Source organism: Acomys russatus, chromosome 25 (assembly GCF_903995435.1).
Source record: "Acomys russatus chromosome 25, mAcoRus1.1, whole genome shotgun sequence".
In the NCBI taxonomy this organism is placed as follows: domain Eukaryota; kingdom Metazoa; phylum Chordata; class Mammalia; order Rodentia; family Muridae; genus Acomys; species Acomys russatus.
Genome location: NC_067161.1, coordinates 41,133,050 through 41,369,006, shown reverse-complemented (window position 1 = coordinate 41,369,006; position 235,957 = coordinate 41,133,050). Strand labels below are relative to the sequence as shown.

At 47.0% G+C, this 235,957-nt stretch overlaps 4 protein-coding genes and 1 pseudogene across 7 annotated transcripts; 2 read left to right on the top strand and 3 right to left on the bottom strand.

The window, feature by feature from the left end:
* Window positions 1-6,797: 6,797 nt before the first annotated feature.
* Gid4 (GID complex subunit 4 homolog) lies at window positions 6,798-32,601 on the bottom strand. The gene is made up of 6 exons (XM_051167203.1): window positions 32,194-32,601; window positions 25,011-25,070; window positions 17,907-18,014; window positions 14,559-14,660; window positions 12,458-12,588; window positions 6,798-7,470 (listed from the first exon to the last, which is right to left on the bottom strand). The coding sequence occupies exons 1-6, from the start codon at window positions 32,380-32,382 to the stop codon at window positions 7,407-7,409; spliced, it is 654 nt and encodes a 217-aa protein (XP_051023160.1). The 5' UTR covers window positions 32,383-32,601; the 3' UTR covers window positions 6,798-7,406.
* Window positions 32,602-32,970: 369 nt separating this feature from the next.
* Window positions 32,971-51,455, top strand: Atpaf2 (ATP synthase mitochondrial F1 complex assembly factor 2). The gene is made up of 8 exons (XM_051167202.1): window positions 32,971-33,260; window positions 43,389-43,433; window positions 43,597-43,742; window positions 45,681-45,778; window positions 46,456-46,536; window positions 47,787-47,899; window positions 48,288-48,403; window positions 50,780-51,455. Exons 1-8 carry the CDS (start codon window positions 33,119-33,121, stop codon window positions 50,915-50,917), a joined length of 879 nt encoding a protein of 292 aa, XP_051023159.1. The 5' UTR covers window positions 32,971-33,118; the 3' UTR covers window positions 50,918-51,455.
* A 5,862-nt stretch (window positions 51,456-57,317) lies between these two features.
* Window positions 57,318-104,699, bottom strand: Drc3 (dynein regulatory complex subunit 3). Its single transcript, XM_051167284.1, is given in 14 exon segments — window positions 57,318-57,407; window positions 57,409-57,432; window positions 58,101-58,232; window positions 65,392-65,515; window positions 68,700-68,770; window positions 70,990-71,121; window positions 79,215-79,389; window positions 81,407-81,519; window positions 82,021-82,140; window positions 84,677-84,823; window positions 90,285-90,451; window positions 92,552-92,668; window positions 99,221-99,412; window positions 104,511-104,699. Coding segments are annotated over 13 exon segments (1,572 nt in total). The 5' UTR covers window positions 99,381-99,412; window positions 104,511-104,699.
* On the bottom strand, window positions 59,639-61,926 carry LOC127208589 (threonine aspartase 1-like; annotated as a pseudogene).
* A 526-nt stretch (window positions 104,700-105,225) lies between the features above and the next one.
* Window positions 105,226-227,085, top strand: Tom1l2 (target of myb1 like 2 membrane trafficking protein). Of its 4 annotated transcripts, XM_051168194.1 has the most exons (16): window positions 105,226-105,365; window positions 175,297-175,381; window positions 182,911-182,989; window positions 186,087-186,236; window positions 193,103-193,237; window positions 194,997-195,155; window positions 198,678-198,794; window positions 208,679-208,812; window positions 210,573-210,621; window positions 211,069-211,192; window positions 213,654-213,771; window positions 214,606-214,681; window positions 216,924-216,986; window positions 223,177-223,236; window positions 225,008-225,044; window positions 226,145-227,085. In XM_051168194.1, exons 1-16 carry the CDS (start codon window positions 105,314-105,316, stop codon window positions 226,291-226,293), a joined length of 1,587 nt encoding a protein of 528 aa, XP_051024151.1. In that variant the 5' UTR covers window positions 105,226-105,313; the 3' UTR covers window positions 226,294-227,085. The 4 variants fall into 4 exon arrangements, with proteins under 4 accessions (XP_051024151.1, XP_051024155.1, XP_051024153.1 ...); XM_051168196.1 differs by lacking the exon at window positions 216,924-216,986 and having other exon boundaries at window positions 105,239-105,365; XM_051168197.1 differs by lacking the exons at window positions 216,924-216,986; window positions 223,177-223,236 and having other exon boundaries at window positions 105,240-105,365.
* Window positions 227,086-235,957: the final 8,872 nt, after the last annotated feature.

Sequence of the window (235,957 nt, the reverse complement as noted above, 5' to 3'; positions counted from 1 at the left end):
AGGGAAATCTACACTATTGTGAGAAACTGCTTATCTTCGATGGCTTCTAGGAAGCACACAAAAATAACAGGAAACAGGCGACGGTGGGAGGAGTTGGCATAAAAACAGTTAAAATGTTAAATAATATCATATATGTGTATGTACACATACATATATGTATGTATACACACATATATGTATGTGTGTGTGTGTGTGTCAGAGGGAGAGAAAGAGAGAGAGAGAGAGAGAGAGAGAGAGAGAGAGAGAGAGAGAGAGAGAGAGAGATTGATTTTCAGAAATCACTGTCACCACCTCCAACTGAAAACCCAAACCAAGTGTCAGCTCAGGGACACCCTCTTCATATTTGTTCCCTATGTCGCAGAGCTACAAATTACCTGTCATCATAAGCTTAGCTCTCTCTCCTCTCTCTCCTCCTAAGCACACTAATTGCTCTTTTCTACTACCCTTCTGCCACTCTCAACAGGGACAGAAGCAGGTTGGTGGTCTTTGATTTTCTAGAAGCGGCTTCTGCAATGGCTGCTTGCCCCCTGCATCATCTGTTCCCCACGCCACTTTCCCTGGTTCTTCCTCCAATTCATGAGTGTTTGATGCCTGGGAACACCGGAGCGTAATTCCTAGTCACCTGGGATTCCTTAGTGATCTTGTCCTACCTCATGGGTCACAAAGTCCCACAGGAGTGCTGACAGACAACACAGTATCTCTGGTGAGTTTCTCCTTACTCATCTGCCAACACTTGGAAGTCTAGTGTTTCCCACGTCTGCAACTACACGCCTGTTCTTTTTAACTTTTTTTTTTTTTTTTTAAACAGGGTCTCTATGTAGCCTTGGCTATCCTAGACTCATTTTGTAGACCAGGCTGGCCTCGAACTCATATTGATCCACCTGCCTCTGCCTCCCAAGTGCTGTTCTTGACTGTAGGCCACTTCCAGCCATGGCTTTGCGTTTGTATGCACATGGAGGTGAGAGAATAACTTCGGGGAGTTTAGCTTGTCGAGGTGACAGTCACAGCACAGGCAAATCAGGGCCATAGAGGCTATTTAAAAAAGTATTTTATTTCGTGTGTATAGATGTTTTACCTGCATGTATGTATGTACACCCCCTGCCTGGTGCCCACAGAAGCCAGAAGAGGACATCAGATTCCCTAAGATTGAAGTTATAGACAGATACAAGCCACCACATGGGTGCTGAGAATTGAACCCAGGTCCTCTAGAAGACCAGCTGTGCTCTTAACCTTTGAACCATCTCTCCAGTCCCCAGAGAGAAGGTTCTTACCCTCTAACAAGTTGCCTGCTCTAATGAGATCTGGTGCCCTCTTCCAGTGGGCAGGCACACATGCAGGCAGAACATTGTATACATAATAAATAAATCTTAAAAAAAAAAAAAATCCTTGGACCAAACCAAAACCAAAGCACCACAAATTGAGATACGCAGGGCAGGAAAGATGACTCAGTGGCTAAGGGCACTCTTGCTCTTGCAGAGGACCTGGGTTGGGTTCTCAGCAGCCACATGGTGGCTCATAACCACCTGTCTTCTGACCACCTCCTTATGCACAGGCAGCCATGTGGTGCACATACGTACATGCAAATGATAAAATAAATATTTAAAAAATTAAGTTGAGATCTAGGTCGGAGAGACATAGGCTCAATGATTAAGAGCCCTTGCTGCCCTTCCAGAGGACCTGAGTTTGGCTCCTAGTGCCCACATCAGGCAGCTCACAACTCTCTGTAACGCCAACTCCAGGGGCTCTAGTGGCCTCTATGGGCACTCACATGCATGTATGCATGTACACACACAAAAAAACTAACCCCTCCCCAAACATTGAGATACTAGAAAGGAACTATGGAGAATGTCTGTAATCCTAGCACTTGAGACTGAGGCAGGAGGATTGCAGGTTGAGGCCAGCTTATCTACACCACAGTAAAACCCTGTTCCCAGACCCTCCCACCCCTCAAATTGAGACACTCACTTAGCTGGCACAGCAGTGCAAGCATCTACAGTCCCAGCTACTCAGGAGGCTGAAGGAAGATGATCATTTGAGCCTACGAGTTTTGGGACCAGCCTGGGAGACTAGAAAGAATGTGATTTAAAAAAACAAAACAAAACAAAACAACAACAACAACAACAAAAAAAACAATTACACCATCAGAAGAAGGTTTTGCTAGCTGTCCCCACTGTCTGCCTTTTCCTTCATGGAAAGGGGGCTGCTGCATTCTGCACCACCTCCAATTCTAGCATGGTGCACTGCATACAGTGAGCTTAGGGAAATATTTTCTTTTAAAAGATCTTGCTTTGCAGCCCAGGCTGACCACTGATGTAAATTTCCTTGGCATTCCAGTTTACAATGTAAATCTCTTCAACATTTGAGACCAGTTCCTAGGAACTCCAATGCTCTGGCCACAGCCCTTGGCACAGCCTGATGGGGCAATTCTGAGTGTCCTGTGAGTTCTGGAATGACACAGAGAGCCTGCTGCCAACACCCAGCTTCAGCACACTATGGTGTACACCTCCCAGCAGCCCAAGCACCCATGCTTTAGGACTATGGCATTCTCAGTAATGTAAGCAGCCTGAAGGCAATGCTTAACTTTGTCAGTGGCATTAACAACAGTAGCATCACGGAGTGGATCATTTGTATCATCTCAGTACTGGCATGCCAAGCAAATCCTTCCAGATTTCTAAGGAAGTTCATTTCTAACAAAATGGGAAGAAGTCAAAGGATAAAGTGGCTGGCTAGAAACTGTCACGGTGCCTCAGTCTGTAATGACTGTTGACATTACTCAGATACCCCACTGTATAGAACAGTGACGTTTCAGGCTGAGCATAGGCCTAGAAACCACAATATTACAAGAAGCTTTTGACTCTGTAGCCTCTAAGTGAATCCCAAAACAGTACCACCTCTCAGGCATCATCTACCCAGCACAGATTAATGAGTTATTCCTAGAAATTAAAAGTGAGCCACGGAGCTGGAGAGATGGCTTAGAGGTTAAGAGCACTGTCTGCTCTTCCAGAAGTCCTGAGTTCAATTTCCAGCACCCACTTGGTGGCTCAAAACCATCTATATTGTGATCTAATGACCTTTTGTGGTGTCAGGTGTACATACAGTCAAAGAACTGTATACATCATCAATGAATCTTAAAAAAACAAAACAAAAAAGCAAGCAGGGGTGGGGGAGCCACTAAGCCAGGCGGTGGTGGTGCAGCATGCCTTTAATCCCAGCACTTGGGAGGGAGAGGCAAGCAGCTCTCTGAGTTCAAGGCCAGCCCGGTTTACAGAGCTAGCTCTAGGACAGCCAAGGCTATATAGAGAAACCTTGACTCAAAAAACCAAAACAAACAAAACCAAAAAGGGAGCCATTCTATACATTTATTGGGGAGAATTGTAGGGGCACACAGGCATGTGATAATCCTATGGGGGCTTTAGGGAGACCTCTCAGCAGCTAAAAGCACTTGTTCTTGTAGACAACCCAGAGTTAATCGTCAGCATCTACAAGGCTTCTCACAACCATCTGTAACTCCAGTCTGAGGGAATCCAGCACTCTCTTCTGGCGTCTGTGGACACTAGGACCCGGGATAAACACTCAGGCAAATTAAAAGCCTATCAGAGAAAGCAAGGCAAGAACTTACAGGCCATAGTAGATTGAGGAAAGGGTGCTGCCATACCTCACCTGATTCAGACAGTGACCGACACCCAAGTTTGTGATGACTCGAGCCATGCCTATCTATTATCTGATACTCGCTGTGTACATCGAGGGCTGAGACTCAAATTAGCTCTGGACTTGGCTCAGCCTCTCTCCTCACAGCAGGTCTCTGTAGCTTCACTCTCAGCTGCTCCAGAGTCAGCTCCTCAGGGTACCTATTATCTTATTAGCATGTTTTTTTTTCCCAGCCCACTTCAGTAGCTTTAAGTTCTACTCATTTTGTAGTCCATGCATACACATATAGATATATTTGGTGTGTGCTTTTATTTTCATAATTACGAGTAATTAACCTGCATTTCCTTGGGTCAGACAGAGGTGGGTGGGTTTATGACAAACTGCTGTCACTGAGATCACTAAGCCTTGTGAATTTGTTTCACTCCGTGACCCCGCAATACTGTGGAAGATGTGTACATGACAGAAGCTTCTGGCCTGCCTCTGTAGCCACAGGCTCACAGGGTCTGCCTTCTGGTGGAGCTGTTTTGAATTAGAAATTGGACACACACTGCTTAAATACCTTTATTATTTTTTAAAAATTATTTAGACATTGATAGCTCTGCAAAATACTTCTCCCATTGCAAATCTTCAAACCCTTTCCACAGGTCTTCCATAAAGAAACAAAATATTCATACTTTGCGCCCATTCAAATCTAATTTTTAAAAAACATTTAAGATTCAAAATCAAGTATTTTTCTTTCCCAGAACTTGTTAGTAATTTTAAACCACAATGTAACATACTTAATGGCATTTCTTTTTAAAAATTAGCTTATCAGTGACTATTTTATGAGGAAACACATCCATTCAAGGCCTTAAAGAGAATATAAATTCCCTGCCTCTGAGAGCAAAAGACACGAGAAACCCCTTTGTTCCTCTGGAGTCTGATTTCAACACTGCTAACAGAGCCAGTACACCGACTGACTTCCTACTATTAGGCATTGTCTACTTACTTTTGGACTGCAGCTGAAATGCTAGACAATCTTAGGAGGGATGGGTGGGAAGAGGTAACGCAGGGCATGGAGGGCCACGGCTGGCCACAGCAGTGGAGCCTTCTGAGAGGAGGGTAAGACCACCCAGGCCTCTACTCCCTGCCGGGGGGCTGGCTTGTTATAGAGAACAGTAGGAAATTTGCAGTCTGCACTTATTTCTCAATGTTAGATACAAGTGTCAGTCAAAGATATTGCACACAGAACCAGAGGCATGTAAACCACCAAGAGAGCTGGAGAAAGAGCTACAGATGGAGACAAGTCCTCAGAGGTCCTTCAGAGACAGAAAAGGAAGAGAAGTCACTGTCCATCAAGTAGGAGTTACTAAGAAGTGAACAAGTTTATTCCTGCCCAATGCTCAGGGGCAGACTTCTAAGCAGCAAGTCTTCGGATGGGTCTGAGGCTGCTAAGGGCATCCTTCCCTTCACTCTTCTAAGTACAACTGGAGCACTTTCCTAGCTAAGAAAGAAAAAGGAGCAAGGTGTGGTGGCTCACACCTTTAATCTAGTACTCTGAGTAGTCAGGTGGATTTCTGGGAGTTCAAGGCCAGCCTGGTCTACATAGTGAGTTCTATGCCGGCCAGAGTTACACAGCCAGACCCTGACTCCAAAGAGATCCAAAAGGGGCGGGAATGGGGGCGGGTGTCCATAAGCTACAGCCTGGCCTGCCAGTTTGTAAGAGAAGCCGTTCAATGATGAGCTCCTTGAGCAACACACGTGCCCAAGCTTCGAGGTGACTCCACCTGCTGCTGAACGGTACCTGCACGGCACACAAGGGCTGACTGGCATGCTGGAAAGGACAGCCAGAGGAGTTGGTATGCTTCAGGGAGAAAGCCAGCAGTCTCTCAGCCTTCTTCACTCTTCAGTGTGGTCGCTCGGCTTAACTGAAGTGATGGTGGCCTCTAGTGTAGGCCAGGTGTTTTTCAGAGAGCCAGCCCCTTGATATTCAGTTGAATTTTGATGTCTTTTGCTTGGAGATGGATGACTATGTTTACCCTAGATTAACCCTAACTCCTGGCTCAGGCCTTAGAGTAGCACTGCCACACCCAGGTTGCTTTCCAAGGGTAAGGAACCATTTGATTCATCCCTAGCAATAGATGTGAATTATTTTTTCTACTTTAGTCTTGGGATGACTTACTTTTATGGTTTCTGGGCCCTGACTTAACTGAATGGTAAGCTGTACTCTGTTCAGTCTTGGGACTAGGATATCACAAGTGCCTGCTGGCTCCTTTCCCTACTTCTGTTTTTAAGGCTCTCCGAACATTCAGTATTTGTAAGATACGGCACAGAACAAGGACAGTCAGCCTGCTGCCGTGCCCCTTTGTCCTAGCACTGGGAGCAGATGCAAGGCCCTCCTATGTGACAAGCTAGTGCTCTATCAGCTGCACTCCCAGCCCTGATGCTCTATTTATTTTAAAGCTTTTTCCTCTTGTGTTTGAACCTGTAAACCACCAGAATTCCCTAAAATCTTGACCATATTTGTGGACTACAACTGATGCCAACCTATTAAGATTTTTAAATACTTAAAAAAACCAAACCAAACCAAACCAAAACACCCCCCTACCCCACACTTTGGCACATGAGCCTCGAGTTATTTGAACGCATTTATCTTTCCTGCTCATGCCATCCCAACATTTCTGTCATCCTTTCCGGAGCCTTTGGAAAAGGTTGTCATGACAACTGATGCTCTGAGTAGCAAAAGGAGGAGGCACAAGTGCTCAAGTGGCCCCGGAAACAGCTCTTGTGTTTAGCACTGTAATTTATGCAATGTTGCAAAACTTTTGTACCAGGATGACTTGTTTTAAAACTGCTGGTTGATTAAATATACATATAGACATAGATATAAAAATCACTATCAACATTTGCTGTTTTCAATGTGAAAACGATAAAATGTAATTCGGAATAATTGTGCATTTGCCATAGGGTCCTTGTTAAAGGTACCATAAAAATAATAATTTTGTAATAAAAAACTCTTTTATTTTAGTATTGCCCTCAAGTTCAGAAGTTTGGAGCAAATGTACTGAGAAAGCAGTTTTGGATTTGCTCCCACCAGGGATCTGGAAGCCTTAAAATTAGTGATCCCCGACAGCAGGCCCAGAACCCCAAGAGCCACGTGCTAGTCTTGCACATGCAAGTCTTGCAGTGTTGAGTTACAGGGCTCAGCAGAGCTACTGGCCCCACAAGACATCCAAACTGGAACCAAACGTTGATGAGACCTACCAGGGTCCCCACCTCATTTCACTGGTGGTAGATGCTGGGCCCAGACAACTCCTCACATAGAGCTCTGGGGCACAAGATGCTGGGCTCTGCCTTTCCTTGGGCTACCAAACAAGCAACTGGGGAAGGTGTAGGGCCTGGGTAGGGACCACTGAGCACCAAGGCTGAGGTGACCCAGGAGCTGACCTTCCACTCGGCTAGAGGCTGACCGAGGAAAGATGGCATTTCAGTGATGCAGAAGTTAGCTGTGCAGGAAGGAAAGTGCATTTAAGATTGTTCAGAAACAGATGGTGACCACAATGCCACAGAGAGGAAGGAGGGTGGGAGGTGGAGAACTCCCTCTGCCTGCCTGCAGGTTGGCCATGCTCCTTGGATCCTTAACATTCATGCTTTCTGATGAAGTCTGCTCGTGAAGAAACAGGAACACACCTCTCCTGGTTCTGGCAGGTACATAATTTCCTCGGCAAAGCTCTTTGTTGCCAAGTTCAGTTTTATTTGGCTGCTGTTCTGAACCACTGTCACCGGAACTCATAGATGGGTGCACTGTGTTCAGGAACATGGGTCAGGTTGAGGGACTGATACCTGCCAAGAGGAAGACATAGGATGAAAAAGTTTTCTTGGTATCCAGAACCGAGGAGTCTGGAGAACTAACTCCACCCAGAGTCCCTGCCAATTATACTCAGATTGAGGTGCTAAGCCATTCTTAGTTATGTATATAAATGTAGGGTCTCACTATGTAGCTCTAGCTAGCCTGGAACTCCCAATGTAGGCCAGGCTGCCCTCAAACTTACAGTGATCCATTTGCTTCTGTCTCCTGAGTGCTGAGATTAAACATATGTGCCACCAGGCCTTGATATGTTTGTTTTCTTTTTTTGTGTGCACATGTGTATACCACGTGTGTGCCTGGTGCCTGTGGAGGATGGAAGAGGGCAAAAACATCCCCTGGAACTGGAATTAAAGATGATTGTGAGCCACCATGTGGTGTTGGGAATCAAACCTAAGTCCTCTAGAAGAACAGCAAGTGCTCTTAACTGCTGAGCCATCTCTCTAGAACTCCATCCTGTTATATTTTTAAAATAGGGTATCATTATGCAAGCCAGGCTGGACTTGAACTCCTATAACCAAGCAAGCTACCTGCCTCAGCCTCCCAAGTAGCTGGGAGTACAGGTGCACACCACTATGTCTGGCTTTACTAACTCATCTTACAAATGGCAAGTTGTACCTAGCTAGTTCCCTCTGTCCTTTTTTTGTTGCTCCACCATGCATAAGAATTGCTTTTAGGTAATCTGTTCTAATCAGGAAACAAATATAACATAAATCACAAAAACAGGACCCTAAGGCTGGACATGGTGGCATAGCCTTTCCCCCACCCCTTGAGACAGGGTTTCTCTGTATAGCCCTGGCTGTCTTGGAGACGCAGCCTTTATCCCAGCAGGTGAGAGGCAGAAGCAGGTAGAGCTCTATGAGTCTGAGACCAGCCTGGTGTATACAGAGTTCCAGGTCAGCCAGGGCTACATAGTGAGAACCTGTCTGAAACAACAACAACAACACCACCACCTCAAGTCAGGCCTGGAGGTACAGGTCTGTAATCCTAGCTACTAGGGAGCCTGAAACAGGGGAATCACAAGTTCCTGGCTACTTCAGTTCAGTTAGGTAAACTATGTCTACAAACACACACACAAATGTAGCTTAGGTCCTAGGTTCATAAAACAAAAGAACATGAAACAGGACCTGAATAAACTCCAGGATGAGGTGGAGTTCACCACTCCTCTCCTACCTGTAAGTCTGTGTTTGTGTTTAAAGAACAGCAGTGGGTGGTGCTGTGGAATAACTTCATGCAGAGTAAAGAATATTCCAATTCTCATAGAACCCAAAGAGATACTGGAGGGACCCCTCAGAGCTTGCTTTGAATTGCTCTCCATTCTCAATTGCTTCTTACTTCCTGGAGCATGGCTATAAGCTTGGATGCCAGAGGATCAGGAGGTGCTTGTTTCTCCCATCAGTAGGTGCTCTCAGAGGATCAGGAACGAGATGGTCAGTCCAAATATAGGACTAACTCCTGGGCCCGTTTTATTTAGTGCCAAGAAGGTGAGTTTTCTTTCTTTTTTCTTTTCATTTTTCTCTGTGTAGCTTTGGCTGTCCTGGACTCACTTTGTAGTCCAGGCTGGCCTCGAACTCAGCGATCCGCCTGCCCCTGCCTCTCGAGTGCTGGGATTAAAGGCGTGCGCCACCACGCCTGGCTGGTTAGCTTTCTCTCTCTTGTTTCACATAACAGTGAAGAACAGAGGAAAGCAGCTTATTTCTAATATATACTTTAAAACATGGGCTGAGGATGTAGCTTAGTAGCAGTGTTTGCCTACAATGCTTGAGGCCCAAGGGTTATACTCCAGCACTAGAAGAAAAACAATTCAAGAAAGGACTATGAGGCCAGTAAGATGGCGTTGTGGGTAACGCTGCTTGCCATGTAAGCCTGGATTCCTGAATTTGAACCCACATAGAAGTGAAAAGAGAGAATCAACTCCACAAAGCGGTCCTCTAACCTCCACATGAACACTATGACACACACACACACACACACAGACAAATAATATAAAAAAAATTTAGAAGGGATGGCAAGGATTGGAAAGATGGCTTAGCAGATAAGAGCACTGGGGTGTGGTTCCTAACATGGTATGACAGCTCACAGCCAGTTCCAGGAGATGCAGTGCCCTCTTCTGGCCTCCACTGGCACCAGACATGCAAGTGGTGTACAGATATACATGCAGGCAAAACAGCCATACACTTATCAAATAAAACAAACCTTTTAAGTTAAAAAAGGCAGCAAGATGGCTCAGTGTGAACCTGGTTCCCTGGGACCAACATGATGGAAGGAGAGAGCCCAGACTTTGTGTGGCATACATGCTACCACACAACACACACACCTACTACTCCCACACCACACAAGATAGATAGATAATAGAAGAAAGGTTAAATGAGGGGCTGGAAAGATGGCTCAGTGGTTACAAGCATATATTCCTTTTACAGATGACCTGAGTTCTATTTCTGGCACCCATGTTGGGGTTGCTGCCAATAACCTGTAACTCTGGTTCTGGGGCATCCAACTGTTTGGCCTTTGCAGACATTTTCACTCATATGCAAAAATGTACAATACAATAAAAAATAAAAATAAATCTTTTTAAAAATGACAAAAGTCCAAAAAGACTGTGCACTAGTTATTAGGAATATGCAGCACTAAAATTATGAGATAACTTCTTCATGCCATATTGGGTAACTATAAAGACTTGCCAACATGTTTTGGAAATGACATGGAAAAACTGAAGCTCTCAAATCTTGCTGGTAAGAACGTCACGTGGTGGTGCTTATGTAGAGAAGTCTGGCAGTTCCTCAGGGTGGTAAATACAGAGTTACATCTAACTCAGCACTTCTCCTTGCCATATATGCCCAAAGCAGAGGAACCCAGAAACTCACACACCTGTATGCACAGCAATCGAGAACTTGGTAATGAAAATAATATGGTGACTGTGCTGGGTGGTTTTATGTGAACTTGACACAAGTTAGAGTCACGAGAGGAGGGAGCCTCAAGCGAGAAAATGCCTCTATAAGATCTGGCTGTGGGCAAGCCTATAGGATGGTTTCTTCATTAGTAATTCATGTGGAAGGGCCAGTCTATTGTAGGTTGTACCATATGTGAGCTGGCGGTCCTGAGTTCTATTAAAAAAAAAAAAAAAGGCAGGCTGAGCAAGCCTCGGGGAGCAAGCCAGTAAGCAGCACCCCTCCATGGCCTCTCCATCAGCTCCTGCCTCTAGGTTTCTACCCATTTGAGTTTCTGCTCTGACTGCCTTTGATAATGAAATGTGAGATGGAAGTTTAAGTTAAATAAATCCATTCCTCCCCAAAATGCTTTTGGTCATGATCATCACAGCAATAGAAACCCTCATTATGATGTAGTGCACGCTTGTTAGCTCAGTACCCAGGAGGCAGATGTGGAGAGATCTACACAAGTTCTAGGTCATCCTGGACTATATAGTGAAACTTTGTCCAACAACAACAACAACAACAACAACAACGAAAAGAAAGAAAGAAAGAAAGAAAGAAATACCCCCACACATGCTATGATAGGAGTGATTCCTCAAAGCATTTGCTAAGTGAGGTACCAGACACAAAGGTCAGGTATTATAGGATTACTAAGTTTTTAAAAACAGAACAATTACTGAAAGCCACCTGCAAAGAATTTGAATCGATCTAGGCAAGTCAGCAAATAGTAATAATAATAAAAAATATGAAAGGAAATAGTGTTCCATTTTATTTAAAATTTTTGTTTGTTGGTTTTTTTGAGACAGGGTTTCTCTGTGTAGCCTTGGCTGTCCTGGAACTCACTCTGTTGACTAGGCTGGCCTCGAACCCAGAGATCCACCTGCCTCTGCCTCCCGAGTGCTGGGATTAAAGGTGTGCACTACCACCACCTAGCTTATTTTTTAAAATTCTATTTAACTTTTATTTATGTGTGTGAAACTGTGTGAATTCATGTGCACTACGTGTATGTGGGTAAGAAAAGAACATCAGATCCCCTGGAACTGGAGTTACAGACACTTGTGAGCTGCCATGTGAGTTCAGGGATCTGAACCTGGGTCCTCAGGAAGAGCATAAGGTGCTCCTACCTGCTGAGCTATCTCTCCAGCCCAATGTTCTACTTTCAAAGAAAGAAGCTGGTATAGCTAATCCTCAAAGTACAGCAAGGAGGCATGAGAGTCCCCTAAAAAGTGGCTGAAGCCAGCACTTGAGGTGGCCTTCTGTCTGTAACCTTGGAGGAACGTAAGGTAGGGAGGGAGGCAGACGCTCACAGCCCCGCACAGACCAAGATCAAGTGCACGAGACGAAATGGCAGCTGTATCCGTAAGCGACTAGAGTTATTGCTCAGTTGTAAGGAATAAATATTAAGTGATCAGGATTGAGGTAATCAGTCCTGAAAATGTGAGACTGCCTTAAAGTATATACTGGGTGCTGCTCAGTGGTAGAGTACTTACTTACCTAGCTCTGTCCCACTAACACACATATACACACACACACATACACACACACGCACATATACAGAGAGAGAGACAGAGAAAGAGACACACACAGAGAGAGACAGAGACAGAGAGAGAGACAGAGACACACAGAAATGGGGTTGGAGAGATTCAGGTTGGTCCTCAGCACCCACATGGTAGCTCACAACCATTCATAATTCTAGTTCTTGGGGGATCCAATGCTCTCTTCTGATCTCTTCAGGCACCAGGTACACATGTAGTATACACATATACATGCAGAAAAAACATACATACGCATTAAAATTTAAAAAATCTAAAGACTGTAACTATTTAGAAATGGTATCTTTACATAATACCCACTTTGGCTTCATTTACTTCACTCTAGATAAGAGTCCCTGTTTCATGTGATATCATCTAAATGGCCTCAGCACACACACAGAGTATGGTATTTGGACAGAGGTAGACTGAAAGAACCTCTTTTCAGATATGATGGCTGGAGTTGAGGGCAATTTTTGCTGCAGCACTGGCCACAAGGTCCTTACCATTCTGAACTTCGATGGTAGTAGTAGCCCTCTATGGAGGCTGCTGACTTCTGAAAGCAGATGTAATAGAAGCCAGCAAAGGAAGCACCGCTGATGTCTTTGATTGTGTGGTCTGGGACCAGGAACTGTTCCTGCACACAGATATGGGATCAGTCAGTAAGACACTAGAGGGTTCTAAAGACTGCTAGAAAACCAAACAACCAAATAAACACAAAAAACCCAAACCAACCACCACCAACAACAAACTCATGACTACATGGTTCTATTCAACTGCTGGGTCTCTGCCTGGTTTTGGGGTGCTGCTCATGTTACTGTAGTGTCCTACCTACTGTGGAGAGCCCGCAGGATCAGCAATGCCGAAGAGGGACGGGACCGTAGCTAGAGATCTAACAGACCATCCAATACTACTTTCCTGCCAACTTGTCTGTCCATCCAACTCTTGGAGACCAGTGACAGAATAAATTTCAGTTCTGGTTCCCAGGAACGATTACTGGGTTCTTATGACCTCTAATAAGAAGTCACATTTATTGCAGTCTGTGGTAACTCTGAGGTAAGAAGAGTCCCTATCATATCTCACCAAAGCTCCACCCTTGTAAAAGCCACAAGAATAGCGCCATTTGTGCCAGGCACATTACAAATACAGGCAATCTGACATCTGAACTGGCAACGAACAGTGAAAGGCTATGTTGCTGCTCCTGTCAGAAACCACAGGGCTCAGGTGAACCAAAATCCCACGTGTGGTACTCTAAGAGAAATTGTATGGAGACAACTCCAGTGCTTTAACAAACTACTTTTTATTTACTTTCCAACGCTGGGATGAAACCCAGACATTTTGTACGCTGGACAAATGGCATACCACAAACTATACTCCCGACCCCGCTCGTTTTCTTGTTTGTTTTTTGAGACAGGATTTCTCTGTGTAGCCTTGGCTGTCCTGGATTCACTTTGTAGACCAGGCTAGCCTTGAACTCGCATTGATCTGCCTCTTAAGTGCTGGGAATAAGGCATGTGCCACCATGCCTGGCTCTCTCTAGTTTTTTTTTTAAAGGACATTCTTTTCTGCTTTATTTAACTTTCAAATATAACTTTTAAGTTTCATTTAGGGCTGAGGTCTAGCTTAGTGGTAGAACACTTGCCTAGCATGTGCAAACCCTGAGCAAGTTACATCCTCAGCACGGGGGAAAAATTAATATAAACACAAGTGCAAGTGCTTTAGAGGGTTCACTGGCATGTTTCCCATGGTGGAGCGGGCTGGAGAGGGAAGCTCAGTGTATGCTGTCCTGTGACTGTCTACTGAGGAAATGACATGCCACTTCCCAAATGAGCAGCCACACAAAGCATACACAGCAAATGGCCATTTTAGATGCCTGGTCTTTATGAAAACTATAATGTTTCATATTTAGGAAGCTTTCTTTCTCCATATAGACAAGGTAGTGGGGACTGGAGGTAGGCAAGTGTTCCCAAAAGTTCTTTCACAGACTTGCTATATGGATTTGCATTCCTGTGGTTGTAGATAGCATACATACTGCCATAGTGACAGACGCATAGGACTCTCAGGCAAAGGCCAATCCATTAAAAGACTAGAAGGAGCCAAGGGCCAAGGAGGAGAGGATTGGTGCTCCATTCCTGGTCCCTCATTTCCTGAGCAGCTGGAAGCAGAGGCATTGGGTAGAGGATGTGGCTGGAGAGCAGTCACTCTGATGGCGTTTTAACCTCGTGGTAGGAATAGGACGCTGGGATGACTAAGTTCAAGCAAAGTTTCCCTGAGTCCCCAGAACACTTGGATGACTCATTCTAGAGGTTCACAGGATTCTTGGGTGGGAGAATGAGAGGAAGAGGATACTGGTTATGGGTGCCTACGGCATGAATATGCCCACTGCCCACTAAACAGCATAAGCAGCTCACCCAAGATGTGCTCTGGAGCCATCACACAACTGCTGCTTACAAGTGTGTAGGGACCCTGCCATCAAGACACACAGTGATGAAAGCACCTGTTATAGAGGCCCCTACGAGGGAGCCATAACCTGCAAGAGGAAGTGTGTGTGGGTACTCTAGGACCCACGCACGGGAGTCTGAGGAGATGGCCTAGGCAGAACCTTACCTTCCACCTCATGAAGACATAATCCCCATTTTTCAGTTCTTCATAATCAAAGTCATCTGAATTAAATGATTTTGCATACTGATAAAAAGCCAGAAACTTGCCCTAAAAATAAGACAAAAAAGAATCTCATTGATCCACATGAGGAAAGATGGACAGCTGAGCTCATGACTCGTAATGACTTGTAGAGAGGACTGCTAAGTGGACAGGGCACTACTTGATTATGCACCCAGTAAACACAGCAGAAGATAAAGTCAAAAGGGTGGGAATGGGTGCAGTTATAGAACACCCTACTATCAGAACATATAAGGTAAAATGTGTTAGTGGGATTTTAGCAAAGAAATACAGAATGGAGCCGGGAATGGTGGCAAACACCTTTAATCCCAAAACTCAGAAAGCACAGACAGGTAGATCTTTGTGAGTTTGAGGCCTGCCATGTCTACATAGTTTCAGGACAGCTAGAGCTACATAATGAGACCCTGTCTCAAACAAAACAAGACAAAAACCAGAGGGGCAAGGATAGTCATGGTGAGTGTCAGTACTGGGGAGCTTGGAGGCAGGAGAACCAGGAATTCAACCTAATCTCAAGGTACACAGGGAATTCAAGGCCAGCCTAGACTACATAAGACACTGTCTTTAAAAAACAAACAGTGCTGGACATGGTAGTATGTACTTTTATTTATTTATTTATTTGGTTTTTCGAGACAGGGTTTCTCTGTGTAGCCTTGGCTGTCCTGGACTCACTTTGCAGACCAGGCTGGCCTCGAACTCACAGGGATCCTCCTGTCTCTGCCTCCCGAGTGCTGGGATTAAAGGCGTGCGCCACCACGCCCGGCTTAGTATGTACTTTTAATTCTAGTACTTGGGAGGCAGAGTCAGGAGAATCTCTGAGTTCAAGGTCAGCTTGGTCTATATAGCAAGTTCCAGACCAGCCAGGGCTGCATAGAGAAACCCGCCTCATCCAAACAAAGGGGCTGAGCCATCTCAGCCCAGTTGGTAAAGTACCTGCTGTGTAAGCACAAGAACCTGCCTTGAGTTTCGGTCCCTATCACCCACATAAAAGCCAGGAAAAGTGTGTATACCTATAATATTAGAACTGCTCTCCGTTTAGAGAGAGACTGTCTCAAAAATGTATAGAACTATAGAGGAAGATACCTGGTGTTGACCTCTGGCTATATGTACACATACCCATGCCTTCTCACACAGGTACCAAATACTTTTTTTTTTAAATGTGCACAGACATAAAAAATAAATTGAAAAACAAAGAATAAGACTGGAGAGCTGACTCAGTGGTTAAGGGTACTTGTTGCTTTTGCAGAGGACCTAGGTTTGGTTCCCAGTACCTACCCATATACATACAGGTAAAACACTCATACACATAAAACAATAAATAAAAACAAATAAAACAACAACAACAACAAAACCAAGCCAACAAACCAAACGAAACTAAAGAAGAGTCAATTTGAGCCGCTTTGTGACAGTATGGCCGAGCTAGGCGTGGTAGTAGACATGTATAATTACAGCACTTGGGAGGCTGAGACAGGAGTATTCTAAGTTTAAGAGCTGCCTACACAACAAATTGAAAGAATGAGTGCCTATCCAATCAGAAGAGCAGGTTCTTGTGTCAGCTATTCAGGTAGCAACCGGAAGGGGGCAATTCCCCACCCCCCCACACACACACAGACAGACAAGTCTTTAATCCCAGCACTCAGGAGGCAGAGGCAGGTGGATCCCTGTGAGTTCCAGGCCAGCCTAGTTCCAAGACAGGCAGTGTTGCACAGAGAAACCCTGTCTCAAAAAACCAATCAACCACACAATCCATCCCCCGCCCCCGCAAAAACCCTCATTTTCTCTATGTTACCATACCTGGCAATATTTTTTTTCACTTTCATTTTTATTTTATGTGTGTAGGTGTTTTACCTGCATGTGTGTATGTGCACCATGTGTGTGCTAAGGAGGCCAGAAGAGGGTGTCATAGCCCTCGGAACTGGAGTTACAGACAGTTGTAAGCTGCCACTTGATTCTGGGAACCAAATCTGAGTCCTTTGGAAGAGCAATAGGTGCTCTTAACTGCTGAGCCATCTCCTCAGTCTGAGATAGAACATGTTTTACTAACATTTCCTTGTATTGCAAAGGAGAATCAATGAGTTACTTTCCTCAAACATTTTCAACCTACAATCAGTTGAATATACAAAGTGCAACCTCAGATACAAAAGGACCTAAGACATGGTCAAGATGAAGTCAGCATCTGTCTTAGTGCTATGCATCATTATTGCAGACTGTTCCATTTTAGTCTGTTTTTTCAAATATTTTAAAATTTTAAAGTAAGCACACACTTTGTAAGAAAACATCTGAAATAAAGCCAACAGTGAGAGCATAACACACACAGGAACCAAAGCACTATATATAGTCTGATATGCTAAGTCATAAATATTGTCATAAAGACACGAAGCATATAGAATCCTGACTTGACAAAGGCCCCAGCTCAGATAAATCTGAGAGGGCAGCAGCATGCCTGACTCTAGGCTACAACAGGAAAGTGTAGCACAGGTATTATCCCACACCATCAACTCTAGATAAACATAGCAAGACCTTATCTCAAAAAGCAAAAACCAGCTGGATATGATGACATACACCTGTTATTGCAGCACTTGGGAGGCTGAGGCAAGAGGATCACTGAGATTGTCAGGCCAGTCTGAGTTACAGAAGATCCTATCTCAAAATAAGCGAACAAGCACCCTTCCCCACCCGCAATGATGGACTAAGCCAAAGGCTGGTGTGACAGGACAAAGAACAACTTTTTGACCCAAACATAAAACAGGGAAAAGACCCCATGGCAGTAACCCAATTGTTTTGACATACTCACCACTGGGGAATAAGGACACTGCTGCATGTGACCACTAAGGACAGGCAATCTGAATTTCTCAGGAGTGTCTGGCTGGTGTAGGTTAAGCCCTCCCTGAGTCTATCGGGATGGACACAAAGAAGCAACGCGTCTGCCCTTGCTGGGTTTCAGGAAGCACATCTCCACTGCAGGCCATCCAGAGCATGAGGCAACTGCTACCTGCTCCATGGGTTTCACCATATAGAGGTGACTGGGAACAAACAGTAGATAAAGGATAGGCTGAACAGGGGACACTGCCCGGGTTCTGACAGCCACAGAGCCATGAGTGGACTGACAGACTGTTCTCATTACCTGGTATTTAAGAAAAGGGTTGGCAGACCTGGAGCAACTGTGACTCACGGAGGAATAGGTTCTGACTAACTCCTGCTGGGACCAAGGCCCTGGGTCCAGGCCTGCCAGTTCTCCAGATGTCTTTGCTACCCAAGGCAGAGCACAGCCTTACTCACCCAGTGTTTCCGATCAACGTCTTCATCTGCATCCCACTTCCGAGTTAAGAAAGGGTGTTTTTTGCTTATTATTTCTCCTTCAAAGAAGGTCGTAAGGGTCGGATACTCCTACAGCAAAAGCAAATATCCAAGCAAGACATTAAATGCGCACTTCTGTTGTTTGTGTGCAGTATGTTGTCTCCATCTGAACCCAGGGCTCCACACATGTGGAGTGATTTCACTCCCACTAAGCTACACACCCAGACACTGAATGAGCACTTTACCTTGGTCCTGCTGAGGCTTCTCAAAGATGTGCTTCCTGTTTATTTTCACCTTTTAGAGATAAGAGTCTTTCGATAACTTCTTTCTAATACTTTGACAAGATCAACTACAGTACTAACATACCATGCACTGTTAAGATCCACTGAGCTGCCAACAGGCTCTGGATATAACTTTGAATTTAGCTGCTCAGATAGTGAAGGGCTCTGGGCTTTGGAGACTTTGCCAGAAAAAGAACTCCTTATTGACCATAACTGCTATGTTCCAGTCTCTCAGAAAAGAATCTGGGTGCTGTCTACCATAAGTAAACTCTAAACACTGTACAGTCAAAGCAAAGTGCAACTCCTCATGCTGTTTTCTGGGGTGCACCCTGAGAAAAGGCCCCAAAGTTGGTATTGAGAGATGAGTCTCCCTCGACCCCAGGCCAACACTTCACATACCCCCAAACTTCCTTGCCCCTCGTTTATACTTGTGTGTTTTTTTTTTTTTCTTTTTGTTTGAGACAGGGTCTCACCATGTATCCCTGGCTGGCTTAGAACCTGCTCTGTAAACCAGGTTGGCCTTGAACTCACAGAGATTAGCCTGTTTCTGCCTCCCAAGTAATAGAATTACAGATATGTGCCACCATACCCAGCTTTACACCTATTCTTGAAGTTTTCAGGATTGAAAACATCTTTGGAAGAAATGTCTCAGAAACACTAGAAAAACATTTACTTCTATCACATCTATGCATATCTATCATATGCATGGTATGTTAGTACTGTAGTTGATCTTGTCAATTTGTGTAAGAAAAAACATGTAACCATGTCTGCAATGCAAAAATCACAACTATTCATAAAGAAGCTACTTCAAAAATTGAACTGTTATAATTGTTAAGAAAAAAAATAAGGTGGGACTGGAGAGGTGGCTTGGCCATGAAGGGCACATGCTGTTCCATTAGAGGACCCAGGTTCAATTCCCAGCGCCCATGTAGTAGCTCACACCTCTAAGTAACTCCAGTCTAAGGGATCTGATGCCCTCTTCTGACCTTGTGGTATCAGGCACACATGTGGTGCACAGACACGTGTATAGGAAAACCATCCTATATACTTTAAATGTATAAATAAAAAATTTTAATTAAATAGACCCATTCTGATAGTTTTGCCTCTTCTCTAAGTACAAAGACCCTCTTGAACAACACTGCACAGGCCCATGACTCAGGAGGCACCATGAAACACTAAGGTCATCTGTGACACGACTGCAAATGTGTGCTTTTAATTTGCAGACCTAAGTGGACTCCAGGACCTTACATGCACAACAGACAAGTTTTTCTACCACTGAGCTACACTCCAGATTCTGCTCTTTTTTTCTTTGTGTGTGTGTGTGCACGTGTATGGAGGCCAGAGATTGAGACTGGGTGTCTTCCTTTACTGTTCCTGGCCTTATCTTTTGAGACAGGGCTCACTGAATTCAGTGCTCACCAACTGGGCAGACTGACTGGCCAGCGAGTTCCAGGGACCTGTTACTTTCTATCCCGGCTGCACTAGACTTACAGACATGCATGACTGTGACCACTGTTTGTTTTCTAAACACAGGTGCTAGGGATCTGAACTCAGGGTCTTAGCAGGCACTTTGCCTACAGAAACACCTACCCAACTCCACACCTGCCCCATTTCATTTCATTTTTGGGGGTGGTGGTGGTTAGAGACAGGGTTTCTCTGTGTAATCTGGGCTGTCCTGGAACTCTCTTTGCAGACCAGGCTGGCCTCGAACTCACAGTGATCCAATCTGCCTGCCTCTGAATGCTGGGATTAAAGGTGTGCACTACCATGTCCAGCCTCCATTTCATTTCTTAACAGCGAACTTTAGAATACACAAATCTAACACCCTCCAAAACCTCAAATTCCTATGCTAACAGTGCTGGTCTGGGTTTCTCATACAGATATATACACAGACTAAAGAAATGAGATGGGATCCAGGCTGTGGTGGTGCACGCCTTTAATCCCAGCACTTGGGAAGCAAGGGGCAGGTAGATCTCTGTGAGTTCGAGGCCAGCCTGGTCTACAAAGGGAGTTCCAGGACACCAGGGATATCCACAGAGAAACCCTGTCTTGAAAAGAAAAGAAAGGGAGAGAGAGAGAGAGAGAGAGACAGACAGACAGACAAACAGACGAGGCTTTCCTAAATAGAAATCTACTCTAAGTTAAAAACTAATCTGTCTTCTTAAACAAATTAGGCAGCACGTGAAGGTAACTATAACACACCCACTCCCAAACACCATAAATGACAATCAATCGGATCCATCATGGCCAGAAGTCACCAAAACGATTATTTCTTGGGAATGGTACAAGAACCCTGAGCACCTGACTATAAAGCCAAATTCAGGATAATTTAAGAGACAAAACAGACTCTCTGTCTCTGTCTGTCTGTCTGTCTGACACACACACACACACACACCAGAAACATACCACCAGAAGGAAGGATATTAGAAAGAGGTGTAAGAGAAAGAGGTGAGACCAGGCAGGTGCAGGCTGTAGCCACTCAACTCCTTCATCAGTCCTCCCAATTCCAAGCTAACTCCCCGCAGTCCCATTACGGATGCCCAGGCAGAAGTGCCTTCTGAGGGCTTATTATTTGGCAATAGGTCAACAAATACTGAGTTAAGAGTGAATAGATGCAAGCTGGGCAGTGGTAGAACATGCCTTTAATCCCAGCACTCGGGAGGCAGAGGCAGGCGGATCGCTGTGAGTTCGAGGCCAGCCTGGTCTACAAAGCAAGCCCAGGATAGCTGAAGCTACAGAGAGAGGCCCTCTCTCAAAAACAAACAAACAAACAAAAAAGAGTGAACAGATGCTTTGTTTATACATCAGTCTCTTATGAATTTGGTTGGTGTGGTCTGCATCCGTGCTACCAACCTCAGCCTGACCTCCCAAATCCAACTAAGGGGTGAGTGAAGGGCTTTATTATAATCTCCCCTTTGAAGCTGGGCTCCCACACACCCTACATGCTGTTAGGATCAGAAATGCAAAGATAGCATAATTTCGTGCCTACTCTTTACAGATCTGATTGCTTCAGTTCAAAATAGCACCTAAAACATTAAAGATGTGCTTTGTCAGCGAATGTGTGGCAAATAACCTCAAATTTAACTTTCAACACACCACACTGCATATAGAGAAAGTCAACTTTTTTTTTTTTTTCAAGACAGGGTTTCTCTGTGTAGCCTTGGCTATCCTGGACTCTCTTTGTAGACCAGGCTGGCCTGGAACTCAAAGAGATCTGCCTGCCTCTACCTCCCGAGTGCTGGGATTAAAGGTGTGTGCCACCACTACCTGGCTGAGAAAGTCAACTATTATAACAAGTCATTTATGTAATTTAATTAAAATAAACTGTACATTTGATATTTTATTATATCTTATAACATATAATTAATAATATGCAAACTATACATCTGACATATGATGATGATGATGATGATGATGTTTGGTTTTTTTCTGAGACAGGGTTTCTCTGTGTAGCCCTGGTTGTCTTAGAACTAAGTTTGTAGACCAGGCTACCCTCAATCTCACAGAGATCTGACTGCCTCTGCCTCCCGAGTGCTAGGATTAAAGGTGTGTGCCATCACCATCTAGCTATTACTTTATTTTTTGAGAGAGGGTCTCTCTGGGTAGCCTTGGTTGTCCTCGAACTGTGAAGACCAGGCTGACCTGGAACTCAGAGATCCACTTGCCCCTGACTTCCAGATACATTTGATACTTTAACAATTATGAGAAGGCATAAAGAAACAACTAATACAGGTACAAAACTCAATCAGCTTGTTACAGTTCTCTGTATAGGGCTAATTATGGCTATGACATACTAGGTTCAGAATTCAGTAAGCTATCAGTTGTACAACTTTGTGACTATACCAAAGCTAATAATGAATTATATAATTTATCCAGATGTGGTGCTGCATACTTGTCATCCCAGTGCTCGCGGGTCTAAGGCAGAATAATCATGAATTGGAGGCTAGTCTGGGCTACAATGGTGTGTTCTAAATAAGACAGGGCTACAGAGTAATGCCTGCTTCAAACACCAGACCTATGCTTTACAAGGATGAAACACATGATGTGTTGAGTGTGCCTGTAAAACTGTAACATATTAATGGGGAAGAATCACAAGCATCCTGTGGCCTGCTCAGGCCTTAAGCATCTTGGACCATAAACTACCTTTTACTAAGAGCCCCACAAAAGCATGGCACAATTCAGTGTTGTATTTGAGCAGACTACTCTGGGAGGACATTGGCTCAGTCAGGCCCCTCTGCCTACAGATTTGAGATTTGGCAGGGAAGATGAATCCCTGTGGGCTGGCCCGTTCAAGGCCATGACAGCACCCTCCCTCACGGAAGAGCTTCAGGGAAACTTGCTCTAGGAAGAGCTCTCAGCTGCCAGCACTTCTCTGTACTGTTCCCAGATTCCTAGTGCTACTTACCATTTCTTAGCAGTTTGCTATAAACCAAGTGATTGGCTTTGGAGTTACTGCTATAATGTTCTAAATTATTAAACACTTTGTTAGTTTCAGTTAAAGAGTTATGTCCTGTACTCTATGAACAAATGCCCTGGCTGCCTTATGAGCTGAGCATAGCCTGTTTTTTGTTTGTTTTTTCGAGACAGGATTTCTCTGCGTAGCCTTGGCTGTCCTGGAACTCACTCTGTAGACCACGCTGGCCTCCAATTTATAGAGATCCACCTGCCTGTCTCCTGAGTGCTAGGATTAAAGGCATGCGCCACCACTGCCCAGCATGAGCTTATCCTGTTTTACTACGTGTTTTCTCTTAGGACAAATAACAGCAGAGCCCCCCACCCCCACTCTGCTTTTTTACTATCACTTTCTGTCCTTCTCTGATGGGCTGTGTTTCCACAGATGGGGAAGACTCCTAGGGAATCCTCACTCCAGCCTCTAGCACAGACAAGCAGATGAGCCTGTGGGCATCATAGCACCACTCTACATTTGAGCCACATTCTCACATACAGCTAACTCTAACATGCTCCCTACTTAGACAAGTTATCTGATGAGGCAGAGAGGGGTTTTTCACTCTCCTTTAAGCAGGAGCTGAAAGGAAGAGAGTTGAGAAATTAAAGTTCACAAATCCAGAAAAGGGTTGAGTTGAGGTTTGCAAGCTCTGTTCTGCCCAGCCCAGTCCTGCTAGACGAGCAGGATCACATGAAGCAATGAAGGCCATGAGAAGCTGCAATAGGGCTGTGCCCAGCCACTCCTCACTCCTTGCAGGGAACTCAATGCCAGTTAGGCAGCCTTCTTCTTCCTGTTTGGCCACTAATGGAAAGGAAAGGATGCTCTTCTTTGCCTCCTAAATTTCAGGAGTCTTGAGAATTAGAGAACAGAACGCTCTACTTTTACTCACTAGGCTGAAAACTAGACTCTTGTTTTTACTGTTTCAATGAACCACAAAATTTACTTAGGTTTTTCAAGACAGGGTTTCTCTGTAGACCTGTCTGTCCAGGAAGTCACCCTGTAGATCAGGTTGGCCTCAAAAAGAGATCCTCCTGCTTCTGTTTCCTGAGTGTCACCAAAACAGGCTAAACCACAAGATTTAAATAACTTCAAAAACCTTCGTTCTTGTATAATTGATGACTATCTCAAAGAATACTAAATTCATAAGGGTGAAGGTTATCTATATTTTTCTTTATCTATGCACATGCATGTGCATATATGCCACACGTGTGCAAGTATCTATGGAGTCCATAAGAGGGTGCTGGGTGCCCTGAAGCTGGCGTTAACAGTGGTTGTGAGGTGTCTGATGTGGGTCCTGGGAAGTAAACTTGGGTCATCTGCAAGGGCTTTTAACTACTATCTCTCTAGTTCCTTTTATTTTCTGTTCCACCAAGATTTTTGTTCGTGCGTGTAAGAGAGTGTGTATGCAGGTTTGTGTATTTGTAGGCCAAAAAAAGGCTATCAGCATCCTTTTCTATCATTTTGCACATGGTCTTTTCAGGCAGGGTCTCTTCCTGAACCTGAAGTTTGTGTTTTCTTGGTTAGGCTGGAAGCCAGTGAGCTCCAGTGATCCTTCGATCTCTGCCTAGGTTGGAGGTGGGTTTATACAGGTGCACTGGAGGGCTGGGGAGATGGCTCAGTGGCTAAGTAACACTGACTACTCTTCTGGAGGTCCTCAGATCAATTCCCTCCACCCACATCGTGCCTCACAACCATCTATAACTGTGGCTATAACTCTAGTCCCATGGGACCTGATGCCTCTTTCTGGTCTGTAGATGTACATGCAGACAAAACCCAGATATATATATATATATATATATATATATATATATATATATATATAAAAAAATATATATATATATATATATATATTATATAAAAATAATTTTTAAAAAGTGCACTGGATGCCAGCTTGCTGTGAGTGCTGTGACCTGAAATCTGGTTAACAAGCACTGTTAACTGCTGAACCATTCCTCTAGTCCATATAATTTTTTCTTAAAAAAGGGTTACTGTCAGGCATGATAGTACATAGCTATAATCTTAGCATTCCAGAGGTTGAGACAGAGGAAGTCAACCTGGGCTGTCTCAAAAAACAGTAAAAAAAAAAAAAAAAAAAAAAAAGACTAATCAATTATGCTGTGATTTTTGAGGGCTGTGGGTATACCTCAGTGGTTGAGTGCACACTAAGCCTTCATTTCATCCACACCTACAACCAGAGAGGAAAAACTTTGACTGTCCATTTGTAGATGGACAGCCGAAACTGCAGTATCATGGTCCACACAGTTAAAGGATTTCAACGTGGGATTCCTGTACTGGACTCTCTGAGCTGCTGAGCAAGCCACTCACTTTCCAATTCCAGATCTGGCAAGAAGTACTTACCTCTGTAAGGCCCTTGATCTTCAGGTACCCACAAAGGTAAGAGTTCCCGGTGTCCACGTGCTGCCAAGAAAGGATACAGTGTTAAAGCCGAGCCCCTGGGGATGCTTCAAAAATCCTGTAAGGCCAGTGGTCAGCAAGCACCTGGCACAACCCAAGCCTCAGCCTCCTTTGGTACCTTCAATTCTGATGGGCAATGAAAATTGTATCAGGGGCTGGAGAAATGGCTCAGTTGTTAAAAGTATTTGCTGCTCTTCCAGAGGATCCAAGTTTAATTGCTAGTACCCACATCAGGTGGCTCACAACCATCTACACCTCTAGTCCCAAAGGATCCATCCCTTTTTGGCCTCCATGGGCACATACCATATGCAGACATACATGCACATAATTAAAAATAATAAAAATAAATCTTAAATATCACCACAGGCCTCTCTCACACCTTTTGGCCAAATATTTCAATAGTAATGTTCCATTCCAATAGTCAGCCTGCTTGTTCATTTTCTGTACATCTCTCCCTCCTCTGCAGACTGTGCACTGTTAAACACAAGGGCCCTTTCCACTTGTATACCCAGCGCCATCTCTGACTCAAAATGTCTTGCTAGATCATTTCCATTTTTCTGTTACTCAGCCACTGGCTTGGGAGAGCTTTTCCTGCCTTCTTATTGATCCAAAGCACCATCTTGAATTCTTTCCCTATGAAATGAGCAGAACATTTGAGAATAGCATCTTATGAAGGAGGAATGCATTTTAATTATGAACTGGAATGCCACCCAACATATTGTGAACATTGGCTTTGCCTATTTCATAAATAGTTTTTCAAGACAGGGTTTCTCTATGTCGCCTTGGTTAGACTCACTTTGTAGACCAGGCTGGCTTCGAACTCACAGAGATCCACCGGCCTCTGCCTCCTGAGTGCTAGGGTTACAGCAGTGTGCCACCACGCCCGGCTGACTTTTTTTTTTTTTCTTTCTTTCTTAAAGACAGGTCATCAGCATACAGTCCAGGTTGAATGGCCTCAAACTCACAGAAATATACCTGCCTCTGCCTCTCTAGTGCTGGCTTGGACTTATAGGTTTTGCTTTGATGTATAGGAGTGGTTCGCTCCCATGTTTGTCTCTGTACCACATGTATGCTTGATGTGTGTGGGAGCCAGAAGAGGATGCCAGATCCCCTAGAACTGGAGTTACATATGGTTGTGAATTACCATGTGGGCGCTGGGAATCAAACCTGGGTTTTCTGGAAGAACAGCAGTGCTCTTAGCTGCTGAGCCATCCGTAGCCCCTGGACTTGTGTTTCCTAAAAAGGAGACAGGAGAACAAGAGGAAGGGGCAGCCACAGGTCATTGGTTACTTAAGACACTGCCAGAGGCCTACTCCCTAACCAACTTTTTTTTTTTTTTAACCATGCCAGCAGGACTGAATTTTGTTCTGGCAGCTGCCCTGTTTATAAGGCCTGGCCATTCTTAGTGGTGTGACCTGTGAGCTGTTGGTGGAGGAGCGAGTGACTCTGTTCTGGCCAAAAATATAAGTGCTTCTGAGGGAGCACTACCATTTGAGTGGGCACACGTGGAGCAAGTGTCTCTTCCATTCTCTCATGGTGGGAATAACAACAAACAACATTCAGTCTCAGGGCAGCTACCAAGAGACCAAAAAGAGAAATAGAACAGAAAATGCTGAGGATGGCTGCCCAGAAAGACAGTCAGAACGTACTCATCACAGGAGCCCTGCAGGAACGCCAGACAGTACATCACTGGTTCTGATTCTGTGTGCTTCTTTCTTTGGAGACAGGGTCTAAGATCTCTCAGGCTGGTCTCAGACTCACTACGTAGTGGAGAAGACATGAATTTCTGATCTTCCTGAGTGCTCAGACTACATGTGTGCATCATCATGCTTAGCTTATGTGGTACTAAGGATCAAACACAGGACTCTGTGCATATCAGGCAAACATTTTATCAGCTGAACTACATCCCCAGCCCCATGAGTGCTATTTTGAAATGCAAAATAGATGCTTGGTGCTGGAAGCATACCAACTTGTAAATTTCACCCAAATCCATAGACAATGTCCCAAACAGGCAGAGTTTTAGAGTTCATGACTTAAAGTGACTCTAATTATGATAAACTCTGAAACTTCCTATTAACTTCTGAATTAAAGCAAAGCAAAGGACAGAGGTACTTGGAGAACATGTGTTAAGTGAGGTCTCACTTCAAGAAACTAGAAGTTTTGTGGCACCTACCAGATTTTAAGAAAAGGGGGCTGGAGAGATGGCTCAGAGGTTAAGAGCACTGTCTGCTCTTCCAGAGGTCCTGAGTTCAATTCCCAGCAACCACAGGGTGGCTCACAACCATCTGTAATGAGATCTGACACGCTCTTCTGGTCTGCAGGTGTACACTGTATACATAATAAATAAATAAATCTTTTAAAAAAAGAAATAATTTATTATTTTTAATGATATCTATGGGTCTCTATGTGAGTGTGTGCACATGATAGATATCAGAGGTGTCATAGCTGCCCAGAGCTGCCTGACATGGGAGCTGGGAACTGCACTTCAGTCCTCTAACAGAGCAGCTGCTGAGCCAGCTCTCCAGCCCTCCCTATCAGGTGTGGAGATTTACTTCCATCTCTAATACAAATAAAATATTAAGGCAGCCCTGAAGAACTGCAATGGACCTAGTTAGCCAGATAAGTCAGCACTAAAGCAATGAGGTTCCAATGAAGCCAAGGGGCTGTCACATCTGAGTGCTGGCTTCAGTGGTAATCCATGCAAGAATAGCCAAAGTATTTCAGTGTCTTCACTTGCTGGTCTTAGCATTGGAATTAGGTGACACAGCTGGTCCACCCTCACATGGCTCAGCAAAAAAGCTGTTATTAATGGACATTCTGAGCCCAAGGCTCTTATAGAGCTCAAAACAGTTTGTGGTTTTCACAGCTAAAGGCTATCAGATGGGAGAAATATTTGTTAATAATTGAAGTGTACACTGCATGCTCAACAATTTGAATTTCTATTTGGCCTCCATTCAGCTACATCTTTCCCATTCTGCCCAAATTGATCTTGATGATGATGAGTGAACTAAAACGAAGCCACATGCATATAGCTCTCACCAACGAAGGGGTCAACATCTCAATGTGAAAAATAACAAGGCAAGTGTTTAGGAAAGAGGCCTCTCAGCACAGCTGTGTCCAACGGCTGCTCTTTTTACATACTCTTCACAGGGTTTCACACTACTGGTGGTGACTTATAAGATGGCACAGAGGGAAGCTGTCAGACCCCCAAAGGGATCACATATCAGATATCCTATTTATCAGATATTTACATTATAATTTATAACAGTAGCAAAATTACAGTTAGGAAATAGCAACAAAATAATTTTATGGTTGGGGTCACCACAATATGAACATTAGGAAGATTGAGAACCAGTGTTCTAGGAGTTGTCGAGATGGCTCAGTTGGTAAAGTGCTTGGTAAGCAAGTAGGAGATTCTAGAGCCACGTGAGGTCAGGCACGCCTGTAATCCCAGTGCTGGGGAGGCTGAGATGGGCGGATCCCTGGAATTCCCTAGCAGTCAGGCCAGGTTCAGGTTCAGGTTCAGGGAGAGCTCTTATCTCAAAAACTAAGTGGAAAGCAACAGAGGAAGCTACCTAATGTAGACCTCTCATCTCCAGGTGCAGAAGCACACATGCACACACGCCCTCGTAGGCACATGTGCACACGCTCCACTGCTCTTAAAGTACAGGAAAAGATATATGGCATCTTTTGAGACATTTCTATTAAGACCACAAGATACCATTTCATACCCACTGAGATCACTATAGTTAAAGGAGTCTGTAAAGATGTGAAGAATTAGAGCCTTCCTATGCTGCCAGAGGAAACAGAAAATGGTGTAACCTCTTTTAAAAACCACTGGTAGTTTGCTAAAATATTAAACTCAGAGATACTTTAAACCCCAGCAATTCTACCTCTAGGTATCAGCATTTACTCAAGAGAAATGAAAATATATGTGCAAATAGAAAACTTGTATACAACCAGGTGTGGTGGTGCACGCCTTTAATTCTAGCACTTGGGAGGCAGAGGCAGGCGAATCGCTGTGAGTTCGAGGCCAGCCTGGTCTACAAAGTGAGTCCAGGACAGCCAAGGCTACATAGAAAGACCCTGTCTCAAACAAACAAACAAACAAACAAACAACCCCCAAAAAACTTGTATATAGCTGGGCTGGTGGTACATACCTATAGTCCTAGTACTTGGGACAGCTAAAGTGGCAAGGTCACTTGAAGTTAGGGTTTCAAAACTAACCTAGGCAATAGATCCACACCTGAAAACCAAACAAAAACCCTGTATATGAATGTTCAAAACAGCATTAGTGATAATAGCCCCTATGTAGAAATACCCTAAAAGTCAATGGCTAAACAAAATGTAGGCAATGCTGACAATGGGCAACAAGACTGACATGTGATGATATGGATGAGCTCTGAAAACATGCTATGCTAAAGAAGCCAGCCAGAAAAGGAAAAATAACTGTACGGCCTTATTTCTACATGTCCAGAACAGGTAGAAAGTGAGTCTAGGTTGGTTGTTTGTTTTTGAGAAAGGGTCTCACTCTACAGCCCAGATTCTGGCCTCAGACTCTGAGTTTTGGAATATAGGTGAATACTACCACACCAGGAATAAGTAAATCTGAAGAAAAAAAGATTAGTTTAGGATTGGCGCACATGTGTCTGTGTGCACATGTGTGATGGCTAAGGGGTACAAAGGTTTCTTTTGGGGGCAATAAAATGTTTTAAAATCAGGTGATAGTTGTACGACTTTGTGAGTATCCTAAAAATCATTAAGTGTACACTTTGAATAGGTAAGCAGTAGTTTTGTGTGATATGGTGGAATATATCTCAATAAGAGTACTTAAAAAGAACAAGCAGGTATATTTTTCATTGATTTGACTTCAGAGCCCATGCCTTTAGCTGCCACATTATTTTGTTTCCCTAAAAACATTTTAAACTAAACAAACAAGAAAAGCAGGAAAGAAGTTGAATTAGGAAAGACATGTTCTCAGAAGGCTGAGTCTAAGAAAGACCAGATAATAAAATAATAGTTCCACACTTCCACCTGGTCACAATGACAAGCTCACTGGGGGAGCATTCCTTGGCATGACCACCAACTGCCCCCATCACTAGTCATCCCGCACAAGGATTTTGGGCTACCTGAAACCTATCAACCAAGCTTCTAATCAATCACCATTCCCACTGGTTCACAAGGCCACCAACACGCTATGAACACACAGAAATGAACAGACTTCCCTATTATATCAGAAATCAGATGGTCATAAATTCAGGGCCATTCCAAACATGATCTATACAGGGATCCCACTTCCAGACTAGTTGAATGAATTTGAAACAAAAAACCTGACCTTTTTATACTATATTATCATATTTTAAGGAGGAAAAAAAAAAACCCGATTATCACAGTAGGTAATGAGAATTGAAATCACTCAGTTACAGTTTTCCAATGATGATAAATACCATAGCGCATGACAGAACTTTACGGAACAGGTTACACTAAACGAGAGCATGGTTTTCCCAATCAAAAATCGGAGAGAACTATTCCCACAAATGGTAAGAAAGAAAAGGACTGATGAGTGTGCTACAGTTAGAAAGGAGAGCAACTTGCTGGGCTATAACCTGAACGAAGCAGGGTTTTGGTACTGGTAGCACTTGGCAGGCAGGGGCAGGGGGATCATTGTGAATTCCATGTCAGCCAGAACTATTACACAGAGAAACCCTGTCTCGAAACACTCCCCCCACCCCCAAAAAGAAAGGAGCCACTTTCATGTCTTTGGAGTGGGAGATCTACTTGCTCAAAAGAATCCAAGATGGGAAATTAGAAAGAGCAAACGGTGGTAGAGGGTGTACATATACGCTGTGCATCTCACTGGGGCCCCAAGGCAGCAGTCACCTCTAAACCTTCGTCAAGGAGCAAGATTTGGGGAACAACCTAGGAAGTAGAATTAGGAAACTACACACAAGGTGGAAATGGAAATGGAAATAGGTCTTCAGGCAGGCAGTTTAATATCTAAAAAGAACAGTATTGTGGAGAGGGGAGATGAAAGAAAAATTGCCACCTCACCAATTTTTGGTTAGAAAAAGAGAAAGAGGTAAAGTTCTGGAAACGAAAGGCCCAGAGCAGACAAAGCTGAAGTTTCAAAGTTGTTCGGGGACTGACAGCCAGCAGCCGGTACTCAGATATCCAGGTCAAATAGGGGGAGGTAAGTGGACACAAAACAAAACTGGGTTAGATTTCCCCAGTGCTTGGGCATCTGAGGCTGGGAGGAAAACTCTGGAGCCGTGTAGATAAAAATCAGCAACACTGAAGCCAGCAATAGCAAGCAGCTTGACCAAGGTTCAGGTCAGGCATGGGAAGGGGCCACAGAGCAGCGTAGGCAAAGAAGCCTGGGTCAGGAAGCCTGGTGTTGGGGCGGGTGGCCATAACCTGAACGAAGCAGGGTTTTGGTACTGGTAGCACTAAGTGGTGTGAGTACCTGGTCTGTGGGGAGCCAAGGACCGAGGAATGGCCTGGGTTGTCTCAGCCAAGGGAGGGAGGCCCACTCCCCCACCCCACCCCACCCCACCCCCGTTCCCACTTCCCCGAGAGCGGTAGGGTGGTTGATTCTCCAAAGGAGCAAGGTCCCTGACTCTCAGGATGAAGTGGGTGGTCAGGGTACGAGCTTCATTCTTGGGAGAATCTGACACTGGCCGCCCCCAGGAGGGGACTCAGTTTGGGGGAAGGCGATGGGGTGTTTTTCAGGCTCTGACAGGGACTGGTGGGAGGGTGGCTGGTGTAAGGGAGGACGGGACTTGGGAAAGAACCGAGCCAGGTTTTAAAGGACAGCTAGTCATGGGGGTGCTTCCGGATCCCAAGCGGGGCGAGCCAAAGGCTCCAAGTGTGGCACCAGTCTTCGGGGGTGGGGTGGGGGCTGGAGGAGGCTGGCCGCTCCAGGCTTTGGAGTCTAGGGGTTGGGTTAGGGCTAGGGTTCGAGAGTGTGACATCGGCCGGGCAGGTCTCGGTGGGAGGCGCCGGGGTGCAGGAGGCCCCAGCAGTGAGGGCCTGCTCTGCCGCTGAAGGCTCGAGGAGCCCAGGGCAGGCCGGGCCCGTGAGCGCCGCGAGGAGGCCCTCGGGCCCGGCCTGGCCGCCCGGCGCTCACCTGCAGCACCACCTCTACGTCGTACGAGTTCCCCTTGCTCTTCTGGTGGCCGCGGAACTTGGAGCCGCTGTAGAGCAGGCTGGTGGCCACGCCGGGCTGCTGGGTGTTGATGGGCGGCGGCGGGATGAGTGAGGCCGCGGATGTGGCTGAGGCACCCGCCGGCGGGGGGCACTCGGTGCGGACCGGCATCGCGGGGTCCCCCGGAGCCAGGGCTGGGGGAGGGGGAAGGAACCGCCGCCGCCGCCGCGCGGGAGCTGAGGCTGCGGGGAGGGCGGACCAGGGCGCGCACGCGCGGGGGAGGGGCTCGGGAACCACCCGCCCGCTGCCGGCTGACCAAGCGCTCGTGTCGCCACCTGGACCCCGGGACCTACTAGCAGGGTTTCCCCGTCCTGAGCAAGGTCCCCTCTCCCCACTTGGCCTCGCGCTGGCGCGCGCGCACACACACACACACATACACACACACACTCACACACACGCGCACACACACACTCACACACACACACACATACAAACACACACACAAACATACACACACACACACACACACGCACACACGCACTCCGCCGCTTCCGATTGGCGCGGGCGCGCCGGAGAGGCGGGAGCAAACTCAGGCGGCGCTCCCGCCCATTGGCAGACGGAGAGAGCACGTGGCGCGGCGCGCGAACGGCCCTCTGGGACTTGTAGTTTTCTTCCGGTAGCGCGGCTTGGAGGGGGCGGGGCAAGCACGCTTGTGATGCCGATTGACGGGGGCGGAGAGCGGTGCGCAGGAGCTGCGAGGCGGCGACGGCGCGCCGTAGGTGTCATGAGGAAGATGGCGGCGTGCAGAGGAAGCTGATGGCTTTGAACCCTTGGTGAGAGGTTTCCGTACAGAACCAGCGAGGAGTTTGGAATCTCTTCGCTCTATTCCTAGTCTCTGTTTTCACGTATGCCCAAGCCCTTGGGCGTGATGTGGCGGATCTGCCCTCGGCTGAGGAACCGGGGACGCTGTCTCTTGAATCGGCCTCCCGGTGATCCCTCCGTCTCAATGTGGCCGCGGCCTCCGGCCCGGACATATGTACCGCCAACAGGTGAGGCCCGGACATGTTACATTTTGGTCAGGAGCAAAGTCGGGCTCACCTAGTGGAGGGTTTCTGACGTGCAGTGCGGAGTGACAGGCAGGGTTCAGGCCCATCCAAACTAGTGCAGGGGTGACCTTAGGGGACACAGCGTGGCCAGAGTAGGAGAGATTTGGCTCTGGAGGCTTTTCTTAATTTATTTCCTTCCTCCCTCCCTCCCTTCCTTTTTTTCTGTTTGTTTTGTTTCAGTTTTCGAGACAGGGCTTCTCTGTGTAGCCTTGGCTGTCCAGGAACTCATTCTGTAGACCAGACTCACTGCGATCCACCTGCCTCTGCTTTCTCCCTTTAAAGGGAAGCGGTGTCTTCATTGATTTCGACCAAGATTTCCAAGGTCACAGAACAGACTGATTAAGGTTCGTGGAAGGCAAAGACTGGCCTGACTGCTGTGTCTCCAGGACCCAGCACAAGACTGGGCACAGAACAGACAGGCCTTAAGTCTTCCACCCCCACACACACTTTCCTTGAGGGTTGTAGGGCCCTCTGTCCCAGTGCAGTGCCACAACCTCTTCCTTGTCTGCAGCCTCCTCTTAAGTGGGGATTTATGCCATATTTCTTTCACCTACTAAGAACTGTAATAAGCCCAAAAGGAGATTATTTCATTGGTTCTGGAGAGAGATTTTATTACTTGAGTGAATGAAAAGTAGCGACAACCTTCCTTCATTTAGTTAGTTTTGTGTTGAGGGCATGCGGTCGCACCTGAATGGTGCGCAACACCAAATACCAGATTCGTTATGCTTACCAAACACTGCTCTGTAAAACCCTGATATCCAAAGCACAAAGATGCTGAGAGATCACAAAGAGCGTCCTTCTATCTTGAGCATGTATGGGGTTTTGATTGAAAGGGCGTTTAAACTAGGGCTTGACGGGTGAAGATTTTGGTGGTGGGGGGGGTGGGGGGGAAGAGTGTAACATGTCCAGAGGTGATGATAGGGTGTCAGAGATCTTGTCGCAACTCTGTCCTTATTAGGAAACGGTGCCATAGTTTAGCAGTTGCATAAGAGTACAAACCCGGGGTCTGTTGTTGGCTAAATTTCTGAGGTACTGTGGTCTTGGGCAGGTATGATACTGCTTTCTTTAGTGATCTGAAGCATGAGATTGCCTTTAAGGATTCTTCAGGCTGTAAATTCCATAATTTTTCATTTTATTTAGTGTGTGTGTGTGTGTGTGTATACATTTGGCATGCACATGGAGGTCAGAAGACAACTAGCATGGCTTGGTTGTTTTCATCATATGGGTTTCAGGGATTGAACTAAGGATGTTTGTTGTTCGTTGGGTTTAGTGGTCAGTGCCTTTACATGGTGAGCCATTTCAATGGTCCATAGCCCATAATTTTGTATAAACGGGGAAGGAGATTAGATGCAACAGGGAGCTGAGTTTTCACTTATCAGGACCCAAATGAGGGCCTAGAAGTGGGCCAGGAGGAAGCTGGGTGCAGCGTCACACACCTGTATCCGCTGCTGGGGAGACAGGTAGGAGAATCCCTTGAGTCCAGGAGTTTGAGGTCAGCCTGCTGCAATAGCAAGACCTCCTCAGGGGCAGCGGGAGGAGAACAAGGCTTGGCTTATACTGTGCCTCACTCACTCATTTATACATTCCTATTTTCTCTCACATTTGACTACCTACTATGTGCTAGATAATGCTAAGAGCCAACTGCTAAGTCTGTAATACAGAAGATAAGGTGGCAGATGGAGCCTCTGCATAATGGAAAGCAAAAAGCATTAGCCCTTTGTGTAGTTAGTGAGCTCCTGAGTGTGCCTCCCTGGGATACGCCCTGCTCTCTTTATCCTCACCATTGTTGCCACCCTATGCCCCCTGCACACCACTCAGTCAGCACCACAAGTGCGCTTGCCCCTCCACCTCTTTGTGTGTGTGTGTGTAAGATTTTTGTGTATCTTTGAAGTAGTCTAAATTATACCCCCACTGAGTCCTTCTTGGTGAAGGAGACTTCCGTTGTCAAGCCGACTGTACTAGGCCACTTAGGAACGAAGGCACCATGGAAGGTTGTCTGAAGAGCAGGGGCTTTGGAAAGGCTCATCTAGGCTTGGAGGAGGAGGTGGGGCAATGCGGAGACCTTTGTGAGGCTGTTGGCATCCTCCTGTTCTCTTTTTAGTCCAGAGGGGAATAGGGTTTGGAGAAGCAGCAGATGAGGCTGAATGCAAATTCCCAAAGAAATCAAAGCTAGAAGTTCTATCTGTACCATTTACAAATTACCTTTTCCCCAGGCAGCTTCTCCAAGTCTTCAGAGACATTATTTGCTTTGCCATGCTTATCAGAGTATCCATTGAGGGGACCAGTCTGTTACCTGCTTTTTTTTTTTTTTTTTTTTTTGGCTTTTTGAGACAGGGTTTCTCTGTGTAGCTTTGGCTGTCCTGGACTCACTTTGTAGACCAGGCTGGCCTCGAACTCACAGAGATCCACCTGCCTCTGCCTCTTAAGTGCTGGGATTAAAGCATGTACCACCATCATCCCGCTGCTACCTGTTTTTGATATAAAGTTTTATTGGAACACAGCCACAGCTGGGCGTGGTGGTGCACATCTTTAATCCCAGCACTTGGGGAGGCAGAGGCTGGTGGATCTCTGTGAGTTCGAGGCCAGCCTGGTCTACAAAGCGAGTCCAGGACAGCCAAGGCTACACAGAGAAACCCTGTCTCGAAAAACAAAAACAAAACAAAATACAGCCACAATTTTATAGAGTATTGATTTTTGCTCCAGATGAAGAGCAACTTGGAAAATAGTGCATTAATATGTTTGGCTGCAAGAATTTTTTATTGCTTTACTATTTGTGTGTATATGTATTCGGGCACACATGAGCCACTGTGTACATGTGGAGATCAGAGGGCGGCTTCTCTCCTTCCACTGTTACATGGGTTTTGGGGATTGAACTCGTGAGTCAGATTTGCACATAAGAACCTTTACCTACTGAGCCATCTGTTTAGGCCTGTCAGGAATTTTAGACTCTTTTACTAAGATATAATAAGGGATCAAGAGATTAAGAACACTTATTTCTCTTGCAGAGGACCTGGGTTCAGTTCCCAGCACCCACATAGTGACTGACAGCCATCCATAATTCTGGTTCTAGGGGATCAGATTCCCTCTTCTGACCTCTGTGGGCATCAAGTACATATATGGTGCACATACATACATGTGGGCAAAACACTCACGGATAAGATTAAAGTTAAAAAAAAAATCTAATAAAGTTTTAAAGATATAATTCACTGGGGATGGAGTGATGGCTCAGAGGTTAAGAGCACTGGTTACTCTTTCAAAAGTTCTGAGTTCAATTCCCAGCAACCACGTTGTGGCTCACAACCATCTACGAGAGCTGGTGCCCTCTTCTGGTGTGCAGAGGTACATGCAGGTGGAACACTGTATACATAATAGATAAATAAGTAAATAAATATTTTTTAAAAGATACAATTCATTTAGCATACAGTACATTCATTAGTGTTTATTCAGTAGTTTGAGTGACCATCATCACAGTCAGTTTTAGAACATTGTTATCATGATAAAAAGCAGTCAGTAGGGGCTGGAGAGCTGGTTCAGTGGTTAAGAGCATTGGTTGCTCTTCCTGAGGGCCTGGGTTCAGTTCCCAGCAGCTACGTGAAGGCTCACAACCATCTGTAACTCCAGTCCCAGAGGATCAAATGCCTTCTTTTAGCCTTAAGCACAAGACATGTGCATTGTGAACAGACGTACATGCAGGCAAAATACTTCAACGCATTAAAAAAAAAAAAAAAAAAAAAAGTAGTCAGAAGCCTTCAGTACCGGCTACCTGCCTACCTGTCTCCTGAGCCCTAGGCAACCTTTAAAGATTTCCCTGTTTTGGACATTTAATACAAAATAGAGTGTGGGGTTTCAGCTGACCTTTTTCACTTAGTGACTTAGTATGCTGTTCTTAGGGTTTGTCCGTGTTGTATTATATAACTATATTCCAGTCTTTTTATTGCTGAATAATATGTTGTGTAAGTATACCATCTCACTTGTCCATTTATGGGCATGCGAGTTGTTCCTGCTCATTGGTTATTGTGAATAGTGCGGATACAGACTTTGGTGTACATGTTTCTGCATGGGTTTGGTTTCACTTTTTTCCTGGCTATGTTGCCTAAGCTTAAAATTGCTGAGTCATATGGAAGGTAATTTGTTTTTGTTTTTGTTTTTTTGTTTTTCAAGACAGGGTTTCTCTTGTATTCCTGGACTCATTTTGTAGATCAGGCTGGCTTTGAACTCACAGAAATCCACCTGTCTCTGCCTCCTGAGTGGTGAGATTAAAGGGTGTGTGCCGTCATGCCCAGCCTGGAAACTAACTCTTTTTTGTTTTTAAAGATGTATTTATGGCTGGGCATGGTGGCGCACGCCTTTAATCCAAGCACTTGGAGCCAGAGGCAGGTGGATCGCTGTGAGTTTGAGGCCAACCTGGTCCTACACAGTGAGTCCAGGACAGCCAAGGCTAAACAGAGAAACCCTGTCTTGAAAAACCAAAAAAAGAAAAAAAAAACCCATGTATTTATTTATTATTATGTATACAGTGTTCTGCCTGCATGTACACCTGTAGGCCAGAAGATCACATTATAGTTGGTTGCTGGGAAACTCAGGACCTCTGGAAAAGCAGTCAGTGTTCTTAACCTCTGAGCCTTCTCTCCAGCCCTGGAAACTAACTCTTAAAGGAATTGTAAGATTTTGTGTGTGTGTAAGACAGGCTTTTCTGTAAAACTATGGCTGTCCTGGAACTAACTGTATAGAAGGCTGGTCTTGAACTCATAGAGCACACCTGTCTCTGCCTCTCAACTGCTGGGATTAAAGGCCTGCATCTGTAAGATTATGTGTGTATATATTATGTGTTTTTTATGTGTGTGTGTGTGTGTGTGTGTGTATAATTATTTATTGTATACAAGTGCTTTATCTGCCGAAGAGAGCACCAGATCACATTATAGATGGCTGTGAGCCACCATGTGGTTGTTGGAAATTGAACTCAGGACCTCTGGAAGAGTAGCCAGTGCTCTTAACCTCTGAGCCATCTCTCCAGCCCCAGGATTATATATATATATATTTAAGATCTGTGTATGTATGTGAGTCCTCTATTTGCATGTATGACAGGCTGAAAAGTGCATCAGATCTCATTATAGATGGCTGTGAACCACCATGCGGTTGCTGGGAATTGAACTCAACCTCTGGAAGAACAGCAGTGTTCTTAACTGCTGAGCTCTCTCTCTAGCCCCAAGATTTTTTTTTAAGATGGATGCATTGTTTTAAATTTCTAGTAGTAGTACATGACGATTTTTTTTAACATCTTTGTCAAAACTTGTTATTGTCTGGTTTTGTTTTGCTTTTTTGTTTTGTTTTTGTTTTTTCAAGACAGGGTTTCTTTGTGGATCTCTGGCTGTCCTGGACTCACTTTGTAGACCAGGCTGGCCTCGAATTTACAGAGATCCTCTAGCCTCTGCCTCCTGAGTGCTGGGATTAAAGGCGTGCGCCACTGGGCTTGTCTGACTTTTTGATTATGATCACCTTAAAGGGTGTGAGTTGGTATCTCAGTATGAGTTTTTGGCTGTATTATTATTATCATTATTATTAATTACCAAGATCGTTTTTCTGTGCAGCTCTGGATGGCTTAGATCTGTATGTAGACCAAGTTGGTCTCAAACTGCCTGCCTCTACCTCCTTAGTGCTGGGATTACAGGCACGCCTGGCTTGAGTTGGAGGCTTTCTTTATATCTCTATAAATTTTGATATGTGAAAGCCATTGGTTAGAGCTGCCATAGGATTATAGGTTACCTTTTTTGAATTAGTTTTAAGGTTCAAGACCCACCAGATGGCGCTGTTTTAAAAGACAAATGTAGCGAGAGTCTATGACTAGTACCACTTCTTGGTGTACTCTGGGGATTGTAGTCTCCTGGCTTTCGGCTCTAAAGAAAAGACCAGCTCCCAAACTGTGACTGGAAGAATAACCACACATTAGACAAGCGGGATTTAAGAAGGAATGTCGCTGAAAACCACTTGTTTCTGTATATGGACTTAAGCAGCGTCTTAGGAAGGAGATAGTAAAGGTTATTCGTTTCTCACTTGTTTCCTATCCAGGACTCAATTGTAGACCAGGCTGGCCTCAGACTCACAGCGATCCGCCTGCCTCTGCCTCCCTGGGTCCTGGGATTAAAGGCGTGCGCCACCACGCCCAGCTCCTATGAGCAGTTTTCAGAGTTGTTCTCTACTGTTTTTCTCTTGTTCTCTTATGGCTGCCTGTTTGTTTTCTCACTGCGTGTGGATGTGTGTTGATGTGTGTGCCACCCGTGCATGTGGAGGACAGAGAACGTCTCTGTGGAGTCACTTCTGTCCTTCCAACTTGATGGGGTTCTGGGGATTGAACTGAGGCCGTTGGCTTGCATGACAAGCACCTCTCCCTGCTGAGTCATCTTGCTGACCCTCTCCTTGGTTTTCAGAATAGACTAGGCTGAATGGCCAGCAGCTGCCGGGGGCCTCCCGCCTCCGCCTCCCCAGCTCTGGGAGTACAGGCATGCACGGCTGCGCTCTGGCCTTTGGACATGGGTACTATGGACTCAACTAGGCCACCATACTTGTACGGCAGGTGCTGCACCAACTGAGCTTCATAGAGCCATCTAACCGTGAAAATTCTTCTATACGGCCCTTCCCAAACCAGCCAGTTAGTGAGGCCTAGTCACTGCTGCTTCTGTGGCTCACAAATGAACTCATGACTCTTCAGAGGTCTTTTTGGAGCCCACGATGTGATGAGGATGCCTCGGTCTGGTTCCCCCTGTCCCATGTGCTCTTACTGTCACCACACAGGACCGGTGGAGCACATCTCATCCCCAAGGCTGGCCCGTGAATGTGAGTCCTGAAGTAGGAAGGCTGGTGTTTGCCCTGTATCAGAACTTCAGGCCAAGGAGCCCTCCCTGTCCACAGACTTAGAATCTGAGGCCGTTGTCTCTTGGCTTCTTTTCACCCTTCTGCTGACTTAGTTTCTGTGTGTCGTTATCTCTTCTTTAGTCATCTTACTCTCCAGACTTAAAATTCCTTTTCAGATACAGAGGTAGCCCTGTCCAGCAGAATATGCCAGACAGTGGGCATGATAGGAAACTCGGTTGTCCTGGCAGCTTTGGGAGAGTCAGTATTTCAGTTAGTTTCTGCCTGTTCTTTGCCCCAGCCTCTTTAGCCCGTTTCTCAGGCCTGCGCCAGGCATTGTGCTCACTGACTTCTGCCTGGCCGGGCTTTTGTACATGTTGCCCAGGTTAGGCACCAGAAAGCACAATGGATGTGGTGTAGAACTTCTGTCAGAGATAGGAAAAGAGACTTGGGGCCAGTCGCCCAGGATGGCAGGCAAAGGAGGGAAATTTAGCACAGTGGCAGAAACTTATGGTATAGTTTCACATGATATGGTCAGTTGTGTCCTATTATCTCAGTAGCCATATCTGATAGCTTTTTTGTTTGATTTTGGTTTTTCGAGACAGGGTTTTTCTCTGTAGCCTTGGCTGTCCTAGACTCTCTTTGTAAACTAGGCTGGCCTTGAACTCACAGAGATCTGCCTGCCTCTGCCTCCCGCGTGCTGGAATTACAGGCGTATGCCACCATGCCCAGCCCTGATAATTTTAAAAATTATTCTTTCACAATTTTATGCATACATATTGTCTTAGTGTTCTATGCTGTGAAGAGACATTGTTGTAACCTGCTTAAAACTGTAGCTCCTTCCTTAACACCTGCTTTCATCTTTAGCATAACAGGAGCCATTTTAATCCTAAGGTGAAATTAAGTTCCAGTTCTTGGGCTCCACCTGCCTGGAGCTTGAACCACCTTTTACTTACAATTCAATACTTGGTGAACATTCTGCTTGAATTAATGATATGTTCCTTTCTGCCATAATAGTGGGGAACTGGAAAGTCCCCAAGCCTGTATCCTAGTCAATCAGCTTAAAATGCTTTGTCTAGCTACCTGGATACATTGTGCCCAGAACAAAATCAATTCTTCTTGGGTTTAACTAATCATAATGATGTAATTCTGCCCTCTCCCTTGCTTCCCACCTGTTTACCTGGTTGTCACCTGGTTATGATTTTTCTTATAAAAACGCTTGCCTTAGAAGCTGACCAGTGTCACAGTTTGGCTCCTGAGTCCACTGTGTCCCTTGCCATGGTCAGTCTTGAGGTGTTGTATTTAATAAACCATCAGTATCTCACTGAGATTGGTGCTCAGTTGGTTTGTGTGGCAATTCTTGTACTACAGCAATTGTGACCAAAGCAAAGTTTATAAAAGAAGGTATTTAATGGGGTGCTTGCTTACAATTTCAGAGAGTTAGACCATTATCATGGAGGGGAGCATGGTGACAGGCATGGTATGGAGAAATAGCTGAGAGCTACATCTTGATCTACAGGGAGCAGGCAGAGAGAGAGAGAGACAGACAGACAGACAGACAGATACTGCAGACACTGGCATGAAACCTCAATGAGCCGTTAGGGGCCAATCTTTGATCATACTCTTCACCATTACCCTTTCATTTTCTTCCCCTTGTACCCACTTTTCCCAACAAGCCCCTTCTTACTTTCATGCTTCCCCGCCTCTCTCAGTTTTTGTTTTTTGAGACAGGGTTTCTCTGTATAGCCTTGGCTGTCCTAGACTTGCTTTGTAGACCAGGCTGGCCTTGAACTCAAAAGCTATATGCTTGCCTCTGCCTCCCGAGTGCTGGGACTGCAGGCATGCACCATGGTGTCCAGCTTCTCATAGCTCTCTTGTGAGGCTCACTACATTTAATTGGGAGGTCTGGTAACTTTTTTAAAAATTTAAAGTGTGTGAAGACAAGGATTTTTATCTCTTATTCATTATCAAACCTTATCCACTGCCTTCCCTCTGCCTTGCACACATACAAGGTTTTTTAATTTAATTTAATTTTTTATTTTAAGTTCTCATAGTTCTAACAAAGATTTACAACACAGGGTTTCTCTGTGTAGCCTTGGCTGTCCTAGGCTCATTTTGTAGACCAGACTGGCCTCGAATTCACAGCAATCCATCTGCCTCTGCTTCCTGAGTGCCTGGATTCTTTTTCTTTCTTTCTTTCTTTCTTTCTTTCTTTCTTTCTTTCTTTCTTTCTTTCTTTCTTTGTGTTGTTTTGTTATTATTGTTTTTGTTTTGTGTTGTGTTGTGGTTTTGAGACAGGGTTTCTCTTTCTAGCACTGGCTGTGCTGGACTCGCTTTGTAGACTGGGCTGGCCTCGAACTCTCAAGAGATCTGCCTACCTCTGCCTCCTGAGTGTTTCGATTAAAGGTGTGCACCACCACCACCCGGCTGTCTCCCTTCTTGAAGGAAGTATTTGGAGTTCCTTTTGAATATAGAAGTAAAACAATAAAAATAAGAGGGTGCTGGAGAGATGGCTAAGTGGTTAAGAGCACCACCTGTTCTTGCAGAGGTCCTGAGTTCAATTCCCAACAACTGCATGGTGGCTCACAACCATCTATAATGTGATATGATGCCCTCTTCTGGCCTGCAGGTGAACATACAGATAAAGCACTCATACACATTATACACACACACACACACACACACACACACAGGAAGCTGGTTAATTAGATAAATGAGTTAAAGAATATGGAAATGTTTTCAGTAGCCTTATTTTTTACCTGTGCATCATACATGTACACGCGTGTACATAAGCACATACATTGGCCTTCTGCCTGAAAGGAGCCTCTGGTTTTATTCCATTCACAGACCAACTTTACATTCAGGTATATTGTGCTGTCCTGGGGGCAGCGTGGGTGGGTATGCTGGCTGCTAGAGTGGGTGCTGGAATTCTCGGTCACAATCTGAGGCTCCACAGGCTCTTGGTCAGAGTTGTGTCCTAGCTTGGATACTAGAAAAGGCGTGACCCAGTGAGTCTTGTTCTTCCCTTGTCCCTGGAAAGTGGTTGTCCCCTTCCCAAGCTTTAATCAGAAGCTGTTGATTATTCTGCAGACTAGGGGAGACCTTGAATGATGAAATGGAAATCAAGCCAATCAATCAGCATTAGCAGTAATGATATGAGTTGGTATCGCCTCTGGAGCCCTCTTGATGCTATTTTAAATTGCCTTTGAAAAATCTGTTTTACAGAAAGGAAGAGGTTTTATCAGAATGTCAGCATCTCACAGGGGGAAGGTGAGTATTTTTGTGACTGGTTGGGCTTATTTCTGTCTCTAGCCAGATCAGTGGTGGCACTTTTGTCAGATGTTGTCTTTTTGTGCTCCAGTTTGGTTGCTAAAATACAGGAACAGTCACTTGAATCCACAATGCCTGAGAATGTTTCATTTGATCTTTTAAGGTGGCTTTGAGATAAACCTGGACCACAGAAAGCTGAAAACTCCCCAAGCCAAGCTTTTTACTGTTCCCAGCGAGGCTTTGGCCATAGCAGTGGCCACTGAATGGGACTCCCAGCAGGACACCATCAAGTTCTACACCATGCACCTGGTAACAAACAGCCCTGTAGCAGCAGACTTTTATCATACAAACTTCTATCTGATGCTCACCAAGCCTTTCTGGCAAAATTTTACGTTTCCTTCCATATTCTGACAAGGCTTTGGGGCAGGCTCCTGTCTGCCTGTCTGCAGCCACACTTAACCATCTGTCACTGAACAGGCCAAGCCTTTTCCCTGCCTGGCCTGGTCACTGCAGTTCTCTACTTGGAACCCGGTGCTGAGTGAGTGACTGGGTTTTCCCCTGGTCTCTACAGAAGTCACCATTCATTGATGACTCCCAGTGCCAACCCCATCCTATTTTTTGTTGTTGTTTGGTTGGTTTTAGTGTTTTGAGACAGGGTCTCATGCCACAGGCAGGACTTGAACTTGATTTATCGTTGCAAATGATGTTGAACTTCAGTGCCCGAGTGCTGGATGACGGGCATGTCATCTCATGCCCTGTTTGTGCAGTGCGGGGGTTGAACCTAGGATTTCATGCGTGCTAGGTAAACACTATGTCTAGTCATATCTCTCATCTTTTTTTTTTTTTAATTATTTTTAATTTTTTTGAAACAGGGTCTTTTTATGTAGGTTTGGCTGTCCTGGAACTTGCTATGTAGACCAGTCTGGCCTCAAACTCATAGAAATCTTCCTGCTTCTGCTTCCCAGATGCTGGGGTTAAAGGTGTGTCCTGTCCTGCCAGAGCCCAACCTTTATTTTTTTGTGCATTGGCATTTTGCGTGCATACTTGTCTATGTAAGAGTGTCAGATCTTGGAGTTACAGACAGTTGTGAGCTGCCATGTGGGTGCTGGGAATTGAACGTAGGTCTTCTAGAAGAGCAGTCAGTGCCCTTAACTGCTGAGCCATCTCTCCAGCCCCTTTTATTTTTCATTATGGCAGCTAGTCATTTGCTTTGTCAACACTTAGTTTGTAGTAGTGGTGTTTTTTATTTACATGTTTATTGCCTGTGTCTTTATAGCTTGGTAAGTGACAGAAGGCAATGGCCATATTTTTTTACTCAATAGTTCCATCTGGAAGTATGGAGGGAGCTCAGTAAGCATTGGTAGGGTACAGGAACCAGGCAGCCCGATGGGTGAGGAAAGGAGGGTGTGCCACAGAATCAGTCCCTCGGTGGTCAGGTGCTCCTGAGGGCCCCGAAGTCCTGCCTCTGCAGCCTCCTCAGCCTTACACAGTGGCCACTCTTTCTCTGCCCCATGACCCCCACCTGTACTGCTCACCTTATGGAGCATTGGTTGACCAAATGCAACAGCACCCTCACATGGTTCCAGGAAAGGCACCAGCTAGTTCTGGGGTCGTTCTCATCCTAGTTACTACTGTGTTCCACGCTGACATACAGACCCAGGTGGGCCTCCTCAACAGTGTAGTCTACTTCTTGACCATCTGGTGTAATCAGGTTGATGAGACCACAGACTGAGGCCTACAGTAGTCTTGGAAGCCTCTTATTGATGAGGCAACACAAGGAAAATGTCTCGATCCCAGTTTGATTTACTGAAGTGTCAAATAAGCTGGTAGAGCTTCTCAGTCATTTTGAGTTTCATGGCCATCTTTATTTTATCTGAGTATGTATTTCACTTCTGTGGGCTTCAATTTCCACATCTCTAAAATGGATAGAAGAGTAGCATCTGTCCCAAAGCATTGTTATGCAGACTAACCTGGTAGTCATGAACATGAAAATATATAAATAAAACCCCTGAAACTTTGAGGAAGATCACTAATCCAAGAAGTCCACTGTGAGAGCCCGTGGATCCCATAAGCACAGTGGACTTTGAATATGGCTTTCACATTCATTCAGCAGATAGGCTGCTGCTGTGGCTGTGACAGTGGCTCTGATGGAAGGCTCTAGTGTGCTGTCAGCTGTATGGCAGATGTGGTGTACGCATTCTTGAGCCCCACAGGTAGGTGACAACAGTTTTTTACCTTGTCATTCAGACCACATTATGCAACACATCCTTGGACAACCCAACCCAGCGAAACAAGGATCAGCTGATCCGAGCAACTGTGAAGTTCCTGGACACTGACACCATCTGGTGAGTGACATCGGAAGAATAGTCCTCGTGGGTGGTGTGAGCCTCTTAGTCTGTTTTGCTTTATTTGTCCAAAGCATACCAGTGGGGAAAGGCAGGGCAGCTTAGCTCCCATCAACTGACCTTTCTGCATCTTTATTCAACTGAGCTGTACCACCTGATTCTATGCTTGTCCCCTTGGATGAAGGATCCACTCCAGGAGGTGGCATTTGGTCCTTGGCCAGGAGCAGGGTCTTGGTGGAGCTGTCACTGAATTTCTAGTACAGCATTTGTGTCCAGTGGATGTGGATCCCATTTTTATTGCAGATCTGCTTTCAAGTAGCACTAACATGACTGTAAATTTGGACCTGTCAAGTATTTAGATAGTGGATTGCAACTCAAGCTACACCAGAATTCCCTGGAGGGTATGTGGAAACATGGCCAGAACCCCAGAGGTTCTGCTCGTCATCAGTGGGACTTCTCTGAGAAGGTATCCTGTTAACAAGCTTCCCAAGCGAGGCTACAGCTGCTGATGCTGGCCCAAGGCTGTACTCTGAGAACCACTGTGCTGTGGGACAAGACTTAGGTTGTTGGGTGGTTGGCGGAAAGTTTTGCTATTGCCCTTTGCATTTCCCTTTTCTGCCCCTCAATGAAAGACTTGTACTTTTTTATTAATGAAGGTGGTTTTTACAATGAATTAGCTACAGGGTGGAGGAGCCAGAGACATTAGTGGAGCTTCAAAAGAACGAGTGGGACCCAATCATAGAGTGGGCTGAGAAAAGGTAAGATGCGCAGCCTCACGTGGAACACTGATTGGCCTGCTGGTGGGTTGGGTCCTGGCTGGGGTCAGCGCTGCCCAGCATAGCTGAACTCTCAGGCTGGCTTCCTGAGCTCGAGCCCCCTCAGGTACTGAGAGGTGGGGATTACCTCAGAAAACATGTTCCTCAAATTCATTTTGGCCATCGTGCCCTGAGTACCTGCTACTGGAGTATACCACGACAAATGTAGGGGTACTCTGTGTCCCCAAGAAGCATGAAAGACCCTAGGCTTCTAGCCCCAAGCAAGTCTCTGAGCTTTGGTTTCCTTGACGTGAAATGAGCTAACCCTGCCTGCCTGCCATGCTGATGGAAGGGCAAACCAACAACGTGCTCAGCATTCTACTCAGCAGAGGGGGCAGTTCAAATTTTGGTGTTTTTTGTTTTAAATCTTTCTCATCATTACTGCACTATCAAATAAAATTCACAGTATATGCAGATGAAGAGAAGTCAGGATAGCTTCCTGCAGCGTTGAGAGTGCCGCCTTGTGGGTGTGTGGTTTCCAGGGATTGATTATACTCAGCTGTTTCCTTGGGCTCCAGTGTGCACTGAATGGAACAGGTGTTGATAGGCAGCAAAGTAAATTCAGTCAGTTCTTTCCAAGTGGCATGTGAAAGGGGTGGTTGTCATGGTGCTGCCTTGTCTGCAGCGTTTGGAAACAAATGCCTAGATCACTTTTCTTCTGCCATAACAATTTCCACAAATAATCACCTGTTACCCATTTCCTGAATACTCACAATGGCACAGGCATCTGAGGGGCTGTTTTTATTTGTTTGTTAGGCACTATGTAGTCACCACTACCCTTCTGCTCCTGCTCTTCCTGCCTCTGCTTTCTGAGGGCTGTGATTACAGGTGTGCACCTCCATGCACTGCCACCTGAGACTGTAAAGGGAGAACACGTAGGCCATATCTGGGGTTTTGTTTGTTTGGTTGTTTTTTGCTTCTAGTCAGAAGCTGGACTGCTCTTAAGAGAATGTGCCAAGGGGCTAGAGAGATGACTCAGCGGTTAAGAGCACTGCCTCCTCATCCAAAGGTCCTGAGTTCAATTTCCCAGCAACCCCATGGTGGCTCACAACCATCTATACTGGGATCTTATGTCCTCTTCTGACATGTAGGCATACATGCAATAGAGTGCTTCTATGTAAAAATAAATAAATCTTTAAAAAAAAGAGATAGAGAGAGTATGCCAAAGACATATTGATGCCTTTTCCCTTTAGATATGGTGTGGAGATCGGCTCCTCCACCAGCATAATGGGACCCAGCGTCCCTTCCCACACCCGAGAAGTGCTTACCAGCCACTTGTCCTCTTACAACATGTGGGCCCTGCAAGGTACAAGTTGGGCTTCTGTGGGCCTGGAGGGTTGGGTATATATTGACACATCCCTGTTGTACTCTGAGCATGGAGGCTGGATGGCTCTGATGCCTGACCTTTTTGCTTAAGCGCTCCAGGGTCACACACCCTCCAGGAAAAATCTCAACATCGTATATCATTAGTTTGGACCCATATACCCAAATACTGCGTGAGGCTTGGGGCATACCCTAATTAACTAGGTTCAGGTCATATGCCTATGCAGGAAGAGGCGGAGGTAGGTCTGACAGAAGAATATGCCAAGCTCAGATGGGTGCTAGGATGGTGTTCTCCCCCACTCCATGAGGGAACAGAAACTGACACGCAGTAGGCTATAGGTACTGACTTGGCTTGTGTCCCCCACCCCTAGGGATTGAGTTTGTAGTGGCCCAGCTCAAGTCCATGTTGCTGACCTTGGGTCTGATTGACCTGCGCTTGACTGTGGAGCAAGCTGTGCTTCTGTCACGCCTGGAGGAGGAGTACCAGGTAAGGTTCTGATCTCAGTCCCCACCCCACCCTTTCTGATTCAGACTCACTGAGTTTTATTACTTTGTACACATTAAAAAAAAAAAAAAAAAAATCAAACTAAGGAACTATAAAGGTAGAAGTGTTGCTGGGGCTAGGGGTGTGGCCCTGGGGTCCGTCACCAGCACCACACACGCATATACGCATGCGTGCAACAGGTGTCAGAATTGCTCAGCACTTTCCTTGCCCCCCAGCTCCTCTCCAACAAGAGCGTGACTGAGTAGGAGTTATATTTACTCACACTTTACATAAGAATAAACTGGGTACTAGATTGCGCTTCTGGGGAATGCTCTCTTGGGGTTTGCACTCCTGTCTGAATGGTTAGGGCTAAGGCCTCCACTGTGCACTTGGGGGCTTATGGACAGATAAAGGTATTTGGCCTCATCTGCCCTGCTTTATGCTTCTAAGTCAGTAGGAGTTCACGTCTTGATGTTTCTCCTGGCTGGCAGAGGAGCCAAGGAGTAGCTGCTGCATACACACATGTTTTATTTAGGAGGCAGGAAAACTAAGGTTTTGCTGTTGCATTGTTTGTATTTTGGTTTTCTGTTTCGGTTTTTGCTGTGTTTTGTTGAGAGAGTCCCATGTGGTCCAGACTAGCCTTGAGCTCATTGTGTATCGGCGCCTTACCAATGACTTCGATCCTCCTGTTTCCACCGCCCAAGTGCTAGGATTATGGATATGTGCTACAGTGCATTGTTATTTTGGCTTTTCTGAGACAAGCCTTGTATATAGTCCTGACTGGTCTGTAACTCACTGTGTAGACTAGCCTGGCCTGGGACATACAGAGATGCTTTTGCCCTTGCCTCCTGAGTATTGATGCATGCATGCTACTGGACCTGGCTTTTGTTTGCATTTTCATTTTATTCTCTCTATGCCTCTCCGACTCTCTCTGTTTCTCTCTGTCTCTCCATGTGCCTCTCCGTCTCTCTGTATGTTTGTATGTTCACATTTGTGCAGGTGCATATGCAAATTAAGGATACATGTGTGCATTCTGGTGGAGGTTAGCATGAGGTATTTTCCTCAGTTCTTCTCTACCTTAATATTGAGGTCTCTTACTTGAACCCAGAGTTCACCAATTTAGCTAGTTAAGTTAACCAGTTGCTCTTGAGAATCCCTGCCTCCACCTCTGGAGAGCTAGCATTGTAAGTGGGCTGCCACACCCACTCGGCTTTTATGTGGTTGCTGAGATCTGAACTCGTGTCTTCTCCCTGTGTGACAAATGCTGAGCCATCTCCCCAGCCCCTTGTTTGCATCTTTAACACTGAGAACTGTGTTCCTTGTGGTCCTGTGGGTGTTGCTATCGCTCCAGCCTCAGAAGGTTAATGTTAGTAGGAGTTGGTTCCTATAGGATTAAAAACTCTTTTGGAATATTAATGTTCTGCTTGGGAAAATGCCAGGGGCAACCTATTTCTATGCAGCAGAGGAGAGCCATTCACTGATGTCAGGCCATTCCACGGGAACGGCTGATGTCAGCTTTTAGGACTGTAGAGCTGGTACAAAACCAGGAAATCTGGCTTCTAGCTTGGACTCTGCTTTTGGCTATGGGAGCAAGGCCAGACAGTCCTCTGAACTTTGGATTTGATCCTACAAAATGAGGGATGACCTGAAATAAATGTGAAAAGTATCTCAGATGATGTATTTCAGTTGTGCAAACCAAGACCAGGCACCCAGAAATGCGGGGAACTTGTGTGGCCTGAAAGATTTTGTATTCCCAGGTAATCTAGCCAGGTCTGCTGGACTCTCGCAGGGAGAGGCCAGCAGCGGGGGTTTGGAGACACTCATGTCTGCCCAGACACAGGGGGTCCAGAGTGCCTGCCTCTTGTTACAGCTCTGAGAGCGGCTACAGCTGGCTGCCAGTGTGCTGCACAGTCACTGCTGTTCTGCTGCTCCTTAGGGGTCAGACCCAAGTTGCCTGTGGCCTGGCTTCATTTATTTGCTACACTCCATGGTAATGCCTATAGCCCTGAAGAACGAGATATAACTCGTAGACAATGGCAGTTTGCAGGCCGCTTCATGCTGGCTTCCTGGTCTTAGGTGCAGAATAAAAGGTCACATGGGTAAGGCTCCATTAGAGGAGACACAAAGGGATTCTGGTGTCCTCCCATTTAGCAATGGGCCGCCCCTAAGCTGGGATACACTCCTCCCTGACTATCTAAGCCTCAGTCAGCAAAAATGCCAGGTCCAGCTTCCTGGATGTTTTTACTGGAGAGCCCACATGGGTCTTATGTGTTTGCCAGAGTCATGGCTCACCACTCTTAGTCCTGTGATGGGATGGACTGTGACTCAGGTCACCAGGCAAGGCTGCTCATCTGGAAGCTTGTTTTTACCTCTCTTTAGATCCAGAAATGGGGCAACATTGAGTGGGCCCACGACTACGAGCTCCAGGAGCTGCGCGCTCGCACTGCTGCTGGCACCCTTTTCGTCCACCTCTGCTCGGAAAGCTCCACAGTCAAGCACAAGCTCCTGCAGGAGTGAGGCCTGGCTTGTATGCGCTGGCTGAAGGAACTGCACAGACACAGCCTCACTGATCTGGGCTTCCCTGGCTGTTGGGTCTCTGGAGCCAGTGAAACTCTACTGGCTTGTACCTGAGGTTCTCTCAGCCTATGCCTGTGGGGCTGCCCAGCCTGTACCTGGGTCTTCCCTGGCCTTGTGGCTTGGCTTTATCCAGAAACACCCTGCGATGCCCAGGAGACACAGTGTGCCTGTCTTGAGGTCAGGCAACTTCCAATCCAGGCACCCTTGGCCTAGTGGGGGAGGGAGATGAGTGGCACAGGGACTTTCTCTTGATCCCGATTTTATTAAATATTTTTTCATCCTGGAAATATATCAAGCCTTGTTTTCATTTGAGCCTCAGCATTTCTCCATTCTGAGCTCTGATGTCATTTTTACGTCTGCTACCAGTGGCTGGGGATCTCGTGGAGGTGGGGGAGAGGCAGGAGACAAGCACATCACCACACACAACCGCTTTTCATCTTCAGCCCTCAGCCTGAATGCCTTTTCCCCTGAGTTGTCATCAGATGATCTTTTGAAACTGAGTCTTTGGTCTAAGCTGGTTGCTTACTGTTTGTTCTTTCTATTCTTTAAAAATAAATAAATAAATAAATAAAGATTTACTCTTAAAAATACAATTTGTGGGGCTGGAGAGATTGCTCTTCCAGAGGTTGTGAGTTCAATTCCCAGCAACCGCATGGTAGCTCACAACCATCTGTAGTAAGATCTGACACCCTCTTCTGGCCTGCAGGTGTATATGCATGCAGAGCACTGTATACATGATAGTAAATACATAAATTAAAAAAAAAAATACAAGTTGTTTGTACATTAAATGCAGAGGTGGTCCTGACCTGGTTACTAACACGCAGTGTTATGATCTGGATCTGGAGTGACTTCCCATTGTGGATTTATGTCCTCTGGAATTATGGACACTGGTTTCTTAAAATCAGGGCAGCTGTAATACCCACACATGATTGGGCCCATTAAGCTCTTCCTCATGGACAATGGGAGGGTTCATCAGGCTGCCTCCTCCCTAAAACTAGATAGTTAATGATTGCTGGAGTAAGTGGGCAACTCTGCTGCAAGTAACCCTAACATTTATTTGGTTCTCCAGGCTGGACTGGGTGGAATTGTTTCTTTGGTTTGTCATTATCTCCCGTTAGTAGCAGACTCTTCAGAAAGTAACATATACTTGGTGCGGAGTATGTGTGGACATGAGTGAACCAGTTATGAGTCTGGGAGGAGCATCTGCAGCTGAGGCTGAGCCATCTGAGGGTGGACATCAGTCCCTGTGTGCAGGCCTCTCCTATATGGTACATAGTAGTTCTTGCTATAGTGGCAGTTGGGTGGCCCCTGCTAAGAGTAACAAGACCTGAATCTGAGACTCTGAAGGTAGAGGCTCCCTGTGGTGGGGTGAGTACAGGGTTGCCAGAGGATTACATATGGCTGTTGTCTTGTAAGTAATAGAGCTGACATGCCTCCTCCATGAGTGGGGTCTGTGGGTACAGGAGACGCCCACGAATGGCTGATGGACTCATTGCAATTGCTGAAAGTAGTATCTCTGTGGATTATTCCTAAGCAGGGTATGATAGCAGATACATGGGGTTTTGTTTTTGCTTTCGGGTTTTGTTTGTTTGTTTGGAGACAGGGTTTCTCCGTGTAGCTTGGCTGTCCTGGACTCGCCTTGTAGACCAGGCTGGCCTCCAACTCATAGCCAAATTAAGGACTTTGGAACATACATATATGTACCATATTTTTATTAGATTTAAATAGAAATAATGAGAACTAATGAAAGACAAAAGTTGTCGATATCAAAATAAAAATGAAACTTAGTGGAAATGTTAGATGTGAAGAAGTATGCAAAAACAGAACACCATGACACTTTCAGGATCATTACCTGCCAGAAGGAGATGCTCCTGGAAGTAAATGTTAACAGTGACTCCTAACAGAACATAACAGGGAATTTAAAATTTCCCAACAACGGTCAGGCTTTGTGCTTTATGGTTTGTTTTTGTTGTTGTTGCTTGTTTAAGACAGTGTCTCACTCCATAACCCAGGCTAGTCTGGAACTCTGTAGCTCAGGCTGACCTCAGACTTGCCATCGTCCTGCCTCGTCCGCCTAAGTGCTGGGATTACAGGTGTGTGCCACCATACCTAGTCGTACTTACTGTCTTTGAGCTGCTTGAATTGGGAATGTTTTTCCTTTATTTTATTTTACTTTATTATGTGTATTTCTGCTTTGCTTGCATGTATGGATGTGTACCATGTACATGTAGTGGCCAGAAGAGGTCACTGGATCCCCTGAAAGTCAGAGATGGTTGTGAGCTGCCAAATTGGTGTTTGGAATCAAACCCTGGTCCTTTTAAAAGAGCAGCAAGTGCTCTTAACTACTGAGCCATCTCTTTGCTCCTCAAAAAAACTATTTTTGAGCCAGGCATGTTGGTGCATGCCTGTAATCCCAGCGCTTGGGGGAAGCAGAGGCAGGCGGATTGCTGTGAGTTTGAGGCCAGCCTGGTCTACAAAGTGAGTCCAGGACAGCAAAGGCTACACAGAGAAATACTGTCTCGAAAAACCAACAAAAAACCAAAAACTACTTGTGTGTGTTTCTTTTGTTTTGTTATTGGAGACAGGGTCTTTTCTTGTATAGCCTTGGGAGTTTTGGAACTTACTCTATAGACCAGGCTGACCTGGAACTCACTGAGATCCACTTGCCGTTGCCTCCAGAGCGCTGGAATTAAAGGTGTGTGCCACAACCTCCCTCCTGGTGAGGGATTTTTTTTCCTTAATTAGAAGACCCACTTCAAATCCAGATCTTTGAGATGGGGAGATCCACCTTTAATCTGAGCCACACCTTCTGCTGAGCCTGTACAAAGGACAGGGAAGAAGGAAGCTGCTCTCTGCCTGCTTGCTCTCACCGACAAGTCCATTCTTCATTGGCATGAGAGCCCACTTCCTCTGGATTCCTGAAGAGCAGCTGAGACATCCAGCTTTGTGGACTAAACAGCTACTGGATTCTTGGACCTTCTGATGGTAGACAGCCATTGTTGGGCTAGCTGGACCACAGCCTGTAAGCCATTCTGGTAAATCTCCCTTCTCTGTCTCTGTTTCTGTCTCTCTGTCTCTCTCTATCTCTCTTACACACACACACATGTATGTATGTATGTATGTATGTATGTATGTATGTATGTATTTTTGTTCCTCTGGAGAGCCCTGACTAATACAGCAAGATTCCTGTCACAGTAAAGCTTTAAGTGAAAACTGCCAAGTCAGAGCTCACAAGGCTCTAGAAGACATTAAAGCTTGAGCAACAGCTCTCAGAAGACTTAGCTGAGCAGCAGAGGTAAAAATGATGAAGCTTGTCCCCCCTCTCCCATCCCTAAAGTGAGCTGTGTACATTTCTTTCCTACAAGAAAGTATATTGGGCATGGAGATATTTGCCCTGCCTTGAGTAGCCAGGTCTGGCCGAGGAGAGGTGGAAGCCACAGGGGTGCTGGCTAACAGCCTGTTAGACCTGGGGAGCCAGACTAAGTAGCTGCTATGATAGACGAGCATGGCCCTGCTCCTCCTCGGCCTCTGAGCTTATGGTTTGGAGAGAAGTGTGTTGGCCCCAGGGTGAGGAGACATGAAGGATTGATTATAGAGAATATGTGGATGGCCGATAGCTAAATACACAGTGCCTCTCATTGCACCACTATATAGCCTTGATCCTTTGAGGAAATTATATAAACAGGGGGCCCTTTCATGCTGGAGCAGCTAACTCTTTTTTTTTTTTTTTTTAGTATCCTTATCTGCTGAATCCCTGGTCCATTTGGCACTTGTTTGGAACAGATGGTGGTGTGCCTTCAGAGAACCTGCCCACTCTATAAAAAGGATCCATCACATGATGTTAATTTCTTGAGAGGTTTGCAGATTTAGAAATCTATCTGAAGGACATGCAATGCACTTAGAAGAGCAAGGAAGCGAAATCAGCCCATACAGGGGCCAGGCAGCAGCTGGGAACATTTTTGAAGAATTTTGTGGTTCGGTACGGCACAGTGCCACCTAACAAGGTGACTGAGAAATTCCCACAACACCCTGCACTTATCAAAACAAAACAAAAAACCAGGAGTGTCACCAAGTGTGGCACATGCCTTTAATCTCAGCACTTGGGAGGCAGAGGCAGGCAGATCTCTGTGAGTTTGAAGCCAGCCCAGCCTACATAGTAAGTTCCAGGTCAGCCAGAGCTACTATATAGTGATACCTTGTCTCAAAAAACAAAACAAAACAAAACAAAAAAACCCAAAATACAGGAGTGTCAGTTCAGAAGGCACCTGCCTCGTGAGTAGGAAAAGGTACACCCAGAAGAATAAGGCTGCTGAATGAGAATTCCAGTGCTGCCAGGGGTGGGCTGCCTCCCTATGAATTGTTGATGAGGTTCTACTGCTGCTGGTTGCAAGCCAGACCCAGAACTAGACGCTCCTTCCCTACTGGCTGGTGCTGGAAGGTTGGAGAGCACTGTGTAGGCTGCAAGGGGAACAGTCTTATGATGATCCTGCTCAGCTATGGACTTCATGTGTTAGGCTATCAGCATGTCATCGTGCAAGATTTGGCCACTGGTGCAATAGTGGCATGGAATATTGGTACAAAACCAAACCAAACCAAAGCCCTACTTTTCGTTTGAATTTAAGGCCCACTCCACAGTGGGGACCCATGCCAGGATAAAAATCAAGTATGGAAGGAGGTCATAGGTTTTATTGGAGAAGCTATTGCTGTCTTGTTAAATGAAGTGTGATTTGACTATTGGATTGTATGCACATCCTCTGGGTCTTGCACTCTACTCCTGCTCCACCCCTGCCCTTTAGGGGGGGCAGACAATGTCTACCCCAGGGCTTGTCTTAAACTCAGTGTATGGCTGAAGATGACCTTGAACTTCTGTTTTTCCTGGGATTACAGTTGTGTGCCCCAGTCTGATTTTCAAATTGGTTTCTAATGCCCAGAGATGTTTGCTATGGCTGGCCTTAGTCGACAGTGCTTCTTTTTGTACTGAAGAGTGCTGGTTACTGCAGAGACACAACTGATCAAACGCTGGGAACAAGTGGGTAGGGGAGTGAGGCAGCCAGTGCTCTAGCAGTCGCCCTCACCGAGGTACAGGGAGCACTGTAGAAGAGGCAGAGGACACAGTAGAGTGTGTAGAGCTTTGTCCTTTAGGTGTGGCATGGCCATTGCCATCTGGAACCAGAACAGCTGTGACCACCTGCATGAGACCCTCACAAGATTGGCCCAATAATATTCTCTCATAGGAGGAGGAGAGAGCCCATAAGGTTCCTGATGTCCTCCCCAGGGATTGTTTGTGTGTGTGCGCGCGCGCGCGTGCATGTGCGTGTGCGTGTGTACCAGTTGTTAGGGGGAGGGGAAGCCTCTGCCTGCAAATGGCCCATGTTCCTGTAAGTCATCCTAATCAAGCCCACAGGTCCTTATGCTACTTGGATGGGATTGCTTCCTTAGTTTGTTGTTGCCCTACCTGAGGCAAGTAGAAATAAACTCCCCAGGAGAGATTACTCTGTATCCCTAAAAGCCCATGTGAAAAAGGCCATCTCACCCACCCCCAATCCCCAGTTTTGCTGTTGGGTGACAGAGCTTCATGGGAGATCTGAGACCCCCATCCCCCATCCTTCCTCTTCCTCTCACTTTTTGGCCATGAAGTGAGTGGTTTTGCTATACTGGGTGCACCTGCCATGATGGTGCCAGCTGATCATGGGCTGGGATCCAGAACAACATGTTCTCTCTGTAGGGTGAGTGTGTGTGGTGTTTGTTCCAGTGACGGGATGCTAACACATGCATGTTTTCACTCATCTTCCACATCCTCTCCACACTGCCACCCCCATAGTCTTAGCAGTGGGCTTTGCTTCCTATTGCTGAGCATAGTGGAAGGGCAATGTGCCTGGGTAACCAGCCTGAGTCCCTAATGTGGTTAGGATCATGCAGCCAAGCTCTGAGCTAAAGGAGCTGTGGCCTCTACCTTCAAGAGCAATGCAGGCCTCAGTGCTGTGGTGGGAGCTTCAGCCTCTCGCTTCTCTGGTCCTCAGCATCCAGAGTAGGGAAAGACAATGCCTTCAGCCCACGCTGGCCATGGCCAAGGGAAGAGCACTAGCCCTAGCTTAAATGACACTAATGTTCTGCCATAACCACACCTCTGACTGACTGCCAGCCACCCAGATGTCTGTGTAGATGGCTTGGGATGTGCTCATACATGACTATTACCATGTTCTCCCTCCAAGAGTATACTGATAGCAGACCTTTATTCTTTACATTGAAAATGATTACCAAGGCTGTTGGGATGGGGTGAACTAAGGGATTCCCATCACTCGGACTGGTCCGGGCTCTAAAGAGGGTCGCTGGCTGACACCTAGTCTATAATGTCACCACATTCCAGGTTGTCGAGCTCGCTCTGCATGTGGTCAATGTACTGATTGATCTCCTTCACTCGCTTGCGGTTTCCTCATGATCTCATCTTTGTGGATCTGGGGAATGAAAGGAAAGCCAGGGAGCTCAGTGTATGTGACAGCTAGCATCATTTATTGAGGCCTGAGAGAGGGAAGGAAGATGTGCACTGCTGGTCTCTCTGATGCTGGAGTTACAGACACAATGAAGTATATGGGTTCAAGAATGCGACTAGAGGGAGCTGGAGAGATGGCTCGGTGGTTAGGAGCACTGACTGCTCTTCCAGAGGATCGAGGTTCAGTTCACAGCACCCACATAGTAGCTCACAACTGTCTGTAACTCTAAGATCCGACACCCTCACACAAACATACATGTGGGCAAAACAAACACCAGTGAACATGAAATTTTAAAAAAGCATGATTGGAGCTGGGCATGGTGAATACTTGTGATCCCAGCACTCTGGGAGGCAGAGGCAGTTGGATCACTGTGAGTTCGAGGCCCGCCTGGTCTACAAATTGAGTCCAGGACAGCCAAGGCTACACAGAGAAACCCTGTCTCAAAAAAAAAAAAAAAAAAAAAAAAAAAAAAAAAAAAAAAAAGAGTGACTGAGCCACGGTATTGCCATTGCAGAATTCTACAATCCTTGGTTCTTTTTTTTTTTCTACTTGGTTTCTGATGGAAAATTGTATACTCTGGTTGGTAGCTAGAAAACCGGAGCCAGCCTGCTGGGTGGCTTGGCATTTCTTACCGTGTCTATTAGATGTGTACACCAAGAGTTGATTCCAGTCACCAGCTCATCTTCTCGGTTGTCAATCTTTAGGAGGTGGATGTCATGCGATGCCCCAACGGCATTAACAATTGTGTCTTTGTCGACAAAAAGCTGGAAAGTGAGAGGTCTACATGAGATCATGTGTGCCATTAGCCCTGAGCACAAAGTGAGGGAGCTGGATAGAAAAGCCGCCCCTGGGAGTCCCCAGGCTGTGTGGCACACCCACTGCAGAGCCCATACTGTATTGGTCACTTTGTGCCAGCTCATCCTTGGGCAACAGCCTGCTCCCCAACCCGAGCTGTGGCAGGTGTCATGCTGCCGTCCCCATCAAAAGCATATTTTCTCCAGGGAGCTGGCAGGTGGCTAGCCAGAGCAGCCTCACTAGGGAGATCAGCTCTCACAAAGCCTCTTTCTAGGTAGTCCTAAACCTCCGCCAGTCAGGCTGTTCCAACCCTGGCCCTGTAAACTGATAGGTGTCCACCTCCTGTTTGTCTCCACTACTTTTCACATAGACAGAGTCAAGCTTTGTTTCCGCTGGGGTCTGCTTTGCCTTGGCTTGCTCTTGACACTGTTTCATCTTTTTAGAGAGCTAGTTAGTACAACTATTCACCTTCTAGTGAGCCTGGCTGGCTCTAGGTGCAGACTCTGGCTGGAATGGGGGAACTGTAGCAGTCATTCCCTGGGGCAGGGAAGCTTGCTGGGTCCCTGAGGAAGCAGTGCTCCACTCTAGAGCCCAAGGTACTTGGAAACACAAGAATGGCAAAGGACTTGGGTGTCCTCTGTTCAGAAACTGCAGGTAGAGCATACATAGGGGAGCATCGCTTATCTGAGGTGCACGGAGCTTCAGGTCTTGCAGGAATATCTGCATAGGTTTGTTTTTGTGTTTGTTTGTTTGTTTGTTTGTTTCTGAGACTGGGTCTTTCTGTGTTAGCCTTAGCTGTCCTGGACTTGCTTTGTAGACCAGGCTGGCCTCAAACTCACAGCGATCCCCCTGCGTCTACCTCCCGAGTGCTGGGATTAAAGGCGTGTGCCACCTTGCCTGGCTATCTGCGTAGTCTTTTATAACACCCCCCACAAAACAGAAAATCTAAATTCCCAGATGCACTAAAATCTTCTGGATTTTTGGGTTAGAGATACACAACAGTATTTCCTTTGTTTTGCTTCATTTTCTACAGTATCAGCCTAATGCTCTCCAAAAATATGTTCTGCCTGATCTTGAAATTTTAGTGTTCCTACAAAAGGATGTGTTCTTTGATCAAATACTTGGGAGAATCCAACACCTTCAGGCTCCCAAAGTAATATTCATGGGGGCACAGGGTGTCCTGAATGCTGTACAAAGTCCTGTGGAAAACAACCTGCTTAGTTTTCTGTCTCCTGTCTTCCTTCTCTTTAACGTACTGGCCACACACTCTGTTTCAGAACAATGCCTGTGCGATGCTGGTTTGCCACAGAATGCCATGTGAGAAAAGCCAGATTATCTGACCAGGGGCAATGGATCAGCCCAGTCATACCATAGAAGGTACACTGTAAATAACATTCCATTGAACACAAATTAAGACTGTGCATAACTGAACACTACTTCATATATAGTACACAGGCTTGAAGCTATGCAATATTTCAGCTTCAAACAGCAAAGGGAAGAACAAATTTTATCATTAAGGCTATCACTTTAAAAGGTTCTGACCTGAAGTCTCTGCTAGGTTATTTCTCAAACCATTCTTTGTTCAAGAAAGAATGCCAAGTATGACTGATGAGAACGCATCCACTTAGGCTAATGAATAAAACACTGTTACTAATTGGACCACAATCAAGGTCAAGTCATTCAAACAAGCAGATCCACTCTTTAGTTCTGGCAGATTGTATCAACTATACCTGGTACCTCAATAAAGCAAAAGTTTCCTGCAACTTGTAAAGTTTTTCTTGAAAACAGTTACAGAGCTCACTTGTAAAGATGACCTGATTATCCCAGGTCATAAGTTATGCCTGAGATCCTACCCATCAGCGAGGAGCAAGCACAGACACTGCACATGCTTACATACCCACGCATGCTCCTGCTCACCATCAAAGACTTGAGTGTCAACCAGCACTAAGTATAAGCACTTATGTCCCAATCAGTGTCGTAGGTTGCAATAGGAGTTACAGAGCAAGGAAGATAGCACACCCAGTTTCAGGTTCTGAAATGTCTCTTGGACACTTAATACTCAGCTTGGAGGTCAGTCCACTGGGTTCTCCAAGCAGCAAAGCCCATCTTGAGTTCCTGACTTTCTTGCCACAGTCCCAGAAGGGAATCTTGAAATATCAGTCTTGACTTTCCTGTAGGAGGCAGACATATCCCATCTGCATGTTCTGTGTAGTGGGACTCCACAGAAATTCCACTAGGCGTGTCTGCATGACTGGAGAACCGCCATTCCACCAAGCATGCTGTCTTCCCTGTTGACGAACACTATGAAATGACAAACTTGATTTGCATAGTCTCCATCCCAGCTTGGTGAGTGTCTTCGGCTTGCAAAGCGTGTGAACATTCTCCAGCCAATGTGATGAGTACATGGTGCTCTCCACTCCTGAGGTGCTCACAGCTGTGGAGTAGGGGTTAGGAGATGCAGTATTTTCAGCTCAGCAGCCACATTGAGAAAGAGCAGCCTGCTCAACTCTCCCTGGACATTTCAAGTCCAAGCCTCCACTGGAGACAAGAGCCACAGCATTCCCTTAGTGATCCACAGCTATAGCGCCCAGTGTGTCCCATGTGCCCAAATCATTTGCACTTGTCTTATTTTCTTCTTTTTTGTTTTTGTTGTTGTTTTGTTTTATTTTTCTTTTTGTTTGTTTGTTTTTTGAGACAGGGTGTCTCTGTGTAGCCTTGGTTGTCCTGGACTCATTTTGTAGACCAGGCTGGCCTCGAATTCACAGAGATCCACCTGCCTCTGCCTCCTAAGTGCTGGGATTAAAGGTATGTGCCACCACGCCTGGTTTCTTTTAATTTATTTATCCAAATGGAATCTATTTCCTTCCTTTCCACCAGCTCTTTCTTTTTTTGTTTTTTCAAGGTATAGCTCCTCAGTGTAGCCTTGGTTGTACTGGAACTAACTCTGTCCACCAGACTGGACTCTAACTTAGAGATCCACCTGCCATTGCTTCCTGATAGCCTGCCTACCTCTTGTTTCTTTTATTTTTTTTCCTTTTTGTTTTGTTTTGTTTTGTTTTGTTTGTTTGTTTGTTTTTCAAGACAGGGTTTCTCTGTGTAATAGCCCTGGCTGTTCTGGACTTGCTTTTTAGACTAGGCTGGCCTCGAACTCACAACAATCCGCCTACCTCTGCCTTCCAGCTACCTCTTGTTTCTTTAGCAGCTAAACTGGATCTGTGGTCATAGTGTTAGGAGGGTAAGAGGGTAACCCATGGCTCACTGCCCATCCACAGGCTCCTCCTCTAACTGAAAAGCAGGGAGAATTCTGCCTGCAGAGGACTTACCATTATGCCTTCACATGAGAGTTTGCAACTGAGTCCGGATTCCTGATTCCTCTCAGTGCTCTAACTGCTCCAGAATTTCAGGATTTTCCACCCAATATGCTGGTGCCACACTGAATTTCTTTTAAGAGCTTTAGATTAGATCCCATCTCTGCATTTGCGGGAAGATCCTCAGTTCCAACAGAGCAGGGTCGCTGTACCTGTGGCTTTGCAATGGTCTCTGACTCAGAACGACAAAGATCTGGACCTGCATGCACCAGTGCAATGCTCCTTTCTCCTTTCAGGCCTTTTCTGATTCCTTGACTGTGACTGTACCAGCAGACAGAGCCCAGCCTTTCTCCATGGTCATTCTCTAATTTCATCTGGCAGGAAAGGGGCTTCCTCCTGGCCAGAAGTAACTTCAGAAGAGGATTCACCTCACAGCAGTGCAGAGCGTCAGAAATAGGTCCAGCCCCATCAACTCTAGTATTGACTCAGCAGTTTTTGGGAATGAATGAACAGTGCTCCCATGGGCCCAGCACGCTCCAGCCCTTGCAGCTGCATGGATGTCCAGAGCACCTAGGTGCAAGTGACATCATCCCTCCTTCCTGGTGGCTCCGAGCTCTCTCTTCTGCTTGGAGTCTTGAATTTTCTGCCCAGGTTGGGGGGACACATGCAGGACAGCTGGGCTAGGAGTGTGGCATGGCCAACACCATTTGGCTTCAGAGGGTACTGTAGAAACACCCTAAACCACATGACTTTGTCATCATGATCTGTGCAATGACCTCTGGGTAACAGAAGCCACATTGCTTTCATTCGCAGCTCTCTTCCAGGCCCTTCTTTCTATCGGCCCAGGAAACATGTTGTTGAGACAAACTGCTTGGTCTAAATTACAGCTCCATTGTTAGACTCTCTGTGCTTTGCTTTCCTCGTCTGAATGGAAACAGTGGTGCCTACTTTCCATGTCTACCTGGAGACTGAAGGGGCAGTTTTGTGCCCAGACTTTTTGGCAGGCTAGCCCTCAGAGGCTGCAGCACACACCAGCTTTGGTGTGGTCCTGTTTTCTAGAGCCAGTGTTCTCTCCTGAGGAAACAGGCATTTCACTGCTTCCACAGAAGGCAACTGTGAGGTCCCGGGGATTTTTGTTTGTTTGTTTATGACTGTGACTGTTTCCAAGATGAAGGGGTTTTCACTGGCTGTCCCCAGGAGGTTTTTGGAAACAGGGTTTCTCTGTGTAGGCCTGGCTGTCCTGGAACCTGTTCCATAGACCAGGCTGACCTCAAACCAACAGAGATCTGCCTGCCTCTGCCCCTGAGTGCTATGATTTAAGACGTGCACCACCACCCACTGCTTGACTCCCCATGAAGTTTTGAAGGTAGTAATCTATTCCAGTCTCGCTGGTGAGTCTAAGAACCCTTTAGCAGAAAGGCAGAACCCCCATGGTCTAGGGCCATGGGCACCCCCAAAGGGCCTAGGGCCATGGGCACCCCCAAAGGGCCTAGGGCCATGGGCACCCCCAAAGGGCCTAGGGCCATGGGCACCCCCAAAGGGCCTAGGGCCATGGGCACCCCCAAAGGGCCTGTCAGCCGTGGTGAACAGGAAAAGGTGCGGTGCTTTCTACAGTTACAGGCCCAGCACTGCCCATCACACTAGGATCAAAAATTCAGGCTTTCCCTGGTCGTGCCGTTCTCACCACGTATCTATGAGCTGCCTTGCCCAGTGCTCTCACCATTGCCTCAAGTGATAATGGTGCTTCCTCTGGGGAGGAAAGGAGGTCACATGTGGTCACAGGCTGGATGGTGGCAATCCTCTAATGAAGAAACGTTGCCAGACACTACAGTACCAGAGAGGGCCACCTGGGTGAGAAGGAAAGCTGAACTGCCTCTGCTGATGACTTCTGGGGCCCGTATCTTACTGTGTGCTATAGTCACTAGGGAGCAAGCATGCCTCAGTGATGTTGTTCACTGGGTGTCACAGGCATAGGGACTCTTATCATCCCATGAGGACTGTCAGAGACCTCAGAACTTCTGAGAGGAGGCTTGCCTCTTGGTTAGGACAGGGTAGTGTTTTCCTGTCTGGTCAACAATGAGCTGCGTAAGCGGCTTGGGGAGAGCAGGCTGGTGTGGCTGCGGCCCTCCACCACGCTGCTGTGTTGGGTGTCAGCCCTAGCTTTGGAATAGGGGCTGCGGTGTGAAGGCTGCTGGCCTTCTATCTGCACAGCTCAGCCTAGCTCTTTGACAAAGTAAATGCCTGGTAAGTACATGTTTTCATCCACCCAACAGCAAGAGCATTCCTGGCTGCCATGCTGGATGCTCCTGCTTGCCTAGGAGGTCCGCGGGGATGAAAAGGTTACCTCTGTCCTCCTAACAAGCGTATGTAAAGTATGAATGAATACTTGCAGGAACAAATCAGCATGAACCAGAGTTTAGAGCTGTGGTGAGCTGTGATGGGATGTGACAGAGGTACTAAGGGAAGGCCTCTCAGGAGAGCTAACGCCTGAGCTGAGATCTAGATAGGAAGGATGAGAAAAGCACGTGGAGACTGAGGAATAAGCATGTCTGTCCGAGAGCTTGTACACCAGCTAGATGTATGTCAGCTTGACCCAAGTTAGAATCCTCAGAGAGGAGGGAGCCTCATCTGAGAAAAATGCTTCCATAAGGTCCAGCTGTAGGGCATTCTCTTAATGAGTGACCAATGGGGGAGGAGCAGCCCACTGTGAGTGGTGCCATCCTTGGGCTTGTGGTCCAGGGTCCTATAAGAAAGTAGGCTGAGCAAGCTATGAGGAGCAAGCCCGTAAGCAGCACTCCTTTATGGTGTCTGCATCAGCTCCAGCCTCCAGGCTCCTGGCCCGTTTGAGTCCTTGACCTGACTTCCTTCAGTGATGATGGACTATCGCCTGGAAGTGTAAGCCAAACAAACCCTTTCCTCTCCGAGCTGCCTTGGTCATGGTGCTTCACCACAGCAACAGAACCTGAGCAGGACAGAATGTCAGCTGGAGGGAGCAAGCCTGATGGATAGAGTACCCCAGAGGGCTGGTCACTGAGCTCAGAGCCTGGGGTGGGGAGTGTCTGAGACCTATGGGAATGAGCTCTAAGGTCACGGCAGGCTGTGAGGTGTGAGGACTGTGTAGTCTGGGTTAGGTGGCCCTACCTGTCTGCATATGGAGAACAGTCTATAAGAGGGCAGCAAGGAGCCAATGAGGAGACAAGAGGCAACATGGCCTGGTGGTAGCATAGTGATGGAGAGCAGCTGGGGAACACAGTAGTACATCAGCAAAAGCAGGCCCGAGGGGAAGTATTTGTGTATCTGGACCTGTGCACATTCATCTGTGCCCAAAGCCCTTCCTTAAGGCAGCAGCATGCTGCTGATGGAGGTCAGGGTAGACTCATAGATGCCTCCTTAGGTGTAGAGCCAATCATGGATTGCCACTGGGGCAGAGTGGCGCTGGCCCAGACCTGAGGCTTGTGGGTATGCCAGTGTTGCAGCTCTTCTCCTAATAGATAATTCAAAGTTAAGATACCTGAGGGAAATCTCTGGCCTTTATCTCTGTTTGTAGCTGCCTCCTTGAAAAAGTTCTAGAAGACCCCATAGAAAGGAACCTGGGATAAGCACCTGACTGTCCTGTCACCAACTATAAGCACCTTGGTCAGCAGTCAATATTGCTGCAAAACTGTCTCCTTCAGATAAAGAAATGGAGACGGGCTTGTCATGCTTAGGCAAGCCACGAGCAAGCCATGAGTTGGCTGGACTTCACCTGTCTATTTGCTGTGTCACAGCCCGCCCCTCCCAGCAATATCCACCATGCCCCGGCCCCTCTACCCTTACTCACAGCCCGCACATCATCAGGCAAGTCCTCGTCCATCTCACCCTTGAGGATCTTCTCCAGGATGTTGATGGCGATCTCCAGGAGCTTCTCATGGTGATGGTTCTCCAGGTCTCGGCACTGAGCCATCCTGCAGTTGTGAGTTAAAGCCCGGGGCAGAGCAGGCCAGGTAGCCGGGCCTCTGACAAACAAGGCCATGGCACCTTCACTAGTGAGACCACTCTCTAAGCTGTAGAGTCCAAGGTCAAGACCTGCCCTGAGGTGCTAAGAGGCACCAGAGGAATCAAGTTGTCACGGGCATGCATCAAAGCCCAGGGCTGTCCTCAGGTCCCCGTATCATTCTTTTTTTTTTTTTTAAACCACTTTATTTATTTTTAATTTGCATTGGTGTTTTGCTTGCATGTATGTCTGTGAGAGTGTGTCGGATCCTCTGGAACTGAAGTTACAGACAGTTGTGAACTGCCATGTGGGTGCTGGGAATTGAACTCAGGACCTCTGGAAGAGCAGACAGTGCTCTTAACCACTGAGCCATCTCTCCAGCCCCCAGTATCATTCTTGTCCTTATACTGACTCATCCTAGTCCCTCAGTGCCAGCTCACCTCAGGGTTCTCACTCTCCTCTGCTTTTCCATCCCTATGGCTTCCCAACGCAGCAGAAGACCTCACTGGTCTCCCATACTCTCTTACCCCTTCTCTCGCAGCAGTTGGAATAAGCTTGAGGATCTGGGTTCCTAGCTCAGGCTCCTAGGAGCTTTTGTTCTCTGATATGGCCTCACGTTTCTCATCTGGAAACTGGTTTTCTTAGGCCCATCCTCAGCCTTTGCACACACCACCTCTGCTGTCTGGACTATGTCTCTCTTTTTGCCTCTTTTAGTGCCTATTAGGGAGGCCGCTGACCCTGGCCCCTGCACACCATTTGCTAGCTCAATGACTGCATGCCAGACTCAGAGCCTCAGGATGCCAGAACCTGTAGGCTGGAGTCTAGAAGCACTTTGTCCCCATAAAGGGCTGGTCATGTTTCAAATGTTGGCTTCTAATCTTTTTTTTTTTAATTAAAGATTTATATATTTATTACATACACAGTGCTCTGCCTGCATGTACACCTGCAGGCCAGAAGAGAGCATCAGATCACATTATAGATGGTTGTGAGCCACCATGTGGTTGCTGGGAATTGAACTCAGGACCTCTGGAGGAACAGTCAGTGGTCTTAACCTCTGAGCCATCTCTCCAGCCCTGGCTTCTAATCTTAACAATTAGCATGCCAAGGTCATTTTAACTTGTCCTGTCATCAGTGTGGGCGCTGCCTCATTCCAGACTGTTTTCCTGTAACAAAAGGTGGGCAGTGATTCTGGGGCATCAGTGTCCCTAGGAACACCACCCACTTAGGAATGCACGCACAGCAGTCCCTCTGGGCATCGAGCAAGGCCACCACTGTTGAGTGTTGGGAGTCACGTCGAGTGCTGTAGAATATTTTGTGTGGTCACCTATGCATCCTATGATCTGCATCCTATGGTAGGGAGGGCCTCTTTCCTTGGTGGAAAGTGATAGATTTTACATTCCTCTACTTTCAAAAATGTGGAGATGCCCATGAACTAAGGCCTTGTGGGGGTGTGAACACCTTTTTGGGTGAGGGTGTAGATTTTTTGCAAGGATGAGCATTTTGGGTAAGAACAGAAGTATTATCTAAAGTGTTCAGTTTACTCTGTAGTAGGGGCAGAAGGGGTGTGGCTCTGTGGTAGGAGCAGAAGGGGTGTGGCTCTGTGGTAGGAGCAGAAGGGGTGTGGCTCTGTAGTAGGAGCAGAAGGGGTGTGGCTCTGCAGTAGGAGCAGAAGGGGTGTGGCTCTGTAGTAGGAGCAGAAGGGGTGTGGCTCTGCAGTAGGAGCAGAAGGGGTGTGGCTCTGTAGTAGGAGCAGAAGGGGTGTGGCTCTGTAGTAGGAGCAGAAGGGGTGTGGCTCTGCAGTAGGAGCAGAAGGGGTGTGGCTCTGCAGTAGGAGCAGAAGGGGTGTGGCTCTGTAGTAGGAGCAGAAGGGGTGTGGCTCTGTAGTAGGAGCAGAAGGGGTGTGGCTCTGCAGTAGGAGCAGAAGGAGTGTGGCTCTGTAGTAGGAGCAGAAGGGGTGTGGCTCTGCAGTAGGAGCAGAAGGGGTGTGGCTCTGTAGTAGGAGCAGAAGGGGTGTGGCTCTGTGGTAGGAGCAGAAGGGGTGTGGCTCTGTGGTAGGGGCAGAAGGGGTGTGGCTCTGTGGTAGGGGCAGAAGGGGTGTGGCTCTGTAGTAGGAGCAGAAGGGGTGTGGCTCTGCGGTAGGAGCAGAAGGGGTGTGGCTCTGCGGTAGGAGCAGAAGGGGTGTGGCTCTGTGGTAGGAGCAGAAGGGGTGTGGCTCTGTAGTAGGGGCAGAAGGGGTGTGGCTCTGTAGTAGGGGCAGAAGGGGTATGGCAGTGTGGTAGGAGCAGAAGGGGTGTGGCTCTGTGGTAGGAGCAGAAGGGGTGTGGCTCTGTGGTAGGAGCAGAAGGGGTGTGGCTCTGCAGTAGGAGCAGAAGGGGTGTGGCTCTGCAGTAGGAGCAGAAGGGGTGTGGCTCTGTAGTAGGAGCAGAAGGGGTGTGGCTCTGCAGTAGGAGCAGAAGGGGTGTGGCTCTGCAGTAGGAGCAGAAGGGGTGTGGCTCTGTAGTAGGAGCAGAAGGGGTGTGGCTCTGCAGTAGGAGCAGAAGGGGTGTGGCTCTGTAGTAGGAGCAGAAGGGGTGTGGCTCTGTGGTAGGAGCAGAAGGGGTGTGGCTCTGTGGTAGGGGCAGAAGGGGTGTGGCTCTGTGGTAGGAGCAGAAGGGGTGTGGCTCTGTGGTAGGAGCAGAAGGGGTGTGGCTCTGTAGTAGGAGCAGAAGGGGTGTGGCTCTGCAGTAGGAGCAGAAGGGGTGTGGCTCTGTGGTAGGAGCAGAAGGGGTGTGGCTCTGTGGTAGGAGCAGAAGGGGTGTGGCTCTGCAGTAGGAGCAGAAGGGGTGTGGCTCTGTAGTAGGAGCAGAAGGGGTGTGGCTCTGTAGTAGGAGCAGAAGGGGTGTGGCTCTGCAGCCACCACTTATTTGCACACTGTTAGTGTCTTCTTCCCCTTTTCTTTCAGTAATGGATTGAACCCAGGGCCTCACATGCTAAAAGCAAGTTCTCCACGGAGCTATCCCTTGATCTCCTCTTAATTTCTGAGGAGGTTTCACCCTCCTTTGCTTTCTGTTAAAAGCCTAGGCACCTCTGCCCTAGCTGCTCGAGAGGCTCAGAAAGACTCGGGAGCCTATAGTGCTGTCTCTTGGGGTGAGATAGGGGCGTCACAGAAAGGATATAGACTTTGAACATTTTCAATAAATAGTCCCACCAAGTCCGTGATGTTTCTTTCAAATATGTTTATAGTCTCCTGGAAACGATATAGAAGATAGTCACCATTTTATCAACGTCCTTACACCACCTGAAATCACAGACCCTGAGCGGTAAAGACCACCCTCAGCTTTGAAGGGCAGATGGCTAAGGATTGAGGCCCGTCTTCCAGAGCTCTGTTGCTTCCAGGGTCAGCTCACCACTCCCTTGAAGGTTTATGCTGTCACTGGTTTTTTGTTTTGTTTTTTAAGGTTTACTTCTTGTGTGCATATGAATGTCTTGCCTGCGTGTATGTATGTGTGCCATGCGCAGAAGTCAGCAGGCACTGGATTCTCTAGCTCTGGAGTTACGAACAGTTGAGAGCTGCCACGTGTGTTCTGGGAACCAAATTCAGGTCCTCTGCAAGAGTAACAAGTGCCTTTAATGACATATTTCACCAGCGACTGCCACCAGGATTTAAGTTTTTTTTAAATTTACATTTGTGTATGTGTATGCATATACATGTGGAGCTCAGAGCACAGTTTGTAGTAGCCCTCTCCTGCCATGTGGGCCCCAGGGATCAAACTCGGGTCATCAGGCTTAGTGTTAAGAGCCTTTACCCACTGAGCAAGGTCATCTTGCCAGCCTGTCACTGGGCCTTTCGCCTATGTAGCTGCCTCTGCCAGGAACACATACCCTGGTCTCACTCCTCTCTTCCCTGAATGAACTTCTTCCTTCTAGTCCTCTCAGCGGGATCTGTCCATCATGAAGCTCTCAAGAGCGCCACCTCTACTCCAGGGAGGTCATTTAATTTCTCTGGCCTCTAGCTCCTCATATGTGAGACAGTTTTTCTGTGTGGTGCTGTGGTGGTTAGTAGGGTAAATTAGCTACGTCACATAAAATAGTTTCCCTACGTATCTGAGAACCAGGACCTTGGGTAAGTGCTGGCTGTTACCCTAGACTTACAATGGTCAGCGGCTGTTGCCAGTACTTAGCAGAGCACTTGAGGCCCAACCAGATGTCAGTGTTGTTGAGAGAGTGATTAGAACGTGGCTATGAAGCCTCCTCCCCTGGGAGACCCTGTCTGCAGGCTGTACACAGGAGCCCATTCTCACATGTGTGTGAGCAATCTTTTGGTGAAGAAAAGTAAGGTGATTGGAAAGCACAATCAAGTGTCTTCCGGCCTCAGGTGGCTGGGAACATGGACCTGATGAGAGCATAGAATAGGAAATGTTTGGATACTGAAGGTAATCTCCCTGCTTGAAAGGGCTGGGAGCCAGTGGCAGCCCTCCCTGTACGCGTGCGCTGCCTCTGCAGTACTTGGGCAGAGCAGTTCCCAGTGGGAAATGAACGGCTGCTGTGCTGGGCGACAGCGAATCTATCCTGTGTAGGAAGTGTCACTTGCCGTGTGAGGAATTGATTAGACGCTGTCTCTTGGCCCAGCCATGGCAACATCTGATGAGGTCCAATTCATCAGAGCACTCCAACCCCCAGCCTGGCTGCCTGCACACACACAACCCACCCCGGCCACAAATGCACTTGAGACCGCCACGCGCTTTGCATCCCCCGTCCTCAGAGCCTAGTGATAGGCTCCTCACATCGCCTACCCCGAGACAGCAGGCTCAGGCTGCGACACTGAGGGGCCTTTGTTTGCTTCCCGAGTGGAGGCCTACCTTGTTTTCTGAGCCCCTGAACTTCCCCTTGGGTCTAGTAAGAAATCAGCACTCTTGTTGAGACTCTGGGCTTTTTTGAGATTGGTTTGGGGGGGGGGGACTTTCAGAGGAATAAATCCACTACAAGAATCATTTCCCAGGCAGCAAAGAGAGCAGTGCATGCCTTTTCTCTCTTTTTCTTTTCTGCATTGCTGAGGAGGAAACCCAGGGCCTTATCTGTGCCAAGTAAGCACTGAGCTACATTTCCAGCCCCTGCCTTTAATGTATGTTAATAGTTTTGGTAGGAAGTGATTTGTGTGCATGTGTGTGTGTGTGCACATGTGCATGCATACATGCTTGTGTTCATATGTGGTGGGGTGCACATGTCTGTGTACAAACTGGATGGAAGCAAAGAACAACCTCAGGCACCAGTCACCTTTTTTCTCTTACTGGCCTGGCACCCTTCCCATTTGCTAAGCTGTTTGGCCAGTGGGTCCTAGTGACTCACCTGTCCCCACCTGTCCAGTCACCCCCAGTAAACCCACAGGAGAGGACCCTGTGAAGGGCATGCTTGCAGGCTTCTACAACTGCGTGCTGAGGCCCTGGCTAAGGGCCAGTCTGACTATACCTCCAGCTGCTCCACCAGCTGCATCTCCAGTGTCATGAGCATGTTGAAGAGCTCAGTGATGCTCTCATTGCATTCTGTTAGCTTCTTCTCGATGGTGGGCAGGTCAGTCTCTTCTCGGAGGGCGTTTAAATTCTACAAACAGAGATCTGTGCTTCAGGGCTCAGCAGTTAACCGTGGTACTAAGTAGTAAGTGACAATTTGGTTTTATGGGTAAAAACTTAGAGTCTGGCCAGGTGGTGGTGGTGCATGCCTTTAATCCCAGCACTTAGGAGGCAGAGGCAGGAGGATCTCTGTGAGTTCGAGGCCAGCTTAGTCTATAGAGAGAGCTCCAGGACAGCTAGAACTGTTACACAGAAAAAAACCCTGTCTCGAAACCTCCCCCACCAAAAAAAAAAAAAAAACCTTGGAGTCTGGGGGTCATGTGCCAAGTTCGAGTATCAGCTTGCCATGTGCCAGCTCTGCGAGGTTTGGCATATACATTATGCCAGGTCTGCTACTCTGACATATTGCATGTAAAGGCTCCTGGAAACGGCAGATACAAAACGAGCACTCAGACCCACCCTTGCCTCCCTGACAGTAGAAGACGAAATTCCCATGGGCAAGTTCTTTCCCAGTGCCAGGAGGAGGAAAGATGTTCTTACCAGGAGAGATGGGAGCCAAGGCTGGGAAAAAACCTGAGCAAATCAAGCTTTTTAAACTAACTCATAGGGATGGAGAGATGGCTCAGAAGTTAAGAATACTGGCTACCCTTCCAGGGGACCTGGGTTCAATACCCAGCCCCCGCATGGTAGCTCATAACTGCAACTCTGTTCCTGAGGCCCGGACACCCTCTTTTGGACTCGATGGGCATTAGGCATGTAAGCAGTACACAGACACATGCAGGCAAATGCATCCATACACACAAAATAGAAAGAAATAATAATAAAATGAGCTCATGCCAGGCATTATGCCACATGCGTGTAATCCCAGCACTCACGGGGCAGACAGCAGACGCAGGAGGATCAAGAGTTGGCGGTCAGGGGCCGAGGCCGCCATCTTCCAGTAACTCGCCAAAATGACAAACACAAAGGGAAAGAGGAGGGGCACTCGCTCTACGTTCTCCAGGCCTTTTAGGAAACATGGAGTTGTTCCGTTGGCCACATACATGCGATATTGTAGACATCAAGGGAATGGAACTGTTCAAAAAGCAATGCCCCATAGAGTTACCATGGCAAAACCGGAAGAGTCTACAACGTCACCCAGCAGGCTGTGGGCATCATTGTGGACAAGCAGGTGAAGGGCAAGATTCTTGCCAAGAGCATCAATGTGCGCATGGAGCACATCAAGCGCTCTAAGAGAGCAGGGACATCTTCCTGAAGCGCGTGAAGGAGAACAAGCAGAAGAAGGAGGAGGCCAAGGAGAAGGGCACCTGGGGTCAGCTGACGTGCCAGCCTGCGCCACCCAGAGGAGCACAGTTTGTGAGGACTAACAGGAAGGAGCCTGAGCTGTGGGAGCCCAATCCATATGAATTCATGGCCCAATGTACAAAAGGAAGTAAAGGAGCTGGACTATCAATTGCTCTTATTAAGTTGAAAAAAAAAAAAAAAAAAAAGCAGTTGGCAGTCAGCCTAAGATTTATAGTTTGGGGTTAGAATGAGACCCTATATCAGAAATCCGCAAACCCAAATCACAGCGATTTGCCCGCTTCTGCCTCCTGAGTGCTGGGATTAAAGGCATGCACCACCACACCTGGATCATATGCATTTCTTTTAAAATTAAAATATACATTATTGTTTTGTGCATGCATGGGAGTTCTGAGACAGCTTGTGGAGCTGATCCTTTCTTTTCACCATTACCTAGTTTCCAGGAATTTAACTGAGGTCTCCAGCCTTGCACAGCAAGTGCCTCTACCTCCTGAGCCATCCCTCACCCCACATCGCAGGGTACTAGCTCAATGTTTAAAGAGCAGTAATAAAGGAATACTTTAAAACATAGAAGGGAGGCAGAGGTAGGTGGATTGCTGTGAGTTCGAGGCTGGCCTGGTCTACAAAGTGAGTCCAGGATAGCCAAGGCTACACAGAGAAACCCTGTCTTGAAAAACCAAAACAAAACCCAAAACAAACAAAAAACCCAAAACAAACAAAAAACCAAAAACAGAAGCGGGGAGAGTGAGTGGCAGAACGGCTGTAAACTAGACAAGCAAAATCAAACATAGTTGTGCACACAGATGGGCCGTAACGAGAGGCCTATGTGGATCAGGCAGGCTGTGGATGGAGCTGCATGCAGCCAATGAAGGCTGAGGCACTATTTTGCTCCCTTTATGGAGACAGTTGCCATTTTCTACCGTGTGCATGGGCTACCTTCCCAGAGGTGAAGCAAGGTAATTACTCCACCCTGACTAGGCTCCCGTCCTGTGGCGGTTCTCTGCACGCCACACACGTGAGCATGCAGAGGCTAGGCAATACTTTACAAGTCTTTCAGTCCTGCCTGGCCCCTAAGCTTTGCCTGACTGCATGCTAACCCCAGCACATGCATCAGTGGGCATGAAGAGCAGGTGTGTACAACAAGACCCAAGGGGTGGATGGATAGGAAGAACACAGACCCAAGCTGTGGTAGGACGGCTGTGAGAAGAGGAATTGGAGCCCTCAGAGTCATGCTGTCTTGGGAACTTCTTTCTATACAGTAGCTCAAACTTAGCCTGGGCATGGGAGGTGCCTGGGAGCTCAGGAGAATCCCCAAGCTAGGTCATATCTCAGCACCCTAAGTAGGTGCACTTGGGCCCGGGACAGGCTGTTCCTAGGACAGCTTCCTGTGGACTGAGATACAGATGGGCTGTTGTGTGTCAGGCTTCACTGCATTAGTGACCTGCCTCTCCAGAGGGACTTATTTCTAGGGTGAGTCAGGCCCCAACCTGGTCCTCAGAAGGTGCGACTGGATGACATCTAGGCCTCCCTAACCCAGTGTACCCAGGGGCTAGAGAAGAAATGTCAAGAAAGAAGTGATGGACAAATACTGGGGGACTGGAAATGTGACTTGTCCCATCCAGATGACAATTGCCTCCAGAGAAACAAAAATTCACGGTTTTTTTTCTGTGAAATTGCCCATTTCCATTGTCAGAAAGATGTACGAATGGGGTGTGTGTGTGTGTGTGTGTGTGTGTGTGTGTTCCTGTGTGTGTGTGTGTGTGTTCCTGTGTGTGTGTGTTCCTGTGTGTGTGTGTGTGTGTTCCTGTGTGTGTGTTCCTGTGTGAGATGTATGTGAATACCAAGATGAATGTGGGTGTTGAATGTCAGTCCTCACCTCATACCTTGCTTGCGCCAGTCTCTTTTTTGCGGGTTATCATGGTGCACACCAGGCTCACTGGCCCACAAGCTTCTGGGAGTCTCATAGCTGCCTCCTACACTGCTGGGAGTACTAGGGCCACAGGTATGCACACTTGGCTTGTACTAGGGCTGTAGACATGGGCTTTTACATGGGCTCTGGGGATTAGAACTCAGGTCCTCACACTGGGTGGCAAGTGCTGTATCTACTGAGCCATCTCCCTAGTCTGTCTAAAATATTTTAAAACTCCCTATAGGCCAAAAAATCATTCTAAATATGAAACAAACAAAAATCCCTACATATCTGAGAGTCAAATGTATCCTTCTGTCAACTTTCAAACTTATGGTTGAATACAGTTAACACCCTCCGCAGAACATAGTTAGGAGGGTCCTAAGAACTAAATTGTGGGGGACGTGAGGTGTATTACTAAGGCCCATGTGTAAGGACAGGGCTAAGAAAAGGAGGGTCAGGAGCATGTGGGACCAGTCACTAATTCTGCTTCCCAGGAGACTCCCCGCCTCTTTATGTGAGTCCTCTGCCAGGAATGACAGTGGTCTCCTTGAAGCCTTTTGTGCTTCAGGCAAACTCATGCACATGATAAGGCATCTGTCTGTCTGTCTATCTGTGTGTATGTGTGTGTGTGTGTGTGTGTGAGTGAGAGAGAGAGAGACAGAGAGACAGACACAGAGAGGGAGCGTACTCAAGGCTAGCTGGCCCTTGAGCTTCTGGAAGAGTCTATCTCTGCTTGCCATTTTCAGTAGGAGTGCTGAGATTACAGCAAGCAGTACACTACCACATCTGATTTGCTATGTAGGTTTGGAGGACTGAACTTAGGTCTTCAGGCTGTCAAGGCCAGTGCCTTTTCCCAGCTGAGCCATTCCCTGCCCCGGGACCAGGTTGCTGAAGAAAAATCAGGTCCATGGTATTCCTTAGCACCTCACCAAGACCTGCAATTTAAAATGGATTAGGAATTCTGGGCTGGGAAGATGGTAAAAAGCACTTGCTGCACAAGCCTGACAACCTGAGTTTGAGCCCTGGATTCTACAGTGCAAGGAGTGAACACACACACACACACACACACACACACTCACACACACACGACAGAGACAGAGAGAACTTAACAAAGGACTCCACTTGTCCTAGCCATGGTGGCAATGGCTTGGGATCTCAGCTTCTTGGAGATGGAAGCAGGAGAACTCCAAGCTCAAGGCCTTCATGGGCAACTTAGTAGGACTTCTCTCAAGAGTAAAAAAAGTCTCTGATACCTAAAACTCTCTCATTTTGGGGCTGTTGCCTTTGTTAGGCCTTACTGATCAACACCCACTCCCTTCCCCAGTTCTAACACACAGCTTCCCCTTGGCCAAATGACCCTCTAAGATAACTGTCAAGGCACCTCCCTCGCCTGAGGTCCTTCCTCCCTCCACTGCTCCCCAGCTAGACTCCAACTGCTTCTCAGTCTACACTGCTCTTTTTTTATACTTTTTAAATTAATGTATTCATAATACATCTCAATTGTTATCCCATCCCTTGTATCCTCCCGTTCCTCCCTCCCTCCCGCTTTCACCCTACTCTCCTCCCCTATGTCTGTGACTGACTCTATATGATCATAGGGTATCAAGTCTCTTCTTGATAGCCTGTTATCCTTCCTCTGAGTGCCACTGGCCTCCCTATCAAGGGGACATGGTCAAATATGGGGCACCAGAGTTTGTGTGAAAGTCAGTCACCGCTTTCCACTCAACTGTGGAGAATGTCCTGTCTATTGGCTAGATCTGGGTAGGGGTTCGATGCTTACTGCACATATTGTCCTTGGCTGGTGCTAAAAAGGATCATGATGAGTGAGTTAACCCAGAAGCAGAAAGACTCAAATGGTATATACTCACTTATAATTGGACACTAGCCCAAGGGGCATGTCCCATGAAAGTCTTCACTTACCAGGAAATTGGGATAGATGTGAGGACATGCTATTGGGACTCTAGGTGAGAGAAGTATGGGAGAATGGAGAAATAGAAGGATCCAGAGGGACCTAGAAACCTATAAGAAGAACATGATGGGCGGATCTACACTGTTTTTATCATAGCTGCTGTCTTCAAGTCCTCACCCCACTTCTGCTCTGGTTTGTCTAATGAGCAAGTGGGGCCTGGTATCCCATGTCCCTTACTCACCCCCAACGGTGGCACCAGGAAATAACCCAGGGTCCAGAGAAGCAGAGTGTGGGCTAAATTTATCCCTAAAGGTGAATGGTGTGTGTTTCTGCTTCCTCACCATCTCTTCCAGGAGAGAGACTCGGCTCAGCTTTTGAGGAAGGGAACATGTGTTTCCTTTTACTCACCCAGAGTGTCAGAAGTAGCACTCAACGCATCAAGTCCACTACCACCAGCCATCTCCCTCCCCTGAGCTCCCTTCAGTTGCTCAGTCCAGAGCCTGTAAGTCTTTACAGAGGTTCAGCATTTCAACTTTACATTTTGACCATTTCTTTGTGCTCCAAGGCTGTAAAGGATCTCAAGCATGACTCAATACACCCCACTGCGTCTGTTCCAGCTCCTCTCATTCCTGTTCTCTTTTTGGTGTTTGTTATTTGGAGACAGAAATTTTCAATGTGTCCTGGGACTTACTATGTAGTCCATGCTGGCCTCAACTCACATCAGTCCTCCCAAGTGTCGAGGTCACACACAGCATGCTCTGGCATGCCCAGCAATTCCTAATCTTGTGAGTGGGTTAGAAACTCTCTGAGTTGCATGTCTTTTGGATGGGTATGTCCATTCTCACTCTAGATGGGAGGAGTCTGGCCTGAGCTCTACCAGAGCCGTATGAGTATGGTAAAGTCTAGGCCTGTCACATGCAGGCATCACTATCTGCATAATCATAAAGAACTTAATATTCACTGCCTTCAGTTATCTTCCGATCACCCCAGGAAAAGGAGGACTCTCCAAATGTGGTAGTGAGGACAGAGCTTAAGGACCACACATTCAAGAACATGATACACAAAGTCCCTCAACAGCATTCTTTCCCTTGGTTCTTCCAAAATCCCAGTGTTCTGGTAATCCTCCCAGCTTGAGCATCAGTGATAATACAGTAGAGTAAGGAGTAGAAAGTGAGAGGTTAGGAGAGCAGTTTGGGACAGGGAGGACACTAGTGAGATCAGAAATGCTAAGCAACAGTCCAAGTGACATACCATACCTAACTGCACCATGGGGTGTGTACGTGCATGCGAGCATGTCACAGGATCAAACCTTCAACCTCCCCACGGGAGGCAAGCATTCTACAACATCCCTGGTCCTCAGGAATTAATTTTCAAGACAGGGTCTTATTATGTAGCCCTAGATGCCCTGGAATTTGCCATGTAAACATGGCTGTCCTGACGCTAACAGGGACCCACCTGCCTCTGCCTGCCAAGTGCTGAGATTAAAGATGGAAGCCATCACTCCTGACTCTTCTTTTTATTTTGAGACAGGGTCTCACTAAATTGCCCAGGCTAGCCTTAGACTTACAATCTTCTTTCCTCAGATTTCCAAATAGCTGGGATTTCATGCCTACCCCACCAGACTTAGCTGGAAATGTCTGTTTCATATCATTATGCAGTCATCTCTTGGAGGTCTGATACTCATCTTAGATCATATTTTGCGCATTATTGCGGCTTCTGTGCCTCCCATAGTACTGAGCAACACAAAGTAAATACATGCTGAGTGGAAGTCCCCACCTTAAGTTACCCAGGAGGAGACTGAGAGCCCTTCCTAAATGTTGTTCTCTGGCAGCTACCAAAGTGGGTTTAACCCTTCCCTGGCTTATTAGCCAGTATGTAACCTTACCTGCCATACTTCTCAATGTGACCAGCTAATTCAGAGCAGTAAATAATGTGAAAAAATTAAACAGTGCCGAGAATGCAGCATAGCATTAGAGGACTTGTCGACCATATGGATAGGGTTCTATCCCTAGTACCAAAACCACCACCAGCATCAACAGTAGCACCTGTTTTATAAATAATTCCCTCTAGGCCAGGCATGGTGGCATCTATAATCCCAGCTACTAGGGAGGCTGCGGCTGTGGGATTTCTTAAACCTGGGAATTTGATATAAGCCTTGGTAGCATTGTGAGACTTTATCTCTAAAAATAACATTAGTGGCAGACAGTGGTGGTACATGCCTCTAATCTCAGCACTCAGGAGGCAGAGACAGGGGGATCTCTGAGTTTGAGACCAGCCTGGTTAACAGAGTGAGTTCCAGGACAGCCAGGGCTACACAGAGAAACTGTCTTGAAAGCCAAAACAAGATAAAAAATAACAATACCAATCGAAAGAAACAATCCCATCAAATATAAAGGCTGGTCCTTTCAAATGACTCCCACTTGGTTGGGCCTTGGACACTGGGCCTTCTGCTTGTTGCCTGTGCTGCTGGCAGAAGGGACCCAGGAATCTCCAAGGTTCCCTGGCCCTTCTCTGGAGTCAGCCTTTCCAGAGTTCTAGGACAGCCCTGACCACTCAGCTCACTCAGGTAAGAAAGGCTTCAGCCCAGGGCTGAGTACTTTACAAGGTGGGAAGTGGCAAGGACAGGGAACATATGTGTCACAACCCTAGCATGCCAGGGCCAAGAGGAGTGAGGCTTGGGAAGGCCTGTTCAATGAACACATGAACAGAAGAAGGCATAGAGTGTTCTAGTCATCACGATCACCGTAGTAGCAGTACAGATAATACCACTGCCAACACTAACGATGCTGAGATGGGGGTGACCATGAATTCTAGGGGTATCTGATATAAGGGAGAGCCACTGTGCTGGCTCAGTGGGGCTGTGCCTGGTGCCATTTGGTGAAGTTGTGATCCCTGGCACATGGACAGAGACTTGGGCCTCAGGGGCCACTAGAGGACATGGACATTGCAGCTCCTCCACAGTGAGGGGAGACCTGGCACCCTGGCACAAGAGAAGGGAACTTACCAGCAGGTGCTTTTCCTCAAACCTGGCGACCTTGAGCTTGCCCTGGTCCTGGTTTTCCAGGATGGCCTCCTTTATGCACTCATTGAAGGTGCCTAGCTCCATCTTTCGCTTCTCCTGCTGCTTCAGGCCATACTCGAAAATGTTCAGGCAGATGATGACAAATTTGTCCTTGTACGTAAGCGGCTGTTAAGGAAGCTTGGGACTCAAGAGCAGGCCACTGGTACCATGACAAAAAATGTTGACAGTTGCTTGCAGAATGTGCCATGGGAACACCATGGAGGCTACTGGTGGTCCTTTTGACAGAAGAAACCAAGGAGCCAGGGAGATGGGGGTTTGCAATTTGGAGCATGAGTGGTGGTTATGGCATCTCTAGATGCAGCCTAAGGAACTCAGGAACAGGGATAAAGACCCCAGAAGAGAGTTCCGGAGGCCGAGGGGTCCAGGGAAGAGGTAGAAGCAGCCTGGCTGGGACAATGAGATAGAATACTTCCACCCCCACCCCCAACTCTGGTGTAGCACCCAGAAGGGCCTGCAGCTCATCTGAGCTGAGAGGAACTAGGTGGTCCAGGTTCAAGTTGTGGCTCTGATGCTGCTTCTGGGACCCACCCTAGCAAGTGACCTCTCTGGGCCTCAGTGTCCTTACCTCAGCTAAGGGCATGGAGGGACCCACCACAAAGAGTCCTTTGGAGGGTGGGTGTGGGGCACACAATTTTATTCCAAGAATTTGGGGGGCAGAGGCAGGGGAATCTCTCTAAGTCCAAACTAGCCAGGGTTACAACAGTGAGACCTTGTCTCAAACAGAACGAAAGAGGCCTTAGGAAGAGTCCTGGGGCTCAGGCAGGTAAAACCCATAGGACCCTGGGGATCATGTATGGATGTGTTCAGGAGATCAGATGCCTTTCCACAAATCCCACAGCTCCACGGTGCTTAAGTTAAGAGCTTAGGTCCCCAAGAGGGGTGGCCAACAAGGTAGAAGCCCTGAGTCACTCTCTTCCTAGTGTTTGGGTTCTGGGTAGATACCCACTGAGAAAGTTGTCAGTTTTGACACAGCCACTAATGTCTACCTAGGCTCTGCTGTTAGGAGCTCACCAAAGCTGCCCAGAGCAGCTGGGAGGGCCATGGATGAAGGCTCTGACACAGGAACTGTCTATGGCAGGAGTCATCACAGGGTCAGCCAGCTATATGCTCTCACATGCCCAACCCAGGAATAGTCCCTGTGATGCAGGAAGAGGACCAGCTGCACCCACCCCATGACTGCTGCTGGCTCCATGGCACCCACCCCATGGCTGCTGCTGGCACCATGGCACCCACCCCATGACTGCTGCTGGCGCCATGGCACCCACCCCATGGCTGCTGCTGGCACCATGGCACCCACCCCATGGCTGCTGCTGGCACCATGGCATTGCACAACGCCACAGCTTCTCATTCCTGGGGAATCCTGACCTTTCCCAAACTGCAATTCTAGTTTCACATCTTTTGCCCAAATAACACTTCATTTATTAGAGATTTATCTCTGTATTTTTTTCTGGAGGCTAACACCAGTGTTAGCAGCTCCACAGACCTATCTGGGACTGGCTGTCTCAACTCCAAGGCCTCAGCTCCAGAGCGCCTCATGTCCTGGAGGTACAACAGTCCCCACCCCCGCATCTCCCACTTACCACTGAAGCCCATGGTTTGGTTGCCATGACCACTGCCACCATGTATGACAAGTACTGACTACATATTTGGCTCTGACCAATTAGGGGACAAATGCAAGCTCTTAGGGCCCGCAGATAAGTGATCCTGTACAAATGATTTAACCTCTGGGGTTACTAATGGCAGCCACCTGGGTGTGGGGGTGCTTAAGGGGATGTAGAGCAAGAACTGTAATGTAGCCAGTGGAGATTCTTGATGGAGAAGTGTACTCCCACCTGAGAAAGTCCAGCATGCCAGGCATGACAGACCAGCCAGCCCCTGTCACTCAGTGTGCCACTGGGACTCTAGAGAGCACTGTCCCCCAAAGCCTAGCTGGTTTGGCTGGAATGGGCTTTTGCATATATATAGCCAGCAGAGATTTAACTACCAGGGTCTCACATGAATGATGGGGAAACAGAGTCAAAAGAGCTTGCCCAGGGAGTAATTGCAAGCTGGTAGTAATTGGGCCAGGTCTGCACCCTGCACGCAAAGAGGCAGCAGTGACCCAGAAAGGATATGCCTCAAGAAGCTCACCAACACCAGGCAGGTGTGACAGCTTGTTGCCCTCCACATCCTCAGCATACATGCTGTCAAACAGGAAGGCGCCGTCCAGGTGCTCAATGAACGCCCTCTGTGGATTCAGATACCCAGACTTGGTGACTCAGAGCCAGGCTCCTGTGAGGCCTGAGGCAGCCAAGGATTCCTGAGGGAGACACTGCACCTGAGCTACAGCCCTCCCTCCCAGGAAGGGTGTGTGTGTGTGTGTGTGTGTTTTCCAGTGTTCCAAGCACAGGGGGGGATATGTATAGAGTGCAGACTGCAGGTTGTTTCCAAGAAGCAGCCTGCACAGAGGGCTGACGCTGGTGGTAGGGAGGCCAGTAGGGCATAGGCACAAATGGAGGGCCAGGGACAGCCTCTTCAGGTGTTGGGGTAGGGAACGGGCACTGGGCTGGCACAGAGCTGCCTCCGCAGATTGTGATAGAGGCTGAGCAAGGCAGGGGGCACTGTTAGGTCCCGTGGCTGCTTTATGAGTTTTGGGAGTCTGGGGATCCCTGTGGATCTTTGTTTCATGTGACCAGGGCACTCTCGTGCTGCTTCTGTGTCCAGGTCGGGCCAGTTGTCTGTGTGGTACCTTGTGCTCCGCCAGCTTCTCCCGCTGGGCCTTCTCGCCGTCCAGCCGGGCCTGTACCTGGGCCTCCCGGTGCTTCAGCTCGTCGATGCTGTACTGATGCCGTATCTTTGCCATCTCTTTCTAGCCAGGAACAGGGACGGCACTGTTACCAGAGGATATCCAGCCCCTCCCGCCACACACCCTGGGGCCTCCTAAGCATGGCCAGTGTGTTACAGGGTATCTTTTGTAAAAGCTAGGCAAGCATGAAGCCCTGGAGATGAGAATGCCTAATTCTTTCCAGGCAGCCTAAGCCTAGGGTATCACAGAACTGGAGGTGCCCTGAGAGCCTCCCCTGAGGCAGCCTGAAGTGCCCCTGGCATGCTGTAAGGAGCGGGGCGGGGGAAGGGGTGCAGCTTCCCCTTCCTGGATTCTCAGCACCAGTGTGAGATCAGGCAGTGCAGCTGGAGGGGCGTTCTGGCGCTCCCTTGCCAGAGCTCTGCTTTTTCTCAATGTTTCCTCATTATTTAGTTTCAATCATGGAAGGACATGCAGGCCACGTGTGCTGCTGCCCTCGATGGGAATTTCTGAGTATCCAGGAGATCATGCAGATGCTAGGCTGACCGGTGATTCCTTCCAGTGCTGAGAGTATAACATAAGATCTCACACATGCTAGGGTACACGCCAGGCTCTGAACCTTAAGGTGTATGCCAGGCCCCTAGCCCCTGTCCTGTGCTTTTTGAAGGGCATAATACACCCAAGCATGTTGTCTTTCATACCAGCACCTAAAGCTCAGCTTCTCAAGCTGACAGTTGCTATCTGATATTGGATGGAGTAAGTGAATGGGGCCCTTTGGGAGAGCAGCCAGTGCTCTTATCTACTGAGCCATCTCTCCAGCCCCTCACACTTGGCTTTTTAATGTGAATTCTGGAGATCAACCGTGTGGCAAGCACCTTGCTAACTGAGCTATCGCCTTTAATAAATGATAAAATTCTATGTGCACCAAAAAATTGTTTTAAAATATATTTATTTATGATTTATTATCAATAACTTCCATTTGCATACCTATTCACCCACAGTCATGTAAGTTTTCTCAGGCAAAAAAGGGTTTATGAGAAGAAAACGGTGTAAGAGCCCGGCTCTGAGGATGAGACCAAGGCATTAGTTGGTGCTTGTTTGCTTGGCTGGTTTTTAGTTTTCTGAGACAAAGCTAGAGTAGCCAAAGACTGCTTGAATCTAGCAATCTATTGATCTTCCTGCCTTGGTTTCTTAAGATTTGAGGTCACAGGAATGTCTCACCATATCCATTAGATTTAAAAATCACAGAATCTCAGAGCCAGGTATTATATACCTGCAATCTCAGCATTTGGGAAACTGAGGCAGAAGGATCAGGAGTTCACAGTTATTCTTGGCTATACAGTGAATTCAAGACCAGCCTGGATTGTATGAGACTGGTCTCAAAAACACAAACAACACCCAAAGAACAAGAGGAACAACTCAGGCTCGTACTGTCACAGGAGAGCCTGCTGCCAGTGAGGTGGGAAGCAGCTCTCTAACTCTTCCTATTTCTGTGAACAGTGGGAGACTAGACTTTGAAAACCAACTTGCCCCTCAGGGCAGGGCTCTCTGTGTAGGCTGCAGAGGATCAGGGCAGACACTGGGCTAGACGTCCTCTCTGTCCAGGTGGCCTTTCCTGATACCTCCTAAATCCCTCAGTGTGCCAAATATAATATAGGTTCCTCTTTCTCAGCAAAGGCACCAACTTCCTGTGGGAGGAACCCGGCAGATCAGCAGCCTTTGTGCTTCCAGGCACCTAACACTTCCTAGTTCTGCTGCTGAAGGCCTCACACACTGAACCATACGCTCAGGGGGAGCAGTTGGAGAAAGGAACTCACTTAGGGCAAGGGAGAGGGGACAGGGGTAGAAATAGAGGGGAACCCCCTCTACACTCCCCACTCTATAGTTGGCCCAGCTTGGGGTTGAAAGACCAACTTCTTGGGGCCAACTCCCAGATTAACCATATTGTCTGGGAGACTCTAAGTGATTCATTTCCCTTCTGTGCCGGTGGCTGTGTGCTTCTAGAAAGATGGGCATTGGGCTGGAGAGATGGCTCAGTGGTTAAGAGCACTGCCTGCTCTTCCAAAGGACCCAGGTTCAATTCCCAGCACCCACATGGCAGCTCACAACTGTCTGTAACTCCAAGATCTCACACTAACACACATAAATTAAAATTAAATAAATAAAAAATATTTTTAAAAACATATTTAAAAAAAAAAGAAAGAAAGAAAGATGGGCATGAGGATAGGGCCCCCACATCTTGGAGTGACGATCGCTATGGGATTGCTCCCAGGCTTATGCAGGCTTGTGTTAGGTCTGGCCCTGCCACCAGCTCAAGAGCAGGACAATTTACTGTTCTTCCTTTACTCGCCTGAAAGTCTTCATCTGGAAAGCAGCTGTCTGGTAGCCCTGGGGGTAGCCCTGGTGTGTAGAATGGGCCTGGACCCAGAAACTTGCAGGAAATAAGCCTTGGGAAGCCACTGCCTGAATGGCTGTGGATAGTTGGGGAAAGGGCTCAGCCAGGAAACTGTCATCTCTTAGCCATGGACATTCTCACCGTCTCATGAGACCCTGGGCCCTAAAGAGTGTATAGCCGAACCGGGACCAGAAACTAGACACTTACCACCTGCTCATCGATACGCCGGAAGTCCAGGTACACGAGGTCAGGGAGATAGGCGTAGATGAACATCTTGTAGTCCTCTGACTTGGTAAGGGGGTTCCCAGAGAGGCTGAGTGTCCGCAGGCAGGTGAACTGGCGCAGGTAGATGATCTGGGAGTGGGAAGCAGAGAGGCTTTTTTTTTTTTTTCTGCCACAGAAATGGAACCACACACAGCAGCTTCTCCCCTCTACTTCGTCCCTGAGCCCACAGCCTGACCAGGGCGCCTTCCACACAGACCGGTGACGGCTTGTGTCTTCTGAGCCAGACTCCAGTCCCGAGAGCAGCCACAAGCTTTCAGAAGAATCAAGAGAGCTCAAATCCTAGCTGTGGGGTTTTGGACAGATGATCAGCCTAGTGTGTGAGCCTTGATTCTCTCCTCTAGAAAATGCCCGGAATGATATTGGGTGTCATCAGTGTCATGAAGGCCACATAAAAGAAACTATGAAAAGCAGTCAGCAGTGTGCACAACACCCACTGGGTGAGTGATCACTTAGAATAGGGTGACATTTCAGACAGTAACCCACATGGTGGTCTCAAGTCCCTGTCAAGTGGAGCTGGACTGCTGTCATTGGACAACAGCAAGCAGAACACTTCACTGGATGCTGTCCATTCTTCCTTTCCTTTTTTTGATTGTTTTGTTTTGTTTTTTGTTTTTTGTTTTGGAAACAGGGTTTCCCTGTGTAGCCTTGACTGTCCTGGACTCACTTTGTAGACCAGGCTGGCCTCGAACTCACAATGATCCGCCTGCCTCTGCCTCCCGAGTGCTGGGATTAAAGGCGTGCGCCACCACTGCCCAGCTGTCCATTCTTCCTATGCTTTGGTTTTAGCAAAATGGGAAAATCAACCGCTTGGCAGGTGCTGGCATGACAGCATCCTTGAAGCACAGACACTGCACTGTGTGCTGGACAGGAATGGGTTCCCATGGCCTCTGCATCAGTACCTGCCTCCAGACTCCTGTCTTGAGTCCCTCCTAGACCTCCTTCGATGATGGACAGTGAGATGGAAGTGTGAGCAAATAAACCCTTTCTCCTCAAGTTGCTTTTGGTCATGGTGTTTTATCACAGCAACAGACACTCTCAGTAAGACACCAGCCATGGAAGAACACAGAGAATACATTCCAAGAATCCAAAGGCCCGGAGGCAGCAGAGGCTTGGCACAGCCAGCAATGGGACTGAGCCAAGGTTGCTGCAGAGTGGTGGGGAGGGGACAGGTGGAAGGACAGGGGACACATGGGGAGTCAGTATCAGAGGCTGGTTCCTGGAAGGCACGGAGGCTTTCAGGCAGGAATTTAGAGGTGTTCTGGGACCAGCAGAAGCCACTGGAGTCTTGTATATAGAGGAAGGCAGTATCTGGTCTACTTTCCCAAAGACCTTTTTGTTTTGTTTTTTCAAGACAGGGTTTCTCTGTGTAGCCTTGGCTGTCCTGGACTTGCTTTGTAGACCAGGCTGGCCTGGAACTCATAGCGATCTACCTGCCTCTGCCTCCTGTGCTGGGAGTGCTGGGATTGAAGGTGTGCGCTACCACCGCCTGGCCCAAAAGATCTTTTAAGAGCCCCCTTTGCAGGTTTTAGCCTCAGAGAGAAAAGGTTGCTGACAAAATGTGTGCTATCAGGTAAGAGTGAGCAGGCCGCCCCTTCACTGCGGGGGTGGCGGGGGTGGATCTGTAAATAGTTCAGGTACACAAGAGAAGTTTGGGAAAGATGCACAATGCCCTCTGACCTAGCAGCCCTACCCCAGGAGTTACCTTACAGATGGGCTGCTGCAGATGGAGGCAGCCCTGCCCCACTGCATCCTGGTCACAGACACATGCTATGCCCTGCATGCAATGGCACCTGCCACCCCATGATGGAGTGATCCAGCAGAGGGTGGCTCCCCTCTCTGTGACCCCAATATCCATGCTGAGTGCTGACTGGAGAAGAGAGGGGCCAGTCAAAGGCAGGTGCCTGGAGGACAGCTGGACCAATGTGACAGTCACACATGTTTATTCACAGCATGCCTGGAGGGTTACCCAATGGAACTTAGAGGACTCTTATGTGCTAGGAAGAAGAAATAGAACTGATATGAACGTGGCTGGGTGTGGTGGTGCAGCACTTGGGAGCCAGAGGCAGGCAGACTGCTGTGAGTTTGAGGCCAGCCTGGTCTACAAAGTGAGTCCAGGGCAGCCAAAGCTAACACAGAGAAACCGTGTCTTGAAAAACCAATAAATAAACAAAGAAATAAATAAATTCCTGATTGTTTCATGGTTAGGCCTGCTGTATGTGTAGTTTATTTTATTTATGTGTAATAATATAAATGTATATGTTAAAAAAAGAAAAAAAAAAGAAATAAAACTGAGGCTTCTGTGCGCCGAGTTAAGATTACTTGTCTGTGTTTTTAATGCAATCAGAGTGTACTAAAATAAACCTAACAAGGGGGCTGGAGAGATGGCTCAGAGGTTAAGATCACTCACTCCTCTTCCAGAGGTCCTGAGTTCAATTCCTAAAACCACATGGTGGCTCACAACCATCTACAATGTTATCTGATGCCCTCTTGTGGCCTGCAGGTGTACATGCAGGCAGGGCACTGTATACATAATAAATAAATAAATATAAAAAACAAACCTAACAAATAAATAAATTACAAGACACTGTGTAGTTAGATGCCAAAGAAAAAGGAAAGACTCACAGAAAAGATACTTAGCTTTGAAGCCAGTGCCAATCAGGCTTCTCTGGGTTAAGCCACAAAGAGGAATATTGTCTGGTTAGGTGAAGAGGATCCAAGGTCCCTAAGGTCTTCAGAATGCAGCCAGGCCTGGGGACCCCTGGCCTAGATATCTCGGATCTCCTGCAGGCTTTTTTTCCTGGTGTGTGGGGGGGTGTCTCTGGCCTTTTCTTTGGAGATAGGCTATATGTACATCTAAAGTACTGACAAAGAACTTGGTACCTAGCACGCCACTGGAGAGAGCAATGACGCGTCATCCTGCCCAGGTGCTGCAGGGCATCATGGCAAAATACTAAAGGCTTTGGCTGGGAGTGGGGCATCCTGATTCAGCCTCTATACCTTCTCTGTCCTTTTTTGTCTAGGTGGGAAGACCTCAGCTCTGCTAGTTTTCAGTGTCCCACAGGATGATGATTCACACTGAGATCTGGGGTTCAGGACATGTTAACGCAAAAGCTGATGCTACATGTTCAACAGCAAAGTTTGAGGCTGGAAGCTGTGTCAGTGGTACAGCATGGACCTTGCATGTTCAAGACCTAGGATTACATCCCTAACAGTGCTAAAACACAAATGAATTTCTAAAAAGAAAGAAGGAAGGGGGGAAATCCTTGTTGCATATAAACAAGGATGAACAGCCCTGAACAAATGCTAAGGATGGCCAAGCCCAGAGGTGTAAGACATCTATATCCCTGAAGTCTATCGATAAGCTCTGACTCTGCTACGCCATTAATCACACCATCAAGTGTCCTTGTTTGTGGCAGATGCTTGGTTTACTTCTGGCTTCAGCTGGGACAGGCTTTTCCTGACAGCACTCCACCTCGCCATCTTCTGTGTCAGTAAGGTCTCCAAGGCCCCAGAGCCCCACCCACAGGCTGGGAAGGAGCTAATCTCCACAGAGTGAGCCTAGCTGTTTGGGGACAGACTTGAAGATCAGTGTGTCAGGCAGGCTCCAGCAGTCAGGGAAGTCACCTCTGGAAGGCATTCTGAATATTCCTAAAGCCCAGTAGAATCAAGTCCCCACAGCAACAACCCCAGCAGCACCCAATGCTGGCTTTCCCTCTCCCCACTGGCTGACTCTAGTTTCCAGAAGTCACCTCTCAGGTAAACCACTTGCACCCAAGTACCTGGCTGAGCTTTGCTTCCAGCCAGCTTTCTGTTTCTTTCAGGCAGGGCCTCTTAGGTGGCACTACCCTCGGATCAACCATTCCCACGCCCCCCCCTCAAGGCTCCCCTTACTGTGGTGCATTTCCTTCCTTCTTCCCTGCCCCGGACATGCCAGAGCACAAAGCCTCCCTGCTGACAAGATCTCTGCTGCCAGGTTGCCTGCACACCCTTGACTTCCACACAAGCTTTCCCAGGTGCCTCCCTAGCTTCTGCTCACTCACCTCCTAAGAAGCATCCTTCTTCGGCTGGATGGAAGGTTCTCCCTCTGTGTGTCTCTGTCTCTCTCTGCTTTTTTGAGACATGGTTTCTCTATGTAACATTGGCTGCCCTGGAACTCCATCTGTAGACCAGGCTGGCCTCTGCCTCAGAGTGCTGGGATTTAGGGCATGTGCCGCCACCACCCAGGGGGCTCTCATAGCTTTCAAGGAGCTGGAGTCAGGTTGACACTTGTCTCTGACCTTCTCTCAGCAAAGATATGAGCCACAACAGGCTTCTGTGTGTTAAGAACGGGGTCCAGCCAGGCGTGGTGGCGCACGCCTTTAATCCCAGCACTCGGGAGGCAGAGACAGGCAGATTGCTGTGAGTTCGAGGCCAGCCTGGTCTACAAAGCGAGTCCAGGACAGCCAAGGAAGGCTACACAGAGAAACCCTGTCTGGAAAAAAACAAAACAAAACAAAAACAAAAAACAAACAAACAAAAAGAACGTGCTCCAAAGCTGAGTGCACACCTATAACCCAGCATTCAGGTGGCAGAGGCTGGAAGGCCATGATTTTCAGGCTTCCAGTGGGGTGCAGAGGGGGAGGGAGGAAGGGGTGGGGAGGGGGGAGACAACCTGCTCCAGCACCAAACACTTTTCCTTATCACCTCTCCTAGAGCTTGGGCTGGTGGGTTCCTGGTGCCTCTCTGACAGGAGAGAAAACTTAGACATGGAAAGCGTGCACCTCCCTTGGGCTTAGATCTCTGTGTCTGACATACAAAGTGAACTTCAGAGACTGTGCTGCCTCTAGGGTTTGGCTTTGATAAACAAACTGGGCAATTCCTTCGTGCCTTGACTCACTCACTCTGTTCGTGTGAGCCATCTCGGTGCATAGTTGATACCGAAGCGAGACCAATTGATTAATGTCTGTGGAAACGGAGTCTGGAAGGGTTATCAGACAGCCCTGGACTGGCTGTGGCTAAGCTGGAGAAGCTACAGAGCCACCTCTGACAGCTCTCAGTAGTTGTCACCAGGGTATCAGGGTGTGTGCCGCTGAGTGTATCTCCCTACTGTGAGCCCACTGTGGTGTGTTCTGAGGCAGCCTACCTCCCATCTTCCATCACATTGACACATTTTGGTACCTAGATTGTCCTCCTATCCTCTGCAGGGTTTGTGTCACTATTATTTGGGACACTGACTTCCTGTTACTTCTGTCTAGATGATGTGGGTACTACTGGTTGCCCCAAAAAGGACCACACATTGCTATCTCTGTCTCACTAGGCATAGGACAGACGCCCCACATCTAATATGTTTTTCACTTCAGCAGAGGTTGTCATGTGAGCATGAGACTCAGGGCAGGAATAGGACCACAGCTGAAGCCACATAACCTGGGACCCAGAGATAATTTTGCTGTATTAAGCATGGTCTTTCAGTATCACCACAGACCTTTGTTCTGGCACAGCCCAAGGCCCTGTGGTATCTGTGGCGTGGGTCCCCAGGCCTGGTGGTACTCACATTCATTATGTTGCTAATCTGGTTGTTGCCCAGTGATAGCACCTGCAGCTTCACCAGGCCTTCTAGAGAGTCAATCTTGGAGATCTGGTTGTTGGACAAGCTCAGGTCCTCCAGGTTGACCAGGGTGTCCAGTCCCTCAATGGTCTCGATGTTGTTGAAGGACAAATCTGAAAAGGAGGAGGACCCTGAGGGTGCTGGCCAATCTTATATCAGCTTGACACACAAGCTAGAGTTAGCTGAAAGGAGGGAGACTTAATTGAGAAAATGCCTCCATAAGATCCAGCATAAGGCATTTTCTCAATTAGTTATTGATGTAGGAGGGTCCAGCCCACAGTGGTTGGTTCCATCCCTAGGCTGGTGGTCTTGGGTCCTGTGAGAAAGCAGGCAGATCAAGCCAGGGGAGCAAGCCAGTAAGCAGCACCCTCCAAGGCCTCTGCATGAGCTCCTGCCTCCAGGTTCCTGCCTTTTGAGTTTCTGTCCTAACTTCCTTCAGTGGTGGACTACAGTGTGGAAGTGTGAGCCCAGTCAACCCTTTCCTCTCCGACTTCCTTTTGGTCATGGTGTTTTGTGGCAGCAATAGAAACCCTAACTAAGAGAGAGGGGTTTGAGGATACACTGTTTTGTTTCAGGACCATCAGGTTGCTGAGAGCTCTTGGCAACGACACTTAGCTGAGGAGCTGACTCACTGCTCAGGGACCCCAGGAGCATTAGATGGACTCTTTCTGCAGCCTCCTGTCTGTCATTTACCCAGTTCTGTCATCTCCCCTCTGACTGAGAAGTCTTCTTAGCCCTGTTGGTTCTCAGATGAAAACACTGAGGCGTGGCTCTAAACAGGTGTGCTTGAGGGTCAAGGGTGGGGCTGTAAGATGGCCTTTCCTCTATATTTGAGAACATTCTAGCAAGACTCCTTCCCATCTGCTTAGCCTTTCCATCTACTAAGTGTTCATATGCATGTTCTCTGACAACGCCTCTGGGTGGTAGTTCAGAATCCTTCTCTTTGATCATGTCAGGAGAGTAGTGTGGCTAATATTCAAATCTCCCTCTGGGTAAGTAGGCAAACAGGTGCCCTTGTAAGATCCACGGCTTAATTCCAAGGGACAGGTTGGTCTGATGGCTTCTGGGTATTGGGTACTTCTCGGAACCTAGGCTGGCTTGGGCATCCTACTGATTTCACCCCCTATAGAATCAGATCATTCCCAGCCACGCAGACGGACCCCAGAAGCCAGGAACCAGCACTAACAGGTACAGCCAAGGTGCCTGAGCCCTGGGCCCTGCAGTTGGAAGACTCAGCTCTGTCTGCTTCTGCCACCCATAGCATAGAACTCTGTCTGGCTAGTCAGCCTCTTGGAGCCTCAGGGCTGCCTCTATGAAGTGGTCCTTTGAGCCCATTAGCGGGCTTACTGAGGCTCCCAAGGTCAGTGCAGACATGATGAGAGTGTTTTGCAGATTGAGAGCTGTATTGATGACGGCCATGGAAGCCTGGCAAGATGGAGGAACATGCTTTGGGATGAGGCAGGAGTGGGGTTAGCCTAACCATCTGATGCTTGGCCATGCTTCTCTGAGCTTCACTTTTCCATCAACTTGGATAATAACAGCCTTTGAGCATCTCGTAGGACCATTGTGGGGGCTAAATAAGATGTCTCAAAGGAGCTCTAAGCCTGTCCTCTTCCGTCTTTTAGACGTTCCCTTGTCCCTCACTAGATGGGGACGTACCCAAGAGGCCAAGCTCCCAGTGACCTTGGCAGTGAAGCCAAAAGTACTAGAATCAGACCGAGATTGACAAGGGAGGTTATGGCCCTCACTTAACTTGTCACCTTGGCTTGTTCTCTGTGATGGGGCTAGTGTGTGAAACAAGCAAACTCATATAAAGTGCGAGCAGGCCACAGGCAGCACATGGCTATGCACTGTGCTCATTATAATGGCCAGCTGTCCACCCGAGCCTATGTAAAATGCCAGTCCAGAGCTGCCCCTGTGCCCAACAGCCTGAGAGGCTGGCAGGTGGGCTGGAATAGTCTGTCTAGTATGGTAGCAGCACCTCTTTGTCATGCTTTGCCCAGCAGAAGCCCCAAGCTTTTTAACAAACTGTCACTTTCTTGCTCCTAATGGACTGAGCATTTCTGCTACGCCTGGGCTAACAACAGGCTGGCAGCCAAGTGTCACTGCGATGATTTTGCAGGAAGGCAATGGGTGTCCTTGGCAGCAGGGGGTGGCGGGGGGAGGGGAGGGAACCTGTCTTTAACAGAGGCAGACACAGAGCCAAGCCTTACCCAGCCAGACCAGGTGAGTGAGGTTTTCCAGGCCCTCGATGCGCTCGATGATGTTGTTGTTCAGCTGCAGCTTCTGCAGGTTCTCAAACTGCCAGAGGTTGTCTATGCGGAGGATATCTGAAACAACCAGTATGCCCCCAGCTGCGAGCAAGGCGGGGACTGAAGCGTACTCATGCAGGGGCTCCATGCCCTCAAGTCACTCATGCAGGGGCTCCATGCCCTCTGCCTTCCCTAGAGCCCCCAGTGGAGGAGCGGGTGAGGGTGGGGCCACCGGCACTGTCCCCAGGGCCTCTGGGAAGGAGCAGAGAGGTCTTATGTAGCAGGGGCTTGCTAAGCAGGTGTCTGTGTGGAGGTGAGCCGCTGGGCCTGCTCAGGGTAGGAGACTCTCTCCCACTGCTCCAGGAGCTGCACTGGGCTCCCAAGGAAATAGGTTTACCTCGAAATGGGAGAAGCAGGGGCCAGCCTGGTGGGAGGGTCACTCAACTAGTTTTAGTTTTGGAGGGTCATTTGGTAACATTTTTTGGACTAGCTACCATCTGTGCCTTTTGACCTGCAACCAACTGTCTTTCTTTCTTTCTTTCACTAGGGTCTCACTATATAGTCCTGGAATTTACTATGTAGACTAGGCTGGCTTCAAACTTTACAGAGATCTACTGGCCTCTGCCTTCCAAGTGCTAGCATTAAAGGTGTGTGCCACCACACCAAGTAAGGATGTTTAAAAAAATATGTCTCCAGACACATCCTAGAAATATCTATAGGTATGTGAGCAGAAAAAGGCAGCCCCTGGGACAATCACTCACACAATAGAAAAGTGGAGCCCAGAAAGCTTGGCAGCAAAGAAAACCTGTTGTCCCAAGGACCCGCCCTGGCCATCTTTCCTTGGGCATGTCATATGGCCAGAGTTTGGTCTGTGTCACTGGAAGCAAGGAACATTCTGAATAGTACATAAATATAAATAAACCCATACCGCATATGTAAAACTTAGAGGTCAGTGGAACAAATGCAATGTCTCCCAGCTTTCCCCATAAGCCTCGAATAGCTATGCGGTTGTGTGCTCCTTTAAAATATATTTGCTTGCTGGGTGGTGGCACATGTCTTTAATCCCAGGGAGGCAGGGAGGCAGAAAGGCAGATGGCTGTGAGTTTGGTCCAACCTGCTCTACAAAGTGAGTCTAGGACAGCCAATGCTATACAGAGAAGCTATGTCTTGAAAAACAAAAACAAACAAACAAACAAATTTATATATATGTTTGCTCTTATACTTAGTCCAAAACTGAAAAAAATCCTTTATTTTTATTTTATATGTGTAAGTGTTTTGCCTGTATGCATGTGTGTTTACCATCTGTGAGCTGTGTGCAGTGCAGTGTTCTGTAGAGACCAGAAGAGGGTGTCAGATCCTTTGGAACTGGAATTAAAGACAGTTGTGAGCCACCTAGGAATTAAACCCAGGTTCTCTGGAAGAACAGCCAGTGCTCTTAACTGCTGAGCTATTGCCTTAGGCCCCTGTATTAGTTACAGGAGAACAGGACATACACACACATACATACATACATACATACATACATACACACATACATACATACACACACATACATTAACATACACACACATACATACATACACACACACACTACATACACACACATGCATACATACATACACACACATACATACCACACATACATACCCACTACATACAATACATACACACACACATACATACCATACAACATACATACATACATACACCCAAACCATACATACATACACACACATACATACATACACACATACATACATACACACACATACATACATACACACACATACATACACACACATACATACACACATACATACATACATACACACATACATACATACACACACATACACACACACACACATACATACACACACACACATACATACATACATACACCAACATACAAATACACACACAACATAGCATACATACATACACACAGACATACATACACCACAGTACATACATACACCACATAACATAACATACATACACATACATCCATACACACACATACATACATACACACACACTACATACATACACACATACATACACACCATACATACATACATACACACACATACATACACACTACATGCATACACACATACATACATACATACACATACATACATACACACATACATACATACACACACATACATACATACACACATACATACATACATACACACATACATACATCACACACACAGACATACACACACATACATTACTACATTACAGACACACATACAGACATACACACATACATACAATACACACATACATACAATACATACATACACACATCATACAGTACATACACATACACACACATACACACACACATACATACATACATACACACATACATACATACATACACACATACACACATACACACACACACACATACATACATACATACACACACATACATACATACATACACACACATACATACATACATTATATACAATGCATATACACATACTATATATATAGATGATTGATTAAATAAACAGAATGAACTATAATATATAAATGCAGGGTTATTAGAAGCGGCACAGGACAGGGAGGGGAAGGGGGAGTGTGTGTTGGGGGCTGGCGGGGAGACGGTGGGGAGGTTTGGGGGAAAAGGGAGAGAGAGAAGAGACCCTGGAACCAAAATATCTGGTTTGTATAGTGAATGTCTGGGAGAGGGGAAGCCCCGCCCCTAGGTAGAGGGCAGCCGCGCCAGCCACACCCTGCAGTAGGACCTAACATATGCGTCTAAACATATGTGCATACATATATATAGTATATATGTGTATATTATATACACACACACACACACGTATATGGTATATGCACACATAATATATATATATGCTTCTAAACTATATATAACACACATATGTACTAGGTATAGTATGTATACCATACACACATTTATACTATACTATATATAGGATACAGTAAAGATGTGAGAGTATTTTCAGTGACTACTAAGGCCTGGCATGGGGGTGCACACCTGCATCAGGAGGCTGGAGCGGGAGGACTGCTAGTCTAGCCTGGGACATGTAGTGAGATCACGCTGAGACTAGTGCTACAGGCGAGGCCATGCCAGGCGGCTAGCAAGTCCAGTGCCACCCAGCTTAGGGGAAGCCTGCTTCAAAGTGAGAAGTGAAGAGAACGCGCGTTGGGTGTGGTGGTGGTGGTGGCGGTGCAACTCTGGCTAAGAGCACCTGTTGCTCTTGCAGGTGACCCAGGTTTTGTTCCCAGCAGCCACGTGGTGCTTTACAACCACCTGGAACTTGGAACTCCAGTTCCAGGAGACCAGCGCCACCTGCTGGCCTCTACAAGCCTGGAGGATGTAGGTCAGTGGCAGAACACCTGTGTGGTATGCCAAGGCCCTAGCTTCAGTCCCCAGAACAAAACAAAATTCTCCTATGCAAGAGACAGGGCCTGTTGGTCAGGTTCTGAGATCCAGTGTGTGTGGGTGCTTGGCCGCCCTCACAGGCTGTAGGGGAGCTGGACCCTGTGATCTACCATTGCTTTCCCCCTGGGCTGGAATGGTACTTAATCTCCTCCATGTCCTCAGGCCAGGCAGCATAAGGATCTGTTGTTTAGGTCTCTGTTTGCTGCCAGATTTCCCAAATTGGTTTTGTCTCTGTTTCTGGGGTGGTGCTCAGTTCTGCCCAAGGCTCCTAGCTGCCTATTTCTGGTTTGGATTTTCCTGGCACCTACTGTGGCCCTGCTGTCTGAAAGGCTGAAACCCAGCTCTGATTCATCCTTGGCTAAGGTGGCTTCCAGCTGAGCCACTTTGGGTAGGTGGCTCCAGCACACCTGGACCTAGCTTTTCCTTAGGCAACAACAGATGATGTGGAAGGCCAAAATATGCCAGTGAACAACGATTTATCTGAGCCTTAGCTCCAAATGAACTTCCCACCAAGCTGGTTTAATCTTTCATACAGCCACCAAGTCCACTTCTGTGACCACCACTTTGGCAAGGCCAGCATCACTGTTCCCTGGGTCACAGTAGAAGCCCTGTTACTTCCTGCTTTCCTGGTGCCCTGCACGTAGCCAGCAGGGTGCTTTAAGAACTCAAGTCCCACCTTTTCCTGTTTCTACTCAGGACGCTTGTAGATCCCAACTCACTATGAAAGCCAAATACATTTCATTGTCCAAGGCAAGCACCTGCTGACAATATGACCTCCCTGGCCTGTCCCCATGTCCCCATACCGGCTTCCTCAGCAGATCTTTTCAGGCTGGCTCTGGCCTACTCACAGCCTTTCATGGTTGCTCTCTGTATCTCACATAACACACCCCCCTCACACCCGCCCTGCTCCCCAGATCTCCACACACATGGTTCCCTTCCTCATCTCCTCTAGGCTTTTTTTTTTTTTTTTGAGACAGGGTTTCTCTGTGTAGCCTTGGCAGTCTTGGACTCACTTCAGACCAGGCTGCCCTCAATCTCATATTGATCTGCCTCTCTGCCTCCTGAGTGCTGGGATTAAAGGCGTGTGCCACCACACCTGGCTCCTCTAAGCATTTAACTCTCACCTTCTTGGCAAGGCTCTGGCCACTGCAGAAAATACTGCACCCAACTCCAATTTCCTTTTTCTCAGTTCTTTGCTTTATTTTTCCTCACAGCACATACTGTCAGTAACAATCTAATATTCTGTCTTATTTGTCTCCCTCACATCAACTCCATAAAGGTAAGGCTCTTTGTCTTTTGGATGGTGCTGAATCGGAATGCCTGGAACAGCATCTGGCATCTCTTAGGCACTTGTTCCTACTGGCAGGATGCCCATTTGGTGGTGGGGGTGGGTGGGAAGGAAGTGGCAGAGCCATTCCTCCTCTCAGGGAAGCTGCCGCTCTGGATCACTCCCCGAGGCCATACCCAGGGAAGCCTGTGGACTTACACACGACCAGGTCTCCAGTGCTTGGTATGGAGCCCTGCATCTTTTGTGGTTGACCAAATGCCTAGGCAGCTGGGGCCTAAAACAGCAGGTCACTCTCTGAGACCTCATCTACTCAGAAAACAGAGGGCTCAAGATGCCCCACCTGTGGTGCCCGCACCACCGAGGTACCGAGTCGAGGGCGAGGTACTGAGGATTTAACTTACACGCGCGCACGCGCGCGCGCGCGCACACACACACACACAAACACACACATACACAGCGGGTCCTTCATGCTAAGAGAGCAGCAGCTGCAGCTGCAGCTGCAGCCGCAGCCACAGCCGCGGCAGCGGTTTATTATTCTCGTCTCCTTCAGAGTCCAAAGAGCCTTCTTATAGGCAGCAAAACAGGAATCCCCCTCCCAGGTGAAATCCCTCAGGAGGTGATTGTACACAGGAGGAAAAGTCTCGAGGAAGGGAGGGGTGCGTTCTCAGAGCAGTAAACATGACTAGCTAACCAAGATAAACACAGACATGGAAGCTGCTAGAAACAGGACATGAAACAGCAAGACAGGCAGGCAGCCCAGTGGGGCCTGGTTCCTACACCCACCTGCTCCTCCTTTCTTCTGTTCCTCTTTTTGGCAGCTCTGGGATTCAGTTAAGAGTCTTGTACACCATAAGCCTTCTACCACTGATGTATGTCCTCGGCTCCTTCATTCATATGGACAGCCTTTATTTTTATTTTATATGCATGGGCGTTTCGCCTGTTCTTTTGTCTATGTACTACTACATGTGTGCAGTGCCTGTGGAGGCCAGAAGAGGGCATCGGACCCCTGGGACTGAAGTTACAGAGTTGTGAGCTGGGAATTGAACCTGGGTCTTCTGGAAGAGCAGCCAGTGCTCTTAACCAATGAGCTATCTCTTCAACTACTTCCTACTCACTCCTTAGATTTTTTTAGCTAAGGTCTCACTACGTAGTCCAGGCAGGCCTTGGACTGGAGGTCTTACTGCTTCTGCCTCCCAAGTACTGAGATATGTACCAAGCTAAGCTCTCTCCTTCTTCTCACACCTCTGTCCTGGCTTGCTGGGTGACACCGACTTTCCAGAATAATCTAAGCACTGTGTACATGTTTTACTTTTCTTTCCTGCCAGAAAAAATGTGACAGGAGCTTCTTTCTGTCTCACAGATGGGGACATTGAGACAGTAAGTCCCTGCCTATCCTGAGCCATGGCTTCTATTGGGCATCCCCATCACACCCAAGGTGCCTCCCTGTCTCAGGGCTCTTCCTGCCCTTCCTCTTTGGATGCCCTAGCCCTGAAGTCACTCCCTCCAGTGCTGGCTTCACCTCTTTCTCCTGAACTCCTACCCTGGCTCCAGCAATGTGGGGTCTCCTTGGTCCTGTCCACCAGAGACCCCTCCATTCCAAGGACTTCATTCCCTATGAAGGAGCCCATTCTGTGTCAGTGTGGTGTCATGTAGTGGAGAAAGCATGGTCTCTGGGAGTAGAGCAATACCATCAGGTTTTTTCCCCTTTCTGTTCTTATTTAGAATCAGGAGGATTGTGGACTAATGATAGAGCTACGGGGCGAAGCTTATACAGCATGCCCCTGTTCCCGCGCCTGGTGGGCTCTCACACCTGTGTGCACTGACTCCTGACTCTTTGTGGAATTGGGGGGACTGAAATAAGGGGGCCCTCTTCCACCCAGGCCACGTCATGGGCATCCAGGATACATACTTTGGAAGTCCAGCTGCAGGGAGAGCACATCTTTGAAGAGGATGCCCTCTTGCTTGGCGAGCTGCCCAGCCTCTTCCTGGGGCCCCTGCCTCGCAACGGCTGCCTTGAGCATGTCGTCATCCATCACTTTGGGCTCCATTGAGTCATATGGCCGGCTCATCTTCTCTGAGAAATTGGATTCCTCCTCGGTTCCTTTGGTTTAAGAACAGAATCAGGCTGTGTCTGTCTTGGTGTGGTGGCCTGCCAGGCTACTGGCTGCCGACTCCCATCCCTTGCCTGCTGTTCTTTGCGGGCAAATGCATGGTTGGAAGGCTTCCCCAGGCCTTCCCAGCAGCCACCTGAGTCCTCATCAGGGGTTCACTGCTTGACCTCACAACCACAGCTGGGTGTCTACCTGGGCCCACAGGGCTAACGCCCACACAGCCTATGGCCATGTGGTTCTCAGGTCCTCTCAAGGTTATGATCCTGTGGCTAGTCTCTCAGCTTCTGTTTCTGTGGTTACCTAGGTCTCTTAGAACAAACCACTGACAGCGATTCTTGGAAGTGCCGGCCTGCAGTGGCCCTTCTGGGAGTACCTCATCTCCAGGGAGACAGTCATGCATGGAAGACACACTGACCCAAGGTGGCCATTCATGTTCTCCCTTGAGATGTCAGAATGAGAGTGAGCATATGAGCTAGCTGCTTGACTGGGGAGGACTATGTAGCTGGTGCTCGCCAGGCACACGTTAGGTAGAGAGCAGGATACACACAGCAGGTTGTTTACTTGCCGGTTTCCCTAAGCCCAGGCCCTATACATGTTTGTCCCCCTTTTCCAATTGTGGACTTCTTATATTAATTTCTCTGTTACTTAAGCTAAATCAGGTTCAGTGGCTAATGGCCCAAAGGGATCTGCTGAGGCACTGTGGTTGGCGGCAGGGTCTGTGTGTTGGGTTAATTATACTTGACTGCTCTGCAAAGGCAGGGCTGTGTGCTCCTGTCAGTCTGCTGGAATTCTGTCTTCTCCCCTCTGTTCCCACTTACTGCTCTCCTCCCTTCTTCCCTTCTACCTTTGACCACTGGTCTCCTGAACCTCTGGTTCTCCCCATCTTGACTTCAGGTGCCAATGCCCTATGCCTTCTATTCTGCAGGGCCAGAGCAACCTACGACTGCTCTGCCATGATTCCTGACAGTCTGACTCCCTTCTACCTGACTTGTGATTGCCTCCTTCCTTTCTCTGGTACCATCTATATATAAGTATTCACGTTCTATTCTCTTACTATCCCTGATCAGATTCTGATGTCAATAGCTCTCGTGTGCTTCCCTTCCACTCCCCAACCCCATGTTGTGTAACTATTTCCTCTGAATTAAAACATTCCTTCCTGGATGGAGAGTGACTCATAACACTCAAGAAGCTCACAAAGTTACAATACTAGATGGCTACTTAAGAGTTTCCATAAGGCTGGGCATGGTGGCACATACCTTTAATTGGAGCACTAGGGAGGGAGGCAGAGGCAGAGGCAGACAGAAGGGCAGAGAGGGGCAGGGGCTGGCAGAGGGGCAGAGAGGGGCAGAGGCAGGAGGATCTCTGTGAGTTTGAGACCAGCCTAGTCTACATAGTGAGTTCCAGGACAAAACAAAACAAAACAAAACAAAACAAAAAGTCTAGAAACAAACAACAAAAGAGCTTATTAGGGAGTAAACAATTACTGAGTAAGAAAGACTATCTTTGATGGGTGGGGCTGTAAGTTAGGCTTAGAGCTCTAGGATGCAACTGTCACGATTTGTCATCCATGCTGGGGCTGGCTTTTCAGTGATGAGGCTGGCTTTAAGTCACTCATCCTCTTGTAAGTAATTGCAATGATCTCACTGGCTCACCAGCTATACTTGGATGGAGTGCTTTCTTTTTTTTCCTTTTTAGGTTTTTCAAGAGAAGGTTTCTCTGTGTAGCCATGGCTGTCCTGGAATTCGCTCTGTAGACCAGGCTGGCCTCCAACTCACAGAGATCCACCTGCCTCTGCCTCCCGAGTGCTGGGATCAAAAGCATGTGCTACCAAACCTGGCCGGATGGAGTGCTTTCTTGGCCTGCCATTGGTGCCTTATCTGGGCTTAGTCTGCATCAGTATCTCCCATGGTCCCTGCCCTTTCTCCATCTGTGCCCCACTTTCTTCACAACCTCAGCCTTGTCAGCTTACTCTTTCTAGTCTGACTCTTCCTTCTCAGGTGACTGGCCGAGTCAACCTCCCTGGACAGCTCTTGTGCTCCCCAACTTCCTAGTCTTCCTAAACAGTTTTCCTTAAGGGTTCTCATAATTTACCACCAACCTCAGATTTACCTCTGGGGAAATTTTAATGTGTCTCATTTGCCAGATGTTATCTGGAAAGTACTTGGAGATTTTCTTTTCTTTCTTTCTTTTTTTTTTTTTTAAAGGTGGTGTGCTGTGGGAAATGACTCAATGCTGGTGTCAAAACTCTGACCTCTGTTTCATCAAAGCCCATTAACTGTGACAGGTCAAGCCAGCTTTCAGGCAAGCTCAGCGGGTTCCGTGCAGTGTAGGCTTGGTGTAGGAACTTTGCTAAACGTTCACACCCAGGGAAGGACTTTGATTCTGATTGTGTATCTTTGGCAAAACAACTTTACCAGCTTAAATCTTTGTTTTTTTCCTGTTGCTCTTCTATTTACTCTACATATCCATACTGAATAACTACTACATGCTATGAATGAGCCAGACAGGGCTTCTGTTTCAGCCATGAATTTAATCATCATACCAATATTTACTTACAAACAAGTTAGTTAAAAAGCCAGACCTGGTGGCGCACGCCTGTAATCCCAGCACTCTGGAGGCAGAAGCAGGAAGATCTCTGTGAGTTGGAGGCCAGCCTGGTCTACAAAGAGAGTCCAGGACAGTCAGGGCTTGTTATACAGAGAAACTGTCTCGAAAACCAAAAAACTAAACCAAAACAAAAACCAAGCAAACAAACTAGTGGGTGTGGGGAACTATAAAAGCACATGGTAGGGACAGTTGGCCTGGCCATGGAAGATACAATTTGAAGAAAAAGCATGGAGAGAGAATAGCACAGTGAAGATCCCAAGAAAGAATGTAGAAAGGAGGCCAGGCGTGGTGGCGCATGCCTTTAATCTCAGCACTCAGGAAGCAGAGGCAAGTGGATCGCTGTGAGTTCAAGGCCAGCCTGGTCTACAAAGAGTCTAGACCAACCAAAGCTGTACAGAGAAACCCTGTCTCAAAAAACCAAAAAGAAACTAGAAAGGCCTGGTCTACAGAGTGAGTGCCAGGGCAGCCAAGGCTACACAGAGAAATCCTGTTTCAAAAAACAAAAACAAAGCAAGCAGGCAAACAAACAGAAAGGGTCTGCTTTGCATTTCTATCCTATGGTGGCTGGGAAGCTCCTAGGTTTTTTGTTTGTTTGTTTTGGTTTTTGTTTGTTGTTGTTTGCTTATTTGTTTTTGTTTTGTTTTGTTTTGTTTTTTCAAGGCAGGGTTTCTCTGTGTAGCCTTGGCTGTCCTGGACTCACTTTGTAGACTAGGCCGGCCTTGAACTCAGAGATCACCTGCCTCTGCCTCCCGAGTGCTGGGGTTAAAGGTGTGTGCTACATGCCCGGCTGCTCCTAGGGTTTATAAGGCAGGGATGGATCAAAATTTAGTTTAAAAAAAAAAATCTCATTATAGTGGTTGTGGCAAGAATTACAGAAGGAGTCATGTTGTCAGGCATGGTGGCGCATGCCTTTAACCCCAGCACTTGAGAGGCAGATCTCTATGAGTTTGAGGCCAGCATGGTCTACATAGTATGTTCCATACCAGCTAGAGCTACACAGAGAGAGACTGTAACAACAACAACAACAAAAGTAAGCTAAAAGAAGTGACCAGAGTAGTTGCAATATGGGGGACTGGGACATCTCCAGGAACTTAGTTTCTGTGCAGGACTAACTCTTCCCCGTTTGAGACAGAATCTAGTTTGGAAGGCTATGCCCCAGGCAACTGATTGGCTGCCACAGATGTTAGAAAGAAGGGTAGTGGGGAGAGTTTCATTGAAATGGAAGCTGAAATAAATTGCCCTCCAGAAGAACTTTGCTAGGAGAGTTAAAAGTTCATGAACAGCAATGAGGAGCCCTGAAGTGGGAGAGCCCTAGAGGAGACGGCATCAGTGGGTGGGCGCCCAGAAGAGAAAGACAGACCTTCCAGTTCCATTAGCTTCTGACTGATAAAGGTTTTCTTTTCTTTCTTTCTTTCTTCTTCTTCTTCTTCTTTTTTTTTTTTTTTTTTTTTTTTTTTTTAATGTGGGGAAGAGCAGTGGTGGCTTTTAGTTTCATACTTTGTGACCTGGCCTGACCTGGTCTATATGACCCCTGGCATGGTGGAAGGCCTAGACAAGAGAATACAGTTGTAATTCAAGTTTGTCTTGGCCCAGGTATTAGAAGGAGCAAGGCCTGCTCATACCTGTAAGGAGGAAAAGAGAGGGAAAGAGCTACAAGATTACAGCAGCCCTCTATAACCAACCTTGAAAGAAGAGTGTGGCCTAATTTCTGTTTCAGACTTGAATTAAATAAATTGTCCCAATATTTACCTACAAGCATTGGCAAGTTAGTGGGTGTGCAGAGCTACAAAGGCACATAGTTGGGATCTTTGTAACAGTAAGGCTTTCCCAGACTGACCAATGTGCAGATTTACCACAAGGCTTGACCTCTTGTCTAACGCAGAACCCATTTTCCTAACCCTGACTCTGCCATAAGCAGCACACTAGGAACAACCACTGCCACATCTCGTGTTTATGACGGGTTTTTCCTAGGCCTAGGCCCAAAGAATCGTCCCCTGGGTCCAAATGTGGGCCCAGTTGACTTGCCTGATGATAGTGTCCTTGGTGAAGACCAGAGATAGGACGTGGAAAACCAGCAGAAAGTTTTATATATAAGTCAACCAGGTAGCCTCTTCACTGGGAAATAGCCCAGGCTTGCCTGGGAAACAACACCCTGCGTCAATTGGACCTGAAATACTATATAGACCCCACGGGCCACAAAATGATGAGAATAAAAGCAACTGCTGAGTGCTTGTTTTACTCTCAGTGCACACAACTTATTAAATTACACATCAGCTCTGGGAGCTACTAAAAAAAGGAAGAGTATCTTAGTGCCCTCACTTCCCAGATAGGGAAACTGAGGGTTGGGCAGGGGCAAGAACCCTAGTATCTGTATTCTCACCCCAAACACTTCACGCAGCACCGAACGTAATAACGTATTGCACATCAAGAGGATGGATATAAAAGCCAAATTCTAGAAGGAGTTGTCAGTGGATGGGGTACCTCTCTTTCTGTGAAACGGATCAAGGCAGGAAAAAGGCAGATGGACCCCCCTTCCTACTTGCTTTTGCTGGCTGAAGAATCCAAATGCAATTTTCTTCTTGAAGGGCCTGATTAAGTCTCAGTCCAAGTGTAAAATGGCCTCAGAGAAGAGTTACAGGACAGACTTGAGTCAGGCAATAGACTCCTGCCTCTTACCTCTCCTTGCAGTAGACGCTTCGCTTGGTTGCTGGGGAACCAAGCTCCGCCACTTGGTTGCTAAGGGGAAGTCAGGCAATAAATATCCTGGGTGAAAGTTGATGTGTCACGTGACCACATTTCTCTCACCAACCAGACTTGAAGAAAACAAACGTGTCTCCAATCAGCACCGTCAGTGAGCTGCAACTTCTAGTAACGTTTCCTTTCTGCCCGCCTACTTAAGTGATCGACACACCTTTTATTCAATGATAGTAAAGATTCTCTAGACTGACCAACATACTAATGAATCAAAAAGAACGGCCCCTCGTTTGGAGGCGGGTCCGAAGGGGGCTGTGCCGCTACGGTTGACGGGGGACCCCGGTGACTTAGCTTGCTTTGATGCCCAATCGGACGCCGCGGGGTGGGTGGGACTTCGCTGAGAGTGGCGTGCCGTCCAATCGGAGGCGGGCTGGGTTAGACGCTGTCCAATAGAGAAGCACCCAGAGGGCGACCTGCGCTCGGCGTTCCCGAGGGTGGGGCGGGGGCAAGTGTCAGTCAGGGCAGAGCGCGGCGCGGTCAGCAGAGCCCCGCAGCACACAGGCGTCCGGGCCGGAACGAGGCCCGCCGAGATGGAGTTCCTGCTGGGGAATCCATTCAGCACCCCTGTAGGGCAGTGTCTCGGTAAGGCCGCGCGTCGGGCAGGCGTTGAGTGAGCCACAGAGCGGCTGGCCGGGCTGGTGAGGTCCAAGGGCCTCCATCCCCGCGCCGATATACCACCTCACGTGCAGCTTGGGCCTCTGCCAATAAGCGATGTCATGCCAAAGGTGGACTGGGCATCATTGTCACGAGGCCTCTGCTTGACGCTGGTGCCACCTCACCCTACCCGGGGGTGCAACTTGGACTTGAACCAGGTCCCCTGCCTCCCTGCCCGTCAGGGTCCAGCCTTTCAAGTCTCTCCCCAGAAGTAGTGTCCATGCTGGTCTTCTTACCCTTGCGCGTTGGGAGATGTTACTGCGAGCATCTGCTCCCAGGGCCTCTGTCTCCTAGAGCCTTTGTGGCATGTTACTTCCTCCATCCTTGTCCCTGCTCATTGGTACCAATGGCTCTGAGGCTGGGCACCTTCCCAGAAAATGTCCCATGCTGCACGACTTCTAATTTGAGGTGCAACCCAGCCAAGGCTTGTAGGAGGGACTGGCATGGGGGAGGCGCTCCGGGAAGATGGCTGTCTTGGCAGGGGGGTTTCATGGCTGCAGAGCCTCCTAGGAAGGAAGGGAGGCCTTGGCTGCTTTTTGATAAGTACGCCACTGGAAACTTGGAAACTTGAACTCCAGTGACTGTCCCAGGGACTCCCCTCTTGACCTTGTGCCCTCGTGTTTCGGCGTTCGCTTGTCTGTTATGCGAGCTGCTTTGAAATAAGATGTGGTGGGACTGCAAAAGTTCGAAAGTTTGTAATCTTTCTTGTTGCTTGCTGTTCAGTGTCTCCTTACATTGACTCTTGCTCTCCCGATATATTATGGTAAGCAGTTGTATAGATACTATAAGGAGCTAGAAGTGGGCACCATGCTGCATAAGGAAAAGCACAGGCAAAGGCATAATAATGTGGCCACTGAGACTTTTCCTTACTGAAAAAGCCACTTGCGGACTGGGGCATAGTTCAGTGGTACAGCATTAGCGTGCTTACACACAGACACACACACAGACACACACACACACACCACCACCCCCAACCACCACCACACCACCCGATTTGATCTCCAGCTGCAAGTAATAAGTAATAAACAAGCAGTTTGACCTTTCACCCAAGGCAGGTGCTTATGCCAGCCGATCAGTCAAGAATGCCGACTATTTTCTTTTAAAGCTGGGTCTTGGGGCTGGAGAGCTGGCTCCAGGGTTAAGCCTCTGCCTCCCAAGGTTCAATTCCCAGCACCTGGAGAGTGGCTCTCAACTGCCTGTAACTTCAGTTCCAGGTGTTGGTTGTCCTCTTCCGGCATCTTTTATATACGTGGCATGTAAATGGTGCACAGACAGACGGGCAAATAAAACACCCACATACATAAAATTTTTAAAAATTAAAAGCTTGGGCTGAGGGCTGGTTGGAATTATCTTTTATGAACTAGGATCTGTACTGCCCTTATGGCTTTGACCAGTTCAGGCAGCAGAGATTTGCTTATTTTATTTTCTACTTTGCATATGAATTTTAGCCTGCTTTTCTGTCTTTAGAGGAGCCAGTGGGTTTATTGACACTTCTTCTGTTGGTCAATTGGCATTTTAAAAAACTTTTGATACAGTGTTTTTTTATAAGTGATCATGGATACTGGGACCTGAAAGTCTTTTCCCATTTTTATGACAGTTTGTTTTCTGATGCTCACCTGAGTCTCTGTCTCTCTGTCTCTGTCTCCCTCCCTCCTTCCCTTTCTCTCTCATATATATAAAATTTCAATTTTATGTATTTGTTTTGTCCTCATGTATGTCAATATGCCACTTGCATTCCTTGTGCCCGCAGAGGCCAGAAGAGGTTTTAATACCCCCTGAAACTGGAATTACAGACAGTTGTGAGCTGCCATGTGAGTGCTGGGAACCAAACCTCGGTCCTCTGGAAGAGCACCAGTGCTTTTAACCACTGAGTCATTTCTCCAGCCTCTGTTTTTTAAGACAGGGTTTCTCTGTGTAGCCTGCCTGTCCTGGATTCACTTTGTAGACCAGGCTGGCCTCGAACTCAGAGCGATCCGCCTGCCTCTGCCTCCCGAGTGCTGGGATTAAAGGCATGTGTCACCACCGCTGGCTTCACAGGCGTTTGTGGTCTGGCTGGTCTGTGTGCTGGGATCCAGGCTCCAGCTCTCAGGATTGAGCAGCGGTGCTCTTAACCACTGAGTCGTCTCTCCAGCCCTGACTGTCTCTAGAGTCTCACTCTCCTTTCCTCTCCCTCACTTCCTTTTCTGTTTTGCCCTTATATTCAAGTGTTCTTTCACTGCGGCCCAAACTCACTTCTCAACCCAGGGTTGAGTTCAAGGCAGTGAACTTGACAGTCTTTGATGGTTAGAGGAGGGAAGCTGGGGGGAGTATAAAGGGAAGAACGGAGAAAGGAGAAATAAGGGATGGAGAGGTGTTTGACTGGACATAAGGAAGTAAATGTGTTAAATGTGACCCGAGTTGAATGACTTGGCTGTGTCACTTCAAAAGCCTTCTGAGCCTGGGAGTGACTGTCTGCCGAGAGAAAAGGAGGGAAGAGTGGGGAGACACTTGTGTTCAGAGTACTTGATTTGAAGGGGATGGTGTTGACCAGCACTTGGTGCATCTTATATGGAACATTCTAGAGACTCAGTGACTTGGGCCATCTTTCCGTCCACAGTAGAATAATTGAGTCAGGATAGGTTTTCTATCAGAGAGGCTATGTGATGTAACTGGAAAATACCCTCCCAGTCCTTAGCTCCACTATTGCTTAGAAAAGACATTTGAGGGGCTGGACAGATGGTTCTTATTAAGAGCACTTGTTGTTCTTGCAGAGGTCACAAGTTCAGCTCCCAGTATCCACATGGCAGCTCATGGCCATCTATAGCTGGAGTTACAGGGGGTCTGACACTGTTTTGTTTTTTTGCCTTTGTGGCAAGTGCATGGTATATAATCATCTGTACAGGCAAATGCACATACACAACTAAGTAAAATAGTAAGAAAAAGAAATCTGATCATGAAGATGATGAAGATCCCTGTTGCTAGGCAGCCAGCAGTCAGCACTAGGCCTTAGTCATTTTAGTTTGTAAAAATGATACATTGACAGATTGAATTTTTTTTTTTTTTTTTTGAGACAGGGTTTCTCTGTGTAGCCTTGGCCATCCTGGACTTACATTGTAGACCAGGCTGGCCTCGAACTCACAGCGATCCGCCTGCCTCTGCCTCCCGAGTGCTGGGATTAAAGGCGTGCGCCACCACGCCCAGCTCGACAGATTGAATTTTTAATAGCTATTCTGTAGTGTTGTGGCAAAGAGTAAAGGTGATTCTTGGTAAGGTTTTTTGTTGTTGTTGTTTGTGTGTTTGTTTTTTGCTTTTGGAGACAAGGTTTCTCTGTATAGCCTTGGCTGTCCTGGACTCACTTTGTAGACCAGGCTGGCCTTAAACTCACAGCGATCTACCTGCCTCTGCCTCCCGAGTGCTGGGATTAAAGGCATGTACCATCATCCCCGGCTGGTAAGGTTTTGTTGTTGTTGTTTCTATGTTTGTTTTGTTTTTCTAGAAAGAGTTTCTCTGTGTAGCCTTGGCTGTCCTGGACTTGTTTTGTAGAACAGGCTGGACAAATTCACAGCTATCCGCCTGCCTCTGCTTCCCTGAGTGCTGGGATTAAAGGTGTGCTCCACCACACCCTGCTTGCTATTGTGCTTTTTAAAAAGTATGTTCTTATTCTGGGAGTGGTGGTGCATGTTTGTAATCCCAGGAGGAGGTGGAGCCAGCAGGATCAGGAGTTCAAGGCCAGCCTTAGCTTCATGGAGAGTTTGAGGCAGTCATGGGTTACATGAGACACTATCCCAAGAAACCATCATCAGCAACAAAAAGTATGCTCTGAGCATGAGGAGCGGGTATACAGAAATAGCAACCACAAGGCTTATGCTTAAAACAGCAGCTAAGGGACCGGAGAGATGGTTCAGCAATTAAAAGCACTGGCTGCCTTTCCCGAGGACCCAGGTTTGATTTCCAGCACCCACATGGCAGCTCACAACCATCTGTTAATTCCAGTCTCAAGAACTCTGAGACTTCTGGCTCTGGGGACTGTCAGCAAGCATACATGTGATATATAGACATATGTGCAGGCAAAACATCCCTACACATAAAAATGATAAATAGATAAATCTCTTAAACTGTAATAGCAGCTACAGGGCTGGAGAGATGGCTCAGAGGTTAAGAGCACCTATTGTTTTTTCTTTCTTTTCTTTTCTTTTTTTGAAACAGGGTTTTTCTGTGTAGCTTTAGCTGTCCTAGATTCACTTTGTAGACCAGGCTGGCCTCGAACTCACAGAGATCCACCTGCCTCTGCCTCCTGAGTTCTTGGATTAAAGGCGTGCGCCACCCCACCCGGCTTACTGTTTTCGAAGATGACCAAGGATCAGATGCCCACATGGTGGTTCCCAATCACCTATAACTCTAATTCCATGGGACCCAACATCATCCTCTGATTCCCATGGGCTCCTGCATGATTGTGGTGCTCATACACGCACTCAGGTGCACACACATGCACATAAAATAAAACAGATATATAAATGAAATAAATAGATATTTAAGACAGTAGCTAAAATCAGTTGTCCAGGGATCATTTGACCCTTCCAGCTGTTTGGCGATAAGTTGTCCTTCCCACTTTAGGGATGAGAAGACTGAGGCTCTGAGGAGCGAAATGGCTGTTGCCTGTAGGTAAGAGAGTCAGGGTCTCGTCCTGGGGTGTAGCTTGTGAGAAAACCAACACCACCTGCACTGGTGACTAGATGTAGAGGTTCAGAAGATGTCAAAAGAGGGTGGAGGACAGGGGTGGGTGTGCTCTCTGAGTCTAAGGTACTCTGCAGGCCAAGAGGACAGTGTGGTGGGCCTTGGGGACAACTGAATGAGCCGGGAGAGGGGAGAGGACACGGGTTTATCTGATCACCAGACTGAGTAGAGGAGAGAGGTGGCTGTGGGGAGTGTGGTAGGCAGGGTGGGCAACATCAAAGACGAGACTTTTTCCCCCTGTATCAGGATTAAAGGCAGTGCTAAATTGACTTTACTTAATTGGCTTCAACTTTAGTTTCTAGACTTTATTTTCCCTCCCATAAGGTAGTTACTGTTAGGTACACATGCCTCATACCTAAGTATCTTGGTTATTTCTGAGTACCTGTAAGGTCCCAGGCCTCGGGAATACAGATATTTGTGGGGTTATGCTTGGACCCAGTGCCTTATGAGTGCTAGGCAACTGTGGATATGCAAATATTTAAAAGCTACCACCAAGGAGCTTTTAGGAGAGAAAACATCCTCAGTAAACATGCACTGGGCTGGAGTGGCTGGTGGAGAAATTATTACAGACTTCTAATGTGGTGCTGTTTGGTTCAGTTAAACAAATTCAAGGGCTGACTGTGTTAATGTCAAGCTTCTACTACTTAGGGATGGATGAAGTTGAACGCCATGTATCAGGTGTTCCCAGGTCAGGTCCATGGTGTCTTGCAGATGCCTTTCATTTTCCTTGCATTGGCTAGAAATGTTTTCACCTATTCATTTAAATTCAAAGTCAGTCTCTCTCTGTCTCTGTCTCTGTCTCTCTCTCTCTAAAGTAATTCAGCCACAGACAGGAGGCAGATAATCAGTCACAGCGTTTGTGTTTGGAGCCTGGGTGGTGTCGGATGTGTAGTCTTCCCAGTGTCCTATGAATGGGAGACGATGAACTCTAGCCTGGCTATTTATATCAAGAATAATTAGTTATCCCTCTGAGTGTTGTAACAGTTGGCAGTTGTGCAAAGCCCTTGGCTTTATCATTTTCTTTCGTCCTTACAACTGTGTGAGACACAGAAGGAGACCGAAAGGAACTCACAGGGTCTCACTGTGGAACTGGAAATTCCCAAACAACAACGTATGCAGGCTCTGTGCATAGAATATCATCGAAGCCTCGGAATCCTTCACCCATTCTTTCTACCCTGAAAGAATTGTTTGAGTCTTACCCTTTCTGTTTGACCTAAACACATTTAGGCTCTGGGAAGCTAAGTTATTTGTGGAGGCCAGCGGCAAATGAAGCTTGGAATCCTTTACTGGTCAGTGCTCACTTGGCACTCCCCCGAATGTCACTTTTGGGCTCAGAATGCATAATTCATCAGCATCCGAACCCGGAAGGCCTGCTAAGCTGGAATGCTGGGCCCCACTCAGAGCTTCTGAGGCAGGCTCCAGAACTTTTCATTTCTAATCAGCTCCCCTAGCCATGCTGCTGCCGGTACACTTTGAGAACCATTGCTATAGATGGGATTCTTGACGGCTTTTGAACTTGGAAAAAAAAAAATCTTCAAACACTAAATATGGCGTTTTGGGGACCATTTCTAAAGGGTGATTATTTCTAACTCATGTCCTAAGACATTCAGTGGCTTTTTATTGCTCACCTGTACATGTCTAGCTAAGCATTTACCAGGTTGTTCAGTCAAACAAAGACCTTGGGCAGGTACCTAGAACACATAAGACAGAAAGGCGGAAAGTGATTGGGGAAGATTGGACAGGTTAAGGAAGTAAGAGAATAAAGGAGAGGAAATATTAACAAGAGTAGCTAGATGTATAAATGGCTTCTTGCACCTTAAAGTCATTTAATCTTTGCCGCAGTGGTGTAAAGAGATACTGTTATTGTCTCTGGTTTGCAGATGGGAATCATCAAGGCAGCACAAAGATGTGTTAACCTACTTAGGGTCAGGTGGCTATTGGTGAAGGAGCTAGCTAGAGTCTGACCCCAGCGTCCTGCCTCGGGGAGTTGCATTGGATTGCCCTGGAAAGTTCCAGAGACACCATTCTCTCTTAGTATCAAAGCCCCACCTGTGCAGAGTGAAAAGCTGGGTCCTACTAAGAAACTAGCTACAGACTGTGACTCTTGCTCCAAGGTCAGGGATAGGGGCACTCCCATGAACCTTCCTTAGAGATGAAAAGGGCAGGTCAGTGGAGGACTGGGGCAACATCTGGGGCTCTGAGAAGATTTATCCCTCTTGCCCGGAAAGGTTATAGAACACCAGACTGGAAAAACACATGGGGCTCAGCCGCTCCTGTTGCACATGTTACTGTTTAACATGTGCAAGAGCAGGGCCTCTGGGAGTGCCACGACCTGGGATAGTTCACATTCTCATGTAACTGCTTTTAAAAACAATCAGTGACAGCTGGGCGTGGTGGCACACGCCTTTAACCCCAGCACTCGGGAGACAGAGGCAGGCAGATCACTGTGAGTTTGAGGCCAGCCTGGTCTACAAAATGAGTCTAGGACAGCCAAGGCTATACAGAGAAACCCTGTCTCAAAAAGCAAAAACAAACAAACAAAAAAAATCAGTGACAACCACAAAGAAAACAGGAAAAACAGAAAAATTTAAAAAGAGAATAAAATTTCTGTCACAAACTTCCTTAAAAATTCCTTGAGATTTTTTTCCCCTATTTTTGTCTTTGTTTTATTCTCTGGAAAGCAACATCCTCTAGCCTCTTAGCATGTTCCTGTGTAATCTCCCTGTACCTAGTTATGTATTTTCTGACTTTAGATTTGGGATTCTCAGGGAGAATGCTGATAATGAGGGATAAGCACACTGCTCTGAGGAGTATCGTATGAGGGATGTTGCTCTTGGCCTACAGATAAAGCAGCCAGAATATTTTGACTGACCCAGTAGTCTGGAAGGATATTATGGCATTCAAGTTTTCGGGGCTGGGCCAACTTGGTTTTTTCTCTTTTTAGATTTTATTATTTATTTTTATTTATTTATTTATTTATTTATTATTATTTGGCTTTTTCGAGACAGGGTTTCTCTGTGTAGCCTTGGCCATCCTGGACTCACTTTGTAGACCAGGCTGGCCTCGAACTCACAGTGATCTGCCTGCCTCTGCCTCCCGAGTGCTGGGATTAAAGGCGTGCGCCACCACACCCAGCTCTTATTATTTATTTTTATGCGTGTGTGTATGGGGGGCGTGTTTTGCTTGCATTTGTGTCTGTGCACCACATGCATCCAGTGTCCAGGGAGACCAGAGGAGTCATCAGATCCCCTGGAACTGGAGTTACAGATGGTTGTGAGCTGCTGAGTAGGTGCTGGGACGCAAACCCAGGTCCTCTGGAAGACTAGTAAGTGATCTTGACTGCTGAGCCTCTTCTCTACCCCCGCGCCCCTTAATTTGGTTTAAGTTTTTAAAATTTATCTTATATATGAGTATGGTTATGTGCATGCCACAGTGCTCAGGTAGAGGGCAGATGACAATGCTTGGGAATCATTTCTCTCTGTCATCTTGTGGGATCCAGGCCTGTGTGCAAATGCCTTTACCCATTGAGAACTCTCTCTGGCCCTTGCTGTGTTTAGAAACAGGCTAGTTTCTGACCTGGCCCCTAGTCAGTGTTTCTTTCTCCTGACAAAAGATTCTCTTTGATATTTTCCATCTGAACATCAAGCTTGCTACCCCTCTTTCTTCAAGCAGCCCTCCGCGAGCCTCCTCGTGTTGGTGGCGTGATTCTGCCTTCCAGCTCTCATGCGGCTACTGGCAGGAGGAGGAGAACACTGTGTTACTGCAGCCTAGTTAGTCTCATGCATCTTTTGGACTCACTGTTCTGTGAAGCACCTGTGTCCAGTCATTTGTCTCTTTAAAGCATTTTGGTAAGAGGTGTGTAACAGAATTTATATGAATGTAACACCATTTTTATGCATGTGTTTGTGTGTGGAGACCAGAGGACAGCTTCAGGAGTCATCCCCAGGAACTGGCAAAGTCTCTTATTGGTTTGAAGCTCACAAATGAGGCTATGATGGCTGGCCAGTGAGCCCCCCAAGGATCGTCCTGTTTTGCTTTCCTAGTGCTCCTTTTTGGTTTTTTTAGCCAGTGTTTCACTGTGTAGCTCTGGCAGGCTTAGAACTCACTATGTGGATCTGTCCTTCCCTGCCTCCCAAGTGCTGGGGCTGAAGGCTGGCTCTCGTGTACTTTCATGTGAGTGTTGGGGATCAGGCTTAGGTCCTTACATGCCTGAACTATTCTTTAGCGTCCATTTAAACATTCTAAACAAATGTACAGTGGCTCTGGTGCTCATTTTTGTGGGGAGCGTCACCACAAATCTGAAAGACCATCTCCTGGGCTCCCTCCTCAGCCCCTGGCAACTGTCATTCTGCTTCAGACACTATCAACCTAACTCTCTAGGACTTTCCTCTGAAGAACCACCCAGGATTTGTCCTTTTGTGTCTGTTTCACTTGGCATGATTTCTCTTTTTTTAATAATTTATTTTTTACGTGCATTGGTGTTTTGCCTGCATGTCTGGGTGGGGGTGTCAGATTCTCTGGAACAGGAATTATAGACAGCTGTGAGCTACCATGTGGGTGCTGGGAATTGAACTAGGTCCTCTGAAGGAGCAGCCAGTGCTCTTAACCACTAAACCATCTCTCTAGCCCCGTTAGCATGATTTCTTAAAGGCTCATATATCAGAGCATGTCAAATGTTCTTTCCTTTTAAAGGCTTTGTTATATTCCATTGTGTGTGCATACTGTTTTTTAATCTGTGCACCCACTGTTGGACATTTAAGTTCCTTCTGCTTCTTTGCTGTTAATAATGCTACTATAAACATGCGTGTGCACATCTCTGTTCATATCTTTGCTCTAAATTTGTTTGGATATATTACCCAGAAGTGAAATTGCTAGGTCATATGGTAATTCATTTTTATTTTTAACTTTTGGTGGTCCTGGGGGCATTGGAGTCAGGACTTTATATGTGCCACGTGAGTGCTTTACCACTGAGCTGTACCCCAGCCCCACTTCTAGCTTTTTGTAGATCCACCATGCTAGTCTCCCGGGTGCTTCAGCACTTTCCCTCCCACCAGCAGCGCACAATCTCCAGTCCCACTTCTTCATTAACTGCTGCTTCTCAGTTTTGTTGCTTTCCTTTATAATGCCAATGTACTGAGCAAGGCGTGCTCTCACATTGTGATTTCTCTCTTTCTTCTCTCTCTGCCTCTCTCTCTGTCTCTGTCTCTCTCTCTGTCTTTCTCTCTCTCTCACTCTCTCTCTGCAGTGCTATGGATAGTTGAACTTAAGGCATCATAAATGCAAGGCCGTTTCTCTGACACTGAGCTACATCCCTGGCCCCTCTTTGTGGCTTTGATTGCATTTCCCTAATGATTGGTGACACTGAACATCTTTGCATGTCCTTATTGACTTCTTGGAGAAATTGCTGCTCTAGTTCTTTACCCAGCTTTTGAGTGCTTAATTTTGTTCAGTTTTGGAGTTTTCTGTCTAGTCTGGGTATTAATCCCTCACAGCAAATGTTTGTCCCACTCACTTTGTGGCTAGTGTCCTTCTGTGAGCAGATTTTCATTCCAGTTTCTTTGCCTGTTGCTGGTTTTGTCTTTGGTGTTATGCTCTTATTTCCTGAGTACAGTTTAAGGATAAAACACTTGGAGTTATGAGAACTAGTTAGCCTGATTCCTCTCTAAATCCTGGGTTAAGTACCTTTTTTAAAAGTACCTTTTCCCCCTTTGGGGGGCTGAGATAAGGTTTCATTGTGTAGCCCTGGCCGGCTTAGAGCTACATAGACCACCCTGGCCTGGAACTCATAGAGATCCACCTGCCTCTGCCTCCCAAGTGCTGGGATTACAGGTGTGCGCCACCACACCCAGCTTTTCTTTTTCTCTTTTCTTTTTTAGTTTTCTACTACACAGCCCCTTTAACAGGTTTCTTATGATGTGTCATTCACTATGTAATGTATTTTGACTGTGTTCATTCCCCATTGTCCTCGTGTTTTGTTCCTACCTCTTGCTCTGCTCTTCCCAGTTAGTCCCCCTTTTACCTTCCTGGTTTTTTGTTTTTGTTTTTGTTTGTTTGTTTGTTTGTTTCTGTGAACCAGTGAGTTTAATTAGGGTCCCTTACAAAAGCACAGGTAGCTGACTTGTGTCTACACCCCTAAAAACAATTTCTTCCCTCCTCCAGCAACCATTTCCTGCCTATAAATACTCAAAGAGGCATGGGAACATAGCAGCTGTTTACTGTTATTAAACCCTCAGGGAGGGGAAGGCCTGCTGAGCCCGCCACCTTCATGGTAGACCGTCGTCACTGGGTCCAGTCTTCTGCAGGCAATCACAGCTGCTGTGCCTTTAAGAGACGGTGAAGGCAATTGCCACCAATTGAGAGCCTGAGTTCAATCCTCAGGACCAACGTGATGGACATACAGAACTACCTACCACAAGTTGTTCTTTAATCTCCACATATATGCCATGGCACCTGTATGCATGTTTAGGAACACACACATATATACACAGGCACACTCTTGTAAATTAAATGTTTTTAAAAGTGTACAATAGCCACGTGATACCTGGAAGACAGTGTTAGACAGTACTCTGCTCCATCTTTTACTCTATGTTCTTGCTGTTCCTTCATCCCTGATGGTCCCTGAGACTTGGAGAGGGGTATATAGAAATCCCATTTAGGGCTGAATGTTTAATAGTCACTTATTTTCAGCACTCTGACCAGTTAGGGAGTCTTTGAAGTAACTGCAATGCACTACAGATGGAAGCTTCTCTGACCAAAACATTAATCTGTAGTGACAAATGTTACGTAGTTAGCAGGCAATTTATACTGGCACTAGGTCTTGTTTTCCCCACCAGTGCCTTTGGCCTCCATACTCCCAGGCTTTTGGCTTTCTTCTTGTGGAATAGACTCCAGTCTAATCAGAAAACCGCTCGTCGCCCCTGCAGTAGCCCTACTACTACTGCACCAGTGGGAATCTCTTGCTTGGCAGGTTAGTGGTGTAGTATTCTGGGTCCACAGTTGAGTAAGATGTTTGTTAGTGACAGTTCTTCACCCCACTTAGCCTGCATAGTACATTCTGGCTCTACAAAAGCTAGCCGTCAGGGAAGACACTTCTAGCTCAGTTCTAGCGTGGTTACTTTATGCTCTGCCACCAAATCATGTGGTGTTTTCAGCAATAGGATTTTACTATGTAGTTCTGGAGGGAAACCAATAGCAGTGGCAGTAGTCAGAATTGTTTGGGAGGCCTCAGGGACCTCCTTGTCCAACTACTTACGGGGAAATAGCCCAGCCCATCACTGGGACTTTCATTTAATAACTTTATGGCTTCTGAAAATAGCTTTATTCATACATGAAATATAATTTTGTTTATTTTTAGGTATTTATTTTGTGTGTGATGCATGTGTGTATGTTTCCTACGCTTGCACAGAGGCCAATGTCTGGTGTCTTCTTCTAGTACTTTCCACCTTATTTTTTTTAAATACTTATTTATTTATTATTATGTATACAGTGCTCTGCCTGCATGTACACCTGCAGGCCAGACAAGGGCATCAGATCTCATTATAGATGGTTGTGAGCCACCATGTGGTTTCTGGGAATTGAACTCGGGACCTCTAGAGGAGTAGTCAGTGCCCTTAACCTCTGAGCCATCTCTCCAGCCCTCCATCTTATTTTTTTATTGCATTTACTTATTATATGTAGAAGTGAGTGAGTGTATGTGCCATTGTACACATGGGAAGGTTAGGGATAGGCTGTGGGAGTTGGTTCTCTTTTTCTACCATGTGGGTCCTGGGGATTGAACTCAGGTCTTCAGGCTTAGTGCGGCAATATCCTTACCTGCTGAACCACCTTGATAGTCTACCTATTTTATTTTTGGGAACAGGATCTCTCACTGAACTTGATACTTTCCATTTTGGTTACACTGGCTGAATGATCCCCAGGATTTTCCTGTCTCTGTCTCCCAGTGCTAGGATTATAAATGTGCACCGCCACACCAAGCTTCAAACTTTATTTTTTAGTTAGCCGGTTTTCTTGTGTCTCTCGTAAATGTGTTTAGTGGGTTGACTCTTTTCTACTTCTCTCTTTCCCCCATTTCCCTGCTATGCTTCTCTGCTTCAGTTCTTCCACTCCCAGTGCCATTTTTCTCTCCAAATAAATGACTTGTTCTTTTTTTTTTTTAATAGAAATGCCTTTTTAAAAAATGTGCTGGAGTTCAAATCCAGAGCCTTGTGTGTGCTATGTCCCCAGCTATTCCTTGCCTAAATACCTCACAAACATAATTTTTTTAATTCTCACAAAATTGTAGGCAGGTAATATCATTCATATATATATATATATATATATATATATATATATATATGTATATATATATATAATATATATATGTATATATATATATATATTATATATATATATATATATATATATATATATATATATAGTATGGTTGGTTTTTAAGAGATGTGGACTTAATATGTTACTCAGGGTGACCTCCAACTCCTGGGCTCAACCCTCTCAACCCAGCCAACTAAGTAGTAGAGACTACAGTGCACGTCACCGGGCCTGGCATGACTCATGTTTTACTGTATAAGGATCTTAGGCTTAGAACTGGAGGACCACCCTCAAGGTTCATGGTTTGTAAGTGCCAGAGTAAGGACTTGACCCCCAAACTCTGCCTGTGACTCCTAAACTGCGTATCTCCGTGATTACTTATATAACCGAGTGCATGGATGTCCGCATGACTTCAGTGGCTGGAAATCTGGGCGTAGTAGTCTTGCACCTTAAACGGCTCACCCCATTCTTCCTTGTAGGATCCTGTGAGTAAGCGTCCCTCCCACGGGTTTTCTGAGGATTGGCTAGAGAGCTTCCTTCAGCCTCCCCGAGGTTCCCTGCGGCTCTACCCTCTGAGTTTGCCTAGGAACTCTGGTTGTGGATGGAGGGAAAGAAGGAACTTAAGCAGACACCTCAGTGTAGAAGTGATGTTCCAAAAGGTGCCAGCTGCTGGTTTAACCATTAGTGAAGTGCAGGCTTGGTAGCTAAAATTTCTTGGTAGTCAAAAATTCTCTTTGGGGTTTTATTTTTAAATTAAGAGCAATAGAGAATAACCCACTCTAGCCTAGACTAGTCTAGAACTCACTGCAGCTCAGGCTGGCCTTCAACTAACTCAGTCTCTGCCTCAGACCCAAGAGTGCTGAGATTATAAGTGTGAGTCACCACACCCAGACTGAGAGACAGATTTCATCTCAGAAAATTGGGCTGTGAATCTTTGAGTGACAAGAAGGGACCTGTAATAGCAGTACTATCAAGGCCTTTCCCCCCTGCTCCTCCAGGGAGAAATCATATAGTTCTGGCAGATCATTAGTCAAAATAAGGAAATGTGGTCTGGGAAATTGTTACTGGGGAGTCTGAAAGCTGAATTTGCTAGTGCCTTCCAGAAAGAGACTCAGTTTCTTAGGTTAACTTCTAACATTCTTGTTTTTTAGATTTTTTTTAAATGTGCATGAGTGTTTTACCTGTGTGTGTGTATGTATGTGTGTCTGTGAGCGTGTGTGTATTTATGTGTGTGAGTGTGTGTGGGTATGACTGTGTGTGTAGTGTGTGCAAGAGTGTGTGTATGTGTGAGTGTGATTGAGTGTGTGTGTATTTATGTGTGTGTGTGTGTGTGTGTGTGTGTGTACACATTACCGGCATGCCCGGAGCCTGCAGAGCTCAGATGAGGGCTTCAATCCCCATTAATCCCCCATGGAGTTACAGTGGTTGAGCCACTATGCCTTGTGAGAGCAAATGATCTTGACCACTGAACCACCCCTCCAGTCCCAACTTTAGAAATTCCCAAACCAGCAGCAACTCAAGAGAATCACAGAGTTCCAGATAAAAGAGCCTTAGCTTCCTTTGGTTTAACTCTGGGGAAACAGGTCCAGAGAGGATAGGCCAGATTCCTGGCACAATCTGGAATGGTGTCTTTTGTTTTGCACTTTCTTTTGTGGCCGTGTCATCCAGGCTGGGCATGTTGGCACACACCTTTAATCCCCACACTTGGAAGGCAGAGGCAGTCAGATTTCTATGAGTTGAAGGGCCAGCCTGGTCTTCCTAGTGAGTTCCAGACAATCAGGGTTGCACAGTGAGGCCCTGTCTCAAAAAACAAAACAAAACAGCTCCTCCCCCACAAAAGAAAGTGCAAAACAAAAGACACCATTCCAGATTGTGCCAGGAATCTGAACAATCTCATGCCAAGGTCCCACACTGAGTTGGCTTTATGACACCCACAGGGCTTTCCGTTTACCCGCAGTCTCTTGCCAGTCGCTTGGCTGTTTGTTATGGTAGAGAGGCTCAATGAGGCAGCATCCAGATGCCGTTTAGTAGAGGAGGCCTTGACTCACCTTCATGGAGGTAAATACGATTTATTGTTTGGGAGTTAATCTCCTGATTTAGACTGCTTGGTAGGAAGAATAGCTTAGCTCCAGGTTTGCTGGATTAAATGAAACTGGTCCCCAAAATCACTTTTTTATCGGCTTTTTCTGACACTCATTTCAAACAGAAAAATATACCTCAGGCTGGGACCTGGGAAGTTTGGGATTGGCCAGCACTCTGTCACTCCTTTGCTGGGTAGCTTTGGGCAGGTCATGTCCTACTTGTTCAGGTATTTGCACAACAGGTTCTTCAGGCGCATTTCCAGTCCTTCAACTTAAGGAACAAAGTTTTGTTTGTGGTTTTTTTTTTTTTTTTTTTTTCTTCAAGACAAGGTTTCTCTGTGTAGCCTCGGCTATCCTGAGACTCTCTTTGTAGACCAGGCTGGCCTCCAACTCACAGAGATCTGCCTGCTTCTGCCTCCTGAGTGCTGGGATTAAAGGCATGCATCACCATACCTGGCTAAGGAACAAATTTTATAAGATAAAAGGTGGCTTTTAGTTTGTCTTGAGACTTTTACCCCTCTCTTAGGAATTTTTTTTTTTTTTAAACAGGGTTTCTTTGTGTAGCCCTGGCTGTCCTGAACTCACTTTATAGACCAGGCTGGCCTCGAACTCACAGTGATCTACCTGCCTCTGCCTCCCGAGTGCTGGGATTAAAGGCGTGAGCCACCACGCCTGGCCTAGAAGTATTCTTAAGAATCTAATTTATATGTGTGTACACATGTTTATACACCTCATGCATTTATTTATACTTGTGTATATAATACATTTATTTGTGTATGTTATATGTATAATAAATATTGTATATTTGCTTTCTGATGTTTTTCATTAAGATATGGTTTTCTTTTTTGTTTTTTTGAGACAGGATCTTAGGTATGGTTATCTTATAGGAAATAAAATGTACAGATCTTAGTTGTTGCATTCTTGACAAATGCACGAATTTTGTAGTCTTCACCCTGCCAAGACACAAACTGCCAACCTTATCAGCAAAGGTTTGGGTTGTGTGTGTGTTATGGCCCTTCCTAGGCAGGCTTCTTGTCAGCACACCTGCAGAGGCAGCCACTGATCTTGTCTGTCTCTGTAGGTGAGTGTTGCCTGTCTAGAAGTGTAGTTAAGTGGAGTCACATGGCGTGTGCCGTTTTGTGCTTAATCCTAGTGATACTCTGGCGAGGTTTTCTGCTGTCTTCTGGCCTTGAGAAATCCTATACCTGTTTGGTATTTTCACCACCTGCTACCCTGAAAGGTCATGGAGTTTGGCTTCCTTCCAGCCTCCCTGAGCTGCTACGGCTGAGAAGCAAGGGCCCTCTGCCAGGGGCCCACCATATTGTCTGCTGAATGTGCTGGAAGGAACAGTTTGATATCCAGACTCTAGGTTGAGTTTGTTTCTATAATTGTTGGTGTCACAGTCTTCTCTCTTGTCAGCTGGGCACATTCGATCTGCCAGCAGACAAGACTAACTCTGACACCTGAAAATGTCACTTGTAATGGCACGTTTCTAAAACGGTGTCCCTGGGATGCATTCGTTTCAGTTTCATGTACACACAGGACAGATTGCTCCAGGGGTGAGCAGTGTCAGAAGAAGGGAGGTGAGGGGCAGAGTCATGCTGAACTAGAGGCTCTGTGTGCCTCTTGTCTGCAGGGTTCACTGTGGGTGCTTGGTTGTTTTGTTTGTCTTCACAGTGCCCTTAACGTCTGTTTCATCTTGGTTTTTGCCTTCTCTGACTTAGACTTGCCCTGATCTGCCTGACCATTTGCTCTTAGCTGGCCTTCTGTCTCTGATCTTGTTCCCTTTCTGTATTGTGTGCCCCATATGTAGGACAAACCTGTTGGAACCCTCCCGGGACTCCTCATCTCCTGGACCACTTACAAACTGAGCCTGGTATAGAAGGCCCTCACCCACTGGGCCTCCTTCTGTCTTTTCCCTTGCAGGCCTTGCAAGTGTTCTGCAGTTCCTGCACTCTCCCTGGCTGTGTGCAACATGTTATGGCTCCTGTGTAGACCGGGCTGGCCTCAAACTCACAAAGATCCTCCTGCCCCTGCCTCCCAAGTGCTGGGGATTAAAGACTTGCACTACCACACCCAGCTTGCCAGCCAACTTTCAATTTCTTGGGGCACCACTGTACAATTTTCCAAAGCAGCCATTCTGTTTTCAATTTGTACCAAAAGTGCACAAGGGGGTCATATCTCTCCATATCTTCTCTGACATTGTTTTTCTGGTTATGTTGATAAGAGCCATGTTAATGAGTGTGATGGCTATTTACATATCTTTAGGGATATGTACCTACATAGACCCAAAATTAAGGATGTTATCTAGAGGAGGGCAGAATATCAGAACCATGGGCATAAAAAGCTGCAGCATTCCGTATTTCCTGGGATGGCACTGTATGGTAGTTGTGTTCTTGAAATAGATGCTAGCCAGCTGGTGCTGTCGGTTTAGAGGCAAGACAGAATCAAGAGACTTGTGAGGTCATTTGTGGCTATGTGACAGAGCAGAAACTATAGCACTTAGTTAGATTGGTGTCATTGACAGTCTGTACTTTCAGTGATTTCATGCCTCCTAGTGAGCCAGCTCCCTGCCCTGGATACCCAGGCAGGCAGGTACCCTGGGGAACAGAATGCAGGACAAGCCTTTGCCTCAGGACTCTGAGTGCCTTGCTTGGGGCTGAGTTTAGGCATTTGCACTGAGAGATGCACAGAAGCACATTATTCCAGTGTCCAGGGTGAGTCTGTGATAGAAGAGAAACAAGGCCAGTGGGAGCTTGGGAGGGGTGGGCAGTCCACTGAGGTGGTGTGGAGAGAAGAGCATTCCTCAGTGCTTGGACTTGGTTTTGAAGGAAAAGCAGGAGTTGACCAGAGAGGGATAATAGATTTTGGAGGAGGAAAAAGAGTCCTTTAGATTCCTTTCTTCTTTCTTTCTTTCTTTCCTTTTTTTTTTTTTTTTTTTTTTAACCTAAATCATTGACTGAGGTTCTTTTTTTTTTAATCTTTTTATTTTTATGTGCATTGATGTTTTCCCTGTATGTATGTCTGTGTGAAGGTGTCAGATCTTGGAGTTACAGACAGCTGTGAGCTGACATGTGGGTGCTGGGAATTGAACCCCAGTCCTCTGGAAGAGCAGTCACCATCTCTCCAGTCCTGAGTGAAGTTTTTCTGTGAGAGAACGTTCCTAGGAGTCATCAGCCTTACATCTTGATTGGCTCAGGGTGCCAATTATTATATGATCCCTGGCTCAGAGCTCCTATCAAGGACTCCTGTCAAGGGCTAGGACAGAGGCTTCTGAGTGGACAGATTGGTCTGTTGAATTATAACCTTTAACTATCAGCTCTGTTTGTTTGTTTGTTTTAATTTATTTAATTTTATCTTATGTGTATTGTGTGAAAGTGTCAGATCACCTGGAATGGGAGTTACAGATAGTTGTGAGCTTCCAGTGGGTACTGGGAATTGAACCTGGGTCCTTTGGAAGAGCAGAGTGCTCTTAACCACTGAGCCATCTCTCCAGCCCCCCCATCAGCTCTGTTGTAGTGGCCATAAGGCTGCTTTGGGCAAGGTGTGCATAACAACCTTTCTGTTGGATTGGCAAGAGGAAGAAGTGTGGTATGTCTTAGGTGGCTTGGGGAGGTCTTCCCATGGTATTTTCTATGGCCTTTTATGCCAGCTAGATATCCCAAAGCACTTTCTTTGTCCTTTATTCAATTTGTATGACATACAAATTTCATGACATAGACCATTCTTGTATTTTAAAAATTAGACAGTATAGGAGCCTCTTACTTCATGAGTAAGCCCATTACCACCTTCGCTATACTCCAGGAGGTAATGCCTAGTAGCTACTAATCAAATGGTCATTTACCCCGAGGCTTCATTTATGTAGGTGTCATTGTATAACCCGCACTTGTCATGGCATTGTATGCTTTTGAGATCTTATCATGGCAGCATGTTTTAGATCCACTATGTGCCTGGCAATCCACAGACTATATTCAATTATACAGACATTCTCCTTTGCCCCTTCTAACACAGCTCTTGTTTAGATGCTATGTGAGACTCTGGGAACGGTTTATATTCTGGTAGACATGGCTACATTGCACACCCAAAAAGCTCTTGTGCATTAGCCTCTGACCCACTGAATCCCACTTCATATCCTCTTCAGCGTGGATGCCATGTGCTTGCCCAATGGGCTGAGCAGGGATGATGGCGTGTAGTGTTGCTGGCCATATTATCTAATGGAAGACCATCTCTGCTATCTGTATTAAAGCCTGGACATCCCCTCCTGAGATCCAGCTTCTCCTGGAAATGCAGCGGTGGGAAATGCAGCAAGGGTGGATGCTGAGACTCTGTCCTCCTGCAGTCCTCTCCTGCACCCCGCTACCCCCCAAGCAAGACCAGTCAGGACTTTACTTTTCTTGAAAGCCTTCTCCTAAGAACACTTTGGTTGGGAATGGGGAGATGACTCAGCAGGGAAGAGCACTGGCTGTTCTTGCAGAGGTCTAGGTTCAGTTCCCAGCGCCCACTTGGTGGCCTGCAATCGCCTCTAACTCCAGTCGCAGGGAATCCAATGTCTTTTTGTGACGTCTGTGAGCACTCGGCATGCACGTGGTGCACAAACATACATGCAGGCATTCATACACATAAAATAATGAAGAACCTTTCAGTTGCCATTTTCCACTGGTTTTCATATGGAGTGCATCAAGTGGGTATCTCGGTGACATCGACCAGCCAGTCATGAAGGAACTGAGTTTCCGTTGCTGCTTCCTGATTGCAACCTTTTATACACAGACTCCAGTCTCTCTTCACTTCACTGTGACACATCTAGTCTGCTTTTCAGAATTATAGGGTCTTTCTAAGTAAATGCTGCTCCTTTTTATTGCTAAGCAGTAACATAAAAAGAAATCAAATGTTTCGTGTATCCTTTAATTAGGGTCAGAACAAAGGCAAAATGCCGTTTCTCTAAACCTGAGGAATATTCTCGCAGAGACGAAACTTAAGATTTGGTTTCATGACAGTTAAAAAGGGGGGGTGAGCTGGTTATGTGATATGACTGCCGTCTGTTGGGGGGTGTTGGTTATTTACTTGCAGTACCCCAAGGCAGTAATTTTTCAGGTTTACAGATGGATCTGAGTTATGTTTCAGAGGCATCCCAGAAATAGGTGACAGAGACAGAGCCCATGCTAAATACAGTACCTCAGTAGGGCTTCCAGGAGCTAGAGACACCATCTGCTATGGTTTGATTGCAGTTTTCTGTGTCCCCCACGGCTTCATGGGTTACTGCTGAGTCCCTATTAGGAGGTATTAGGATGGGAAACTTACCTTACTTGTTGTTTGGAAGGTGTTTATAGAGTTAGGCAAGGTGGAGTTCATGACCAAACCCTGGGGTATTTATAAGAAGTTGAGGGGAGACCAAGAGAGATGCACATCAATACATAGGCTTTCCATGTTCCTCACCATGTGATTATTTTGTGCTTCCTGCAAAAGACTGTAACTAGAGGTAGCCTACTGACCTTTGACCTCTAGAGTTATGAGTTACAACAAATTACTTTATAATGCGACCAGTCTATAATATGTTATTGGCATCAGAAACTGGACTCACATACCGTGCTCTAGGACTTCCTCCCTAGAAAAGAAGATGAAATGGCCTCCCCTTCCTTCTGAGTTCTCCAGCCCACCAGGTCCTGGAATAAGCCCATGGTTTATTCTCTTCCCCTTCCCTGTACTCCTAAGCATTGGCTGAGAGTTTTCCTTGATCCTTAGGGCCATTTTCAGAACTTCCCCTGTTTGTTTTGTTTGTTTGTTTGTTTTTGGTTTTTGGTTTGTTGAGACAGGTCTCTCTGTGTTAGCCTTGGCTGTCCTGGACTCGCTTTGTAGACCAGGCTGGCCGCGAACTCACAGCAATCCTCCTGCCTCTGCCTCCTGAGTGCTGGGATTAAAGGCCTGTACTACACTCCCAGCCTAGAGCTTCCCTTGTTTATGAGCTACCTGTGCATGTATTTTCCTACATTGATTCTTTGGATTTTTTTTGTTTTTCTTTGCTTTGGTTTGGGTTTTTAAATTTATTTATTATGTATAGTGTTTTGCCTATGTGTAAACCTGCACACCAGAAGAGGGCACCAGATTTCATTACAGATGGTTATGAGCCACCATGTGGGTGCTGGGAATTGAACTCAGGACCTTTGGAAATACAGCCAGTGCCCTGAGCCATCTCTCCAGCCCCTTTGTTTTGTTTCTTGAGACAGGTTCTGTCTATGTATCTCTGGCTGGCCCAGGACTCTCATATAGACCAGGCTGGCCCAGGACTCTCTATTAGACCAGGCTGGCCCAGGACTTGTAGAGATCTGCTTTTGCTTTCCAGGTGCTGGGATTTAAAGCATGCAGCACCACCGCAGCTCATCAAGTTGCATCAGGACTGAGCTCATCTTCTTCCCCTGTGGCTGGCGAGGCAGTCCTGCCAGGGGGAAGTTATCAAAAAGCAGGCAACACAGTCCATGTGAGAGACAGCCCCCTCTCCTCTTACTGGGGGACCCTTTAAAGACTGAGGTGCCCCCCCAAAAAACTGAGGTGCCCATCTGTGTAGGCTGCCTGGTGGGGGGCTTCCCTTTTCTGAGGGGTAGGGAAGGGGGTATAGGAGGAAGAGGGAGGGTGGGACAGGGAGGAAAAGAGGGAGGGGTGCGACAATGGGGATGGAAAGTGAATAAACTACTTTCAGGAAAGAAGGAAAAGATGGGAAAAAAAAAAAAAAAAAAAGCATGCACCACCATGCCTGGCCTCATTTTCTTTATTTTTAACTTGAGAAAATTTATTTACAAAAGACTTTTATCTTTTTTACATGTCATTATCCTAAGTAATATTAAAATAATAAAAAAGGCAGGCTCAGAGGAGCGCACTACATAACCTGATGACCTAAGTTCAGTCCCTAGATTCCATGGTAGGAGAACTAATTCCCTAGAGTTTTCTCTGACCTTCACATGCGTGCTAACAAACACAGTAAGCACAAGCTCATGCATGTGTGTGCCTGTGTATGTACACACACACACATACACACACATACACTAATAGTAATAAACAAATTAGTTTATAACAATTTAAAAGAGTAGAAGTGGTACTAATAAGTGTTACAGTGTTTTCCTGTCAACTTCAAAGCCCTAGGTTTGGTTCATCATCACTCACAAAAAAATAAATAAAAGCAGGAAAATAAAATACGGGTGGTGGTCTGTTTGGTCCTGTTGCAACCTAAGGCTTATTCCTAGCTAGAAGAAAGAGCTTGCTGAACAGTGGCCTACTTGGTGTCCTAGCACTAAGTTGGGACAAGAGGGGAAAAAAACCAAAATGAACAATTCCAGTATTCTTCATTACTTCCCCTCTGCCCCACCAACCTTGACTGCTGAAGACATGCAGCCCCTGTGTGGGAACCCTCTTCTAGTTTCTGATAACCTTAGAATGTGCATCATTTAGGGCATCCCACCATTTTCTTGGCCTTTGCTTCCCCTGGTCCCCCTGTCTCCTTGCCACAATTACTCCCTGTACACCCTTTATAGCCTATCTTAGCACTGATCAAATTAAAGTAGAAGACGGTAGGTGTTTCTAGAATGCTGAGCTTCTAGAAGGGCCACTTTGTCACATTTATTCTCCTGGTCCAGTTGAGAGGGCCCAAGGCAGGCTCTTGTTAGGTGCAGTCTCAGGTATGTGTCCCCTGTTGTGGCCCTGGGCTCAGTTCTGCTGGATGCTTGAGAGTGCTATGGTTAGTGTGAGCACAACAGTCCCTGGGAAACTGGTTTCCTGACACAAGCTCTATAGCTACTGCTCGCTACCCTTGAGACCCTGGGAAGAAGGAAGATGGGCATCCTAAGCAGCAGCAGCTGCCTGGGGCAGAAGGGGACACAGTGCATAAAGGGAGTAGCCTGTGAGAACAGGAAACAAAGTGTCCTTCAGGCCCTCTGGTGCCCTTGGCTTCTGTTGCTAGGCTCCTGCTCCCCGTGCACAGGGCTGTTCTTCCTGTGGCTTCCCCTGGCTTTCTGGCTCCTGCTCTGTACTGCATTTTTTATCCTGGCCCACTATCCCCCAAGAATTGGCGTGGCCCTGTTTTATGCCTTCCCTCTACAGAGTCTGTAGGAGCACCAAGCATGGCTTCCTTGCTCTGCTGGGGTGGAGGGAGTTTGAGTGTGCAGGAGAGCAGGCACTGGGAAGGGACAGTAAACACTCCTGCCTTTTCCTCAGTTGTGACTAATATGTATGTCAGGATTATTTAAAGGCCAAATTGGATAATGCTTGACTCATTGCATATTTTTTTTCTTACGTCAAAAGTGTTTTTTGAAACGAATGAATTCTAAATTTAGACTGTACCAGGTATATTCTAGAATATACTATGTTTGTTTTGTTTTTCGAAACAGGGCTTCTCTTTGTAGCCCTGGCTGTCCTGGAACTGGCTTTGTAGACCAGGCTGGCATTTGAGCTCACAGATTTGCCTGCTTCTGATTTCCAAGTGCTGGATATAAAGGTGGACACCACCAGTGCCTGGTACTATTAGTCTTTTAAGATTAAAATAAACCTGAGCTGCATGTTTACGTGGACATGTAATGTATGGGTTAACATTGTATATGAAGGCCAAAGGTCAACATGAAATGATGTTTTAGGGTTTCTGTTGCTGTGATAAAACAGCATGACTAGAAGCAACTTGGAGAGGAAAGGATCTATTTCAGCTTATAGTTCATCATCCAGGGAGGTCAGCAGGAACTCAAGGCCAGGACCTGGAGGCAGGAGCTGAGGCAGAGGCCATGGAGGAACACTGCTACTGACTTTCCTCCCAAGACTTGCTCAGCTTGATTTCTTTCTTTTTTTCTTTCTTTCTTTCTTTCTCTTTTCTTTTTCTTTCTTCTTTTTTCTTTCTTTCGTTTTCTTCTTTCTTTCTTTTCTTCTTTCTTTTTCGCTTCTTTTTCTTTTTCTTTCTTTCTTTCTTTCTTTCTTTCTTTCTTTCTTTCTTTCTTTCTTTCTTTCTTTTTTCTGAGACAAGGTTTCTCTGTGTAACCTTGGCTGTCCTAGACTTGCTTTGTAGACCAGGCTGGCCTCGAACTTTCAGTGATCCGCCTGCCTCTGCCTCCTGAGTGCTGGGATTAAAGATGTGTGCCACCACGCCCAGACTCAACCTGATTTTTTATACTCCCAAGATCACCTACCCAGGGATTGTACTGCCCACAATGGACTGGTCCCTCCCACGTTAGTCATTAAGAAAATGTCCTGCAGACTTGTCTACAGGCCAGTCTGGTAGGAGCATTTTATCAACCAAGGCTCTCTCTTCTCAAATGACTCTAGCTTGTGTCAAGTTGAAAAAAAAAAAAAGAAAGAAAGAGAAAAAAGAAACAAATGAACAAAAACTAACCAGGACAGGTGTCTTCCTCAGTTGCTCTCTACCTTATTTTTTGAGACAGGGTCTCACTGAACCTAGAGCTCACTGACTTAGCTAGACTGGCTGACCCCAGGGATCCCTCTAATTCTTTATCATCAGTACCACAATTATAGGGATGCACTAATATGCCTGGCGTCTTATGTGGCTACTGAGAATCTGAGTTCCGCTTTTCATGCTTGTCTGGCAGGCACTTTATCAATTGAATCATCCCCTCAATCCCAGTTGTTTTTTGTTTGTTGTTTGTTGTTGGTTTTGTTTTTATTTTTGTTTTTTGAGACAGGGTTTCTCTATGTAGCCTTGCCTGTCCTAAACTCGCTTTGTAGACCAGGCTGGCCTCAAACTCACAGCAATCCTCCTGCCTCTGCCTCCCGAGTGCTGGGACTAAAGGTGCACCGCCACGCCACGCACTCAATCCCAGTTCTATTTTATTTTACTAAGGCAGTGTCATTTAGCTCAGGCTGGCCTCGAATTCATGGTATAGGCCAGCCCTTGAAGTCCTGATTCTCTTGCCTCTATCTCCCATGACTTGGATTATAAACATTCACTGCTATGCCCAGCTCAAAAATTTTCTTTAAATTGTTGTCTTCATTTATCCTAATAGTATGATCCTCGTGCTACAAAAATAGTGAAAGATAAATTGCAGGGTTGGAGAGACAGCTCAACAATTAAGAGCACCGGCTGCTCTTCCAGAGGACCTGGGTTCAATTTCAAGCACCCACATGGTGACACACGACCATCTGAAATTACAGTTTCGGAGCATCTAACACCCTCTTCCAGTCTGTGTGGGCACTAGGCATGCGTGTGGTGCACAGACATACATGCAGGCAGAGTGCAGGTACATACAGAATAATTTTTAAAAAGAAAGGTAAATCACAACAGGCTGTGCGTTCTAGAAAGAAGAAAAGCTTTGAAATTAGACAATATTTTTTTCCTTCAGTGTATGCTTTGCATACACTGGGTCCCCACTTTGTCATTGAGCTCTATCCCAACCCAGAAAAATGCTCTTTGAGTCCTAGCTCTCCTAGTCAGTTTGAGCCTAAGCTTCCACATCTGCAAATGGGGCTGAAAAGTCCTACTTAGGGATGTAGCTCGGTTGGTAGAGGTTTGCCCTAGCACAAACCCTTTGCTTCTATCCCTGTCACTGCAGAACATCTGGCATGTGTGTACAAGCCTGTATTTCTGGTGCTCAGAAGGTAGAGGCTGAAGGACCAAAATTTAAGGCCATCCTTTGCTACTTCACAAGTTTGAGGCCAGCCTGGCCTCCATGAGATCCTGCCTCACAAAAGAAAAGAAAATTCTACTTTTAATAGTAGTGTTAAGGGGCTGGATAGATGGGTCGGTGGTTAAGAGCACTTGCTGCTTTTGCAGAGGCCCTGGAATTCAGTTCCTAGTTCCCTTCAGGTGGCTCAAAACTCCATGTAACTCAGCTACAGGCAATCTGATGTCCTCTTCAGGCTTCTGTGGGAACCCATACTTACTTGTATGTACTCACAGACGACAGACACACACACACACACACACACACACACACACACACACACACACACACACACACCTAAAACTAAAGTACATTTTTTAAAGTAACATGAAATGAGAAATGAGATGTTTGCTATAGTGCCATAACCAAGTACCACTCACTGGGTGGCTTGACAGAACTCTATGGATGGAAGGCAGTTCTTCTTCTCTAGACCTGTGTTGGGTTCTTTCTTTTCTTCATGAAGACTGCATTTAATGTTTGGGATTATGTGGAGAGGAAGTGGTATTTATTATTAAGCACCTTCCTAATTTCTAAGTACTTTCTGTTTAAATTAGACAGCATGGTAGGGTGACATTTAGAGTAAAACCAGCATGCTGATGCCTCTGGGCCTACAGTTCTAGCACAGGGTCAGTAATTCACCCACAGCAAAGGCCAGGCTTAGCTTGGTTTTAGCCAAGGACTATGCTTGTTTTCTGTTTTTTACTGTGACAGATCCTGAGGGTTGAACCCAGGACGGTGTACATGCTAAGCATACACTTTAGCACACATGAGCTGCATCCTTAGTCTCAAGATTATATTTTAAATTTGTAAGGATCAAGATAGCAAGGAAACCAGACAAAGGGACTGATTAAAATTTAGCTGGGCATGGTGGTGCACGCCTTTAACTCCAGCACTCAGGGAGGCAGAGGCAGAGGCAGGTGGACTGCTGTGAATTCAAGGCCAGCCTGCTCTACCAAGAGAGTCCAGGACAGCAAAGGCTACACAGAAACCCTGTCTCCAAAACCCAAAAAACTAAAACTAAAACCAAAACCAAAACAAAACAAAAAAAAAAAACTAAAAAATTACACAGTGAATTGTGAATGCTTATGCAAATCTTTAATCTTAACACTCAAGAGGCAGAGGCAGGTAGACAAAAAAAAAAAAAAAACAGATAAAATACTTTTTAGTAAAAGAAGCCAGACACAAAAGGGCACATGTTAATTACAGTTATATAAAATGTGCAGAATAGATAACTCTCTATACAGAGAAAGCAGATTCCGTTGTATGAGCCTGGGAACTGCAGAGTGACTACTGCTGGCGTCCAGGCTTCTTTCAGGAATGATAAAGCACACTGGAGTTTGAGGTCGGGGTGTCTCCAAGTTGGTAGTGCCCTTGTAGTCCTGGTAGAGTGTGCTTGAAATTCTAGGTGCTACCCCTAGCACTGAGGACCAAAACAGAAATAGCCTGGAGTTAATAGGAGAGCTCTTTGTGCAAGTATATAAATACACTAAATCTCAGACCTGTGCCCTTCATCAGAATGAATTTTATGGTATATGGAGTATATCACAACAGCCAAAAACAAAAACAAAAACAAAAACAAAAACCCAGTTATAAACATTGAACTGTGTAATGACAGCCTGTGTGAGTAACTTCCTTTGACTTTGTTCCTCAGGTTTTTATTCTTTAGAAACTTGTTTCCATTTTTTGAATGTTGAGGTAGTGCCTTGCTATGTAGCCCAGGTAAGCCTCAACCTCAAGATCTTTTTGTGTTTCTCAACTTTTTTAGTAATTACTTTTATGGGGGGGGGGACCAGTCCTACATTTCACTAAGATTGCTTAGAGTACAGTTTTGAATGCAAAAAAAAATGTCCTTGAAATTCCCAGGGATCACTTTTGCTCTTAAAACTGACTTGATTAAAAGAAATGACTACAATATACAGGCCATCAATGGGAAATGAGTATGTATGTGTTGGCCCATGTAATATATTTCTCCTATGAGAGTCTGTCTCCTTGTCAGCGGCCGGTCTGTGTTCTGCCACAGCACATCTCTTTGTTACTGGATGGAGTCCACAGATACATAGGTACCATGCCTTGAAATCCCCGTGTGTGGTCATTTAGAGAGTTGCTGCTTCCATGTGTGACTTGTTCTCAGTCCAATGCCAGGAGATTTCCGAGCCATATATATTTTTAATGTACACTAAATAATTCATTAAGGTTGTTCGTGCTTACCTCACTTCCAACTTGCCTGTTTCTACCTCATTTTTAACCTCGAGCCTTATAGCAATCTGTTTCCTGGCTAATGTGTAACCTCGTGGAGCCTTACAGCAATCTGTTCCCTGGCTAATGACCACATAAAGTCATCTCAGAAAGGAAAGCCGAAGACTTTCATGTTACCTTTGCCAGTGTGTGCTTTCAGTCCACCCTTTGGTATTTGCAAAGGTCAGACGAGCTATTTCCGTGTCCATGGCCCTGATTAATGGGCAATCCTGCATTCTCATTGGTCCCCAAGGATGAAGGATTGGTGTGGTGGTGGCAGGCAGCATCTGCTGGAATGTCAGAGCGCAGTGTTGGGAATTGGATGAGCAGCAGGCTTATGAAGCATAAGGAGGTGGCGCTCCTCTGACACTAGCCCATGAGTTTCGCTCATCCACAGCCACGCAGACATCTCCAGGAGCATTTGTTCTCCTCCATTAAGCTGTGTTGCTAGGAGTTTAGTGCGGAAAGTACAAGTTACCTCTTCCCTAAGAGGACTGTGAGCTGTTTGCTGGCTTCCTGCTTCCCTGAGTCTTCCTTAGCTCCCTGTAAGTCAGCATGCCTGTATTTAGCTTCTCACCCCTCCTTGTAGATGTTGGTCTTTCCCAACCTAAATAAAAATTGCTGTGTTGGCATGGAGATTTCAACCAGAGAAAAGGCGCTTTGTGCACTGGGGAGAGTAACTGAATAACATGGGACTCACTTCCCACCCAAGAGCAGATGGTCCATGTTCATTTATCTTCTGACCTTTCTTTGCATCTCAGACACCAAATCTCTGATCCCAGAGATCATAAATATTCTTTAGGTTTGCAGCCAGAGAGATGAGGAGAGCAGCAAGCTGTGGGGCTCCTTCCCCACGTGTTAGAACATTTTCCAGCACTAAATCAGCCCCGTGTAGCAAGGGACTTTATGGACACCTGAAGGACATCACAGCGAGGCTGCCTTGGCCAAGGTCAAGAAGGAGCTCTGCTCAGCTCCGCAGCCTCACCTGTCCAGTTACTTGGCAGCTTTCCCAAGCAGCTGCTTCTAGACACCATGATGATGGGCACAGACCCCTTTTGCCTGCCCAGGGGGTCTCATTATTAATGTCTTCAATAGTGATAAAGCCACCTGGTGTTAGTCACCTTGTCTGTTACGTCTCCACTCGAGAGCACCTGCTTTCCCATCAGGAGGCAAACCCACAAGTGCAGCACAGGCGTCACTGAGCTCGACACAAAGGGGTGATCTGAGCTCCTCTACTGAGGAGTCTACAAGGAGCCGTGCGTGCGTGCGTGCGTGCGTGCCTGCCTGCCTGCCTGCGTGCATGGGTAGAATTGAGGCTGGTTAGAGACAATCATTCTGAAGATCAGGAGAGTAAAATGTATTTGGAGTTAAGTGGAAAGCTCTGGAAGGTTTTTATTTGTTTGTTTTTGTTTCTTGAAACACAGTCTCAGGGCTGGAGAGATGGTTCAGTGCTTAAAAGCACTCACTGCTCTTCCAAAGGTTCTGAGTTCAATTCCCAGCGCCCACCTGGCAACTCTCAACTGTCTGATGCCCTCTTCTGGTGTACAAATGTAAATGCAGACAAAGTACCCATATAGATAAATAAATACATCTTTTTAAGAAAGAAAGAAAGAAAGAAAGAAAAGAAAGGATCTCACTATGTGGCTCTGGTTGTCCTGGAACTCACTGTCCTAGAGTTGACAGAGGCTTGTCTCTCCTTCTCAAGTGCTAAACAGAGTAAGCTATGCCCAACTGCCCTGGAAATGTGTTTAATATTTTGTTTGCATGTCTGTCTGTCTGCACCCCACAGAGGCCAATAGGGGGAGTCAGATTCCCTGGAACTGGAGTTAAAGATGGTTTGGAGTTACCCTGTGCATGCTGGAAACCGAACCCAGGTTGTCTGAATAGTAGCCAGTGCTCTGAACTGCTGAGCTATCTCTCCAGCCTCCCTGGAAAGGTTTTTTTTTGTTTTTTGTTCTTTGGGTTTTTTTTTTTTTTTTTTTTTTTAACCTTTTTCTTTTTGGTTTTTGGTCTTTCTTTCTTTGTTTTGTTTTTTGAGACAGGGTTTCTTTAATTCCAGAGTGCTGGGATTAAAGGCGTGCGCCACTACTGCCTGGCTATTTAACCTTTTCTTCTTGCTTCTCCCTTCCTTCTTTCCTTCCATTTGAGAATGACTGTTCTTAAGTCTTGTTACATTCCTGAGGCCTCTCCTGGCTCTCTAAGCAGTGCTCAGCCTCCCCCTGTACCCTACTGTCAAGCTGTTCTGCCACTGTTTGCCTCCCAACTCCCTGGCTCAGATTGGCCACGCCGAAGGGCTCATACAGTAAGGCAAGAAAAAGGATGAGAAAAGTTTTTGCTTTTCTTATCCCTAAGATGAACTGACTTTTTGTTTCTGCTTTTTTTTTTTTTAATTTTTAAAAATAATTCATTCAGATTGCATCCTGATTGTTATCCCCTCACTTATATCCTCCCGTTCTCCTCCCTCCCTCTTTCCCCCTGTCCCTCCCCCCTAGACCTGTGACAGAAGGGGACTCCCACCATATGATCACAGCTTCAGGTCTCATCCGGAAAGCTTGCTTCCCCTTCCTCTGAGTGCCACCAGGCCTCCCCACCAAGGGGAAGTGGTCAAATAGGGGGCACCAGAGTTCATGTCAGAGGCAGTCTCCACTCTGCACACAACTGTGGAGAATGCACTGTCCATTTACTGGATCTGAATGGGGCAGGGGTCTAGGTTTACTGCATACATTGTCCTTGGTTGGTGCCAGCAGTTTATGCAGGCCCTCCTGGGTCTAGATCCACCAGCCTTGATGGTCATCTTGTATAGTTCCTGGACCCTCTGGGTCCTTTTTTCTCCCCATTCTTCCATACCACTCTCACCTGGAGTCCCAATAGCGAGTCCCAGCATTTGTCCCGATCCCTGCTGAGTGAAGACTCTCAGAGGACATCCATGTTGGTCTAGTATCCAATTATAAGTGAGTATATATACCATGTGTGTCTCTCTGGGTCTGGGTTAACTCACTAAAGACAATCTTTTTAGTTTCATCCATTTGCCTACAAATTTCAAGATTTCTTTTTTTTAATAGCTGAGTAGTATTCCATAGTATAAATGTACCATAGTTTCTTTATCCATTCTTCGACTGAGAGACATCTAGGTTGTTTCCAGATTCTGGCTATTATGAATAAATCTACTATGAACATAGTTGAGCAAATGTCCTTGTGTGGTAGAGCATCTTTTGGGCATATTCCAAGGAGTGAAATAGCTGGGTCTTGAGGTAGCCCTATTCCTAATTTTCTGAGATTGACTTCCAAAGTGGTTGTACAAGTTTGCACTCCCACCAGCAATGAAGGAGTGTTCTCCTTTCTCCACATCCATTTCTGCTTTTTACGTTCTTGTTATAGAAGGTTTCAGGCATCTGCATGAGCAGGGAAGGTGTGTCTGTGCATTCTGATCCAGTTGGTCTCACATAGCCAACCCAGTCCTGCTGTTGTCCCCTCATCCCCCATGCTACCCTGCACTATTTTGAGACAAATTTCAGGTATTATGTAATTTTCCCTAGATGTGCTTACATACATATCTGAAGTGTGGGCTTTTGTCTGAGGTCTCGCTCTGTCAGAGCCCCAGGCCCTCACCTATGGTCCACGGCTAAGCTTTTTATTTTATTTATTTATTTATGATACAGTATTCTTCCAGGATGTGTGCCTACACGCCAGAAGGAGCACCAGATCACATTATAGATGAGCCACCATGTGGGTGCTGGGAATTGAACTCAGAACCTTTGGAAGAACAACCAGTGCTCTTAGCCTCTGAATTGGTCTCTCCAGCTCCCCCATGGTTTTGGATTTTTTTTTGTTTTTTTTAAATCTAATTAATTTATTTTATTTTATTTGGTGTTTTGCCTGCATGTATGTCAGTGTGAAGGTGTCAGATCTTGGAGTTACAGACAGTTGTGAGCTGCCATGTGGGTGCTAGGAATTGAACCCTGGTCCTTTGGAAGAGCCGTCAGTGCTCTTAACGGCTGAGCCGTCTCTCCAGCCCCCAGCTCCCCCATGGTTAATCTTAACTGTTAACTTGACTGGATTTGGAGTTGCCCAGGAGACACCTCTAGGCTGGACTTTGAGAGCATTCCTAGAGAGGTTTAGTTGAGGGGGATGATAAGGAGGGAGGAATTAAAGGGCAAGTGACCTCTGCTTTCTGACTGTGGGTGTAACAGGACCAGTTGTTGCTTCACATTCCTGCTGCCACAGGAGAGTTATGCTTCTGACCTAACCACCATGAGGGAATATGCTTAAATTGTGAATCAAAATAACCGTTTCCTTTCCTAAGTCGCTGTGGTCAGCTTCTTGCACATGCCATCCCAGCTCTGAGTAAAGCTGGCCCTGCCTTACTGGGCTTCTGCTGGCCAGCTTGTGACTTCAGTTTGCAGAGGCTTGGAGTGGCACAAAAACACAATCTTTGGAGCAGTGGACGTGCCTCAGTGGTAGAGAGTGTGCCTAACACGTGTAAGGCTCTGAGCTGATTCCAGTCTCCAAACCAAACTGAACCTACAACCTTCAGAGCGGATGAGGCCAAGTTCCGTTTTCAACCCTCACATTTACCAACACTCTGCATCTTTTGGAACATTGTTACCTCAGTCTAAACCTGGGGACATGGCCACACCTTCACTGTGTTATGGTAAGATTTCAATGAGCAGTGTCTGCATTGGCACATGGTAAGCTCTGAATACCTGTACGTCATTTCTAAGTCTCTGCAGCCGTTGCACAGCCGTTGCTACCCATATTTACATGTGAAATGACAGAGGCTTAAAACCAAGATGAATGAACACTCCTGAGGTCTTGGCCAATAAATTGCACAGCCAGGTATTTGAGCCTTGGTCCGACTGACCTGAAGGTCCTGGGCTTTTATTACTGCTGTTATTTATTGACCCTTGTTGCTGGTCTTGTGAGAAAGAGCACGCTGGTCTTGGTCAGGCAAACAGGGTGGTCTGGCCCTTGCCTTGCCTGGATCTGCTGTTTTAAGCCCATGCTGTTTTGTTACATGCTTGGGGTCCCAGGGACAAACTTTCCCTGAGACTCTTCCTTCCACACCTCCTTCCTTCATCCTGTGTCTCGTTTTAGGAGCTTGTTGGACTCATTAGAGAAGGAAAGAGCAGAGGGAGGAAGAAACGCCAAACGCAGAGGCTTCGCATCAGCTCTTTTCTGCTGTTTTTGAGGAAAAGAGGCCAGACTGAGGGAATTGTGATTTCTATTCAGTCTAGGTTGTGAGGGATCAACAGCGATTATCCATCTCTACTATAAAACTGCTAGGGATGGAGAATGTGCCCACCATGCGGCAGAAGCCCATGCCCCACCTGCTGTACCAGATCTCTTGTTCTGCTGCATTGCCTCTTGTAGTGGGCAGGTTAGAGACCCAAGGGAGGTGTAAGAACTAGCCATGGCTGTAACCTGTTGCCTTAGACTCCCGGTCTGAAAGATCTGCTGTACTGTGGATCATTCTGCTGGCCTTTCTTGTGTGTTTCATTCTCATAGAGCTGTGAGGGTCCTAGTTTGTAAGCAGGGATGCTGCAGAGCATTAAAAGAGTCGTAGCCAGTTCTCTTCCTGTGCCCTGCAGAAGCTTGTGGAACTTGCTCTCCAGTGGCATCCTTTCCATGTGAAGAACAGACTTGCCCAAGTTGGAGTAGGGCTGGGAGACTCTCCCCAAGGTACCCAACCATAGGAAGCCTTGCTTCTGAGTGGCTTCTACCTGACGGTTTACTGGAGAGATAGCCTCCTCTGTGGACTTGGAATGCCTTTGATGTCATCCTGGACAGCCACCTTCAGTGGTATAGCTTTCCCCAGATAAGGCAGGGGAACAGATTTATGTTAGACTGTGAATCCCAGTGGTGCAGCTCTTACAAGTGTGACTTACAAGTTTCATGGCAGAGCCTCCCTTTTGGGTGGAAACACAAAGCCAGTACCTCACTGCAAGATGACAGCCTGGCTTTCTTGGGATCCAGCCAAGCAAACAATTTGAGATGACCCCACACTTAACTAGCTAATGCTTTGGGCTGTAATCCAAAATCATAATGGGATACTGTTAAAACTGTCCCCTCTGAAACCCTCCGGCTATTTATTTGGATTAGTGAGGTTACTCCAATGACAGCCATGGAGACCAGGCTGTAATTAGGAGAAGTTGCCTTGAACTTCACACAAATGGTGCTTTTCTCCTGCAGCTCTTTCAGTCTTTCCTTCTTGCTCCTTGCTCAGAGTCATGGCTCATTTCTCTTCATGAAGCCCCCCTTGTTCTGTAATCATAGAGGTCTCCTCTGCCCTGACTGTGGGGTCTGGTCTGAAATCTAAGCTCTGTCTCTTACTAGGAATGTGGATTTTTGGAGATGTTACCTTTTTTTCCTGAATCTTGTCACCTGATTTATAAAATGGATCTAATATTTACTAGGTGGAGTTATAAAGCTTCTTTTGTTCAGAGCCTTTGCTGTGTGACAGTTACTCTGTTTAACATGTATAAGCTTATCTAAGTAATAACTGCCTCAAATGAAATTCCTTGGTTTAAAAAATTGTTTTTAATTAATTAATTTTTATGTGTGTGACTATTTTTTCTGATATTTGTGTGTGCCATGTGCATACTTGGTGCCCTTGGAGATCAGAAGAAGGTGTTAGGTCCCTTGGAACTATAGTGTGACCCACCAGGTAGATGCTAGGAATTAAACCCCAGCCCTCTGCCAGAGCAGTATGTGCTCATAACTGCAGAGTCATTTCTCTCGCCGGAAAGTCTTTGTTTTCTATACAGTATTTTCTTTTTTACCTCCAGCTGGTTTCAAATTCACTGCCCTCCTTTCTTAGCCCTCTGAATGTTGATTCATGTCCAGCTCTGTCTCATAAGTTTTACTTTAACTTTCCTTTGAGAATATTGGATATATCAGTCTTAAGTTCAAATCTGGATTAAAATTTTAAGCTTCGTATTACATAAAAATTTAACTATATGCACAAATAGGGAGTCTTCTGTAACGGCCCTTTGCGTAAGTGGAGGGAGGCCTGAGCCCTTGACAGAACCTCACCAGTTCTGTCATGGCATGTTGGATTTTACTAATCTGTTTTTGGTTTTGCCTTTGGTTTTTGGTTTTTTTGAGACAGAGTTTCTCTGTATAATGGCCCCTGCGTCCTGGAACTCGCTCTGTAGTAAACCAGGCTGGCCTAAAACTCAGAGATCTGCCTGCCTCTGCCTCCCAAGTGCTGGGACTAAAGGTGTGCACCATCACTGCCTGGCTTTGCGAATCTGTTTATGTTTTCCTTTTTTCCATATTATAGTTCTTAAGATTATAATAAATTATAACATTTCTCCCTTCCACCCTGTCTCAAAATAACAAAAAAGAATTTTATCTTATTTGTGTGTGTGTGTGTGTGTGTGTGTGTGTATACACACCACATGTATGTGGGCACTGTCAGAAACCAGAAACCAGAAGAAGATATTCGACAGGTTTCACTATCTTTGGTTGTCCTGGAACTCACTTTGTAGACTAGGCCTGCCTCAAACTCACAGTAACCTCCCCTCCCTCACCCCCACACCCCACCTCTCACCTCTGCCTCTCAATACTGGGATTAAAGGCATGTGCAACCATACCTAGCTTATAAAAATAACATATTTTAAAAACTTAACAGAACTTTTCTGGTATTGTATATTCAGTTAGGTTCAGAATTCTAGTTGCCTTATAATGTCACACATTTAAAAAATTTTTTTTTGGTTTGACTGGGATATACTGAAATACAGTATTACTTTGTTAATGTGTCTCCTGGCTCTTTTGATTTCTCTCTGTGGGGTTAGCTGTGCATATATGTGGAGATCTCAGGATGAGTCTGTGGAATAACTCTCTCCTTCCTCTTTACTTTGGCTCGGGATCAAACTCAAGTTGTCAGGCTGGGTGGCAAGAGCTTTACCCCTTTATGGCTGAGCAGCTCGCCAGACTCTTTACATTTAACTCTGGACTTTGCTGATGGCATCTCCATGGTATCATTTGGCGTGTCCACATTTCCCTCTGCCCTCCATATTTTGTACAAGTTGTAAGCTGAATGTAGAGATTTCAGATTCAGGTTCGGGGTTTTGTTTTGTTCAAAACAGCGTCTCACATAACCCAGACTGGCCTGAATCAAGGATGGCCTTAAACTCCTGATCCCCCTGCCTCAGCTTTCTGAGTACTAGGTTCAGGTATAAGCTACCAGGCTTTGGGTCCAGATTTTGGCAAAACTGTTTCAGAGGTTGAATACTTTCTCTCAGGAGGTTCTTGGTGTTGGTTGTCTTCTGTTTGGAGTGTGAGCAGCAAACCATTGGTGGTCAGTGCCTATATATACTCATTTGATAGGGATTGGAAAGTGCCTTTTTTAGTGACTGTTCTGTTGCTCTAAAGAGACACTGTGACCAAGGTAACTTAGGAGAGAAAGCATTTAATTGGGGCCTTACTTACATTTTCAGGGGTGAGGCCATTTTCATGGCAGGGAACATGGTGGCAGGCTAGCATGGTGCTGAACAAGTAGCTTAGAGCTTTTATATCCTGATCCACAGGCAGCAGCAGGAAGAGAGAAAGACACACTGGGCCTGGAGTGGACTTCTGAAACGGCAGAGCCTACCCCCAGTGACACACTTCCTCCCACAAGGGCGCACCTGCTCCAACATGGCCACACCTCCTAATTCTTCCCAGACAGTTCATCAACTGGGGACCAAACATTCAAACATATGAGCCTCTAGGGCCCATTCCCACTTTAACCACCAGGTTCTCGGTTGAACTTAATTATTTTGAAGGCCTATTTCTCATTATGTCTATCCCAGGGCAGTCTCAGTAAGTATTGGTAATAATGAATCTTATTCAGTAAATAATGAATGTTATTCAGCTGGCAGTATATCTTAGACGTAGAGTACCTGTCTAGCATGCCAGGCCCCAGGTTCCACCCTACACACCACAAAATCGTTGTCATCATCGTCATCATCGACAGGAGCAGCAAATCCCAAACAATAATTAGAGAGTGCTGTCCTTCAATACACTGGTTCACGGATTTTCCTTGGAAGAGGAATGAACTGAGCCTTAGGCTCTGTGCCCTTTCTGTTATTCAGAAGTCTAAGCTTCCATTGTAGTTTTGGCACTTGGCTTATGACCTGACATGAAGAGCACTGAGGGGTGTCGGCAGGCTGGATACAGACTGTAGCTACCACTGTGTGGAGAGATGATCAGGGGAGGCCTTGAGCTTAAGAATTCTCTTCATCTGTAGAAGCAAACTGCCAACTTTCTCTCTGGAATCAGTGTCAGCATTGCTGGAGGGAGACCTTCAGACCAGAGAAGGCTGCCTCACTCTGCCAGTCCTGGGGAAAGGGTTAGTTCAGATGGAAGTGGCATACCAGGGGGCTATCTGCATACCATGGCCTTCATGCGACCTTTCATCCTGTTTCTAAACAGCTGTGTTATAGCTCATTAGCAAGGGCTCTGGCTCGGAAGCCAGGCAGAAAAGGGTGTGCACCCATGCCTCTGTGTGTGTGTGTGTGTGTGTGTGTGTGTGTGTGTGTGTGTGTGTGTGTGTGTGCGTGTGTGCGCGCGCGCGTGCACGCCACGTTGGGGGGATAGTTATATCATTTCTCTGGATTTCATCTTCTCAGTGTGAGAAAAGTGACACTAAAAAGTTTTTACCTTAGTCTTGTGGTTAAAGACTACAAAAAAAAGTGAGACATCTAGGATATTTAAGAATTAGACAAGGAGGCTAGAGAGATGGCTCAGCCATTACTTCTGGCTCTACTGACACATGTGTGGGCTATACACATAGACATATACAATTTACATAAAAAATAAGGATCTGTTAAAAAGAATCCAGTCAGGATCTGTTGATGTTGACTTAGGACTACTGAAATGACGTGTGTGTGTGTGTGTGTGTGTGTGTGTGTGTGTGTGTGTGTGTGTGTTGGGAAGACATGGAAGTAGAGTCTGGAGAGGTCTGCAGTGTCTTCTGGAGTACACTGTCACATGTTGAGTGCTTGTCTTAGCCTTCTTGTTGCCTCTGCTGTTAGTCACTTACTGCGTAGAACATGCTAGTCAGAGACAGGCTTGCTGTCAGTCGGTGAGGAGTGCAGCTTTGGGCTGCTCCAGTGAAATCAAAGACCCCAATGTCTCAGAGGTAGCAGCACTATGTGTTGCCAAGGGCAGCAGCATCCCGTCTAGGGCATTCTGCCAGGTGGCTTCCAGCCAGGCTTTGTGTATTCCAGGGATGAGAGCTCCTCACTGCCCACAGCACGTCCACTAGTGCTTTCTTCTCAAGAGAGCAGCCTTTCTTAACTTTATCTGAAGCCTGTCTCCTTCTTATTTCACTCTGCCAGTCGTTGGTGCTCTCCCCATTGTACTGCAGAGCATGAAGGACTACAGAGGGGAGTGCTCTCTACGGTACCTGGAGCAAGCCTCCCAGAGCCGACCTGCAGTGTAGTGAAGCCAGCCAGCCATGTGGCACTCGCTGCCTTTGTGTGAAGACGGCAGCAGAGACTGAGTACAATTCCCTATTAAGCAGTGTCAAATTCAGGCGGGCCGGCGTGACATGCAGGAGGCCTTTGCAGGAGCTCTGCAACCTTTCTACATGCCACTCAACACATAGCTCTCTGTAATGTCCTTTGTTAGGTCCCTGCAAGTGAACGCTGCATTATTTAGTGCCGTTTGTCCTCGTGCTCTCTCATCCCTACAGTCTGCAGGAAGACACTCTAACACATGGGCTGTGTGTCAGTGCTGGGCAGTTTGTCAGCCTTAGAAAGCTGTTAGGCAGCCGAGGGCTGGTAATGTCAGCGGGTAGTTCAGGGCCATAGACATAGAGTTCTTAATCACCAGGAAGGGTTCTCCCCCTGTAACGACACAGGCAAGCAGGAAAGAACCTTTGCTTCATCTGCCTGGCTGTACTTGCACCCATCCGTATTTATTGGATCCCCCTGATCTGAGCACAGAGTGGCCAGTGTGAAGTGCTGAACGCAGCCGCATAGTCATCAAGGTGGATATTGACATATTGGGCTTCCATTTCCATCTCTTCCCAAAGATAAAAGTAAAACTGTCCTTGTTCCTTGCATGGGATTATGGTAGTGGTTGGTGGGTGGGGCAGAGGGAAGGATTTGCTTCGGATGAGAGGTCATGTTGAGTGGCCTGCACTGAGCAGCTAGATTACTCTGGAGGCAGTTCTCTTCTTTATTCTTTACGGCCCAGGGACGGATAGCCACTGCCTTCCTTTCTGCCCCCTGGCTTTTGTTACAAATGATGTAGGACATCATGGGAAGTCAGCACTGAGGGGCACAAGAGGTCAGGGCAGTTCTGACTCCTCACAGTAGGAGGGAATTTTAGACAAAATGGAAGAATTGAAGAGTTGAGCCCCCCTACCTGACTCCCATCTATTTATTTAGCCGTTCATTCATTCATTCATTCTTTATTTATTTATTTATTTATATTTTTTTGAGACAGGGCTTCTCTGTGAGGTACTGGCTGTCCTGGAAATGCTTGCTCTGAAGACTAGGCTGGCCTCAAACTCAGAGATCCACCTGCCTCTGCTTATCCAGTGCTGGGATTAAAGGCATCACCTCTCCTGCCTGGCTCAACTCCCTTTTTTTAGACAAGGTTTTATTTTGTAGCCTTATAGCCTTGGTTGGCTATGCAGACAGGTACTAGGATTAAATCACTAGAATTAAAGATGTGTGCTACCACATCCAGCTTTTATGTGGCTGTGTGTAAGTGTAATAGTGCTGGTTATCAAATCTAGGGCTTCATACATGTAAGTAAATACTCTAACACTGAGCTAACACCCCAGTCCCATGGGCCTAGGTGCTCCTGCTCCCTCTCCCTCTCTCTCCATTAAAAAAAAAAAAAAAAAAAAAAATATATATATATATATATATATATATATATATATATATATAATGCATATTTTATATTATACACATGCACACATATAATACAGATGTAAAAAATATATATTCCTTTGGGAATTTCATATATTCATATATTTTTACCATATTAACTCCTCCTCCCCTAGCTTCTCCCCGATCCACTGCCTGCCCACAACCTCCTTCCCACCTTCATGCTTTTTTTTTTTTTTTTTTTTTTTTAATATATAACCTACTGAGTCCAACTTGTGCTGCCCATATAGTCATGGGTGTGGGGCCATCCATTGGAACACTGAGGGACCACACCCTTAGAAAAGCTGGTTCTCTCTCTCTCTCTCTCCCTGCCACTCTCTGTCAATAACTCTTCAGCCAGGGGCGGGGCTTTTGAGCACCCTTCCCCCATGGTGAAATGCTGTGCAGATCTTGTGCAAGCAGCTGTAACTACTGTGAGCTCATGAGTGTAGCTGTCCTGTTATGACCAGACACTGTTTTGCCCCAGCTTCCCCACCTGACTGTGGGCTCTTAAACCTCAAAACTTGAAAGCATGAAAATACAGAGTAGAGAAAACATCATTCTCCTACGACCTGTGGCCATTCCTGTAAATACTTTGGCCTGTATATGTCCTTCTTGCATCATCGCTGCATTTTCAATCATGGAGGTGATGCTGTAGATGGATTTGTGCCCTATTTATTCTCCCATTTAACATGTAGCGAGCATTTTATAGTGAAAAAGCTGCTTATAAATACGATTTTGCTTTCCCTTTTTGCCTTTCCTGGGAGAGAGTACAGAACTTTGCACATGCTAGGTAGGCAAGCACCTGTTGTTGAGATATGTCCCTTGTCCTAAATACCATTTAACATGCTATATACTGTACAGTTGTTACTGTTGCCTTAATGTTAAACATCTGGATTGTTTTGTTTCTTTTTTCCATGTTGCTATGACAACTGATGTAGTAATTAGCATCTTGGGTCTTAAATCTTTTCTGAGTTTTAGATTATTTCCTTATAATAAATTCTTTCAAATGGAATTGCCACATTGAGAGATATAGCATTTATTTATAGGCAGGATCTCTATGTAATTCAGGCTGGCCTCAAACTCAAAATCCACAGGCCTCAGCCTCCTGAGTCCTGGAATTACAAGTGTATACCACCACTCTCAGTTAAATATACCCATTTTCATTAATACTTGTTTTTTTTTTTTCTTTAATTTGAAACAGGATGTTGCTTTTTTGGAAACAGGATGTTCACATGTAGCTTAAGCAGCCCTTGAACTTGCAACCTTCCTGTCTAAGCTTCGTGGCTGGGCTAGCAGTATACTAACTGAGAAGGGTTTGCTCTCTGAGGATGGGGGAGCCAAGTTGCTTTAATATTTCCTCAGCCTTTACCATCATCACCCAGCCTCATCTGCCCTAGGCTGGAGTAGGGTACTAGTATAGAGAGAAGGCTGGGAAAGACTTTCTACTACATTTTTAGGACACATTCAAAGACGTTAAATGTTAGCCAGGCTGGGAGCAGGTGAGAACTGTTGTAGATATGCAGACAGAAGGGCAGCAGGGAGCCGACAGGGCCTGTGGATGGAGCGGACTCATACTAACAGCAGTGAGAAGTCACAGAGGCTCTGCACAGGCCAGCAGCGTGACCAGATTTGTATTCTGGAAAGGTCACTCTAGCAGTAAAGAAGGTGGTTTGGGCAAGACAGGAGGGATGGCTCTCCTCTTGGGAGACTGGTTAGGACTGTTGCACAGACAGGCTGCACCGGCAGTGAATCCAGTGCGTCTGGTTTGCTTCAGTGTCGGGGGGAAGGTGCATTTCCATCTCCTGAATTCCTGCTGAGGTTGGATATTCTCATGTTAATTTGCCATACTGTTTGTTTGTGTGGGACTTCCCTCCTATGACCTAAATGTTTTTTACCCAGGACTCTGTCATCACAGGTTGTAGAAATGGTGATGTCCTGTGCATAATTCAGTTGAATGTCAGAGCCCATAGACTTATAGGAAGAGCGGGTGATGGGTCCTGAGCCCTTGGGACCAGTTTGAGGCTCCTAGGCACATCACCCTCTGTCCTCTCAGGCCCTTTAAGCTAAATCGTGAAGTACCATGGCCAAGGCCTTGGAAAGCACAGCTCAACAAGCTTGGACTCCTGCCTGGAGGGACCTGGTAAGAGGGGACAGAGAGAAGGTCACTTTGCTGTCCTTCAGGCATGGAAGAAGAGGCTCATCAGGGTGTGCCAAACTCACTTAACTCGGGGGAACCTTACTGACAAGGGGCCGTTTGTTACAGACGAAGGTCACTCACGTAAGGCTGTAGCTGTGTGCAAGTTACAAGCATTTGTAGAGTGGGAGAGTACGAAGCCGACTTCCCACACTGACTCCCTGCCTGGCTGCCACTCTGCGGTTAGCAGCGTCTACCTGTGTGTCTTGCCTATCAACATATATCTAGTAGTTTGCTAGTCAGAAACCTGCAGGGCTTCCTGGGGTAATTCCGACAGTGCTGAGACTGTACTAATTGGAAAACCTTTTCTTTCTTTTTGTTGAGATTTATTTATTTTTATTTTATGAATGTGGGTGTTTTGCCTGCGTGTTTGTGTGCCACATGTGTGCAGTGCCTGCAGAGGCCAGAAGAGGGCATTGGATCCTCTATAATTGGAGTTACAGATGGTGGTGAGTGGCCATCTTGGCACCGGGAACTGAAACTCAGCCCTCTGCAAGAGCAGCTAGTGTTCCTAACTGTTGAACCAGCCCTCCTGCCCCCAGAAAACTTTCCTTAACTTGGCTGCTTGCCATGCTGCGAGGTTTTGCACATTTTGGTTTCTCTCAGAAGGCTTTATAGGTAGTGCATAGTGTCCTGAGTTCCACCCTAATTGCTGTGTGCAGGGCAGTTTGGCAGCTGAACGTAACACAGTGGCTGAGTAATAAATCCACTGGCCCTTTATAGCATGTCCATCAGGAAACCACAGGGACCTTGAGCCTGTGTTTTATTCTGGATTGTTTCTCCTTGTTAAATCACAGTTGTTTCAGATGTCAGAACACTGCCATCATAGTCAGCAGCCCTGCCATGGTGTCCTGCATACATAATCACACACTGGTTTTGCCTGCAGCTTCTTTTTTTTTTTTTTTTTTTCTATTTAATTTTTCACAAAGGCCAGATGTGAGCTACAGCATAGAGTTGGGTGAATTGACCCACCAAAGAACTTCTAAACACTATTCTGTTACTCCTGGTGACTAGGTAGGTTGGCAATTTAAAAAATACATAATAGATATAGGTGCTGGAGAGATGACTCCCAGAGGTCCTGGGTTTGATTCCCAGAATCCACAGAGCAGCTCACAGCTATCTGTAACTCCAGTTCCAGGGGGTGCAGTGCCCTCATCTGGTCTCCTGGAGCACTGCATGCATAAGGCCCACTGACATACATGTAGGGGGAAAATCCATACACATAAAATAATAAAATAAAATTTAAAATTATGGATGCCTTAAAAAAAAGAGACAGTTTTTTCTCTTTTGAGATGATGTTTTACTACCTTTCCTGGTTGGTCTCTAGTTTCTAGCTCGTGGTCTTCCTATCTCAGACCCCTGACTAGCTGAGCTTACAGATGTAAGATGCCAGTGTGGCAAACAAAGACATAGCCTCTGTTAGAAATTAACACACACACACACACACACACACACACACACACACACACACACACACACACACACACACACACACCAAAAAACAGAACAGATGCTGGAGAGATGGTTCAGTGTTAAGAGTGCTTGCTGCCCTTCTGGAGGACCTGGGTTCTGTTTCCAGCACTCACATGGCAGCTCACAATCATCTGTAACTCCAGTTCCAGGGGATCCAGCACCCTCTTCTGGCCTCCATGGGCACCAGGCACATACTTGGTACACATACATATAGCAGGCAAATACTCATACACATAAAAATAAAGTAAATCTTTTAAAAAGTAAAAAACAAAGCAGAATCAGGCATAGGTTGCTTATACCACTAGGGTTCTAGCACATTTGGGGGTTGCCTTCCAGGCTTCCCCTCTTTGCAGAAGTATACCTTTCACATATTAAACTCTGTGAGCTACCTTTTCTTTTCACGGCCCGCTTGCCTACTGTGACTTCACAGCCCCATCTCCAACTCAGTAGCCATATATGTCTAAAATGACCCAGCACTCTCAGCAATGAGTCACTTGTGTGATGATGTTGCAGTCTCCACCAGCATCTCACGTTTGGGCTCAACTCACTCACATCCCTTAAACACTAGGTTGTCTTCTTGGAAAGATGGATTTTGATTTCTACAATGAGCTGATAATTTTCCACATCCCATTGTTGTCTCCCATTTGCAGCCCAACTTGAAGTATGGTTGTAACAGCAGATTAGGTTTTCTAGGGAAAGGAAAGCAGATGAGAGTAAATATTCACGAGTTACTTACTATGAATTACAGCTACACTAAGCTGAACTCCAGGGCCACATAGAAACCTCTGTGTAAGTGTGGCAGTAGTTCTCCAAACAGTGCTTAAGGGGCATCAGGATTTCCTGAGTTTCCTTTTTTTTTTTTTTTTTTGATTTTTTTTATTTTTTTTTTAATTTTTTTTTTTTTTGTTTTTTTTAATTTTTTTTTGACTTTTTTTTGTTTGTTTGTTTGTTTGTTTTTTTTTTGAGTTTCCTTAAAATGTGCATGAGGCCAGGATTGATGAAGTGAAGCTGCTCAGCCTGTACCCAGGTACCCGGTCTCATTTACTCCCCACTGGGCTAGTTTTCTTTCTATTGCGAAGATCATGGAGAAAGGCTACTTAATGGCTTGCTCAGCTGTCCTTCTTATACGTAGCCGAGGCCCACCTGCCCAGGGTTAGCACTGCCCAAGTGGGATGGGCCCTCTCATATCAATTAGCTATCAAGAAAATATCCCAGGGACATGTCCCACAGAGTGTTCACAGGTCAATCTGATGGAGGCAATTCCTTGATTGAGGCTTCTTTCTACCCAGGTGACTCTGGTGTGTGTCAAGCACTAACCAGTACAGTAACTGATAGAACCTGAATCTTGTTTGGAGTGGCTTTTACCCAGCTAAAATACTCCTTTCTCTGGGCTCCCTTGCAGCTAGGGGTGGCCACCTAAGCTCTGGCCTGTAAACTGAAGGCAGAAGCTCCTAGGGAAGCACCGCCTCATAAACGGACATTCCTTCAGCTTTGGTACCCTCTGCCAACTCGTTTCGCAGGCTTCCGGGTGGCCACTACTGTCACGCAGCCTCAGGCCAGTGACGGCCGTCATATGGCTCGCAAGTCACTGTGCCTTCATGCTACCTGCTTCAAGATTTCTTCTTGTTCCACAAGAAAAATAAACCTCCATCTGCTTAAGCAAATGTTAGTTTTTAATTGCTTGCAGCTGAATGCAATCATAACTGATAAGGTAATGTTTTAATATTTTACAAGGGAGAAATATATTACATATTGTGTAATTAAAAATGAAAAATAATTTAAATCCCCACAGATTTCTGTGCCCCACATCAGATGCACTGAAATAGATTCTTTGGGCTCAGGATGCACATACCTACATTTTAAACAAACCTCCGGGCAATTCTGGTACACAAGGAAATGGGAGACTCATTTTTATACTTGTTAATAGTTGTGATTCCCATTTTACAGATGAGAGTGTTGAATCATGGTAATAAAAGCTCCATGTCAGTACAGTGTGTGTGTGTGTGTGTGTGTGTGTGTGTGTGTGTGTGTGTGTATCTTGGGCGTTGTAGGCACATGTTCTACTATGGTGCTACACTCCCTATTCCCAGTTTCCCAGGAATTTTAAGTGAGGTTTGGCTCTGGACCTATTACACACTTCTTAGCTTCCTTACCCAAGGAAACCTGCCCGTCTTCTCAGCACAGCCAAACTACCTCTGAAAGGATCCTTCAAAGTAGGAGGTCCTGTCTCTGTGTAGCAGTCTGACACCACTGTCCAAGGGCCACATCACTGGCGCGTCTCACTCAAGGGGTTGAAACAAGGGCCACTTCACTGGCGCGTCTCACCCAGAGGGTGAACAAGGGCCACATCACTGGTGCGTCTCACCCAGCAATGACGCTGCATGTTCTCATAAGTTCTTGGTTTCCTTTTCAACTTTTGAAACAAAAATTTATTGAAGTTTGTTTCTCCATAACCGTTCTAGGATTTAGTAACTAAAAATGACTATAGAGGGCTGGGTGGTGGCAGCACATGCCTTTACTCTCAGCACTTGGGAGGAAGAGGTAGGCAGATCTCTCTGAGTTCTAGGCTAGCCTGGTCAAGTAATTAGTAATCATAATGCTCAGGTTGGTTAGACCAGATCAGCCATTGAGGACTGATAGGTTTTTCAACTTCTATTTTCATCAATTGTTTATTATTTTCATAGAGGCTGTGTGTGCGCCTGGAGCTGGAGTTACAGCTGCTTCTTAGCTGCCTGGCGTGGGTGCTGGGGACTGAACTCAGGTCCTCTGGAAGATGGACATGCACTTAACAGCTAAGCATCTCAAGCCCAACAGCAGCACTTTTTTGAGACAGAGTCTGTTTACTCCTGGCTGTCCTGGAACTTGCTATGTAGACAAAGCTGGCCCCTTGCCTCGCCACCCCAGTGCTGAGGTTTAAGATGTGTGCCAACACACCAGGTTTACAGTCAGTCAGTCATATATCAAGGAATAATAAATGAACAGTACAGTGCATAATAGGTTCAGGTGAATCCTTATATGTTTGAGGCTAGCCTGGTCTACACAGTGAGTTCTAGGTCAGCCAGGGCTACATAGTGAGATCTTGTCTTGAAAACAAAACAGAGTAACTGTAATCCCAGCCCTCAGGAGGCTGGGGACAGAGGATCCTTCGTTGCAGAACAGCCTGGGCTTCAAAAACTAAAATAAAGTTATTTGTATGTATATGAATGATGACAGTAAATTGCAGGGCAAGGAAGAGGAGATTCCTAGGTATTACGGAATGCCTTTTATTCTCCCTTTAATTAGAAAGGAAGGGTTGTGAAACTCATTCTTTCCCATTTTGCCTTGGCTACCAGAAATCCAGGAAGCGTTAACTAACTGCAATTGCTGTCCTACTCGCTGGTTCTTGGGAAGATGTTTCTTTTTTGTTTCCTGTGGCTCACAGTCATCTTTTTTGTTTTTTATTTGTATTGGAAATAAATGGTTATTAAAAAAACAACCTTAAGTTCCTTTTTTGGATCATCACAGAGAGAGGCAGGAAGGGTGGGACAAGGCATGATGCTGCAGCACTTGCCTCAGAACATTTTCCTGGCACGCAGAGGAGCTCCTTGCAAGAAAATACTGAGGAAGGTGTGTTAAATTGCACAAGTGATAGGATCCGCTGGTGCAGACCCCCATGAGCCTTTGGGTCTTGCTGGGAAGGTCTTGGTGAGCGTATGTTGGCAGGAGGGGGTGCTCCTGTGGTTTTCTTCCCCATACTAAGTTCGAGGTCATGTTACTATATAACCCAGACTCCCCTTTTGATCACTCCCTGGCACCACCTCAGCCAATTTGGGGGTGGAGGTTGTTAGGAGAATATGAGCTAAATAAAGCTTGTGTGTTCACAGGTCCTGGGGCATCGCAGGCAGCTCAGCAGAATGCGTGGTGGGTGGGATGGTAAATTCCTTGTCTGTCAGGCCCTTGAGGAGAACAGCATGGGCTCATAGCAGAGCACCCAAATGAGACCCACCTTCCTGCGTGCACAGGCATGGGCTCTTCACCAATGCGCAGAACTGAGCTCTCCCTAGAGACCTGCTGCTCGTCAGGGTAAAAGTTTACCTCATGCTGTTTGTAGACAGCCATATTGTTTTTAACATTCATGTTAGCAGCTACACCAGCTTGTTTGGGGAAGAACCTGTTGAGAAGATGTGTGGCATTGTGTATGAGAGCTTTTCTGGAAAAGTCTGACCTGATTCTCAAACATCTTATTTAAAAAGAGTTAAGCACTGCTGCTTTGAAAATGACTGTCTGAATTTCTTCCTGGCATTCTAAAATATATTAACCCTCTCCCAAGCCTTCTGTCAACAGAAGGGACAGAGAGACACTTGGATAGGATAGCTAAGAACTAGGAGACATGGTGCTGGAAGGCCCCGGACTTTCCCTGCTGTTGCCCACAAGCCCTTAAGCTCCAGTGTGGTCTGACATCTTCTCCGCACAGAGCTGAGTGGCCTGGATGTCCTCTTGCCCTTACTTTTCACCACTGTGTACGCTGAGGAAAGGCTTGCTCTCCAGCTGTACTTGGGGAGAAAGTATTAGGAGCCATTGCAGTGAGACTTGTTTTCTTGCAAAGCAAATGCGATTGTTCTCGGTGGCCCAGCTAGGGTCTGGACAGGAAGTCTGCCTGGCGTTGCCTTGCATTACTGGCTTCTCAAGCCCACAGTGGCAGCAGCACTTTGTGAATCAGAAATGGGAGCATTGTTCTCTGATTACCACCAGGGAATGCTTTTCCTGAATGGTTTCTGTGGGTGTGAGTAGCTCTGAAGGAAGAATGCCTGAGACAGACAGTAGCTACTTACATTCTACTCCTTTGGTCAGACATCATTGAATACCTACTGTGTGCAGGTAGGATTCACTGTCTTAAGAGAGACGGCAGGTCTGTGGGAAGACATTACGTAAGCTATGGAGAGTAAGCAAGCCATCCGAGGGCTCCTAGAGGGGCACGATTAATTCAGCAAAGAGCACCTGTGGGGGTGGCTGCCCTCACTAACAGGAGGCCGCTGAGTGAGTGTTTAAAGGGAGGATGTGGCTTCTGCAGTCTCCTGTGAGCCTTCCCATTATGGAAGCGTGCAATTTTACCTTGTTATTAGTATGCACATAATATTTCATGCTGCTGCCTTTCTGCTTAGCATTCTGCTGCTGATTTCTACTTAGCAACTAGGCCAAAGTATTTATCATTTTTAAAAGCTAAATAGCATTTTTGCCTTGTTGATGTACCCCTTATTGCATAGCCAGCCTCTCGTTTGTTGGGGAAAGCAGTTTTTTTTCAACTGTGCATCCTGTTGGCTCTTCCTGTCCCCTTTCTTTCCTTAGTAATCTGTGGCTGGAATAAAGTTATGAGTGGCTTAATTTTTTCCCTATTTATTATGGAAAATTCCAAGCACACATACAAAGAAAATGACAATTATAATGATCCTCACATGTTAATCACTGAGACTCAATAATATTCAGTTCATGGTTATTATCACACCAAAAATAAATAGTTGTAACTCTTCTTTTTTATGGTACTAAAAATGGCACTGGAGCCCTCATCCCCACTAAGCTTCCGCTGAGGTATCTCTAGTCTATCATAATTGGTTCCTAATAGGAAATACCTAGTCATCAAATGAAAGCTGACAGTTTCCCAGTGTCCCTTTGGTCACTCTCATGAGGCCAAATTGCTTTTTGTTCCAGGGAAGTTTTGCTTGGCCTGTCAGTTAGTGGTTGGGGATGTTTTTATCAAGAAGGATCTGCCTGCCTCAGGGCCTGGCCTCCAAAGGACTGGAGAGGAGGAAGAGAGGCTCTGCTCTGTACCCCCACGGGAAACCTGGTTGTACCACCCTTTCCACACACCAGCTCGAACTGACAATGTGTGTGGGTAAAGCAATGTCAGGCTCTCCCCTTGAGCTCACCCCATTAGAGCGAGCAGCATCATGCTGTTCATTTTCAGCACCGAGAAAGGCTACATGGGTATTAAATTTCTTTTTCTACAGTAAAAATTCCAGAATGCCAGGAAAATGCCTACTCCCTACTGTATTTGGTCATTCTGTTTGCACGTTTCCCTTGGCAAGCTTTGTTCTGTATTGCTCAAGGTGACCCAGTTAGAGCTACTGTTTAAAGTCACACTGGCCTCAGTAACTTACACAACCTGCGCAGGATTAAGTCTACCAGCTCGGCCTATTGTACAAGGGAGTGCATGGAGTCTCTTATATTTAAAGATGGTCACATTTAAGTATAATCTCCCCTGTTTGTTCTGTGTTGATGTTTCTGGGTTTTCAGTGGTGATGGCTAGGAACAGCTTCCTAAATGATTCACAGCCCTCTGTATTTGCCATCTCAGACTGAGTCTTAGTTTGGGCCACTTGGATAAGCAGCAGTTAGCCAGGGTCCTGGGTGATGCCCTCTGGGGCAAGGAGTGTTAGCAGGGAGGCTGGTAAGGAGAGAATAGCTTTGAGAGACTGGAGTCAGTACATTCAATAAAAAAGTTTGCTTGTGCTCAGGCCAGCCTAGGGCCTGTGCCTTGTTGTTTCTTTTCTTTCTTCTTTCTTTTCTTCAAGAAAAAAATGCTCTATCAATGCATAAAAACCAACAAACACTTTAACTTTGTAAGAAGAAGGTACTGCTTCCAATATCCTAAATAATTGGTATAAATTAGGTTTTTTCCTTCATCTGCCTTGCTATTTCTGATGGAAAAATTAAATGACTACTTTTTCACCTGAGGCCCTAGGTCACTACCAAATGTGTATATTGTGCACCCTCCACACAGTGCTAGCTTTTCCTTTCCATGCAAGCTTGCCACTTTACTTCTTGTTCTTTTGTAATATAATATCACTTTTTAGAAAACTTTTATTTTTCTTTAATTTATAACAGGAGTGGTGGTGCATGTCTTTATAGCACTGGGAAGGCAAAAACAGGTGGATCTCTAGATTGGAGGTAGGCTGATCTAGATAGCTAGTTCAGGTCAGCCAAACCTCCCCCAGAGCAAAAAGAAAGCAACAAAGATTGCCTCTAAATCAAATACTTCTACACATTCATTATTTTCACTCCCCTCACCCCCACCCCATTTCTCTGCCAGGCACTTTCCATATACATTCTTTTAAAAGTTTGTTTAGCCTTTTCTTTTTTTTTTTTCTTTTTTTGAGACAGGGTTTCTCTGTGTAGCCGTGGCTGTCCTAGACTCGCTTTGTAGACAGGCTGGTCTGAAAATTAGAGAGAGCCACCTGCCTCTGCTTCCCAAGTGCTGGGATTAAGGTGTGCACCACTACGGCCCAGTTTAGACTGTGTTTTCTTTACATTATCACATAATATTTCTCTGTGGTTTTAATAGCTACTTATAAAGTCTATAATATCCAACTAAGTCACTATATCATAATTTACTTAACTATCAGTTTTCTGTTGGAGAAGCTTCTAAAATATATTTATTTATTATTTTATGTGTACATGTATGTGCTTAAGAGTATGTGTGGGAACTACATGAGTGCAGATGCCCACAGAGGCCAGAAGAGGGCTTGGATTCCCTGGCCTGGAGTTGCAGATGGTCGTGAGCCATCTGATATGGTGCTGAGAACCAAGCCAAGGTCCTCTGCAAGAGCAACAAGTACTCTTAACCACTGAGCCATTCTCTTCAACTCCTGTTTGAGAAATTTTAAGAATTTTAAATAATACTACATGACTATGTTCCTGGTAGTTTTTCTTTTCAATGGGTTTATATTAAAATATAATTTTGCTCACTTATTTAAAGTATGCAGCTAAGTGAGTTTTGTATATCCTGAGTTGTACAGTCATTACTATGGTCTGTGCAGACATTTCATCATTCCACAGCCGTTAGCATCCACTCCCCACTTTTCCTGACTTTCATATCCTTGGCAGTTGGTGACTTGCTTTCTGCCTCTGGAGATCTACCTATGGCTGCAAAATTACAAACGAAGCAGAGGGCAGTGATGTGAGAATGCCAGCACTCAGGTGGATAAAGTGCTCATGGAGGGCAGAAGGGGAATGGAAGCTAGAGGGCCCTGGAATTAGAGCTATGCGTGGTTGGTTGTGAGCCGTCTGATGTAGGTGCTCAGGACTGAGTCCTCTGTGAGAGTGAAAGTGATTTTAACTGCTGAGCCATCTCTCAACCCCATTCTAGCCATTTTTGTGGCATTAAGCAAATTTATATTTTTGTGCAACAATCACCACATGTCTACGTAACTCCTTTGTCTTTCTGAACTTACAGTCTCCTCCTTTCTCTCCCCTAGTTCCTGGCAACTAGCATTCTCCTTTTCCTCTGTGTATCTGACAACCCAGGTTGTCACACACTATTTGTCCTTCGGTGACTGGTTCATTTCACTTAGCATAATGTCCTCAAGGTTCATTTGTGCTGGTCTTCTGTGCCAGCCTCTGAGTGCTGGGATTACAGGTGTGCACCTCTGCACTGGCTTCCATGTCTCTTTGGTGCTGAGTGAGCTTCTTCTGTATGGGGGTACCATATTTGTTTCTGTTCTGCCCATGTTATGGACATCTGGGTTTATACTTTCTAGCAATTGTGACTAACGCAAAGGTCTTAGTTAGAGTTACTATTGCTGTGATGAATGAAAACACTGTAACCAAAAACAAGATGGGGAAGAAAGAGTTTATTTGCTTATGCTTCCACATTAGTGTTCATAATCAAAGGAAGCCAGGACAGGAACTCAAGCAGGTAGGAACCTAGAGGCAGGAGCTGATGCCAGAGATCATGGAGGAGGGGTGCTGCTTACTAGCTTACTCCCATGGCTTCCTCAGCCTGCTTCCTATAGAACCCAGGGCCACCTGGCCAGGAATGGCACCACCCACAATGGGCGGAACCTTCCCCCATCAATCGCTAATTAAGATAATGCCCTACAGCAGTATCATATAGAGGCATTTTCTCAATTGATGTTTTCTTTTCTCAGAGGACTCTAGCCTGTGTTAAGCAGACATAAAATTAGGCACCCTGAACACTGCTGAGCAAGTTTATGTATAGAAAATGCCTTCATTTCCCTTGGGTGCGTCATTAAAAGTAAAATTGCAGAATTGTGCACAGCTCTGTGTGTGTGTGTGTTTGTGTGTGTGTGTGTGTTTCTATTTTTGAGTCTTAAAGATATTATTAGGGGAAAAAGACCCTTTTTGGCCTAAAATTTTTATGTATTAATTTTTAAAAACAAAAACAACCCACCTTCTTTTCAGGCATATCTCTTGATACTTGTTGCCCAGATTGTTTTTCCAGACTTGTGAAATAGATGTTACCTTAACAAAAACATAACGTGGTTTACTATGATGTTCTGGGAATTGAGCAGTATTCTGTTCAAGATGCATGCTAATTTCAATGTACATGTTTAATTTCACTGTTTTGACTTGGATGTTCTTTACTATTGACTTACCGTCCTCTGTAGATGAGGCCTTCGAATGAATAATGTTTGAGCTAATGTCTGAGTCTTACCTGGTTGGGTTGCTTTTGATGACACCACAGGTGCCTTTGAGTACTGCAAATGCTGTGACAATGGCACAGAGCTTTTCTGGACCCAGTTCTGAAGAGCAACTCTTTGTAGGAGTTTGAGCACTTTGACACTAGTGAGCATGAATGAGCCCTAGTAACTTCTGGAAGGCTTTCTCCTGGCTTGGAATTTCATTATGGTTCTTTGAGGCAGAAAGTAAATCTTCCTTTTCAGTTTTGTTCATGGTGATGCCTGTGGCCCCTGGCTGCCTCTTAGAGTTGGTTGGTCCCTGGCCAGCAGAGCACAGTAAGGCTTCTTTGCCTGCTCCCTAGATGGGAGTCTGGGCAGCTACCCTGCTCTTCCACTGGAGGCTACACTGAAAGCCTTGGAGACATCAAGGCCGTTTTCTCTTGAATTCATCTTTCATCAAATCCAGTCCCTAAATACACATAAGATGTGGCTCATAGGTGCTCAGTTGCAGGGCACTTATCTATGATACTCAGTGCCTTGGCTTTAGTTTCAAACACCCAAGTCCAGGTCAACTTGCATTCATAATATCTCTAATAGTCCAAAAGTTAAAGGCTCAATGGTGGCGTGCTTGACTGGCTGGTGTTGATCCCCAGCACTGTCTCACACACACACACAACATAATTATGGTTCATATTTATTGCACCCTACTGCATTTTTGTCTCATGTTTTGTATCACTAGTTCACTTAGTATACTCCGAGGAGGTCTTCCCCATGTTGCCACTTTTCAGTGACTAAACTGAGTTGGCGAGGGTCTGAAATGTGCCCTGCAGCACAGCGGGCCCAGCTGCTTCCCTGTCTACCAGATTAAAAACCATGCCCTCGCCCAGTGTTTGTCCTTCACTCAGCAGCTGGGATAACCTGCCCCTGCTTCTGCCCTGTCCCGAAAGGAACAGAAGTATTCTCACGAGACCTTTGTCCCTCTCCCTTTGGCTATCAGGAATATCAAGCTGGAGAAGAGAAGGCCTCCTTTGCTACCCAGAGGAAGAACTGGCACTTAGGAAGAGATTCACACGGCTCTGATAACTTGTCAGACCACTTTGCAGGAAATAAGCCAAGACACAATGGGCAAGATCACACCGTGATAAGAACGGCTTCGCTGGGCATGCCTTCTGCTCTTTATTTAAACCCAAGGCTGTGTTAGGACTGCGCAGGTGGGCAAGAGGGGGCGTCACTGGACCTCTTGTTGGTTCTTCTTTCCAGTGTGGCCACACTGAATAAATCTCCTTTCTCTGCTTTTCACTATTACTTATCTCTATAATTGCCTATTGAGGGTCACTGGAGGAACCTGGCTTGATAGAGCTGCCGGGGCTCAGCTCTGACCCTAACTCTAGTTAAACACTTCCTGCTCACAGTCCAACTGTTCCCAGAGTGACTTGTCACAGGCACTCCTATAGAGAAGCCCCAGACTGCAGAAAGTGAAAGGACTCTCTTATAAGTTGGCCTTCACTCCTCGCCTCTCTGACAGCTCTGCTCCCACCACCAACCCCTCACCCTCCTACCTGCCCACACCTTTTGTCTTCCCAGTTCCTGCTCTTCCACCTTTATATGCACCTCCTCTGGCATCACTGCTAAGCGTTCCTCATCTTTTGGACTGCTGGTCTACTTTTGTGCACACTTGTCTTTGGTGTCCTAGCTCTCTGCTTGCAGGTCTGTGATCTGGCTAAACTCCTTGAGGTCAAGGGCTCCACCTTGCTATTCCCATCACAGCCTAACAGTGCCTGGCAGGGAGAGGCCTCTCTGTGGGTTTGTTATGTGGTGTTGGGATGAACCTGGGGCCTTCTGGGTGTCGGGCAAGCACTAACACCAGGCTGCACTAACTAGCCCTTTAGCTCAGGGTTCAGACTTAAACTAGAAAGTCTCTGTGTAACCTTTCATGTTTTCCTTCCCCAAGGAATAGTACTCCTCAGTCCCCTGACCAGAGACTGTAATTAGAATAGCTGGTGTCTTCTCTTAAAGAACTGGTGCCCACTGGGCACACGGGTGAGGTGCATAGACCCAAGAGGCACTCTGAGGGAGAAGTTGGTAGCCAAGCAGCCTGCAGGGGAAAGAGGAGAAGTGGAAAAGATGTCTGGGATGTTCCCTACTCCCACACCAAGGTTTAAGCCAGAGCTCTATCTGAGCACTGGGTCCCATAGGACTTGTATTTTCTCAGTCAGCAGGAGACAGCAGCCTATTTGGCTGGGACAAGCCATCACACCTTCTCCCTGTCTGCTGGTTTCTTCAGGGTCCCCTTCCCCTGGTGGTAGCTGGTGGTTGTGGTGCTGGCCACAGTATGTTTCCATCCCAGCCCTCCCTAGTTCCTTTCTGTACTCATTTACTCTACGAATAACACATTCCATTAAGTACAAAGAAAGGAACACATCAGACTAGTGACTCTGCACCTGGAGAACACACCCCACACGCATTTTAAATCTGCGGATTCCCCTTAAGGGGATTCCAGTTAAAAAAGAACTTGGGTCAGCAGCCTTGGGCCTGTGTGGCTAACAAGCTCCTGTTTCTCTGTTGTTGGGCTGGCCTGAAGGGCTTCTTTGTTTGGGGTAGGGGTGGATGTGATGCCCTAATGAGGCCCTGTGGAATCCTGGCTCGCACACAGCAGCCTGCGGGATGGAACTCTCCAGGCAAGAGAGCAAGTTAGTGAGTTTGTGGGTTTGTCAGGCTTTAGAGAACAGAGCAGTGTTAAAGGGTGAAAACTAACTGGAGTATTGTACTCTGGGTTGGATTCAGCACAAAAACACAGAGCAGAGGCTGAAGAAATCTGAGTAGTGTCTGGAGCTTAGCTAATAGTACTACACTGTGTTCGCTCCTGAAGTTTTGACAGATGCACAGTGGTTATATAACACGCTAACGTGGGAGCAAACTGAGATGGAAATTCGGGACTGCTGGGGTAACTTTCAATAAATTTAAAATTACTTTAAAATAGACGTTATTAGTAAAGAAGAAAGTTCAAGTTCAGCCCAGCATGCCCTTTGGCACCTCTTACCCTTGGCCTTGAGCCCTCACCTGCAGAATCAGGAGGGCCGCCACAGGCCAGCGCTCCAGGCAGTCTGCTTCTTTGCCACTGCTGTTCTTTGTTTGGAGGCAGGTTAGGTTACAAGACCGGGCCCACCAGGAGGATGTGGGCCGTGTGGTTACAGGAAGCTCCTACCTTCTGCTGTGCACCAAGGGACTAGTGGCTTCTTAAGCTTTGCTTTCTTCACTTGTTAGAAACTGCAGACCTGACGGGAAAGGGCAGGGAGAGTAAAACAGCTGATGTTTGTGGAAGAGCTGATAAAGGAGCTGAGGATGAGCCCAGTGCTCTCACCCTTGCTCAGCATGGCTTGGCCCCTGGGTTCCATCCCTGTGGCCACACTGGAGGCTGTGTGCTTGGTAAGCAGCAATTTTCATCCTCTTTTCTGCTCTGCTATTTAAAGTGAGTGTGGCTGCCTGGGAATGGGGGGGGCGTGTCTAGCTCTAAGGACTAGCAACAACACTGTACCCACCTCCAAGAGCCAGGAAGTACAGCTCTTTTTCCTAGCTGGTTCAAAATCCTCTAGATTCATTCAATAAATTTGCGCTGTTGTTGCTCCTTCCCCTAAAGATGAAATGAGCCAAGTTTTGAGGCGTCTTTCTGCTAAGGGAGCTCTTTATGTCTTCCACCATGAGCCCTGCTGGCTCAGAAACCCAGAGACATGAAAGGGCTAAGGGAGTCTGGAAGCTCCTGTGCTTGAAGCTGGTGAGCTGTTCTCCTCTAGGTGGCAGTGGTGATACACGAGTGCTGAAGGCGGTCTAGCGGGACCGGTGCTGGCGGGGGGACCCTTTCAGATCACAATAGTAACACAAGCATTCGCCCATAGTTTGTCTGTAGAGGAGCAGTTCTTTGGGAGTCGAGGCTCCAGCAGGTGTTTTCTCTGTAGTATTTAGTTTCCCTTCAGGCACCTGTGTGAAATAAATCTGTTGTTACTGTATTTTACAGATGTGGGAAAAGTCTGGTGGCTACCCTGGGGTATCCCAGTCATGGGAAGAGCCAAGACAGCAGAGTCTGAGTTCACTGCTATCCAATGTTGCCACTGCAGTGCACAAATGAAGTGCATTTCATATGCCCTGAACTCTACTGAGTGCCTGCTACCCAGGGGCCTGCCACCCAGGAACCTCTGCAGAAGTTGCAATCAACACTTCACTTTAAAGGGCCCTGGCAGTACAAGGCCAGCCTCTTTTTTATGCAGGAGAGGCGGGTGGGGAGGGAATGTGAGACAGGCTCTAAGTAGCCCAAGCAGATCCTCAACTTGTGATCCTCCTGCCTCAGCCTCCCAGTGCTGGAATTATAGATATGCATGTGCCACCATGTCCAGCAAGGTCAGCCACTTAAAGACACTCAGCTTTGGGCTGGAGAGATGGCTCAGTGGTTAACAGTGCTGCCTGCTCTTCCAAAGGTCCTGAGTTCAATTCCCAGCAACCACATGGTGGTACACAACCATCCATGATGTGATCTAATGCTCTCTTCTGGTGTGTAGGTATACATGCAGACAGAACACTGTATACATAATAATAAATAAATAAATCTTAAAAAAAAAAAAAAAGACACTCAACTTCAAGTCTAGCTAGGGGGCAGAGAATGTACACATGGCTCATGAGACAGTAAAAATGGTAGAACTTCTCCAAACACAGAGTTGCCTGGAAAGCTCCATGGCTGTCCCTCAAGGGGCTATGGTCCATCTGAAGGCATCTAATGAGGAGGGGGCTCCCTATTGGCTAGGCTGGAGCAAAGCCCTGGGTCAGAGGTGAGCCTCAGATCCTCATGTAGTTTGCTGCTTTCACCTCCAGCAGAGACTCCGCTGTTCTGTGGAGCAGAGCTCAGCTGAGCCCTCTGGTTTGCGTGCTCTAGTGGTGTGGTTGTGTTTTGTGAAGTCTGTGTAGGCAAAGGTGCTTGTTCACTCATGCTAATTCATTCGTCTGTTCAACAAACGGAAATGCTAGCCAGGGCAGTTAAGGAAGAAAAGGAAACAGAAGACATCCAAAGGGGAAGAGAGAATTAAATGCTAGGTTCACAGATGTAGGAAGGCTCAGAAGCCCTGCCATGGTAGCCATCGATACACAGAAGGTGGAGTCTGCTCTTGTCAAAGCGGCTTTCTGTGAGCAAGGTGTTAATGAGTTTCTAATGAGTCCTTCAGAGCAGTCCATCGCACCCATGGGAGTGGGGCCTCTCCTGTCACCTCTGTCAGAGACCGAGGATGGCAGGAAGAGAATACCGTGCAGGTTGACAATTGGAGGAAGATAAATTGTGAGGCGCTGAAGCCCAGCCTACAAATCTCTATTCTTGGGGGAGAGCAGGATGTTCCAGCAGTGGAGGGTTCTTTACAATCGCATGCATCTGCAGGAGGACTTTTAACCAACTTGTGCTTGACTGGCCATTCAAAAACGCTTCAGCAATGAACTTGGTTTGTTTGCTTTGAGGCAGGATTTCTATGTATAACCACACTGGCTATCTTGGACTTGCTTTGTAGACCAGGCTGGCCTCGAGGTCACAGAGATCCGATTCCCGAGTGCTGGGATTAAAGGCGTGCACCACCATGCCAAACTAACAGTGAACTTTTATATCTCAAGAAAATGCTGAAAAGTTTTTGAATTGTTGTAGCTAGTAAATTGGATGTTATTCTGTCACATATTTTTAAACTTTACATTTGTTTATTTGTGGGAAATGGCAGAGGATAACTTGTAAGAGTCTGTTCTCTCTTAGCATGTGGGTCTTATGTATCAAATTTAGGTCTTCAAGCTTGGTATTAAGCACTTTTACCCAATGAGCCATCTTGCCAACACAACCCTCTCTCTCCTCGCCGCCCCCACCACCCGCCCCCCCACACACTTTTTTTTCTTTCTTTCTGGCTTTTTGAGAAAGAGTTTCTCTGTGTAACAGAGCCCTGGCTGTCCTGGATTATCTTTGTAGACTGGACTGGCCTTGAACTCACAGAGATCCCCCTGCCTCTGCCTCCTGAGTGCTGGGATTAAAGACATGGCCTCTGGCACATATATTTAAGAAAAGTACAGCGCCAAGTATTTCCCTCCCTCTGCCAGCAGCATCATTGTTCTTATACCCCAAGATTTATTTGATTATTAATGTTTTCCAATAAAGAATAAAATAATTGTGTGTGTGAACATGGCATGTGTATACCACACTGTGCATGTAGAGGTCAGAGGACAGTTTTCAGGAGTTGGTTTTACTCCTGCCATCTTGTTGAAGCAGAGATTCTCTTGTTTCTGTCATGGTGAATACTCCAGATTAGCTGGCTTGCAGGCTTTGAGCTTCTGGCAGTTCTGTCTCTACCTCCTGTCCCACTGTAGGAGCACTAGCTCTGAAATGCCACTTTGTGGGGGTGCTGGGGGATTATATACTGTAAACTGCAAAATATTGCTTTAAGAAGCCAGATATGGTGTATGCAGAAATATCCAAGGGGCCGTGGGAAGGAGGGTTGCTGGAGCTGGAGGCCATGTGCTGGGTAAGCAGGAATTTTCTGTGTAAAGGCATGAGTGTGCATTCCTTGAAGATTTCCATCAGTAGCTTTGAGGGCAGGAGGCTGCTGCAGGGACTAACAACAGTATCGCCATTCCTACCTCTTGCCCACTTCAAGGGCCAGGAAGTACCGCTCTGTTTCCTAGCTGGTTCTAAACACTCTAGGGGCTTAAATAATTAGATTCATTTTTTAAAATGTGCAGTTGCTGCTCCTTTACCTTACAGATGAACCAAGCCAAATTTAGGGGCTTCTTCCTGCAAGGGAGCTCTTTATGGAGTTGCCTGGATATGCCTGCGCAGCATATCAAGACTGTCTCAGATCTCCAGACAAACCAACAACACACACGCATACATAGACATACACTTCTGAAAGAAATGAAAGACAACAAGTAAATGAACAATTTTTATTAAACAGATTGGAAGATATTAGTGCTGGGTGGCTGGAGAGATGGCCTAGTGGTTAAGAGCACTCACTGGCTGCTCTCCCAGAGGACCTGGGTCCAATTCCCAACATCTACATAGCACAACTGTCTGTAACTCCAGTTCGAGGGGATACAACACTCTCACACAGACATACAGGTAGGAAAACCACCAATGCACACAAAACTAAATAAAAAGATATTAATACTGTCCAAAATTATCTATAAAGGTAGTGAGATCTCTATCAAAATGCCACTCGCATTTTTTGCAAATTGAAAAAAAGAAAGAAAGAAAGAAAAAGAAAAAGCCAGCAAAACTAATGTAAAATTCCCTTGAACTCTGAAAGAACCTGAATGTAGCCAGAACAGCCTGAAAAAGAACATAGTTGGAAGATGCACATTTCCTGAATTCACAATTACTATAAAACTAAGAGAATCAAAATAGCATAGATCTGACCTAAAGGCTGACATGTAGACCTATGAGGGAGTAAAACAAGGAGTCCAGAAACAAGCCCTCTAATATATGGTCAATATATTTTCAACAAGGTACCAAAATCCATTAGTGGGGGAAGAATCAAGATTTTTACTAATGGTGCTGGGGGAAAAAATGGATACACACACAATAATAAAGTTAGGCCTTTATCTTACACCATATACAGAAATTAACTCCAGATAGATCAAATCCCTAAGCAAGAGAGTATAAACTGTAAATCTTAGAAGAAAACAGGAGAAAAATCATATCGACTTAACAAGTATTTATTGGATATCACATCAAAAATACAAGCAACAAAAGAAAAAAAATAATGTGACTTTTTCAAAATGAAAACATTTTTGGTTGAGTGTTGTGCTGTACAAATTATATAATCCTAGCACTCAGGTAGGAGCTAGGGGATCCTGAGTTCCAAGCCCTATACAGTGAGATCCTCTCCCAGGAAACAAAAACAACCCTTTTATGTGCTAAAGAGGATTTTCAAGAGAGTGAAAAGCCAACTTACAAAGTTGGAATTATTTGTAAGGAGTATATCTGACGGTGAGTTAATGCTGAGTCTATGTAAAGAAACTCCAAAACCAAACCACAGGAAAAACCAAACTACCAAAAAAAAAAAAAAAAAAAAAAAAAAAAAGAGCAAGAGCTTTAATAGATGCTTCTCCAAAGATGATGCACAAATGGCTGGTAACTGTGTGTTTACGTGAGCAGATGTTCAGCATCGGCAGTCGCCAGGGAGATGCAAATCTAAACACAAGATTCTACTCTACATTTGCTAGGCCAGGATTACATGATTGATCTCAGATCTGCTTCAGAGGCCTGGATATTTACTCAATGGTGTCCCATCTGGAAACCAAACCCAGGTTTAGATGTGGTGGTGTTTATCTTAGACAAATGCTGAGGCTGCCCCGCCCCACACTGCCTTCGTTTATGAGACAGGTCCCACCACCACCTTTTAAACAGAAATTTCCTGTAACCCACATCTACTGTGCTAGTTTTCTTGTCCACTTGGCACAAGCTGGAGTCATCTGAGGGGAGGGAACTTACAGGTTGATGCATTTCTTGACTAATGATCCATGAGGAAGGGCCAGTTCTCTGTGGGTGGTACCACACTTGGGCAGGTAGTCCTGGGTATAGGAAAGCAGGCTATAAGGAATAAACCACCAATCAGAGCTCTTGTATGGCTTCTGCTTCGGTTCCTGCCTATCGGTCCTGATGTCCCTCAGTGATAGAATGGCCTGAAAGGTATAAGCTGAAATCAACCTTTTCCTCCCCAGGTTGTTTTTGGTCCCACTGTGTTTTATCACAGCAATAGAAACCTTACTAAGACATGTACAGCTACTCAAATGATAGACATATGGCCTAAGATAAATGGTATAAGTAGGATGTGACCTTATTTTTTGCTTTTTTACTTAGTATTAGAATTTGCACACCCAAATCAAAGCCGTGCTTGCAAGCAGTGAAAGCACAGTTGTAAGGATATATAGCTAGTTCCTAAAACATTTTCACAGCTGCATTCACTGGGCTAAAAAGAGTAATTGCTTTAGTTATTACTTATTTTTTCCAAAAAGAATATCTCTTAACCCTCTTTCTTCTTAAATTTTTTTATGTGCTTTGGTGTTTTGCCTGCATGTATGTCTATCGGTGTCAGATCTTGGAATTACAGACAGTTGTGAGCTGCCATGTGGTTGCCGGGAATTGAACCAGTGTCCTCTGGAAGAGCAGTCAGTGCTCTTAACCACTGAGCCATCTCTTCAGCCCTCACCCCCTTTTTTCATTGTGCTTGGTACCAATAGACCCTTTATCACCAGACAAAACAGAGTTACTCACAAGTAGTGAGACTCTACCCTTCTTTTTTTTCTTTTTCTTTCTTTTTGTTTTGTTTGTTTGGTTTTTGGTTTTTGTTTTTCAACTCAACACAGGGTTTCTCTGTGTAGCATTGGTTGTGCTGGACTCACTCTGTAGACCAGGCTGACCTTGGAATCACAATTCCTGCCTCTGCTTCCCAAGCACTGGGATTAAAGGTGTGTGCCACCACCACGCAGCCACGACTCTGCCCTTCTGATGGTAGAATCACATGAGAGCTGGAAGCAGTCTTAATCAGGGTCCACAGAAGGCACGAGTGTGGCAGGCACAGAGGCAGGCAGTGTTGCATCCTTGTGATAAGAAGAGGAATGATGAAAAAGTGCTTTAGCCTCAGTAAGATTAAGAGCCAGATGGGCCCCGGGTGGTGCCCGGCCTGTGCTGCTCTACCCATGCCGTGTATGTAGGAAAGGGGGTTGGAGGGCAAGAAGCAAGAGCTTTGGCCTGTCAAGAGAATCAGAGCCTTGTAGGAGGGCAGCTGGGGCAGCAAGTAGCAAGCTGGTAAAAACAGGCAGAACTGGCGCCAGAAAGAGTGGTATGAGGGCCCATCAATTTGAGCTAGGGAAGTGGACAGTGAGGGTGGAGGCTGTGGAGAGGTAGAGGGCTCAATCCCAGTGGAGCTCTGGGCTCCTCAGAGGCGGGGTAAGATCAGTTCACAAAGCCTCCCCATAGTGGACTGAACGTGCAATCCCAGCTCTTCCTGCCGCTCTGGCTAACTCTGAACACCCTTGGGGTTCTTTGCCAGAAGAGGCGTCCCAGTACCTCACTCTGGGATCACACACAGAAGAGCCTGGTCTTGAAGCAAGGGAATCTGGCTGTGAGCCTGTACTTTGGCCCTCCCAGGGCAGCCAGGCCAGGAGAGAGGCCACCCGGGCAGGGCACGTCAGTGCTTTCCAGAACTTGGGCTGTACTCACCAAGGCTGTCCTTTGGTGAAGCCACAAGGGACACAGACTTGGGAGGCTTTGTAGGGCAATACTAAATTAGTGCAACATTATTTCTAAGTTTGGTTTAACAGCAGAATCCATTACCTTATACTTACCCTCTCCATCCTCTAAAGATACCAGCAAGGGTTCATGGCCTCGCAACTCATGCTAAGGCCATGCATTTATTTCTGTTACTGGGGTTTGAGGTTTCCAGCTAACGATGCTCACTTTGATTATAAGGAACGAACCCAAAAAGAATACTTCGTTGTTGGAAAGCCACACCTGCTGAAGCCAGAGGAGGGAATCAAGGCCCACAAAGCAGCTCAATCAGCTCTTATTTTTCTTTTCATAAAAGAATTTTCATCAAATGGGAACAAAGTTGGATCTGATTGATTCTGGGATTGAGGCCGCTCAGTGTGCCCTCCCTTATTTAGTCTCGTCTCCAGGCTAGAGGAGAGCAAAAATTCATTTCTTCTGATAACTAAATTGTCAAATCCTAAAATAAAGCTTGGTACAGTGGTAGAAATGCGGTGCTCCAGGGAGCAATGGGCAAATCCTTCGTGCCAGCCGTGAGCTGGGATGGATAAAGGCTAATAGAACAGTGACCATGGCTGCCAGATGTTGAACTTCATGAGGTTATGCTCGTGTCCAGGAGCTGGAATGAACAGAACGAAGCAGTCAGATGCATAGTCCACCCTATCACCCTAATGTTGTTGCCATAGCATCTGCTTCCTTCAGAACAGACTACATCCAGCCTGGCGTTGGACCTTGGCCAGGATTCCCTCAAGCCTTAACCCTGACAGCAGTGCTCATAGTCCCTGGAGCATGGTTTTCTTGCCTACCCACCCCTCCCATGCTTGTAGTCCTAAGGCAACCCTGCTGAGAGGAGCTCACAGTGGCTTGGTTTCTTGGCTGCCATATCTATGCTTGGATGCTAAATATACAGACTTCAGAGGCGCCAGCACTAGAAGGCAAAAGAGCACTGGTTTAGCGTTTTGCATTCAGCGACATTCTTTTGGTGAGTCTGGAGAAGAAAACAGCCAAATTATCTCCCCAGTCAGCAAGTGTGGGCAGTAGCCCAGATTTATCAGAACAAAGAAATAGCATTCAGGGTGCTCCAGGCCAGGCTGGAGAAAGAAGAAAATGGGGGTTTGGTGGGTAGGAAGCTCATTGGGTAGTGGGTCAATAATATGCACTGAACTTTCTGGATTACTGTTACTATCAGTGAGGCAGGAATAGCGTCTATGAAGCAAATATTCCACACAGCCATTGTGCCTCCTGCTGCAGCTTCGGGACATTGCTTGTGAATGTTTACCCTAGATGTTCCATTTACATTGACGAGTCAAAGGGACAAACTTTTATTTCTTAGCCCTGCTTTATGGGTTATCCTTTTACACGGCCTCAGTTTATACACTTCCCTTAAAAGGAAGGAAACCGAGCCAGAAGAGTCACAAAGTACCAGACTGTAGACTTTCTACAACTTGACGGCAAAGTAAAGCCACGTGGTCCAAATGCCATTTTCTGAAGGTTGTCAAGAGCCTGAGATGTGCTATATACCATTTTGAAAGCTAAGAAGACACCCACAGTGTCAGCTGGGGTGCTAACAGAGGATGCCACACACTCTGGGTGGTTTGACACCTGTACCCTAGTGCCAAGGAGCTTTGGAGGAGGATATGTATGTCCCTCACCACACAGTGACAGTCTTTGCATATAGGGCAGTGAGACTGCACTCCTAAAGCAAAGTGCCAGATCTGCTTCTCACTGCCCAGCTCTAGGGCACCAGCAGAGGATGCAGCCTCCAACAGTGGTCCTTAACCTCGGCCATGCGTTTGCATTACCGTGAGTTTCACAGAATGGTGCTTCAGAAAGGCCGAGTGCCTCCATCAATCAGATCAGAATCCCTGGGTATATGTGTTCTAGGCATTCCCCAGAAAGGTCATGAGTGTAAACAGTGCTGAGGACTACTAACTTAGAGGAGACAATGTCAGTCTAGGTTTCATCAGATACGTGTTGTGTAGCTCCCAGCTGCTAGACTTTAGTGATGAGGTGATGTTACAGTCTAGGGGTCTTCATTGGGGTCGTTTTCTCTGCCAGAGAAGTAAGAAGCAGGAAAAATCTGAAGTGTAACAGGTAGCAGCAGAGAAATCTCTAGCACCGCAGAGAGAATCAGTGTTTAAAGGAAGACGTTTATTGTGGGTGAGGAAACACAGAAATGCCGCACACAGAGCAAAAGACTCTCTGCAAAGCAGAGAAGGGACTTGGAAAGCGAAAAATTCAGTCTCTTCTTGAGGACGGTTTTTTTTTTTTTTTTTTTTTTTTTTTTAAAGCTTCAGAAGAGTTTTCCTCCTCTACTTTAAGGTTGGTCAGTTTGAAGAAAAATAGGATGGTTGATTGGGCTGCAACTGTTGTGTGACAAGGCCTGATCTGGCTTGAACTTGTCGAGCCAGTCTGTCAACTGGGGGCTTGCTAGTGATACACAAAAGCTGCCAGGTTTTTATCTCAAGTCAAAAGGGTGAGGGAGAAGCTGGCCATCTTGGAAATTCACCTGTACTACCTAGCCATGGCCCCTCTCCCTCTCTGACTGCTTACCAGGGAGTCTGTCCAACTCCTGGTCTTTCATTAGGAAAAGGTGAAAGAGATGTAGTCCCTACCATCATGGGGGCTCTCAGCCCAGAGAAAAAGGCATCAAGTGACCTCAGGTCTAGTTCTGATCCTGAGCCCATTTCTTCCCTGAGTCTTATGTTCCCTGTCAACACCCAGTGATCTTCACTTCTCTGCTCTCGTCAATCAGACCCTAACCCTAACCCTGAGTCCATTGATCTATCTATACCTTTTCTTCTTCTTTTGGGTAATTTAAAATGTGTGTGTGTATGTGCGTGTGTGCATGTGCATTTGGGTATGAATATGTGTATCTGAGTGCAAATGCCCATGGAGCATAGAAAAGGGGGCTGGATCTCCTGAAGTGGGAGTGGGAGCTGTGAGCTTCCTGACCAAACTTAGATCCTCTGGAAGAGCAGCAGGTGCTCTGTCTTAGTCAGTGTTCTGTGTTGTGAAAAGACACCATGACCAAGGCAACTCTTACTTTTACTTTTGGGGGGGGGATTGTTGAGACAGGGTCTCTCTGTGTAGCCTTGGCTGTCCTGGACTCTCTTTGTAAACCAGACTGGCCTGGAATCCAGTGAGATCCACCTGCCTCTGCCTCCCAAGTGCTGGGATTAAAGGTGTGTGCCACCACGCCTGGCCAAGGCAACTCTTAGTAAAGAAAGTGTTTACTTGGGGTCTTGCTCACAGTTCAGAGGGCTAGTCCATCATCAGTGGTGGAGAGCACGAGGGCATGAGTGTTGCTGGAGCAGTAATTGAGAGGTACGTTCTGACCCACAGGTGGAGGGAGGGGGGAGAAGGGAGACGGGGAGGGGAGAAAGGAGAGAGGGAGAAGGGGGAGAGCGAGTGCTAAAAGCCCACCCCAGTGACACACTTCCTCCAATAAGGTCATAAATCGTAAACTCAGAGATCCAACTCCCTCTGCCTCCTGAGTGCTGGGACTGAAGGTGTGCTCCACCACTGCCCAGCTTAGATGATTCTTTTTTTGTTTTTTTTTTTGTTTTTGATTTTGTTTTTTGGTTTTTTTTGTTTTGTTTTTTGTTTTTTTTTTCAAGACAGGGTTTCTATATGTAGCCTTGGCCATCCTGGACTCACTTTGTAGACTAGGCTGGCCTCGAACTCACAGCAATCTGCCTGCCTCTGCCTCCCGAGTGCTGGGATTAAAGACATGTGCCACCACGCCTGGCTAGGTGATTCTTTTAAAGTTGTTTTTAATGTGTGTAATAGAGTTTATCATTCTAGCCATTTTTGAGCATCCAGTTCTGTAGCACACAGTACATTCCCATTGCTGTGTGACCATCACTGCCATCCATCTCAAAAGCTCTTTCATCTTCCCAAACAGGAACCCTGTACTTATTGAACATGGCTCCCCCTTCTTCCTCAGTCCCTAGCAATCCCCTGCCTTCTGACTCTGATTGTGACTACCCTAGGTACCTCACAGGAGTGGGGTTTGTCCTTTGAACCTGGCTGCTTTCACTCAGAACACTGGCTTCAAAGTTTTCTGATGTTGTAGCAGGTAGCAAAATTTCCTTCCTCCGTGAGGTCAACTAGTCCATTGTGTGTAGATTTTGTTTCTCCATTAGCCTGTAGGCAGCTTTCACCCTTAGAACACTGTGGACAATTCCACTGTGAGCATGAGTGTACCTGTGCCTCTGTGAAAGGAAGTACCCAAAACAGAATTTATGGATTTTTTGTTTAGTTTTTTGGGGATCCACAATACTGTTTCTATAATATCTGTACTATTTTACATTCTCAATTGAGAAGAAGGGCTTCCAGCTTCTTCACATCTTACCAACACTTATTATTTAGTATTAAAAATAATAGCCAGGATGGAGAGATGACCCAGTTGTTGTTGAGAGCTCTGGCTGCCCATCCAGAGGACCAGAGTTCAGTTCCCAACACGCACACAGCTAACAACCATCTGTAACTTGAGTTGTAGGGGATCCAACGCCCTCTTCTGGCCTCCACAGGCACAGCATGCATGCGGTACACAGACATGCAGGCAAAGCACTCAGAAACAAATCTATTCCTCTACCCTGTCAGTATGTGATGATAGCTCATTGTCGGGGTTGTTGTTGTTGTGTTAGGGACTAAACCTAGAGCCTTACAAATGCCAGACAAGCATCTTACGACTGAACTATATCTCCAGTCAAATGTATATAGCCCAGGATAGTCCCTAGCTCACAACTTAGTTGCCTCATCCTCATCAGTGTTTACCACAATTGACTTATAGCGGTTTTGATCTGTATTTTCCTAATGCAAGTATATTTGATCATATATTTCTTATATAATCGTTGTATAATATTATATAGTAATACATATTGGGGGAAATGCCAATTTGGGTTCTCTGCCCATTTTTCTTTGATGTTGTGTTTAAGGTTCTAAAGCTCAGGCTGGCTTCAAACTTGTGGTCCTCCTGCCTCAGCCTCTTTAGGCTTACAGGCTTATACCATCATGTCTGGCAACCTTCCTCTCTCATTCACTCATATATATTTTAGACATTTACATTTTTTTTTTTTCGAGACAGGGTTTCTCTGTGTAGCCTTGGCCATCCTGGACTCACTTTGTAGACCAGGCTGGCCTCGAACTCACAGCGATCCGCCTGCCTCTGCCTCCCGAGTGCTGGGATTAAAGGCGTGCGCCACCACGCTCGGCGACATTTACATTTTATCATATGCATGTTTTTCAAAGACTTTGTTCCATTCTATAGGCTGCCTTTTTATTCTGTTGTTTATGTCTGTAGTGCATGGTGGGGGCAGGGGTGGTGGTGCTGAGATCAAAGGCAGGGCCTGTGGAAAGTAGTTACCTGCCACTCAGCTCTGCCCCTGAACTACATCTCTAGCCCCAGAAGTTTTCAATTTTAATTAGTCGAGTGTCTATGTTTTTTCACAATGGTTGCTTATATATTAATGTTAGGACCATGAAATCATTGTCAAATCATGTGTCAGGGAGCTTTCTCCTGCTTTCTTCTAATAGGTTTATAGTTTTCAACACTTGTGTTCACATCTTTAATACATTTAGAGTTAGTATGGTATATGAAAAGTGTACATTTTTTGCATATGGAAAGCCATTTAAAAAACAATTAGTTTGCCTCCATGTGTGTCTGTACCATGCATACTTCATGCCCAGGGAAGCCAGAGGAGGCTGTCTTATCCCCTGGAACTGGAATTACAGATGGCTATAATCTGCCATGGGAGTGTTGGGAATGGAACACTGGAAAAGCAGCCAGTGCTCTTAATCACCCTCCCTCCAGCCCTGAGGATGCGTTTTCAATACCAGGATTGTCCTTTCTCCATTAAAGGATCAGAAGGTTGTTACATGTCAGGGGCTCAATACCACGTATTTCAGTTAGCAAGCTTTGCATACTTGTGACAGTAGTGTCAGTTCAAGGTCAGCTGGCTTGTCCTTCGGTGGGAAATATGTGGGTGAGCAAACGGCTTCCTATGGCATCCAGGAAGCAGAGAGCCCCCAAACCCTCTTCCAGACCATGTTCCTCATTACCTAACTTCCTTTTACACAGCTCAGCCTCCCGCAGGTGCCATTACCTCCCAGTAGCACCAGAGACTTTCAACCAGGCTCTTAGCCTTTGATTTTTGTAGGGTAGGGGCCTGGGGGATGAGTAAGATCCAAACTGTGACACCGTACCTGTCGTAGCTTACTGAACTGTCCCTTCTTTCTTATCTTCTGAGGTGCAATTTTAATTACTGCAGTTGATTTTTCATATTTATAACAGCAGACATCTATAGAGGACAAGCTGTGTGCTGGGTTTTGGTCTAAGGGTTTGCACATATTAAACAATTTGATTTCTCTGATGCTGTGGTTTTAGCTAGGTTTGGTACCTTCAGGTTAATTAACTTGCCCAAAGTCATACAACTAGTAAGTGGTGGAGCCTGTATTCCAGCTTGGTGGGTTGGCTCTGGAATCTGGGCTTTCATGGCTCAGGCCCCCGAGCCATAGGATTTGGAGACCAGACAACCCTGATCCTTGGGCTGTGTGCACCCTAATGTTGTCCTGTGAAAGCAGTAGTCCCAGGGTGCTGGTTCTAGTTTCTTTTCTAGGGCCCCATATTCCAGGAGAAACATAAAGCAGTTTCTTTTTAATTTCACAGAGAAGGCAACAGATGGCTCCCTGCAGAGTGAGGACTGGACGCTGAACATGGAGATCTGTGATATCATCAACGAGACAGAGGAGGGGTATGTTTTCCTGGGAAACTACTCGGGTTAGGTGGGATGCCATACATGGCTTGTCAGGCCTCAGTGTGGAGGGCTCAACTCTGGTGAGTTTTTAAAAATTATTATTGTTGTTGTTGTTGTTGTTATTACTATTATTTTCAGTCTGGTTGATTTGATATTAATAAGCTGAAATTTGGTCGTCTGTCTTTTTCCGCTCCATGCTTCCCCACGTCCCATAGCAGTGCTCCAGCTAGAGAAATGACAGCTCCATCTTCTGCTTTGAATCATGAGTAGAAATGGAGCTGTTTGGCTACCTGTACTAATCACTTACCTCTCTCCACCTCTCCTCAGATCCTGCTTCCACACTGTACACATGGGTGCTATCTGTGCTCTGGGTTGCTTTCTAGGGTGCCATGGAAGTAGGCCCAGAGTATAATCATCAGATAAAGGAGTGAGAGAGGGGCACCCATGGCTTAGGGCAGCTGAGCATGCCTGGCGTGGGTGGCCTAACCTACAGCGTGCCCTCTTTGCACTGCTGAGCCGGTTCTTGGTGTTACTGTATACTATGTTATTTCCTTTTCTACAGCTCCGTTCTAGTTCCGATTTAGGGTTCTGTCCGTACCATAAACACCCATTTATCTTACCATGTTCTTTCAACTCCAGAGTGTCAAGGAGAACGCTTGGGACTCAGGCAGCCCTGGGCTTGTATATATTGGTGATGTATCTACTTGCTAGTGCTCTCAGTCAGAACTGCTTTCATTTGATAGAGACTTACAAACTGCCTGCCTTTTGCAGACACTGTTGTAAATATGAAGGGGGCAGCAGTGGGCGAGACACACTTCGCCTCTTGGGGAGGTTCCAGATTGGAGCACAGAGGCAAACTCTGACCAAGACAAAGCACACAAGCTGGTCGGGCGGGCTGAGCACTATAGGGTACTCTGGGAGGATCTGGGCGAAGAGGTGGGGTGGTCTGGCTTTAATTCTGAATGGCCATCCCATGTTCAGAATGGGCTCACTAGGGAAGGCCAGACAGAGCAGGTAAATCAGTAGGGGTTTATTAGAGCCGTCCTGCTGTGAGTTGATGATGGCAAGCTGGACTGGAATGCGGGTAAGGACAAGGGTGGTGTTAGATTCTGGTGAGACTCAGCTAATAGAGTTTGCTGGTGTGGGATATGAGGAAAATGTCAAAGATCACACCAAGGTTTGGGACCTATAGACAGCAGGGTGGAGCTGCTGGTGCTGAGGTGGACCAGGCAGAGGACAGATCTAGATGTAAGCTAAGGTGAAAGTGTGGCCGATACACTAGGGCTTGCCTAGGAATGCTGGGGGCTGCGGCCCAGCCTGTGCCTGGTATAGCCGTCTCCAGAGGAGAAATGCTGCAGATGCTTTCTTGAGAGGCCAGCTTTGAGCTTGGCTTCTGGAACAGTGTGACTTGTATTCAAGGTAGCATATGAAGGGACCTACAGTTGGCCTGGGGTCACATGGTGAAGAGGGAGTATCGGGAAGCAGGCTGGAAGCATGGCTGGGGTTGGCTTCTTATCTGCACCTTTGCTCTGAAGAATGCATTCCCTCTGCCTTCCATGCAGTTCTTGATGTGGGTTTCAGCTGGCAAGCTTGCCAGAACATTCTTACATTTTCAGCCTGAGCCTTTAGCGACACACCTCTGCAGCCCTTCTTCAAGCCCCTCAGCCTCACTGACTTTTCTTTCAGCTCCTTGAATTCTCCACATTTTTATCACCAGTCAAACATCTAAGCATCAAGGGCAGAAAGTCTAAGAACCCTGAGATAGTCTTCCTTCTAAAAGACTTAAGTCCCTTTCAAAGTGTGAGTGACCAGAGACCTGCTTTCTCAGTGGCAGCTCCCCGGAGAGCTGGCTGTGCATTTCCTAGTGCTCTACCTCTTGCTGTGTGTTGGAATGACTGCATGGTGATTCTGGAAGAGTTTCTGTGCTTGCCTCTGTTGTAATGTGTCTGCTGAAATCCCTCCCACATGGCTGAGGGCTTCTGAGTGTTGTTCCTCACGTTTCTCCAAGCCAGTCTCCCTGTCACTAGATGGTTCCTATCAGTTATTGGATCTCAACATAAGTTTTACTCCTCTGGCCTCTTCCCTCTTGACTTGTCATATTCTGTGGTATTACACTTGGGCTTCAAATCTTTGTGATGTCTTTTAGTGTCTGTCTTGCCCCATAGCCTACTAGTCTGTGCACTTCAAGAGGATAAGAATCCCCTCTATTGGGGGCTGGAGAGATGGCTCAGCGGGTAAGAGCACTGTCTGTTCTTCCAGGGGTCCTGAGTTCAATCCCAGCAACCACATGGTGGCTCACAACCATCTATAATGAGATCTGGTATCCTCTTCTGATGTACAGGTGTATATGGAGGCAGAACACTGTGTATGTAATAAATAGATAAATAAATATTAAAAAAAAAAAAAAAGAATCCCCTCTATTACACTCACTATGTTATCTCTTCTACAACACAGTTTACAATAATCAGCCTCCCTCCCTCCCTCCCTCCCTCTATCCACCCCCCATGTGTGTGGAGCATGACCTTGAACTCTGACCCTCCTGCGTTACCTCCTGAGTACTGGGATTACAGGCGTGCACATCACACCTGTTTTGTGCGGTGCTAGGGATGAAGCCCAGGGCCTCCTGTGTGCTAGGCGAGCTCTCCACCAGTTGAGCCACGTCTCAGCTCCATAGTCAGCTCTTAATAAACACTTTAGAGTGTGTAAGGAATTAATGAAGTCCCTAAGGCAGTCTGACGAGGAATGCAAGCACCTAAATACAATCATAACACAGCATGACAAGGACCGAGACAGACAAAGAAACAGAGCAAGAAAAGCTGCATATAGCTACAGAGACAAACATGTGCAGGGACTCTCAGCCAGCCTGGGGGCTGGCAGCAGCAAAGCCTTTTTAAAGGAGAAGACACTTCAGTAGACTCTTATAGGATACCAGGATATTAGCAAAATAAGGCAGGTGGATGACAGGGGGTGGGGAGGGAGAGACAGAATCTCTAGGCTGTAAAGCAGCGTGTGTATCAGATGTGCAGGAAGCACAGTTGTGTCGATTAAGGGGTGTGGAGCCTGGAGCCATCTACCTGGGCTAGAAGCTTATGTCACCATTCACGTATACAACCCATCTCCCTGTGCCTCAGTCTCATCACAGATAAAAATGACTTGTCAATAGTGCCTATCTCATAGAGTTATAATAATGATTAGAAGAATAAAACACACACACACACACACACACAGTAGGTGTAGTGTGGAGCAATCAGATACTAGGCAGGCTCTGATGAGGATCCAATGATCTGGATAATTTTCCAATGATTTTGACTGTTCCTAGCTCACTGAGTCTTTAGGCTACAGTCTTTAACCTAGAGTAACATGGGAAGTCCTGTAAATGCAGCACAGAGGATGATTGCTGAGGATGTGTGTTCAGGAGAAAAGCTGTGACAGGAGACATAACTTGCAGCTGTTTGAGAGCCACTGAAGAGCTAGCTCCCCACTGCTGGAAAGAAGGGCTCTCAGGAGTCTGAGAAAGCTGTGGGTGGCCAGAGACTGGTCTTGAGGCCCTTAGGACTGCCCCCTGGGATCCCCATCTTGCTGTTGAGAGCTCCTGGCCTGGCACCTCTCGTACCAGTCCATGCTTCCCTCGATCCTGATTGTGGCCCTTGACTCAGCAGCTGTTCCTTCAGCCTTTGGTGGCTTCTTTACCTCTATGCTCCCTCCAACCTGACTGTCACGCTCTGCTCTAATGCATCTCCCTCACATCAGCAGACAGAAATGCTCCTCTTTTGCTCTCAGGCAGTACATCCTGAAGCATAGCACCTGGAACGGGAGATTCAGCTTAAACTTAACCAGAGTCTGCCTGCCATCTGACTAGCCTTCACCCACAATCTGGGAAAGCTGACATCCCATCAGCCGGAAGTTCGCAGCCCTCCAGGGCAGTGCCTGTTTTTCTCATTATGGAAATCCAAGAGGAGATGAAAGATCTTGTGGCAAGAGGGTGCAGCTTGTCAGCCCGGGATGGCAGTGGCGAGCACAGGCAGCTGAGGAAATCATTCTTCTCGAGCCATCAAGTCACCTGCTTCCTTCAGCCCATTCCCACAGATAGCTGCTGAAACGCTCTGGTTATAAACTCTGCATCCCTGTTGGAAATCGCCCATACTGTAGAAGCCCTGGTCTGGGGCTCATGTCTGTCTCCTCAGCCCTTTGACTCAGGAGCCAAGAATTCAGACAGAGCAACTGTGTTTCAAGATGGAGATAGGAAATAAGAAGTGAGTCTTGCCAGGTGGTGGTGGAGCACACCTTAGTCCCAGCGCTCAGGAAGCAGAGGCAGGGGGATCTCTGAGTATGAGGCCAGAATGGTCTACAGAGTGAGTTCCAGGACAGCCAGAGATAGCTACACAGAGAAACCCTGTCGTCACACAAACAAACAAAAGAGGTTTGAATCTTAAATTTTTTTTTCAGTATGTGTGTGTATATGTATCTGTGCATGGGCATTGCATATAAGTATGGGGAGTTGAGAGGGCTGGATCCCCTGGAGGTAGAGTTATAAGTGGGTGTGAGCTGCCTGATGCAGGCACACTGGTAATCACACTCCTGTCCTCTGCAAGAGCAGCATGCGCTGTCAGCAACTGAGCCTCTTGTTAACTCCAGTTTGAGTCGTGTTTTCAAAGCTTTCTTTTAGAGCCTTACTTGCCTTGCTACTTACTGTGGCTTTCTCTCCAAATGAGGCTGATTAGCAGAGCATCCGTCCACCTTGGCTTCATGTTTGATAGGACATTTCCATGTGTGAATCAGTACGCATGTTAGAACCATGGGAGTGAGAGGCCCCAACATCCAAACATTTGCTGATGGGAACACCAAGGCCAGCAATGTGCCCTTTGGTGGCTGGAGCCCAGTGTGATAGCAAAGGGCTGAATCCTATGGAAGGTCTAGTTTCTGTTTGTATGAGCTAACGATTCCCATAGTAGACTAATTTACATTCCAACCAACAGCACCTCAGGACTCCTGCCCCTTCCAACCTTTCTAGCATTTTTTGTTTCTTTTAATTTTAAATTTAATTTATTGTTAGTATTGTGTATATACCTTACACACACATTCCGTAGTGAGCCAGTGGAAGTCAGGGACAGCTTTTTGGAGTGTGTTCTCTCCTTTCTCCTTTATGTGTGTGGGTTCCAGAAATTGAACTTAATCCGTCAGCAAACACCTTCACCCATGGAGCCATTTTGTTGGCCCAGTTTCTTTTCTCAGCAGTAGTCATTCTGACTGAGGTGAGATGGAATCTCAATATAGTTTTAATTTGCCTCCCTCACAGCTAAACATGATAAACAGTTATGCATGTAATTACTGACTACTTATAGTTTTTTTTTTTTTCTTTTTTAATTTTTAGAGACAGGGTTTCTCTGTATAGCTCTGGCTGTTCTAGAACTTGCTCTGTAGACCAGGCTGACCTCGAACTCACAGAGATCCTCCTGGCTCTGCCTCCCGAGTGCTGGGATTATTTATTTATTTATTTGTGGTTTCTAGATTAATTAATCCTCTTGGAGTTGTATAGGTGGCAAAGATTTTCTCCCATTCTAGAGGCTATCTCTTCACTATGCTTATTGTTACATTGGCTGCCCAGAAATGTTTTAAATTTCCTGCTGTCTTATCTGTAAATTCTTGTTGTTAAAGCTCTCTGCCTGTGACTATCTTTTGAAGAGTGTCCCATAGGCTGTCCACCAGCAATTTCATTGTTTCAGGACTTACTTTAACCCCTTTGATGCATTTTGAACTGATTTTTGTGTAGGGTGAGAGGCAGAGCCTAAGTCTCATCCTTCCACATGTTGGTACCCAGTTCACTAGCTTGTTTGTTGAAGCTGCTGGCTTTTCCCTAACCTGTGTTTTTGGCCCCTTTGTCAAGAGTCAGGTGGCTGGCCAGGCACGATGGGGCACGCCTTTAGTCCCAGTGCTTTAATCCCAAGGCAGAGGCAGGCGGATCTCTGAGTTTCAGGCCAGCTACACAGAGAAGCCCATAGTAGAAAAATAAAAAAACAACTGGATTCTATATTTGGTGGCTTCTTTCTGGGTGTGCAGTAATCTGTGTTTGGCCTTGTACTGTGCTGCTTTTATTACTAAAGTGCTGCAGTACCATCTGGAGTTAAAACTTCTGATACATCCAGCATTGGTGTTTTGTTTTGTTTTGTTTTGTTTTGTTTTGTTTTGTTTTTCTTCCCTCAGGATTACCTTGGCTACTCAGGGCCTATTATGCTTCCTATGACTTTTAGGATTATTTTTCCTATTTCTGCAAAGAATATAAATGGAATTTTGATCAGGATTGCATTGAATTTATAGATCATATTAGACAATATAACCTTTCCCATGATGTTAATTCTGGCACTACATGACCATGGGAGTTCTTTCTGTCTTCTGGTGTCTTCTTTAATTATTTTCCCTTCAGTGTGTTTATTGTAGAGATCTTATGCTTGCTTCATTGTTAGGGCTATTTCTGTCTTAAGGCTACTGTGAGTAGTATTGTCCTATTTTTTTCCTTAGTATATTCATCATTGCCTTACCACAGTTTTTAAAAATATTGATACTTTTACTAAAAGTGTTATCAGATCTAAGAGTTTTAAGGCAGTATTCAGGGTCTTTTTGGTTTTTTGAGCCCTGGCTGGCTTAGAACTCACTCTGTAGACCAGGCTGGCTTCCATCTCACAGAGATCCAGCTGCCTCTGCTTCCCAAGTGCTGGGATTAAAGGCGTGCACCACATCTAGCCCAGGACTTTACGTATAAGATCATGTAATCTACAAGTATAATAATGTGACTTCCCTTTCTCCCATTTGTACCTAGTTTGTTTCTTCTTGAGAATTCAAATGCTATACTAAATAAGCTGAGAGAATGTAGACGTCCTTGTTTGGTTTTTTGTTTGTTTTTCAGTGTGTTTTTTTTAAAGATTTATTTATTATATATACAGTACTCTGACTGAATGACAGAAGAGGGCATTAGATCACATTATAGATTGTTGGGAGTGACCATGTGGTTGCTGGGAATTGAACTCAGGACCTCTGAAAGTGCAATCAGTGCTCTTAGCATCTAAGCCATCTCTCCAGCCTGACATCCTTGTCTTGATACTGATTTTAGAGGAAATGCTTTCTGTTTTTCCCTGCTCAGTATGATATTGTATGTGGATTTACCACATACACACCCTTTTATTTTGTTGAGCTATGGAACCTGTATTCCTTTCTTCAAGGTTTTATCATGAAAAGATGTTGAATTTTGTCAATGGCTTTTTTCTCTATCTATTGAAATAATCATGTCAGTTTTGTCCTTGATTCTATTTACCCTTAGGCAGAAGTCTTTTGAGTTTGGCCCATACAAATGTACAAGAAGTTTCTTTACTCTTTTTTTGCATCTGCATAAAGGGCCCTCTTATAGATGTTCCCCTCCCCCTGGGCCTTTTACAAACATATTGCAGTGCACAACCTTGATACCCATGCTAGTTGACACTGGGCTAGTGCCCATGAGGCTTGTGAGGGTCATAGTTTATCTGTCCTTTTGCCAGGCCAAAGGATGCCATTCGGGCTCTGAAGAAGCGGCTCAGCGGGAACCGGAACTACAGAGAAGTGATGTTGGCCCTGACAGTGAGTATTGTTTCCTGGGAAGGAAAGCTTAGGACACCGAGCACAGGCTTGACTGCCCAGGCCCACCTCTGCCCACTCCAATGAGCTTCCTGCATGTAGCCTGTGTTGTCACGGTTCAGCAGCAGCTTCCAAGGGGCCCTTAGGGTCTACTGCCTGACTCTGATGCAGGAGGCGAGCTTTAATGGGGAGAAAGCGTATCAGAAGATAAGATGTAGATGGCACAGTTGTACGCAGCAGCTGTGAGTAGCAGCTCAGGACAGAGGAGCCAGAGGCCAGGGCAGATCTTGTTCTGCTCCCAGCCTATTTGAGATGATGGAGGTCAGTTTATACAGGCACTGCGGGTTTAGACAGGTCCAACATCTGCCCAGGATGGAGCTTTCCAGAAGTTGGTGAGATGTTTACTACTACCTTCCAAAGTGGGCTCATTACTCTTCTCACAGTTGACGACTTGGGGCTCTGAGAGGCCTTGGAGTACTTCACAGCTAGGGAAGCACCAAGCTGTGGTGTGCCATCATGGAATGGTCCTTTGTTTGGGGTAAAAATGAAAATAATACAAAGGTTCTTGAAAAAGTCTGCTAACTGACTTCTTTCAGGGCAAATAGATAAGAATTGTGCCCTTCCTTAAGATATAGAAAACTAAAAAGGGCATTTCAGGTGCTATTTCTGTCTTGAAAGCTAACAGTTTTTCAGATGCTGTAAAATCTGGGCCACAGTGACTTTTTAATAGAAACTGTAACAAGTCACCATGTCAACTTCTGTAGGTGGGGAAAAGTGGGTTATTTATCCCAAACTGCCATAACATATTTCCTTGTAAAACAGAGGGGCTGTTGTGATCTCTCCTGCCCCCAAAATAAAGTCCAAAACTTCATAGGAGAGGCCTCTCAGCCAGAGGCTTGGGATTTGCATGGCAAAGAAGAAAAGTCAGTTGAGAAATAGGTGAAAGTTTTATTTATTTATTTTTACCTCAACATTGATAGAGCCCAGAATAAAGCACAAGCCATCATTTTTAGTGTCTGGCATGTGTCCTTCTTCATGCCAGTTTCATGGCAACCAGTATTGGTATAGCTTTTTAAAATGACTATATGTCCTAGCCTCCCCACAGCATCACTTGGAAGCCATCATTTGGCCTTCCTCAGGGCCAGGTCTTTTCTGCGAACCTCTTGGGAGACCTGTGGGCATGCAGACCTGTTGTCCTTGTAGCCAGGCCGCTGTCTCGCACACTTGGCATGGTTTTATGTCTGCCACAATGGCTTCACTTTTTAGTCTCTGTCAGCCCTGTCCCTTCCTTGTGGCCCTTTCCAAGCTGCACATCTGTCCCTGCCCAGGCTGTTAGTATTTATCCGGTGGAGCTAGAGATCCTGAGGCCTCTCTGCGTGAGCCTTCACATGCGTGTTCCTAACATCTGCTTCTCGTTGCCTTTGCTTATTCCATGGGTTTTGGCTGTATCTCAGAAAGTTGCCACTGTGTTTCATCCTCTAAAACCCACAAAGTCAGGTTTGCCGAGTGCCTTTTGGAAGGGTAGCCTGAAGTGGCCTTGATAGAGAGGACTTCCTATGCCTCCTACATATAGAGGCTTTGGGCTGCTTTAAGCACATGTGCACAAGTTGTTTTCCAAGGCCAGCATGGGACACACTGACCTTAAGGTCTGCTTTGTAGGAAAACCGAAGGAGAGAAGACTATCCTGTCCACAGTCTCCCTAGAAAGAGAAGCAGAGTCCAGGGTTGTCCTCAGCCTGTGCCTCTGTTTCTAGTTATTTTCACCCAGGCCAACTTCCTGAGCCTTTTGCTCTGCTGGTCCCCACCTGCCCCTTGGGAAAGAAGGGCTCAGCAGCTCAGCATCCATCAGTGAGGCACCTTAGTAGTTTTGAGAATAGAATTAAATTATATATAATATGGAGGGATCTCCCTGTACCTGTTATGTAGCTGGCATTCAGTCTATGTTATAAGGTGAACCTTTTTGTCTGCACATTGTCAAGACAAAAGCCTATGTTAGGAACCACTTAGGAAGCAACTTTAGAAGCTAATTCATGGTTACACAGGAACAATGAGGTGGTTAGAAGTGTCCCCTGCTGCTGGCACTATCCTTGTAGGTGGTTTTTGTTAGCAGGCCCATGGGAAGGGCTTAGAAGGTTGGGTGATCTTGTGGGCTGTTTTCAGGAGGGACAGACTCAGAGAACTGGGTTTGAGGCTGGAGAGACCCTTCCTGTACTCCTGTGCCTCTCCTGGGGACAAGGAAGAAGCCATTGATGCAGCAGCCTTCTAAAGTGACATCCTGTGGTCCTGATGGTAGTCTACCCTGTGCAGGATGTAAGTGGCTGACATGTGCCCCCTAATCCTCCCTGTGAGGGAGAGCTCATTGCTCCCACTTTCCAGATGAGGAATTGGGGTAAGTGAAACTTGTCCTGGACCATCAGGGAGGAAGTAGCAAAGCTAAGGCTGACTCCCACTGCCACTTGATCAGAACCTACCGGCCATCCTTTCAAAGGAGCTAAAGCCTATGGACCTTCCCAGATGAGACAGAAGCGAGCAGGGTCTTACTGAAGAAGGATGGAACCTAAAACAGACTGGCAGCTGGGGCCACACATCACCTCTCAAAGGTTACAATACGTTGTTGTTGCTGAGTTTATTTGGAGAACAAGAGTATGTTGGTGGTGTATATTTGCTTCCTCACACACTAGAGCCAGTAATTCACCAGGCAATTCAACTTCTCCCAGCAACCTCTTCTTTTGACAGAGACTGTGTCCCATTGGCTAAGATCTCACACCCAGGCCTAGAGAAGAATTAAAATCTTTATTTTCAGGAACCTCTCAGTCATTCTGACACCATTAGAACACCAGTACCCTCATGGAAAACCCATGTCTCTATTAACAGCTAATTGCCTGATTACTGTGCGGAGCCAGGAGCCTTCAGTCCACATAGGACTGTGATTCCCAAGGAACAGGGACAACTGAATTAGTGTGGGAGTGTGTGAGGGTTGGCTTTGGAGGGGACATAACAGGAAGATGATCTGGAAGCATGACTGACAGATGAGGAACTCAGCTGCTGTCCCCCCCACTCCCAATGTGGTGACCTCCCACCCCAATCCCCGACAAATTCAGGTGCTGGAGACGTGTGTGAAGAACTGTGGCCACCGCTTTCACCTCCTCGTGGCCAACCGAGACTTCATTGACAACGTTCTGGTCAAAATTATCTCTCCCAAGAATAACCCTCCCACCATCGTACAGGACAAAGTGCTTGCTCTGATTCAGGTGAGCTGGCTTTCCTCACCCAGTCTGTTGGGTATGTACCATGGGGACTGTGATACATGCTCATGCTTTCCCGTTATTTTGGAGGAAAAGATATAGATTTGGGGATTTAATATTTCAGGGCTGGAGCCGGGCGTGGTGGCGCACACCTTTAATCCCAGCACTTAGGAGGCAGAGGCAGGCAGATCGCTGTGAGTTCAAGGCCAGCCTGTTCTACAAAAGCAAGTCCAGGACAGCCAGGACTGTTACACAGAGAAACCCTATCTCAAAAAACTAAATATATATGTGTGTGTGTGTGTGTGTGTGTGTGTGTGTGTGTGTGTGTGTGTGTATTTTTTATTTATTTCAGGGCTGGAAAGATGGCTCAGTAATTAAGAGAACTATGTGCTCTTCCAGAGGATCTGGGTTCAATTCCCAGCACCTACATGGCAGCTCACAACCATCTGTAACTCCTGTTTCAGGGGTCTCTGACACACTCACACAGACATACATGTAATCAAAGCACATGTACATATACATGTACATAGAATAAAAATAAATAATTAAAAAAATAAAATACTTATTTCCCTTATACTCACCTCACTGGAAATCCTAAGAGGTGGCTCTCTTGATGATTGGCATAGCCTCCAGGAAGCTTCTGAGTGCCCAGCCTTCTCTTGCCCAGACAGGTAGGCAGTGGAGGGGGCTTCAACAGCCTCTGAGGTAATAGAGTGTAGTGGAGATCAGTGAAGTAGAAAGATCCATGCTAAAAGCCATACACATGAGCAAGAGCCAGCTCTGGAGTGGAAATGATGTTAAGGAATGTTTCATTGAAGAGGTGACGTTTCTGTTGGACCTTGAAGGTTGGTGAGAAGTTTGGTGGAAAGGCCACCAATGTAGGAGGCATCTCAGGAAGAAAATGGCTGTGTACTGGCCCTGAAGCATCAGAGAACAGTTATCCATACTTGAGGTATTCCCATTATTATTGACCCTGTAACAAATCACCCCAAGTCACACATGACCCTTTTCTGTCATTCTGTTTGTTAGAAAGGAGTCACCAGATTAAGCTCCAAGAATTGGGGAATTAAGAGATGAGGTGAATATGTGAACATACTTTGAATATTGTCTTTGGAGAGCAGAGAATAGTATAGAATATCCGGGGCTGTGCTTAAGGGGGAGCAGAATGGGCAGGAGGTGAGGCCAAAGGATGGGTAGGGCTTGTGGGTTATGTATGCTGAAGGCCTTGTGCTTGCTCCAGTAGAGGTAATGGGGGAGCATTTGAAAGTTTCTGACCTGGGTTGTGCACAGATTTTTAGACAAAGCACCCTACCGGCATGGCATCTGAATTCATAAGCACATCCAGTATGGATGACTAATGGCTGTGCAAGAGCTAAGAGGAAAGGGAGACCAAGTCAGAATGAGGGGCAGTGGCTGGTTGCCTGGCTTAAAGGTCTGGCAGGCAAGCAAAGTAGCCAGGGAACGGGCCCATGGGCCCTAGAGTCATTGTATACAAGACTGGAGAGGAGCCTGTTACTCTATCTAGAGAGTTGTCACAGTTCCTAGAGCACTTAGCTCGTCCTAGTTATCCAGATGTGCCTCAGAGAACTCCTAGCACCCACTCTGAAGCACACATCTGCTTTCTTGCTTGTGTCCCCTTCTTGTGATCTTCAAGTACAGCTTTGCTGTCTTTTCTATTCAATTCAGTTGGTTCCCTGAGGGCTCTGAGATGCTGTGTCCCTAGAGTCTAGAGCAGTTGAACGTCAGAAATGAATAGTTTTTTATTTTTAGATTAGTGAGTAAATGTAGCTCACTGAGGCTGAGAAAAAGTGCAAGAGTCGAGGTAACAGAGCCCTCTCTCATGCTCTCATCCTGCATTCCCTCCCTCAGCCCTAAAGTGCACTTCCCCAGTTCCACGTGCACTCCCGTAGCCTCTCCCAGGACTAGAGACTTCTGGGGAAATGAGTGGTAGCTTTTTCTTACAAAAGTAGTGCATTCCAGCTTAAGTCTCTACAAGGTCCACACTGGCTACAGAACTGGAAGGGAACACCGTCAGTGAGAGTTTGCTCACTTGAAGCCAGGCTCCTGGGTAAACACAGCTTCCTTGATGGTGTGACGTGCTGAGGGCAGACAGAACCCTCTTCACTGCTGGGTCCTGCAGTGCTCTGCCCCTAAGATCCCTGTTTCCTGCCTGCCCTGACCTCACAGATTTCTCATCAGCATGCTACTTCCCTAATTTTAGCTCCTCCCAGGTCCTACCAGAACACTTCTAGCCTTGGCCTGATGCAGTGGCTTCTGGGCAGCTACCTTCTCTATAAAATGAGGGCTGGGTTTCTGCCTTCCCTGTGCTTGACCATAAAGCACATGGTCTACACCTGTCTCCTCAGCCCTCCTTCCTCTGCCTCAGCAGCAGTGTACACCAGCCTAGGGTCCAGTGGTTTGTTAACTTTCCTAATATGGATGCTTTATGTTTGGAGTTGTTGCCACGAGCCTCCAGTGTATTTCTTAGGGAGCATGTGCACTGGTTTTACTAGGTATGTATTGAGTATGTGAAGCTGGCAGTTTTACCTCGGTGCCTTGAGAAAAGGTCAACAGGGCCAGGACTTCTAGCTGTTTCACACGCTCAACAACTGCCACTTTCTGTCCCTGCAGCCTATTTGATGTGCTTGGGGAAGTGCTCTACCACGTCATATTTAACTGCTTTGGGAAAAAAGCATCTTATTTGCATGTTGACTATATAGATGATCGTCAATGTTCATGGGTTTGTCAACTGTGATCTCAACCAACCTTCTCTGGAAACAATACGGAAGAAAAAAATAGCATCTGTAGCAAGCATGTCATTCCTTAAGCTATTCATATAACATTGACACTTTATTGATTAGTATGAATATATCCCTAAACTAAAAGTAAAGAGATTATTTAAAACATGCAAGAGTGTGTGCACATGCTGTGTTCAAACGCTGAGCTAGCTCATACGGGGACCAAAGTATCCATAGACTTTGGTATCCTAACGGATCCTGGAACCAATCCCCTTGTGGATACTAGGAACAAGTATCCTTTTAAAAACTGAACCAGCAAGCCAGGTGTGGTGTGCACACCTGTAATCCCAACTGGGAGGTGGAATTGAGAGGATAAGGCATTCAAGGCCAACCTTAGCTATGTAGTAAGTTTGAGGCTAGCCCAGCTCTACATGAAACCCTGTCTTTTAAAAAAAAATTTTTTTTAAAGGAAAAGAATAGAATAGAGTGGTGACCGTCACTGTTTTTCTTGACAGCTGTGAGTAGGGTGTGACCTGTAAAGCAAATCATGCTGTAGGAAAGTGGTTTTGCTAATGGTGCAGGTGCCAGCACAATTCAAACTCTTCCTTAGTGCTTACAGCCCAGCTGCTTGGGAAGTAGGGTCAGGTTAGTCCTGACACAAGTTAAAAGGCGAGACTGAGGTTTGCAGTCAACTGGAGCCAAGCCTAGTGAGCTGGCCTGGGAACGTCGGGAATGATGGGATGGCCTAGTCCTAAGCTTTCCCTTCCAGAGAAGCTGACTGGATGTACAGGCACTTATTTGGAAAACCCTGGCGTCTTAAGGAGCCACACAGACTGGCCCATCCAGCTTCCTGCTCATGAAGCATACTTCAAGCTTTTGGGGCAGGGTTGAGGGGGTGGGGCCCCATGGCTCTCATTCCCAATTGCCAGCCTGTGCTAGCTGCCTCTTATTTTACCTCAAGATGGAAGCACAGCTTTTGGGAAGTCTCTTGTGCCTATGGTGGACTAGGTGAGAGAACTTGCTCTCTTCTGTCTGTCCCCACCTTCCATCTCCCAACCCTGTACTGAACTCGCGTCACAGGCATGGTTGGCCTAGAATTGTCCATAGACATGGCCTTTTTAATAGCATTTGTTTACTGTCAGCAGCCCTCTGGTCCGACTGTGAACAGAATCCACCAGCTTAGTGCAGAGCACTTCCTTGGCACATGGGAGGATCCTGGGTTCTTGCAAGATACACACATACTTGTGCACGCACACTCTGGTGCCTTCCTCCTGTGCCCCATTCTGCCCTTAGTGAGGCTTTCTGTGCCTTCTCGTGTAAGGGCTAAAGCTGTGTTTTAGTTTAAATTACTGTGCTTAAAATAGATATAAAACAACTGCCTCTAGCCCATCAGCCCCATGTGCCCAAGGACAGACAGCTTGTTGGAATGCTGGGGGCTGTTGTTCATGTAAGATAACAAGCCACGAGTTTCGCTTCTGTAAACAAGTTTGGTTTCCCCAGCTGCACACACAGGATGTGCCTGATCACATGTAGGCAGGAGGTATGTTAGGGTGCACGCTGGCCCCCGCTGGATGAAGGTGTAAGTACATATAGCCTTGAAGGTTTTGCCTTTATAAGCACCAGACTAATGTACTTCATGGCATTCTCTGGGAATCCTGGGTATGGACCTGGCTCTGTCCATCCTCCTGGCCTGTATTTAGTAAAGCTTGCTTTAAATTTGGCTCAAAATTATGGAAATTGTCTAATTCTTGGCCAATGGGATTAACACTTACTGTCCTCTAGTCATCCAGAGACGCTTTAATTTCTCCTATCTCCAGATCCTCACTTACAACTGTTCCTTTAAAATGAGCCCCTCCTCCTTTCTCCCTTTTCCCTTCCCCCTCCACCCTCCTCCCTCCCTGTTTTCCCTCTGTTGGCATCAGCCGCTTACTCAGGGGAGGTTGCTGTTGTGAGCATATGCTTTGTTTTCAGCAGTCTGGCCCAGGCTGCCCAGGGGTCCTACACGGGGACACTGGCACTGTGGCAGGTGGGGATAGGGTGTATTTACTAAGACTTCTTGGCTACAAATTAAAACCAGCCCTGCTTGCCTAGCTAAAGAGGAGAGTTTGTCTTGACAAAGCAGGCCTCCCAGAAGCCCCAGTCACCCTGACCAGGGTATGGCTGCATTTGGAAAATGACAGAAGAGGTCAGGAAACTGTCACATCTTCTCTCTGCACACTGCTCAGCATAGCAACTGTTCGTTTCCAGAATACAAGCTCTCTTTGCCCACCTCCCATCCCCACGCAGTCCTGAGCCATCTACCAGGCCCTTATTTTCAGAGGGCAATTTTTCATACTGAAGAGAAGGATCCAGCTCTTTATTATGCTCAGGGTCGGGTCGTGGCAGGAGGAGACCCTGACAGTCCCACCTTGGGGTGTGTCCCAGGCCCCTAGGGCAGGCACAGTTCCTGAGAGTGTCCAAATATGGGGAGGAGTCCCGAGGAGTGTCTACCTAGAGAAAACCGCATGGTTCTGTAGTCTTTTTTTCTCAGCAGCTCAGCAAGGAGCAAGGAAATAGTGAGGAGGTCCCCAGAGCCATTTGTTTCTCCTTGAAAACAGAGGCAAGAAGTGGAACTAGGAAAAACTACCTATTTTTTTCCCAACCTCTCCCAGTGGGCTGTGAGTATAGTTCTTAGCCTCATAAAGTTTATTTATTTTTATTCTTTCTTTTTACAGGGCTGGGCATAGAACCAGAGTTTAATACATGGTAGGCAGGTGCTACCACCAGCCCCCAGACTCGATTGGCCCCTAACCTGAAAGCCTACTGAGCTGGCTTTTGAGTAGATGGAGCAAGAGCAGCTGGTGGGAGTGGGACTTGACAGTGCTAGAACAGGACAGGCCAAGGCTGAGGCTGCATGGGTCTCCAGCTGGGTCTCGCTGACAGCCTCTGTAGGTACCTTCAGATGCGGAAGAAAGGCTTGGCAGAGATAGGCTGTCCTGGTGCCATGGTGATGTAAAATCCCCGAGTATGCATATTAAATACGTGCATCAAGAAGAGAAAGCAGGGCTGACAGTGCTGTTTGTGGTGCGTGAGATGCATTGGATATAATTAAGGAAGCTTTTGGGAAAATGGCCTTTTAACTTCCAGCGGCTCTGGTGGTTAGAGATAGAATTTCTGTGGCTGCCTTGGGATTGGCTGGTGCTCAGGGCTGTAGGCCATTAAATGCTGTGACTGTGACATCTCTAAAAGGTAGCATCTCCTCCTTTGGGTGCATGTTGTAGTAAAGCACTGGGGACCCCATTTCTAAAGAGCTTGTTGGGTAATGATTTTTTTTTAATTGTTTGTGCATTGGATTACCAGCGATGGTAATCTTCATAATTCTGTTGTTCCTTTTTGGACTCTCTTCAAGAAAATCTGCTGGTGGTGCTTTCAGTTTCATTTGGGCAGATGTGTGTTGAAACTGTCAGCTGCACAGTTTAATAGAAAAACACCAGGTTGATACAGGACTCCTGGGAGGTGAGGTGAACCCCAGCCACTGGCCGTGCTGGTCTGGTTCCCGATGGACTCTTTCAGGCCCCCTGGGCTGAAATCTGTTGCCTGTTACTGACAGGACTGGTCCCAGCAAGTCTTATCACTGACTGATCTGCTGAGGAGACTTCTCATCACATGCCAGTTTCTCCTTTTATTTCTGTTCAGTTTGCCTATGGCTCCTGCCTCCACTAGCGGTGGGGGGACAGGGGGGGATGGTGGTGGTGGTCAGGCATCCAGCTGGGAGGCATTGAGGTAAGTCTTCACTTCCTTCATCAACAGCTCTGGCAGTTGGTTTCCCTGAGATGAGGCAAATGGCTGCATCATAGGGCATGCAAGGCACTTAGGTGTCTTTTCCTCTGTCACTTCTCTAAGGAAATGCACACTGAATTGAGTTTTATGTGTTTGTTCACATTCAGTGGCGTCACTGAAAGCCAGGGCTTCAACAGCCGTGTCACAGCAGTGATGCAGGGGACTTGCAAGATAGGGTTTGCCAGTGTTCCTTGTGTGGGCATGTAGGGCAGCACCAGCCTCACAGAGGGTTGGGCTGGGCTAACTTTCTAGCCCCTTGCCACCCTGTGAAAGGACCCCTTCCACTTCCTGACAGGCCTTCCTCTCTCCCCCCAGGCCTGGGCAGATGCCTTTAGGAGCAGTCCTGACCTCACTGGCGTTGTGCACATATATGAAGAACTGAAGAGGAAGGGAGTTGAATTTCCCATGGCAGACTTGGACGCTCTGTCTCCTATCCACACACCCCAGCGGGTAAGCTTCCAGCTAGTATTTTCTAGAAAGGCTGCCTGTGGAACAGCCAAGTGTTGTACCAGCCTTTTGGTGATGCCTTTGCATTATTCAGCTTGTCATGTGTTCTTAAAGCCCCAGGGCATTCCTTTTTAATAACAAGGGGGATGCAGAGGGGGACAGCTGGGTGACTGGTGATTAGGTGCCGGCAGTGTCTCTCCCGCTTTCACACTGACAGACAGTGGAGGAATACGACAGAAGGTTCAGTTCAGTTTTCATGGGAACGGCTGCTGTGGCTGAGCCATCCTGTGAGGGTCATTAGCACCTGCTTTACAGAAGACTGCAGATCGTGTGTGAGAATATGTCCTTATTTCCTGTGCTACCAAGGGCTGGTGTTTGCTCATCAGAGGCAAAGAACAGCTCTCAGTATATAGTACAGTGTAAATATCAAACGGATAATTTCTTTGTTTTTAGTATGGTGTTGGAGGTAGAACCCAGAGCCTCATGCGTGCAGAGAACACATTCTATTACTAAGCCACATTTCAGCCCAATCAGTGATCTAAAATGTATTTTGAGTTGGGTATAATGGCGCATGCCTATAATCCCAGCACTCGGGAGGCAGAGGCAGGCGGGTGTCTGTAAATTCAAGGCCATCCTGGTCTATAAAATGAGTCCAGGACAGCCAAGGCCACACAGAGAAACCCTATTTCTAAAAACAAAGCTAAATTTATATATCAGTCCAGGCATTCTTAAATTCTGTCAGCTTTGGGATTCAAAACCCAGAAACGGCCTGAGTTAAAACATCCTGAAGAACCTCTTTAAGTGCCGACAGTGGCCGGAGTGGCTCTGTGACTCAGAATTAAATGGACGCTGGCAGTGCCAATCATGGTTCCTCTGGGAAATTAGTTCCTGTACTAACTAGGAAGCAGCTCCCAGCCCAGGGGGTAGAGGCAGGGTAGCCTGGTCTGAAGAGGCACCAGGATGGCTCACATGGCCTTACTGCTCTCCATCTGCCTTGTCTCTCACATGGGGGCCTCAGGGATGGCAATGTGCCTTGTACATTTGTGTAAACACGCGCACTAATGTTGGTGAGGTTATCTGAGATACCTAGATGGGAAAAGGGCATAGAGAGTCACATTTTCTGAAGCATTGCTCTTCCTGATTACTATACTTTGTTGTATAAACATAACTTTTTTTATTCTTCTGTTAAGGACACAATCCCAGCACTTGGGGGTGGGGGAAGGAGAGGCAGGCAGATCTGTGAGTTTCAGGGCCAGCCTGGTCTACAGAGTGAGTCCAGGACAGCCAAGGCTACACAGAGAAACCCTGTCTTGAAAAAACAAACAAACAACAAACACAACACAGAAGGAACAGTGTTGTTCTGATAATGATAATGAACAATCAGTAAATTGCATGATTGCTATTTATCTTGAAAAGGCTAAAATGTAGTCTTTGGTGCCAAGTAAGAATTCATGATTAGCAAGACTTACTAAGTACTCTGACCTGGAGGTTGCCTTAATGACAACCCAACCAATGGCTGACGTGTTCGCTGCGTGCTTCCCATGGCCTTTTGGGCTGCATTGCTTGTCTGCAGCACACTCTTTTGAAGGGAGGGAGACAAAGAGAGGGAGGAAAGAAAGCGACAGTGGTGGCTCTGCTGCCCTGATGGAGAGGGTGACGGGGGTTCTGTGGATTTTGAAAGCACCACCTGTGTTGGGGAATGTTCCAGGTTAAGCCACTTAGGCACCCAAGTGAACCAAAAATACTGTTGTTGTCATGCCAGAGTGTTCCAGAAATGGATCCAGCCGCCACCATGCCTAAGTCCCAGTCGCAGCCCAGGACAAGTGCCGGCACCTATCCCTCATCTTCTCCAGCATCCTACTCTACTCTGCAGGCCCCAGCTCTGAGTGTGACTGGCCCCATCACAGCCAACTCAGAACAGGTATTCGTGTGCCTCCAGGCCATACGCACATCAGCCCTCTGCCCTCTTGTACCTTTCCTGGTACAGAAGTCTTCCTGGATTTCCAGGTACTGTGCTAGGTATCAGGACAAAAAGATGGAGGCCTCATCCCTAGAGTAGACAGAGTGGAGATCATTGCAAAAGTGTGTGGTCTTGCTGCAGTAGGAAGCACAGCTGAGTATTCTGTGAGCCAGGGCTGAGCAAGGCAGAGAGGCATCTATCTGGGAGCTATGGCAGTGAAGGCTCCGGAGTGGTCCCGGGTTTTTGTCAGCTGAAGCCTATGTAGGCAGGATCATGGACATACACAGCCCAGAAGAGTGGCCTACCAGAAACACCCAGCGGCCCATCTGCAGAGTAGGTAACATGCAGGATGAGTGGAAAGGTAGCAACAGAAAATGATGTCCAAAGCCAGGGAGCATAGCCGATCTGCAAGCAGGCGCTCATGAGATGTGCCAGTCATCACGGTTCACACTTAATGAGTGAAGCACCCTGGAGGCAGCAGCTAGATGGAGGAGGCCTTCCAGACACTTCTTCCTGCCTCAGTCAGACAGTGTCCCTGTCGGAGTGTTACTTCCTGATCAGTTAGTGTAAATTTACTAAATTGTATTTTTAGAAAAACTATAGGAACTATTTTTAGTTGAATCTATAGAATTTCTATTATTTAGGATTTAAGGATGGGTGAGACTCAGGGAAAAATGACTCAGGGTTCATAGTGCTTACCTGCTATAGTGCTGTTACTATGGAGCCTTGTTAAAAATGGAGGGTTCATGCAGTTGTTTGTAGGTAACAGTAGCGCTGTGCTAGGGCCCTGTCCTTCTGCCAGTGCTACGGGGAGCATGTAGTGAAAGCAGGATGCAAGCAAGGAGTCACGCAGGCCTGGGTGTGAGCCACATTCTGCTGCCCTATGTAAGGCTCCAGTAGAATGGCCAACTTCAGTCCGAGCTGGTAGCCAGGCCCTCACCCTGGTCCACAGAAGGAAGGTGTTCCCATGTGGCCACCAAGTACTGGGACTTGGTCTAATGTCACTGCTGCAGTGTGGAATCAATGTTCTAAGTCTGTCCAGGGCCACTGAATGCTGTCACTCTTTACCCACAGAGCCAGGGCCTTTGTAAAGGGAGCTGTGGGCAGAAGGTCTGGCTCTTGGCCCTGCTTCAGGCAGAGTTCCAGGTTTACTCTAAGGGGAAGCAGAAAGTATTTCAAGCTGGATATCAGTGGAGTTCTTGCATTGGCTCACTGCAGTGTAGTGGGTGCCAAGAAAGGGGCCTTCAGCAGCTGGAATGGCCAGGAGGAGGCCCTGAGTGATAAGAGTGTAGGAACCTTGAGAAATGTGGCTCCTGCCCCAGGTAGAAAACGGAGGCTAAAGCAGGGAGTTCATCGTCTGGCCTGGCCTTCTTCAGAACCCATCAGTGGTACAATCTCCTTAACCAAGATGTTGAGGAAGCTCTGGGGCCACTCCCCAAGTGAGGCAGAGGCTTGCAAGAGCGTTTTGGAGCCCAAGCCATCTTCCAGGTGACACTTGAGTTGGGTCCTTTTCCTGTCTCTTCCCTCAAGAGTTAAGAGTCTACTGAGACTCCTGCAGCACAGGGGAGGCTGAGATAGACTGGTAATGGATGTTTGTGCTCAGACAAGCCAGAGAAAAGTAGAAAGGCCTTTCTAGGAGAGGAATGTATGGGTCTGGAATAGGTCTTCTGCAGGAAAAATACCCATTCTGTCCAGTAAAGCCATATTGTCCCCAAGGTGCCAATAATGACATTGATACTTTTAATTAATTATAAATGCTTAAACCTGCTGGTACCCAACTAGCTCCTACAACTCAAACTAGCCCGCTTACCCCAATCTACCTTCTCCCACATCACTTGTTACCTCTCTTCAGTCCCTGCATGTCCAATCTCCTCTCTGTCTTGCTGTCAAAAATATCCGCCCCCCCTTTTGCCTCCCCAGCATTTCTCTCTATCTCCCCAGAAGTCCCACCTGTCTCCTCCTGTCTAGCTATTGGTCATTCAGCTCTTTATTTTAACCAACCAGAAAATGCCTTAGGCAGGTAAGGAAGGACAGAGAAACATCTTATGAAAAGATTGCCCCAACAGTCCAGCTCTGGGACTCTACAGAAACAGGCCATGCCTGTGGTCAGCAGCATGCATTGATCAGGGTTACCAGACACAGCAACCTGTGTGAGAGGAGTTCCCTTCCCATGGGAGAAATGATAGGCTTGGAAAGAGCTGGTCCAGCTCTGGACATTGGTGTTTCTGTAGCATCCTCTATTCACTGAGTCTACTAGGGCTCTGTATATATCTATCTTAAGGCAGGTTAAACTTTATCAGGTGTGCAGTGGTCTCTTATCAGAAAATAATAGCATTCTTATATAGCTTTTCTGGGCTCCACTGTGGACAAAGAAGGTTCCTGTGACTTCTACTGTGTCTTGAAAGGAGGTAACCCACAGCTCAGGTCTGGGAAGACAAAGAGAGGTAATGTATAGTGTGCCGACTACAGGAGAGAAGGCTCAGGCTTTGGGGATGCTGATGGCTGGGCAGGTAGGGAGCTCTTAAGAGTCTGCTCCCAGGAGCTGGAGAGGTGGCTCAGAGGTTAAGAGCACTGTCTGCTCTTCCAGAGATCCTGAGTTCAATTCCCAGCAACCACATGGTGGCTCACAACCATCTATACCCTCCTCTGGCATGCAAGTGTACATGGAGATAGAACCTCATATAAATAAATAAGAATTTAATAATATTTAAAAAAAAAAAAAAAGAGTCTGCTCCCAGGCTGGACAGATGACTCAGTGGTTAAGAGCACTGCTTGCTCTTCCAGAGGTCCTGAGTTCAATTCCCAGCAACCACATGGTGGCTCATAACCATATATACTGGGATCTGATGCCCTCTTCAGGCTTGCAAGTGTACATAGATATAACACTCATATACATAAAATAAATAAATAAATCTTTAAAAATATTTTTTAAAAAAAGTCTGCTCCCGTGCCTCACCTATTTTATTATCAGAAGAATGTTATGAGCACTGGCCAGCCTCCCTTAAGGTATGGCACTGGCAGGGACATAGTCTTTGAGCACGAGGGTCATTCCACCCTAAAGGAATCTTGGGGCACCTGTACTACCATGCGCTGATTTTTACAGAGAAGAAACAGAAGCCTAGTTAGATTAAAGGTCTCTTTAGGGTCATGTGGAGGGAGAGTTGTAAGTACTTAGCTCCCTTCTGCCTCAGTGTTACTCACTGTACATTGCTCTTCGTGGGCTATCATGGACAGGGAGGTACCAGCAACAGACTGTTAGTGGCCAGGGCTCTATTGGCCTGCCTCCTCGGTGCAATTCTCACCATACTGCCAGCCCTCGATAGGCAGGGCAGGGGCGGGGATGCTAAGAAAGCTATCCCTGTGACGGATGTTCAGGTTGATCTAGGTGACCTCACAGTGGACAGGATGGGCTTAGGCTGTGGGCTGGCTAATTCTGACCCTGTGGCTGACTGACCTTCTTCCTGCCTTCTCTTTGGCCTGTAGATTGCTAGGCTTCGCAGTGAGCTGGACATTGTTCGGGGAAACACCAAAGTCATGTCTGAGATGTTAACAGAAATGGTCCCTGGGCAGGAGGAGTCTTCTGACCTGGAACTACTGCAGGTGAGGATAACCTTGACCTGTGAAGCATGGGTGAGCCCTTTAGTGGCGGTGCCACTGCGACACACCGTGAGAGAACCGTACTTGAGCACACAACCATAGTGACAAGTCTGGCAGCACTATGATGGAGAGGTCCAAGTGCATGCTGGCTCATATTTAGCCTTTTTTCTTGGAGATAGACAGAGGCCAATATCACTCTTTATACTTTAAATTTTTTCCTTAATAACTTTTTCCTGACTCTGAAGTACCAGTTGTGGACCAGGTGCCTATCAAAAAATAATTTTTCTTCACTTTTAGTCATCTGCAACAAGTAGAGTTTACATTTTAGTATATTTTCAATTAGACTCTTATTTGTGTTCTTTTATTTTACATCGATTTAAAATCATGCTGTGTGGGGCTGGAGAAATGGCTCAGTGGTTAAGAGCACCGCCTGCTCTTCAGGAGGTCCTGAGTTCAGTTCCCAGCAACCACATGGTGGCTCACAACCATCTATAATGAGATCTGGTACCCTCTTCTGCAGATAAAGCACTCATATACAATAAATAAATCTTTAAAAAAAAAAAAAAATAAAATAAAATAAAATAAAATCATGCTGTGCATATAATCATGCGCATGGCTTTGCTCCCTTGTTGTTATGTCATAAACATCCTGGAATAAGAGTTCTCAGGCCTTGATGGCATAGAGAAACCCTGCTAGTCTTTCACCCTGAGGAGATTGTGAGATAAATTGAGAGCTCCTGCTCTCTGGGACCACTCAGACTAGGGGTGGACTCCGTGGTTCCTAAGAAGCTGTCACCCCGCACACTGCGTCTTTGCCTCTGGATGCTATAAATGGCTATGCTGGAGATGGGATGTAGGGCCCTGCACACTGGGCAAGTCACATCCCCAACTGAACCATACCCCTAGCCCACCTCTGTATATCATAAATATGGCAGAAATGGAGACAGGAAGCAAGCCAGGCCACGGTCCCACCCTTCAGTCAGTTGTGAGCCTGTGAGGCCCAGAGCTAGAGCTCCACTACATTAGCCTGCAACCACTCCTGTACAGAAAGTGGCCGTGGCATTGCTCTCCAGGGTAGTGACCTTCTGGAAGGGTAGAGAAAAGATGCTGTGAACTACAAGTACCAGATCCCTCCTCCAAGAAGCAAGGTGTATGAGTGGACAGAACAGGACTCATGCTAGCTTGAAGACCTGGCCGGAGTGCCTCATGATACACCTACTACTGCTGCTGCGATTTCTGTCTGGCAGAATGTCCACCTGAGTGCTACATCTCCCACTTTGTTGTATCACACACTGGCTATCTGGGAAACTCGGCTCTGATGGTCCCGCACTTTGGTAATATGAGTGCCCAGTATTTCCCACTTCCCACTCCAAGCCTTTAGTTCCTGTGGGACAAAGCTGGGTAGAGGCCTTCTCCTGGTCAGGACCAAGTACAGCCTAAAGGTTATAGACAATAGGAGATATGGCACCTGCTCTAGGGAGCTCCCAGATAAGTACAGGAGACAGACAAGAAAACTGTTCACCTACAAGATACCTGGACATCAGGCTGCTCTTGAAACTGAGATGAGTACCCTTGGCCAGTGTGGGGCACTGAGCACCCCCTCTATGGTTCCCAGACTAAACTCCTATCACCTGCATCAAACCAGGCCCCTGGTTCATCAGGTGGTGACCGTGTTATACTCTATGGGCCCATCTCTCTCTAATACACCATCATCGGCCTCTACCCTAGCCTGCAGGAGGGCTCTGCTAGGTACCCTGTGGTACACAAGAATCTGAGGCCAGTCCTGGATCATGTGGTGATGACCGTGCTGTATCAGTGTTGGGATTCCTTCTGTGGGGAAGGGCTGTTGCTCTGACAGTAGAAGGTGGGTTGAACAACACCAAGATTGTTCCAGACAGCCAAAACAGACAGCAAAAATAGTCTGAGTGTGAGTGCATGTGCACACATGTGGTTCTAGGGTATTTGTTTGTTTGTTTAAACAAGTTTATCAGCCAAGAATAACAGAACCTAGTCTCTTGGCATCAGCTCAGTTTTCAAAAATAGATTGCTTCCAATGACACTCTCCTTCACTCTGTTTTGTTCCAATTCAGAGCCTACTGGCCCCCACTGCTGTCATATAAATCAAATAGAAAAAGACCATGTCTGGGAGCCTGCGGGAGGCTGTCATTTCAGTGTAGAAGAGGCAGGAATGGGTGACTGTGTGAACAGACTCACTTTTCCTGGCTGGAGGCCACTGCCTTATGTCGCCCTTCTTCTGCCCCAGCAGGCAGCACCCAGCAGGCAGTGGCTCCCACAGAATAGCGAGCCTTCCAGATGGGAAAATGCCACTGTCCTCTTGGAACATTGTGGGGTTGGATTCTGCCCCCCAGGCTTCTTGGGCAAGATGGAAGACAGCCAGAATGCTCAGGGCAGAAGTAGTCCAGAGCTCAGAATGTTGGCCAGGGCCCTGGAAATAAACGTATTTGTCACCAGCCCACATGTCCCCACCAGCAGACACAAGCTGCTCTGGACATGAGTGTACGCGGATGACTAGAATGGTGCAGAGAGTGGGCAGAGAGGCAACTGGAGGTGCCGCCCTCAGGATGCACCTGTGGCTAATTGCACTCATGGGCAGTTTGTATCCCAGTTGCTTCCTGCTTATGGCAAAGCTCTTCCAGTTGTGTCCCCCGACAGCCCATGAAAGCAAAAGGGAAACTTGTGAACTACTTGCCTGAAGATTCCTGGAAAAGTGACTTGCCTTTGAGGGAAGGTCAAGACTAGTAACACCTAGTGCTGTCAGTTTTGCTGGAGGACCCCAGGAGGCAAGATGCTGGGAGGGGACTCTCAGCAACTTCTGGTGGGTGTCCCATCCTCCACTTCCTGAATTGAGCAGCGTCTTCCAGACAGCTAGTCCAGCTCAACACCTATGCCCAGCTTTCCTCTCCAGAGTCTTGGATCAGTTTTCCCTCACATCCCAGTGACAAGCTGTTCTGGCTGTCATAAAAGCACTGTTTGTTTCCAGCAGGCATCTAGCTTAGCCTGTGAACACAGCAAATCAGACAACTTACAAATGGCTGGGTGCATATCTGGGAGACTCTGGGTAAGGCACAGCCCTTCCGACACCTTGTGTCTCCTTCCTTGGTGCCTGAAGTAATTGCTTTCACTGTGAAAGTGACTATCACAGGACATGTCCTTTATACATCATAGCTTCTGTAACCATTGTTGAAAAGCCCTTCTGCACATTGAACTCAAGTCTGTTCCCTCTAAATTGGTCTGTGTTAGACAGAAGCACAGAGAAAATTCCTTTCCCACAAGGGTAGAGCCGTAAGTATCCAAGGATTGGTGTAAGGCCTACCTACTGGCCAGAGCCCATTCTGTTGACATCCCACTTGCATGGGAACAGGCAAGCCTATCACAGGAGGCGGCATTGTCAAGCCTGTTTGTCATCTTTCACCTTCTTTTTGTTCTTTGTTTTGAGACAGAGTCTTTATGTAGACTAAGCCAGTCTCAAACCCACAGACATGCCTGACTCTGCCTCATAGGTATTAGTATAAAGGTGGGTGCCACCATTGGCATGCTGTGCCATCTTCATCCCACATATGCATACACATGGGGTGAGCCCTGAGGTACAAAGCTGTCACTTTCCTCCCTTAGCTGAAACTGAGTACGCTTTATTGGGATCTAACTGAGCCTTTGAAGCTGTCTTCAATTAATAATAATGAGTGCAGTGATGGATATTATATAGGTCTCTGTCAGATAAAAAATGAAGCCCTTCTCTGTGTTGTTTGTTTAAGTAGCTTGTGGCCATCCCCGTTTGCTTTGTGCATCTCATTTCAACAAAGAGAGTAGCCAAGGTATTTTTCTCAGGAAACCCAGTGTGTTCCAAGTGTTTAGCTTCATGTTCTCCCTGTCTCATCAGTGGACCTTCCCTCCTTCCCTTCTCCTTTGCTCCTGCAGCAGGACAAACCCTCAGGACTGAATTCTCTGCTCCTTTGACTTAAAAGGGGTTTAGAGGATGAAAAGATTGTTTTGTGAGGTAGGGATGAAACTGTCTCTTGAAGGGAAGATAACAGCATCAGGGTTAACTAGGCAGCAAAGAGGATATTTGATACAGTGTTCTGACTGACGGCGGGCATTTGCAGAAGTGACTGCTGCTGAGAACCAGAGATAGGAAGGTGCCAAAGCACAGGTCTTTGGCACTGAAGGAATCCCCGGGCCAGTCTGCAGCGTGGAAAGGGAGACCTGCTGGCTCCTGGCTGCTGGCTTAATAAGTCAGTCTTTTGCATGGTTTGGAATGGAAGAGAACCAAAGTATCCAACTGAGCCTGCTGTGATGGCTGTAAGTGACACCAGGGAGGTCACACGGATAGCCAGTTGGCACGGGGGTGGCACAAATTCCAATGTTCTGTTCCATCTCTTTTTTTCTTTTCTTTTTAAAAATGATTCATTTTTATTTTATTTGTTTTAAAACATTTTCTTATTTGTTTTTAGTTTATTTATTGTATGTGAGTACTTTATTTGCAGAAGAGGGCATTAGATCACATTATAGATGGCTGTGAGCCACCATGTGGTTGCTGGGAATTGAACTCAGGACCTCTGGAAAAGCAGGCGGCACTCCTAACCACTGAGCCATCTCTCTAGCCCCAATTCGTTTTTATTTTTAATTATGTTCCTATGTGGGAATATGTGCATGTGAATGCAGGGACCCACAGAGACCAGGAGAGGGCGCTATATCTCCTGGAGTTGGGAGTTATAGGGCTGTGAGCCATACTGTGTATATGCTAGAAACTGAACTCAGGTCCCTAGAAAGAGCAGTAACATTTTTTTTAAACACCTGAGCTATCTTTCTAACCATCCCTTCTCTAAAGACTTATTATTTTACTGTTTTACTTTATGTGTATGAGTGTTTTACCTACCTGTCTTTCTGTGTCTCGTGTGTGTGTGTGTGTGTGTGTGTGTGTGTGTGTTTCAAGAACAAGTCAGGGGAGAGCATCATATCCGCCTGATCTTGAGTTAGAGATAGTTGTGAGTCATAAGTAAATGCATATTGTACTTTAGAATTAAATAGATGCACCACTGATCAATAACACATGAATTTTAGATTGTTAATATATTCCGTGGAATAATTTCATTTTACATATGTGGGATTTCATCTCTTTTTTTTTTTACCCTTGTTTGAGACAGTGGTTTGAGAGTTGAAGTCAGGAGATGGGCAGAGAACTCGAGTCACAAGGCTGGGATATGTGGCCAGAGTGCTTATGACAGCCCTTGAGGCATCTTCCATGATGTGGCCCATGAGACTCTGAAAAGAGAGAGCCTTCTCTCCTGGTACCCTGGTAGAAGGAGTGGAGAGAGAAGCACCAAGTGTAAGGCCAAAGCACGTGTTTCTGGTGTTCGTGTCTGTGAGCTCACTTGTCTGTGCCTTTTGATCTTGTTCTTCAGAAGTCTTCTAGCACTTTCTTTCTTTTTTTTTAAGATTTATTTATTGCATATGAGTGCTTTATCTGCAGAAGAGGGCATCAGATAACATTATAGATGGTTGTGAGCCAATATGTGGTTGCTGGGAATTGAACTCCGGACCTTTGGAAGAGCAGGTGGTGCCCTTAACCGCTGAGCCATTTCTCCAGCCCTCTAGCACTTTCTTAATGGCTTTGGATGTAATGGAACCCTTTCTCCAAACTGAATTCTGTAGTCTGGCAATGTAGCAGGTCCCTAGATGTCACTGGGTCCTTCAGTGGGACTCTGTAGAGGTCTGTGTATTTTATACAGGTAAATGCAGAGCCGGGATGTGGAGAACATACCTTTTTGGTTTTCCTGGGAGACAGGATTGCGCTTTTATTTAGTATGGCCTCTCACTTGCAATCCACTTGCCTCAGCCTCCTGAGATCATAAGCATTTGCCACCACGCCTAACTCTGCAGTGTGCTGAAAGGTCCTGTGTGACTCTCCTGTGAATCTAGTGAATCTAGCTCTCATCCTGGGCTGCCACTCTTTGGAGTGGAGCGAGCACTTGGGGGGTCTGCTAAAGGAGTTCTAATGGTAGTGCAGGGCAGCAGTTGCAGTCCAGATCTGGACTGCTCTGTAAGTCCTATTAAGGCAGCATCTGCCAGAATCTCTTAAAACCATTCTGAGTGAGTAGGGAGATACATATGTGGGAGTTACATGGTAAAATTGACACTGCAAAATATAAGTGGTAGTGCAGTAGTACATTGATTTTATATATATATGCATATATATTACATATATGCACAAACACTTACGTATGCATGTATTTTTAAAAATATATCCATTTGATACATATGAGTATTTTGTTTGTGTGTATGTATGTATGTATTTATTTATGGGTTTTTTTTTGAGACAGGGTTTCTCTGTGTAATAGCCCTGGCTGTCCTGGACTCCCTTTGTAGAACAGGCTCACCTTGAACTCACATTGAACCGCCTGCCTTTGCCTCCCAAGTGCTGGGATAAAAGGTGTGCCCAGCCCTTCTGTGTGTATTTATGTATACTGTATGAATGACTAAGGAAAGCGAGCCCCCATGTGGGTTCTGAGAACTGAGCCTGGGTCCTCTACAAGAACAGCAAGTGCTCTTAACTGCTGGATCACCTCTCCAGCACCTGTATGGTTTGTTTTTGTGTTGTTGTTGTTTTGAGATAGGCTCTTTCTATGTAGCTTGGAACTTGCTGTCTAGAACATGCTGGCTGGATTTAAACTCAAGAGAGATCCATCTGCCTCTGCTTACCAAGGGCTGTAAAGGTATGTGTCGTGACTGGCATTTTGCTGTTTTTGAAAATTTATATGATGACATACTGGGGTAGGAAAACATCCTGAGGTTTCAACAGACAAGTAAGAGTTTAATTTTAAAGAATTAATTAAATTAAAAATTGGCAAAGGGGCCAGGCGTGGTGGCGCACACCTTTAATCCCATCACTTGGGAGGCAGAGGCAGGCGGATCACTGTGAGTCCGAGGCCAGTCTGGTCTACAAAGCTAGGCCAGGACGGCCAAGATAACATAGAGAAACCCTGTCTTGAAAAACCAAAAAATTAAAAATAAATAAATTGGCAAAGGGCTAGCTCCTCATTGTCCTGAGCAGTGTGGTGACTGTATGGGCTCACCTCCTATCCTTGAAAGTCTAAGACATGTTTGGAGATGACCCATGGGCTCTGGAAGGTGATGCCCAAGGCTCTCAGCCTTGGAACTGTTGGCAACCACATGCCATGGCACTCCCTGACTTGCCACCTTGCCATTCGCTGCAGTTTGAATGAGAACTTACTTTTTTCTTCTTTTCTCCAACCAAGGCCAGCCAAGGATTGCTGCTTAGCCATGAGTACTAGACATGGTTGTGCTTTCCTGCCCTCAGCCTGTGTGGTGGGGTCTGCCTTTGTTGGAGAGCCTCTTCCAGGGACCATATTTGCTTCTCCAAACCTTGGAGGGCCAAGAGGAGGGGTCTATTCAGAGAAATGTCTGGAAGGTCCAGACACTGGTATACCTTGTATGGTGCTCAAGAAACTGATAGTGCTGTTGAGCCTGGACAGAGAGTGACGAGCTCTGCAAGGTAGTCAGGCCCAAGGTGGGGGAGTCTCAAGGAATCCTTTTGTTCACATAAACACCAGTCGTGTATACTCAGCTAAGTCCAGGTCTCTTCTGCCCTGATAAATACAGCTGTGACTGAGTGATTCCAGGCTGGTCCACTTGGGCCACACCTTATTCCCTGGAGCACTGTGGAACCCTAAGGCTGAGCACTATGGGAGGAGGGTGCACAGTCAGCCCCAGGACACAAATTCTACAGCATTGAGAGATGAAGCACTGAGTGGGTGGAGGGATCTCATTCTCTTAGGAACTTCAGAAAGTGCCCACTATGTGTCGTCAGCCTTGGTGCTTGCTGGGGAAGTGGGGAGAGATCTTCTAGCCAGGACAGTGGGATGATGAAACAAAAGGAGGCAAAGATTACCTGTGCCTGCTGTGACTAGATCTGGTACTGTAAGACCCACCTTCAGACCAAGGAAGCTGAGGTGGAGCTCTAGGAGAAGGTTGGCCAGCTTTAGTGTTTGTTCTCTTAACTAACTGGATTATTAGCTCCCCCCAGTGTCCAGGAGCAGTATTTCACTGCTGCCTTGACCCTGGTAGCCAGCCTGTCAAGCCTGCCATGTTTCCTCTGTAGCATCCTCAATCTCACATACAAGATGGCAGGTGCTTAAGGCTCTTTGCAAACAAGAGCTGAGCTAGGAGCTTGCTCTGGGGCAAGGAGGCTCCTATAGACTAGTCCATGAGGTAAAAGGTCTGTCTTAAGGGGGTATTGCTTTAAAGGGTTGAGAGGGCTCCTGTGGTGGCTAAGGGTTGCAGGTGTCCTCTTTGGCCAACAGAGAACTCTATGAGAACTGTGATGCATCTGAGACCCCAGCAAGCTGGCAGGCATGCCACCATAAAGTACCTGACGATATCATAAGATACAGTCATGCTATCGCTAGCAATGTAAATGAAGGGTCCCCATTGTGGAGGGCCTTGTATGCCAACCACCAGTCTATGTTCTAAGTGTGGCAGTTTCACTAGAGAGAGAATCTACCTCTGAGGAACGCACGCTGTGCAAGTGCTTGCCCAAGTATATCAGAATTGGCAGGAGTGTTACCTGCTGCGTTGTTTGTGTTGCCCCAAGAAAGATACACCACAAGCCACATACCCAACAGTAGCAGGATAGCGAGCCCTGTACAGTGTGACATACCTGCGAAGAAATGAGGTGGTCCACCAACGTGGTAAGCAAAGGAGCCTGAGAGATTTTGTTGAAGAGAAGAAACAGGTGCAGAATCATAGTTTTCTATCTTAAAAAATTCAGTTCCAAGCAACCACATGGTGGCTCACAACCATCTATCATGTGATCTGATACCCTCTTCTGGCCTGCAGGTGTACATGCAGGCAGTACACTGTAGACATAGTAATAAATAAATATTTTTAAAAAATGATTTGTATAGGCTAGGCAGTTAGGAGCATTGGCTGCTTGTGCAGAGAACTCGGGTTCAATTGCCAGCATCCACATTGTACAGTTCACAATTGCCTGTAATTCCAGTTCCAGGCTTTAAAATTTTTATTTTATTTTATTTTTTCAAAACAGGGTTTCTTTGTGTAGCCTTGTCTGTCCTGGATTCACTTTATAGACCAGGCTGGCCTCGAGCTCAGAGATCCTTCTGCCTCTGCCTCCCAAGTGCTGGGAGTAAAGGCGTGCACCACCACCACCCAGCTCTCATACAGTCTTCTGTCCTCCGTGGGTACCGGGAGTCAGGTGGTGCACATGCATGCATGCTCTCATTGAAGTATGTCATCTAGCGCCTGAGGTGCTGGGACAGTGTGTAGTGCAACCTTCACACTTTAGAACCAAAATCAGACGTAGGTAAATGCTGAACTGACAAAGACAAAGCACAATGGGCTTTATGGTATTATTTCAGCCGTCCAGATTTGCTCCAGGAAGAGTGTATTTTCTCATAAAACTGCACCAAAGCCTTTTCTTGTATGTGATGGCTTAATTGCTTATTTTGTTTTTAGTGGGATTATAGGAATGCGTCTGCCTGAATAATCTCATTAAATTATACCTTGATTTTCAAATTTATTTGCATTATGACAGTTTTTGTAAAAAATTACTTACACTACCATGTTCTTTTGTACACACAGCAGTACGTGTGTGTATCTGTGTGTGTCTTTGTATGTGCATGCGTTCGTTCGCACGCCATCTATTGAAGTACTTGCTTCCTCTGAGGCAGGAGAGGAGGGAGCTGTTTTTCACATTCTGCACACGTCTGGTTTTATGAACAAGCATGTACTCCTTCCATGACTTTCAAGAATCAGTACAAATCCTTTCAAAGGCAGGAGAATGTGAGAAAAGCATTCCCAGCAGGCTGTGCCAGAAGTGCGTGTGTTTCCTAGGAGCTGAACAGGACCTGCCGGGCCATGCAGCACCGTATAGTGGAGCTCATCTCCCGAGTGTCCAACGAGGAGGTCACGGAGGAGCTGCTCCACGTCAATGATGACCTCAACAACGTCTTCCTCCGCTATGAGAGGTGGGGCCAGAGTCCTGGGGTCTTTTCCCTAGAAAAGATGATTGGCATATCAGAGGAACTTCATTCATAAACAAAACAGGGAGAGGAGCCAGGGAGCCTAGGAGGTGTTAGAGGTGGGAAGCACTCATCAGAGATGTTCATTTGTTCTTGGATGACAGAAAAAGTGCTTCTTGTTCTCCAGAGAACGGAACAGCAGGCAGCTGCCTGCAGAACCCACCTCTGCTCTTTGTGAGTCCCAGGGAGGCTGGGATGAGGCCTGCACCTGCTTCTTTGATGAGCCTTTGAATTTGAAAAGGATTGGTGGAGGGGGACCTTTACTAAAGAAAAGGATTTCCTCTTTATTTCTAATCTTGAAATACGGAAAAAAGATCTTTCCCTTTGTAAATGCCAGTAGTATGGGCTATTTAGTGAAGTAGACAGGGTGTGAACACTTTCTCTGGGGGAAATGCACATCTCTTCAATCTTCCAGCAGCCAAACCTCCTAAAATGACAAACTTGAACCCTCCTTTTTCTTTCCAAAGCCTCCCACAGGACAGAGTCAAAAACAAAACAAAACAAAAAACAACCACCTCTTCTGGACCTCGCCATAAGTAGGTAGTGAAGAGAACAGCTCCCTTCTGTACCCTGATTTGGGCAGTTTCCAGTTGGCCAGGGTTGTGGCTTGCCGTCACTCTCGGCCAGCCTTCTTCACTAAAAGAGCCTGCCAGCTGTGAGGCCCTTGGTGGTTTGTGGCCCACTCCCTCGCCGACTGACAGCTTTCTGTGTAGCTTTGTCAGAAGACAGTGATCTGACAATGACCTGTCTTTGCCACACAGCTCTTTGCTCTCCTGAACCCCACCTGTGCATCTGTAATCAACTCCATAAAACTCAAACAAAAGCCCCACCATGTACACCTAGTCAGACTGTTCCTTCTAGGATCCCTTGGCCCAAATGCTGAGGACACCCACTAGGGGGTAGTAGCATGGAGCAGCACCTCTCTGGTGTCTGGTTTCCCCGGCTGCAACTGGGGTAAGGTGCTTTGCCTGTGTCACTTGGAGCTTTTAAATACAATGCAGAACAGGACCTATTGTTCCCTGTGGACACTGCACAACTTCTCCTGCCAGGTGTAAGGATGACTTCTGGCAGCGGAGATGTTTTTCTGCCGTTGCTCTCAGCTAAGCTCCCTTTGTAGCCATCTGCTGACTGGAGGAGAGTGTCCCTGGCAGGGCCCACTCCATCTTGTCTTCCTGGCAGCCCTTAGGTAGTTGGCAAAAACCATCATATGATTTCTGGCAAGGCCTTTCTCTAGGCTCCCTCCTCCCCGCCCTGAGGGTAGGCTAGGGGCATTTTAGCCACAAGCTGATTACCTACAAGCACAGTTCTGTGGAGGGGGGCGGGGGGCGTCTGCGCTCACTGCCAGGTCACAAATGACCATATGGAGACCTGGTGACCCAAGCATACCTTCAGGGACTGGAGGACCACTGGGGCCAGATGTGTGAGCAGATGGCTAGGGGTGCTCCTGGTGGCCTCCTCCTCCTAGAACCAGCTAATACCCTGTCCCTGGTGGCAGCTCAGGCTACTTATGGGAGAGACAATGGAGCCGAATGTGGGACAGAAGCCTCCTGTCAAGGAAAGCATGACACTTGAACATGTGAGGTCCCCTCTACTAATGGTACTGGCCAGTCCCCTGCCTCTGCTGGGTCCCAGTGTTCTTCAGGGTATGAGCACAGCCATCTGGGCCTCACTCACATTCTCCTTATGTCTGCACTCCTTTCCATTAGGTTCGAGAGGTACAGGTCCGGCCGATCTGTTCAGAATGCCAGCAATGGAGTAAGTGTCCTGTGGCCCTCCCTTGCCTTGTGAGGTGGGCACCTACGCAATACACACATTAGAGCTTTTAGAACTTGGCCTACTCAGGCCTCACTTCTGGTTTTCTAACTGGGACTAGATATAAGTACTTGGATAACTATAGAGCAAACTCTGTTTGAAGGGAGCCTAGCAGAGAGCTAGCAGGCATCCTGATGGGAAGGCAGGAGGAAGACTGCCCACAGCCATTACTGAGTCACCATTCTAATGACTCAGTGTACCCTCTGTGAGAAGGGAGAAGAGGGGGCAGGGCATGAGGCTCACTGATAAGCCTTCAAGTTGGTAAGGAGAGCCACCTTTCGTTTGCTGGACAGCTTTGATGCCTTTCCTCTTGAGTGTGTGCAGAGCTATAGCCCAGTAGCTAGAGCTTAACCCACGAGTGACCTCACTGTCAACCTCATGTCCTGACAGGTACTGAGCGAAGTGACTGAAGACAACTTAATAGACCTGGGCCCAGGCTCTCCCGCTGTTGTGAGCCCCATGGTCGGGAGCACAGCACCCCCATCTTCTCTCTCTTCCCAACTTGCAGGCTTGGGTGAGTGTCTCTCTCTTACCTCCCTTCCTCCCTGGGTATCTTTCTCTTTGTTGGAAGGCCAGAGATGGCCTTTGGAGTGATCCACATGAAAGTGTGTTCCTAAGTCACAGCAAATTGCACCATCTTCAATTTATAACTTCTTTTTTTCCCTAAAACTTAAGCCCTTGTTGGAAATAGGTAGAAGTAGTTCTGAGGATGTAGAAACTGGTTACTTTTTAAAAGACAAGTAATCTGCCATGTTTTATCTAAAATATTCTTTGTGGTTTTTTCACTATTAACTACACTAAAGGTGGCAAGTAGGTCTCATGTACTCAGAACACAGGCTTGACCGGCAGCTAAAGCCGCATTGTCCTGGTTTCATTTCAGTTACTGTAGTAAATACCCTGACAAAAGCAACTTAGGGGAAGTTTATTTGGTGTACATTTCGGGTTGCAGCCCATCCTTGCAAGTATGTCAGGGCAGGAACTTGAAGCAGTCAGTTACATCTACAGTCAAGAGCAGAGAGAATGAATGCATGTGTGCCTGTTTGTGCTCAGCCATGCTTCTGCATAGAGACAGTCTAGACCCTGAACCCAGGGAATATTCCTGTTCACAGTGCATGGGCCCTCCCACCTCCATTAATGTAATCAAAACACCCCCCTCAAAATGCGCCCACAGTCCCAACCTGATCCAGAGAGTCCTTCACCGAGATTCTCTTCTCAGATGATCCTAGATCATGTGAAGTTGGTAATTAAAGCTGTTACACTTCAATCCCTAAGAAGATGGATTGGCAATGTCTGCACAGGACTAGGAAACAGAAAGTGGAGACATGATTTATTTGCCTACCTCAAATTATATCATCAACCTGAAGTGTTCTATTGTCTGAACTTCAGGAAAACTCCTCACTTTTCTACAATGAAAGTGTGTAAATGATTCTGTGTGTTTCATTTACACTAATATTGGTAAAACCAACAACCATGGCCTTCAAAAATTCCTCTACCTTGATTTTATGGTTTCTTTTTCCTAATAATTCTATATTTATTTCGTTTCAATTGAATTAAACTTTTATTCAGTGGCTGTCAGCTGTCTCAATTTCCTCTGTAGCCATATATCTATAGTAGAGTGGATGTCTCTGTCTTCAATTTATCTAACTGATGGCATTTATTTGTATATATGTCCTATATTTGACTTTATATTTTTAAACAATGGTTTATTTATTTATTTATTTATTTATTTATTTATTTATTTATTGTGTGTGTGTATGAGAGAGAGAGAGAGAGAGAGAGTGTGTGTGTGTGTGTGTGTGAGTGAAAGTGTGTGCGTGCACACTTGTGTCATGGTGCACATGTGGAGATAATTCCTTTTACCATGTGTTTTAGAGATTGACTGTAGGTCATTGGTCTTAGTGACAAGTACCTTTACCTGCTGAGCTATCTCACTGGCCCTATACTAACCCTGGCTTCTTGAATAGCCTGCCTGGAACTCAATATGTAGCCCAAGCTGGTCTTGAATTCATAGCAAGCCTCCTGTCTCAGCCTGTCAAGAGCCAAGAGTTGAAGTGTAAGCTACCATGCTAGGCTCAAGTCACCATATTTAATGTCTAAAATTCAAAGAAGTTCCACTGCTTTCCTTTCTTAAAAATGTCTAGTGCTTTTCCATTCGCTGCTTTACCCCACTGGTCATCTCTTGCCTCCCTTTCCAGCCATGCCTTTCACTCATCCCTCTCAAGGGCTAACATTTACCATAGCCCGGCTCTCCAAACCCTGGCCTCTGCCCATCTTATCTTCCCCTTCTCCTGCAGCACAGCTCCACCATCTTGAAGGACCCACCCTGAGCCTCTCCCAGCGTTTAAAGCCAAACACTGCAAGAGTTTGGGCCTCCTAACTGTTCAGTTATACACAAGCTTCTGAGGCCAAGGACCATGTTGATTCTGCCTGATGTACTCAGGCTCCAGCTCTGAGTGCATAGGATGCAGCTTCCAGATTAAATAAGCGGTCCAGATCCTTAGACTCTGTGTCTGAGTGGATGTGGCTGGGGTGCCTGAGAAGCTGCGGGCATGCTGACCCTGGTCCCCATCTTTTCACTACTGTCGTCCTCTTTTCTGTCCAGGGTACCTCTTTCCCTCCTTGAGCGGTTTCAGATTCAGGGCAAAGCCTGTTTCTCACCTAGCTTACCTGGCTCTTGTGTATGCTGTACCAGAAATGCTGAGGACAGCCTCGTCACCCCACAGTGTCATAACCCACTAGACTATCATCCTGACCTTTGGGGCACTCCATCAAAAACCCATACTTTTGGGGCCAATGAGATGGTGGCTCAGTGGATACAGAGATATTTGCTATGCGAGCCTGATGATCTGAGTTGCATGCATACAGATACAGAGAGAGACACAGACAGACAGTGATAATAATACAATAATAAAACATCTTTACAAGTTTTTAAAAACCTATTTTGTTCTCATCTGCTTCTTGTTTTGTTGTCACAGACTTGGGGACAGAGAGTGTCAGTGGCACCCTCAGTTCGCTTCAGCAGTGTAAGCCTCATGACGGTTTTGACATGTTTGCCCAGACCAGAGGGAACTCCTTGGCTGAACAGAGAAAGACGTATGTGGGGCTTCTTCCAGTGGCTTTCTGCAGATACCAGGGGGGGAGGGGATTGTCTCAGCTGGGTCACGTTAAAAGAAGAAGAAGAAGCCCTTTCTTTACAAGATTTAAGACTGCTAGAAATATAAAAATATCATAGTGAGGACTTGTTAGCTGCTAAAACCAAGTGAGTACCAGCCCCATCTCCCCTTTTCCTCTGCCCGAGGGTTGTCTGTTCTGCCCATCACAGATTGTTTTCTCTTTCCTACAGCCACTCAGGGCTGAGTAGAAATCCTACTTCCCTAATGTGCCTGTTATGATGCAGACTCTGCCTCATCAGCCCCTCCCCCACAAGCAGACCAATTCCCTGCATACAGCCAGTTGTGGAAAAAGGCCAGGGCAGAGGCTTCTCCACAGCGGCTTGGGCTTATGTGGAACCATACAGAAATGGGGGGCTGATTCCAAAGCCAACAGCCCCTGCATCTGGAAATAGCACAGCATCCATGCAGCCCAGTGGAAGCTAATGCTTCTAACATAATGACTTTGCCTTCTGAAGCTTCTTCCTTTGAGGACTTCCAGAGCACTTTCGACATCTGTCTCTTGTGCTTCAGTGTTGTGACTCAAAGAAAGGGTGTTTGACAAGTATGGTGTCCCAGGTCTTAGAGGACCGACTTTAGGTGTGAGCTGGTGCCAAGACTTATCTCCTCATCGCATCTGCTGGGAGACAGACAGACAGCCTCTGCCCAGGCCAAGATCACACCTGAGGCAGGTGCCATGGGATAGGAGAAAATCACAGGCCACCACCACACCTCTGCATGCGCTGGGAGAAAACTCACGTGCACTGGTTTTCTTCAGGGTCACCTACGAGGATCCTCAGGCTGTTGGAGGACTCGCTTCTGCACTAGACAGTCGGAAGCAGAGCTCAGAAATGGTAGGTCTTCAAACCTGTGTTTTGCCCTCAGTCTTCTGGAGGTAAAGACAGGCAGTTTGGTAAAGTTGGCTGGATAATTCATCAGATATTGATAGATGGCAGAGACAGCCTGGGAAAGACACGACAGAGCACCTCTTGGTGGTGGGCAGCACACTGATAAAACAGTGATCCTCGGGAGAAAAGGAAATGCTGCAGAAGGTAAATACTAAATGAAAGAGCCTCACTGTTGACCTAGCAAAGCAGCACCAATCCCGGGGGAGGTGGTTGAGGGTCAGGACTTGTCTGTGAGGTGGCTTGGATAATGTCCTGTGAGTCAGGCCAGGAGTCAGAACGTTTTGAAATAAAGGATGAAATTTCTGTGAGCCCCAAACCACAGCCAGTTTCTGTAGGACTTCAGATCCCAGGGGAAAAGGACATGTGCACTTACTACATTTTTGCAGATATTTCTCTTTTGAGCCCTACCAGGAAATGTATGCGAATACATGCCTGTCTGCCTGGCAAGGAAGAAGAGGGCTCCCAGCAACCCCTGGGCTGGAATGAAAGGGGACTGTGCCCACACATCCACTGGACAAGGAAGGGCCCTTTGCTTCCTGAACACTAGATCTTAGCCTCCTGTGGCCCCAGTGCAAAGGGACTGGTGAGGGACAGTACAACTGCTGCCTGGCATAATGGGAAAGCCTGGTCTTGAGGGCAAGGACTCCTTTTCTGAGCTGGCATATGTCCCTCTATAGTAGCTGCTGGGAGGTACAGAAGAGCCCACCCGCCTTGATCCCAGCACCCTGCCATTGCACAGTGGTGGCCTACAGTGACACTCAGCATCTACACAGTAGTCTTGGTTCTTCTATTACTTAGGCTGTCTCCGCATTGAACCCAGTGAGGGAATTCGAAAGCCAGGCCAGGCCAGGGGCCTGCCAGTGTACTTCCTAGTGAAGACAAGAATGACCCCTCCTCTTGGCAGCCTGGACCCCAGCAGGTCTGCCCCATCATGCCAGCATGTGCCCTGCTCCAACCCAGGCCATTATCAGTGCCCAGGCCTGGGTCCAAGTCCAAGGGACGTGGTCGATTTCTCACCCATCACCCTTTGAATGCGTGGCTTGGCCTGGCTCCCTGTTTGCAGAGGTCTTGCTGATTCCAGCAGATTTACCAATGATAGTAGGCACATTGCTGTTCCTGTTGTTCCTGGGGCAAAGACTGGCCTCAGCAACAACGACAAGCTGTCTTGACCCTTCCTGGGCCATGTTGCCCTTGAACTGAGAACCAAGTAAAGAAGAGAGTGTTGTGTAGCCACACCTCTACAAGTAAGCCCACCTCTAGCTGTGTCGTGTAGAGAAGCAGGCAGGGCTGGTGAGATGACTCAGCAGAAGGCACTCACTGCCAAACCTCATCCTTGTCTTCCATCCTCACAACTGCATGGTGAGAAGAGACAGCTGACTCCTGCAAGGTGCCCTCTGACCTCTACCTGCATAGTGGCATGCATGTGCAGACCTACATGTACACATACAAATGATCTTTTTTAAAGCAGGAGGTCTGTGGGTGTAGCGCACTTGTCCATTGTGCACAATGCACTGGGATCAGCTGCAGCCCCAGGGCCACAAATAAACAAATACATAAACATAAGGCAAGGAAGAATATGCTGAACTCAGCACTCAAGTAAGAGTTTAAGAAAAAAATAAATAGGCAACTAGAATGGAAAAAAGAGAAGAAAAGAGCATAGTGAGTTAGAAAAAGGTAGAAATAATTTTGGTAGAAGCAATTTTGCTAAAGCCAGCTCTCTGAAAGTTGACCCCTTAAGCCAGGCCAGGTAGCACCAACCCATAATCCTAGAAGACTGAGACAGGAGGATTGAGAGTTCTAGGTCAGCCTAGGGTACAAGGTGGGGGGTGGGGAGGGTGGGAGGGGCGGGGAGAAGAAAAGAAAAGAGTTACTCCTGTCCATTTTGGTATTCCTATCAAAAGAATCAGGCCTGGGCAACCAGACCTCTCAGGCTTTACAGAAGCCTCCAGGGGCTGGGAATAATCACAACCTAGGGGCTCTGACTATTGAATGTTCCTTTTCTTTTTTCAGGTAGTGGGCAGGGTGTGTGCTAGGGCAGGGGTGAGAAGCATCAAGTCACATTTCCTTGTGTGACAGATGATCAAATCTGAACAATGACTTTTCTGTTTTACAATATGTGCTCTGACTTCCTGTCATGGGTATTTCTGTGACTTTTGTTTTTGGGACTTTTCTGTCCTTGGCCCAACAGAGAGGGAAAGGTGGGGACTCTGACCTGCAGCCCATAGACAGCTGGCTCATAACCCAAGGAATGGTGAGGAGCCACAGCTGACTGAGCTCGCTGCCCACCCCAGCCTCTCACCATGTAACAGTTGGCGCCTTCCTCTCGCCACCTGCCCAGTCCTTGTGACCAGACAGGACATAGAACACTCACTTGTTCTGGGGGTGCCAAATCTTCCTGCTGTGTCTATGTGGGATCTCTGTGAGGCCCCAGACTTGTAGGTCCAGAAACACCTTTCCTGGCATTTTGCTGAGCCTGTGCTCTTGGGTCTTCATGGGCTGGGATGAGGGGGGCCTTTGACTCTGGAGTTCTTGGCAGTATTCATTTTTCCAGGATGAGCACAAGTAATCATTGCTCGTGCCCAGTGGCAGGGTGAGGGTGGGGGTCATTATGAGAGGACTCAGTATGTAGCCAGTCTGAGACGCTCCCTCTTGCCCTGGGCCTGGGGATTTGCCAGTCCTAGACTGGTGGGCTTGTATAGTATGATAGAATCTCACATATGGCCTGGAAACCTCTTGCATAAATGTTAGTCAGAGAATGAGAGGAAGGTAAAGCCAGGAGAGCTCACGTCACAACCGCAGTGCCTCTCATGTAGCAGAGGCTCGGGAAAGTCTTTCCCACCTAGTCACTGCAGGTAGCCTGAGCTGGTATATGGAGACAGAATCCCAGGCTGCTTGTCTCAGGTCAATCACTTCATCCCCAAGTGCAAAATCAAACCTCTAGGTCTGTGTGGTAGTGGTGGAGCTGGTGAGGATACCAAGAAATGAGCTGGTGGCAGAAATAGGCCTGTGGACCTGTCCCCTCCAGTTAAATGCAGTAAGCCGGGTGTAGAACTATCCCTTGGGTTAGCCCAGGAGAGGGGTCCACCGGGCGAGTGGTCCACGTAGGACTTCCAAGTGACAAGCTGCTTGCAGCACAGGGGCCAGCTGCTTAAGAAAGGCTTGAGTCACGGGTACAGACAGTGTCTGGAGACCAGCGCAGTGGTGCTCAGGCTGTCCTGCCCCACAGCAGCATATGCTTGCCTGAGTAAGAAAGCAGGTATTTCTGCAACTGACTGGCTACTCCTGCAAGTATGGGCTGGCCAAGCCTTTCTACTGCAAGGCCAAGCTAGGCCCTGGCCTTAGAGCAGGCTTCCTAAAACTATATCTCCATTGTCCATTGAGAAGATCTAGCTGTGTGCCCTTGTGCCTGTTATCCCTGCAAAAAAGGATACTGCCCTCCGAACTACCTGAGTATACCCTGGGCAGCTGGTGATGGTGCCTGTCTTTGTCCACATAAGCCACCTCTTCCCTTCCCCATATAGTGCCCCAACTTCAACTTCCCTAAAACAAACCCAACTAACAGCTAACTTGGTGTCCCACCTTCCTGCCTACAGTGTTCTTCCTGTTAAAACAGTGTGTTAACCGCTTTGCCTTATTTCCCATAGAATAGAAATCCAACCTTTCCAAACCTCTTGAGTACAGATTCTTCATATGGAAACTTTGTGTGGTACTGAGTGAGACTGGGAGCTTTAGGTGATCACTCCTCTTGGGTTTGGGTCGGGTATCACAAAGTGTTTCACAGCTCCTCTAGAGAGAGCACCCAGTGCAGATTTGCACCATTGGGCAGGTAGGGCTCCTCATGTGCTTGGAGCTGAGGACAGCTGTGGAAGACTGCCCACTCGTGCCTTCCTCTCCTGGGACTTCAGATGTGAGGGCAGCCTGCACAATTAGGTCACTACACCTAATTGGCAGGTGAAGGTAAGCAAGATTTAGCTAGAGCCCAGGGTCAGTGGCTTTCTCTTCCCTCCCTCCCTGGCCCTTGAGTCTGTTCTAATACTGGGTGGTGATCAGTTAGGACCATCCCCCACTTCTAGGGTCCAAGCAGGAAAATTAGAGCTGAAAGTTGGTGTGATAAAGCACACTTCTGGTCTGAGCATTGGGCAGGCTGAGACAGGAGGGTCATTGTGTGAGCCAGCCTAGGCTACACAGAGACCAGTCTAAGCTGAATAATGGAACCTTTTCATACACGCACTCACACAAATAGTAGTGACCATAACAACAATAATAGTAGTGTCACAGCAAGAGCAGAAGCAGTAGACAATTTGCATACATTCATTCATGGTCCTGTGTTAATCCCCAACACCAGGGGGCAGCACGAGGAAGAACAACAATCAGCTGGAGAGGTGGCTCAGCAGTTAACAGCACACACTGCTCCTGTAGAGAACTCACACTCAGTTCCCAGCACTCACGCCGAGCCACTCACAGTGTACCTCTCTAGAGAACCTGATGCCCCCTTCTGGCGTGCATAGGCACCTGCACTTACATGAGCATACCCCCCCCCACACACACACACACAATTAAAAACTAAAAACAGGCTGGGGATGGTGGCGCATGCCTTTAGTCCCAGCACTCAGGAGGCAGAGGCAGGTGGATCGCTGTGAGTTCAAGACCAGCCTGGTCTACAAAGTGAGTCCAGGACAGCCAAGGGTACACAGAGAGACCCTGTCTCGAAAAACCAAAATAGTAATAATAAATAAATAAATAAATAATAAAAAATAAAAACAGGTTAGTAAAAACCTACTTCAGTGAGAGGCTAACTCTAGTTATCCCCACTCTATGACTCTGGCAGACGATAACATAGCAAACCAAAGGAAAAGCCAAAACCAACCAAACAAAAAACTGGCTGTAGCCAATGGCAGCACTTCTCTTCCACTCCTAAGGTGGAGCAGCCTTGCCCAAAGCTCCAGACAGGTGCCAATGGCAGGTTTCTGCCTATCACCCAGATCCTGACCTGCCTGCCACTGTGGCATCAGAGATGCCTGAATCTCTTTAGACTAATAATACAGGCCAGGTGTTGTTACCAGGGTGGCTGCCATTTTCCCATGGGTTAACATTTGGCATTGGTCTCTATGGGAAGATGTTCTGGGTAGATTCTTCCTCTCCATCTCCTTCACTCTTCACCCTCCTGTAATGGCCTGCAGCAGTTTGGACCAGTGTCCAAGAAGATGCTAAAGTCAGGGCATAGGAAAACCAACAGCTTTCTAAGGATCTGTTGGATGAGCCCTTGTGTGACAGATACAGATACTAAGGTACCCAAAGGCCTGGTGAATTGCTCAAAGCCACAGGGCAGACACGCTAAGACTCCATGCTCTGTTCCCTCTATCACCAGGAAGGGAGCTGTTTCTCCCTCATTCTGGGCCTCTGCAGGCTGTATTTTCTAGAGAGTGTACATGCTGAGCCTGGGTCTGGGTGTGGTGAGAGTTATGCTCTTCCCAGAGCAGGCTCACAGCTGTGTTCCTACAGCAGGCCCCTGCCTCTTAACCCCACTTATTGAGATAAGCCGGCCTCTCTCTCTCTCACTCTCTCTTCATCCATCTATCCATCCCAGCTCCTCAGAATGTGCCCCAAGGCCTGAGAGACTCAGTTCTGGTGACCAGACCCCTTTGCATGGCTACATCAGAACACAAACAACCCTGGGATGAGGGATCCTGACTCGGAGTGTTAGACTCAAAAATGCTACATTGTAGTCACCCTGATCACAGACGAGGAGATGGAGGCTTAGCTTCGTTGATGTGCCCAGACCAACTCCTTCACCTCTGCCCACATAGCTGAGGCTTCTAAGACAGAAGAGGCTGGCTCTCCCTATTGAAGAAATGGCTCAAAGAGAAGGGACTTGCCCCCAGCCTGCAGCTGGGCTCTGTGACCCAGGTGAAGCCCAGCTCTACTGTCGTATCACTGTGTTGTCATTGCAGGGTTGTGTTTCGCTATTTGCTGGTTTTTATTATGTGAATTAAACCCAAAGCTTCATGTATGGTAGGAAAGTACTCACTTCTGAATTACATCTTTAGCCCCCTACATACATACATACATACATACATACATACATACATACATACATTTAGGCAAGATCTCTACATAGCAATGGCTGTCCTGGAACTCTCTACAGACCAGGATTAAAGGCGAGTGCCAGCCACTAAACCCAGCCTTTTACCTCTTAACAATAACAAAAGAATTATAGGTTGAAACAAAACAAAACAAAACAACAAAAAAAGTTTTAAGCCTGTGATTCTTTAAAACTAACAACACAGTGAAGGTGGCTAGCCTTCCTGCAAGGGAGCCTGTGCTCCACCCCAGAACGGCAGAAAGAATTGCACAGATGTGGAGTCTCAGCTTTTAGGTTGACTGAGTTGGATGGGGCAAAAAGGACCCACATGCAGTCAGCAGCTGCTGTGGGTGGCATTTCTCATTAGAGAAATTGTTGACTTTTTGAACTGGAGATTAGGCATGACACATGTCCTCTACATGTGTTTTCTTTTTTGTTTGTTTTGTTTTTTGATTTTTCAAGACAGGGTTTCTCTGTGTAGCTCTGGCTGTCCTGGACTCCCTTTGTAGACCAGGCTGGCCTTGAACTCACAGTGATCCTCCTGCCTCTGCCTCCCAAATGCTGGGATTAGAGGCGTGCACCACCACACCTGGCTACATGTGCTTTCTAGATATCAAGATCATAAAAATGGCACATCCTGTTCCAGGAGTGGGTCAAGATAGGAAGCTCCCCCTCATCCCACCACAGTCATGAGATAGCCCATTGCCTACTGTGCCTAGATGTTCTTTGGGGGAAGGCAGGCATCTGCTGTGAGCACTGTAGGCACGCCTTTGAGCCTCCTTGCTCTCACCCGGAGTGAGTCATCATCTATGCTGTCACTGTGACTCCAGTCATAGTGTGAGAGCTCCGACTCAACAGTTTTAAGTGGCTGGGGGTTAAAATGGCAGCAGAGAGAGACACTGCCTAGGGGTTAGTGAGCTGTTCTGAAACAGCTCTGCCTGCCCACTGCAGAGTGAAGACGGGGCATAGAGCACAGTCTCAGAGCCAGGGGTCACCAGCTTGCTGAGGGAGACACTGCAGGCATTTGCTCAGCATGTGCAGGCACCACACCCTTTGGCAACAGATTTTAACCTCCCAAACAGGAGCTGGCAATATGAGTGCTTTGTTCTCTTTTCAGGTTGGAATTTTGGATTATTTCTGGTTTTTTTTTTTTTTTGTTTGTGTGTTTGTTTTTTGTTTTTTTAGGAATTACTTACACTGAGTCTTCTTATTGCCTATTTAAAGTTTATTTTTACCTTAGATTGTGACATTAGAGTATAGCCAGCTATGTCATTTTCTTTTTTTTCTAGAAATAGTGGGCTAATAAGCAAGCCTCCCAGGTGAGGCATCTCTGTAGGTAAAGAGGCAGGTTGCTCTGACTAAAGGCCATTACCCCATTTGTCTAGGCTGGGAGCCAACCTTTTATTAACGTGCCTTCTAGAGGCCACCCTCACCTTCCTATTCTGTCATATTTGATAGCAACTTAAATGTTTTTAGTTGCGCATGTTTTTCAGATTCTCTGCTCCTGAGGCCCTTGGCTCAGGCCAAGGCATGACACCTCCAATACCCAGGTTTGCTGGGGAGCCTCGCCACCCCCCAGGCGTCCTGCTTTCCAGCCACAGTGGACTACTTTTCTCAACTACTGAAGCTTAGACAGCTGCTGAGAGGCAGGAGAAAAAAAAATGAGACTAAAGGAAGCTATGGCATTCAAGACTACTGAGTGGTGTTTTTTTTTTTTTTTTTCCTCAAAAGAGTGAAAGAAGACTAAAGGCCTCTGTCCTTTTTTTGTCATCAAAGCCCTCATTTTAGCTGTGTTCGCCTTAGTGGTAGAGTGTGCCTGCTTTCTGGCACTCCCAGACCAAAGGCGCTCCTGCCTCTGGCTCCTCTACCTTGTGGAACAGAGGCTCAGGGCTCGGCTGCCCTGCCCTCCTGAGATCCCTGCACCCTGCTCTAGGCATACTGCTACTCAGCTTCCCTCGGGCCCAAGGGCCTCTTCACCTGGAGTGCTCTTCACTGAGGACAGCTGATTTCTCCTGTCATGGCTGCTTCAGACCAGGATGTTTTATAGCACTGGACTGAAAAGGCCAACACATATAAGCAAAAAGTTGTCCATATCAAGAACACGTACTTTCTTGCCACCAGACCCTACTGGCTAGCCTGCTTATTATAATTTTCCACCTCATTGCTTTCCTCACCTACCATTTCACATAGAGCTGCCTGTGTTGCCTGTATGTGCCGCGTAGCTGTTTTGCTCTGTATACATTTTGGTTTTGTTTGGGGGTTACTTTTGATGATTTACTTTGTTCTGGTATTCTGTCTTCTTTTGCCTGGCTGTGTGGGGGCTGCCTGACCCCGCTGCTTGCCGCCTCTGCCTCCATAGATCCCCGTTGCGCAGCCCTCTGTCATGGACGACATTGAGGTGTGGCTCAGGACAGACCTGGTGAGATTTGACTTTTACATTTGGTGTGTGGGTTGTGGCAAGGCAGATGTTCTTCTGAGGCCAGGTCTTGGGGCTTGCGGCAGGGGCTCCACCTCCACCGTGGTGGGTTGGAGGAGAGAGGTCAGGGAAGCTCAGCAAAGCTCCCCTTCCTTTCCAACATGTGGAGTCTGGTGGTGCTGGTTCTGGGCACAGCCCCTCAGCCACAGAGCTCCATACAGATGTGGCTGTCTCACATCTGTGGCTATGAGAGGCCAGCTCTAACCACTCCTAACACACACTGCATCCTCCCCAGTTTCTCCTAAATGTCAAGTGTGTGTTTCAGTGGTTTTTCTGCTTGTTTGTTTTTATTTCATTTTGCTTTTTGTTTTGAGGGAGGAGGACATTTTGTGGTTTTGTTTTTTATTTCTCTTTCTTTTCTCCCTATGTTGGGGATTGAGCTCGTGGCCTAGTGCATGCTAGTGGACAAGTACTGCATTCCAACCCTCATTTCTTTTTTCTTTCTTTTTCTCCCCCCCCCCCACCATAAATGACGTAGGCACTTGGTTTTAAGTTCACCATCATCCCCATTCCCACTGTTGTCTAACATTTGTTTAAAAGAACTCTTGCCCCCCAAAATGTTTCTCCATCTTCTGGGATGGACAAAAGACTGAGAAGATTATGTGTCTGAAGATATCCTCAAGTCAATTCCCTGCTCCTTCCAGAGCATTCATTCACAACAGCTGGGTGTAGAAGGGAGGCTGTGGTAGCTACAGGCTTTCTGTGGCACCTCCCACGTGAAAGGGGACAGCATGCTGTAGTCAGGGTCTAACACTGCCTCTTCCCCAGGGGGCCAGGCCTTCTAAAGATACAGCCCCAAGAGGCAGCCAACTGAGCGCCAGGGAAGGTTTAAATGGTCCTGTGATCTTCCCAGGGTGCCTAGGAAGAAACTCGTCCCTCACAGGGGCAGCAACAGGAAGTCTCAGGGCCCTCTCCCAGACAAAATAGTGTCAGACACCTGTAATCCCAGCATTTGGGAAGTGGAGGCAGGAAGATCAGAAGTGTAAGGCCAGCTTTAGCTGCATGGTGAGTTCAAGGCCAACCTGGCTTATATGAGACCCCAAAGATCCAATAAGGATGTGCTTGCAAGGCTCCCAGCAAATCAGTGCAACCTCAGGAGAAGCTGGGGTTGCTCAACCCTCTAGTGGGTTTTCACTCCAGCATGGGTCCTTTCCCAGTGTGGTCCACAGCACCTCCACGGCCCCTTTCGGCAGAAAGGATGGGAGCTTGGGTCCAGGGGAAGGCTGGTTGGCTCCTTGGACTCAATGAGCTACTTTTCTAGGTGGTAGCTACCACTGGCCCCTACTGGAGTCAGGCCAAGGCCATTCAGGCCCCAAGCAGCTTCTAGCTTTTGGTGTGAATGGATGATATCTTTCCAGAATCACTATGCTGGCAGCACTGATGTGCCTCAGACTCATGTGACCGTGGCTTCTCTCCTCAGAGCCTGGTGTTGATGGGCAGAGTTCTCCTCTCTTGCCCTGGAGGGACCAGCCTGAACAAATTTTGGATTTTTCTTTCTTGTCCTTCTAGGAGATCAAAACCTAGAATCCTTTTTTTTTTTCCCTCCCCCAACATTTTTTTTTTTTTCAAGTATACTCTCTGCCTCTCTAATAGGAAGAAGAGAAATCTGGAAACAGGAAAAGTAGAACTTTACTTGGGTAGCCATGGGTGGGCAGAGGTGGTAGGGTTGGCAAGACAGGGGTGACACTAATGCTGTTCTCTGCTCCCTCCACAGAAGGGTGACGACCTGGAAGAGGGTGTCACAAGTGAAGGTAGGCCTGGCCAGCGGCCTTACAGCCCTCTGTTCTCTTGTTCCTGACTCTCAGGGCTGCACAGGGGCTGGCCCCATACCCTGAACTGCTAGAGCCGTGTGCTGCTGGGCCTCAGCCTTAGTCTCTATGGGAACTAAGTCCCCCTCAGACACAAATCACACAGTGCACAGCTGTGCAGGGCCTCACGGGCATCTGGGCCTCTGTTGATGGTTAGACGGGAGCATGGGCCTCCTTCTCCAGCAGGCTCCTGCCCTCTTCCCATTGGACCTTTTCCTCTCCATCTTGCCTTCTATACCTCATCCCATGCTTCCTGCCAGCACCTGTGACAAAGACCAGTCTAAGGACCCGCCACCCATGCTAAGAGGCTGCCTTCTGCAGCTCACTCCAGCTCTTCTGTGAGTCAGTGAGGGTGGGCCTATGGTGCTGGTTCATTTTCTCAGGCCTGCCCTGTGCCGATCCAGGAGATAGATCTCTGGGCTCTTGGAGAGGCAGATGCTCTGCACCCACTGTTTTTTCTTTTCTTTCTTTCTTTCTTTTTTTTTTTTTTTAAGATTTATTTATTTATTATACAGTGCTTTGGCTGTATATACCCCTGCAGGCCAGAAGAGGGCATCAGATCACATTCTAGATGGTTGTGAGCCACCATGTGGGTGCTGGGAATTGAACTCAGGACCTTTGGATGAGCAGTCAGTGCCCTTAACCTCTGAGCCATCTCTTGAGCCCCCACTGTTTTTTCTAGAACTTTTCTACAAAGGGACTGAGGGCCGCAGGGCCCTTTCCTCATTATTGGGGACCCACAGCAATATGTAGGCTCCCCATCCCATGCTCCTAATCCAGTTCTACCTGCGCTGTGTGCTGAGAGTCAGGAATAGGTGAGTTCCTTTCGGCTGGTCCCCAGACTGGGAGGGCACAGAATGATGTGGGATCTGGCTGGCTGCTCTCCTGCCGGCACCCCTCTCATGCCCACCCCTCTACACATGTACCTCCTGCTAGAGGGTAGCCAGGCCAATGTCATACTGGCTGGAGCTGGAAACCAGGGTGTAGGGCTCCAGCTAAGTGACCCCCACCAAGTCTGGCCCTCAATTTGGTTTGTATTGCAGAGTTTGATAAGTTCCTGGAAGAAAGAGCCAAAGCTGCGGAAACAGTTCCAGATCTGCCCTCGCCCCCAAAAGAGGCCCCTGCACCAGCCTCAACCACTTCCAACCGGAAGAAGCCAGAGCGGTCTGAGGATGCACTCTTTGCCCTGTGAACTGTTCTGTGGTTTGCCTCCCCGTGGCAGGTCACTGCTGACTCTCCCAGTGGACACTGGGCACTGGCCACTCCCCCAGCCTGCATACCTGTATCTCTATGGAAATGCCACTGTGTTTACTCCCAGGCCACCCTAGTCAATACCCGCTTTGCCACCTTTTTTCTGGGTGGCAACAGCAGCACTGGCCAGAGGTCCTGTCCTCCCTCACCCCGAGGGCTCTCTAGGCCTTCGGTCTTCCCAGGAAGAACCAGAGGCCCAGCCCCAGGCAGGGTAGCCCCTTGACACTTTCTGGGCAGAGCTCCTGAACTGACCCTCTCATCTCCTGCTTCTGCCTAGTTGGGTGACTTCCTTCAGGTGAGACGCTCTGCTCCCCTGGACCCCCTTCTTCCATCGACAACTCTGGGAAAGGAGGGCTAAAGCATCTGTAACTACAGGCTTACTTTCCCTCCTTGGACTGTGTGGCACTTAGTGTGTCTGTACTTGAGTGTTCTCTGTGGGCTACTACCTTGAAGGTCCCTCATGTCCCTGGCCCTTTCTCCACTAGGTAGCTGCCAGGCCTGGCACCAAGACAGGGACCTATGGCTCTCGGTGTAAGAACAGCCAAGGGCAGCTGTGAGGGTGGCATGTGCCCTGCGGATGGTAGGCAGCTTACTCCATGCACACTGTGCACACTCACACTCACACCTGGCCTTGGTGTCTGCAGAGGGTTGTTTGCTAACACAACATGACTTTAATGCATCCAATGACTAGACTTTGCCTTCAGCAGCCTCCAGGAACTACCTCCAGGACCAGCAGTAGAAAGCTGGGTGCTGTGCCTGGAGGTTCCAGATGACCAGGAGCCATATTCCACCCTTCTCCTCTCCCTGACATTATCTTAGCCGTCATGGCTGTTCCCCCTTGACCTGCCACCCACCTCACATGTCCCCCAGCCAACAATTTCATTCTGAAGCTTGCTGACAGCCTGGATCTGGGCAAATGAGAGCTGGTGACATCTGCTCCTGTCCCGTGTTTGCGGGTTTGTTTCCTGGCTCTGAGCAAATGACTCCATGCTACCTTAAACCTGGTCTAGCTGCTGTTGCCTAGCAAAAGGAAGCCGCTGCTGTGGCTGTTACTATATACTGTGCAGGTCACTGCACATTCTTCACCCAGTGTGTGGTCAGCCCTTCCCACTGTTAGGAAGGCCCAGTGTCTCCTCCCAAGCACCAGCCCCAGTCCCAGTAGGGAGAGGAGTCTCTCTCTACTCTCCTTCAACAGTCTCCAGAAGGTCTGGCTAGGATTCATCTGGCAGGACCTACCTGTGGAGGATGTCACTCTGACCCTGCAAAAGGCATCCAGAAAGCTCCTCCTGAGGGGAGTTCAGCTGATCTGCTAATGCCCAGCCCTCTCTAAGTACCCGTTATACTCCTACCCTCCACTCGGAACCCTTGGTCAACCAGAGCTTCTCTCTCAGTGTTTCTCAAGGGTGAGCCCTCTAAGGCCAACCTGGCTGTCAAGGTCCTTGAAGGCTTGTCACACCAGAGAAGGCTGAGGAGCCCAGTACACCTGGAAGCTTGGCCTTTGGCACAGTCCTAGAAGGGTCGTCCGTGAGGGTCAGCTGTGCACAGTCTACAGGACCTGGGCCTATAGGCAGTTGGCAAGCAGGCCAGTGTCTCTGAGTTAAGCAGCTGTCCGGTTTGTGGATACTGTAGGAAGGAAGATGGGCCTCCATTAGGGAGAGAGACTGATGTGGGAGCCTACCTTGGGGGTCCTCTGTAGCTGCTGGGTGTGGCTTCGGGAGGCCCGGCTGCCCTGGGGACGGAGGGTACTCCAGGACTCCTGCCAGCTGTCAAGAGGCCACCTTCCTGGTTGGGACCAGTCCAGTTGTGGTTTGGTCTGTGTTCTTCACATCTTGTCTGGAGGTAGTCTGCCTTATCTGTGGGCTGACGTGACATGTGCCTGAGGCCTTTCTGAGAAGCAAAACTGGGTCTGGGGGTCCTGAAGGGGGGTTCAACTCCTGTGAACTGTCCTGTCCTGAGGCCTCTGTTTCCTACCTGTTCCCTGCCCCATCTGTGGGCAAAGTCCTTAGAAGCTGGGCCCTCTCAAGCCAGCAGCCTCTACAAGTGTTAGAAATCACAGATAGAGTGTGTACTTAATTACACTAAATTATTGCCGGGACTCCTCATAAGCACTAATTACACCTGATTATAGGTTAAAATATTTATTTTGTCAAAATATTTTCTTGAGGATGTGTTTAACCTTTTCTTGTTCATTGTGTGCTGAAGTGTGAAGACTGCTTCTTCCTACCTTTTTGGTCATCAGGCAGCAGTGAAGGAAAGTCACCAGGTGTAGTTTGACCCTACCCTAGAGTGACCTTCTGCCCAGGTACCAAGAAGTCAGGCTGGAGTTGGGCCAAGAGTGACCAGTTCACTTATCTGTATGTACGTGCAACATGGGGTTTTGGAGCCTAAAGGGTTTCTTGGTAGCTGTGGCCAGAGCTAGCTTCCATTTGTCCTGTCAGCCCCTCAGTGTGAGTGACTGTGACTTGGCTTGTTGCCCTTGTCCTCCCCATCTGGTCCATGCTGTCAGCCATAGCACTCCTCAGCAGTGACAGTGGTGGCCAGACCCTAAGTGGCCCAGTGGCAGTGAATTCCTTTACTCCACCATAAGGCTTCCCTGCCTGCAGTCCTCTGACCAATGGTCTCTCAGATGGCTTAGAGTGTGTCATGGGCACTGTTGAGGCCAAGTCAGCAAAATGAAGGCCTTTGTTCCTGCCTCAACAGTCTGCAGCCTCCCTCTGGTCTGTTGTTGGCATGCTGAGGTCTCCCGGGGTGCTCAGCCACACAGGAGCCCTGTAGGGGAATATGTCTCCACTTGGAGGTCCTCCCTTTGTGGGCCTGTGGTACCTACTTAGCCCCAGTGGCCATCTCTAGCCCTTCCTGTTCATGGGGGTCTAGGCTAGGTTTCCCCTTGTCCCCCAGGACAACTGTCAACCCTGTGTCCTGACTGATCCTGCCATACTCACACCCTCAGGCTCTCTGGGAGAGCAAGGGGAGGAGTTTTTTCCTAAAGTTTGCACTTCCTTTGTGAGGATCCGAGGATCCTTAAGGCTGCTGAAAAGATGGTATTGAGTTTGTTATCCTGTTGTCTCACAAGTCAGATTCTTGTCCCTGTCCTGTCTCTGTGGGTAGAGCTGGCTCTGGAGGGTGGCTGAGTGACAACTAGTGTGTACCCCACCCCACTGGCTCTGCTTCCAAATACTGTCTCTAATTTGTGTTCTTGCATGTAAAGTGCGCCACAATAAATAGTTGAACCAGCCATTCCTGTGTGATACTTGAGTTGGCCTGACATCCAGAGGGCCTGAGAGGTGGTCCACCTGAGCGTAGATATGTGCACTAACCAGTTCAGGTGCCCACAGAGGCCAGGAGAAGGTGTTTGATTCCCTGGAGCTGGAGTTGGAAGTGGATGTGAGCCTCCTGTGAGGCACTGGGAACCAAACACCAGTTCTCTGCAAAAGCAATATGTGTTCTTTAACCAGTGAGCCATCTCTTCAGCTCCCATTTGCCTTTAATTGTTATTTTATGTTTTGAGATAGGTCTTACTATGTAGCCCTGACTGGCCTGGAACACACTATGTAGCCCGGGCTGGCCTCAAACCCAGAGATCCCCCAGCTTCTGCTTGCCAAGGGCTGGGATAAAAGGCCTGGGCCACAAGTCCAGCACCACAGGCCTTTAGTAGGCCTTCATGGAGGGAGCAGTTGCTGGACCCCCTCTTTCGTTCCCTGAGGAAACTCCTATGACCCGCCAACTAGCAGCCTCTGGGGAAGATGACAAATGTCTGTCTACTCTGGCTACCTAAGAGCCATAGGACTGAGTGTGGTAGATTTTCCTGGGCCACGGGTAGATACAGTAAGTCCACTAACCCTGGCACAGAGCAGGTAGACCTGAGGCGCCCAAACCCCTTCAGCTGGGTTCCTGCCAAAAAGGCATCAGTATCTTCTACAAAGCTATGCCAGGCACCGAGTCTGCAAGTCTGGAGAGCTGGCCTGTCTCCCCAAGTGTGTGTGGGTTTTTTTGTTTGTTTGTTTGTTCTGTTTTTTGTTTTTGTTTTTTCAAGACAGGGTTTCTCTGTGTAGCCTTGACTGTCCTAGACTCCTTTTTTGTAGACCAGGCTGGCCTTGAACTCACAGTGATCCACCTGCCTCTGCCTCACCAATGCTGGGATTACAGGCGTGTGTCGCCACTCCCAGCTCCAGCTGTATTTTCAATCTCCAGTTCACACCACAGGTGCAGTTTACAAACTTTAAGTGCACATTTGAGTGGGTTCGGTCAGAGTTAGAGGGTTGGCTGTGTGACCATCACAAGTTTAGAAGCTTTCTGTTCCTTATCTCTGCCTCTCCCCACTTTCCTTCCTTCCCAGTGAGGCTCTCCCAGGCATTGTCCTTTGGGAACCCACCTCAGCCCGCAAAGGGACCAAGTGGGGAGACAGAGGAGCAGGTGAGCCAGGTGCTTACACCTCCTGTAGCTTGAGGACTTGGAGCCCTTCATCTCCTTCACCTCCTGGAATTGAGGATGGCGCGCTTGAGTGTAGTAAGTGTGTCAAGCTAGTGTGACCCTAGCCAACATATGCCAGCCTATCACTTGTGCTCGTAAGGTTGGGGCTGGGAAAAAAGGCATGGTTTGGGGCACTGGAATTAACACATCTGTCACTTAGACCCAGACTCAAGTCTGCTGGCCGAGCAGCAGATGAAAAGACCAGGAGACACAGGCTGATGAGGTCCCTACAGTTGGCCTTCAGCACCCTGACACGCACTGCCACTCCAGGCTCCGGGGCTGAGGCTCCGACTCTCTGATGAGGTAGGATGAATCGCAAGCCCTTAGGAGGGAAGAGGAGGAGTGCGCCTTACTTACGGCAGAGGAGGCCACACCCTAGATCACACAGCCTGGACTGAGTCCGCTCTGCACCCTCGCTCTGTGCTGGGCACTGTGCCATGGAAGAGGCCAGAGCCCGAAGATCCCAACCCATGAAGAGAAGGTGGGCCCAGGCAACTGTTCCTTTTAGCTCCATTTCCTTACTGCCTGCCTGTGCCTGGCTCTTGTGCTCTGCCCTCGGGGAACTCGAAGCCTTGTTCAGTTCCCGGAACCAAGGTCCCTCTGCGGAGTGCCAGAGAACTCCTGTGGCCTGCAGGGAGGCAGGCTGTGGTGCTGCTGGGTAGGCTGGCGAGACCAGGAGGGAGGGTAGGGTGGCCAGACCAGGAGGGAGAGTAGGCTAGCCATGCCTCCATGCCAATAATCCAAGGAGGGACTTTGCAACCCATGGGGGGCACTTGCCAAAGTTCATTTTCCCAGTAGACTAATACATGCTCCTGTAAAGTAGGGGTTCTGCAAGACAAAACAAATGTAAGAAATGTTGAAGAAAAGCAGTACCAGGCTATGGCCTCTTTGTCAGGATGGAGTCTGGGGCCCAAACTCCTTACTTAAAGGGTATATTTGACCTTGTTGGTTGTGGCAGGAATTGTTTAATGAGTGAGTCAGAAAGAGGAATGAGTTTCAGGAACAGCTGTATCCAGATCCCTATGTATTGTTAGGTTAGGCACTTGCTCTCAGTACATCTTGGCTCTGCCTCCTCAGGGTTGGCTCCGCTATAGTAGACTAGAGACTGCCTGCAGCTCCAGAGCATGGCTCTTCCCACTGGTTTATTCAAATCCCTGAAAACCCTGGCTGTTAGCAGAGGAAGGATAAAACCTTCACAAGGTCTACAGCATGAGTGGAGAATGCCCAGGCCCTGGGGTACATATACACAGAGACAAACTTCTGGTCCCTTCTTTCCCCCATCCCACCCTCATCAGGCCTCACTGTTTCCCTTCCTGTCACAGGAGTCCTGAGAGGAGCTGGGGCCCTGTCTTGATGATGGCCCCCATCCAACAGTCGCCTCTGAAGCTCTTGATGTAAAGGGACCTTCACCATCTATTTATTTTTCCAGGAAAAGCATGTCTTCTAGATCTTGGGCAGAGGCAGAACCAGCGACCGTAGACAGGCATGGTACCCAGAAAGTGCCCCCGTAGACAAGGAAGCCATTAGTGTGTTCTTTCATGGCCTCCAGAAGTCTAGGGTCAGGTCCTGCCTGAGCATCCCAGTAAGTCGGTGTCTGCTGGCGGCTCTGGGAAGTCACATGGTTCTGGAAGCCCAGTGGACTCTCGTCTGTTGCTGACTCCTCTTCATCACATGTAACAGCATAGTCCACACACCACACCAGTGGCACCGTGCCCTTGGCCCCTTTCCTCATCCTCATCCATGAAATGGGACTTTGAGTGGGGGTAAACCCACAGGGGCCTTTGCAGCTCATCAGTGTTTGAATGGCCCACAGTAAGATCCCAGGCAAGATGAGGACAGAAAAAGGAGCCCGCAGACTGGTCAAAGGACAACAAGTTGTCAGTCTGGTATGGCCTGAAATGCAACACTGAGGTGAAGCATTCTGTATTTTATTTAACCTGTCGAAGATCCTGTGCCTGTCACTTTTTTTTTTTTTTTTTTTTTTTTTTTTTTTGAGGCCGAGGTCCCCCTTGATCCTTCAGCAGACACTCCCTTCTCTTCCGCCTAATGTTCTAAACTCCAATGAGAAGTCCCAGTTGGAACTTAAGGGATGGGACTTGTCCGGGCTGGTCTCAAACACCGACCTCCTGCTGACCTGCTAACCAGTGAGAGTGCAGATGGAGGATCAGCAGCGGCTCACAGCCAGAACCGGAACACCTGGTGGTCTTGGAAGCTTTAGCTCCTCTACTCAGCGAAATCAAAGTGAGTTGCAGCGGCCAGAGTAGCAGAAGACACAGGGCCTAGGAAAACCCCACTTACACGTGGGCTCCCTCCTGTCTCCATCCTATACTCTTTTCTTCTGTAAAGGCTCTTACACCTCTGGAAAACCTCCATCTTCCTACCAGAGTCTGTTCCTCAGTCTGGTAGAGTGGCAAGCAGTGGGGACCTGGGTTCCAACAGTAACTCCCTTAGGGCTGGACTTGACTGGCGGCAGGTGATGGCATCAACTAAGGTACTTTGCGCTACTCTGGGACTCAAAAGCATGCAGCTGACTTCTCTGGATAGTCAGCATTCCCCTTCTCCAGCCATGAGCGTAATCCCTCACCGCGCACAGGCTTTGGGCAGACACAAGCCTTGTGTGGAGACCTATCAAGACACCGATAATGCCAAGCAGCCCCTACAGTGGATGAAACACAGAGGCTCAGAGAGGGCTAGATACTTCCTGGACAGAATTCTCAGTCAGCAGTCCCTAGTATAAAGTGAGATCAGGAGGCTAAGACCTCCCAGGTGGCTGTGAAGTCTTAGCAGTCTGTTCCCACAGCCTGGTCCTCGCCGTGACCCAGGCAGGCCCAAGCTCAGCTCCTGCCGGTCAAGAAGGATAATGGGTCATACAGAGTGACAAGTGGCCCAGAAGTGCAGCAGCCTCCTGCCCAGGGCCTGCCACTCCACACCCAACACTGAGGGCACTGCTGGGCAGAGAAGCCCTGCCGCTCAATCCTCAGAGCCCTAGCAGTGTCTCCGGGTGCACGGTGGTCTCCCAGGTAACCAAGCCGGAGCAGGCACGGAAATCTGCGCTTTAGTCATGCAGTCCCACCAGGCAGAGCGGTTGACCGCAGGTCATACCGGCCCGCCCCCGGGTCGAACCGGAGCTGGGCACGTGACCAAAGCCCGAGTCCCGCGAGCGAGCGTACTCTGACGCCGCGTCACCCCACTCCGGGCCCCGCACCCATTGGCTGCGGTGCAGCGAACAGGGCCTGTCCTCTCGCACCGGGAGTCCCGGGTTTCCGGGCTGCACACCTCGCACTACACTGCTACTGTCCCCAAAGCAAGACAACCTCGGTTAGCGCTGAGGTCCTAGGCGGGTCCCTTTGCTTCCTCCAGTCTCAGTTGCTTCCTCTGTGGAAATGGAAAGGAACAGACGCCTTCCTAAAGCTGTTGGGAGAATTGAACGAATTAATACAATAAAAGTATTCGGCGTGTCACAAGCATGCCCCATGACTGCACAATGCTAAACCTGCTGACCCAGGTAACTGTCGGTCAGGTTGAGACCCCGCCCCTCCCAGGCAGACAGGGACAGGCTTGTATTCTGAGCGCCAAAGATCCCGGCAAGGCGGCTTTGGCTTCCTCTGAAGAAGTTTTCCAAGCTTTCTCCACAGAGAAAAAGTGGCTTCTGGCTGCTGCCCTTGTAAACCTGTAGAGCAGAGGCTAGTGTCTGTGATCGGTTCTCCCACCTTGGGCTTTGCTTCACAAGGGGCCTGCTTGCCTGCCTTCTTTTCTTTGTTTTCTATACCTTTCTTTTCTTTTCTCTTTATTCAATTTTCGAGACAGGGTTTCTGTGTCCTGGACTTGCTCTGTAGACCAGGCTGGCCTCGAACTCAGAGATCTGCCTACCTCTGCCTCTGGGATTAAAGGCGTTGTGCCACCACTACCCAGCTTCACAGGAGACTTTTCTAGTCCTGGCTACAGGTCTTTCTTTGACTTTGCCTTCGGCTCCCTGGAACCCTGCAGCAATGAAATGTGTGTTTGTGGAGCTGTGTATAGTCTTTGCTCAATTCCAGAATAAAGCGGGTCTGTTGTGATGACGCCCTAGTGAGTTGACTCGGGAAAATCACTGATCCTGGGTACATACGCGCAGGTGAGGTGCTAGCTCGGCTGACCTCTGAAGACCCTCACTCTTCCGGCTGGGAAGGGCTGTTTGAGTTTTCGGGTAATCCTCAAACCCTTGGGTGTCTTCTGATGGTGGCACAGAGCAAGGTGGCCCCAAAGCAAGGGTTCCCTGTGGTGGGAGAGGTGGTTTATAGTCCCGGCAACTTCTGTACAGCTTATTCTTGGGTAATTTTCTAGCAGCCCCTCTGGACGAAACGAGTCTCGGTTGAGCCCAGGCACACACTCCCTCCTTACTAATTCTGCTGGTTGGGAGGTGAGGGCAGCTGCCCAGCCTACCCTAGCAAGGCGGAGCCTCCAGGTGGCCTGGGGTCCTGACCTTCTCAGAGGCTCCCCGTGACTGCTGGGGCTGCTTCCCCTCTTCCAGGTATGTGGATCCGAATGCTTTATTTCAATCTCCCCGCTTTACTTGTTCCTAAGTCACAGGCCCCAGGGTTCACTTTTTAGCTTTTAGTCAGACTGCTGGCCTGGCCTGGCCCCACGTAATGGTCCAGGCAGCTGTGCCTGGGCCCCTGTTACAGGAATCCTTGCCTGACCTTGGGATCCACATTTTTTTCCTGAGTCTTCCTGGAGACCTCTTTAGGAGTTATACAGGCACACTGGCTTTCCAGACCCTCTCTGCCCCAGCGGTGGGGCTGAGAGGACTAAGACAAAATCAGAAGTTGCAGCTTCTTGCTCTTCCTGCAGGTTCTGCCTGGGAACCCTTCTCCTCTGGAGGTGCACTTCCGGGCTCCTATGCTGAGAGGGTAGACAGATCTCTCGGCCACGCTCCTCAGGAGCTTCACTAATCTCTCAGCGTGCCCATAGAGATAGATCACTGGACCCTTGCTACCTGCCTGCCTCTGCCTCCCTCAGTATTAAAGGCGTGAGAGTGTTGGGTCCCCTAGAGTTGGGGCTACAGACAGTTGTGGGTGCTGGGAACTGAACCCGGGTTCTCTTCTAGAGGACTCAGTGCTCTTAACTTCTGAGCTATCTCCTTAGCCTGTCTTATT

Coding starts and splice junctions, on each gene's coding strand:
- Atpaf2 (XM_051167202.1), top strand. CDS start 33,119: ATGCCCAAGCCCTTGGGCGTGATGTGGCGGATCTGCCCTCGGCTGAGG. Junction 45,779..46,455: donor CTGGACACTGACACCATCTG/GTGAGTGACATC, acceptor ACAATGAATTAG/CTACAGGGTGGAGGAGCCAG. Junction 47,900..48,287: donor CAACATGTGGGCCCTGCAAG/GTACAAGTTGGG, acceptor CCCCACCCCTAG/GGATTGAGTTTGTAGTGGCC.
- Tom1l2 (XM_051168194.1), top strand. CDS start 105,314: ATGGAGTTCCTGCTGGGGAATCCATTCAGCACCCCTGTAGGGCAGTGT. Junction 105,366..175,296: donor CCCTGTAGGGCAGTGTCTCG/GTAAGGCCGCGC, acceptor TTAATTTCACAG/AGAAGGCAACAGATGGCTCC. Junction 175,382..182,910: donor ATCAACGAGACAGAGGAGGG/GTATGTTTTCCT, acceptor TCCTTTTGCCAG/GCCAAAGGATGCCATTCGGG.
- Gid4 (XM_051167203.1), bottom strand. CDS start 32,382: ATGCCGGTCCGCACCGAGTGCCCCCCGCCGGCGGGTGCCTCAGCCACA. Junction 18,015..25,010: donor AGATCAAGGGCCTTACAGAG/GTAAGTACTTCT, acceptor CTTTTGCTGTAG/GAGTATCCGACCCTTACGAC. Junction 12,589..14,558: donor ATGTCTTCATGAGGTGGAAG/GTAAGGTTCTGC, acceptor ATCTGTGTGCAG/GAACAGTTCCTGGTCCCAGA.